This window comes from Oncorhynchus kisutch, linkage group LG5, assembly GCF_002021735.2.
Source record: "Oncorhynchus kisutch isolate 150728-3 linkage group LG5, Okis_V2, whole genome shotgun sequence".
Lineage (NCBI taxonomy): Eukaryota > Metazoa > Chordata > Actinopteri > Salmoniformes > Salmonidae > Oncorhynchus > Oncorhynchus kisutch.
In genome coordinates, this window is record NC_034178.2 from 33,862,768 (window position 1) to 34,151,125 (window position 288,358).

Sequence of the window (288,358 nt, forward strand, 5' to 3'; positions counted from 1 at the left end):
TGCAAAAAGGTTTTCTAATGATCAATTAGCCTTTTAAAATGATAAACTTGGATTAGCTAACACAATGTGCCATTGGAACACAGGAATGATGGTTGCTGGTAATGGGCCTATGTACGGCTATGTAGATATTCCATAAAACAAATCTGCCGTTTCCAGCTACAATAGTCATTTACAACTTTAACAATGTCTACACTGTATTTCTGATCAATTTGATGTTATTTTAATGGGGGGGGGGAGTGCTTTTCTTTAAAAAAGCAAGGACATTTCTAAGTGACCCTAAACTTTTGAACGGTGGTGTATTTAACTTCATGTTCAGTTGAGAATGATGCTATACAAGACTTTAAACAGAGGATTGACTCAATTGACATCCCACCTTGAAGTTACTCAGCATAGTCAAAATGTCTTTAAAACAATGTTAAGGTCAAACACTTCCAAATGAGGAAATAGACTATTTTGTCTCCAGAACTTAGCAAGCCTCTGGTAAGACAGAGAGTGCAGAGAGATTACTGTATCCCATCTGTAACATCGATTTTGAACCATGGCAAGGCAAGTGGAAGTAGACAAAAGGAATTACATTGGATTCAGGGAGTTTCAGGGAGTAAAGATTTAGGTTAATGGGTGAAACCTGCTTGAGCTTGGCTGGACATATCAGTCACTAGTGACTCAAGGCCATGGAATGGAAAAATAACCATACTTATTTAGTTTGATATGATACAAAAAAATCTAGCTGTATTTTAGCATTAATGTCATGTTCATTATTTATCCAGCTGTTTAGCCTTATGGACTGAATTTCTATCTTATATTTGTAGGTTCTATTGATTGCTTGTCTTTGTTATTGTCTAAGCTGTACTGGCAAATGGCTGTTTCTATTTTCTGCAGACGCACCCAGACGTATCATCATCCTTCTAGTCTGGCACTCAACCACAGTACCATGAGGCTAAGGTCCTGCTCTCTCTATTACTTCACATTAAGGGTGAAATGCTTTTTAAATCCGCAGAATTTGCTCCAGTATCACCTCCACCTTTTCATCTGTCTCTGTGAGAGACATACATCTGTGGAATGGCCCTCTTCTCTCTCCCCCCCCCCACTAGGCAAGCAGGCAGCAGTAACCTGCAGAGTCAGAAAAGAAGAGAAGAGAGAAGCAAGGAAAAGGGAGCTGAGTAAAAGTTGAGAAGTCACTGATGGCCTGTGCAGTGCTGTGGAGAAAGATCACCATGAAACTCTGTGAGTCTCTCGCCAGGGGCTTGTTCAGACTTGCAACACAGGGCATACACTATGCTTTTCTTGGTTCCCCCTGTGTTAACATGAAAGACTCCTCAGTGTCCTGTCCTCTACTACTGTATGAAAATCTAGTGTGTTGTTTTGTTGCTGCTGTGATGTTCATCATCAACTATTTTAAGAGTTTATTTTTACTGTGAAGATAAAACTTTTAATTTTGCTCTATACTTGAGCATTTTGGATTTCAGAATAAATGTTTCATATAAGGCGACAGTACAGAATGCCACCTTTTAATTAAGAATATTTTCATACATACGGTATCTGTTTAACTGTTTAGAAATGAAAGCACTTTACTGTATGTGTCATAAGTATTTGGGTAAATTCACTTATAGTGCATTAAAGTAGTCAAACGTCTTAGAATTAAATCCCATATGCCTAGCATGCAAGCTTGTGACTCTACAAACGTGTTGGATGCATTTGCAGTTTGTTTGGATTGAGTTTCGGATTATGTTATGCCCAATAGTAATGAATGGTAAATAATGTATTGTGTCATTTTGGAGTCCCTTTTATTGTTAATAATAATATAATATGCTTTGTAACTTTTCTACATTCATGTGGAGGCTACCACGATTACAAATAATCATGAATGAATCGTAAATAATGAGTGAGAAAGTTACAGAGGCATTAAATATCATACCCTCCCGAAAATGCTAACCTCCCATATTATTGTTAATGGTGAGCGATTAGCATGTCTTTGGGGCATGATCTTCGTGTAACTTTCTCACTCATCATTATTGTCACGCCCTGATCTGTTTCACCTGTCTTTGTGCTTGTCTCCATCCCTCTCCAGGAGTCGCCCATCTTCCCCGTTATCCCCTGTATTTACCTGTGTTTTCTGTTGCCAGTTCGTCTTGTTTGTCAAGTTGACCAGCATTTGTCCTGTCAGCTCCTGTCTTTTCCCGGCCTCTCTTTTTCCTCGCCCTCCTGGTTTTTGACCATTGCCTGACCCTGACCCTGAGCCTGCCTGCCGTCCTGTACCTTTGCCTCTGTTGCTGTAATAAACATTGTTATTTCGACACGGTCGGCATCTGGGTCTTACCTTATCCTGATATTAGTCACGATTTATTCATGATTATCCGTCATCATGGTAGCATCCACATTAATGTAACATCCCTGACTCTTCCTACGTTTTTTGTGAATTTTTGTCATGTGAGTAAATCATGCTGCCCGTCACTGTTGCCAAGCAGCAGAGGAAGTATTCTGATGAGTCTCCGAGGGCGAGGAAATGCAATCTTAAGCCTTTCTACATACACCCATACACACAACCCTTCATGTCACTTCTGTGGAGAGGGAGGGAAAGTTTTTCAATGTGTCATGCTACAGTATGCCTATGGTATGTCTACCTACATCTGTAATGTGTTTACCCACATGAAAAGAGAGCACAGGTTACTATAAAATAGTACTTACTGTAGAATACTATACAATACTCTGTAGTATCCCTTGATCATGTGTAGTACTTACCATAGGATTTCCTATTATACTGTAGAATATTATACTACACACTGCAGTATCCCTCTCGATAGTGTAGTTCCTACTATACAATTTGTAGCATACTGTAGTATACTACAAATCTATACTAGCCTCAATTACAGTGGGGCAAAAAAAGTATTCAGTCAGCCACCAATTGTGCAAATTCTCCCACTTAAAAAGATGAGAGAGGCCTGTAATTTTCATCATAGGTACACTTCAACTATGACAGACAAAATGAGAAAAAAAATTACTGAAAATCACATTGTAGGATTTTTTATGAATTTATTAGCAAATTATGGTGGAAAATAAGTATTTGGTCAATAACAAAAGTTTATCTCAATACTTTGTTATATACCCTTTGTGTAACGGTTTTCTAGGTGTGAAGGAGAGTCGGACCAAAATGCAGCGTGTAGATTGCGATCCATGTTTAATAAACAAATGTAAAACACAAATCAATTATAAACACTACAAAACAAATAACGTAACAAACGTAACGAAAACCGAAACAGCCTATACTTGCGTAAACTAACACAGAGACAGGACCAAAGACACTAAGGACAATCACCCACGAGAAACTCAAAGAATATGGCTGCCCAAATATGGTTCCCAATCAGAGACAACGATAAACACCTGCCTCTGATTGAGAACCACTTCAGACAGCCATAGACCTAACTAGAACACCCTACTAGCTACAATCCCAATACATACACACCACATACAAAATCCCATGCCACACCCTGGCCTGACCAAATAAATTAAGATAAACACAAAATACTTCGACCAGGGCGTGACACTTTGTTGGCAATGACAGAGGTGAAAAGTTTTCTGTAAGTCTTCACAAGGTTTTCACACACTGTTGCTGGTATTTTGGCCCATTCCTCCATGCAGATCTCCTCTAGAGCAGTGATGTTTTGGGGCTGTTGCTGGGCAACACAGACTTTCAACTGGCTAGGCCACTCCAGGACCTTGAAATGCTTCTTACGAAGCTACTCCTTCGTTGCCCGAGCGGTGTGTTTGGGATCATTGTTTTGCTGAAAGACCCAGCCACGTTTCATCTTCAATGCCCTTGCTGATGGAAGGAGGTTTTCACTCAAAATCTCACGATACATGGCCCCATTCATTCTTTCCTTTACACGGATCAGTCGTCCTGGTCCCTTTGCAGAAAAATAGCCCCAAAGCATGATGTTTCCACCCCCATGCTTCACAGTAGGTATGGTGTTCTTTGGATGCAACTCAGCATTCTTTGTCCTCCAAACACGATGAGTTGAGTTTTTACCCAAAAGTTATATTTTGGCTTCATCTGACCATATGACATTCTCCCAATCTTCTTCTGGATCATCCAAATGCTCTCTAGCAAACTTCAGACAGGCCTGGACATCTACTGGCTTAAGCAGGGGGACACATCTGGCACTGCAGGATTTGAGTCCCTGGCGGCGTAGTGCGTTACTGATGGTAGGCTTTGTTACTTTGGTCCCAGCTCTCTGCAGGTCATTCACTAGGTCCCCCCGTGTGGTTCTGGCATTTTTGCTCACCGTTCTTGTGATCATTTTGACCCCACGTGGTGAGATCTTGCGTGGACCCCCAGATCGAGGGAGATTATCAGTGGTCTTGTATGTCTTCCATTTCCTAATAATTGCTCCCACAGTTGATTTCTTCAAACCAAGCTGCTTACCTATTGCAGGTCTACAATTTTGTTTCATAGTGGAGTTTGGAGTGTGACTGTTTGAGGTTGTGGACAGGTGTCTTTTATACTGATAACAAGTTCAAACAGGTGCCATTAATACAGGTAACGAGTGGAGGACAGAGGAGCCTCTTAAAGAAGAAGTTACAGGTCTGTGAGAGCCAGAAAACTTGGTGGCTGACTAAATACTTTTTTGCCCCACTGTATGTGTAATACTTACTATAACATTTTGTAGTATACTGTAGAACACTATAGTAATGTCCGCAATAACGTTTTTTAAAACTATAGTAATTCTACAGCATTTAATTTACATATACCCCACCCATTCCTATCACCCATATCCCAGCTCCTGGCTCCTTGGCAAACAGATGCTTTTAAAGGAGCCCCATTCTCCAAAACAATGGCAAATTGCCATGGAAGGCAGGATGCCAGCGACAGACCACAGAGTCAAATAACAATCAAAGGCCAATCAACCTCCATCACCTCAGAGAAAATCAAAGAACTACATCATCAAGAAGTTGCCACACAAATATCAACAGGATCAACCTACCACATTTGACAGGGACCATCTAACCTGGCCTGAAGACTCCACTCACCTGTTACTTAAAAAAAGGGTTCTTCATGGGTTTCTTTCATTACATGGTAGAAAACCCCCACATTGCTGTCCATGTTACACAATATTTTAACTGCCAGCTTTTCAAACACACTGCACAGATTTGCACTAACCCCACCAAGTGTGTGAGATGTGGAGTAGAACACTCACACAAAATGTGCACCATAGAAAAGCATGATGCCAAATGTGCCAACTGTGGGGGGAGCCCACTCTGCTGCCCTCCAAGCAGTGCCCTACCTACCTGGCCTTGGTAGGCCCCAATTAGCCTCTCAGTCCAGCCTCCGTCCCAGCCCCAAAACCAGCCCCGACCTGTCTAGAGGGCACTGACCAAATGCATTGACCTCCAAATTGAACTCCTTGGCCTATGCAAGGATAACTCCCTGTACAGCTCAATCTTGAAGAGTCGGGAGGAGCACCTCAATAATTTGCACTTTACTGCCTCAGCACATATTTAAAAAATTGTTTTTTGCCGTTCCTAATTGATAATTTTTACAAATGTTTTACATATTAATATCAGGGGACTCTGGGCCAACAGAGAACTTTCAACAGGTTATAAATTGAGAAAGAGTTCCATGCTGCTTCTATTAATTAAATGTTTTTATCAACCAAAGTGGACTTCTCTTCACAAGGATATCATATCCTAAGGAGGGACAGGACCCAGAGTCACAGGGGAGGAGTGGCTCTCCTGATTAAGAGTTTACTCTCCTTCATCGAAACATCCATCATATTAACCCCAGATCAATTCAAGCTAAACTAATGAATCACAACCAGAGTCAGGTTGACCAACATAACAAGCCTGACTCTGGCCTCCAACTACTGCCCTTCTGGAATCATCCCCTCCTCATCTCTTCCACCACCTGCTCCAGCAAGACAAACTCATAATTATGTGAGATTTCAATTCCAAACACCTGTCTTTCAACAGCAAATCTATCAACCCGGCGGGTAAAACACTCCACTCCATCCTGAATCCAAATGATCTTGTCTTATTAAGCAATGACCAGCCCACCTTCTACTCAACATCATATAAAATCACCGACACAACACTGGACCTCTGTTTCTGCACCCACAAGCCTGCTGCCAAGGTAGCCATGTTCTCGGCATGTGGAGATGAAGGAAGGGACCACTTACCAATACTCACTTCGCTCTCCCTCCATACCTAACCTGCAGGAAAAACAAAGAAATATGATTACAACACAGCAAACTGGCCAAAATATAGAGACATAGTATCCACCAATAACTCTGATCTACCCCCCCGTGACCCTGAACGGTGGAGCTGTGCCAGATTCTCTTTTCTGCCAGGGAATCTTCTGTCAAACACCAAATCCATTCCAAACATCCCAAACCTCTTCCCCCTCACCTCATCCAGTTGAAACGGAAGGCACGTAGAGATTACATGAAGTACAGATCTGAGGAAACAAAAAGAAAAGTAAACCAGCTACAAACCCAAATAAGAAACATTACAGGCTAAAGAAAGAGAAAACTACTAGGATATATATATATATTTTTAACTAAACACAGATCCAAACCCCAAAACCTTCTGGCAAAAAGTTGACATGTTCAATGGCAGGGCAAACAGCTCAAAAGTAACAGTGCTGAAACACAATGGGAAGATTGTCAAAGAGGACAGTAAAAAGGGCTAACATATAGTATTTAAAGACCACCTACAGCAAGTCCATTCCTGTCCTCCAGGCCCCCTGTTCGACCTAGAGTGGAAGGTAATTGTTGACCGGCTTTACTTGGGTCATCGTGCTCTAGCGGCTCCTAGTGGCGGGCCGGGTACCTGCAGGCTGACCTCGGTCATCAGGTGAACGGTGTTTCGTCCGCTGGCTTCCGGGTTAAGCGTGCAGGTGTTAAGAAGCATGGTTTGGCGGTTCATGTTTCGGACGATGCATTTGCACCCCGAGTCCGTTGAGGAGTTGCAGTGATCAGACAAGATTGAAATTGGGGAGAAATAGGGGGCAAAATACATATAAACAAAACAAATTTAAAAATTGCCTCCTTCTTTCCTTAGTCAAATCTCTGACTTGCTCACCCTCTGCCTTCTTACAGGCCATTTCCCCAAACCCTGGAAATCAGCCTTGGTTACCATGATCCCCAAACCCAACAAAGAACCCCATCAACCAGCCAACTAGCCTTCTCTGCAGTCTAGGTGAGTTTCTCAAGAGGGTCTTGGCCGACAGGCTTCAGAAACATTTTGATCAATGGTGGTCGGTGACGTTTAAGATGAGGGAGGATAATACTTTTATGAGCGTGGTCTTATTTCTATTACAATATTGGACGACTGTCATTCATATTACATTCACCCAGCTATATGATACTCACATTTTCCTTGTACCCATCCTGAGGTTACTACGACCTAGCCTATGAATGACCGTTTACAACGTAGGTGCACAGGTCAGAGAATTATGAGTAATCAAGGTGACAGGCTGTTACGCGGAGTGGAACAGGGAAACCCAAGAGCAGACTCAGACAAAGGGACTGGAATGAAGTAACCAAGGTATTTTTGGTAACACAGGGAAGATGGAGTGTAGGCTGCTCGGGCGGGTTGCAGGAAACCAGGTGAGGAGGTTGATGCTGGAGCGAGAGGAGTTGGGACAGGGTGAGCAGGTCCGGAGGGGAATCCAAGGGAGCAGCAGAGTGGGGAATCTAGGGCAGAGTAGCAGGATGAGGAGACGTGTGACTGGAGACAGGAACCAGAGTCAGAAAGGGCAGAACTTTCTGCGGGGAGGAAAACCGTGTCAGGCAAGGAAAACAGGCACAGCAGGATAACAGGATCTAAATAGTAACAAACGGCTAGAAACTTAGACGGACTGAGCAGAGATTACGATCTGGCAGTGTGGATGTGGCAGGACTGAGTATTTGTAGAGGTCTTGATTATGGAACAGATTGCAGCTGGTGGAGATCTGCTCTGACTCCAGCACACCTGTCTCCACCCACACACACACACACACACACACACACACACACACACACACACACACACACACACACACACACACAGAGGGAGAGGGAGTGAGAACTGGGGGAGTGGCGGCAGGTCAAGGAGACACAGGATGAGCAGTAGAGGGCGTGGCAGGAGCAGATGTAACACAGACAGCGACACATTAATTACCGCCTTGCACACTCTTGCCTGCATCTAGCTGATCTAGGGAGTAATCATTAGTCCAAAACTTGCAAATGAGAGTTTCTCTTGGACAAATTCAGCCATGTTTATACCTTTTTCGTTTTGTTTGCTTCCGAGTGGCCCAGCCAGAGCCCGGACTTGAACCCAATCTAACATCTCTGGAGAGACCTGAAAATAGCCATGCAGCAACGCTCCCCATCCAACCTGACAGAACTTGAGAGGCTCTGCGTAGAAGAATGGGAGAAACTCCCCAAATCCAGGTGTGCCAAACTTGTCATACCCATGAAGACTCGAGGCTGTAATTGCTGCCAAAGGTGCTTCAACAAAGTACAGAGTAAATGGTCTGATTGCACATGTAAATGTGATATATCAGCTGTTTTTGTTTTGTCATTATGGGTTATTGTGGGGAGATTGATGAGGGGAAAAAAACTATTTCAGAAGGAGGCTGTAACCTACCAAAATGTGTACTTTCCAAAGGCACTGTAAATATAGTAATACTACAGTATATATACCATAGTATACTATAGTACTTTTTAATGTGGGTACTTATTATTACTTTTCCCCCCCTTTTTTTGTTCTTCTATTTTTACTTTTACTTTCCCAGTTTTGCATGTTTGGCAACCTCCCTAATGTTTTTTTTTCTCCACAAGTTGTGCCCCTCTTTGTTTCATTGGCAGTAGGACTGTGGCCTTTGATGAACTGTGAGAACCATGATGGCAGGCCCCTTTGAGAGGCCTGGGGAGTTGGCACAGGGAGAGTCCTAGTAATCAAGCCCTCTCAGGCTAAAGAAGGGAGAAGGGGGAGCCTTTGAAATGTCCTTTGTTCTCCAAAGTCAAATTAAACAGTGAGCAGCATGCCACCGAACAACTTTCCTTACTAGCTGAGAGCAGCATCACTGGCAATTTGAAGAGAAGCCAATAAACACAGGAGCAGAGAGAGCACTGGGGTGTTGTTGATCATTTCCCCAAAGGACGTGGTCTATCATGCTTTTGGATCATTGGCTGTCCAACCAATTGTATTACGCCCTCAAAGCCCAGGTCTTCTGTGTTGTTGTCTTCTCATTAAATCCAAAAGACAAAGGAGTTAATTAAAGATCCCCCAACAAGCTCTGTCATTAAGAGAACGGGAGGTAAGGGATGTGCTTCATGAGAGCCTCACATTGTCAAGTCATATTAATCATGTAGAGACCCTCATTGAGAAAAACAAGCTGGTACTTCTGGTACATTTTTAGAACCGATTTCCAACTGAGAAATCCAATCAAAAACACATTCCCTCTTACGCATATTTTCTTCCTCTATTGTATGGGATAGCAAACTTTCAACGATAAATGTAATATAGTTGTCCAGACTTTGTTTCAGTTTACAGCACTGGGGGAATCCAGAGAGATACACTTCAAGATGTGTGTGGGTTGAATATAATACAGTCTTGCTAAACACTATTTGATCCTGTACCATTTGCTTATTTTCAACAGACAGGGAGGCAGGAGCAAGCAGTAAAATGACAAAGTGCTGATGGGAGATTTCATTGTGTAATATATTTACATATTGCTGACTGGACAGACTTGGGCTCATCGATCAATTAATCATCATTGCATGACAGCCATCAATACTCTACCCAGAGCTCTACCCATATCTAAAGTTAGTTTCCCTAAAAAGGTCATTTTGTTGGTGAGCATCCAGTGTCCTCGTTAATGCCATAACTGCAATACTTCTGCTGACAGTAGAATCCAGTAGAATTCAAAATAACAAAATGTGTTTTTGCACAAGGACATTGTAAAGGAATTAGGATAGGGGGAGTATTCTCAGAGGAAGATGACACAGGGTCAGTTGTGTGTGCAGCTGAAATGCCAGCCAGCAATGTGACCTCTCCCCATCTGCTTCCTTGCGCCACCTGAGAAAAATATGTTAAAATATATTAAATACCTCAGTAATGTCCGCAAAAACACTGCAGTCCGCAAAAGCACTACTTTATTTAACTATAGTAAATACTACAGTGTTTAATTTGCATATGCCCTGCCCATTCCTCTTCCCATGTCCCAATTTGTGTCGCCCATAAGTCAAAAACCTACAAGCCAAGTATAGATCATATTGTGTTACATACAAGTTATATAAAAGAGCAGAAGCTATATCTATCTATCTATCTATCTATCTATCTATCTATCTATCTATCTATCTATCTATCTATCTATCTATCTATCTATCTATCTATCTATCTATCTATCTATCTATCTATCTATCTATCTATCTATCTATCTATCTATCTATCTATCTATCTATCTATCTATCTATCTATCTATCTATCTATCTATCTATCTATCTATCTATCTATCTATCTATCTATCTATCTATCTATCTATCTATCTATCTATCTATCTATCTATCTATCTATCTATCTATCTATCTATCTATCTATCTATCTATCTATCTATCTATCTATCTATCTATCTATCTATCTATGTACCTACCTACCTACCTACCTACCTACCTACCTACCTACCTACCTACCTACCTACCTACCTACCTACCTACCTACCTATGTACTTATGTACCTACCTACCTACCCAACTACCTACCTACCCAACTACCTACCTACCCAACTACCTACCTACCTACCTACCGGTTATAGAAAAGAGCAGAAGCTTTGAAGCTCCCCAGTCTTACCTACCTACAGGTTATGAAAAATGTGCTCTTTTAGTATTTCTCCAGTAGGTTTCCTCATGGAGAAAGCCTCCACTTCTTTGTCAAAGATAATAAAACAGAAAAACTATAATAAATACTACAGTCATGTCTACAAAAACACTACAGTAAATACTACAGTATACTACAATTCACAAAAACTACATTGATTACTTAAGCAATATGGCACGAGGGGTGTGGTATATGGACAATATACTAAGTATGGCTGTTCATATGCACGACGCAAAGCGTTGTGCCTGGATACAGCCCCTAGCCATGGTATATTGGCCGTATACCAGAAACCCCCAAGAGGCCTTATTGCTATTATAAACTGGTTACCAACGTAAATAGAACAGTACAAATATTGTCATACCCGTGGTATACGGTCTGATATACCACGGCTGTCAGCCAATCAGACTTCAGGACTCTAACCACCCAGTTGATAATATACTATATAGCACAGTTTTCTTTTACTTCAGTATTTATACTATTGTTAACAGTAAATACTACAGTATACTCCAATATACTCCAATAAATTCTACTCTTTAGTCTGCAAAAACACTACAGTATACTATAGTATTTTTTTGTATACTGTGGTATGATTTCCTTCTCCATTTCCTCTCCCCTCCCCATGGGTCTAAGGAACAGATGGAGCACGGTGCTTCCAAAGCCCCATCATTACAGGATGGATTATGTCACTGGCAGGAGCCTTCCATTGTTGTCCATTTGGTGTATCGTTATCTCCAAGGTAACAGGGGTGGCTTCCAAAGCTACATTGTGCCAGGCGTCCCCCTGTTGGAGTGGAAGAGAGGATCCTCGCTCCTTACTCACAGGCTGCTGTCTCCCTCACTCTCCAGCTGGGTTCCACTTCCAACAATGCGTGTTTGTGCTCTTATGATGTGGGAACCACAGGACACTGTTTCCTCATATGGCCATGTTTTTTATTTGGTCTATATTACCTCTGAATTCTAATGTCTCATACACACACACACTTTTCTTTAATGAGTCAGTGATTCATTACATGATGTTCTGGCTGTAAGTGGGTCTCTTTGTTAAGTCTCATAGCGCCACTTACTGCAAATATTGCAGCAGTGCGATAGTGTGCTTGTGCTAGAATGCCGCTAGGTGGCGACAATGTAAAACATGAATCATAGACTTTCCCTAAGTCTCTCCTTGGACTGGTGCAGTGCCCTTTCTATATTGACATTGGGCGTGTTCAAGTAGATCACTTTTGTCAAGACGTTGACCATCGTTGGACACCTCCTTTCAAAGTGTGTTGCTTTATGGGTATAAAGATTGTCTGACTTGTGACTACATGTCAACTGTATGGCCTTTACAACAACCATGTGATCAAAGGTCATGAACTTTCGACAGCAGTCGACTGGACAGTTGCTCCTCGCCAACTGTAACTTGAAGTCGGAACCAAAGCATTGTGGGAGACAACTTTTTTGTTTTTTTCTAAGCAAAAGGCGCTACAGACTCCTAAATTGTTGATGTCGCCACCAATCATTGGTTATTATATATGCATGTTTACTGTTTTGGGTGAATTACTATTTAGAGCTTAAATACATCTTCATCCTTACATTCTTGCAATCTAATTACATAGGCCTACATGTGATCCAAATGTGGGGGCAACATTGTAAAACAGAGTGCATGTGGGTTGGTTTCTGTATGTTTCGACAGACATTTTTAAAGGACAGACATTTTCTACATGCTTCAGCACTTGGCGGTCCCGTTCTGTGAGCTTGTGTGGCCAACCACTTTTCGATTGAGCCATTGATGCACCTAGACGTTTTCACTTCACAATAACAGCATTTACAGTTGACCGGAGCAGCTCTAGCAGGGCAGAAATTTGACGAACTGACTTGTTGGAGAGGTGGCATCCCATGCCGGCGCCACGTTGAAAGTCACTGAGCTCTTCAGTAAGACCATTCAAATCAAATCAAATCAAATCAAATCAAATTTTATTTGTCACATACACATGGTTAGCAGATGTTAATGCGAGTGTAGCGAAATGCTTGTGCTTCTAGTTCCGACAATGCAGTAATAACCAACAAGTAATCTAACTAACAATTCCAAAACTACTGTCTTATACACAGTGTAAGGGGATAAAGAATATGTACATAAGGATATATGAATGAGTGATGGTACAGAGCAGCATAGGCAAGATACAGTAGATGATATCGAGTACAGTATATACATATGAGATGAGTATGTAAACAAAGTGGCATAGTTAAAGTGGCTAGTGATACATGTATTACATAAGGATGCAGTCGATGATATAGAGTACAGTATATACGTATGCATATGAGATGAATAATGTAGGGTAAGTAACATTATATAAGGTAGCATTGTTTAAAGTGGCTAGTGATATATTTACATCATTTCCCATCAATTCCCATTATTAAAGTGGCTGGAGTTGAGTCAGTGTCATTGTCAGTGTGTTGGCAGCAGCCACTCAATGTTAGTGGTGGCTGTTTAACAGTCTGATGGCCTTGAGATAGAAGCTGTTTTTCAGTCTCTCGGTCCCAGCTTTGATGCACCTGTACTGACCTCGCCTTCTGGATGATAGCGGGGTGAACAGGCAGTGGCTCGGGTGGTTGATGTCCTTGATGATCTTTATGGCCTTCCTGTAACATCGGGTGGTGTAGGTGTCCTGGAGGGCAGGTAGTTTGCCCCCGGTGATGCTTTGTGCAGACCTCACTACCCTCTGGAGAGCCTTACGGTTGAGGGCGGAGCAGTTGCCGTACCAGGCGGTGATACAGCCCGCCAGGATGCTCTCGATTGTGCATCTGTAGAAGTTTGTGAGGGCTTTTGGTGACAAGAGGCGCTGCTGCGCCTTCTTCACGATGCTGTCTGTGTGAGTGGACCAATTCAGTTTGTCTGTGATGTGTATGCCGAGGAACTTAAAACTTGCTACCCTCTCCACTACTGTTCCATCGATGTGGATAGGGGGGTGTTCCCTCTGCTGTTTCCTGAAGTCCACAATCATCTCCTTAGTTTTGTTGACGTTGAGTGTGAGGTTATTTTCCTGACACCACACTCCGAGGGCCCTCACCTCCTCCCTGTAGGCCGTCTCGTCATTGTTGGTAATCAAGCCTACCACTGTTGTGTCGTCCACAAACTTGATGATTGAGTTGGAGGCGTGCATGGCCACGCAGTCGTGGGTGAACAGGGAGTACAGGAGAGGGCTCAGAACGCACCCTTGTGGGGCCCCAGTGTTGAGGATCAGCGGGGAGGAGATGTTGTTGCCTACCCTCACCACCTGGGGGCGGCCCGTCAGGAAGTACAGTACCCAGTTGCACAGGGCGGGGTCGAGACCCAGGGTCTACCTCCAATGTTTGTCTATGGAGATTGCATGGCGGTGTGCTTGATTTTATTCCCCTGTCAGCAATGGGTGTGGCTGAAATAGCTTAATCCAATCATTTGAAGGGCTGTCCACATACTTCGTATATATAGTGTATCTGTTTTTTTGCATTGTACGCCTCTCAATCCTCCGCCTCCATCTATGTCGCACTTCCACATCTGCGGTGAATGGTGCCAGAGCTAGAGCCGTGTTTGTCAGACCATCCCTTAAAATCGGACGCCTCACAAAACTGTCTGTAGCGTCCGAACTGTTTTTTCAAACCCCTCTACCGGAAAGACAAGACTCTCACGAACACGATGCTGTTCCCGTTTTGCTCTACTACCCCTACAGGTGTCTTCGAACCCAACTCCTGTCTGTAGCGTCCGAACAGTTTGGGCTACACACTAATATGTGAAAAGGTGAGACTCACAAGAGTATTAACGGCGGTTGTTTGGCTCTAGGACGCCCACAAGCGGTACCATATATGGACTGCATGGAGACTGTTTAGTGACAAAGATAAGGGACGTGTAAAAAAACATGTTTCAATTCCAGATCTATCTTACATTTCTCAGATATAGGACAGACACTTCGTAACAATGTGTTTGTATGGGCTAATAGTAGTAAGCTTTAATGCAATGTTTAATCAAATGATTTTAGTATATATTTTTTGATACTTCAAGAGGTCTTAAACTTCCAAATAAAATAGCATAATGACCCTTGGTATCACCTTCTTAAAACAATTCCATATAATAGCCTAGTAGAACCCCCCCATAACTTATGGTTTACTGTAATAATGGGTTTAAAGGGGGCGTGTGTTTGTGTGTGTCTCAGTCACCAGATATCAACCGAATTGAACGCTTACAGGAGATTCTGGAGCGGTACCTAAGACGCCGTTTTCCACCACCATCAACAACACACCAAATTATGCAATATCTCGTGGAATAATGGTGTCGCATCCCTCTAATAGAGTTCCAGGCGCTTGTAGAATCTATGCCAAGGCGCATTGAAGCTGTTCTGGAGGGTCATGGAAGACACTATGTTGATGTTTCCTTTATTTTGGCAGTTACCTGAAGATCCTCATTCAGGCTGTCTAAACTATTTTCTGCCAGCTGGTGGCAGCACAGTATCATCACTGGACATCCTTTAGACATTCTGGACAAAATAGAGAATCCAAAATAGGCTCACTTCTGAAAGCTGGTGAACTGCCCCACTATACAATTTTCTTACACGTCTTTCTCTTTGAAGATTTGCACCACTGCTTGCTAAAAGAAGCAGAGCTATGCTGGATTGGATGCTATTAAGGATTAAAAAACTTCTATGTGGGATTGAAAAAACTTTTACTCTGTAACTATCTCCTCTAGCCAAGTTAAATCCTCCAACGCCAATACCTTGACTGGTTGTTAAAAAAAAAAATACTGGCCTGATTACCTTTGTATCTTATAAAACATCAGTCCCCTTTTCATCTGTCTCTTTGGTTTCAGTATTCTCCAGAGAATGTCCAGGGGCCAGGACGTCACATAGACCCCAGTGAGGTAATTCTTCCTAGATGCTCCTGCTACACCCACTCCTGCCTGAGAAAGAGCTCCTCCTGCCTGCAGACATACGGGCAGACATACGACAGGCTGTCACCAGGACCAGAGGAGATACAGTCAATTGTTACTGCAGGACTGTGCTTGAGTGTAACGCCTTGAGTGGCTGTAGTGAGGTCTGCAGGTAACCGGGTGGTCCAGAGAGGCCTGGGGTTCAGGTTGTGTGTCTACCCCACAGAGGACAGGGGCTTGGGGGTGCGAGCTCTGGAGCCCATTTCCTGTGGGAGCTTTGTGTGTGAGTACGCTGGGAAAGTGCTCGGCTTTGAGGAGGCCAGGCGTAGAAAGCTTGCACAGGGGCCTGAGGACAACAACTACATCATTGCTGTACGGGAGTATGCTGGACAGGGCCCAGTCAATGAGACCTTTGTGGACCCTATTGTGGTTGGGAATGTCTGAACCACTCCTTCCAGCCCAACCTGTTCATGGTGCCTGTCCAGGTGCACTCCCTGGTGCCCAGGCTGGCCCTGTTCACTGGCAGGGACATCACCCATCAAGAGCTCACATTTGACTATTCAGCGAGCTATAGCAATACACACTCTATGGGTTGGTTCAGAGTGACCCTGGGACAGAAGCCAATGGGACAGATACCCTCCAGAGGAAACCATACTGCTGTGGTGCCCAGAACTGTGCCCAATTCCTGCCACTGGACATACCTGTTCTCAACAATTAGATAGAGGAATGTGGTTATTTGTTTCATATCTGTAAGTTGATGTTTTGTAACTTGAAGTGATCGTGTTGTACTGGAAAGGAGAGACATTTTGCACAGAACCCTTGCTTTTTATTTTTATTTTGGTCGAATCCAACTCTCCAGTTCTAATGCATGTGTTATTTTATTAAATGTCAATTCTGCACCCAGTGTGTCAGTTGATTGCTAACAGCATCGTCCATCATTGTAGATAAAGATGGCTCTCTATGACACATCAGTTGCTCCACCTACACAGTCTGCTGATGTAGTCATCATGTCCGTACCAGTGTGCCATCCATCTGGATCCGGGATTGCCATCCAATCCGGGATTGCTCCATTTTGGACTCATGTAACCATTGACTCTTGAATAATATAATGGATGGGGTACAACAGCTTCGGCAGTCATATCCTATCAGAACCCAAAATATAAGCTTGTTATATTGTAAGTCTAAACATGCACTGCTTCAAAACATGGTTAAAATCTCATCAATGGTCAGTCCTTGCAACCATAGCTCGGTCTATGAATTTGCGAGTGGTTACATTTTTCCAGTTCATCCCTCAGCTGTTAACCAGAACAAGTGTCACGGTGACCGCTTTGTTTTTCTAAATCCTGGATTGACCCTTCTATGATGACCCCCCACTGTTCTCTCACGATTGCCAACTATCTCACTGTCCCCAACTCCTTTCTGTTGGATGGCATCGCTGGTCTGATATAGAGATAAAGCATTTCTGTCAAAAAAGTATAAACTCCATCTGTGTTGAGCAGACCAACTAAAAGCTCTCTCTGTCAGAGAGTACTTGTGCTATGTGGGGCACGTCCCACCAGACCTAGCTATCGAAACACTTCAGTCCCCAAGTCTCATCATGCCCTGCCTGGACTGTAAGCCCTCGCCCGACAGCAGATGAATCTACCAGATCTTTATGCCAACCGTCTGATATTGACTACAGTAAAAGACGGGTATGGCTTTTTAGTGGTATGTACTATACTAGGGTTTCCCAAACTCATTGTTCTTGCCCTAGCACTACACAGCTGATTCAAATATTCAAAGCTTGATGATTAGTTGGTCATTTGAATCAGCTGTGTAGTGTTGGGTGGGGGTGGGTATTATACAAATCATGTGTGCTCCTAGATTGGCTTTTAAATGTTGTGTGCAAAGGTATTTCCGTGTCAATAGAGATGATCCCCACATCCATTTAACCTTCAAAGATAAAGAGCATTAGAAGTCATGGGCATCTAGTCTTCATCCCTCAACTTTACAATTCTCTATGTATTTCTGTATTCTTTCAACACAGTGCCACCCTTGAAGGTATCTTCAGCTTTTCATTGGAGCCAAATCTCCAGAGGTGTGAGACATTAAGAAGGGCCGGAGGGTATTTCAATATAGTAACGGGTCTTATTCCCCTGCCACGGGAGGGGCCACTGTGTCCCACTTTACTGTGACCATTCTTAAATGAGGCCTCTCTCCTCTCAAATGTCCCCACTTCCAGTCTAGACCCGCTTTCATACCAGCTGCTTATTAATATCCACATCTGGGTTAATTAGTACAGATACCATGGCGTGTTCAGTCCAGAAATGAGACCAGCGCTCCAGTCACGTTGTGGGGCTGGGCGGGGGGTCGAGCAGCTCGGCTAAACCACTAGGTGCACTCATTTTACTTCACCCAGGTTAAAGCGTGGGCGGAATTGGCACATTTTAGACCATCTTATTGGTCCTAAAATGAAATCTCTGCACAGCCGGGGCACCAGCCAGGCAAGCTTAAAGAACGCACCCATCCTCTCTAGCATGTTGGGGAGATGGTAGGCCTCAGTCAGTGTCAGAGAGAGAGATGAACTATAAAGGATGTTATGCATCAACCTACATTTTCTCAGCTCTATAATGAGGGTTCCGTTTGCTCTATATTGTTTCGTTTCTTATGTTTGGTTCTGAATGACCATGGGAACGCTTCTTCTGCCATTCCACTCCTATCAGAGGTGGCACAGTATATCAAACACCTGTGACCACTGAGATTTGTCTTTCATCAAGGTAGGGGTCAGGCTGGTCTGTGACAGCAATTTTTTCACGAGTAAGCATTTTTCTGTCACCTGAGTAATTCTGTGTCCGAGCGTTCAAGAACATGTCGAAGCAGAGACCTAATCCTGTTTGTAATACTTGATTTATGTAATTTTGTGAGTAAGCAAGCGACCCATTAAGTCCCTATGGCAACAGGATGTGTGTACAGTAGGCGATTGGACAGCAGGGTTGTGTGCATGGTGCCGGACAAGCAGTCTTCCACACACACTGTTCAGGACTGGAGCTGGAACTGAGTGCCTCATTCCCAGAACAGTCACCTAGCAACCAGCACTTAACCACATGAGGTGAACTTCCTCATGGTGATTGCAGCGGGCAGCTGCTACAGCACAGCCTTGGTCACAGTCACACCAGTCGCAACACTTAAGACGGACAGACATTGATTGTAGACTACTGTATGTTACGCTGTCCTTCAATGCTAAGACTACAACTTGAGTAATACCTGTACCATTTCTTTTTGACCTCAAGAAAAATGTCTACGGCCGAATGTTTTGCACAAAATGTCTTCTAAAATGAGCGTGTCATAGCCTTGAACTTTTTCTTGTCCTAGATACATATATAGTGTTAGATATGGGATATTTATTGATCGATTTCATCATGAATCATTTTGAGAGTTTAAATGAGTTTCAACTTTAATATTTCAAATGAGAAAGATGATCAAAAATAATAACTTGACTGGCCATAGTCAGGTCCATACGTATAATCAGAAGAACATTGAAGCCAGTGTGGTGGTACTTTCTTTTGTGTGTGTCCACTGACACAATCTATCACCCTGCAGCTCTAGGCTACAACTTAACAGTGCCAGTTCCACTCATGCTAGGTTAATAAAAGGATGTTATGATAGAGACATGATAGAGACAACAAGTAGTGGGTGTATAGAGTCTATTTCAGAATGGTCAGTCAGAAATATGGTCTGGCAGCCTGTCATTACCGAAGTGGAGCACCTCTCTAATGAAGAAACAGATGTCATTGCCACCGAACTTGGGGCCCCAAAAAAAAGATAAAGTCAACACGGATAAAAGAGATCTGTTGGGGCCATATCTAATTTCAAGAAAATTGTTCCAATAATGTTATGGCTTTTTCAGGGCTTTGTAGTTGTTTTGTAGACAATAATCACTGCACTGCTTTCCATAGTTGGTAATGGGTCATGACCTGATTGCGCTGACACGTTACTCCTCCATCTCCACTCCCTCTATGGATGTAAAGTAGTCCGAAAAGGACATGGGCCAATGGAAAAACATAGTATATAGATCATGCGCCAACAGTCTTCCCAGCACAGACCTGACTAACGAGACATGCTGGGTGCGGTCAGCAGTATAGACCAAAATGTCATCTATATAAACCACTACGCCCCGTCCCAGCATGTCCCGAAACACTTCGTTAATAAAGGCCTGGAAGACTGAAGGAGCATTAGACAGGCCAAAATGCATTATAAGATACTAGTAATTGCCCATGGTAGCGGAAAAGGCCATTTTCCATTCATCGCCTGCACGAATGCGCACCAGATTGTAGGAGCCCCTGAAGTCCAGTTTCGTGAAGTGCGGCACCCCGTGCATTTGTTCGATGATGGTTGGAATGAGGGTTAAAGGATAGCTGACCTTGACAGTGGCTTTATTCAGAGTTCGATAATCAATGCAGGGGTGCAGTCCCCCATCTTTCTTCTTCACAAAAAAAGCTTGAGGAGGCTGGTGACGTAGAGGGGAAGATAAAACCCTGCTGGAGGCTCTTCTGTACGTAGGTCTCCATTGGACTCGGTCTCCGTTTAGGTGAGGGAATAGACGTATCCTCTCGGGAGGGCTGCGTTAGTCAGCAGGTCAATGGCACAGTCCCAGGGGTGATGAGGAGGCAGGCGTGTAGCCTGGGTCTTTGAGAAAACCCTATGCAGATCCTGGTACTCCTCCGGTAAATCCACTTGAGGGGTATGGTCCGGACTTTCCACCGTAGTGGTGTTGACAGACACTGCGAGACACCTCCCCTGACACTCCTGTGACCAACCCAGCAGTCTCCTCTCAGACCAGGAAATAACAGGGTTAAGCCAACTCAACCAGGGGAGACCTAAAATAACAGGGTGCGTGGGGGTGTCTATAATCAAAAAGGTGATCTGTTCTAAATGACTTTCATGGATCAGCAGAGAAACGGGAACCGTGATGTGATGTATGAGCCCTGTCCTTATTGGACGATTATCCAGGGCTCTAACCGGAATGGGTGACTGTAGTGGAACCAAAGGGATGCGTAATGCAATGTCCAGTGCGCTGTCTAACAAATTCCCGGCAGCTCCGGAATCAATCAGAGCTAACGGGAGTGAGGGGCTAGGGTATTCAGGGAATTTGATGAGTTGACAGAAAAGGAGGGGAGATCTTGCATCCTGCCTGGATTGGAGCAGGGGAATTCCCTGGCTTGGCACCTCCTCACCTATTTATGGATAGAGGGCAGGTCGGGGAAAAATGATCCCTTTCTCCACCAAAGGAGCAGAGGCTCAGATTCCTCCTTCTCCTATGCTCGGGAGGACACCCGTAATAACAAGTGCACAAAAATACACATAGCACCAAAAACCGAATAAAACAGAGCACAGGTACTCACAAGACCAACGGACATACTGTAGGACAGTGATCGACAAGGACAATGGGGAACAGAGGGCACACATATACACATACTAATCAGGGGGAATGGGAACCAGGTGTGCATAATGAGACAAGACCGTCCGGGGGTTGGTGGTGATGACCCAGTTCAGTGACTCCTAGAAGGCCGGTGATGTAGATTCCCGGAAACTGGTGAACAGAATGAGCAGCAGAAGCGGGGGGATCCATGACAATATTGTGTATCATTGAACCAAACTACCCAGCTGAACCTGCAGACCCATTGGCATTTTCTATCTAAGCTGTAACAATCCTATTACCAATGTTCTCTCTCACCGCTACAGTCAGTGACAATCTCTGATAGTACAACATGTCTGGTGAGTCAATGGAACATCGCTGTCTGATTTTTGCACACATTCATTTGAGTTGAATTGTCCCTTTTTTGTTAAAAGAAATGTAATCTGTTTATTCATGGAAAACATATACAGCGGGAGAGTAAGACAGACACGTACGTGTATAGTATGTATAAACATGGAAGTGAAAGCATGTCAGTAGCTCTGTCTGGTTCGTCGCCAGACTGGATCCAAAGAGATTACCTGCTGTTAAAGGGTATTACTGAAACAGGGTTAAAAGGGGTTCTGTGGGTTAAATAGGTGAGTTCATCATCACCCCTGCATGGCTCTCTGGACGTTCTCCTTGTTCAAAGGTAGGTGCTCCTTGGTACAGTCTTCACACTCTTGGATCATTAAACGTAATTGAATCAAACACCAAATGGTAGACAATTTGTTCTGGTACATCTCTATTATGCTGAAATCAAGAGATGAGTTAGTATTTTGGTCTACAAAACACTGAGCAGAATGAATATCCCATGATATCAAGCATGTGATCTCCCCTTCTTGAAGTGATGGATTGTGTACTTCCTTTGACCAAAGATGCAACTAAATTCTAAATTCCTGCAAAGAATAATGTGTGGAGAAATACATAAGATGGAAACATCATTTTTCACACTTTGAGAGCAGCAATAGAAGTAATAGCACCAACCACTAGGCCTAATTATAATGTCTCTGTAGCTGGTTTAATAAGCACATTTCCATAGGGGATTGCAAGGCCATTATAATGGCATAATTGTATTTTATTTTTAGTGAGGAAGAACTCTACCCTGTAGGGCACAGCACCAGTTCCTGTTCTTTTGACAGCAGGACCCAAATGAAACTGAACCAAATAAATACAAAAATTAGATAAAATAACCCTAGGCATGTACTTTGAAGAGAGGAGAGGGCAGTGATCTTCATGAGAACATGACGTTAGACATTTTAAAAGCAACCATATGTTGAATCTTCCGGGCATAAAAAAAATTGTATTCATGTATCCATCCTACATTTTCTTAACATAAATTATATATATTTTTTTTCTCCCAACTTCTTCATAGCAACTTCTGTCCTGTTTCTGTCTCTCGCATCTGCATGGAACTAAATTCAAAACCCAGAAACCTGTCTGTCCGCAGGCTGCTGTCCTACAACACACTGGCCAACAGCATTTGAAACATCAGATTTTATCAATGGGTGCATTCTACCTAATCTGGCATTTATTTTTACATTTCCGGCTTGGTTGATGGGATGCAAATGAAGAGAGGACAGGGAGGAGAGGAAGTTGCTATGAGAGTGCTCAGTACTCCCATGCAGGCAAGGCTTAGAGTAGAGTGGGGTACTTCTGAGATAAATAAACCAACCAGCCATGACTGTTCTTCCTCTGTCTCACTGGGATCTGATCCTACAGATGGAAAAGATATAGCTGGTTACTTACCTTGAAATGAGATACATTTTGAAAAACAGAACACTTGACCCAGCTTTCCTGTACAGTAGCTTACTGTTAAACAGTGGTCACCAACCTTTTATGAGTCAAGATCACTTTCTGAGTCAAAATGCAAGTCGACATCTACAGTACCACTCAATTTAGTTTTTTAAACATGGCTTAAAAAATATAAGCTTAAGGCACATAAACCAATTAAAACAGTTCTGGAGGTTTGTGCAGTGGGCTATAGGCTTCATACATTATAACTGTATATTTGCTAGGCTTGAATTGCCCTGTCAATTGTTCTTTTCAGACCATTTTGAAACTATATTTTCAAAAATCTGATATAAGACTTTTAATACAATATAAATACACAAGTATGTGGACACCACTTCAAATTAGTGGATTCGGCTATTTCAGCCACACCCGTTGCTGACTAAGTATAAATTCGAGCACACAGCCATGCAATCTCCATAGACAAACATCGGCAGTCGAAAGGCTTTAATAAGAAAGCTCAGTGACCTTCAACATGGCACCGTCATAGGATGCCACCACACAATCTCATAGAACTGGACCACCAAGTACTGAAGCATATAGCGAGTAAAAAATAATTTGTCTACCGAGCTCCAAACTGCCTCTGGAAGCAACGTTAGCACAAAAACTGTTCGTCGGGAGCTTCATGAAATGGGTTTCCATGACCAAGCAGCCACACACAAGCCTAAGATCACCATGCGCAATGCCGAGCTTTCCGATGGTGGTCAGTCTGAGGGGAGGGAGCAGTGGTGAGGCTGCCTTTCACGCAACTCTCCGTCCCTCCGCTCACTTTCGTTGGGGACACAGACTTTTCTTGCTGTATTCGTTGAGTCTCTGGTCATGGTTTTAAAAGTGTTTAAATCTCACAGTATCAACTTTGCTGTGCGTTTGAGGTTTCTTTTTAAAAGTCTGTGGCTCGAGGAAACTGTATAGACACAATCTGAGCTATCTGATTGGCCAGCGGTAGGCCTATAGGTGCGCTTGATTTGCTTTCTGGGCCTGCCGGGTAGGTGGAGTTCTACCTTCAGACACATTAAATGGTTCAAAATAGGAACACTTTGGCTTCACTGCGCTAATTCTGCTGAATCAAGTGCACCTACAGCCAACAGCGTGAAAAAAATGTAAGAAAAAGGAACGCAAGGCTTTATCATTTTTTGCAGAGATGTTTTACAGGTTTCTCCAGCGATGTTCGATCAGGTTCAAGTCCGGGCTCTGAATGGGCCACTCAAGGACATTGAGACTTGTCCTGAAGCCACTCCTGCGTTGTCTTGGCTGTGTGCTTAGAGTTGTTGTCCTGTTGGAAGGTGAACCTTCGCCCACAGTCTGAGGTCCTGAGCACTCTGGAGCAGGTTTGTAATCAAGGATCTCTCTGTACTGTTCTCTGTTCATCTTTCCCTCAATCCTTACTAGTCTCCCAGTCCCTGCCGCTGAAATACATCCCCACAGCATGATGCTGCCACCATGCTTCACCGTAGGGATGGTGCCAGGTTTCCTCCAGATGTGATGCTTGGCATTCAGGCCAAAGAGTTATTGGTTTCATCAGACCAGAGAATCTTGTTTCTCATGGTCTGAGAGTACTTTAGGTGCCTTTTGGCAAACTCCAAGCGGGCTGTCATGTACTTTTTACTGAGGAGTGGCATCTGTCTGGCCACTCTACCATAAAGGCCTAATTAGTGGAGTGCTGCTGAGATGGTTGTCCTTCTGGTAGCTTCTCCCATTTCCACAGAAGAACTCTAGAGCTCGGTCAGAGTGACCATCGGTTTCTTGGTCACCTCCCTGACCAAGGCCCTTTTCCCCAGATTGCTCAGGAAGTCTTTGTGGTTCCAAACTTCTTCCATTTAAAAACGATGGAAGACACTGTTCGTAGGGACCTTCAATGCTGTAGAAATGTGTTGGTACCCTTCCCCAGATCTGTGCCTCAATAAAAATCCTGTCTCGGAATTCCTTCGATCTCAAGGCTTTGTTTTGCTCTGGCATGCACTGTCAACTGTGGGACCTTATTATTACTTACATTGTCTTCAGAAAGTATTCATACCCCTTGACTTATTCCATTTTGTTTTGTTACAGCCTGAATTCAAAATGTATTATAATTTATTATTTTTCTCACTCATCTACACACAATACCCCATAATGACGAAGTGAAAACATGTATTTAGAAAATGTTGCAAATTTCTTGAAAATGAAATAAATAAATATCTCATTACACAACATTTGAGGACCTAACAAAACAAAAACGGACAGCTTGAAACAGCTTGAATACAACACCTTAATGACCCGTGAACCATAAAATGCACTAACTAGACTTAAACAGAACTATTACGAACATGGGATAAGGCAGGGGGCTACTTGGCTGGCAAATAAGAAGGAAGGAAGCAAAGAGAGACAGATTCAATTACATTGCCTAGTACTGTTGTAGTCTTGAGCTCTGATGATGTGAACTTGACGTTCAAGATTATTTACGAGAACCTACATGTCTGAAGGAGGTTTGTCAGAAGTGATGCAGGGGTTTCTGGATAGAGTAACATTAAAGTCCTTGACTAATGAGGACAGAGATAATCTGGAAGAGGTAATTACATCTGATGAAATTCGGGAGGCCCTGTTTAGCATTGTGTGGGGAGGGGGAAGGCACCTGGGCTGGATGGATTTTCCATTGCATTTTACAAGGCTTTCCTTCCCAAGTTGAGCCACTCTGTAATATGTTCAGCCATGCTATAGTGACAAGCAAGCTACCAGACACTCTAGCGCTATCCCTCATTACTATATTGCCTAAGCTAAGGAAGACCCCACCCAATGTGTAGGCCAGTGACACAAAATCAAAATTGGATCTATTTTAAATTCAGGCTGTAGCACAACAAAATGTGGAAAAGTCAAGGGGTGTGATTGAATACTTTCTGAAGGCACTATATTCATAATGCAAGCATTAGCTACACAGACAATTCCAGATTTTCTTTGTTTCTTTGGTTGTAATTGAGTTTTCCCCCGCTATCATAATTTTTGTATCAATACTAAGATAAGATTAAAGACTGGGCCCACACAGAAATAGCAACCCTGAAACTCTGACATGGCTTGTGAATCAAGAAAACCATCTATGGTTACACCCACACAACATTGGCAGAGGAATGGCATCAGGCCGGAACAGTCAGACACACACACTGGTTTTGAAACCGTAAAGACACACACACACACACACACACACACACACACACACACACACACACACACACACACACACACACACACACACACACACACACACACACACACACACACACACACACACACACACACACAAACATTTATATTTTACATTTGAATCATTTAGCAGATTGCACATTCACTCAAATCTCTGAAACACACACCCACGCATGGGCAATAGATTTTGTTAACCTACTCTCTGTTTAACATTCTGTGCATGAAGAAGATTTGCATTGTAGTTTTTGTGAGAACAGAAAGGAACAGTAATGCTATCAGAAACAGACACATGTCCCAAAGTCCCAAAGGCCATATCCACCACAAGCCAGATTGTCAGTGTTTATGTCATCGCAATCGCTCGGCTCCCTGTCTATGACCCACAGTTTGTTAAAGGTCTCAATTAGTTGATTTCGTTTAGATGTGTAGGCCTACTGTGGGAAGAATAAGCCTCCCTACTGGGCACAAACTGGTTGAATACAACATTGTTTCAACATAATTTGTCAACGTATTGTGACGTGGAAATCACATTGGATTTGCAAAAATGCATCCAAATCAAATCAAATCAAATCCAATTGTATTTGTCACATGCGTCGAATACAAAAGGTGTAGACCGTGAAATGCTCACTTACAAGCCCTTAACCAACAATGCAGTTTTAAGAAAAATAAGAGTTAAGAAAATATTTACATAAATAAACTACAGTAAAGAAAATATATATTTAAAAAAATAACACATTAAAATAACAATAATGAGGCTATATACAAGGGGTACCGGTACTGAGTCAATGTGCAGGGGTAAAGGTTAGTTGAGATAATTTAGGTAATATGTACATGTAGGTAGGGGTAAAGTGACTATGCATAAATATTAAACAGCGAGTGGCAGTAGCGTAAAAAAAAATGGGGGGGGGTCAATGCAAATAACCCAGGAAGTCATTGATTAACTGTTCAGTAGTTTATGGCTTGAGGGTAGAAGCTCCTAAGGAGACTTTTGGACCTAAACTTGTCATTTCGGTACCGCTTACCGTGCGGTAGCAGAGAGAACAGTCTATGACTAGGGTGACTGGAGTCTGACCATTTTGGGCGTCTTCCTCTGACACTGCCTGGTGTAGAGATCCTGTTGTTTTCAGGGTGAAATTTCAACCACAGAATTATATCATCATGGTAACCAATTTTCAACATAGACAAACCTTGTATAAAATATGTTGAATTTGTGCCTTTGAAACAACGTCAGATCTTCAACATTATATCCACTATCAGAAAACAAAAACAGTAGGCTGGGCAGTATCTCCTACTGGAGTGTTGATCAATATACATTAGCAATATCCCTTTGGTCTCCCATTCAGTGTTTTAACCAAGATCTGCTTAGCTTTGATATTTGTCACTGACTACTACCAATGTGCTATTGTGAGAATGATTGTTGAGAGATTTTGTAATATCTAAATAGATTCAGTGTTGCTATCGAAGTCATTCCAAAGGGAAGGTTAAACCGAACATATAAGTCACATACATGTATGATCAATGATACTATTTAGGCTTACAACTATTGTTTCAATTCAACCCAGGGTCCAACTAAAAAGAAACAACAAATATAGTCAAAGGGTTTCAAACTTTGATTGATTTCAAATGTAAGTTAATTAATAATTAATATTTTGGATTCACGTCTCCATCTCGAAGAAAATAGAAGTATAGGACTAAATCAACTAGTCCTATTCTTTAATTTAGATTTTTGGTTGAGATGGAGATATATCAATTATTCATTTGTAGACAAACTGGAATTAAAAAAAGACCAAGTCAGCAGCACAAAAAAACTGTACATCTCCTTTAAATGTTGATATTTGGTTGTGTGGACAACACTTTGAAATACACTAACACTTTTGAAATACGGTAAATAGCTAATTAACCTTTTGACAACTAAAGAACAGGACTAAGCCAGTGAATCAGATGAAACTATCAAAGGATTAGATACACCTACTTTAAATGTTGATATTTGGTTTTTATTTGGTAGAAATTCCTTATTTACACACATTTTCAGACCCTACGAGACTCTAAATTAAGCTCAGGTGCATCCTGCCACTCAGTACAAGGCACATGACAGCCCGTTTGGAGTTTGGCAAAAGGCACCTAAAGGACTCTCAGACCATGAGAAATGATATTCTCTGGTCTGATGAAACCAAGATTGAACTCTTTGGCCTGAATGCCAAGTGTCACGTCTGGAGGAAACCTGGCACCATCCCTACGGTGAAGCATGGTGGTGGCAGAATCATACTGTAGGGATGATTTTCAGCAGCAGGGACTGGGAGACTAGTCAGGATCGATGGAAAGATGATCGGAGCAAAGTACAGAGACATCCTTGATGAACACCTGCTCCAGAGCACTCAGGACCTCAGACTGGGGCGAAGGTTCACCTTCCAATAAGACAACAACCCTAAGCACACAGTCAAGACAATGCAGGAGTGGCTTGGGGACAAGTCTCTGAATGTCCTTGAGTGGCCCAGCCAGAGCCCAGACTTGAACATGATCAAACATCTCTGGAGAGACCTGAAAATAGCTGTGCAGCGACGCTCCTCATCCAACCTGGCAGAGCTTGAGAGGATCTGCAGAGAATATTTGGAGAAACCCCAAATACAGGTGTGCAAAGCTTGTAGCATCATACCCAAGAAGACTCGAGGCTGTACTTATTTATGGAGCTACTAAATGCCTCCAAGCCAGTGGATCAGTACTGGTGTCCTGCCACACCCATATTGCCTTCAGTTGCGATGCCCAGTAATAAATCCTAAAATCGAGCACAGAAAGACCACCCTTTGAGTACGGTCTGCACAAAGTATTGAGTTGAACTCTGGGGGGGGGGGGGGGGCTCCCTTTCCATAAAAATTTAGAAATCAGAGTGCTCATTTGTCTGAAAAAGTGTTTAGGCAGAGACATAGCAGAGTTGGAACAGATACTAAAATGTTGCCAAAACAATTAACTGTCACACCCTGACCTTAGAGATACTGTTATTGTCTCTATTTTGGTTTGGTCAGGGTGTGAGTTGGGTTGGGTATTCTATATTCTATTATTTGTATTTCTATGTTTTGGCCGGGTAGGGTTCTCAATCAGGGACAGCTGTCTATCGTTGTCTCTGATTGAGAACCATACTTAGGTAGCCTTTTTTCCCACCTGTCTTTGTGGGAAGTTGACTTTGTTAGTGGCACTATAGCCCTCTTAAGCTTCACGGTCGTTTTGGATTGTTTATTGTTTTGTTGGCGGCATTAGAAATAAAGTAATGTACGCTCACAACGCTGTGCTTTGGTCCACTTCTTCCTTCCAGGAAGATGGCCGTGACATTAACACACCCAATTAGTGAAATTGGTAGATCGCACCACCAATCCAGTTCTTCCCCAGCCTTTTAAAGTGAAGGCACATCACATACTTTATAGGTGTTTGCCATTTCTGTGGGAATTTGCAATCCTAAATAAGTCAAAGCTGAAACCTCCGGGAAAAGGTTTGATTTAAGATTGAAAAGCAAGTACAGTAGTGGTTAGATTGACTCACTCACGGCTCAGACTTTTAAGAATGAAGGGAACCACTCAATGACTAAGGAAGGTACACTTGCCAGGAATAAATCAAACTGTATTGACATAGGGACAATAGCAATTTATGAAACTCCCACTCAGCCACTCAGTTTGGTAATGTAGGCATAGAAGAATATGAAGTGAAACCCAGATGGTACTCAGTATACCTAACTGACAACTCATGATGATTTCTGTCAGACGTCATTGACTTCTGGACTCCGGATACTGGTAGGGAAGGAAGAGAAAATGCATATTGGAAAACATCCAACATCCAACATCCATTGACGGAGTATTATTGTTGACAGACTAAGCTCTCACATGGGGATCACGTCCAACTCCTGTATGATTTAAAAAGGTCATGAGAAATACTTAAGAGGGAAGGATAATAGGTGGACCAAGTGTGATCGACATTGAATATTTCTGCAATGACTAATACATTTTTATTATGCAGTGTAGCAACTCAAGTACAACCTGCAGTGCACGGAGACCGCAGTCCCTTCAGGACTATTACTCTTATCATGCCTTCAACTGTATCAAAGAGACACTCCAAATTAATTTGGTGGAGGTAAACACCATTAATACACGAGTCACACTGATCAAAGTGACACTACAGTAAGGTGTACCACAAAGGGTTTAAATTATCTTCAAAGCATCCGCTAAAACGTTTATATATTGTATCGATCTGCAAACGTTTACATCTCAAAGGCCTCCTTATTGAGCACTAAGCGAAAGCGGAGTGTGAGGTGGGTGAATGTGGGAAAGGGAAAGGGAGAAACCTGAGGGAACAGCTCTCATAGGGTAACAGATACACTGGCACTCTCACAGATGCTGAACCTGAATCATTATCCCTTTAGAACCTGCAGTTTTCAAGTTAACATGCTCTATGAACAAGATTTGAAGATACTGAGCCGTGAGTGTGTGTACGCATGTGTGTGTGCGTGCATGCGGGAGTGCATACATGCATGTGCGGGTGTGTTTGTGCTTAAATACATGGTAATAATATAGTAATGGAAATATCACAGGCCAGATGAGAAAATGGACTTAAGTGGTGTGATATCTAATTATATGTCAAAATGCTGACATAAATAACTAATGCACCTTATCGTTAAGACATCCATTCTAAGAAAACTTGATGGACAATATTAAAAGCGTTTCAACAGATACTTTTTGTGGGCTACTGAATTCCAGTGGGAGGTAAAACAATCTCAAAAAGTGGTATTTACTGTTTATTAAGTGATCTTAAAGTTATTTTTATTGGAAAATCAACAGTTGCGTAAGTGGGGTCTTGAAACAGTCAGGGGATCACTTCAATTTATTCAATTCATCTGGGAGGTGTTTTAGTAGCTTCAATGTTTTTTCATGTTTAATCCTGAGTACATTGACGAGTCTGTGTTCCAACTCCAGCAGGAAAAAAAATGGAAAGACAAGATTTTAATGGGGCAAATGAAAATAAAGTAGATCACTCACACCAGGTCAGAGCTACAAAACTTGAAATCAAAGACAGAGTTTATTCGCTAGTTGAGAGACAGAGAGGACAGAAACTAAATTAGCATACCATAACCAAATGTACATTCATGCCTTTGGTTGTTGATGTTCATTGTCCACCTCAGCTGAAGGATCACTTCAGAACACTAGAGGCTCTCTAAGTTGCAGCATGTGTACAATACAGTTGCGTCTTCAGGATATTCCATCCACGGCTAGGAATAATGATATTTTCCTGTGTGAACAACAGCCTAGAGGGAATAAACCATCCAGCCTCAATTGTTGAGGTGTCTGACCCCGGTAAATTGTTGAGGTGTCTGACCCGGTTGAATCCTATTCAGAAAATCTAATTGATTGAAGAGTTTGTGACAGTGGTGTTTTTGACAGCAGGTTGTCCACACAAACGCTGGGCTTCTCTCATTTCCCTTCCAAGACCGACATGCACAGCATGAGGCCTCACTATAAGGGAGAGTGTATGTTTTGGACATTTCTGTTTTGAACATGGCAACCAACCTATTATACACAGTTATATCCTATAAAAACATCACTAAATCTCAGGGATTTTATCCTCCATCGTCATCATGTGCATGGTAAAAGCAATGTCATGTGACATGTCAGCTGTTTTGTCCATTACTACACTAGCTTATGAGTGTTACGGTGAAAGAGAGGAGGACCAAAATGCAGCGTGGTTATTCATAAACATCTTTAATGAAATATGAAAATACGAACAATTAATTTATTTTTTTTATTTTTTTTATTTCACCTTTATTTAACCAGGTAGGCTAGTTGAGAACAAGTTCTCATTTGCAACTGCGACCTGGCCAAGATAAAGCATAGCAGTGTGAACAGACAACAACACAGAGTTACACATGGAGTAAACAATTAACAAGTCAATAAAACAGTAGAAAAAAAAGAAAAAAAAGAGAGTCTATATACATTGTGTGCAAATGGCATGAGGAGGTAGGTGAATAATTACAATTTTGCAGATTAACACTGGAGTGATAAATGATCAGATGGTCATGTACAGGTAGAGATATTGGTGTGCAAAAGAGCAGAAAAGTAAATAAATATAAACAGTATGGGGAAGAGGTAGGTAAAATTGGGTGGGCTATTTACCGATAGACTATGTACAGCTGCAGCGATCAGTTAGCTGCTCAGATAGCAGATGTTTGAAGTTGGTGAAGGAGATAAAAGTCTCCAACTTCAGCGATTTTTGCAATTCGCTCCAGTCACAGGCAGCAGAAAACTGGAACGAAAGGCGGCCAAATGAGGTGTTGGCTTTAGGGATGATCAGTGAGATACACCTGCTGGAGCGCATGCTACGGGTGGGTGTTGCCATCGTGACCAGTGAACTGAGATAAGGCGGAGCTTTACCTAGCATGGACTTGTAGATGACTTGGAGCCAGTGGGTCTGGCGACAAATATGTAGCGAGGGCCAGCCGACTAGAGCATACAGGTCGCAGTGGTGGGTGGTATAAGGTGCTTTAGTAACAAAACGGATGGCACTGTGATAAACTGCATCCAGCTTGCTGAGTAGAGTGTTGGAAGTTATTTTGTAGATGACATCGCCGAAGTCGAGGATCGGTAGGATAGTCAGTTTTACTAGGGTAAGTTTGGCGGCGTGAGTGAAGGATGCTTTGTTGCGGAATAGAAACCCGACTCTAGATTTGATTTTAGATTGGAGATGTTTGATATGAGTCTGGAAGGAGAGTTTACAGTCTAGCCAGACACCTAGGTACTTATAGATGTCCACATATTCTAATTTACAAGAACGTAATGTGAAAACCGACACCAGTCCTAACTGGTTCAACAAATACAGAGACAGGAACAATCACCCACGAAATACCCAAAGAATATGGCTGCCTAAATATGGTTCCCAATCAGAGACAACGATAAACACCTGCCTCTGATTGAGAACCACTCTAGGCAACCATAGACTTACTTAGAATACTATACTACACACAACCCCATCAATCTACAAAACCCCTAGACAAAAAAAAACATAATCACCCATGTCACACCCTGGCCTAACCACAATAATAAAGAAAACACAAAATACTAAGGCCAGGGCGTGACAATGAGCTAGTTCAGGAACAGTTTTTAAGCTATTTTTCTGTTGCTATTCTGATGCTATTTATTCTGATGCTGTACACCCACATACCTTTCATATCTATTTGGACAGTAAAGTTAAAGTTGAGTTGGCTATATACTGCAGGATTTAGAATTTCAGATCAAATGTGATGAGGCGACAGTGCAGAAGGTAAACTTTTATTTGAGGGTATTTTCATACATATCTGTTTTACTATTTAGAAATGAAAGCACTTTATGTATGTAGTCCCCCCCCATTTGAAGATGGCTAGTCACTTACCATTACCAATCATGGGAATGTAGCATTTTTGGGGGGTGTATGATCTTTGTAACTTTCTTACTCATCATTATTCACGATTTCTTCATGATTATTAATAGTTATGGTAGCATCCACATTCATGTTGAAGTGTTCAGATACATATTCATTTTTTTTCTTAAATAAAAGTGAATCATAAATGACAAGATACATTATTCACCATTCAGTTCCTGCTGGGAAAAACATAATCCGAAACACAACCAATACAAACTGCAAAAGGATCCAACAAGTTTGTAGAGTCACAAGCATGATGCATTCAATGCATGCTAGGAATATGGGAACAAATGCTGAACTTTTAAGTACTTTAATACACTATAAGTGAATTTGTCCAAATTATTTACAATTGAGGTCGTAAGTTTACATACACCATAGCCAAAAACATTTAAACTCAGTTTTCATAATTCCTGACATTTAATCCTAGTAAAAATTCCCTGTTTTAGGTCAGTTAGGATCATCACATTATTTTAAGAATGTGAAATGTTAGAGTAATAGTAGAGAGAATGATTTATTCCATATTTTATTTCTTTCATCACATTCCCAGTGGGTTAGAGGTTTACATACACTCAATTAGTATTTGGTAGCATTGCCTTTAAATTGTTTAACTTGTGTCAAATGTTTCAGGTAGCCTTCCACGAGCATCCCACAAGCTTTGGCCCATTCCTCCTGGCAGAGTTGGTGTAACTGAGTCAGGTTTGTAGGCCTCCTTGCTTGCAGACCCATACATTTTCTATAGGATTGAGGTCAGGGCTTTGTGATCCAATACCTTGACTTTGTTGTCCTTAGGCCATTTTACCACAACTTTGGTAGTATGCTTGGGGTCATTGTCCATTTGGAAGACCCATTTGCAACCAAGCTTTAACCTAAATAATGTCTTGAGATGTTGCTTCAATATATCCACACAATTTCCCCTTCTCATGATGCCATCTATTTTGTGAAGTGCGCCAGTCCTTCCTGCAGCAAATCACCCCCACAACATGATGCTGCCACCCCCGTGCTTCACGGTTGGGATGGTGTTCTTCGGCTTGCAAGCCTCCCCCTTTTTCCAACAAACATAACGATGGTCATTATGGCCCAAAAGTTATATTTTTGTTTCATCAGACCAGAGGACATTTCTCCAAAAAGTATGATGCAGTTGCAAACCATAGTCTGGCTTTTTTTATGGGGGTTTTGAAGCAGTGGCTTCTTCCTTGCTGCGTGGACTTTCAGGTTTCAATATAGGACTTGTTTTACTGTGGAAATAGATGCTTTTGTACCTGTTTCATACAGCATCTTCACAACGTCCTTTACTTTTGTTCTGGGATTCATTTGCACTTTTCGCACCAAAGTATGTTCATCTCTAGGTGACAGAACACGTCTCCTTCCAGAGCGGTATGACGGCTGCGTGGTCCCATGGTGTTTATACTTGCTTACTATTGTTAGTACAGATTTAATGTGGTACCTTCAGGCGTTTGGAAATTGCTCCAATGATGAACCAGACTTGTGGAGGTCTACAATTTTTTTTCTGAGGTCTTGGCTGATTTCTTTTGATTTTCCAACGATGTCAAGCAAAGAGTCACTGAGGTTGAAGGTAGACCTTGAAATACATCATCCACAGGTACACCTCCAATTGACTCAAATGATGTCAATTAGCCTATCAGAAGCTTCTAAAGCCATGATATCATTTTCTGGAATTTTCCAAGCTGTTTAAAGGCACAGTTAACTTAGTGTATGTAAACTTCTGACCCACAAGAATTGTGATACAGTGAATTATAAGTGAAATGATCTGTCTGTATACAATTGTTGGAAAAATTACTTGTGTCATGCACAAAGTAGATGTCCTAACCGACTTGCCATAACTGTAGTTTGTTAACAAGACATTTGTGGAATGGTTGAAAAATGAGATTAAATGACTACAACCTAGGTGTATGTAAACTTCAGACTTCAACTGTATAAAAAATAAAACTTCTTCAAATAGGGGGACTAGATACAGATAGTAATATCATTTTTAAACGTTAAAAATAAATGTGTGAATATACCCTGAAATAAAGATGTCACGCTCTGACCTTAGTATTCTTTGTTTTCTTTATTATTTTGGTTAGGTCAGGGTGTGACAAGGGTGATATATGTGTTTTTTGCCTGTCTAGGGTTTTTGTATGTTTATGGGGTTGTTCTAGTCTAGGTGTTTTTATGCCTATGGTTGCCTATATTGGTTCTCAATCAGAGGCAGCTGTTTATCGTTGTCTCTGATTGGGGACCATATTTACGTAGCCATATTCCTTGGGTATTTCGTGGGTTATTGTCTATGTATAGTTGCATGTCAGCACTAGTTGTTTATAGCTTCATGTTCGCTTTATTGTTTTGTATAGTTTGTTTAGTGTTCTTCCTTTTATTAAAGAAGAATGTATTCACATCATGCTGCGCCTTGGTCTCCTCGTTAAAACGAACGTGACAAAAGGTGACATTCTGTACTGTCACCTCACATGAAACATTTGGTAAAAATGTCTTTGGACAAATCACTCCCAAATAGAGACTGCACTTTAAATTAATTGTTCATCCATAATGACACACTTTAGCCTACAAAGTTATTCATAGTGTCAAAGTTTATAATAGTAGGCCTAATACACTTTCAAGCAAAAAAATTATCAACACAGCAATTATAAAACAGCTCTAAACATAAGTCTATCTTTATTGGCATATCATGAACTTCAACGTCAATATCATTTAATGGCTCCCAGTGCCATAGACTGGAAAGGAATAGGTCAGTGGTGCATAAGAACAGTTTTCTCATTGGAACAACATTTCCAAAACACAACTGCTGCACTATATATACAGTACCAGTCAAAAGTTTGGACACACCTACTCATTCCATGGTTTTTCTTTATTTTTACTTTTTTCTACATTGTAGAATACTAGTGTCGACATCAAAACTATGAAACAACACACATGTAATCATGTAGTAACCAATTAAAGTGTTAAGCAAATGAAAATATATTTTATATTTCAGATTCTTGAAAGTAGCCACTCTTTGCCTTGAAGAAAGTTTTGCACACTCTTGGCATTCTCTCAACCAGCTTCATGAGGTAGTCACCTGGAACGCATTTCACAGGTGTGCCTTGTTGAAAGTTAATTTGTGGAATTTGTCTTCTTAATGCGTTTGAGCCAATCAGTTGTGTTGTGACAAGGTAGGGGTGGTATACAGAAGATAGCCCTATTTGGTAAAAGACCAAGTACATGTTATGGAACAGCTCAAATAAGCAAAGAGAAACAACAGTCCATCATTACTTTAAGACATGAAGGTCAGTCAATACAGAACATTTCAAGAACTTTTAAAGTTTCTTCAAGTGCAGTCGCAAAAACTATTAAGAGCTATGATGAAACTGGCTCTCATGAGGACTGCCACGGGAAAGGAAGACCCAGAGTTACCTCTGCTGCAGAGGATAAGTTCATTAGTGTTACCAGCCTCAGCAATTGCAGCCCAAATAAATGCTTCACAGAGTTCAAGTAACAGACACATCTCAACATCAACTTTTCAGAGACTGCATGAATCAGGCCTTCATGGTTGAATTGCTGCAAAGAAACCACTATTATAAGACACCAATAAGAAGATGGACATTAGACCGGTGGAAATCTGAATTTTAGATTTTTGTTTCCCACCACTGTGTCTTTATGGCACGCAGAGTAGGTGAACGGATGATCTCCGCATGTGTAGTTCCCACTGTGAAGCATGGAGGAGGAGGTGTGATGCTGTGGGGGTGCTTTGCTGGTGACACTGTCTGTGATTTATTTAGAATTCAAGGCACACTTAAAACCTCTCAGGGATTGGCGTCCCCCTAGCAGGACAACTTCCGGTGAAACTGGAAGGTGCGCAATTCAATAAATAATCATAAAAATTATGGATATTAAACATTTAGGTACATAGAAGAGTTTTATATTGGTTGAAAGCTTACATTCTTAATCTAACTGCACTGTCTGATTTACAGTAACTATTACATAGAAAACATGCCATGCGATTGTCTGAGGACGGCGCCCCACATCAAAATATTTTTCCACCGGCACAGGTTTCATAAATTCACAAATAGCTATTAAATATTCACTTACTTTTAAAAAATCTTCCTCTGATTTGTCATCCAAAGGGTTCCAGCTAAAACATTTTTTTGTTAGATCAAATCCTTCTTTATATCCCAAAAAGTCTGTTTATTTATTGCCATCGATTTGGTTAATCCTCTTTTTTTAAATGCAGAGAAAATTCATCGGAAAATCTACCCCTAGACTTTGTTTCAACAAGTCAAAATACGTTTCTATTTACTCCTCAGATACCCTAAAATGTAATCAAACTATAATATTTCTTATGGAAAGAAGTATGTTCAATAGGAAACCAATTTTAGCAGGTGCATCTTGTCATCATGGCGCGCCCAAACACACATTTCCAAGAATGTGTCCCTGTACTAAAACTAATATTTCTTATTTGTTTTGGAAGTTACAAGCCTGAAACTTTGAACATAGACTGCTGACACCCTGTGGAAGCCATAGGAATTGCATCACGGGAGCTACAATTAAGTATGCCCCTATACTTTCCATTGTAAGAGCATAGTCTCTCCCCCAAAAAATTCTGGTTGGTTTTTCTTTGGATTTTCTCCTACCATATCTATTGTGTTATAGTCTCCTACATTATTTTAAAATTTCTACAAACTTCAAAGTGTTTTCTTTCCAGTTATATGCATATCCTGGCTTCAGGGCCTGAGCAACAGTCAGTTTACTTTGGGCACATCAGTGGAAATTGAAAAAAAAGGGTCCTAAAAGGTTTTAACCAGTATGGCTACCTAAGCATTCTGCCATCCCATCTGGTTTATGCTTAGTGGGAATATAATTTGTTTTTTTAACAGGACAATGAACCAACACACCTACTGTACATGCTGTGTAAGGGCTATTTGACCAAGAAGGAGTGATGGAGTGCTGCATCAGATTACCTGGCCTCCACAATCAACCTACCTCAACCCAATTAAGATGGATTGGGATGAGTTGGACCGCAGAGTACATAGAGTGAAGGAAAAGCAGCCAACAACTGCTCAGCATATGTGGGAACTCCTTCAAGACTGTTGGAAAAGCATTCCAGGTGAAGCTGGTTGAGAGAATGCCAACAGTGTGCAAAGCTGTCATAAAGGCAATGGGCGGCTACTTTGAAGAATCTAAAATCTAAAATCTATTTTGATTTGTTTAACACTTTTTTGGTTACGACATGATTCCATATGTGTTGTTTTATAGTTTTGATGTTTCAGTGTTAAAAAATAAAGAAAAATTAATGAGTAGGTGTGTCCAAATATATATATACAGTATATATATATATATATATATATATATATATATATATATAGCGAAAGGGGCGTTTCTTCAAAGTGCATGTGGAGGAGGTAAGAAGGGGATTGCCGCTGAGGACAAATTCAGCTGTCAGAGACGTGGTGTTCTCACTGGAGTGTCAGCCGGCTATCATGGAATTAAACGAGGACAGCGCAGTAGAAATTCACGTTTGCTGATCCTTCCTGAATCTCTTCTATTTTCGTCGCATTCTTCCTTTTGTGAAGGTAAAATCCTATGCACATCCTCATCCTGTATCTTAGTTTTGCGAGGAGCATCCTCATCAAACGTCAATTGTCAAGGAAGTACAGTACGGCTAACCCATAAGTTGTAGCTAGCCTACCTCGACCTAACGTTAGTAGGCTACGGCTTCTACCGTTTTTATTGCATTGCATTTCAAGTTCACCAAAATGGGCCTGTATAGTAGAATTAAACCTGAAATTTAAGACGTCAAAATTTCAGAGTGTTTTAGACTCAAAGTGACATGGCAGCTGTGGGCAATACTGACACAATGTAACCAAGCGGTAAATGTGTGGTTTATGCGACTCCGTTGCATTTGACAGCTTCACTCAGGATGTAACCATGTATCCTAGCAAGCAGGCAAAGACTGGCAACGTAGCCCAACATTGTAATTACAATGTATCAATATAGTCATTGTCAAACAAATCTAATGTTTGGGATTAGTGTTAGAGTAAATGTAGGATTAGTCTAACTTTTAATCTGTATTGATTCATTTAGTTTCATCCTGATGATTCAGAAGCCTATCTCAAGCAATTGTTGCCTACATCAATGACAGCGTAGGTAAACAAGCCATGCAACAGTAAAATATAATTGTCAGATGGTTGTTTCTGATGGAGTCAGATAGACCTATTGCCACATTGTAGATGGCTATAGTATTTGCGTCTGTTTGGATGAGGTTTAAATTGGGGATGTTGATGACGAGGTGCGCTGCATGTTTACAAACAAGTGTTTTTCACTGGGGATTTGGACAGGAATTATTATTACTAATGGATAGGTCTACAGACATTTCCATTTGGACACTTCTGGGAATTAGAGTTGTAGGTTTGTCAATGTGTTCCATAAAGATGAGTGTGCTTGTGAATGTAGAGTTTTAAAATAGGCTTATATTTTCTTTGAGTTTTCGTTCATATAGCCTCTGTGGGCTATCACTCACTTCGCAGCTATCTGCATGAGCTGTGTTGGTTGTTGAACACTATCATTTGAAACAATTTATGATCAAGTCAAATTGACCTAAAACAAATGTGATGTACAAGAGGACCTCTGTCCTAAATTACTACTGTAATGGACTATCGCCCCATGCAAAAGCCCAGGGATATGTAAATGTTAAACAGATAATGAAAGCAAAGACAATTTAGATTACACCAGCTCTAGTTCAGAGGTTATATGGTGTCTTGTAGTGCATAGTATAACAAACGTCACCTATTAATGCATTTCATCCAATATGTTTTTCTGTTCAGGTTTGTTAATTTGAATGTAGCATCGAATTCTTAACTGTCAGTCAGAGGTTCTCAACAGAAGTGGTAGAGTGTCACTGCAATCAGTATGTCGTGACTTTGGCCCTGTGCTCTGACCAGTTTTTCTCAGGGCCGCATTCATTGGTACACACTGTTTCCATAATGATTTCAATCACTTTTTGACTGCACCTCTTTTGATTTGAACGAAACCTTACATACATGTTTGCCCATGGTAGAAGTGGTCTGAAAGTTACATTTTGGACCAGAATACCCAAACAATCAGGAGATAGAAGCACCTAAAGTTGACCCATTTTACATACCCTACCCCACAATGAGACGTCCATGTCTTCATCACGTCAAATATTTAAAAAAAATTGTAAACTCAAATTCATCTCATTTTCACATGTTGTAACTTAGACCCTATTTTACATCATCTGAGGTGTTTGTGTTGTGCCAGCCATGCATGCTCTTGAATACAGGGTGCGTGTCATTTCAATCATAGAAACAGAATTCTGAGAATGGACCTATCCCTTCAGACCACTGCAATTTAGCTGGTACTCTATTTAAATTGAAATTGAATTGAAATTGCAACTTCCAGTTACTACCAGAAAGATGGCTGACTTCCATAGGAATGTCTGTTCTATTATCTATATTTCTATGATTTCAATACGTTTCCTATGGAAGATTGACAGTTTAATTTAAAACAATAGATATTCCCACTCAAGTCAACATTCTATCATGTGTGGAGCTCCAACCAGCTTTGTGGTAGCACTTGAAAGTTTACATTTTAATTGTATTTTTATTTTAGTACAGTTATAAGCCACATGACACCCACCCTGTATTCAATAGTATACTGTGTCTCAACCGATGGTGTGCACATCACAAACACCTCAGACGATGTAAGATCGAGTCTGATCTACATACACTGAGCGTACAAAACATTAAAGACACCTGCTCTTTCCATGACATTGAGTGACCAGATTCATCCGGATGAAAGCTATGATCCCGTATTGATGTCATCTGTTAAATCCACTTCAATCCGTGTAGAAGGGGAGGATACAGGTTAAATAAGGATTTTTAAGCTTTGAGACAATTGAGGCATGGATTGTGTATGTGTGCCATTCAGAGGGTGAATGGGAAAGACAATATTTAATTTGTTTTGAACGGGGTATGTTGGTAGGTGCCAGGCGCCCCAATTTGTGTGTGTCAAGAACTGCAACGCTGCTGGGATTTTCACACTCATCAGTTTCTCGTGTGTCAAGAATGGTCCACCATCCAAAGGACATCCAGCCAACTTGACACAACTGTTGGAAGCATTAGAGTCAACATGGGCCAACATCCCTGTGGAATGCTTTCGACACCTTGTAGTGTCCATGCCCAACAAATTGAGACTGTTCAGAGGGCAAAAGGGGGTGAAACTCAATATTAGGAATATGTTCCTTTTTGTTTTGTCCACTCAGTGTATATGAACATGAACAATATCGTTATTCACGTGTTTGAGTAATTGACATAAAATATATATTTTTAATATAGAAATTATGAAATTTACCAACCCTTTTTGTGAGCTTTCAAATAATATACATCTCAACCATTTATATTTTTCAGTGATGTAGACATTGATGTCTCATGTTAGGGTCAACTTTGAGCACCTCCATCTCCTGAATGCTTTGGCATTCAGGTCCAAAAGGTTACTTTCTGACCACGTCTACCATGGGCAATCAATTATGGAAGGTTTTGCTGGAATCAAATGGAGTGCAGTCAGAAAGTGATTGAATTCAAATGGAATGACCCTTATTCAATTCTTGCTCTGTACTGCATTGTGTGTGAAAGATTTGGCTGTGTTGACACTAGAGGTCGAACGATTATGATTTTTCAAGCCTATACCGATTATCGGAGGACCAAAAAAGCCGATACCGATTAATCGGACGGTTTTTATTTATTTATTTGTAATAATGACAATTACAACAATACTGAATGAACTCTGATTTTAACTTAATATAATAGATCAATAAAATCAATTTAGCCTCAAGTAAATAATGAAACATGTTCAATTTGGTTTAAATAAGGCAAAAACAAAATGTTGGAGAAGAACGTAAAAGTGCAATATGTGCTATGTAAGAAAGCTAACGTTTCAGTTCCTTGCTCAGAACATGAGAACATATGAAAGCCTGTGGTTCCTTTTAACATGAGTCTTCAATATTCCCAGGTAAGAAGTTTTAGGTTGTAGTTATTATAGGAATTATAGGACTATTCCCCTCTATACCATTTGTATTTCATTATACTTTGACTATTGGATGTTCTTAGAGGCACTTTAGTATTGCCGGTGTAACAGTATACAGTAGCTTCCGTCCCTCTCCTCGCTCCTCCCTGGGCTCGAACCAGCAACACAATGACAACAGCCACCATCGAAGCAGCGTTACCCATGCAGAGTAAGGGGAACAACTACTAGAAGGCTCAGAGCGAGTGACGTTTGAAACGCTATTAGCGCGCGCTAACTAGCTAGCCATTTCACTTCGGTTAGACCAGCCTCATCTCGGGAGTTGATAGGCTTGAAGTCATAAACAGCGCAATGCTTGACATACAACGAAGAGCTGCTGGGAAAACGTAAGAAAGTGCTGTTTGAATTAATGTTTACGCGCCTGCTTATGCCTACCACTGCTCAGTCAGATACTTAGATACTTGTATGCTCAGTCAGATTATATGTAACGCAGGACACGCTAGATAATTTCCAGTAATATCATCAACCATGTGTAGTTAACTAGTGATTATGATTGATTGTTTTTATAAGACAAGTTTAATGCTAGCTAGCAACTTACCTTGGCTTACTGCATTCACGTAACAGGCAGTCTCCTTGTGGAGTGCAACGAGAGAGAGGCAGGTCGTTATTGCGTTGGACTAGTTAACTGTAAGGTTGCAAGAGTGGATCGCCCGAGCTGACAAGTTGAAAATCTGTCGTTCTGCCCCTGAACAAGGCAGTTAAACCCACCGTTCCTATGCCGTCATTGAAAATAAGAATGTGTTCTTAACCGACTTGCCTAGTTAAATAAAAGTATAAAAAATTAAAAATCGGCAAATCGGCGCCCAAAAATACTGATTTCCGATTATTATGAAAACTTGAAATCGGCCCAAATTAATCAGCCATACCCATTACTCTGTCGACCTCTAGTTGACACCCTTCGTTCGCCTATCTCGACACACAAATACACACAGCATGCACCAAACTGTTTGTTTGATTGTTTAATATGTAAACATGGGCCATATCTTGGCATACAATAGCAATGCTTACTTCCCATTCTCCACACTGTACAAATCCAATACATATCCATTCGCACACATGTTTGGCAACACTTTACCTTATGTTGCCATTATACCTATGTAACTACACTGTAGTTACTATAGTAGCAATGTTGTAATTACACGGTAATAGAGGTATAGGTTATTTAATACATAATATACAATTAAATATGCAGTATTTATCAGTGTAAATGACTGTACATCTGTGTGGTTTATTTGTCATGCTAACTCTTGTCTGTTCCATCTTTTCCAGGCACGGTCCTGGGTGAGGCAACATGTCGGACAAGATGTCCAGTTTCCTCCACATAGGCGACATCTGCTCCCTCTATGCGGAGGGCTCCACCAGTGGATTTATCAGCACTTTAGGGTATGTCTGTCTGCCTACTGTTTTACAGCTGCATATGAATCCCATCCCTCTCAACTTGAATTCTCATTGAAACCCCACTGATATTCATGAAAAACATGATCTTTAATTGAATAGATGCATGCCCATAGACTCATGTCTGTCACAGTACAGTACACAGCCAAGATCAGACACCAGTCTGTGCACATGTACGCATGCAAATACACAGACAGATCTCGGTACCAGTGGAAATATGAACCTTATTGGTGTTTGAAGCCAGGGAGACAGCTGGATCTACAGCCAAGGTGATAACGTAGAATAATGGAGGGATTTATAGTTAATTGCTTAGTCTGAGTCATGGCTTTTACTTCACAAGTTTAATCATGTTTGCTCCCCCAATGTTATTAGCAGAATAAATCCGTGCTAATTCCATTCTTATGGAAGAAACATCGTGGTGGTGAAGTGTATAATAAGAACAGCAAGATTGCAGAATTCTTGTCATTGAGGTGATACTGTTCTATGCCCTTAGAACACACTTTGATAAATGGCAAGGCAGAGAGTGTTTGGAACTGGACTGTGAGAGGCAGAGAGTGGTCACGTACTTTTGGAGTCCAGCTGATGCAGGATAGCAGTGGAAATGGGGAAAAAGAGAAGTGAGGGTGTTATTAGCAAATAAGAGAGTGAGATGGAGGAAAAAGGGTAAACCATAGGAAAGATGAGTGTCAGGGAAGAGAGGGATGGGGTTGAATGAGAAATGTTATACTGAATGGGATAGTGTCAATGGGACACGATGCAGGTGATGTCATATTGTGGGAGGTTTATGGGATGTGTTGGGTCTCCTCTTTCTCCCAAGTTGTACCGTTAGTAAACCCTGAAATAATGGGCCTAAGTGGCTTCAATTATTTTGCTTCCTGTGTTTGAATTTAAATATTGAGAGCTTATGCAATGAACTGTAAAATTGATCAAATGTAAACTTCAGTTCTTCCTCTAAGTGCTGATACCCATTTATCAAAGAGAATCAGAGAGCATTTTTGCACCTCAACTTTCATCACGGCCAAAGTGAGGGTTGAGGGAGATCATTGACTGAACCGTGACTGGATTCACAAAAGGCTGATGGACTTGACAACACTTCTGGAAGGTTATAAATTATTTCAGCCTCTAGTTCTCTGGCGTCAGAGCAGCTTGACTGCCTCCTGTTCCTCCTCCATTTTCTGCTCCTGCCATTTTGTTGTTCTTTTCCCTCAGTGAAAATGAACACAGCATCTGTATTGCCCTTTCTACTCTTAGCCTCCTCGTTTAGCAGTCTTAATCATACCTCATCACTATCTGGCCCTTGAGTCCGTTTCTGCCGTAACATTGACTCTTAACAGCATAATGAAGCCTTCTTGCTCCTTGCTCAAACCAGCAAGTTGTTGTAGCAAACACGTCTTAGTTGCCTAGACACTAGTGGTGGGGAGTTGAAACCAAAAGGATAGATTCCTCGATTCCTTGCCCGTCGACTCCCATTTCCGGGTGTCAAGCTAGGAATTGACTCTTAAGATTCAGTAGTTTTGCAACGGAGGAGACGAGTAGTTGCCATAAGCTACTTCCGAGAACACAAACTTGCATCTTTCACAGCACCTTTTAGCCATGGGTACACTCGCAATGGCTGCCTGGTATTGTGATGCAATAATTTCAATGATAATGTAGAATATACATTTAAATGATGTTAACTGATGTGGCTCATGCAATGGAATATCATTTTTGTAATGTCAGTTAAGTTGAATCAACAAATCACAGCACGTATTTTACTTCCTGCTTTGTGACACGCAGTTGCCAGAAACCATCTAACCAAACGTGGAACTCATGTCTAAAAATCACGATTTTGCTCATCTGCCATTTTTTTGGTTAATCTGTTTTTAATTCTGAAAATTATAGTAAATTATTAAACTTTTATAGCGCTTTTCATTAGACAGAATCTTAAAGCACTTGTTAAGCAAAATAAACAAGTTGTTCAAAAATAAGTGTAGGCTACAACAGTAGCTAGATCAAGTCTGTTTTGAAAGCTTCTTGAAGAATCCTGCAGATGGACAGCCGTGGTCATGAGAGGATCGGGAAGCGCATAGCTAGATGGTCACTCCATCAAAAAAATCACTCTGCTATCCGTAGCTATGATGCACTGGCTACAATGGCAAACCATGTGCGATCAGCTGATCAAACTTGCCCCAGCTAGCAGCCTAGTGCTAGCTTGTTTGAATAGCCATTATGGTAGCTAGTTTGCAGTTTGGGTGTAGGTGAAACTTTATGGAGTGAAAAGTACACAAATTCTTTAGGAATGTAGTGAAGTAAAAGTTGTCAAAAATATAAAAAGTAAAGTACAGATACCCCAAAAAACTACTTAAGTATTTTTACTTAAGTATTTTACACCTGTTACATTTTGAATGCTTAGCAGGAAAGGAAAATTGTCTAATTCACACACTTATCAAGAGAAAATCCCTGGTCATCCCTACAGCCTCTGATCTGGCAGACTCACTAAACACATGCTTTGTTTGTAAATTATGTTGGAGCGTGCCCCTGGCAATGTTGGAGCTTGCCCCTGGCTATGTTGGAGCGTACCCCTGGCTATGTTGGAGCTTGCCCCTGGCTATGTTGGAGCTTGCCCCTGGCTATGTTGGAGCGTACCCCTGGCTATGTTGGAGCGTGCCCCTGGCTATGTTGGAGCGTGCCCCTGGCAATGTTGGAGCGTGCCCCTGGCAATGTTGGAGCGTGCCCCTGGCAATGTTGGAGCGTGCCCCTGGCAATGTTGGAGCGTGCCCCTGGCTATGTTGGAGCGTGCCCCTGGCAATGTTGGAGCGTGCCCCTGGCAATGTTGGAGCGTGCCCCTGGCTATGTTGGAGCGTTCCCCTGGCTATGTTGGAGCGTGCCCCTGGCAATGTTGGAGCTTGCCCCTGGCAATGTTGGAGCGTACCCCTGGCTATGTTGGAGCGTGCCCCTGGCAATGTTGGAGCGTGCCCCTGGCTATGTTGGAGCGTGCCCCTGGCTATGTTGGAGCGTACCCCTGGCTATGTTGGAGCGTACCCCTGGCTATGTTGGAGCGTACCCCTGGCTATGTTGGAGCGTACCCCTGGCTATGTTGGAGCGTGCCCCTGGCAATGTTGGAGCGTGGCCCTGGCAATGTTGGAGCGTGCCCCTGGCTATGTTGGAGCGTACCCCTGGCTATGTTGGAGCGTATCCCTGGCTATGTTGGAGCGTACCCCTGGCTATGTTGGAGCGTACCCCTGGCTATGTTGGAGCTTGCCCCTGGCAATGTTGGAGCTTGCCCCTGGCTATGTTGGAGCGTACCCCTGGCTATGTTGGAGCGTGCCCCTGGCAATGTTGGAGCGTGCCCCTGGCAATGTTGGTGCGTGCCCCTGGCTATGTTGGAGCGTGCCCCTGGCTATGTTGGAGCGTGCCCCTGGCAATGTTGGAGCGTGCCCCTGGCAATGTTGGAGCTTACCCGTGGCTATGTTGGAGCTTGCCCCTGGCAATGTTGGAGCTTGCCCCTGGCTATGTTGGAGCGTACCCCTGGCTATGTTGGAGCGTGCCCCTGGCAATGTTGGAGCGTGCCCCTGGCAATGTTGGAGCGTGCCCCTGGCTATGTTGGAGCGTACCCCTGGCTATGTTGGAGCGTGCCCCTGGCTATGTTGGAGCGTGCCCCTGGCAATGTTGGAGCGTGCCCCTGGCTATGTTGGAGCGTGGCCCTGGCTATGTAGGAGCGTGCCCCTGGCTATGTTGGAGCGTGCCCCTGGCAATGTTGGAGCGTGGCCCTGGCTATGTTGGAGCGTGCCCCTGGCTATGTTGGAGCGTACCCCTGGCTATGTTGGAGCGTGCCCCTGGCTATGTTGGAGCGTGCCCCTGCCTATGTTGGAGCTTGCCATTGGCAATGTTGGAGCGTACCCATGGCTATGTTGGAGCGTACCCCTGGCTATGTTGGAGCTTGCCCCTGGCAATGTTGGAGCGTGCCCCTGGCAATGTTGGAGCGTGCCCCTGGCTATGTTGGAGCGTACCCCTGGCTATGTTGGAGCGTGCCCCTGGCTATGTTGGAGCGTGCCCCTGGCTATGTTGGAGCGTGGCCCTGGCTATGTTGGAGCGTGCCCCTGGCTATGTTGGAGCGTGCCCCTGGCAATGTTGGAGCGTGGCCCTGGCTATGTTGGAGCGTGCCCCTGGCTATGTTGGAGCGTACCCCTGGCTATGTTGGAGCGTACCCCTGGCTATGTTGGAGCTTGCCCCTGGCAATGTTGGAGCGTGCCCCTGGCAATGTTGGAGCGTGCCCCTGGCTATGTTGGAGCGTACCCCTGGCTATGTTGGAGCGTGCCCCTGGCTATGTTGGAGCGTGCCCCTGGCAATGTTGGAGCGTGCCCCTGGCTATGTTGGAGCGTACCCCTGGCTATGTTGGAGCGTGCCCCTGGCTATGTTGGAGCGTGCCCCTGGCAATGTTGGAGCGTGCCCCTGGCTATGTTGGAGCTTGCCCCTGGCTATGTTGGAGCGTGCCCCTGGCAATGTTGGAGCGTGGCCCTGGCTATGTTGGAGCGTGCCCCTGGCTATGTTGGAGCGTACCCCTGGCTATGTTGGAGCGTACCCCTGGCTATGTTGGAGCGTGCCCCTGGCTATGTTGGAGCGTGCCCCTGGCTATGTTGGAGCGTGCCCCTGGCTATGTTGGAGCGTGCCCCTGGCTATGTTGGAGCGTGCCCCTGGCTATGTTGGAGCGTGCCCCTGGCTATGTTGGAGCGTGGCCCTGGCTATGTTGGAGCGTGCCCCTGGCTATCCGTAGATTTTAAAAACAAAAAAAAAGGTGCCTAAATATAAGGAATTTGAAATGAGTTACACTTTTACTTTTGATTTTTAAGTATATTTAAAACCAAATACTTTAAAACTTTTACTCAAGTATTATTGTACTGGGCAACTTTCACTTTTACTTTAGTTATTTTCTAATAAGGTATCTTTACTTTTACTCGGGGTACTTTTTCCACCTCTGCTAGTTTGCAAGCTTGTTGATGAACTTGTATGATGACACCAAAGTTTTGGGACTATTCTTAGAAATCAGCATGTATCTTACTTGCTACTTTGTAACATTTGGCCAACACGATAATGTATCAGCTAGAGCGGTCAGCTGTGCTGCAGAACTCTGCACATTAATCATGGCAAAACAAACTGCCTTATCAGGAAAGCTAATTTGTGCTATTAGATAGAATTTCAATATGCTAGCTAGCTAGAGGGTGCATTAAGCATTGAATGTGTGAACTGCCGTTTTCATATGGATTGATTTGAGACTGGTTCAGCCAGCATGCAGACACTAGCTGGCACATTTCCATGCACATTTAGCCATGCACATAACTTATTTTTAGTGATCCTGTCTGACGTGAGACAATTCCGGTACTCTCGCAATGTCCACCCATTATGCCACCATTGACTTGAATGGGGACGCCTGTTCTATTCATTCTATTTCTATGGCAGCACACATGGTCAGGAGCGGAGGAGAGGAGAACATCTGGGTCTAAAAATGGTTCTTACGTTGACCGCGGTCATTTGGCTGGTCAATTACTGTCTTCCAAAATCCCATGACTGTCAATGCCCTACTTGACAGTGCTCGTTTGTCAAGTTGCCAACGTTGCACTGGTAATCACTTTTTTTTATATATAGAAACAGCAGGCAGTGTACAGGAGGCTGTGATGCTGTTGGTTGTCTCTGTGTATCATACTGACCACTGAGAGACAGCTGTATAATGAGCCACCTGGTCTGCAGCTGATTTAGAGAGGACTGTTCTGTTTGCTACTGTACCAGGGCCTATAATCTTTCCTTGGCTGGCTGCATCCTGGAACACAAAGCAAGACTGAAGCCCTCTGGTGATTTTACATATCCGCCATTACACGTCTTTACAGGCTCAAATCAAAGTTTATTGGCTGCATACACAGATTTGCAGATGTTATCACAGGTGCAACGGAATGCTTTTGTTTCTGGCTGCAGCAGTGCAGCCATCCCTAGCAGTACAAAACAATACACACCTAATCCAGAAGGTCCCCAAAGAATTTGCACAAAGTATCAGGACGAGCAATCAAAACGATCTCTGCATACAAATCCAGTTGAATGACATCTTGCAGGAGTCATTAATGCAGATAGGCCTGAATCTTTCCATTATCGGCACAATGCAGTTCATCCATGTGATACATGGACAAAATATTAGTAATTTGATATGTAAAACAAGTACAACTATCGTAACCCCATTCATTCCCCTTGGGGAGATGCTTACAGTGTATTTTTAAAAATCTAAACATAAGAATGTCCTACAGTACGATACATAGCCTACACACTGCATGGGCTATAAAAGGAAAATGCTGCTTGGACTGGATCCAGAACCCCATGGAGGTGTCATATTTATATTTCAGACTACCTGCTAAGCATCCTGTGTTTTGCAGCCAGGAGTAAATCTGACTGAGCTATTATGAAAAGGATTTTCATGGGTCTTATAACAGTGTAGTTACACTAATTACTACAGTAACGTTGTAGTTACATATTATTTTACTAAGTGCATTGTAATTGCAAAATAAGGGAGTTGAGCGTGTCTTGCTATTTCCCAGGTAGTATATGCCTCTTGTGTAATAAAGAAAAAGCACCCAACTTCGTCATTATTATTAGTTACAAAATATTAGCCCATTTAACATGTCAATACAATGTTGTGACTAGTGTAATTACAGCGTAACTATACATGTATGAGAGCAACAAATGTTATTAAAATGCTAGATCCTAATAGTGTAAATGCTTCAGCAGAATTCTCCAAGAACGAGGATCAATAACAGGCCTAATTCTGATTCTTGCATTGCTGCACCAACATAGGAATCAGTGTTCGAGGAATGCCAATCCCAGATGTTCAGGTGTTCAGATTCCAAGTGCCTCCAATATTAATTGAGCTGTGTTGGTTCATAAGGCACAATGGTTTTAGATGTTTAGGAGTTAAGTGTGAATAGGCGTGTATTAAGAACTATTATTTGTAATAATAAGGGGAAGAAAACGCAAGTTTTAACACCCTAAAAGTTTTATTCACAGGCAAAGCCCCAATCCTTTTGATATTTCACCAGCTTCTCCCAAAATAACCCCTCAAATATATATATATATACATTTAAGCCAGGAATCTCTGCCGAAGCTGTTCTTGCTCTGTTTATTTTTAGCTCAGAAGGTTTGGCTTAGGTCTGAGTGAGCAGACTGGCTTAGCATTGCTGTGAATGCCCTTACAGCAGGTAGCGGGTGAAACACAGCTCACATCCACTGTTTAGGCAGTTTGGTCTCAGGCCTTTATATCCTTATAGGTTCTCTCAATGTGCAGCCTCCAGAGAGGGCAGCTGGATGCCTCTGCTCTGCTTAGCCAAAATTGGGCATACTGAGTTTGATGGGCAGCTCCCACAGCAATCTGCCCTCTACAATTCTTGACCAATATTCCTTTTGTTGATACAATGAAGTAGTGGTATTATGCATTGTGATGCTGATTGGTGACACATGCAGGATAGCCTGGATCAAAATGACAGTCATGCTTAGGAGTGAAAGAGACGGGTGTAAACATGAAGATGGAGACTAAAGGGGCAATCTGCAGTTGCTACATCCATTTCTTGCAATTCTAAATTATGTATACCCATTGATTCTTAAAGAATATACCCCAGCAGAACCCCAAGTATTTAAAAATCCCTTTAAAGTATTGAGCGACTCAACATCATTATTTGTACTGTGTATGCACGTGCAGCAGTAGTATCCACTGCTGAGGAGGAAAATTGTAGCTGATGTTATTGTTTGTCTGTTTTTGGAGGCTAGATGGATTAATATTCTGAGTGTTTGACAGCTGTCATTGCTCCTCCTGTCCCCAGGCTTGTGGATGACCGCTGTGTGGTACAGCCAGACACAGGCGACCTTAACAACCCACCCAAGAAATTTCGAGGTAAGGACTATCACTCTGTTCAGTCTGCTGTTCAAGTGCAAGCACTCAACCAATATTGTTTGCTCAAACAATCAGCAAGGAGTTAAGGCATCGCTTCATGTGACTTTTTTTCACTATAGCTTGCTCTGTCAGTCCAAATCAAATAATACTTGTATTTGTCACATGCTTTGTAAACAACAGGGGTAAACTAACAGTGAAATGCTTACTTACGGGCCTTTCCCAACAATGCAGAGATTTTTAAAATAATTTTATAATAGCAAAATATTAACACAGGCAATAAATATACAATGAGTAACGATAACTTGGGATAAAGTGAATAGGCAACAGGATAGATTTTAAACAGTAGAAGCAACATATGTGATGAATCAAAAGAGTTAGTGCAAAAAGGGTTGATGCTGATAGTTCAGGTAGCTATTTGACCTCTTAAGCCCCTTTTTTTACCCCAATTTTAGCCTAAAATGAAATACCAAATCTAATTGCCTGTAGCTCAGGCCCTGAAGCAAGGATATGCATATTCTTGGTACCATTTGAAATTAAACACTTTGAAGTTTATGGAAATGTGAAAGGAATGTAGTAGAATATAACACAATAGATCTGGTTAAAGATGATTCAAGAATAAAAAAGCAGTTATTTTGTATTTTTTTGTGTACCATCATCTTTGAAAAAATGTACCATCATCTTTGAAATGCAAGAGAAAGGCCATAATGTATTATTCGCGCCTGGCGGGTTGAAATATGATTGTCTGTGTTTGTTTGATGGGGTGCTGTCCTCAGATAATAGCATGGTTTGCTGTCGCCGTAAAGCCTTTTTGAAATCTGACACGGTGGCTAGATTAACAAGAAGTAAAGCTTTAATTTGGTGTAATTGCACTTGTGATTGTATGAAAGTTAAATATTTCTAATAATTTAATTTGAATTTGGCGCTCTGCCATTTCACCGGATGTTGTCAAATCAATTCCGTTAACGGGATTAACTGTGCAGCTGTATAACTTTTTGGGGATCTGAGGGCCCATGCCAAATCTTTTCAGCGTCCTGAGGGTGAAGAGGCATTGTCGTGACTTCTTCACAACTGTGTTGGGGTGAGGGGACCATGATCATTCTTTAGTGATGTGGACACCGAGGAACTTGGACCTCTCTGCCCCCTCCATTACAGCCCTGTTGAAGTGGATGGGGGTGTCCTCTGCCCCATTCCTGTAGTCCATGATCAGCTCCTGGCACCACACTGCCAGGTCACTGACCTCCTTATTTGCTGTCTCATCATCATCGGCGCTCAGGCCAACCAACCTTGTGTCTTAAGCAAACCTAATGATGGTGTTGGAGTTGTCCGTGGCCACACAGTCATGGGTGAACAAGGAGTATAGGATGGGATAAAGCACGCACCCCAGAGGGGTCCCCGTGTTTAGGGTCAGCATGATGGATGTGTTGTTGCCTATCCTCACCACCTGGGGATGGCCTGTCAGGAAGTTCAGGATCCAGTTGCAGAGGGAGGTGTTTAGTCCCAGGGTCCTGAGCTTAGTGATGAGCTTTGGTATTGGACGCTGCAATAGTCAATGAACAGCATTCTCACAGTAGGTGTTCCTCTTGTCCAGTGTGGAGTGCAATAGTGTGGAGTGGATCTGTTGGGGCAATATGCGAATTGGAGTGGGTCCAGGGTGTCTTGGATGGTGTTGTTAATGTTAGCCATGACCAGCCTTTCAAAGCATTTCATGGCTACAGATGTGCTACAGGGCAATAGTAATTTAAACAGGGTATTTTGGTGATCTTGGACACACTATGGTGGTCTGCTTTAAACGTAGGTATTACAGACTGGGTAAAGGAGAAGATGAAAATGTTGCCAGCTCGTCAGCGCATATTTTGGGTATGCGTCCTGGTAATCCGTCTGGTCCTGCGCCCTTGTGAATGTTAACCTGTTTAAAGGTCTTACTCATGTTGGGTACAGAGAGTGAGATCATATAGTCCTCCGAAACAGCTGGTGCTCTCATGCATAGTTCAGTGTTGCTTGCCCCAAAGTGGGTATAGAAGGAATTTAACTCGTCTGGTAGGCTCGCGTCACTGTGCAGCTCACGTCTGGGTTTCCCTGTGTAATCCGTGATAGTTTGCAAGCCCTGCAAAATATGCTGAGCATCAGAGCCGGCACAGTAGGATTCGATCTTTGTCCTGTATTGATGTTTTGACTGTTTGATGGGTCATCAGACTTCATAGCGGGATTCCTTATAATCGTCCGGATTAGTTTCCCGCTCCTTGAACACGGCAGCTCCTACCTTTAGTTCTGTGTGGATGTTGCCTGTAATCCGTGGCTTCTGGTTGGGATATGTATGTAAGGTCAATGTGGGGACGACTTCATCGATGCGCTTATTAATGAAGCCGGTGACTGATGTGGTAAACTCCTCAATATTATAGGATGAATCCAGGAACATATTCCAGTCTGTGCTATCGAAACAGTCCTGTAGTGTATAATCTGCTTCGTCAGACCACTTCTGTATTGAGCACTGGTACTTTATATTTGAGTTTTCTGACAACTTCCGTATTGAGCACTGGTACTTCCAGTTTGAGTTTTTGCTTGTAAGTAGGATTCAGGATGATAGTTATGGTCAAATCTGCCAAATGGAGAGCTTTGTATGTGTTTCTGTGCGTGGAATAAAGGTGATCTAGAGGTTTTTTTTCACTCTAGTTGCACAGGTGACTTGCTGGTAAAAGTGAGTGTCCCCTGTTCTCTGATAACATTACACTGGACATGATCAGCTGGAAAAAGCTGTTTAGATTCTCTTCTCTGAGACCATCATCATTACATGGGGATTATAACTAAGTACTGTATGTTTAACCAAGTGGTTTGTGCTCCGTGTAACCATTAGATCAGCAGTAGTTGACACTGAGGAGATATAAAAGGTATTTTGAGACATGGAGATGTGACCCCTGCTCCTTTGTTATTAAATGTGAACTGGTGTCTTTGTGTAAATGAAGCTGTAATGAAGATAATTAACCTTGCGTTCACCTGCCACCCCTCAGCCCCTGACTGAAATGTGGCACTAGGCACAGTACAGTTAGTACACCACAATGTGTCACCTAGTGAGAGGCCTGTACCCTCTGTTTAACTCTGATGCCCTTTGTTCTTTCACCACTAAAAAGTAATGAGAAGTTTCATCTATATTATTTTATCTGGCAGTGGCAGCATTTAAGAATTAAGCTTTGTGCAAATGTATCAAATGTCTTTGGACTGTAAAACATTCTGTAAAGCGATTGATGGCGGAGTGCCATGTTTCTTATAGTTATTGAGGCTGACGTGTAGAACTAGCCAGATGCAGTCCATTTCCTGCAAATGTAAGCAGTGTGGATTACGCTAGGACATCTCTCAGAGCTAAGTGTTCAGAGACTGTCTAGAAGTCTGAAACAGGATTGTGTGTGAGTAAAATGTACTCTTTTCTGGCAGTTTCTCAAGGCATTCGTGATTCTTCTACTACAAGTTATGAGTCATGCTTTGATCAATGTTTAACATTAATGAACACAGCCCAGGGGTTCTTGCATTAGATCAGATTGATCTTCATACATCTTTCATGACAGGTCTGATAGACTTCACTGTTCATTTCCACATTTCCATCAACAGGTGAGCGAGCACTCAGTTAATATAGATTTATGCAGTAGTGCGGATGATGCATCCAACTGGGTGTTAGACTCCAATGTGTTTCCAGGGTTTGGTTTTGCCTGAGTGTTGCTCTCAGTAATGTTGTCTGTGAAGTCGCAAACTGTTTGGTGGTTTTGAGACATTTGTGATAGCCAAAAGCAACCCCTGGTGTCTTGGTTCCAATGCAAACCCTTATTCCCAGCTTGCTGTTATTGGGATTTAGATTTTGATAGGCTGAGGCAGCAGCAAAAAAAGTTTGTGTTTGTTATTTAGTTAACTTTGCTTTCACTGGAACTAGAGCTTCATATCTTCAGAGACATCTTAATTCATGAACAACAACACTGTCCTGAAATAAAACACTTTGATACATCTACGAGTGTATTTTGATGGCACTACTATGTATTAAACCCGACCACATTTAATACTTGGACATTCCGGAATTCACTTATTATTGCTTTAACATATCAAATCCAATGTATAGGTTTAGTCATTCAACAACATCAAATAGTCGGAGGACTCTGAAAAATTACTGTGATTATTGAAGTGAAAGTATATTGGGACTCGTGGGGTTCATCATAAATTGCCATGGCTGTTTGAACTGGCACTGTGTCAATCCTATTGCCATAGAAATGGCATATTGACCTTTCCCAGATGGAGATTTCAACGGTGGATGAAGTTATGCTGCAAAATTGCTATTTTTTAGCTCATGTTGAACACATAGGCTTGTGCGTAATGCAAATGCTGAATTTCATAATGTATTGTATACTGGCAGCCTACATAATAAGATAATAGACTACACTCTCATTTATAGCACTTTGATGAAAACTACATTAGGTTATTTTGGAGAAGCTATGAATTTGTATGATTGGATGGAAATTATACCAATATTCTGTTTTGAGCTTTATTCTCAGACTTATTCTCGGACTGTTACTTCCCCCCCCCACTAACTCAAAACCATACAGGCTAGATGTTATTGGGACTTTAAGACTGATCAGTGATGTGTCAGACAGTAAAGCACCTGGAGTGTTTACAGTAGAAGCCTCCCTGCATCTCAAGGTCAGTGCAGCAGAATGATTCTGGCATCAGCAGGGAGGGCCATCTGGGAGTGGTTGCGAGACTCCTGCTGATGGGCTCCTGGAGGCGCTGGTTGCATACTGTCTCGGTCTCTAATGGAGCCCTTTTCAAATGAGCACAAGGCCTTGGCAGGCCTCCAGAGCAGACCTTTAGTGAATTATTTTTTGAGTGAATTGACGTGATGAACAATGTGAGTTACATTTACTCGAATCAAGGTCATGTAAATTTAATTGACCTTTTTATTCCTGAAAATTATGAGCCCCACTTTACTTTATATAGCACATCCGTGTCATTGTCACACAAATCACTCTCTATTTGTGACTGACCAGCTCAATTTGGTCTTATGTAGCAAAATTAATTGAAATTGTGTTTTTTACATTGGATAAATGTAGAGATTCAGAGCGAGGAAAGGGTATATCATACACTAGTGTTGAGTAACAATGGGAAAGTAATTCTGCTTTGAAAGTGATAAATTTGTATCGCCACTTTTGAGAAAATGGCCCTTGAATGTTTTGGTACACCCACTAGAGTGCTCTTCTTTGTCTACACCCATTCAGCATCGTTCACAGCCTCTTAAGCTTTAGCCCCACCCATCTATTTAAGGATTCACATGTGAGGCCATGTGCTATATAGAGTGAGTACGGTAGTGTACTAAACAGACAAAGATTTCAAGACTAAAGGCCTTTATGGTAGACTGGCCAGACGGAAACTACTCCTCAGTAAAAGGCATGACAGACCGCTTGGCGATTGCAAAAAGGCACCTAAAGGACTCTCAGACCATGAGAAACAAAATTCTCTGGTCTGATGAAACAAAGATTGAACTCTTTGGCCTGAATGCCATGTGTCACATCTGGAGGAAACCTGGCACCATCCCTACGGTGAAGCATGGAGGTGGCAGCATTATGCTGTAGTGTTGTTTTTCAGCGGCAGGGACTGGGAGTCTAGTCAGGATCGAGGGAAAGGTGAACGGAGCAAAGTACAGAGGGATCCTTTATGAAAATCTGCTCCAGAGCGCTCAGGACCTCAGACTGGGGCAAAGGTTCACCCTCCAACAGGACAACGATCCTAAGCACACAGCCAAGACAACGCAGGAGTTGCTTCGGGAACAATCTCTGAATGTCCTTGAGTGACCCAGCCATAGCTCAAATCTGATCTAACATCTCTGGAGAGACCTGAAAATAACTATGCAGCGACGCTCCCCATCCAACCTGAAAGAGCTTGAGAGGATCTGCAGAGAAGAATGGGAGAAACTCCCCAAATACAGGTGTGCCAAGCTTGTAGTGTCATACCTAAGAAGACTGGAGGCTATAATCGATGCCAAACGTACTTCAACAAAGTACTGAGCAAGGGGTCTGAATACTTATGTAAATATGATATTTCATTTTCTTATTTTCAAAATGTTGCTAAAAAACACTTTTTGCTTTGTCATTATGGACTATGGGTAGATTGAGGGGAAAGACTTAGCAAAATGTGAAAGTTAAGAGGTCTGAATACTTTCCGAATACACTATATTGCACTCACTTGCACTGTAGCACAATGGAAGATGGTAAAGAGTCAATTTATTGCCTCTGGTTAGTTTGATGTCAATTGTATGTTTTGCCGTATGGATGTTTTTGTGTTTTTTTTAGTGCAGGAGCTCAAGATAATTTGAGGGACAGTGTCAATTCCTTCCTCTGAAGCAGCTGTCCAGACTCCTGCTAGAGATTGAACCATCCATGCATCAGGTTTCAGGCCTCTAACAGGACTCACCCAGATATGTCACTGCTTAGTATCGAGATAAAAGAGGAATCAATAGCTAGTAGCAGAGTACATTTTAGTTGTCTTTGTCGAGTCGTACTATACAGTTGAAGTCAGAAGTTTACATACACCTTAGCCAAATACATTTAAACTCAATTTTTCACAATTCCTGACATTTAATCCTCGTAAACATTCCCTGTTTTAGGTCAGTTAGGATCACCACTTTATTTTAAGAACGTGAAATGTCAGAATAATAGAGAGAGAATGATTTATTTCAGCTTTTATTGCTTTAATCACGATCCCAGTGTCAGAAGTTTACATACACTCAATTAGTATTTGGTAGCATTGCCTTTAAATTGTTTAACTTGGGTCAAACGTTTTGGGTAGCCTTCCACAAGCTTCCCACAATAAGTTGGGTGAATTTTGGCCCATTCCTCCTGACAGAGCTGGTGTAACTGAGTCAGGTTTGTAGGTCACCTTGCTTGCACACGCTTTTTCAGTTCTGCCCACAAATCTTCTATAGGATTGAGGTCAGGGCTTTGTGGTGGCCACTCCAATACCTTGACTGTGTTGTCCTTAAGCCATTTTCCACAACTTTGGAAGTATGACCATTGTCCATTTGGAAGACCCATTTGCGAGCAAGCTTTAACTTCCTGACTGATGTTTTGAGATGTTGCTTCAATATATCCACATAATTTTCCTTTCTCATGATGCCATCAATTTTGTGAAGTGCACCAGTCCTTCCTGCAGCAAAGCAGCCCCGCAACATGATGCTGCCACCCCTGTGCTTCACGGTTGGGATGGTGTTCTTCGGTTTGCAAGCCTCCCCCTTTTTCCTCCAAACATAACGATAGTCATTATGGCGAAACAGTTCTATTTTGGTTTCATCAGACCAGAGGAAATTTTTCCAAAAAGTACGATCTTTGTCCCCATGTGCAGTTGCAAACCGTAGTCGGTCTTTTTTATGGTGGTTTTGGAGCAGTGGCTTCTTCCTTGCTGAGCGGCCTTTCAGGTTATGTCGATGTAGGACTTGTTTTACTGTGGATGTAGATACTTTTGTACCTCTTCCTCCAGCATCTTCACGATGTCCTTTGCTGTTATTCTGGGATTGATTTGCACTTTTCTTACCAAAGTAAGTTAATCTCTAGAAGACAGAACGAGTCTCCTTCCTGAGCGTTATGACGGCTACATGGTCCCATGGTGTTTATCCTTGCGTACTATTTTTTTGTACAGATGAACGTGGTACCTTCAGTTATTTGGAAATTGCTCCCCGGGATGAACCAGACTTGTGGAGGTCTACAATTTTTTTTCTGAGGTCTTGGCTGATGTCAAGCAAAGAGGCACTGAGTTTGAACGTAGGCCTTGAAATACATCGACAGGAAAACCTCCAATTGACTCAAATGATGTCAGAAGCTTCTAAAGCCATGACATAATTTCTTTGAATTTCCAACTTAGTGTATGTAAACTTCTGACCCACAGGAATTGTGATACAGTGAATTATAAGTGAAATAATCTGTCTGTAAACAATTGTTGGATAATTACTTGTGTCATGCACAAAGTAGATACCCAAACCGACTTGCCCAAACTATAGTTTGTTAACAGCACATTTGTGGAGTGGTTGAAAAACGAGTTTTAATGACTCCAACCTAATTGTATGTAAACTTCCGACTTCAACTGTATGTTTTCGTGCCGCTGTTGTTTATTTTCTGGCCTTACCATTCTCATTTTTGATTGAGAATAGTCCTACATGACGTCTTTAGCCACATTTCGGAATTGTGTTTCTGCTAAATGGCTTGCATTGTCAAGATGGTGAGCTGTTTTTGTTGTGGTTTGCACAACTGTTGTTTCGGTTCCCCAAATAGCTATAGTAGACATGAGCACTACTGGACATTCGTTTATTTAGTCATCTAGGCTCGAATGGATGAACCTTAGTTGCAGCAATGGGAGTGACTAAAGTTATCTGGACTGATGTTGTACTGGGCAGTTATACTGTAGGGCGGTTATACTGTATACTGAGTATTGGTAGACATTGGCAGCAGGGTCCATTCCTATCTCCAGCTCCTTTTCCCACTGACCTCCCTGCCTTATTTGGCAATGTTGTCTAACTGGCGAAAAATGAAGAGGAAGGAAGAATTCTGCTTTTAGGAAAGAGAGCAAATCTCAGATGCACTTAATTAGAGACTAGGCTACCTAGGAACTTTTCAGTTGTCTTGATCCTGCCCTCCCTGCTAAACATCTGTCCTAAATGTTAATATTCTTTCTCTTGGTCAGAAATAGAGCACAAGGTCCTGCACAGGTTAACCCCCCTTGACCTTTCCCACCATGTCCAGCCCTGTCTTGTGCTTTTGTATTATAGTAATACATCATGGTGTTTGATTAGATGCAAGACCAGGCAGTTCATTTTAGCAAGACAAGTGCAAAGTGTATTCATGCCACAGTACAGAAGGAAAACCATATGCTGATTTCCTGGAACCAAACCAGACCTTACATCTCTGACATACAGAAACACACTCACTCAGGGAGCAGCATTCTGTGCTTGGTTGGAGATTGATCAATACTCAACTGTGATACTAAACTCAGCAAAAAAAGAAACGTCCTCTCACTGTCAACTGCATTTATTTTCAGCAAACTTAACATGCATAAATATTAGTATGAACTTAAGAAGATTCAACAACTGAGACATAAACTGAACAAGTTCCACAGACATGTGACTAACAGAAATGGAATAATGTGTCCCTGAAAAAAAGGGGGGGTCAATATCAAAAGTAACAGTCGGTATCTGGTGTGGCCACCAGCTGCATTAAGTACTGCAGTGGATCTCCTCTTCATGGACTGTACCAGGTTTGCCAGTTCTTGCTGTGAGATGTTACCCCGCTCTTCCACCAATGCTCATTCATTCAACGATAAATGAAAATCCGACCATCACCCCCGACCAAATCACCATCACCCCACCGCGACTCGTCAGTGAAGAGCACCTTTGCGAGTCCTGTCTGGTTCAGTGACGGTGGGCTTGTGCCCATAGGCGACGTTGTTGCCGGTGATGTCTGGTGAGGACCTGCCTTACACAGGCCTACAAGCTCTCAGTCCAGCCTCTCTCAGCCTATTGCGGACAGACTGAGCACTGATGGAGGGATTGTGAGTTCCTGGTGTAACTTGGGCAGTTGTTGTTGCCATCCTGTACCTGTCCCGCCGGTGTGATGTTCAGATGTACCGGTCCTGTGCACGTGGTCTGCCACTGCGAGGACAATCAGCTGTCCATCCTGTCTCCCTGTAGTGCTGTCTTAGGCGTCTCACAGTAAGGACATTGCAATTTATTGCCCTGGCCACATCTGCAGTCCTCATGCCTTCTTGCAGCATGCCTAAGGCACGTTCACGCAGATGAGCAGGGACCTTGGGCATCTTTCATTTGGTGTTTTTCAGAGTCAGTAGAGAGGCCTCTTTAGTGTCCTAAGTTTTCATAACTGTGACTTTAATTTCCTACCGTCTGTAAGCTGTTTGTGTCTTAACGACTTTTCCACAGGTGCATGTTCACTAATTGTTTATGGTTCATTGAATAAGCGTGGGAAACAGTGTTTTAACCCTTTAAAATGAAGATCTGTGAAGTTACTTGGGTTTTTACAAATTTTCTTTGAAAGACAGTGTCCTGAAAAAGAGACGTTTTGTTTTTTGCTGAGTATTTGAGAAGGACAGTCCTAGTGTTTGTAGAGTGAGCTGATCCTTCTTGAAACTGTCATCATTGGCCAGTGGAATGAGATAGCCATGTTTATGGAAGTTAACTCAATGTACCATAATCTCTTTTTGAAATAGCAAAATATCAGGGGCATTATCTTGTGAATTTATAAGCAAAGCCCTGCTCTATACCTTACATGTCATGAACAAAAATGTGATTCCGCATTCTATAGGTTCTCCACATGAAGGCATGCTACCTAACAGTACACTGCTTCAATCAATTCATCATGCGCCTGAGAAAATGGGCACCCCACTTTGCAGGCAGCTGGTCACTCGCTGCTTGACAGTTCCATTCAGTTTGTTCTACCTATCTAGCTAGCTAAATTAAGTGACAAGGGTGCGTTCTGAGCCCGCTCCTGTCCTCCCTGTTCACCCACGACTGCATGGCCATGCACGCCTCCAACTCAATCATCAAGTTTGCGGATGACACTACAGTAGTAGGCTTGATTACCAAAAACGACGAGACGGCCTACAAGGAGGAGGTGAGATCCCTCGGAGTGTGGTGTCAGGAAAATAATCTCACATTCAACGTCAACAAAACAAAGGAGATGATTGTGGACTTCAGGAAACAGCAGAGGGACCACCCCCCTATCCACATCGACGGGACAGTCGTGGAGAGGGTAGTAAGTTTTAAGTTCCTCGGCGTACACATCACGGACAAACTGAATTGGTCCACCCACACAGACAGCGTTGTGAAGAAGGCGCAGCAGCGCCTCTTCAACCTCAGGAGGCTGAAGAAATTTGGCTTGTCACCAAAAGCACTCACAAACATTTACAGATGCACAATCGAGAGCATCCTGTCGGGCTGTATCACCGCGTGGTACGGCAACTGCTCGGCCCACAACCGCAAGGCTCTCCAGAGGGTGAGGTCTGCACAACGCATCACTGGGGGCAAACTACCTGCCCTTTAGGACACCTACACCACCCGATGTCACAGCAAGGCCATAAAGATCATCAAGGACAACAACCACCCGAGCCACTGCCTGTTCACACCGCTATCATCCAGAAGGAGAGGTCAGTACAGGTGCATTAAAGCTGGGACCGAGAGACTGAAAAACAGCTTATATCTCAAGGCCATCAGACTGTTAAACAGCCACCACTAACATTGAGTGGCTGCTGCCAACATAGTGACTCAACTCCAGCTCACTTTAATAATGGAAATTGATGTAAAAAATGTATCACTAGCCACTTTAAACAATGCCACTTAATTTAATGTTTACATACCCTACATTACTCATCTCATATGTATATGTATATACTGTACTGTGTGTCATCTACTGCATCTTGCCCTACATAACTCATCTCATATGTATATGTATATACTGTACTGTATATCATCTACTGCATCTTGCCATCTTTATGTAATACATGTATCACTTGCCACTTTAAACTATGCCACTTTTATGTTTACATACCCTACATTACTCATCTCATATGTATATACTGTACTCGATACTATCTACTGCATCTTGCCTATGCCGTTCTGTTCCATCACTCATTCATATATCTGTATGTACATATTCTTTATCATTTTACACGTGTGTGTATAAGGTAGTAGTTGTGGAATTGTTAGGTTAGATTACTCATTGGTTATTACTGCATTGTCGGAACTAGAAGCACAAGCATTTCGCTACGCTCGCATTAACATCTGCTAACCATGTGTATGTGACAAATAAAATTTGATTTGATTTGATTTAAAGAAATAACTGAACTTTAGTTTAGCGAAAATATACAAAACATTTAAAGACCGCTAGGTATAGGCCTACTGATGTTGTTTTTTAAGTCTGATGATCTACAGGTGTCCAAACAAATGTGGAAAGATGAAAGTCTGATTCAGCAGATACCATTAGTTAGCTAGCTAGCTGTACCAGTTTTAGCTGGCTAGCTAGTTTTTTTCACTGCACTTGCAGGCTCAGTAAGATTATATTGAAGCCAGTCACTTAATAAAATTGGGAAAAAGTCTATTTCCAAAGTACAGTTGTTCCTGGAGTGCTTAAGAACTTTTGAAGCTGTCATTTCTCCAAAACACGAAATAAACGCCTGTTAAGCAGCAGTTTGTTTCCTGCCGTACTAGCTCTGGGCCTGGTTTCCCGATAGCTATGGGCGAGTGTTTGAAATCAAATGTATTTATAAAGCCCTTTTTACATCAGCAGGTGTCATAAAGTGCTTAAACAGACACCCAGCCTAAAACCCCAAAAAGCAAGCAATGCAGAGGAATGCTAGGAAAAACTCCCTAGAAAGGCAGGAGCTTAGGAAGAAACCTAGAGAGGAACCAGGCTCTGAGGGGTGGCCAGTCCTTTTCTAACTGTGCCGGGTGGAGACCAGGTTGACTGTGGACAGCCAGGAATCATCAGGCCAATTAGTCCTGAGGCATGGTCCTAGAGCTCAGGTCCTGAGGGAGGGCAGGGAGAGAGGGAGAATTAGAGGGAGCATACTTAAATTCACACAGGACACCAGATAAAACAGGAGAATTATACCAGATATAATAGACTGACCCTAGCCCCCTGCACATAGACTATTGCAGCATAGATATTGGAGTTTGGGGGGGGGGGGGGGGGGGGCGGCATGGTTTCCCCGTCCAACTATACCCCTGGACAGGGCCTACCAGGCAGGATATAACCCCACCCACTTTGCCAAAGCACCGTCCCCACACCACTAGAGGGACATCAACAGACCACCAACTTACTACCCTGAGACAAGGTGGAGTATAGCCCACAAACATCTCCGACACCGCATGAACCAGAGGGGGCGCAAAACCGGACAGGAAGATCACGTCAGTGACTCAACCCATTCAATTGACGCACACCTCCTAGGGACAGCATGGAAGAGCACTAGTGAGCACTAGTAAGCCAGTGACTCAGCCCGGCCAGGCAGAGACTGCAAGGGCGGTTTGTTGCTCCAGTGCCTTGTCCTTCACCTTCGCACTCCTGGGCCAGACTACACTTAATCATTGGACCTACTGAAGAGATGAGTCTTCAGTAAAGACTTTACGAAGATGGAAAAAAGCTGCCCTTGAAGTATTCATGATATGTTCGTCAAAAGAGAGATCAGGGTCCAGAGTAATGCAGAGGTCCTTCACAGTTTTATTTGAGACGACTGTACAACCATCAAGATTAATTGTCAGATCCAACAGCAGATTTCTTTGTTTCTTGGGACCTAGAACTAGCATCTCTGTTTTGTTTGAGTTTAAAAGTCAAAACATTTGTCGCCATCCACTTCCTTATGTCTGAAACACATGCTTTCAGAGTAGGCAATGTTGACATTGTGCTTCCGAATGACATCACCAAGAGGTAGAATATATATATAGTGAAAACAATATCGGTTCTAAAACGGAACCTTGAGGAACAACGAAACGTACAAATTAAATCAAATTTTACTGGTCACATACACATGGTCACATACACATGGTTAGCAGATGTTAATGCGAGTGTAGCGAAATGCGAAATGAGTTTAATTCATCACTGCTGAAGTGAAAGCCATCCTCTCTTGGGGAATGCCGATTTTTACTTAGTTTTGCGACAGTATCGAAAAATTAATTCTCCTCAATTAGGTTGGAAAAATAGGCTGATCGAGCAGCATTGAGGGCTCTTTAATATTGTACGGTACTGACTTTACAAGCTATTTTATGGTTCTGTCTTTCTGGAAACATGGTATTTTCTGTATACCAGGGAGCTCATTTCTTGTGACAAATATTTCTTGTTTTTAGGGGTGAGACTGCATCTAGGGTATTACGAAAGGTTAAATGTAGATCCCCAATTAGGTGGTAACCGATTTTTATACTCTGATGTCCTTGGGTAGGTGGAGGGGGTCTGGAAGGACATCTAGGAATCTTTTGGTTGTCCGAGAATTTATAGCGCGGCTTTTGATGATCCTTGGTTGGGGTCTGATCAGATTATATGTTGCGATTGGAAATGTAATAAGATGGTGGTCCGATAGTCCAGGATTATGAGGAAAACATTTAGATCCACAATACTTGTTACACAGGACCTTAATTAGATCTAGGGTATGACTGTGGCAATGCGTGGGTCTGGAGACATGTTGGACAAATGATGACCAAAATAAACTGAGCCGAAAGCCTTTCGGAGTGGGTCTGTGGACTTTTCCATGTGGATATTGAAGTCACCAAAAATGTGAATATTATCTGCCATGACTACAAGGTCCAATAGGAATTCAAGGAACTCAATGACGAATGCTGTATACGGCTCAGGAGGCCCGTAAACAGTAACTATGGATATCAATATCCCTATACTTACTTTCTACATTTGCCAGTTTTAGCCAGCACCCTCTTCAGATTAGCCTTTACGTCTGTAGCCCTGCCCCCTGGTAAACAGTGTTTGATCGCTGGATTATTATTTTTAAATCTAATATTGCGGGTAATGGAGTAGCCAATGACGAGGATTTTAAATTTGCTTAATGTGGATAACCTGTTTAAAAGTTTATGTTGTCTGAACTAGCGACACCGGTTAAGCATGCCGACAGCATTTCTTACCAGAAGCCTTGAAAAAATTGTCCAGCTGCAAGGACTTTGCGGGTCGGGGGGGGGGATTTATACTACTACCTGTCCTTTGTGGTGACAAATGCTGTTTCATCCTTTCCTACACTTAAATTGCCCTTGCATATGAAGCTGGGCTTGCAACTTGTCTGTCCTCACCATGAGGCAATAGCTCTCCTGTAGATTATGAGTACAGACTGAAATTAGACGGCATAGAGTTAATGTTACTACTTATCTTTTCGGCTGGTGGAGATCCTGTAGAAACATGTCCAGATAAAGCGTCCTGGGTGGAAAAAGTAGGGAAAAAATTATAAAGGTTCTAAAAATTAATTTAGCCTTAAAATGATTTTGAGAAACTGGGCCCAGAACAAAAATTCAGCCAACATTGAATGCATGAAGTGAATACTGTGCTGGTAGTGAACTACTTTGTTAAAGGCAATGTCAGAAGTTCCTTCTGGAACTGAAGATCTAGTGTATTGTGGGCATCTATTGCAAATTTCGGTTCCAGAGTTATTGGGATTCCTGAGAAATTACTCTGAGATTGGTCAGTAATGGATATGGATGTAGAACAATGGAGCTCTTGTGCGGTTCTGAAAGTCCTATCAGCCATGGCTACAGATCCCCCTGCACAGTGAGATGATAGCATTCTCTCGCAGTGTTTTACAGGCTTTGCATTTGAATTATAGCAGAGTCTATTGAGGGCAATTCAAGCGATGACCTCAAGTGATGACATGACCAAGTGCAATGGCATCAGCATGTTTCAACCTTATTTGCCTAAGTTTCCTCATGGGGCTTGGGGCAAGGTTGGTTTGCGATGGCACAGTGTACTCGTCTTCACCCCACCTCTCCAGCCTCTCACAGGCCTCATCACTCCTCCAGGTAGCCACAGCAACAGGACTGAGACTCCATGCAAGACTCCGTGTGCCTGAGCACTGAACAGAGGGAAAGTGTACCTGGCTAAATCCTAAGATCCCTGTTGAGTATTAATAGACCTGTTAAGCTATTTAAAAGGACTGGTTTCCATGGAGCTTTAACCCAGCGTTTTAAACCTCACTTCTTCCTCTCTGATGTGGGATTGGTACATTGCAACAGTAATTGCTTGGGTGACATGTCTGACACTTAGGTATGTTTCTCTAGGAAATATTATCCGCTGCTAGGACAACTCATTCATGTCAGTGATAGACTGTCTCTGATTGTATTCATACCCTTCTCAGAGAGCTGTGATAACATGGATGAAAGGAGAAGGTGATGGTATTTGAAGAATGTCACCTGTTGACCCTTTTATCATTGGATCATCACAGTCTGGCAGAGTATGCTGTATTTAATGTGACTGTGACAATTCTGTACTAAGTATTATATATAGTAGTATATTATTTGTTTTATTATTTTTGTACAGTGGGCCTGCTGTGTAAACTTCCATTTATTTGATCTAAAGCAGCATTGTTTAAGCATTTCAGTGGCCTGTTTTATGTTGATTCCTGTCTGTTCCTCAATGTTTGCACTGTGGGTTGTGTCATACTGTACCCTGCCATTTCCTGCACAGTTTGCCAACTGTTGTTAAAAAAAGAAAAAAAACACAACCCTTCCTTCGTACTGTGTGTCATTTGCTTACACTCCTCCCAATTCTGTCCTCCTATCCTAATTCCCCTAACATGGTCTTCTTCAGTCCATAAACCCACTTCCTCTCCCTCGCTCATTTACCTAACCCTCTCTCCTATTGTCCCTGGCTCTCTTCTCTTCACCTCCTCCTGTGCTTATCCATCCCGCTCTTCCCTCTCCCCCACCATGCATCCCCATGACAGCTAATCCCTGTACTGTGGCGTTCGTTGGACAAGTTTTGTGGTGGCGCTTGGCGCTCACTGGAACGGCAATTTTATACACCTGTCACAGATAATCAGGTCCCCCATTTTGCCTTGCCGGTAGCCAGCCTCGGGGACTGGAGGAGGAACTAGGGTTTTCTGTCAGGACTCACCATCATCATGTTGTATTGATTTAGAGATATTCATGTTGTTATACTGACAACCAATTACTCCTCCATGCTCTTTTGGTAAATATTCCCACCACTTTATTCATCATGCACTCAATGTTATGGATTTGATGATAAATCAGCACATCTTTTCTCTGACTCTCCTTCTCTGTTCTTCTTTCCAGACTGCCTTTTCAAGCTGTGCCCCATGAACAGGTACTCTGCACAGAAACAGTTCTGGAAGGCAGCAAAACCAGGGGGAAACAGCACCACTGACACAGTACTACTGAACAAACTCCACGTGAGTACCCTCATCCCACTGGTTTATATTAATTGTTCTCTAACACAACTGCTTCCCATTCTGCTTTCTGCTTCTGCATGTGTTGCCGTGTTGTTGAGGTCGAGAAAATCATTACAAGTGAGACACTCTCCACTTTTATTACACGCCATAAAGCCAGATCGGTATTTCATAAAGTACTGCATCTTATTCTTAATGTGATAACATGCGTCTTGGTGAGAGGTGTAGGAGTCAGGCGCAGGAGAGCAGGGATGTCTGAGAAGCGTGTTTTAATAATATAGTCCACCAATACAAACGGCACAGAAAAAAATCCCAAAACTACGCTCTCGAATACTCGTGCAAACACACGGAGGAACAAACACAGTTCCGACACTTTACATACACGTGCGTAATAGCGAAAAAACAACAAACATCAAATACACTCGAGCGCAATACACACAAGTCTAATCCTGCACGAATTACGGCAGGTGCCCTATATACCAACAGAAATCAAAGCAATTGAAAACCAGGTGTGAAAAGGAACACAGACAAAACAACCAGAAAAAGAAAAAGGGATCGGTAGCGGCTAGTAGACCGGCGACGCCGAGCGCCGAGCGCCGCCCGAACAGGGAGAGGAGTTACCTTCGGTAGAAGTCGTGACAGTACCCCCCCCTGACGCGCGGCTCCCGCAGCGCGACGACGCCGGCCTCGAGGACGACCCGGAGGACGAGGCGCAGGGCGATCCGGATGGAGGCGGTGAAACTCCCTTAGCATAGGTGGATCCAGTACGTCCTCCACCGGCACCCAGCATCTCTCCTCCGGACCGTACCCCTCCCAGTCCACGAGGTACTGAAGACCCCCCACCCGACGCCTCGAGTCCAGTATGGACCGAACTGCATACGCCGGTGCCCCCCCGATGTCCAGGGGGGGCGGAGGGACCTCCCGCACCTCATCTTCTTGAAGCGGACCAGCCACCACCGGCCTGAGGAGAGACACATGAAACGAGGGGTTAATACGGTAATACGGGGGGAGCTGTAACCTATAACACACCTCGTTTATTCTCCTCAGGACTTTGAATGGCCCCACAAACCGCGGACCCAGCTTCCGGCAGGGCAGGTGGAGGGGCAGGTTTCGGGTCGAGAGCCAGACCCGGTCCCCCGGTGTGTACACCGGGGCCTCGCTGCGATGGCGGTCGGCACTGGCCTTCTGCCGCCCTTCGGCCCGTTTAAGGTACCCGTGGGCGGCCTCCCAGGTTTCCCTTGAGCGTTTCACCCAATCGTCCACCGCAGGAGCCTCGGTCTGGCTCTGATGCCATGGTACCAGGACCGGCTGATAGCCCAACACACATTGGAAGGGCGACAGGTTCGTAGAGGAGTGGGGGAGTGAGTTCTGGGCCATCTCCGCCCAGGGGATGTACTTCGCCCACTCCCCTGGCCGGTCCTGGCAATACGACCGCAGAAACCTACCCACATCCTGGTTCACTCTTTCCACCTGCCCATTACTCTCGGGGTGAAACCCAGAGGTCAGGCTGACCGAGACCCCCAAACGTTCCATGAACGCCTTCCACACCCTGGACGTGAACTGGGGACCCCGATCAGAAACAATATCCTCAGGCACCCCGTAGTGCCGGAAGACGTGAGTAAACAGGGCCTCCACCGTCTGTAGGGCCGTAGGGAGACCGGGCAAAGGGAGGAGACGACAGGACTTAGAAAACCGATCCACAACGACCAGGATCGTGGTGTTGCCCTGTGACGGTGGCAGATCGGTCAAGAAGTCAACCGACAGGTGTGACCAAGGCCGCTGTGGAACGGGAAGGGGTTGTAACTTCCCTCTGGGCAGGTGCCTAGGAGCCTTGCACTGAGCGCACACTGAGCAGGAGGACACATAAACCCTCACGTCCTTGGCTAAAGTGGGCCACCAGTACTTCCCACTAAGACATCGCACCGTCCTCCCAATCCCCGGGTGACCAGAGGAGGGGGATGTGTGAGCCCACCAAATTAACCTGTCTCTAACCTCCAGCGGAACATACACCCGTCCCGCTGGACACTGTGGAGGAGTGGGCTCAACACGCGATGCTCGCTCAATGTCTGCGTCCACCTCCCACCTTACAGGTGCCACTAGACAAGAAGCCGGGAGGATGGGCGCAGGGTCAATGGCCCGCTCCTCTGTATCATATAGTCGGGACAGTGCGTCTGCCTTAGTGTTCTGGGAGCCTGGTCTATAGGAGATGGTAAACCTAAATCGGGTGAAAAACATGGCCCACCTTGCCTGACGAGGGTTCAGTCTCCTCGCTGCCCGAATGTACTCTAGATTACGGTGGTCAGTCCAGATGAGGAAAGGGTGCTGGGCCCCCTCAAGCCAATGTCTCCACACCTTCAGGGCTCTGACAACAGCTAGCAGCTCCCGATCCCCCACGTCATAGTTCCGCTCCGCCGGGCTGAGCTTCCGAGAAAAGAAAGCACAGGGGCGGAGCTTCGGTGGCGCACCCGAGCGCTGGGAGAGCACGGCTCCAACCCCAGCCTCGGATGCGTCCACCTCCACTATAAATGCCAAAGAGGGGTCCGGATGCGCTAGCACGGGAGCAGAGGTAAAAAGAGCCTTCAGGCGACCAAAAGCCCTGTCCGCCTCAGCCGACCACCCCAGACGCGTCGGCCCCCCCTTCAACAGTGACGTAATGGGCGCTGCCACCTGCCCAAAACCCCGGATAAACCTCCGGTAGTAGTTGGCAAACCCTAAGAACCGCTGCACCTCCTTTACCGTCGTTGGAGTCGGCCAATTACTCACGGCTGCAATGCGGTCATCCTCCATCACCAACCCCGATGTGGAAATGCGATATCCAAGGAAGGAGACGGCCTGTTGGAAGAACGAGCATTTCTCAGCCTTGACGTACAGGTCATGCTCCAACAGTCGCCCAAGTACCCTGCGCACCAGAGACACATGCGCGGCCCGTGTAGCGGAATAGACCAGAATATCATCGATGTAAACCACCACACCCTCACCGTGCAGATCCCTGAGAATCTCATCCACAAAAGATTGGAAGACTGCTGGAGCATTCTTCAACCCGTACGGCATGACGAGGTACTCATAATGGCCGGATGTGGTACTAAACGCTTTCTTCCACTCATCTCCCTTCCGGATACGCACCAAGTTATATGCACTCCTGAGATCCAGTTTTGTGAAAAACCGTGCTCCGTGAAATGACTCAATCGCCGTGGCAATGAGAGGTAGCGGGTAACTATACCCCACCGTGATGGAATTTAGACCTCTATAGTCAATGCACGGACGCAGACCACCCTCCTTCTTCTTCACAAAAAATAAACTCGAGGAGGCAGGTGAGATGGAGGGCTGAATGAACCCCTGCCCCAGAGATTCCGATATGTATGTCTCCATAGCCACCGTCTCCTCCTGTGACAGGGGATACACGTGACTCCTGGGAAGTGCAGCGCCTACCAGGAGATTTATCGCACAATCCCCTCGTCGATGAGGTGGTAATTGGGTCGCCTTCTTTTTACAGAAGGCGATAGCCAAATCGGCATATTCTGAGGGAATGTGCACGGTGGAGACTTGGTCTGGACTCTCCACCGTTGTAGCACCGATGGAACCTCCTACACACCTGCCTGAGCACTCCTCCGACCACCCCTGTAGAGCCCTCTGTTGCCACGAAATCCTGGGGTTGTGACGGGCCAACCAGGGGATCCCCAACACCACTGGAAACGCAGGAGAATCAATGAGGAAGAGCCTAATTCTCTCCTCATGACCCTCCTGCGTAACCATACCCAGTGGAGCCGTGGCCTCCCTGACTAGCCCTGACCCTAATGGTCGGCTATCTAAGGCGTGCACTGGGAAGGGTTTGTCCAGCTGAACAAGGGGAATCCCTAACCTGTTCGCTAAACCGCGGTCAATAAAATTCCCCGCCGCGCCTGAATCTACTAGCGCCTTATGCCGGGACAGAGCAGAAAATTCAGGAAAAACAATCCATACATACATGTGACCAACAGGGGGCTCTGGGTGAGCCTGGTGCCGACTCACCTGAGGTGTCCGGGCAGTGCTCGGCCTGGCGTCTCGACTCCCGGGGGGACCCCCCCAGCACCGGTCAGCAGTGTGCCCTCTGCGACCACAGCTGGCACAGGAAAGGCCCCCTCCTCCGGTCGCCCTTGCTGAAGCACCTCCTAGCTCCATGGGTGTTGGAGTGGTGGAGCTGGGAGATGGAACTGACAGAGCCCGATCTGGACGTCCGCGGGTCGCCAGCAAGTTGTCCAACCGAATGGACATGTCGATCAATTGGTCCAAGGACAAGGTAGTGTCTCTACAGGCCAGCTCCCTACGGACGTCCTCACACAAACTACACCTATAGTGATCGATCAAGGCCCTGTCGTTCCATCCCGCGCCAGCGGCCAAGGTCCGGAACTCTAGAGCAAAGTCCTGAGCACTCCTCCTCTCCTGCCTCAGATGGAACAGCCGTTCACCCGCCGCTCGACCCTCAGGTGGGTGATCAAACACGGCCCGAAAGCGGCGGGTGAACTCTGGGTAGTGGTCCCTCGCCGAATCAGGATCGTTCCATACCGCGTTGGCCCACTCCAGGGCTTTACCTGCGAGGCAGGAGACGAGGGCGTTCACACTCTCACCCCCCGAAGGAGCCGGACGAACAGTCGCCAGGTATAGGTCCATCTGGAGTAAGAAGCCCTGGCACCCGGCCGCCGTCCCATCATACTCCCTCGGGAGGGCGAGTCGAATTCCACTGTGCTCAGGCAATGAAGGAGAGGGTAGTGGTGCAGGTTGGGGTGTAGCTGATAACGGTGTGGGAAGGCCACCTCTCTCCCATCTCTCCATCGTCGCCATCACCTGATCCATGGCGCTCCCCAGTCGGTGTAACACTGCCGTGTGGTGTTGAACTCGCTCCTCCACGGACCCTGGAAGTGCGTCCGCTCCTGCTGACTCCATAATTATATTGGTGCAGGATTCTGTGATAACATGCGTCTTGGTGAGAGGTGTAGGAGTCAGGCGCAGGAGAGCAGGGATGTCTGAGAAGCGTGTTTTAATAATATAGTCCACCAATACAAACGGCACAGAAAAAAATCCCAAAACTACGCTCTCGAATACTCGTGCAAACACACGGAGGAACAAACACAGTTCCGACACTTTACATACACGTGCGTAATAGCGAAAAAACAACAAACACACTCGAGCGCAATACACACAAGTCTAATCCTGCACGAATTACGGCAGGTAACAGGTGCCCTATATACCAACAGAAATCAAAGCAATTGAAAACCAGGTGTGAAAAGGAACACAGACAAAACAACCAGAAAAAGAAAAAGGGATCGGTAGCGGCTAGTAGACCGGCGACGCCGAGCGCCGAGCGCCGCCCGAACAGGGAGAGGAGTTACCTTCGGTAGAAGTCGTGACACTTAATGTGTTTTTGGAGCACTAAATCTAAAGGCATGGACAGACCGGTAGGATTGTCGAGCGTCTCTGGCCCAAGAGTACTTCGCACCTCTGAACAGAGTACTGTCCGTAATTTGCATACCAAGTGCAAACCGATTCTACATGTAGAAACAAGTGAAAATGACGGCAATCACCAACGGTGGGTGGTCCCATTTAAACACACAGCGTAGACAGCAAGCGAATGAACAGCGAACATCCGGCCCCGAACTGTGCAGACCAACAATCGGTCTGTTGAGTTTTCTCTTTCGTTTGTGGCTATTGTATTGTCTGACATAATATTTTATCCCTATGTTTCAGCATGCTGCTGATCTGGAGAAGAAACAGAATGAATCTGAGAACCGAAAGCTGCTAGGAACTGTAATCCAATACGGAAATGTCATTCAGGTATGACCAGGAAGAGCTTACTCTTACGTAACGTGGTAACAAGGAGATTGAGTTTGGTATAGCCATACCGTGACAGTGTCATTAAGGTTAGTGAAGAGCCTGGAGCAGAAAGGCAATACAGCTCCTCCATTAATGCAGACAATTATCATCCAGGCCTTATCATCCTCTGCATATTTGACCAGTGAAAGTTTACGACACAGAAGTGAGATTATCAGGTCACAGGGAAACCGGTCTAATGGACCACTAGAAGTAGATGTGCTCTATAGTAGGGGAGAGTGGGTTAAGTTGAGGACCCATACAGAAAACCAGTAATTTGATCAAATATTTAGGAAGAGGTCGTAATTTTGTGGAGTCTGTGAAGGAAGAAACCACATGGAAAAAGTGGAAAGCAAGTTTGGTCCCAAAAATGTATTTTCACCAAGTCAAATTAATGCATTGTGTTAGAGGTTTAACGATTCTTGTATCTAATCCAAAGTAGATATTTATTTATATTTTCTATTCATCAGTTGGGGTCTCTATAAGCTTCAGTATAAGTTCCTAAACCTAGCATGGAAGTGTATCGTTGTAGCTGTGGGGGCTAACATAGTCTAAATGTTTGCCTTGGGGTAAGTTGAGCCAATGGAAGTTCAGCAAATTGAAGTGTTTTCTTCCCAGGTGTAATGCAAGGCATTATAGCTGAGATATGAGGTAAGAACAGGGCCTGGAATATGTTAAATGTTAGGTGTTAAGCCTGTGTTAAAAGATGCTTAAAATTATTAATATACAAAGAAGCGATTGTGTTGAAAACTGTAATGTTCACATAAATTCAGATTTTTTGGGGGGGGATACACAACATCCTGAAATATATATAGATATCTTTGTTAGAAAGAACAAAACATTTTCCTTGAAGGAGTGATGCCGAATGTAAAAATGGCTCAACTTACTCAACTCTCCCCTGTCAAGTGACAGACCCATTGTATTAGCGATATCTATCATCTAAAAAGGCAAAACACCTGCATATATTTTAGGACAGCTATCTCCTGAAAAAATGGTGCTCATGCTTTCAGAACTGTATTTGAGGAAGTTGTACAGTAGGCCTATGGGGTTTATGTGTTTTAGTGGTGTGATGACAGGAAAGGTATTGAGGGCAGTAGGGTACAGCCATGCTCCTCTGCCAGTGTTTAATATTTAACACAGTCTTACTACACTAGTAAGTGGGTAGCTCAACACTTGATAGAATGCATTGTAAACGCATATATCTGTAATTGTCTGAGACATTTTGAACTAATAGTTTTTTCAGTCACTGCTTTCTCCCTCAAAACAAACAACCACAATCAGAAAGGTTGGTTAAGGTCTAGTCTCACAGTACCAATCAAATGTATTTATAAAGCCCTTTTTACATCAACCGATGTCACAAAGTGCTATACAGAAACCCAGCCTAAAACCCCAAACAGCAAGCAATGCAGATGTAGAATACCCATTTGAGGCGGTGAGGCTGGTTGAGGTCAATAGAGTAAACATGCCTGATTTATTTATTGGTTGAAATTATGGAGCAATGAAGGTCCATGAGAAATAAACTCAGCAAAAACATAAACGTCCTCTTCTCTGTCAACGGCATTTTCAGCAAACTTAACATGCGTAAATATTTGTATGAACATAGCAAGATTCAACAATGAGATTGCCTGCAATGACAACAAGCTCAGTCCGATGATGCTGTGACACACTACCCCAGACCATGACTGACCCTCCACCTCCAATCAAATCAAATCAAATGTATTTATTCAGCCCTTCGTACATCAGCTGATATCTCAAAGTGCTGTACAGAAACCCAGCCTAAAACCCCAAACAGCAAGCAGTGCAGGTGTAGAAGCATGGTGGCTAGGAAAAACTCCCTAGAAAGGCCAAAACCTAGAGAGGAACCAGGCTATGAGGGCCATTCCTCTTCTGGCTGTGCCGGGTGGAGATTATAACAGAACATGGCCAAGATGTTCAAATGTTCATAAATGACCAGCATGGTCAAATAATAATAATCACAAGGCGGGGGGCGCCAACCCAGACAGGAAGATCACATCAGTGAATCAACCCACTCAAGTGACGCACCCCTCCTAGGGATGGCATGAAAGAGCACCAGTAAGCCAGTGACTCAGCCCCTGTAATAGGGTTAGAGGCAGAGAATCCCAGTGGAGAGAGGAGAACCGGCCAGGCAGAGACAGCAAGGGCGGTTCGTTGCTCCAGAGCCTTTCCATTCACCTTCACACTCCTGGGCCAGACAACACTCAATCATATGACCTTCTGAAGAGATGAGTCTTCAGTAAAGACTTAAAGATTGAGACCGAGTCTGCGTCTCTCACATGGGTAGGCAGACCATTCCATAAAAATTGGAGAAAGCCCTGCCTCCAGCTGTTTGCTTAGAAATTCTAGGGAGAATTAGGAGGCCTGCGTCTTGTGACTGTAGCATATGTGTAGGACCAAATCAGAAAGATAGGTAGGAGCAAGCCCATGTAATGCTTTGTAGGTTAGCAGTAAATCCTTGAAATAAGCCCTTGCCTTAACAGGAAGCCAGTGTAGGGAGGCTAGCACTGGAGTAATATGATCAAATTTTTGGATTCTAGTCAGGATTCTAGCAGCCGTATTTAGCACTAACTGAAGTATATTTAGTGCTTTATCCGGGTAGCCGGAAAGTAGAGCATTGCAGTTGTCTAACCTAGAAGTAACAAAACCATGGATTAATTTTTCTGCATCATTTTTGGACAGAAAGTTTCAGATTTTTGCAATATTACGTAGATGGAAAAAAGCTGTCCTTGAAACAGTCTTAATATGTTCGTCAAAAGAGAGATCAGGGTCCAGAGTAAGGTCCTTCACAGTTTTATTTGTTTTTTTATTGTCAGATTCAACAGATCTCTTTGTTTTTTGGGACCTAGAACAAGTTGTCCCGAGTTCAAAAGTAGAAAAAATGGCAGAGAAATAAGTCGATCTCATTCCAGAGTACAGGCCTCGGTGTAACGCTGATTCCTTTGACGATAAATGTGAATCCGACCATCACCCCTGGTGAGACAAAACCGCAACTCGTCAGTGAAGAGCACCTTTTGCCAGTCCTGTCTGGTCCGGCAATGGTGGGTTTGTGCCCATAGGCGACGCTGTTGCCGGTGATGTCTGGTGAGGACCTACCTTACAACAGGCCTACAAGCCTTCAGTCCAGCCTCTTTCAGCCTATTGCAGACAGTCTGAGCACTGATGGATGGACTGTGCGTTCCTGGTGTAACTCTGGCAGTTGTTGTTGCCATCCTGTACCTGTCCCGCAGATGTGATGTTCGGATGCACTGATCCTATGCAGGTGTTGTTACATACAGTCTGCGATGATCAGCTGTCCGTCCTGTCACCCTGTAGCGCTGTCTTAGGACTCTCACAGTACGGACATTACAATTTATTGCCCTGACCACATCTGCAGTCCTTAAGCCTCCTTGCAGCATGCCTAAGGCACATTCATGCAGATAACCCTGGGCATCCTTCTTTTGTTGTTTTTCAGAGTCAGTAGAAAGGCCTCTTTAGTGTCCTAAGTTTTCATAACTGTGACCTTAATCGCCTATCGTCTGTAAGCTGTTAGTGTCTTAACGACCATTCCACAGGTACATGTTCATTAATTGTTTATGGTTCATTGAACAAGCATGGGAAACGGTGTTTAAACCTTTATGTTTCTTTGGGGATATCTACGAATGGCCACTGTGCCAATATTTGATATCTAACTCCAACTTTCCTTGTAGATACACTCCATGATAGACTCAGACTGTGACATGCATCTGTACATGTATTATGTTTACATGCATGTATGAGTTTATAACTGTGTCTGTTGTCTGCCACTGTTTCAGCTGTTGCACTTGAAAAGTAATAAGTACCTGACGGTGAATAAGCGACTCCCTGCCCTGTTGGAGAAGAATGCTATGAGGGTGACGCTGGACTCTGCAGGCAACGAGGGCTCCTGGTTTTACATTCAGCCCTTCTACAAACTGCGCTCCCTGGGAGACAGTGTGAGTGTCTAGCCCAGGGTTGGCTGTAGTGTGGGTCAAAGGTCAGATAGGAAGTCTTGTCATGTCTCTCTATAGAACAATGATAAAACCTAGACAACAGCCTTTATTCTCAAGAGCAAGACGTGATGCTCATTGATTGTTCTGATTCATAGCTATCAGTATTGTTCTCTTCAGGTTTCAATTTCTTAATTGGTGGATATGCCTAGCATTTTAACATTCAGGCTAGCTGGTCAAAGTTGTATTGTCAGTAGGCGTCTAGATTAAGAGTGATTAAGAGCTTAACATGTAAAGATCTCGCTGAAAGTTCACATGGTGAGTCTGGCACACAAGATTCTTAAAGCTCCTGGCATCAGTGGCCAGGGCAAAAATCATTATCACAGGGATCTCTTGGACAGCACTCCTCTGTTAACGCCTGATGCTACTTAAGCTTACCTGCTTTATAAATAGAATCAGGGGTGTATAGAATTGACAAGTTGTACGAATACATGAATATATCATTACCTATTTTGACATTGTGATGGCTTCAGGGTGTGTACTAGTTCAATTGCAAGTAGGCTACCGTAGGTAAGTTCATTAGCTTTAGCCATTAGGGTATTTCTGGCTGAATGATTCCTGTGCTGATGAGATGGTCCACTGTGGCCACCTAGTGCTTGGTAGCCAACATGGTCTGATGTGAACAAGTCAACCAATGTGTTATCATTATTTGCCTGGTGTTAGATAGCACCAAGCACTAGTTATATACATTAAGAGTATAGTGGATGTTGACAGGAATTAATTATGCAGTGGTAGTGCTCAGACATCTCAGACCTGTGTGGCAGGACATCTTGTGCGGCAGCAGGATTTCACCTGGCTGTTATAAGACCACAGCTGTTGTCACGTTCGTCATATGAAGGAGACCAAGGCGCAGCGTGGTATGGGTACATTCTCTTTATTAAAAGAATGAACACCGAACAAACTAACAAAATAACAAACAAAGAAGCTATACAATAGAGTGCTGACATGCAACTACACATAGTCAAGATCCCACACCAGATAGTGGGAAAATGGCCTGCCTAAATATGATCCCCAATCAGAGACAACGATAAACAACTGTCTCTGATTGGGAACCATATCAGGCCAACATAGACATACAAAAACCCTAGACATACAAAAAACCCTAGACATACAAAAAGCCTGAGACATACAAAAACGTACCCACCCTAGTCACACGCTGACCTAACAAAAATATATAGAAAACAGAGATATCTAAGGTCAGGGCATGACAGTACCCCCCCCCCCCCCCCGGCCACAAATCTGAACCTATAGGGGAGGGTCCGGGTGGGCATCAACCCTCGGTGGCGGCTCCGGTTCTGGACGCAGTCCCCACTCCCTACACTGATCGTTGTCGGAGGAACCGGACCGTGGATCATCGCCGGAGGCTCAGAACTGGGAACCACCGCTGGAGGATCTTGACTGCAGTTCGTCGTTGGAGGTTCCGGACTGTGGCCTGTCGCCGGGAGGTCCGGACTGGGAACCGTTGCAGGAAGCTCCGGACTGGGAACCGACACCGGAAGCTCCGGACTGTGGAGTGCACTGGAGGCCTGATGCGTGGGACCGGTACCGGTGGCACCAGGCTGATGACACGCACCTCAGGGCGAGTGCGGAGAGGAGGCACAGGATGTACTGGACTGTGGAGGCGCACTGGAGACCTGATGCGTGGGACCGGTACAGGTGACAGCGGGCTGATGACACGCACCTCAGCACGCCCGCTCTGCAGCGCTCTCAATGCTAGCACCTCTCTCCGGAATCTTGCGTCGAGCTCCTCATCCGACTCCCTGACTGGCTCCGGTTCGCCCCCGACCGTTTGAGCAGACACATGCACATTTGTGGCTTGCTGGAGGTCATTTTGCAGGGCTCTGGCAGTGCTCCTCCTGCTCCTCCTTGACAAAGGTGGAGGTAGCGGTCTTGCTGCTGGGTTGTTGCCCTACTACGGCCTCCTCCACGTCTCCTGATGTACTGGCCTGTCTCCTAGTAGCGCCTCCATGCTCTGGACACTATGCTGACAGACACAGCAAACCTTCTTGCCACAGCTCGCATTAATGTGCCATCCTGGATGAGCTGCACTACCTGAGCCACTTGTGTGGGTTGTAGACTCCGTCTCATGCTACCACTAGAGTGAAAGCACTGCCAGCATTCAAAAGTGACCAAAACATCAGCCAGGAAGCATAGGAACTGAGAAGTGGTCAGTGGTCACCACCTGCAGAACCACTCCTTTATTGGGGGTGTCTTGCTAATTGCCTATAATTTCCACCTGTTGTCTATTGCATTTGCACAACAGCATGTGAAATGTATTGTCAATCAGTGTTGCTTCCTAAGTGGACAGTTTGATTTCACAGAAGTGTGATTGACTTTGAGTTACATTGTGTTGTTTAAGTGTTCCCTTTATTTTTTTGAGCAGTGTATGATAATGATGGCAGTTACACGCACACAATAAAGTGATTATTGTGGATACATATTTAATATAATGTTTCGATTAAAACGTTTACATGCTTTGTAAGAAGAGCGTTTTCCCTAAATAATCCTGTTTTACATGGACGCATCGGAAATCCATCTACCTGAAAGCACTCTGAAAATGCAGGAAATCGGCAATCAATATTAACGTTCTACCACAGGGAACATGTTATTTTTGGGAAGCATATTTGATTCTGAGTTGGGACATATAAAGTTTGTAAGTGAAAACTACTACCTCTAAGATGCATACATTCAGTTGTTCTGAACTCACTTCACTCGTGCAAAAGGAGGAGGCTCTCGGCTGGTGTGAGCACATGGGCAGCTAAAATACACCGCTGGAACGCAGATTTTGAAGGCGTTTACATGTCCTAATAATTTCAAAATAATGCTCAGAAAAGCAGGGTTTGCTTACTTAGAATTTGACCTCACGCCAATTAGGATATGCAGAGTAAGGTGTTTATATGACTTTTGCAAAATCTGCCTACTGCCATAATCAGTTTAATATTGAATTATTAGTGTGCATGTAAAATACTCAATGACACACAATCAGACTGTCTCTCTGTTTGTTGTGTCTCGGTGTCCATGTCTCTGTATGTACATGTGTGTTTGTGTGTGAGCATGTGTGGCCGTGATATTCTGTGTAGTTGATTATACTGTGTGTGTATTATAATGCTATTGATTGCTCCCCGGTCTGTCTAGGTGGTGATTGGAGACAAGGTGGTCCTTAACCCTGTGAACGCTGGACAGCCACTTCACGCCAGCAGCCATCAGCTGGTCGACAACCCAGGATGCAATGAGGTAGAGTACATGTTTCATCTTGTGGAACAGAATCCATATTGGGAAAGTCTCTATTGTTTTATTAACCAAGGTGTCCCTGCACATTTCACTTCCTTGAGTAGTGCAGGTTTTAACTATGCTGAACACTGTGCTTTGTTATTGTTCATTCTGTCCTCTCAAAGATGAGGAAACGCATTCATTAGTTCCTGTTTTATTTTTGTTGCGTACTAATCATCCTTGCTATATGTGAAGAATGGATTGTAAAACGGCCATATTGTCTTGAATTAATGAAGTGATGGTTGTTTATGCTAGTACATACACCATTCTTAAAGCTCAACAGCCATAAAGATAAATTACAGTTGCATCCCCTTTTGCCCTCAGAACAGCCTTAATTTGTCAGGGTGTGGACTCTACAAGGTTACAGCGTTACAGTTCTTGACACTCAAACCGGTGCTCCTGGCACCTACTACCACACTCCGTTCAAAGGCACTTAAATCTTTTGTCTTGCCCATTTACCCTCTGAATGGCACACATACACAATCCATGTCCAAGGCTTAAAAATCCTTCTTTAGCCTGTCTTCTCCCCATCATCATCTACACTGATGGAGGTAGATTTAACAAGTGACATCAATAAGGGATCATAGCTTTCACCTGGCTTCACCTGGTTAATCTGTCATGGAACGAGCAGATGTTCCCAATGTTTTCTACACACAGTGCATATTTACTGAGCTTCTCCATTCCTGCAAGCCTGTACAAACCCACATGCACAAAAAGGTGCAGGCTCATTTGTTTTGATGTCACTTTTTTAAAACAAACTTGATGATGTGAATAAAAGTATTTCCTGACACAACTCACACATGCTTATCATTTTGTTTTTCAGGTGAACTCTGTAAACTGCAACACAAGTTGGAAAGTAGTTTTGTTCATGAAATGGAGTGACAACAAGGAGACTATTCTTAAAGGGGTAGGTACTCTAATTAGTTGATTGAAATGTATTGGACACAATAACACAAACAGGGTAGATGGCTCTCCTGCCCTCATTTTACTGACTGGTGTCTGTGTTTGTGTTGCCAGGGTGATGTTGTTCGGCTGTTCCATGCAGAGCAGGAGAAGTTCCTGACATGTGACGACTTCAAGAAGAAGGAGTACGTCTTTCTCAGGACTACAGGACGCCAGTCCGCCACCTCCGCCACTAGCAGCAAGGCATTGTGGGAAGTGGAGGTGAGCATAGGACAATGAGATATGAGATACATGGTGAAATTCATGGTACACAATCACATATGACACTGATATTTAAGGATATGGTTTTTACGATAACTTTGCATTGCCATGACATTCTGTAGGTTGTTCCAAAGCTAGTTTCCCAGAATAAGTCATGGGTCCTAATTTATCAATTTTGCGGTGAAACTATTCTAAAATGCTACTTAGAAACAGAATTTAGAATCTTTTGCAAAGAAAGTGTGTGATTTATCAAACCATCATACGCCATCATAGGCACACCGGTAGGAGATCTCCAATGATATTAACCAATATTGTTCTCAGCCTCAGTGCTCGTGCACAACCTTGTCTATTTGCATTGCGAAACGCCCCTAATTAACCATACATGGTCAAAATCATCCCTTTAAAGCCTGTGGGAAATATACAACGCCGTACCATGATATACAGTACAATGGTGCGACCCAAAAAAGCTAAGAAGCATAAAACTTTTCCGAGACCTGAAATAAAGGTGTTGGTGTCAGAGGTTGAATACAACCAAAAGGTTTTATTTGGCTCACTCAGTTGTGGCTTGACCAGTAAACATTTGAACAAACAGAGAGGCCCATTAGGATAATTCAAGTTGCTTTATCAATGGCAAATATACTTCAAATGAGTAGGCAACACTCACCAATAAGCCATCGATCCTCAACAGCTCTCTCCTATAGGCGTAGAGGCCAACATTGCTGTTGTGCAGAATGAATGAGCCGCGCGTTGCACCTGGCCACCTTGCCACCACATTCAGCAGCGTCTTTTGTGCGTCACATAACCTATCACCTGCACATTAATTGAGTTGAAGCCTTTTCCATAGTTGAACTCGTTTTGGGATGGGGCTTTTATTGCTCCGTTGGTATCTGGGAACCCATTAATCGCAAAGAAACCCCTCTTGACCGCAAACTGTTGTGCGATGGTGTGTGCCTGTGGCCAAAAAAACGATATCTGATATGCCAATCTGTACTTTCTGTAAATAGGTCCCACCTGTCACAAAAAAATGTGCTCTCTGTGAAATGCAACCTGTGTCAAACAGAGCAAGATCAGTTATCTCGCATTCAATTTCCCATTAACTTCAACAATGGTTTCACTTTCACACATGCCTTTTCATTTAATAATTACTGTACTTTATATTGATTATTATCATGACAAAATGCACTGATGTGGTCAAATTACACTACATCACCAAGAGTATGTGGTCACCTGCTTGTTGAACATCTCATTCCAAAATCATGGGCATATTTGGAGTTGGTCCCCCTTTGCTGCTATAACAGCCTCCACTCTTCTGGGAAGGCTTTCCACTACATGTTGGAACATTGCTGTGGGGACATGCTTCCATTTAGGCACGAGCAATAGTGAGGTCGGGCACTGATGTTGGGCGATGAGGCCTGGCTCGCAGTTGGCACTCCAATTCATCCCGAAGGTGTTCGATGGGGTTGAGGTCAGGGCTCTGTGCAGACCAGTCAAGTTCTTCCACACCGATCTTGACAAACCATTTGTATATGGACCTCGCTTTGTGCACAGGGGCATTGCCATGCTGAAACTTGAAAGGGCCTTCCCCAAACTGTTGCCACAAAGTTGGAAGCACTGAATCGTCTAGAATTTCATTGTATACTGTAGCGTTAAGATTTCCCTTCACTGGAACTTAGGGGCCTAGCCCGAACCATGAAAAACAGCCCCAGACCAATATTCCTCCTCCACCAAACTTTACAGTTGGCACTATGCATTTGGGCAGGTAGTGTTCCCCTGGCATCCACCAAACCCAGAATAATCCATTGGACTGCCAGATTCATCACTCCAGAGAACGCGTTTCCACTGCTGCAGAGTCCAATGGCGGTGAGCTTTACACCACTCCAGCCGACGCTTGGCATTAAGCTTGTGTGCAGCTGCTCGGCCATGGAAACTAATTTCATGAAGCTCCCGACAAACAGTTATTATGCTGACGTGGCTTCCAGAGACAGTTTTGAAATCGGTAGTGAGTTGCAACCGAGGACAGATAATGTTTACGACCTTCAGCAACCGGCGGTCCCGTTCTGTGAGCTTGTGTGGCATTCCACTTTGTTGCTCCTAGACGTTTCCACAATAACATCACTTAAGTTGTCTGTGGCAGCTCTAACGAGGCAGAACTTTGACGAACTGACTTGATGGAAAGGTGACATCCTATGACGGTGCCACGTTGAAAGTCACTGAGCTCTACAATAAGGCCTTTCTACTGCCAATGTTTGTCTATGGAGATTGCATGGCTGTGAGCTCAATTTTATACAGTTGTCAGCAACGGTTGTGGCTGAAATAACCAAATCCACTAATTTGAGGGGGTGTCCACATGCTTTGTATATGTATGTATATGATATAGCCTGTTAAGATACTATGTTGCATGAATTCACAATGGAAATACAATGAAATCAAAGAATTATTGAATTCACACATTTTCAACATATATTTTCCCCATTCTCTAGGTTACTCTTGACAAGCAGTTCCCACATTCCCCCACTTGGCACTGTGCATACACATGGTCATGGCTGTGTGTACATTTACATTGTAACGGCGTTCTTCGTTTGTTGAGAGAGAGTCGGACCGAAATGCAGCGTGGTGGTCATGATCTTTAATGAAGAAAAAGTGACGATACATGAAATAACTTAATAAATACAAAAACAACAAACGGAACGTGAAACCTAATACAGCCTATCTGGTGACACAACACAGAGACAGGAACAATCACCCACGAAAGACAAAGCGAAACTCAGGCTACCTAAATACGGTTCCCAATCAGAGGCAACGAGAATCACCTGACTGCTGATTGAGAACCGCCTCAGGCAGCCAAGCCTATACAACACCCCTAATCAGCCGCGATCCCAAATACTCCAAACCCCAATACGAAATACAATAACATAAACCCCTGTCACACCCTGGCCTGACCAAATATATAACGAAAACACAAAACACAATGACCAAGGCGTGACATACATACACTCTCAAGCAAGCGTTCCCATTTTTAAATCTCACACTGGTTTACGCACATGTTTTCTTTGCCTACACATGATTGATAAATGAGGCCCCTGGGATGGAGAGAACCAGGTGAAACCATGTGGGTCGTCCTGCATCTTATAAGATGTTTTTACTCGTGTGTTATCAGTCCAGACAGCTGTTTCTCATGCTGTCAGGTTTTGCATTCTTTTATCAGGTGGTCCACCATGACCCTTGTCGGGGCGGAGCTGGCTACTGGAACAGCCTGTTCCGGTTCAAACACCTTGCAACAGGATCATACCTGGCTGCTGAGGTGAGTCCTCTCACACCTGACTGTAGTCATATTACATGATAGTCTACCAACCAACCACTTGCATGGCTCAATTGATTAATACCTGGGATTATAATGTGTACCATCATCTTGCAGTGCTTCAGCATGCGATCTGAAAGTCTTAACAACGGGGCTTGATTAAGTTGGACCTGATCTACTTTCTATTCACTTATAAGAGGACTATGTATTGCCTCTTGCTTCCTCACATGTTGGAGTTAAGTATCCCATTCTGGTTCCTGATATCTTTTCAGGTGAACCCCGACTATAAGGAAGAATGTCCTGAGCCCAGATCCTCAGTAAGTCAACCAGAGACTACTCTATGTCTGTGTTTCATGTCTGAGCTGTGTTTGCTCTGACTTGCCCTATCTACCGCTGATCTACACTTTCAACTCTGTGTTGGATCTTGTTTTTCTTTCCAGGTGGTGGATTCTGTTCCCTTTAACTTCCAGGTATTGTGTCTGTCCTGGTGTGTTTCATCCTCTGAAATACTTCATTGATGAATTGAGAGATTCTTTAACCATGATTTAATAGCGAATTCACCCTTTTGAAGAGAACTCAAACTAAATCTTGGTCTGACTTCCTTAATTCGGGTCTCTCCATACTAGCCACTGTTTGTGTGTAGTGTGTTTTGAGTAGTTCTTATGAAAACCATTTTCTATCATCACATTTTGAAGATTTTTCTGCATATTCTGAAAGGAGAGCGTCCACTTGTAATAGGTTTACAAATTCAATGGCATTGGCAGTTGTAGTAGATCTCCACTTGATGTCATCATACCATATTCTCTGTGTATGGTACTGGAGCTCAGCCATAGATGGCAGTAGAACACCATCTATTACTCTGTGTGGAGTGTGGCTATGGAGGGAATATGCCAAAGAAATATGATCTTCTGGGGTAGAATCCACGGTCTGTCTATCTTTCCATAGTTTGATTCAGTTTCCTTCTTATTGAATTGCATTCATAAAAACTCACTTATTATATAAGCCCTTAGCCTAGATTAGTGATTCCCAAACTTGGGGGAGGGGGCTCCTTCCATCATTGGGGAACATCCCGCAAATGTTTTTATTTATAGATTTATATATCATATACATCTAAATGCATTCTGAATTGAATTAGCCTTTAGATCAGTTAACTTGACAGGATGCGTCAACAACACATTAGCTCTTCTAAAATTGGAAAAGGTCTCTGAGTTGGCGTAACTCCCATCTCAACGTAACTTCTTGCTCAGTCCTCATCTGAGTGGTACTGATGAGTACTCAAGGAGAGATGTGTTGGTTGGTGTATTTGTCTTGGGGGATGGAGGAAAAGAGGGAGTTAGGTTAGTCAATTATCCCAATATCAGAATAATGATTAACTTGCCTTACTGTACTGTAAAGCTGGAAATTAGAACATCTCTGACTGCAGTAACCCGAACAGTGTTGCAATGCTTTAACTTCTTAATGTGATCCATTGATATAGCACTGATTTAAGTTATTGTTGCCATGCATAAGTCTTAACTAGAAACAGATTAGAGGAAACATATCTTCATTCCTCATTTGTGTTACACAGTCACAGTAATATTGAAATGATGAACTGGACTGCTGTGTTGGGACTTCATTATGAACTAACAGTGTCCTTTTTATACTGTACCTCCAGTTGGACTCGGACCATGAGGCCCTGAGAGCGCGTTTGCGAACCCCCCAGGAAAGGGTCATGTACCAACTGGTGTCTGTTCCTGATGGCATGGACATCTCCTCCATCTTTGAGCTGGACCCTACCACCCTGAGAGGTGGGGACTCCCTAGTGCCCAGGTACACAGTCAAATATCACACCCCTCCACCTGATATTTTTTTGAATTGTACCTTTATTTAACTAGGCAAGTCAGTTAAGAACAAATTCTTATTTTCAATGATGGCCTAAGAGCAGTGGGTTAACTGCCTTTTTCAGGGGCAGAACATCAGATTTTTACCTTGTCAGCTCGGGGATTCGATCTTACAACCTTTCGGTTACTAGTCCAACACTCGAACCACTAGGCTACTTGCCGCTGTCATCTGTCTTTCATCACATCTTCAAACAACCTGGTCTAAATAGCACAGGTGACGCATGATGCAAATCTGTCTGGTGCCCTCTTTATCCCCACGTTATCCCCACGTGAACCTGTACCGTCAGGTTATTAGGGAGTGGTCCAGGGTTACTCGGGGTCAAGGGGAAGTAGTGGGCAGGACTCTATTTCCTCCTGTAGGGGCCGTGTTACAGGCTGCTGCTGACAGTCACGTGTTGACTGGATGGGGCACCCACCCGTGACGCGTCTTCATAGAGATGGAGAAGGGACTTCAGGGGTGTCTAATCATGCAGCCTAGTTAGTCTGAGAAACCAAGGAGCAGCTTTTACAATTTCAGAGTGGACCATTTCAGGGCTATTGTGGGATAGCTAAAGAAATGTTCAGTTGTTTGTTCTTTGATGTGAATAGAAGGTTTGCGGGACAGCATAGCTCAGTGGTGCACATTATTCAATTTTAGAACTTTTGTTTTCAAAGTGATCCTTAGTTCTAAGATGCCCTACCATCTACCACAAGAATGTGCTGTTGTGTTTTCTCAAAATCAGTCAGAACTCTGATCTTGCTGAGGTGATACCGGACATTGGCCATTCATTCCACTTTCTGTGTGTGCGTGTTTGTAGGAGGGAGTCCAGTTTGTTTTCTACTATCTAATAATAGTCAGGAAAGTCCCGGTATGGTTTGAAGCAGGAAACCATGGTGATGAGGCAGACTGCAGCACTGCAGGCTTGTTCAGGAGAACCAGAAGATGTTGCAACATGTCTTGATCTAGCCACCTCCCGGTCCCCTAACTAAACACAGAAGCCAGATGTTGAATAACCATCCATCTGCCCCCACACAGAAAACACACCATCATATTTCTCATGAAGTAAACTGCTCTTTCAGACAGCTACTTCCAAATACATGGGAATGATCAGGTTCTGTCCATATGTTACCGCAAATATGGACATCAGACAATGTGATATTAAGGTGTGCTCGATCCAATGTATTTATAAAGCCCTTTTTACATCAGCAGATGTCAAAAAGTGCTATATAGAAACCCAGCCTCGAACCACATGTTTTCTCAACATAAAGTGTCTTAATAGGACATTGGGCCACCACGAGCCAGAACAGCTTCAATGCACCTTGACATAGATTCTACAAGTGTCTGAAACTCTATTGACTGACTCACACACACACGCACACACACACACACACACACACACACACACACACACACACACACACACACACACACACACACACACACACACACACACACACACTAGTGTGAGTAAAATGACTAGCTCTCTCATGTGCGCAACAGGGCGTAGATTTCTGACATACCATATGTCTATATTTACCTTTGCTGTGTTCCTTCTTCTTCACCCTTATTGACTGTATCATGTGCAATGGCGGTGTTTGCTAAAATAACAATAGTGTGGTTGTTTCTGTCACCAGCATCACATCAGATAAGGCCAGCGCCTCTCACTGTTGTGTCAAAGACTGTATTGTGTAACGTTGTCAGGTGCGTGCTTGCCTTCTGGCTACTATTGGCTGCACCCTCCCTCTCGGCTCCTCCTCCCCTCCCTTCCTACCTGAAATAACCCATGTTCTTCAGGACACGAGTAGGCAGGCTGGGCTTTAGGTATGAGTCACTAGAGTGAGCATGGTGGATGGTCTACACAAAGGTAAGCCTGTTAGCCTAATGGGTCATTACGCAACCAGGCCAAGAATACAGCTAGTGTCTGGTGTACTGTCTGTGCCTATGGCCAGAGAAGGTGGACACCAGAGTATGTGAGCGAGGAGCGGCGAGTGCTCAATTTGACTGGAGTACGGAGCGAGATTCCCAAAGGCTGGAGTGTCGGCCTTCTTGCCCCTGCGCCAATTTCGCTCCAATAGCGCTCCAGTAGCGCTAATTTCACGAGCTCAGGGCATGCCCGGCCCAATATCAAATCAAATCAAATCAAATTTATTTATATAGCCCTTCGTACATCAGCTGATATCTCAAAGTGCTGTACAGAAACCCAGCCTAAAACCCCAAATAGCAAGCAATGCAGGTGTAGAAGCACGGTGGCTAGGAAAAACTAGAAAGGCCAAAACCTAGGAAGAAACCTAGAGAGGAACCAGTCTATGTGGGGTGGCCAGTCCTCTTCTGGCTGTGCCGGGTGGAGATTATAACAGAACATGGCCAAGATGTTCAAATGTTCATAAATGACCAGCATGTTCGAATAATAACAAGGCAGAACAGTTGAAACTGGAGCAGCAGCACAGCCAGGTGGACTGGGGACAGCCAGGAGTCATCATGTCAGGTAATCCTGGGGCATGGTCCTAGGGCTCAGGTCCTCCGAGAGAGAGAAAGAAAGAGAGAATTAGAGAACGCACACTTAGATTCACACAGGACACCGAATAGGACAGGAGAAGTACTCCAGATATAACAAACTGACCCTAGCCCCCCGACACATAAACTACTGCAGCATAAATACTGGAGGCTGAGACAGGAGGGGTCAGGAGACACTGTGGACCCATCCGAGGACACCCCCGGACAGGGCCAAACAGGAAGGATATATGCATTTGTAGTCTACTTGTGTGCCGCTATATTTTATCTATACAATATGCCATAATTGATTTTGGCCCAATAGGCCTGTCATATTCCAACTTTCAAGGAGCTTTCCATTTTGATCGGGTTATTTTGCCTAAAAACCTTTTAGGCCTGGCCTTCTTTAGACTAGTTGAGTATCTGGAGCAACAGCATTTGTGCGTTCGATTACAGGCTCAAAATGGCCAGAAACAAAGACCTTTCTTCCGAAACTCGTCAGTCTATTTTTGTTCTGAGAATTGAAGGCTATTCCATGTGAGAAATTGCCAGGAAACTGAAGATCTGGTACAATGCTGTGTACTACTCCCTTCTCAGAACAGCGCAAACTGGCTCTACCAGAATAGAAAGAGGAGTGGGAGGCCCCGGTGCACAACTGAGCAAGAGGACAAGTTCATTAGAGTGTCTAGTTTGAGAAACAGATGCCTCACAATGTTTTATTGGCCAGTCTGAGATATGGCTTTTTCTTTGCAACTCTGCCTAGAAGGCCAGCATCCCGGAGTCGCTTCTTCACTGTTGACGTTGAGACGGGTGTTTTGCGGGTACTATTTAATGAAGCTGCCAGTTGAGGACTTGTGAGCCAGTCAGTAGTTTATTGACAAGTTTTTCCAACACCTTTGATAAACAGGGCAAAATCTTTAAAAAAGTCATAGTTTTGATGTCTTCACTATTATTCTTCGATGTAGAAAATAGTAAAAATAAAGAAAAGCCTTGAATGAGTTATAAATCTTTTGACCGGTAGTGTATGTACAGTATATCAGCCTGGTAAGAGTGGCCAAAAAGGTGTTTAGCATCTCCAGTGGCTCTGCAAGCGTGGAGATGATAATTTCCGCTGTTGGTCTGCTCTCCCTGCACCGTCAGAATGAGCCTTAAGCCACAGAGTCTGGACGAACTGCTGTTTCTAAAAATGAATTCAAAGGCACTGTAGACTGAGTCTAATAAGGCATTTTTTTCATTTAATTTGTATTTAATTCTAAGTAAGTCACAGGGCTATATGTGCAATTTATAGACTAAAATGAGTTAACACAATGAAATGTTGTTTAAATGCTGAGCGCCTAATGACCCTGACTCCTACCAGACTAGTGGGTCGTACTCGCAAATACTTCACAATGTATTTCTTTGTAGGCTATAGCCTTGAGATAATTGAAATAATATAGCCTAAATAATTCATTTCTTTTTTAGGCTCCCTGTCTGGCTCCTGACCTATTTACAGTGTTTATATGCAGTTTAATATGACATGTAGCCTATCCGAAATTTTGAGCGCCTCTTACGTTCACCTTTTTCATGTTTATTAAAATACTTTTTATTCAATTCTTATGGTTTGGTTTCAGTAATTCAAAACCAATTGGTAGGTCCAGTTAGCCACACAAATAGATGGGTGTTGGTTAAATTGTGTTTACAATGTAAACATTGTAAATAAGAATTTGTTCTTAACTGACTTGCCTTGTTAAAGAAAAATAAAAAATATAGAGATGGGATATGCCTCTGTACTCCAAATGTTACCTTTATCCAAACTGATACATTGAGAAGATTGAAATACTGCTATTTTTTCCCCCAGAAAACTGCCCTTTTTGTCCGCATGCTAGGTAGCAGTAGCTACAGCAGCCATTATGAATGGCACATCGCGTTGAACAACAAAGAAGCTGATTTGCTGACACTGCTGTTTTGGCACACAAAACATCAAAGTATTTGTATTTTGGAACTAGATCTTGTTTGAGGATGTTACAGAAAGTCATCACACCCACTAGTGGTGAGAGCCCACTCTAAACGTTATTACCATTATCAATAACTAAGTTGGTTTTAGGTGGTTTGAACAACCAATTGATATACAGGACCAGTCAAAAGTTTGGACACACCTACTCATTCAACGTTTTTTCTTTCTTTATATTATTTTCTACATTGTAGAATAATAGTGAAGACATCAAAACTATGAAATAACACATGGAATCATGTAGGAACCAAAAAAGGGTTAAACAAATCAAAATAAATGTTATATTTGAGATTCATCAAAGTAGCCACCCTTCGCCTTGATGATAGATTTGCACACTGTTGTCATTCTCTCAACCAGCTTCACCTGGAATGCTTTTTCAACAGCCTTGGAGGAGTTTCCACATATGATGAGCACTTGTTAGCTGCTTTTCCTTCAATCTGTGGTCCAACTCATCCCAAACCATCTCAATTGGGTTGAGGTCGGGTGATTCTGGAGGCCAGGTCATCTGATGCAGCACTCCATCACTCTCCTCCTCCTTGGTCAAATAGCCCTTACACAGTCTGGAGGTGTGTTGGGTCATTGTCCTGTTGAAAAACAAATGATAGTCCCACGAAGCGCAAACCAGATGGGATGGCGTATCGCTGCAGAATGCTGTGGTAGCCATGCTGGTTAGTGCGCCTTGAATTCTAAATAATCACAGACAGTGTCACCAGCAAAGCACCCCCACACCATCACACCTCCTCCTCCATGTTTCACGGTGGGAACCACACATGCAGAGATCAACCGTTCATCTTCTCTGCGTCTCACAAAGACACAGCGGTTGGAAACAAAAATCTCAAATTTGGACTCATCAGACCAAAGGACAGATTTCCACCACTCTAATGTCAATTGCTCGTGTTTCTTGGCCCAATCAAGTCTCTTCTTTTTATGGGTGTCCTTTCGTAGTGGTTTCTATGCAGCAAATCAACCATGAAAGCCTGATTCACGTAGTCTCTTCTGAACAGTTGATGTTGAGATGTGTCTGTTACTTGAACTCTGTGAAGCATTTTTTTGAAATGCAATTTCTGAGGTCAGTAACTCTAATGAACTTATCCTCTGCAGCAGAGGTAACTCTGGGTCTTCCTTTCCTGTGGTGGTTCTCATGAGAGACAGTTTCATCATAGCACTTGATGCACTTTCAAAGTTCTTGAAATATTCTGGATTGACTGACCTTCATGTCTTCAAGTAAAGTAATGAAGTAAGTCCATAATATGGACTTGGTCTTATAACAAATAGGGCTATCTTCTGTATACCAATTCTACCTTGTCACAACACAACTGATTGGCTCAAATGCGTTAAGAAGGAAAAAAAATCCACTAATTAAGTATTAACAAGGCACAACTGTTAATTGAAATGCATTCCAGGGGACTACCTCATGAAGCTGGTTGAGAGAATGCCAAGAGTGTACAAAGCTGTCATCAAGGCAAAAGGTGGCTACTTTGAAGAATCTCCTGTCCTGACTCAGCCATCTATATCCATGCAGAGTCACCATGCACGGTTGTCTACAATTGAGCTCTTGCATCAAGAGCAGATTCTGAGAAATTGAGTAATGTACGTTATTGAGCGTCCCATTCTGTCCTCACAGGGCTTGGTTTAATAAGACAGAATTTTGAAAGAGCATTACAGACGGTTGGTATTCCCTAGTAATCCCAAATACTTCTGCAAACAATATAAATGTTTAAACAAAGTTCACTTTTCAAGGCTACTGTAAGGTTGACACCGGAAAAAATTATCACCTGAAGAATTACTATCCACAAACATAATTTTGCATATAAAGTCCTCTTTGTAGAATTATCATAGAGAGGTTGATTAGTTTAGTGGACTGTTGTTGTTTTTTGTGTTGGTGCGGTCCTCTGAGTTGCTCTGTCCTGTTCCCTCAGGAACTCTTTTGTGAGGCTCAGGCACCTCTGCACCAACACATGGGTCCACAGCACCAATAACCCCATTGACAAGGAGGAGGAGAAGCCTGTCATGTTACGGGTAAGTGGCTGGGAAGGATACTAGTGTGTGACCTTTGATCGGACTTGTAAAATCTATTTATTCAAAGTATGTTTTACACGTCGTTCTTTTAGATTGGCACATCAGCGGTTAAAGAAGACAAAGAGGCCTTTGCCATAGTGCCTGTCCCCCCAGCGGAAGTCAGAGACTTAGACTTGGCCAACGATGCCAGTAAAGTGTTGGCATCCATTGCTGGGAAACTGGAGAAGGGCACTATAACACAGAATGAGAGGAGGTAAAGTGTGTGTTTGAAACAGATGTTGTACAACATTGTTGAAAATATCTGGTAGGTCGAAAGTCATTTTAGAAATTGCTGTTGGCCTTTTAACATTTGGTCGAAGTATTATTTTTCACGTTGAGATGTGTCATCATTTTACGGTCCACTGGGTATTCCATAGTTTTTCTTTTTTAGCTATTGTCCGTGGCTCCTGGCTGTAGGAGTGGGTGTTATTTTGGGTTCCTGGTGGAACCATTCATTCCTCCCTGGCCCTGTCTCTCTGGTCTCCAGGTTTGTCACTAAGCTTCTGGAGGACCTGGTCTTCTTCGTGTGTGACATCCCCAACACTGGCCAGGACGTGCTGGAGATCATGGTCAACAAGCCCAACAGAGAGAGACAGAAACTCATGAGGGAGCAGAACATCCTCAAACAGGTACAGCTCATTGTACTCCGTGGTAGTATCATCTACTTTGGGCTTGGGGTACTTATGACAATGAGTCAATGTTAAGTTGACCTCTCCACATTGTCAATTTGAGTGTCACAATTTAAATGACATATGAAATCCATATCCCTCTTTAGATTTTCAAACTTCTCCAAGCCCCGTTCACGGACAGTGGGGATGGTCCTATGCTGCGATTGGAAGAGCTTGGTGACCAGCGCCACGCCCCCTTCAGGCACATCTGCAGGCTCTGTTACCGGGTATTACGACACTCCCAACAAGACTACAGGAAGAACCAGGTCGGTGGGCAGAACTGGTTGATTGCATCAATCAACTCAGACACACAGCAGAAATGTGCTAGCTAAAAGGCTAAATATACTTAACCTGCTAGTTGTGCATTAGAATGGTCCTGACCCTCACTGACTCCCCCTCTACAGGAGTACATAGCCAAGCAGTTCCGCTTCATGCAGAAGCAGATAGGCTACGACGTTCTGGCTGAGGACACGATAACTGCCCTGCTCCACAACAACCGCAAGCTTCTGGAAAAACACATCACGGCCGCAGAGATCGACACCTTTGTCACCCTGGTCAGGAAGAACCGGGAGCCCAGGTGAGACCAAGAGGACGGGGTGATAGGATGGGGGCATGCCATGGGCCTGATTCAGAAGGTTGTCTGTGGGGGGAAGTTTGTTTGTACAGCACCAGCCAGGGAATGTAGTAGATGTAGATGTATTCAAATGTATGCATGAGGGTATCAGAGGATGGGATTGTTTTGGACCCTGGCACTGGAGGTAATTGCTGTCATTAGTGCTGTCGAGCTCCAGTCTTGTGCTGCTGGCGACATGAGAACCATGCTGATCCAAGGGTCTGGATAAAGGGGGCTTTTATTGGGGTCTGATGGAGCTGGGAGGGGGACTGTGTCGGGACTGGAGCCTTCTGTTTCCAGCAGCACAGGGCTGTAGCAGGTCATAGAGCCTGAATAAGCCTACTCTGGGAGCCTGTACTGTGGATACTGGCTAGTGCACTGTTGTAGACCCCGTAGTTTTCAAGTTTTAATGTCACATGCCTTTCAAAACCCAACAATGCAAGGATCAATAACAATGTATTATTAGAAAAAAAACACAAGAATATCAAGACTACCACCGTCGTGTTATCAGTCAACTTGATAATTGTGTTGGAATCATGCGTGGCTACACTTTCGTGGGTGAACAGGGAGTACAGGAGGGGACTAAGCACACACCCCTGTGGGGCCCCTGTGTTAAGGGTCAGTGTGGCGGAGGAGATGTTGCCTACCCTTACCACCTGGGGTCGGCCCGTCAGGAAGTCCAGGTTCCAGTTGCAGAGGGAGGTGTTCAGACCCAGAGTCCTAAGCTTGGTGACGAGCTTGGAGGGGACAATAGTGTGTAGTCAATGAACAGCAATCTCACATAGTTATTCCTCTTATCTAGGTTGATGAGGGCGGTGTGGAAAAATTGAGATTGCGTCATCTATGGATCTGTTGGGGTGGTATGCAAATTGGAGTGGGTCTAGGGTGGCTGAGATGATGAAGTTAATGTGTGCCATAACCAGCCTCTCAAAGCACTTCATGATTACAGAAGTGAGTGCTACAGGGCATTAGTCATTGTGGCATGAAGCCTTAGAATTCTTAGGAACAGGAAGGATTGTGGTCATTTTGAAATGTGGGAATTACAGACTGGGGCAAGAAGAAGTTGAAAATGTTGAATATGCTTACCAGCTGTTCTGCGCATGCTCCTAGAGCGCAACCTGGAGTACCATCAGCGGCTCTGCGGGTGTTAACCTGATTAAAGGCCCTTCTCACGTCGGCCTCAGAGAGTGAGATCACCGAATTCTCACACCCGGCTCAATGTTGTTGTCAAAGCGTGCATTGAGTTTGTGTGCTAGAGAGGCATCGTTGGGCAGGGTTGGGTCTTCCTTTGTTATCAGTAATGGAATGTAGCCCCTGTCACATGAGGCGGGCGTCTGTGTATTATGATTCGACCATATTCCCATATTGTCCTTTTGCTTGTTTGTTGACTCTGCGGAGGTCATAGCGGGTCTACTTCTTCTTGTCTTCGGCCAAGGTTGTCTACGGTAGCTCTGTGTGCGGTAGCCCTGTTCTTCAGTTTAGCACCAACGTGAGTTTTAATCCAGTGCAGTGGTGTATGCCTCCTCCTAGGCAGCTGGACCTGTATGTTGACCATCCCCTTCTCTTTGACCTTCATCTCCAGGTTTCTGGACTACCTGTCTGATCTGTGTGTGTCCATGAACAAGTCCATCCCAGTGACTCAGGAGCTCATCTGTAACGCCGTGCTGGACCCATCCAACGCAGACATCCTCATCGAGACTAAGTAAACCCCACTAAAAACATGAGCGTGGGTGTGTGCGTGCATGAACATTATACTGATGCTTTCTAATTAGATTGGCTCCAATATAGTGTTATTAGTAAAGCTATTGATTATGGAAACAAAGACCGACGTGTGTTTCAGTATTCATTGTTTTCTGCAGTTACTTTGCACTATGTTGACTGTCTGTTTTATTTGCCGCCGACCAGGCTAGTTCTGTCGCGCTTTGAGATTGAGGCTGTAACAATGGGGGAGAATCCCATAGAGACGGAGGAGGACGAGGAGGAGGTGTGGCTCTTCTGGAGGGACAACTGCAAGGAGATCAGGAGCAAGAGTGTCAGAGAGTTGGCCCAGGACGCCAAGGAGGGCCAGAAGGAGGACCAGGAGGTGGTCAGCTACTACAGGTCGGGGTTTAGCTCCTTACAGGGTTCAGAAGGATTTAAGGTTGGATTATGGGTGCAATGACATGTTTGAATGTACAGTATCTAAAAGCATATGGGACAGTTTGATTGTCTATGTACATAGCCTGCTTTCAGACTAATACCCCGACCAGATGTTAAAGTATGCTCCTCTCCCCCTGCAGGTACCAGCTGAATCTGTTTGCGCGGATGTGTCTGGACCGTCAGTACCTGGCCATCAATAAGATCTCTGGCCAGCTAGACGTGGACCTGATCCTGCGCTGCATGTCTGACGAGGACCTGCCCTATGACCTTAGGGCATCCTTCTGCCGCATGATGCTGCACATGCACGTGGACCGCGACCCCCAGGAACAGGTCACGCCAGTCAAGTACGCACGCCTCTGGTCCGAGATCCCCTCCAAGATCGCCATTGACAAGTGAGTGGGCTTTATGAACGTGTTATTAGGGTCCTATAAGCGATATTCTGCATTAGCTGAGCTCCTCTATAGGCTACCTCTGAGCCTTAACACAAGAATGTTCTCTCACTTTCTAAGCTACGACAATGATGGGACCACCAGAGATGAGATCAAGGAAAGGTTCTGCCTGACCATGGAGTTTGTGGAGAACTACCTGATGTCTGTGGTGTCTCAGAACATCCCTTTCGATGACAGAGAGAAAAACAAGCTCACCTTCGAGGTACTTTTCTCTGGAAACATCACAAAGTGTCAACCAGAGAGAATGTATAATATGGGGAATTATCTCACTTCCATTTTCACTTTTCTCTGTTAAAAGGTAGTGAACCTGGCAAGGAACCTCATTTACTTTGGCTTCTATAACTTCAGTGACCTGCTGCGACTGACTAAGATCTTATTGAACATCTTGGATTGTGTTCATGTCAGCACCATTTACCCCATTACCAAGCTGGAGAAGGGAGAGGAAAAACAAGGTGAACACCCAACTTCTTTTGTCTGTCAATTGGTATTGGCTGTTACTGATGTAGTGTAATTGAGGTGCACTCTCTCGCTCTCAATACCCTTCCCTTATATGAGGAATCATGTGGGAGTTAATTAGGTTTGGTTAATGTGTTGTGTGTGAGTAAGCACCCAGTTCAACTCTGTGTGTGTTTTTGTGTGTATGTGTGTCCCCACAGGCAGTAATGTGATGAAGTCTATCCATGGGGTGGGGGAGCTGATGACCCAGGTGGTCCTTCGAGGGGGGGGCTTCCTCCCCATCACCCCCACCCACCAGCCAGAGGAGGGTGTGGTCAAGACCCAGACAGAGCCGGAGAGGGAGGACATCATGGTGATGGACACCAAGCTCAAGATCATCGAGATCCTGCAGGTAACGTCATCTGGTCTTTTATATAGATTTTCTGATGTTGTTTCCAAATATCTTGTCTTTGATTTCCCATAGTATCATATACAAATGTGTACAAAATCTAGATGAAGGACATATTTTTCTCCGTATGATTATTCTTAGTGGTGAGCTCCAAAGCCTGGTGTTTTAACTAACTGATGTGCTCTGTTCCTGCCCACCAGTTCATTCTGAATGTGCGGCTGGACTACAGGATCTCCTGCCTGCTCTGCATCTTCAAGCGAGAGTTTGATGAGAGTAACCCTCAGGGTGATAATACATTGTCTAGTGCTAGTCAAGATGGAAATAATATGACAGGTCAGCATACTGAGAACCATAGCCTTGCCTTTTCTTTCTTACTGCTTTTACCCTCAAGCTACAGACACTACAGGCATAACAGATGCCACATGTCCTTACACCCTTAGTATTTGTATTATATTTTTATATTCAGATATTTTTCAAGTTCATTTGTGGAGTCGATGGTTTCTAAAGTGAAGTATAGCCTTCAAACGGGTTTCACAAGAATGTAAATGCTTCATTTCTTTTGTTAGGGGCTTTAGATTTTGAGAACATAGAAGAGCAGGCAGAGGCAATCTTTGGAGGAAGGTAAACCCTCTCATTTTAAAGCAATGCAGTGTCAGTCTCCGTAAAAGGACTGTTTTTAAGACTGGGATACTCAGTCCTCAGTGTCTGAGCCTGGTGTGTTGCTCTGCAGTGAGGAGAACACCCCTCTGGACCTGGATGACCATGGAGGGAGGACCTTCCTGAGGGTGCTACTGCACCTCACCATGCATGACTACCCTCCCCTGGTGTCTGGGGCCCTCCAGCTGCTCTTCAGACACTTCAGCCAGAGACAGGAAGTCCTCATGGCTTTCAAACAGGTAGGCCTCCGACCAAACCCACAGGTGCCACAGCCACAAGAACTCACAGGTCCACTGTATCAGTTTTCTGCACACTCATCAAGAATCGTATCTTTAGTTAGAAAGGCATCATATGAATGAGCATTAAAGTAATTTGATTACAAGGCAATTAAAGGCCTAGCTTGCTGTGGAGATTAAACTTAAGTCTAAACTGAGTTATAGCGCTTCCTCTTCCCTTAGGTCCAGCTCTTGGTGACCAGTCAAGATGTGGACAACTACAAACAGATCAAGTCCGACTTGGACCAGCTGCGCTCCATCGTGGAGAAGTCGGAGCTGTGGGTGTACAAGAGGCAGGGGGACGATGACGGAGGGGACGGACCCTCAGAGTCCGACCATAAAAAGAAGGTATTTGGTCAAAACTTCCCAACGATTATTGTACATCTCAATTTTTTTTTTTTGAATGCTTCACATGAATATGAACAAGCTCTCATTCTAACTCTGTCCATGTGCAGGGGGATTCAGGCGGCTCTGACAAAAAGAAGGAGGAAAGCAACAGCAGTTACAACTACAGGGTTATGAAGGAGGTACCATCTTCTTCATTTTCTCTCATCTCTGAGTTGGTGGTGTAAGGAGTCCTTGCCTTCACTCTTTTAAGATGTTGTCAGTCATTAGAGATGTATAAGGCAGACAGTCTCTGAGCCCCCTCTCTCTTCCCCTGTGTTCAGATCCTGCTGCGGCTCAGTAAGCTGTGTGTCCAGGAGGGAGCATCGGGGAAGAAGAGTAAGAAGCAGCAACAGAGACTATTGAGGAACATGGGGGCCCACAGTGTGGTGCTGGAGCTACTGCAGATCCCCTATGAGAAGGTACTGGAGAATATGATGAGCCAGACCTATACTCTCAACACATCCTGACCAAAAAGGCATGAAGAAAACACTAGAGCATTTATGCCATAGAGTTGTACAGTACATAAGCTTGGTCAATCATTTAATTTGTGGAAGGTTTGAATGATAGCTGCAGCTCTTTGGATGTGTGTCTGCCTGTACTTATGATGAACACTCCAGGGCGAGGACGTCCGTATGCAGGAGATCATGAAGCTGGCTCATGAGTTCCTCCAGAACTTCTGTGCAGGGAACCAGCAGAACCAGATCCTGCTGCATAAGCACATCAACCTATTCCTCAACCCAGGGGTGAGTGGACTTTCCTGGGGAAAGGGTTAGGGCTGGGAGGAACCAGTGGTACTCCATCCTTCCCATACCAATAAGTCCACTAGTTTGATGCTTCTATTTCACCTTCTCTTTAGATTCTGGAGGCAGTCACCATGCAGCACGTTTTCATGAATAACTTCCAGCTGTGCAGTGAGATCAACGAGCGCGTGGTGCAGCACTTTATCCACTGCACCGAGACTCATGGCCGCCATGTCCAGTACCTCAAATTCCTTCAAACCATTGTCAAAGCCGAAAACAAGTTCATCAAGAAGTGTCAGGACACCGTCATGGCTGAGGTGGGACACCATAATTACAGTGCACATATGTAACACATGCATTTTAGCAATATAAACCTGTAATACTACCCAAACAGAAATTTGTTCAAATCTATATCATGTGTCAGCAGCATCTGATAACTACAGTCTCTGTCTTCCTCCTGCTCAGCTGGTGAACTCGGGCGAGGACGTCCTGGTCTTCTACAACGACCGTGCATCCTTCCAGACCCTGGTCACGATGATGCGGTCGGAGCGGGATCGTATGGATGAGAACAGCGCTCTGAGGTACCACATCCACCTGGTAGAGCTGCTGGCTGTCTGCACCGAGGGAAAAAACGTCTACACTGAGATCAAGTGTAACTCTCTGCTGCCTTTGGATGACATAGTGAGGGTGGTCACCCATGAGGACTGCATCCCTGAGGTGAGTGATTGACCGAAGAGCTAAAAGGCATGCATTGGTAGTCTACTGAAATGATAAAGAGCCTAGTGTACATGTTGTATTCATGTGACTCATTTGAACATTTGCTTCTTGCAGCAAGTTAAATGACCATTCTGGGCTCTTGGGATAATTATGTATTTAGGCACCTATGAAGTTGTTCATTCTTAACTTTTTCTCCAGGTGAAGATAGCCTACATCAACTTCCTGAACCATTGCTACGTGGACACAGAGGTAGAGATGAAGGAGATCTACACCAGCAACCACATGTGGAAGCTCTTTGAGAACTTCCTGGTGGACATATGCAGGGTAAACAAACACACATCACCTCTCTTCCATATCTGATGGCGAGTCAATAGGCATGCTGGTGACATGTTACTGAGACCTGGTTGATAGTCTGAGCATTCTACAGGGAGACTCTCAAAAATAAAGTTAGCCTTATATGTTCTCCTGGGAGTGTTCTGCTGAGAGGCACTGTGAGATCACAGCGAGGAGTAACAAGATTCTATCCTCCTTCCTGTGAGGATCCAGGAAATGTGATCCAGTGAATGCTCACCCATTACCCACGTCTGTCTGGTGAGTGAGTCAGGTTGACCTTGGTTGTCCGTTGTCTGCTGTCTGTAGGTGTGCAACAACACCAGTGACAGGAAGCATGCAGACACGGTTCTGGAGGGTTACGTGACAGAGACCGTCATGAGCATCGTCACCACCTTCTTCAGCTCGCCCTTCTCTGACCAGAGCACCAGTCTGCAGGTAACCATGACCACCGTAACATATAACACTAAATAAAAGCAGTTGAATGGTGGATATTCTACGCTGTTGGGAGAAATCTGGTCATCAATCATTTTCTGTTGATAGTGATCGGTGTTAACTTCCTCGTCTGTGTGTAAGAAACATTATCCCCAAAGGCTCTACACTGACAGTTAACATGTAATATATGACATTTTGCCTCAAATAGCTGGCACGTCAGGTGTATGTAAGTATGAGTAAAAGTCCCATTGTAATTGGTTTTCCATCCCCTGGGTGTGTTCCTTACCAGCAGTCATAGAGCAGCCAGACGTTTCCTCAATGACCGGTCTTCACAGAACTGAGTCAGCACCTTCCAAGAATTCTCTACAGATGGCGTGTGCAAATGCTTTAGAATCCTCCCCTCAGTTCCTTCCCAGATATTTAGGCTTGTTTTCACAAGATAACTGGGATGTGTTTGCTGGGATATAATTGCAAATGTCACGTAACGAATGGTAAATCACTCTGTGGCCTACTATAAATGGTTGGGATGTATGACATGTGGAGGAGAAGATTTGTCCACTTCACTCTAAGGGTTTTGCAATCCCTCCTGGAGTTGTCTAGTAATACCAATTCCTGTAAGGAACTATGTTTTAGTTTAGATTGTTTTAGGTTTAGTTTCTCTTATAGTCATTTCCACATCCTTTCCAACCCATTTCCTCCACTATCCCACATCCCATTAGACTCAATACACCAGTTGATGTGAACCGCCATAATGATATCCATTCCCTTCTCTCCCATGACAGGCAAGCATTCTGGGAAAGATAACTGAGGTATACAGTATGTTGTACCGTAGGTTTGTGTGCAGCTGGTTCACAGGGTGTTTTTTGGTCCTGGTGGTAGCGGTGATACTGTATGTATTAGACATTGGTCTAGTAGTAGTTGGGACCTGAGCTGATTCTGGTGATAACCAACAGGCATACTAGAAGTGTTCGACCCTCTTACATACTGTATGTTATAGCACCTTTACAGTACATACTGTTCAAGGTTTGAGAATTGTACGGGCAAACAGGAGAAAACGCTTTGAAACGTAAATAAACGTTCAGGTAATACTTTCTCGGTGTCAAAGGTTTTCTCTGATTTCTTCCGGCTGAACATGACTCAATTTGTGTCTGATGGCACCCTCATGTTGGGGAAACTGGGTTCTAGAAATATGGTCTGTGATAAACCACAAAAGCCTTTGTTGATCACGGCTGGGGATTTTAGCTTTGTTTAATGTGCAGCTTCTGACTTGTCTTTTGATGTCTTTTCTCCTCTTATATCTACTGTCTTTACTGTCTTTACTGTCTGTCTGTCTGTCTGTCTGTCTGTCTGTCTGTCTGTCTGTCTGTCTGTCTGTCTGTCTGTCTGTCTGTCTGTCTGTCTGTCTGTCTGTCTGTCTGTCTGTCTGTCTGTCTGTCTGTCTGTCTGTCTGTCTGTCTGTCTGTCTGTCTGTCTGTCTGTCTGTCTGTCTGTCTGTCTGTCTGTCTGTCTGTGTCTCTCTCTCTCTCGCGCGCGCGCGCTTTCTCTTAGACTCGTCAGCCGGTGTTTGTACAGCTCCTGCAGGGGGTGTTCAGGGTATACCACTGCAACTGGCTCAACCCCACTCAGAAGGCCTCCGTTGAGGCCTGTATCAAGGTGCTCTCTGACGTGGGTAAGATACCTGCAATTGGCCTCCACCTGTTACCCAAACACTGTCTTGATAAAGTCAGAGAAGTACATCTCTTTATAGTCACAAGCCAATGAGCTCATTTTATCTGTCATCTAGAAGAAAAAAATACATATTTCAAAAAGTTTTTAAAAAACGAGCATCCCTCTTAAGTTTGCGTCCTACTGTTACATTTCACACAGCCAAGAGCAGAGCCATCGCGATCCCAGTGGACCTGGACAGCCAGGTGAACAACCTGTTTGTCAAGTCCAACAACGTGGTCACCAAGTCCATCTTGAGCTGGAGACTCTCCGCCAAGAACGCCCCCAGGAGGGACTCCAACGCCACTGCGTCCGTTAGCTACAGGAACATCATAGAAAGGCTGCAGGTGAGGATTCAGGAATACAGTGCCTTCAGAAAGTATTCACACCCCTTTACTTTTTCCAAATGTTGTTATGTTACAGCCTCAATTTAAAATGGATTACATTTAGATTGTATGTCACTGGCCTACACACAATATCCCATAATGTCAAAGTGGAATTATGTTTTTAGAACATTTGACAAATTAATAAAAAATGAAAAGCTGAAATGTCTTGAGTCAATATGTATTCAAGCCCTTTGGAATGGCAAGCCTAACATTCAGTCGCAAAAATTTGCATGGAGTCATGCATGTGTAATAATAGTGTTTAACATGATGACCACCTCTCTTTACCCTACACATACAATTATCTGTACATTTCAAACACAGATTAAACCACAAAAAACAGAGAAGTTTTCCAATGCCTTGCAAAGAAGGGCACCTATTGGTAGATGGGTAAAAAACAAACAGACATTGAATATCCATTTGAGCATGGTGAAGTTATTAATTACACTTTGGAAGGTGTATCAATACACCCAGTCACTACAAAGATACAAGCGTCCTTCATAACTCAGTTGCCGGATAGGAAACAAACTGCTCACACCAATGGTGACTTTAAAACAGTTACAGAGTTTAATGGATGTGATAGGATAAAAAATTTAAATTTAGGTTACTCCACAGTACTAACCTAAATGACAGAGTGAAAAGAAGGAAGCCAGTACAGAATAAACATATTCCAAAACATGTATCCTGTTTGCAATAAGGCACTAAATTAATACTGCAAAAAATGTGACAAAGAAATTAACTTCATGTCCTAAATACAAAACGTTATGTTTGGGGCAAATCCAAAACAACACATCACAGCATACCGCACTTCATATTTTCAAGCATGGTGGTGGATGCATCATGTTATGTGTATGGTTGTCATCGGCAATGAGTAGGGACCTTTTTTTGGGATAAAAATAAACGGAATAGAGCTAGACACATACAAAATCCTGTTTCTATCTGCTTTCCAGCAGACACTGGGAGAACAATCCCGCTATGCCCTCAGATGAACTATCAAACAAGCAAAGCGTCAATACAGGACTAAGATTGACTCCTACTACACCAGCTCTGTCACTCGTCAGATGTGGCAGGGCTTGCACACTATTACGGACTACAAAGGGAAACTCAGCCGTGAGCTGCACAGTGACGTGAGCCTACCAGACGAGCTAAATGCTTTTTATGCTCGCTTCAAGGAAAGCAACACTGAAGCATGCATGAGAGCACCAGCTGTTCCCGGACGACTGTGTGATCATGCTCTCCGTAGCCAATGTAAGCAAGACCTTTAAACAGGTGACCATTCAGACAGATTATCAGGGCATGTATTCAGAGCATGCGCGGACCAACTGGCAAGTGTCTTCACTGACATTTTCAACGTCTCCCTGACCGGGTCTGTAATACCCACATGTTTATAGCAACATAGTCCCTGTGCCCAAGAATGTGAAGATAACCTGCCTAAATGACTACCGCCCCGTAGCACTCACGTCGGTAGCCATGAAGTGCATTGAAAGGCTGGTCATGGCTCACATCATCAACACCATCATCCTGGAAACCCTAGACCCACTCCAATTCGCATACCGCCCCAACAGATCTACAGATGACGGAATCTCAATCGCACTCCACACTGCCCTTTTTCACCTGGACAAAAGGAACACCTACGGTATGTGAGAATGCTGTTTATTGACTACAGCTCAGTGTTCAACACCATAGTGCACACAAAGCTCATTACTAAGCTAAGGACCCTGGGACTAAACCCCTCCCTCTGCAACTGGATCCTGGACTTCCTGCAGGCCGCCCCCAGGTAGTAAGGTTAGGCAACAACATATCTGCCACGCTGATCCTCAACACCCGGGCCCCTCAGGTGCATGCTTGGTCCCCTCCTGTACTCCCTGTTCACCCACGACTGCGTGGCCAGGCACAACTCCAACACCATCATTAAGTTTGCTGACGACACAACAGTGGTAGGCCTGATCAACGACAACGATGAGACCTGGCAGTGTGGTGCCAGGACAACAACCTCTCCCTCAGGGTGAGCAAGACAAAGGAGATGATTGTGGACTACAGGAAATGGATGGCCGAACAGACCCCCATTCATATCGATGGGGCTGTAGTGGAACCTGTCGAGAGTTTCAAGTTCCTTGGTGTCCACATCACCAACATGGTCCAAACACAAGAGAGCACGACAACACATTTTCCCCCTCAGGAGACTGAAAAGATTTGGCATGGGTCCCCAGATCCTCAAAAATGTCTACAGCTGCACCACCGAGAGCATCCTAACCAGTTGCATCACCGCCTGGTATGGCAACTGCTTGGCATCCGACCGTAAGGTGCTACAGAGGGTAGTGCGTACGGCCCAGTACATCACTGGGGCCAAGCTTCCTGCCATCAAGGACCTAGATATTAGGCGGTGTCAGAGGAAGGTACAAAAAATTGTCAAAGACTCCAGTCACCCAGGTCATAGACTGTTCTCTCTGCTACCGCACGGCAAGTGGTACCAGAGCGCCAAGTCTAGGTACAAAAGGCTCCTTAACAGCTTCTAATAAGCTATAATACTGCTGAACAATTAATCAAATGCCACCCCGGGCTATTTACATTGACCCCCCCCTCCTTTATTTTTACACTACTGATACTCGTTGTTTATTATCTATGCATAGTCACTTTACCCCTACCTACATGTACAAACTACCTCAACTAATCTGTACCCCCACACATTGACTCGGTACCGGTACCCCCTGTATATAGCCTCGTTATTGGTGTGCCATTTTGTGCTACTTTTTATTGTGTTACTTTAGTTTATTTAGTAAATATTTTTATACTTGAACTGCATTGTTGGTTAAGGGCTTGTAAGTAAGCATTTCACAGTAAGGAATACCTGTTGTATTCTGCCATGTGACAAATACAATTTGATTTGATTTGAAATTCCCCTTTCACCAGGACAATAACCTAAAATGCAAAGCCAAATATTCACTAGAGTTGCTTACCAAGACAACGTTGAATGTTCCTAAGTGGCCTAGTTTCAGTTTTGACTTAAATCGTCTTGTAAAACTATGGCAATAATTGAAAATGGCTGTGATGAATTGACCAGTTCCCAGAAACAGAATTAATGGAACTGCGTTAGTAAGGAATGACCTGTAATCCCCCAGAAAGCTAATCTAGTGTGTGTGTTGCAATTTCTTTGTACCCATCACACTGTATACAGTAACTCTACCAGAACCCCTCCCACCTTCCCTCCCACCTACGCAAGACAATGTCTACATCAACACACAGTGTGACGCAACTGTAACAGTTTTCTTATTTCCATGGAGTTTATCATGACTCTGACTCATGGGGATATAGAGCGGGGTGAGGGGAGTTGGATTGGGCTGGTCTGTTTTCGAGGTTTTTGGTAAACCGTGGTCTACTTCTGCTTTTATACTTTTTTTCCAGTGTGCAGTCTGAGACAATAAGGTCACAAAGTTCACCATGGTGTTTTTCAGTTTTGTCAGCTTCCCTGTATCTTGTTTGGTCACGACTTCAAATGTAGGGGCTGGAATCCAGGCCCCAATCTCATACAGTTCGGTTGGGCCTCATCTAGACCTACCACTGGTGTAACATTCAGTGTGCCAATGTCCTGAGTGTCCCTGTGCCCTGTCTGTGTCCTATTTATGTTATGTTACCTCTCTAACCATGCCTGTCTTCTGCATTGCTCTGTGTTTAAGGACATAGTGTCGGCTCTAGAGGACCGTCTGCGTCCTTTGGTCCAGGCTGAGCTATCTGTCCTGGTGGATGTGCTGCATCGCCCAGAGCTACTCTTTCCTGAGAACACAGATGCCCGCAGGAAGTGTGAAAGCGGTGGCTTCATTTCCAAGTAAGACTCATGTACCCACTAACCACTGCAAGCCACCCACCTCCTTGACATGCTGACTAACAATGGACGTGCCTCTTGCCATGTTGAGTGATAAACCACAGTCTGCAATCTTCTTAGAAATTGCGACATTGTTTTCCACAGCAGTTGTAAACCAACTGAGGTTTTAGCCACTATAAATTGATCTAGCTGTGGTTTAACTGGGAAGTCTGCACAGTCTCCTGATACTGTCTCAGTGTTGAGGAATGCGTTGTGCTCTTTCATACTGTACCTGCTGTACTGTAACTAGAGTTGGGACACTTATCATGTACAAGTGTACAGTAACTGAATCCATCATTGATCAGGGCGTGCTGCTCCAAACATGCTACTGTAGTGACCCAGGGCTTTGTTTTCACGTGTCCTGCCCTGAACCTACTGGAGCTCTGTCTCCCTCACATAGGGCTCCCTCCCTCCCTGCCTTACACGGGCCAGGCCATTCCTGTGTCTGTTGTGTTTGATAAGGGCTGAGATTGGATTACTGGGCATGAGGGCGGGCGTCTGGGCTTTTTGAACAGGTGCCGGCTCAGGGGTTAGCCTACTGTAAAGGGCCGCAGGCAGGGGGGATTAATGTGTGGAGTAGCACGTGAGATACCACATGTTCACACTGATTCAGAACAATGACTTACATTGCAAAGGTAATGCAGTACAGTACTAACCGTAATATGTACAGTAGAATACTATGGGACCTTTAGGAAAGCTTGTATGCCGGGAAGAAATTGGGTCATACACATGGTTCATACACATGATTGATCATTTGGACTGAAACACTCCTATCAATGAATACAAGTCACACAGCACCTGATCTGATTGACAGCACCTCTAAGACCCACGTGAGGTCAATCTCTACCCCTAGCATTTATGACCAATAATGAATTAAGCCAATCAATTACGATATGTCAAGCAAACATAATATTATATCTTAATTACTCAAACTTAACAGTAAATACTATAGGGGTGACTCTCTAAAATCAGGGTTTGTTATCACTGAAGTGTTTTTTGGGGTAGGGGAGTGCAGTTCTCTACAGTGCAGTATGTGTGATACACCTCTCCTCCTGTCCCTGTCTCTCTCCCTGTCCCTGTCCCTGTCCTCTGCCCAGGCTGATCAAACACACCAAGCAGCTACTGGAGGAGAACGAGGAGCGGCTGTGTATCAAGGTGCTGCAGACTCTGAGGGAGATGATGACCAAAGACCGTGGCTATGGGGAGAAGGTAAATGGCCGTCTTCACCACCATCTCACAATACTTCCCTTGTTCTCTCTACACTGGTTTTTATCATGAGCGGAAACTGAGTGCTTTCTAAGAGGCCTGGTATTCTGTAGCTCTTTACAGAGGTCAGTGCAAAGGTCAGAGGTTAACAGCAAAGCTGGAGGTTAAGTTTTCCTCTGCTGCCCTCTGCCTTCCCCCAGATGATACTGGTAGTACATTATGTCTGTGTTGGTTGGGATGAGTCTTTTGGTTTGGTTTAAAACCTACAGTAGCAGCTGCCCTTCTGCAGGAATAAGATGCCAAGGGTGTGTATATATGGTATCCTCAGTGCTTTTCCTATTGGCACAGTCAGACACACACATAAACCACAATGGATTAGTGTCCATCTGAATATGACTTGTCTATGTTTGGTGATTGGGGACAGTTCCAGTATACTTTAACAGCACCAGCATGCTGTAATTGAACTTTAACTCTAAGACACCATTAACACTAATACAGCATTTACTGTATGGGCTGTAAATGACTCTCTGTACTAATCTCTGTTGAGCGAGGGCAATCCATTGCTTTGAAATGCAGTAACCTGTGTGTTTTTACTAACTGACTGACTGACTGACATGGTGTGGGGTTTCTTACCTACTGTTTGTCTGTTTTCAGCTGCCACCCCTCCTCCTAACCCAGCTCTACTAACTCTGCCTGTATACTCTTCTCTTCCAGCACATTGCCTTTGATGATGAGATGGATGTGGCTGAGGTTGATCATTTTCCTTCTTTCGTTCGGTTTCTGTCTCGTACTAGTCGTGTGGTGTAGATAGATGTGCCTGTGCTGGTGGTTTTTCTGTCTTGTTATGTGCTGCTGACTTTCAGAGTAGCTGCTTGTTTCCGTGTGTGTTACCGTGCCACTAGCATGCTAAGCACTTTTTGGTGTTGCCAACTTGCTACACTCCAATGTGTCAGACCTGGGTTCAAAATACTCAGACTCAAATTCACTCCCACGCATTTAACCCAGGTATCGGGAAATAGTATTTCAAACAAGTATTTGAAAATACTGTCAAATACAATTTGGCAGACTATTTGGTTTTTACAATTGGCCATTCAAATACTTCAAATAAAAGTGCTTGTTTTGGGCTGTGTGTTTGAGAATACTTAAATACACCAAAAAAAACTATTTTAAATGCCAGATGGTTTGTTCCAAGAAAAAAGTGCCTTTAAGTAGAAATTTTGCACCAATATTGCAATTTAAAAGCCTTTTGTATTAAATGACATGCCCTTTTAATATAGACCACATGGAGAATTCAATCAATCTGATAGTTAATATGAATAAAGATTTGCTAAAGTGCCAAAATTCTACATTTTGACATGTCCCTCTGCGTACCCTCTGTGACTTCTAGGACTTTAACCCACTTAACCCCAAAATGTCTCCCAAGTTTTCACCATCATTGTAAAGCCCTAGTCATTTTGTTGCTTTAACTTAACATGCTTTAGCTTCAGATATTGAAGATGATTATTTATTTCATGTGATTAGTTTTTCATTTTACGTCTGTCTCTCATTTTATAGTCAACCCTGTCACATGAACTGAACTCTCCTTTTAATATGATGAAAACTCTGTACTTTTTAAAATTATTTTTTTACAAAAGAAACACAACATCTAACAATCAAATCATAGTGTAGAAGCAGGTGAGCTGGTTCTACTATTTTGAGCAATTCTCTGGTGTTTTGAGGTGGAAAAGTGAGTGGGGTCGAGCAGAACACATCAACCAGTAGACAGCCTACAATGTTTTAACAATATTTCCCTGCCTTTCCCTGTTGTACGCAACAAGCTTCCATTCACCCTGACACAAGGGGATTTATGGATGAAATTGTCAACCCTGTTACTGTCAACCCAGTTACGGTCAACCCTGTTACTTTATTTGGCACTTATTATAGTAGTATATTTATTTAACCTCTTGAGATGGAAAACACTTTTTTTTAAATTAAGGTTAACATATACACATTGGGACATGTAAAAAGGAGGTGAAATCATATATATATATATATATATATATTTTTTTTTTACCAAGTTACACTACTCAAAAGGCATCCAATTGGTGGAACGGCCCAGATACAGAAGTCCATGTATTTGAACGCAGGTCTGATTGTAGTCGTCTGCTTGAAGTTGAATTATGGTCGTTGTGTACATAGATCCACAGGTCTTTATACAGTTTTTTTCAGACTGGAAATGCATGTTAGGAATCTGGTATTTTTGGAAACAGTGCACAGACCATAATGGCAGACCCTGTGGGGGGGGGGGGGGGGGGGGGGGGGGGGGTTGATCATACCCAGACTCTCTTTGGGTGGCGGTCAGAGGGACAGGGTGGTTCCCCCTAAATTCCTCACCACCATTACCACAGCAGGTGTGTGAGTATTTATACATGTGAAGCTATCCCTTAAATGTAGTGGCGGACACCAGAGCATACCAACATCCATAGAGGGTAAGGGGGTTGGTGTGTGCAGGTGTGCTTGCTACTGTATATGTACATTCAGGTCTGTGTGTCTGTGTCTGCCTTAAAGACAGTGGAGATATCCTTTTTTATTTTTTTTTAACCTTTCATCTGGTACTGTATCTGTCTGTTTAGGGACTTTCAGAGAGGCTGGGACCAGTGCCATATGGGAGGGTCTAACTTCTTACTTAGAAGTGTTTATAGTTCCTGGATGTTACGCAACAGTTAATATTACCCTTGTCAATGGCAAAGCACCAGACTACAGTACACCCCATTCCAAAGCATACATTGAGAGGGTATGACATATAAGAGCACAGCTTTCAACCATAGATTCTATTGTTTTTTTTGTTTTTTTTACCTTTGGAAGATATCATTTAGTATAAGTTGCAGTATTACTGTAGTTTAACTTTTTGGTCACAACAACATTTTCTACTCACTTCAAGCACTTGATTTATTGTACTGTAAATGAGCACAAGAATGGAATGAGTTACTTTAGGGTGTGAAACTTCATTTCTGAAAAAAGGAAAGAAAACAAGAGAGGGAGAGATAAGAAGGAAAGGTAAACATAGATATCAGACTGAGTGGCTGTTGGAGAGCCTACACTCTAAGCTGCATGTCTGCCAGGAGATCACATGCTCACATGAGTGTATTTTCTCTCTCTCTCTACTCCTCCTTCCCTCCCTCCATGTGGTATCCAGTGTTGGAAATCCCCAGCTGCTTCCCCTCCCCAAAACAATCCCTGACGCTCCCTCCTAAAATGGGAGTGAACAGATAGACTGCTTCTTTGTTGCCTCAACGCCCCCTCCCCGTTTTACTGTCTGAAGAATGTACACACATACTTTACACACACACACACACACACACACACACACACACACACACACACACACACCCCACCCATACATCCATACATCCAGCACGTGCATGGACCTAGGAGGGCCCTACTGTGGGATGCAGTGTCCCATACCCCAGGCTGATCCAAAGCCCACACTTCCCCTCTGCAGCAGAAACAGCAGCAGCAGCACTGAGCTGTCTGTCAGTTAGCTGTTCCGTAAGCCCTGTGTTAAGCTTGCTGCGCTGCTCGGTATGCCAGCTCCTCTGTGGCTTCCCACTGCTACAGGAGAGCTCTGCCATGCAGTACAGTACTCTCCTTATTAATCTGAGAAGCATAGGGTACTGTAGTACCCTGAGTCGGTGTGAGTGTTTGTGTCGGGGGTGGGTGGGATAATGTAATAGGGTCAGCAGAAAGCAGAGATAATATGGCTTTAGGTTGGCGATATGTTGTGTGCTGACCTGGGGGGGGGGTTACGCAATAGAGATGATTTCTATGCAGGAGAGGGCACGACGGTCTGTTTGTGTCCGCATGTGTCTGTCTCTCTTGCTCCCTCGCATCGCTGTGTGTCCCCGTGCCAGTGGATCTCTATCGTCTCATTATCTATCCCTGGCAAACTCTCTGTCTCCCTCTCTCTCTATTTATATCTCTACCAATCCCTGTTCGCTCCTCTCATGGCCGTTCTACATCCCACAGTGCTGGTGTCCTCTGCCTCAGCGTTTCCCTGCTTGTCCTCAGCTATACTCAGAGCTGCTGCAATGTGTGTGAGGCGATTTGAGGGAACCTTGGTTGTTTCTCTGATCCCCTCCAACAGGGAAAACTATAGGCACTTTTGCTGGCCATGCAGCTCTGCCCCAGGTTCCCTGCAGCCTGCCTTCGTCCTGCACGATACTTGGGCTCCCGCCAGCTCTCAGGCAGCGGTTATGTAAGAGCTAGCATATCCCCCCTCCCCCCCCTGAAATTCACTCTCCACTGATGTGACCTTCAGAAGTAATTGGCAATAAAAGTGTGGCGGAGCTGTTTACTGAGAGACTGGCAGCGCCTCGTGTTGGCGGCGCTGGGGCGGGCAAGGGAGTGTTAACTGTTTCAGGCCCGCCACTGATGTAATGGTGTCAGACAAGAACAAAATAAATCATCTCTCTGTCCTCCACCCTTATCCCCCTTTATCTCCTATGATTGTCTTCCTGTTTGTCTCTCTTTCTTGAAAGCCTGTATGTCTCCCTCCCTCCCCCTGCCTATTTATTCTTTGACCTGTAATCTTCCATGCTAGGGGATAGGAGGGTGGGGGGAGGGGTGCTGGGGTGCCTATGACAGTCACTGTCACTAGGAGAGAGGCCCGGCAGATTATATAATAAAGAGAAGGAAGGGATGGTACGATTCTGACTACAGACCCATGTGACACACCCTGAAAACAAGTGCAGAGACAAGTGGAAACTCCATGGGGGAGTCGTCTCATCTTTCCACTGCTGAAATGTGATTGTAACTTCCATTAAGATGACCTTATGTTTGGCCCTGTATCGCAGTGGAGCAGTGATTCAGCCCACTATACCACAATATAGTTTACGTCATACAGTCTGAGAAAACGTACAAGTGGGACCAATGTTGGCGGTCATGGGTCTAGCTGTGTCCAGGGCTGATGCCAGCAGTTCCATGGGAAAAGCATGGGCGACCCCCAGCGTTCAGATCCCCGGGACTCATGGAAGACAAATCAGGGCAGATAAGGCCCATAATGATTGTCATGCTCCACCACTGAAAATGTTGACGGATCGGAAACCCATTGAAAAGTAGCTTTATGATGTTGTGCTTTAATTGAATTCGACAAGTGAATCAGGGTTAAAACCTTTTGAGCCTTGTTTGCATGCATCATCCTTTTTCCTGTGCAAATGGATGTTTTACGTAAACAGGGGCCTGATAAGGGGAGATTCTTGTCTAGTCTCACAATTACTCAGAGTCAGCATGACTGCGTTACTGAGGCACTGTGGTCTGTCTGTGTATCTGTCTCTGCCTTTTCACTTTGCACCATTTAAATGTATCACATCCGTCAGTCTGTCTCTCTCTTCCTAAAAGTCCTTTTTAACATTGGTGTTCAAGCAAGCGTTTCATTTCAGCAGTCAGCCCACAGAAAATCAAATGTCTCTCTTTTCTCTTGGGGTACTTTGAGTATGAACAGCATCAACAAGTCAGCATTAGCTAATGTGTTAGGTTTTTAAATGTATTCGTACATGTTTTGTTTCCATGTGCCTGTATTATTATGCACTGTATCACTAATAGGCCTACTTGTAGCGCCATCATGCAACTAAAAGCCATATCTGCAAGTCTGGTTTGTCCCTTAAAGCCCTTGGCCTTCATTTTAGGATCTGCAATTTCTAATCTGCTCACATTAACTAAACAGTCCATTCATTGTCCTACGTCAAGGTGTTCATTTTGCTATGCAAGCAACTGGGAGAAAGCAGGGGCAACCCCATGCAGGCATATGAACACAGGGAGAGTATAATAGTGATGTTTGATTATATAACACAAGACACGTGCTCTAATAAAAGCAGAGACTTAGCATAGAAACGTCAGATAAGGGCGTGTTTGTTGTCCCCTTCGTCGTGGCTGGCTTTGAGTCATGCGCTTTTATTGCTGTCGGGCACATGATGGGCCAACTGATCAACTGTAACCAGCCAGACATACAAGGAGGTCCTTGGTGAAGCGGGCATGGCCTTGCATTGATCTGTTTGCACTGTGAGGCAAGTGACCTGAGAGCTGCCTGAGGTTAATTTGCCCACGGACTGTGGTCTAACCCAGACCTTGACTAACCCAGACCATTTGTCTTATCTGTCTATCTATTCAGCTGGCCCCTCTGCCGGCTGAACCTGAAGTCCCTGCTGCAGATGTGAGTTCAACACCCATATTGCCTGGGCCTCAGCACAGCCTGGGCCTTAGCACTCTAATATGGTTATTGTAGAATATAGATCATTTGAGTCATCCATCCTCCCCGCTCATCAAGATGGAAACAGTCAAATCCTTTCCCTTTTCAGTGCCCACTCACCATAACACACAGACGCAAATGTTTCCCCTTGTGGATTTTTAATTATGCTGTGAACCGACCCATGTACAGTGAGGGAAAAAAGTATTTGATCCCCTGCTGATTTTGTACGTTTGCCCACTGGCAAAGACATGATCAGTCTATCATTTTAATGGTAGGTTTATTTGAACAATGAGAGACAGAATAACAGCAAAAAAATCCAGAAAAACGCATGTCAAAAATGTTATACATTTATTAGCATTTTAATGAGGGAAATAAGTATTTGACCCCTCTGCAAAACAGGACTTAGTACTTGGTGGCAAAACCCTTGTTGGCAATCACAGAGGTCAGATGTTTCTTGTAGTTGGCCACCAGGTTTGCACAATCTCAGGAGGGATTTTGTCCCACTCTTCTTTGCAGATCTTCTCCAAGTTATTAAGGTTTCGAGGCTGACGAACCTTCAGCTCCCTCCACAGATTTTCTATGGGATTAAGGTCTGGAGACTGGCTAGGCCACTCCAGGACCTTAATGTGCTTCTTCTTGAGCCACTCCTTTGTTGCCTTGGCCGTCTATTTGGGGTCATTGTCATGCTGGAATATCCATCCACGACCCATTTTCAATGCCCTGGCTGAGGGAAGGAGGTTCTCACCCAAGAATTGACGGTACATGGCCCCATCCATTATCCCTTTGATGTGGTGAAGTTGTCCTGTCCCCTTAGCAGAAAAACACCCCCAAAGCATAATGTTTCCACCTCCATGTTTGATGGTGGGGATGGTGTTCTTGGGGTCATAAGCAGCATTCCTCCTCCACCAAACACGGCGAGTTGAGTTGATGCCAAAGAGCTCCATTTTGGTCTCATCTGACCACAACACTTTCACCCAGTTGCACTCTGAATCATTCATATGTTCATTGGCAAACTTCAGACGGGCATGTATATGTGCTTTCTTGAGCAGGGGGACCTTGCGGGTGCTACAGCATTTCAGTCCTTCACGGCGTAGTGTGCTACCAATTGTTTTCTTGGTGACTATGGTCCCAGCTGCCTTGAGATCATTGACAAGATCCTCCCGTGTGGTTCTGGACTGATTCCTCACCGTTCTCATGATCATTGCAACCCCACGAGGTGAGATATTGCATGGAGCCCCAGGTCGAGGGAGATTGACAGTTCTTTTGTGTTTCTTCCATTTGAGAATAATCGCACCAACTGTTGTCACCTTCTCACCAAGCTGCTTGGCGATGGTCTTTTAGCCCATTTCAGCCTTGTGTAGGTCTACAATCTTGTCCCTGAAAACCTTGGAGAGCTCTTTGGACTTGGCCATGGTGGAGAGTTTGGAATCTGATTGATGGATTGCTTCTTGGACAGGTGTCTTTTATACAGGTAACAAGCAGAGATTAGGAGCACTCTCTTTAAGAGAGACATCTGAGAGACAGAAATCTTTCAGATTGAGAGGGGGTCAAATACGTATTTCCCTCATTAAAATGCAAATCAATTTATAACATTTTTGACATGCGTTTTTCTGGATTTTGTTGTTGTTATTCTGTCTCTTACTGTTCAAATAAACCTACCATTAAAATTATAGTTGTCAGTGGGCAAACGTACAAAGTCAGCAGGGGATCAAATACTTTTTTCCCTCACTGTATGTCCCGTTTCCCTCCCTCCATTCATCCCTCCATCCCTTTGTAGGTTTTTGAGTGAAGAACAGTTTCCTTACCTTCTTTCTGCCGGATTTTGTAGCAGCGTGCTGGGTGTTTTTCCATGGCAGATGGGAACATGGGTTTACACTGTGTCAGTACCACTACTAGTACACTGCACTGACTCTGTTATGTCATCTGGAAAGGAATGTTTTTTTTCTCATGGTTTGAGTTGCGTTTCTGCCCCTTGCAGCCTGTTGCTCCCTTGTGTATTTAACATGGTTTCATTTGTGCTGCAACTGCAAAGTAACAATGGAGTCACTCTGAGCCATCTAGTTTGTTGGTTGAAATAACTCAATATCAAAGGTTTGAACAGCAAAGTTTACGCCTTGTTTTAGCGTTGTGAACGTAAAAAAGTTTAAAGTGATTATGAAATGTGAAGTTAATGGGATGGTTGTAAATAAATGTTATTTTATTTCTAACAGCAAGCCACCTTGTTATTCAATTTTCTTCTCTAACCGGTGCTTAAGACTATTTTCACGAAGCCTTGCATGATTATGTTCCTACCCCACATCCACCCCAACACACCACCCACCTCCCTATGTTAACTGCATGAAATCATTTGGCTCAGTTCCCTGCATGTAAGGAAGGTGACTAATGTGCACAGTATTAACACCCCTCTCTTGTTTTGTTTTTGTTTTCCCCTAATTTTCCTTTTTTGGACTTTTCTTTGATTTACTTTCTGCTAACTCACCTCACCCTTAGGAGCTTGATCCCAACCAGCCCCAGAAGCAACTGGAGGACCAGAGAAGGGTAGGTACAGTCCAGTACGGTCTGATCCTCTCCGTTCCGGAGTCCGCCAACCTGCTCTCTCTGGCCCACCACAGCTGGCTGTCCTGATGCACTGATGCACCTGACCTGGCCTGCAGCCACTCTGCTTCCACAGCATGCCCACCTACTCACAGGGTCACCCCCCCCCCCCCTCCCCCCACTAACGAACTGGCCACTGGATGTGGGTGTCAATGGGTTTCAGGAGGAATATTAGGGAAATGATATGTACTGTATATGAGTTGGAAGACTGCTTTTGAGACACACTGTATGAGGCGCGATGCTCAATCAGAGTTGAGATCAGAGGTCAGATAGGCAAGAAAACAATATTTTCTAAGAAGCACACTGTTTCCACTGATTAAAAATGCAGGGTTAATATCTTGAGACTGACTGTATGAGGGTGCCAGGCCCAATCAGAGTTGAGGTATTCTAAGCTGATAACACTGATGTTGGGAGTCCTTTTCTCATGATGACGATTTAGGCTCAATCCTCTGACATCACCTCTCTGCACCAGGGTGAAGCTCTGAGGCAGATTCTGGTGAATCGTTACTATGGGAACATCAAACCTGGGGCCAGAAGAGACAGTGTGACGACGTTCAGCAATGGTCCTGTCCCCCCTGGAACAGAAGGGAAACCTCGAGCAGGTACCTGTCCGTCTCTGTATCTCTGTCTCTCTGGATAAGGTGGTACGGACTGGCTGAATATCTCAATACCTCAGAGTATTAAAGTTTTCAAATCAGGGAGATGAGTCATGGTTGGTCTCTTCTCCATGCTTGGAGAAAAGGAATGAGTTCCTTCCTGTTCACGCTCCTGCCTCAAATCAAATGTAATTTGTTGCATGCTTTGTCAACAACAAGTATAGACAACAATGCAGAGAGAAAAATATAAAAATGATAGGAAAAAATTATAACACGAGGAATAAATACACAATGCGTAACAATAACTTGGCTATATACATGGGGTACCAGTACCAAGTCTATGTGCAGGGGTACGAGGTTATTGAGGGCAACAGGATAGATAATAAACAGTAGCAGCAGCATATGTGATGATTCAGAAGAGTTAGTGCAAAAACGGTCAATGCAGATAGTCTGGCTAGCTATTTGGTTCACTATTTAGCAGTCTTGACTTGGGGTTGGAAGCTGTTCAGGGTCCTGTTGATTCCAGCCTCGGTGCATCGGTATCACTTGCTGTGCGGTAGAGAGTACAGTCGTCCAGAGTACAGTCGTCCAGTACAGAACGTCCAGAGCTGCCAAATCGTTGACATAGAAATTGTCATCCAAATCAAGATTAATGATCGCTGTTCTGATCTCCAGAAGTTTTCGGTCATAGGAAAAGATGGTGGAGTCATCATGTACAAAAAAAAAGTTAAGATCAGTGTAAAAAAAACACAAAATAGGTCAGGAGCCCATAAAACGGCTGCTATTCATTGCAGCGCCATTTTAATTATGCCTGCCTGCCCCTGTCCTCCATTAAGCCTTTGGACCCGGGGTCTGTCCCTCAGCATACGAGCCCTCTCCTCTGGCTGAGCCAGGACGTGCTGTTGCCAGGCGACCAGAGAGATGGGCTCTAGATTAGAAAGTCCTGTGGAGTGTGGACACACCTGCTCCCACAGCCAGAGAGTGGCCCTCTGGGTAACATTATCACACGTCGACTTCCTCGTGTGGCTGGAGAAGTCATCATGACTGGATGAGGCTAGCTAGTCTTAGCCAGGAAATACAGCTATTTTCAAGGGACTGAATGATGATCACTATAGTTGTGGCATCCCATCTTTGGTTTAGTTGTCCATCAAAATTAAATTCATTACATTATATAATAAGCAAATGATGCAGTGAATCAATGAAGAGGAAAGAGACAGATGGATCTATTCATTCTGCCCATTTGACAATCATCTTGATGTAATTCAATTCTAAAGTATTTGGTCTGTAATATATTTTTCTTTATGTGTGTGGGACCCCAGTTAGATAAGCTGTCGCTATTGGCGTCAGCTAATTGGGATCCAAATAAATCCAAAATCTATTTGAGTGGTGGAATAGTAGTTTTACTCTCATTTAGAGTGACAAAGTTCTCCTGTATACCGTATGTACTTCCTCATTGTTCAGGCTCTTGATGGCTCTCTCCCTGTACCTTTCTCCCTGTTCCTCTCTCCCTGTCTCGCTCTCCCTGCCCTTCTCTCCCTGGCCCTCTCTCCCTGGCCCTCTCTCCCTGGCCCTCTCTCCCTGTCCCGCTCTCACTGCCCTTCTCTCCCTGTCCCTCTCTCCCTGTCCCTCTCTCCCTGTCCTGCTCTCACTGCCCTTCTCTCCCTGGCCATCTCTCCCTGGCCCTCTCTCCCTGTCCCGCTCTCCCTGTCCCGCTCTCCCTGTCCCGCTCTCCCTGTCCCGCTCTCCCTGTCCCGCTCTCCCTGCCCTTCTCTCCCTGTCCCTCTCTCCCTGTCCCTCTCTCCCTGTCCCGCTCTCCCTGTCTCGCTCTCACTGCCCTTCTCTCCCTGTCCCTCTCTCCCTGTCCCTCTCTCCCTGTCCCTCTCTCCCTGTCCCGCTCTCACTGCCCTTCTCTCCCTGGCCATCTCTCCCTGGCCATCTCTCCCTGTCCCGCTCTTCCTGTCTCACTCTCACTGCCCTTCTCTCACTGTACCTTTCTCCCTGTCCCTCTCTCCCTGTCCCTCTCTCCCTGTCCCACTCCTCCCGTCCCTCTTTCCCTGTCCCTCTCTCCCTGTCCCTCTCTTTCTTCCTGTCTCCTTGTCCCTCTCTTTCTGCCTCTCTCTCTGTCCCTTCCCAGTGGTGAGTTCAGGGGCGGCCGCGGCCCAAGGGGAGCTGACCCTGCATGAGGTCCAGTGCCGCCTGGATAAAGAGGGAGCATCCGACCTGGTAATTGACCTCATCATGAACGCCACCAGCGATCGTATCTTCCAGGAGAGCATCCTATTAGCCATCGCCCTGCTGGAGGGCGGTAACACGGTCATCCAGGTGAGAATGAACCCGTGCCAGGTGCATAATGTAATATGAATAGAACATGCTAGAGAGGCGGTAGAGGGAAAGAGACTGGGCCCAGAGGAGGAGAGCAGGAAGTAGAGGCAGAGCTTGAACTAATGATCTGTCTGGTGGGAGAGGTCCAGGCTCTGAGTAGCTCCCCAATGTGTCACCACAGAGTTTCTAAACCCAGAGGCAGAACAACCCGAGACTTCCGGGAACGCTTGCGAAACAGACCATACAGACCAGGTTGGGGTCTGGGGTTTGAGAAGTCAATGAGAAAAGTGAACGATTCTTCTTTAGTTGTTCATTTTCTCTAAACCATAAGGTACAATCTAGATTAGAGCCAATGTTTTAAGTAGTTGAACATGTTATTATTCCAACCAACCTTTTCATTTTCATAAAAAAGAACTTTATATCGAAGGAGGAGCTCAGCTAGCCAACTTCGCATTGGCATCTCCTACAAGTGTGATCGGGATTTGTATTGGAGGAGTAGTTTTAGCCTATCTTCATGATGTACTGTCTTTGGTGTCACCACCTCCTCTCCTCTCAGCCAGTCAGCCAGGGGTTGCTATAGCAACACAGTCCTTCACTTCTCTAACCTCACAGCAAGATTGAGAGAGGAACAGGGGATGGTGGGGGGAGGGTGTGCTGCTGATTGTAGGCCAATTACATTTCCCTGCTTATCGCCCACGTTTGTGTGTGCGTGGGCTTGTATTTGCATAGTAGTTCTACCTGATGAACCCTGGCTTGGCTTCACACAGCTCAGGCAGTGTACTCAAAGGCACTCACATGACTCTCAGGTTACATAACCACAGCATGTCCCTGGCTTATTAATACAGAGAGCCTCAAATCATTCAGACTTGGCTTTTAACTGGGTAGCACTGTACTGTCAAAACAAGGGAAGAGGAGCAGCCATGGGAGCCCCAATGTTCCAGACAGAGCAGACATTCCCTAGGTAGTATTCCACCATCCCACTGGCTAGACTCACACAGATCCACATACAAACATGCAAACCCAGGCAGGTGTTTTCATGTAGATCTATGGAGTGATAACAGTCAGTTACTTGGCTTTTAAAAAAATAAAAAAATAAATTATCCGTTATTTAACTAGGCAAGTCGGTTAAGTACAAATTCTTATTTACAATGACAGTCTACCAAAAGGCCTCCTGCGGCGATGGGGGTAGGGATTAAAAATACAAATAAATGAAATAAAAATATAGGACAAAACACACATCACAACAAGAGAGACAACACAACACCACATAAAGAAAGACCTAAGATGACAACATAGCATGGCAGCAACACATGACAACGCAGCATGGCAGCAACACATGACAACGCAGCATGGTAGCAACACAACATGACAACAACATGGTAGCAACACAACATGACAACAACATGGTAGCAACACAAAACAGGGTACAAGCATTGTTGGGCACAGACAACAGCACAAAGGGCAAGAAGGTAGAGACAACAATACATCACACAAGCCACAGCTGTCAGTAAGAGTGTCCATGATTGAGTCTTTGAATGAAGAGATTGAAATAAAACTGTCCAGATTGAGTGTTTGTTGCAGCTCGTTCCAGTCGCTAGCTGCAGCAAACTGAAAAGACATGCGACCCAGGGATACGTGGGCTTTGGGGACCTTTAACAGAATGTGACTGGCTGAAAGGGTGTTGTATGTGGAGGATAAGGGCTGCAGTAGATATCTCAGATAGGGGACAGTGAGGCCTAAGACGGCTTTCTATTGTGCTAAGAGCAGCCAGCAGTGTGTGCAATGGGCGTGTCTTCCTTTTGGCTTTGTGGCAATGCTTTCTTTTGAAGTTTGGGTTAGTGTTTGCAAAGTCATCTGTGTCGTGTGTGTTTGGTGGTTGCCAACCCCATGCGAGAGTGTTAATTCTGAAGAGTTTCTCACTGCAGTGTGGGCGAGTGTGAGAGTTGAGCAGGGGAATTACTGCAATTACTCAGTGTGATACTTCTGTCGTAAGGGAATCAATCGCTGATCCTCCTGCCTGCCTTTTTTATTTTTTAGGTAAAGCGTATACGTTTATAGAACAATTTTGTCACAATGATCTCATTTCCTCCCACTCTTAAACACCATTATGCGTTCCTGCACTCCCACTGGGGCCTTGGAAAAGCCCTCCCTTCAGGAAAGCATTGCAGATAGCTGCCAGGGAAAGTGATTCTTCCTGCTTTGTAGCCAAGGAGCCTGCTCAACTTCAAACAGGGTTTCTTGTTTCATAATGCCAGTTTGTTTTTTCCTTCTTGTTTTGCAGGGGACAAGTGAGCTTTGTTGCGAGGTCACATATGGTGCTGAGTCAATCTAAAACATATCAGCAGACGCATCACATTTCTTCCTGTTGCATAATGCTGGGCCCGCTGCCCCTCTTCTAGGACAGAAGGGCTCTTGTTGTCCAAATGAAAAGCAGGACAAAAACATGCCACAGATTTATCCATGCAGTTTGTTTGTTTGTTTTTGTGATAATCTGGGGCCGTCGCCAGGCCAACGGGATTTGCTTTGGGAAAGAGGGAGGGAGGGAAGGGAGGAGGGAGGGGTCGTATGAAGTGCCAAAGTGAAGGCAGGGTTGGGAGCAGAGCTGCAGCACTGAGCTGTGTGTGCCAGCCATGCTGGGGGAAAGGGGCCAGGTTCTCTGCATCCCTCTCCTCTGTGTGCTCCCACCACTGGGGACATTAACTCTCTTAACATGCCCACTGATTATGTTCTCACCATACTAATGAAAGACTTTCCTATGAAGGCTCCTGCTTACTCTGATTTCTGACAAGATGGCTGTCACTGACACGGCTTGTGTAATTGGGATTCCAGGCCCAGCTGTAATTATGGCTTTCATTGTTTGTAATCCATTTGACTCCCCTTTTAGAAATGTTGTGGGTAGTCAGTCACACCATTTTGTGAACATGAAGCGTTCTGTGAGATTATGTTTTAACTCCTTGATGCCTTTCTCTGGCTTTCTCCTGGGATATCAAATCAAACATGGAAGAAGCGTCCTGCTCTTCCTCCTTATGGCGCTCGACAGCGCCAGACTCCCCAACATTACTCACTCAAGCCACCTTCAGTACGCACACCTGCCTTTCCCCACCACGCGCATCAGCGATCATTGGACACACGTTGACTCAATTACTTGTGTCATTTCCTTCCCTATATCTGTCTGTTTTCTAGCTCTGTTCCCTGCTTCGGGATTGTTTGTCATATGTCCTTGTTTACACGTGTGCTGACGCTGTTCCTGTCGTTTTCTATGTCTGTTCCTGAATAAATGTTTGACTATGTTTGACTAGTATGGACATGCCTATCATTTATGGCTACTCCAGTCCAGAGACTTATAGTCCCATGTAAGGCTCTGCTCCAGAACTGCTCCAGGTCTCTCTTGAAAAAATTGATTTGTATCTCAAAGAGACTAACCTGGTTAAATTAAGGCAAAAATTTTTTTTGTTTTTGTTGAAATCCAAATAGGTCAGACAGTAGTGATAAGCGCCAATTAGATTGCAAAGCTGCTGGCTCTGTCTGGAAGGCTTTCTGGCCCATACTGATGCCCACACTATTGGCTACTACACTGGCAGTAGGCAGAACAGCCTGCAGGCTATAGTGAGATCATTGTAATGTTTCATGGGATAAACTGCATTCCTCCTCTGTAAAACCTGAAATTAGGTCATTGTTCAGTATTTGACTCTTTAATTTAACTTGAATTGTTTGTTTGTTTGCATGATAGAACATTGCCTTGAACAAGCTTCCTGGTTCACTATCAGTTATTATCAGTGCTCAAACGCCAAACCGCTTTAGGTTCTATTTCCATCTTTGTCTTGTGAGAGGGATATAAAAACATAACTTATTACAAAACCCAACCCTTCAAGAGAAATGTATTAATAGAAATGTCAGAGAGAGACGGGAGGCTGGAAACTGACATCTCATTTTGAGTCATTCTGTCAGAGCCACATACTGTAACTGCTTTGCTTACAGGCTAAGGAGGCTGTAACTGCTCAGTCAGCCTGTAACTGCTCTGCTTACAGGCTAAGGAGGCTGTAACTGCTCAGTCAGCCTGTAACTGCTCTGCTTACAGGCTAAGGAGGCTGTAACTGCTCAGTCAGCCTGTAACTGCTCTGCTTACAGGCTAAGGAGGCTGTAACTGCTCAGTCAGCCTGTAACTGCTCTGCTTACAGGCTAAGGAGGCTGTAACTGCTCAGTCAGCCTGTAACTGCTTTGCTTACAGGCTAAGGAGGCTGTAACTGCTCAGTCAGCCTGTAACTGCTTTGCTTACAGGCTAAGGAGGCTGTAACTGCTCAGTCAGCCTGTAACTGCTTTGCTTACAGGCTAAGGAGGCTGTAACTGCTCAGTCAGCCTGTAACTGCTCTGCTTACAGGCTAAGGAGGCTGTAACTGCTCAGTCAGCCTGTAACTGCTTTGCTTACAGGCTAAGGAGGCTGTAACTGCTCAGTCAGCCTGTAACTGCTCTGCTTACAGGCTAAGGAGGCTGTAACTGCTCAGTCAGCCTGTAACTGCTTTGCTTACAGGCTAAGGAGGCTGTAACTGCTCAGTCAGCCTGTAACTGCTCTGCTTACAGGCTAAGGAGGCTGTAACTGCTCAGTCAGCCTGTAACTGCTTTGCTTACAGGCTAAGGAGGCTGTAACTGCTCAGTCAGCCTGTAACTGCTCTGCTTACAGGCTAAGGAGGCTGTAACTGCTCAGTCAGCCTGTAACTGCTCTGCTTACAGGCTAAGGAGGCTGTAACTGCTCAGTCAGCCTGTAACTGCTTTGCTTACAGGCTAAGGAGGCTGTAACTGCTCAGTCAGCCTGTAACTGCTCTGCTTACAGGCTGAATGAGGAGTGAAGGGTCATTTTATTTACTATACATGGGCATGCTACCAGATGGTTTAATTTTGACGCTACCCATCCCTTTAGCGATATAATTGTCATCAGAACCGCTGAATAGCATAGCGCCACATTCACATAATATTACTAAAAATATTTATATTCGTGAAATCACAAGTGCAATATTGCAAAACACAGCTTAGCCTTTTGTTAATCCACCTGTCGTGTCAGATTTAGAAATTCTGCTTTAGAGCGAAAGCAATCCAAGCGTTTGTGTAAGTTTATCGATCGCATGACAAAAAATTAAGTACACTTAGCATCAGGTAGCTTGGTAACGAAAATCAGAAAAGCAATCAAATTAATCGTTTACCTTTGATGATCTTCGGATGTTTTCACTCACAAGACTCCCAGTTACACAACAAATGTTCCTTTTGTTCCATAAAGATTATTTTAATGTCCAAAATAACTCTGTTTGTTTGGCGCGTTATGTTCAGAAATCCACAGGAAAGAGCGGTCACGACAACGCAGACGAAAATTCCAAATAATGTCCGTAATGTCCAAAGAAACATGTCAAACGTTTTTTTATAATCAATCCTCACGTTGTTTTTAAAATATATAATGGATAATATATCAACCGCAAATGTCTTTATCAGTAGGAGAGGGAAAAACAATAGCTGTCCAAACCCTGTTGCGCGAGCAAAACTCCCTGATGCGATGTTATCTTTCTGGCTCATTTTTCAAAATAAAAGCCTGCAACTATGTCTGAAGACTGTTGACACCTTGAAGAAGCGATAGGAAAAGGAATCTGGTTGATATCCCTTTAAATGGAGCAAAGGGAGGCTATGGAACATAGAGTTTTCAAAATAGAAGCCACTTCCTGGTTTGATTTTTCTCAGGGTTTCGCCTGCAATATCAGTTCTGTTATACTCACAGACAATGAGTATAACAGAAATGTGTTTTCTATCCTAATCTGTCAATCTGTCCTGAGAAATAGGCCGTTTACTTTGGGAACGTTATTTTTCCAAACATAAAAATAGTAGCCCCCTAGCTTCAAGAGGTTAAGAGGTTAACTAATTGCCTAATGGATGTGTGATCTCATTTCTGGACTGTATTCTGAGGATATGTTTGGTTGCCTGTAATTAGAAGAACAATTACACAGTATAATGATTGAACTCTGCTTTCTGACTGACCTATCATTTTACAGGGCTGTCTGGTCACTGCGCACCTGTCTACTAAGTCTATCTCTGACAGAGCACGCAACACTGTTAAATATTTACTTAGTATTCAGACCCCTTGACTTTTTCCACATTTTGTTACGTTACAGCCTTATTCTACATTGTTTCCCCCCTCCCCTCATCAATCTACACACAATACCCAGTAGTGACAATGCAAAAACAGACAAACACACAGTACCAGTCAAAAGTTTGGGCACCTACTCATTCAAGGGTTTTTCTTCATAATTATTATTTTCTACATTGTAGAATAATAGTGAAGACATCAAAATCATGAAATTACACATATGGAATCATGTAGTAACCAAAAAGTTGTTAATCAAATTGTTAATCAAATCAAAATATATTTTGTATTTTGTATTTATATTCTTCAAAGTAGCCACCCTTTGCCTTGATGACAGCTTTGCACAGCTTTGCACACACTTGGCACACACTTGGCATTCTCTTGGCATTCTCTCAACCAGCTTCATGAGGTAGTCACCTGGAATGCATTTCAATTAACTGGTGTGCCTTGTTAAAAGTGTATTTCCTTAATGATTTTGAGCCAATCAGTTGTGTTGTGACGAGGTAGGGGTGGTATACAGGTATACTATTTGATTAAAGACCAGATGACCTGAACTCCACAATCACCTGACCTCAACCCAATTGAGATGGTTTGGGATGAGTTGGACCGCAGAGTGAAGGAAAAGCAAGTTTTCATCAAGGATCTCTCTGTACTTTGCTCCGTTTCACCTTTGCCTCGTTCCTGACTAGTCTTCCAGTACCTGCCGCTGAAAAACATCCCGCCAGCATGAGCCTGCCACCACCATGCTTCCTCTTAGGTATGGTGCCAGGTTTCTTCCAGATATGACGCTTGGCAATCAGGCGAAAGAGTTTGGTTTCATCAGACCAGAGAATCTTGTTTCTCATGGTCTGAGAGTCCTTTAAGTGCCTTTTGGCAAACTACAAGCGGGCTGTCATGTGCCTTTTACTGAAGAGTGGCTTCCGTCTGGCCACTCTACCATAAAGGCCTGATTGGTGGAGTACTGTGGAGATGGTTGTCCTTCTGGAAAGTTCTCCCACCTCCACAGAGGAACTCTGTTAGGCAAGGACATCAGCACAAGAACTGTTCGTTGGCAGCTTCATGAAATCGGTTTCCATGGCCGAGCAGCAGCATACAAGTCTAAGATCAGCATGTGCAATCCCAAGTGTCGGCTGGAGTGCTGTAAAGCTTGCCATCATTGGACTCTGGAGCAGTGGAAATGCGTTCTCTGGAGTGATGAATAACTCTTAACCATCTGGCAGTCCGACGGACGAATCTGGGTTTGGCAGATGCCAGACCTTCCCCAATGCATAGGGCCAACTGTCAAGTTCGGTGGAGGAATAATGTTCTGGGGCTGTTTTTCATGGTTATGGCTAGACCTCTTAGTTACAGTGAAGGGAAATGTTAACCCTACAGCATACAATGACATTATAGATTATTCTGTGCGTTCAACTTTGTGGCAACAGTTTGGCGAAGGCCCTTTCCTGTTTCAGCATGACAATGCCCCCATACACAAAGCGAGGTCCATACAGAAATGGTTTGCCGAGATCGGTGTGGAATTACTTGTCTGGCCCTCAAAGAGCCCTGACCGCAACCACATCAAACACCTTTGGGATGAATTGGAATGCCTGTGAGCCAGGTGTAATCGCCCAAGATCAGTGCCCGACCTCACTAATGCTCTTGTGTCTGAAAGGAACAAGTCCCTGCTGCAATCTTCCAACATCTAGTGGAAAGCCTTCCCAATATTGCCCATGATTTGGAATGAGATGTTCGACATGCAGGTGTCCACGTACTTTTGGTTATGTAATGTATGTAATGTATGTATGTATGTATGTATGTGCAGTACCAGTCAAAGGTTTAGACACACCTACACATTCAAGGGTTTTTCTTGTTTGACTATTTTCTACATTGTAGAATAGAACAAAACTATGAAATAACATATATGGAATCATGTAGGAATCAAAAAAATGTTTAACAAATATATTTAATGTTTTAGATTCTTCAAAGTAGCCACCCTTTGCCTTGATGACAGCTTTGCACATTCTTGGCATTCTCTCAACTTGCTTCTTGAGGAATGCTTTTCCATCAGTCTTGAAGGAGTTCCCACATATGCTGAGCACTTGTTGGCTGCTTTTCCTTCACTCTGCGGTCCAACTCATCCCAAACCATCACAAATGGGTTGAGGTCGGGTGATTGTGGAGGCCAGATCATGTGATGCAGCACTCCATCACTCTCCTTGGTGAAATAGCCCTTACACAGCCTGGAGGAGCATTTTGGGTCATTGTCCTGTTGAAAAACAAATGATAGTCCCACTAAGCAAAACCAGATGGGATGGTGTATCGCTGCAGAATGCTGTGTTAGCCATGCTGGTTAAGTTTGCCTTGAATTCTAAATAAATCACAGACAGTGTCACCAGCAAAGCACCATCACACCCACACATGCGGAGATCATCTATTCACCTACTCTGCGTCTCATAAAGACACGGCGGTTGAAACCAAAAATCTCACATTTGGACTCATTAGACCAAAACAGATTTCCACTGGTCTAATGTCCATTGCTCGTGTTTCTTGTCCCAAGCAAGTCTCATCTTATTGGTGTCCTTTAGTAGTGGTTTCTTTGCAGCAATTCGCCATGAAGGCCTGATTTACACAGCCTCCTCTTAACAGTTGATGTTGTGATGTGTCTGTTACTTGAACTCAATGAAGCATTTATTTGGGCTGCAATTTCTTGAGGCTGGTGACTCTACGACTGCACTTGAAGAAACTTTCAAAGTTCTTGAGATGTTCTGTATTGACTGACCTTCATGTCTGTCGTTTCTCTTTGCTTATTTGAGCTGTTCTTGCCATAATATGGACTTGGTCTTTTACTAAATAGGCAACCTTCTGTATACCCCCCTACCCTGTCACAACACAACTGATTGGCTCAAACGCTTTAAGAAGAAAATACATTCCACAAATTAAGTATTAATAAGGCACACCTGCTAATTGAAATGTATTTCAGGTGACTACCTGGTGACTACCTAGCTGGTTGAGAGAATGCCAAGCGTGTGCAAAGCTGTCATCAAGTGAAAGGGTGGCTACTTTGAAGAATCTCAAAAACAAAATATATTTCAACACTTGTTTTGGTTGCTACATGATTCCATATGTGTTATTTCATAGTTTTCATGTCTTCACTATCATTCTACAGTGTAGAAAATAGTAAAAATCAACCCTTGAATGAGTAGGTGTGTCCAAACTTTTGCCTGTACTGCATTCGGAAAATATTCATACCCCTTGATTTTTTCCACATTTTGTGATGTTATAGACCTATTCTAAAATGGATGAAATAGTTTTTTCCCCCGCATAAATCAACACACAGTACACCATAATGACAAAGTTAAAACAGGTAACATTTTTTTTGCAAATGTATATAAAATCTACTGATATTACATTTACATAAGTATTCAGAACCTTACTTAGTACTTTGATGAAGCACCTTTGGCAGTGATTACAGCCTTGAGTCTTCTTGGGTCTGACGCTACAAGCTTGGCACACTTGTATTTGGGAAGTTTCTCCCATTCTTCTCTGCAGATCCTCTCAAGCATCTGTTGGATGGGGAGCATCACTGCACTGCTATTGTCAGGTCTGTCCAGAGATGTTTGATTGGGTTCAAGTCCGGGCTCTGGCTGGGCCACTTAAGGACATTCCGAGACTTGTGCCCGAAGCCACTCCAGCATTGCCTTAGCTGTGTGCTTAGTGTTGTTGTCCTGTTGGAAGGTGAACCTTCTAAGGTCCTGAGCACTGTGGAGCAGGTTTTCATCACGGACCACTCTGTACTTTGCTCCGACCATCTTTCCCTCGATCCTAGCTAGTCTCCCAGTCCCTACCGCTGAAAAATATCCCCACAGCAATATCCTGCCATCACCATGCTCCACCAATCAGGCCTTTATGGTAGAGTAGCATCATACCCAAGAAGACTCAAGGCTATAACCACTGCCAAAGGAGCTTCAACAAAGTACTGAGTAAAGGGTGTGAATGCTTTTGTAAATGTATAGTTTCAGTTTTTATTTTTTTAAATACATTTGCTAAAATGTAAAAAAGTATTAAAAAAAATAAAAAATGGTTATGTCATTATGGGGTGTGTAGATTGATGAGGGGGGGGGGGGCTGTAACGTAACAAAATGTGGAAAAATGCAAGGCTTCTGAATACTTTCGAAGGCACTATGTATATGTATGTGTATATTCCTATGCGGTGGGATTCTTTGTAAGTTGACGATCTTTGTGTTTCTGTCTTTTCATTTGCCAGAGTGGTGCGGTTGTCCTCGTAATCTGATGTTGCTTGGTGTGTTCTACTTGTGGCGTGGAGTTCCCAGTTTTTTTGTGTTTATGGTGCATATTTTTTTAGGTTTGTTTTCATTGTGTCTTTGTATATTTTATTTTGCCCTCCTTGCGTCCTCTTCCCCTCTGCCAGGTGTCCGTAGAGGATTTATTTTGGTGGACGACTGAGGGAAGGTTTTAAAGACATTCTACTCAAATGCATGAAAATTTCATTATGTTGACATCATACAAATATACACGGAGTGTACAAAACATTATGAACACCTTCCTAATATTGAGTTGCACCCTCTTTTGCCCTCAGAACAGACTAAATTTGTTCGGGACTCTACAAGGTGTCAAAACCATTCCATAGGGATGCTGGTCCATGTTGACTCTAATTCTTCCCACAGTTGTGCCAAGTTGGTTGGATGTCTTTTGGGTGGTGGACTATTTTTTTATTATCACGGGAATCTGTTGAGCGTGAATAACCCAGCAACATTGCAGTTCTTGACACACTCAAACTGGTGCGCCTGGCACCTACTACTATTCACCGTTCAAAGGTACTTTGTCTGGCACATTCACACTCCGAATGGCACAAATACCCAATCCATGTCTCAATTGTCTCAAGGCTTAAAAATCCTTCTTTAACCAGTCTCTTCCCTTTCATCTACACTGATTTGAAGTGGATTTAACAAGTGACATCAATAAGGGATCATACCTTTCACCTGGATTCACCTGGTTAATCTTTGTCATGGAAAGAGCAATGTTTTGTACACTCAGTGTCACACACTCAGTGTGACACGTTGTGTATTGTCACTCTGATCTTAAAGGTATAGTGCAAGATTTTGGCAACTTTTCTACTTAACCAAAGTCCGATGAACTCATCAATACCATTTGCATGTCTCTGTGTGTAGTTAGAAGGAAGTTGAAGGTAGCTTCGTGAGCCATTGCTAACTAGCGTAATTATACAGGAACAGCTATTATGCTTGCTGTTCCCATAGACTTCCATTCTTAGCGGTAACACTAGTTAGCAACTTCATTTAACTGCATTCAGAAAAAAAATGTTATCCATGAGTTAATCTGACTTTGGGTAAGTAGAAAAATGTCTTAATTGCCAAAATCTTTTTAAAAGCTTGTCCCGGAGAAAATGTATAAAAATATGTGTTTTAAATAAATCATATTTTTTGGGAGTGGCACCAACTATTTAACAGCGGCTGCCCGTCATTGCTAAATGGAATATAGGGGAAACACTGTGTGTGTCTTATGTAACAGATGAAGAGGCCCACTATGGCAGCTTCTCCACCTGGCCATCTCCCTGTGTGAACCCTGGCCTGCCCTGTCATGGAGGGGAACAGGTGTCAATGCTGTTACTCAATAGGCATGCCGCAGCACGGTGATGTCCACCGATGCCTGCAGTGCAACTTCATTTATTGCCACCGGCTCGGACTCACTCTCTTTTCAGCAACCTCCTTGAAAGCCAATAAACCCAGTTTCTGCTGCCCTTTTTTTTACCTTGAGCTAAAACACTCTTCAGCAATCAGGCTATTTTCTCCACCTCAAAAACTTTAGCTAATAAATATTATTAGGATTTCCCTTCCTGAGACTTTTCACAGTGTACTCACGCACTGTTCTCTTATTAGTAATCAATGATCTTTCTTATTACTACCATACAGTGTTCCAAGCACTCCTTATCTCCCCCCTACAGTTCCACCATGCTGATGGCAGTGGCTGGCAGGGTTTGTGATTGGATACTGGTTGGTTGGTTGGTTGGTTGGTTGATTTGTTGATTTGTTTGTTTTTCTATCCTCATATATGACCGGGTCTCTGTAGAACTCAGAGTGAAGTGAAGTGCCACAGCATTCTCCCTCCCAGCACGCTCCTCTCCCAGAGCGGATCACCGTGGTTACCAGCTGGGTGGGTACGGTACGTTGCCCTGCAATGATTACAGCCTCAGCCATGTTGCTCACTGAAGCTTCAGGAGAGGAGGCAAGGGAGCGAGGGAGCCAGCGATATAAATAGAGCTTACATAACTGCCCCTTGTTGATGCCAAGAGCCGGGACAGCAGTGAAGAGGAGGAAAATAAAAAAGAGAAAGATAGGAATGCATAATGACCTTGTTTTATGTGGCGAGAGACCTGGGGGCGGGACTCAGCCTACTGTACGTGACGGTGAGCGCCAGGGTCGACAGGGGCCTCGGGGGGCTTTTGATACAGAGGGCTTAGTGCACCCAGTGGGCCTTGCAGGCAGGATCTAAGCTGCTGCAGAGGACAAGCTGGTGGTTTCCTGGAAGAATGAATCACCAGGTTGATGGTGCATGCCCAGGGATAAATAAGCTTACCACCACAGCCATGCTGGTTATTAGACTCTAGAGGGCTATAGTGCAGATGCAACAGGTGCGTGCGTGTGGCTCTGCTGCACACTGCTTCAGATGATAAAGGAAAAGGTTATTGTTCTACTCTTTCCCCATTCCCTGCTGCAGGAAAGGTCACAGCCCTCGTGCCATGGGTATGTTTTGTACACATGAACTGTATCCTTGTTTGAAATCTGTCATGCATATGGTTAAAGGCGGGCCGCAGTCCTGTAGTTGTGTGAGGGAGGGGATTAAATGTCACTTGGCAATGTCCAAGTGCTATTGAGTATCACCTGCAAATGGCACCTTAATGCCTAGGCCAGGGTTCCTGGCGGGTGGTTTTATGTGGCCCACAAAGTTTTCAGAGCCCCCCCAAAAATATATATATATGTGTGTGTGTATATATATATATATATATATATATATATATATATATATATATTTTTTTTTTTTGTATGTGTGTGTGTGTATATATATATGTATATATATATATATATATATATATACCCACACATATATATATATTTTTGTATGTGTGTGTGTGTATATATATATGTATATATACTGTATATGTATATATGTATGTATATATGTGTGTTGACATAAAAGACTGTAAAAAAACACCAAGAAATCACATTCATGTGATTTTAATTTAAGAAGTCTCTTCCCACGTATTCCCACACATGATAGAGAGACACGACATGGTTGTATACAAATGTAAACAAGGTTTTAAATAATTGTTTTAGTCAAACAATATATTTGTTTGGGCTTCTTGCGGTTCATTTGCGGTCTACAATTGATTTGTAATTATGTTCTGGTCCCCTGACCATCCACTCAAGAAGAAACTAAATAATAATAATCTAGACCAGTGGTTCTCAGCTGGTTTTGCTAGGGAACCCGCATTTGACAATTGAGTAACGACCCAATATTATGGACTGTTGATGATTTCATTGTATTATGTTGTTTTGCAGACCATGCCATAATGTTATTTTCCCAAGATATGTTTAGAAACCTTTTCAAGATAATAGTGTTGCAGAGAATTGGAAACTGATAGGCAATACTAGTCAGCAAACTGACAAATTCCTACATATGTGCAGATAGAGCCACAGAGCAACAGCCAAGTTGCCCTGACAGGGTTTTTCCTTAGCCAGCTCTATTCCTGCTGCTGCTGTTGTTGTTTTCTTGGAAATTGTCATAAGGCAGTCAGGTGTTGACATAATTATTGTCATCCAAGCGATTTGAGATTAAATTACTTGTTTATGGTCACAGTCATGAGGGTTTTCCCATTTGAACTGGGTAATGTTGTTATAAAGTTGCTTTCTGGCAGTTGTCCCCTCTGTATGGTAATGAAGGTGGAGGTTTGGGTGGAGGTTTGCCTGCTTATTACATAACCACTGCTGATTTCTGATCACTATCAATGAATGACCGTGGTTTTGTCAACAAGATTGACTTAACCACATGTGTTCCTTTTTACAGTTTTGTTGTTTATTAGAAAGTTATTTTAAAGGGGTAGAAACTACTTCAGGTAACTTAATCTGAACTTTGTGCTTACTCTCGGGTCATGGTTACTGGTGGAATTCTATCTGTTTAATGCATGCACAGTTTTACTATAACATTTTCTGGTTTTCCTTCAACTTCTGTATACTGTATGTTCCATTATCTCAGACAGAGGGACTTCAATGAGTTGAGTCTCAACCTGGAAAGAATGCTGGTTATGTAAGAGGTTTTCAAACTGCCCCAGAATTCATGCGATAACTCCTGCCCGCCTCTGGTCTCCCCTCCCTCCCTCTTCCCTCTCAGACCAAGCACACACTTCAGTGCCACTCGGGTGCTCAAAAAGTAGGGCAGGATTTTCCATCTAAATCAAATCAAATGTATTTATATAGCCCTTCGTACATCAGCTGATATCTCAAAGTGCTGTACAGAAACCCAGCCTAAAACCCCAAACAGCAAGCAATGCAGGTGTAGAAGCACGGTGGCTAGGAAAAACATCTCTTCTTTACCTTCATTTCCCCCCTTGTTATCTGATGTAACAGTGTTTGGGCTGAGGTTTGTTTGCAGTGGCTCCCTCCCTTCAACCACTCAGCTGATTGCAAGCCTTATGTAAGGAGGGAAAATGGGACTGGATAATAGCAGCTGGAAAGAGCAAAGTCCCATGCATGGAAGAAAAAGTTGTCAAATTAGTGTGCAAAAAAATACATTTGTTTTTAGTGGTTTTGCAGTTTTAGACTTTCACTTGAAGAGTTTTGTTCTGGTGAAAAGTACTTGATGCTGAATTTGGTTAAAGCCACCTTTGTTTGAGTTGACAAACTTCCTGTGATTGCTGTGTACCTGGCTGTGTTTGCTGTATGACTTTGTGTACAGTGCAGCCTGCCCTGCACAGTGCCAGTAGAGTTGTGCCCTTTGGGCAGAGAGCAGATGGTGTGAAAACAGGTGAGCACATGGAGGCACTCCAGGTTATTTCCTTGGCAGAGGGCTGAGGGTTATTTAACAGAGCTTCAGCGAGAGAGAGCCTCTGGGTGCATAGCAGACAGACAGACAGACGGAGAGACGTGGTCAAACTGCCAACAAACGGAACAACAAATATACCCGACCTTTGAGCTGTCTACCTTGTATTGCTTACAATGGGAAACATGTAGATTATCTGACAACATTATCATAATACCTCACTATGAATCCCTCTCACTACCACTTCCCATATAAACACAGAATGAACTCAAACAGAACCTCTTACATCCGCATTTACTTGTTCTTCTTGTCCGTCTCCAGAAATCCTTCTTCATGCGCCTGACGGGGGAAAACAAGTCGGAGATGTTCTTCAAGGTGTTCTATGAGAGGATGAAGCTGGCCCAGCAGGAGATCAAGGCCACTGTGACCGTCAACACCAGCGATCTGGGCAGCAAAAAGAAAGAAGAGGAGCCCCCGGACAAGGACACGCCCACCGCTAAAGGAAAGAAAGGTCAGGGTAGCAGGCCTGGTGTGAACAACATCCTGTTCCTGTCTACTGAGACAGTCAATCCAGTGAATTTACTGCACTCAGAACACAGCACAAATCATACATCAGTCATTCACAAACACATGCAGCTGTTTCACACTACAGTGCAAATTGGGACCCAATGATGAAGCTCACGTTCTGTGACAGCTACATCTCTGCTCCTGTGTGCAATGTGCAGTGAGACTCTCCCATGTCTTACTCTGTTGTACTCTGGTGCCCTTCGGTGTGTATGTCTCTGAATTCTCCTGTTCCTCTCTCTACAGGGATGGAGGTGGCAGGGGTGTCTACGGTGGCGGTTGCCGTGGTGACGGAGGAGGTCAAGGAGCAACTGGTGGAGGCCTCCACAGTCACTAAGAAGGCGTTCACAAGGTACCGGCGTGAGGCCGAGGCCGAGGAGCATCTGGCTGCCGCTGAGGGTCAGGGCCCCGCCAGCACTCCTGATGACCAGGAAGGGGAGATGAGTGTCATTATCACCATCATGCAGCCCATCCTGCGACTCATGCAGCTGCTGTGTGAGAACCACAACAGGGAGCTGCAGGTTGGTCAGCCACACCACCAGGGGGCACTACTCTGGTTTACATTACACAATTTAGCTATTAAAGGGGGGCCACGATGATTGCTCAGGCCCCATGGCACACTTACTGTTTCAGTGCTGGTAAATTTCCATCACCAGATCTTTATACAGAAATGAAACCATATGGTGAAAATAGACATCCGTTGGAACAACATGATGCAACTGTTTCCATATCTGGTAGCGCTTGGTCTGGTTTCACTATGAGGACGATTGTGTTTGGAAATGGGGACGTCCAATACCTCAGACTGACAGTGAACTTCCCCCACTAACATCCTCTGTGCAGTAAGGTCAAGGCTCCACATGATTGACGGATAGCTGGATGCTGAATCACCGTAGCTCGTCATCAGTTGTGTAGTTATATGGCCTGGCTGGATTGATCCTGAGCCAAACACACAGTGGGCTAAAATTATCAGGATTTAACGTCACTGACATGTTTAGACTCACAAGTTAAAGATGTGTCTCATCATTAGATAAACCAGCCATTGAATTAAACTCTTAGGCAGAAAGCAACCGTAACAGGTAGCTTTTTTAACACAGCACGTGAAACATTGATAATTGGTCATTTCTGATGATATTATACTCAAAAGCCAGTACTTTTGAGTTCCAGTGGAATAAACCCATTTGTTCATAGAGGGATCTGAGTTTATTGTTCATATTGCCAATGTTTAGAATGAACATATGAATTAGTGTGTTTCTAACTTTGAGTCGTGTGTAACTTTCCTCTCCAGAACTTCCTACGGTGTCAGAACAACAAGAACAACTATAATCTGGTGTGTGAGACACTTCAGTTCCTGGACTGTATCTGTGGCAGCACCACGGGAGGCCTGGGGCTACTGGGACTCTACATCAATGAGAAGAACGTAGGCCTCATCAACCAGACAGTGGAGAGCCTCACAGAGTACTGCCAGGGACCCTGCCATGAGAACCAGGTGGACATACACACACATACACACACACACCGATTTTACCGAGATCAAAGCTTTGTTTTATATGTGCACATGCAGTATCATGAAACATTGTTGTCAAATGACCCAGTGTTTGCATATAACTGATGGTTCTATTTCAGTAATTGCAGGGTTGGTCTTATTTGGCAGTGCTTTACTTGGCTTTTACATTCTCTTTACAAGCCCAGCTAGGTCCCAGTACACAGCTGCATGCTAAGAGAAGGCTTTCCTTGCAGGATCATGTCAGACTAAACAAAACTCTTTTTGTAATATTGTTTTCTGGTAAATGTCACATCAGTCCCAGAGAGGAATGCAAAAAGTTTCCTGTCTGTTTCTTTGTCAGAACTGCATCGCCACTCATGAATGCAACGGTATCGACATCATCATCGCTCTGATCCTCAACGACATCAACCCCCTGGGCAAGAAGAGGATGGACCTGGTGCTGGAGCTTAAGGTATGGACACCCTGTCTCGGTTTGGTAGTCATGTTGCACCCTGTTATGTTTTCCTTCATTATCCATTTGGCATATTAATCAAGGTAATTAAGGTCATTTCAAGGTCATTTCTAATCAAGTAATTAAGGCAGTTATACCATTTTAAAATCATTACAATGCATTTACAACAGATTTCACAACACATTAAGTGTGTGCCCCAAGCCCCTACCACATACAGTATCTCCAACACAAAATCCATTTGTGTGTGTATAGTGCGTATGTTATTGTGTGTGTGAATGCATGTGTCTGTTTGTGCTGCTTCACAGTCCCCGCTGATCCATAAAGTGTATTTTTATCTGTTTTTTTTATCTAATTTTACTGTTTGCATGAGTTACTTGATGTGGAGTAGAGTTCCATGTAGTCATGGCTATATGTAGTACTGTGCGCCTCCCATAGGCTGTTCTGGACTGTGAAGGGACCTCTGGTGGCGTGTCTTGTGGGCTATGCATGGGTGTCCGAGCTGTGTGCAAGTAGTTCAAACAGACAGCTTGGTTCATTCAACATGTCAATACCTCTCACAAATACAAGTAGTGATGAAGTCAATCTCTCCTCCACTTTGAGCCAGGAGAGATTGACATGCATATTATTATTGTTAGTTTTCTGTGTACATCCAAGGGCCAGCTGTGCTGTCCTGTTCTGAGCCAATTGCAATTTTCCTATGTCCCTCTTTGTGGCACGTGACGACCTGACTGAACAGTAGTCCAGGTGCGACAAAACTAGGGCCTGAACGACCTGCCTTGTTTATAGTGCTGTTAAAAAGACAGAGTAGCGCTTTATAATGCACAGACTTCTCCCCATCTTAGCTGCTGTTGTATCAACATGTTTAAAGCAGTTTAGTCACCTCAACTTGCTCAATTTCCACATTATTTATTACAAGATTTTAGTTTTTTAAATTTTTAGGACTAACTTATTTGTTGCCACCAATTCTGAAACTAACTGCAGCTCTTTGTTAAATGTTGCAGACGTGTCAGTCGCTGTAGTAGCTGACCTGTATAGTGTTCAGTCATCCGTATCCGCTTTACTCAAAGCCAGTGGCATGTCATTAATAAAGATTTTAAAAAGTAAGGGGCCTACACAGCTACCCTGGGGAATTCCTGATTCTACCTGGATTATTTTGGAGAGGCTTCTATTAAAGAACCCCCTCTGTGTTCTGTTAGACAGGTAACTCTTTATTCACAATATAGCATGGGGTTTAAAACACATACGTTTTTACAGCAGCAGACTATAATCAATGTCAAAAGCCGCACTGATGTCTAACAAAACAGCTTCCACAATCGTTTAATCAACAATTTCTCTCACCCAATCATCAGTCATTTGTGTAAGTGCTGTGCTTGTTGAATGTCCTTCCCTATAAGCGTGCTTAAAGTCTGTTGTCAATTTGTTTACTGTAAAATAGCATTGACCAGATACAAACTAAATTGTTCCCAAAGTTTACTAAGGGTTGGTAACAGGCTGATTGGTCGGCTTTTTGAGCCAGTAAAGGGGGCATTACTATTCTTATGTAGCAGAATGACTTTTGCTTCCCTCCAGGCCTTTCTAGTAGGCTTAAATCTTTGTTTCAATGCATTTTTTAACCTTCAGCACTCATGACAACCTGAATGTTATCCATCCTCCTGATGTTCTGTCTCCATTGCACTGCTCTCTTTCTGTTCCAGAATAATGCATCCAAGCTCCTCTTGGCCATCATGGAGAGTCGCCACGACAGTGAGAACGCAGAGAGGATACTATACAACATGAGGCCCAAAGAACTGGTAAGTGGCATATACAGTATTGGTTGCAAGATGCACATGCAGCACAGCACAGAGGACAATGTTAAGGCAAAGTTATCTGACGGTCTGGTTTGTGACGTTCATGTGCAGGTGGAGGTGATAAAAAAGGCCTACATGCAGGGGGAGGTGGAGCCAAATGAGCCTGCTGAGGAAGATGAAGATGGCGAGGAAGAGCATGCAGCCTCTCCACAAAACGTGGGCCATAACATCTACATCCTGGCTCATCAGGTACTGTAGATCACTTACTGGCTGCATGCAATTGTCCACCCCCATACAGTACCCCTGTAACAGCTACACAACCTATAGACATAATTACATCAGAGCACTACTCCTTGCTTCCACCCTAACCCCCCTGAGGCATAATACAGCTCTATACACGATTGTGTCTATTCATGTAGTTATGTGGGTGAACAACACCGACAGTTACAGTTCATTCGGAAAGTATTCAGACCCCTTGACATTTTCCACATTTTGTTACATTAGTCTTATTCTAAAATAGATTTTTTGTTTTAATTATCATCAATTATCACAAAATATCCCATAATCACAAAGCAAAAACAGTTTTTCAGGCCAATTTGAGCAAAGTTATAAAATATAAAAAACTGAAATATTACATTTGATTAAGTATTCAGATCCTTTACTCAGTACTTTGTTGAAGCACCTTTTGCAGCAATTACAGTTTTGAGTCTTCTTGGGTATGACGCTACAAGCTTGGCACACCTGTATTTGGGGAACCTTTCATGCTAGATGGGGAGCGTTGCTGCGCAGTTATTTTCAGGTCTCCAGAGATGTTCGATCGGGTTTAAGTCCGGGCTCTGGCTGGGCCACTCAAGGACATTCAGAGACTTGTTCAAAAGCCATTCCTTGTCCTTGTCTTGCCTGTGTGCTTAGGGTTGTTGTTCTGTTGGAAGGTGAATCTTCACCCCATCCTGAGGTCCTGGGTACACTGGAGCAGGTTTTCATCAAGGATCTCTCTGTACGTTGCTCTGTTTATATTTCCCTCGATCCTGACTAGTCTCCCAGTCCCTGCCAATGATGCTGCCACCACCATGCTTCAACGTAGGGATGGTACCAGGATTCCTCCAGATGTGACACTTGGCATTCAGGCCAAAGAGTTCAATCTTGGTTTCATCAGACCAGAGAATCTTGTTTATCATGGTCTGAGAGTCTTCAGTCGCCTTTTGGCGAACTCCAAGCGGGCTGTCATGTGCCTTTTACTGAGGAGTGGCTTCCGTCTGGCCAATCTACCATAAAGGCCTGATTGGTAGAGTTCTGCAAAGATGGTTGTCCTTCTGGAAGGTTCTCCCATCTCAACAGAGGAATGCTAGAGCTCAGTCAGAGTGACCATCGGGTTCTTGGTCATCTCCTTGACCAAGGCCCTTCACCTCCGATTGCAATGTTTGGCTGGGTGGCCAGCTCTAGGAAGAGTATTTTATTATTTTTTACCCCTTTTTCTTCACAATTTCATGATATCCAATTGGTAGTTAGTCTTGTCCCATTGCTGCAACTCCCCTATGGACTCGTCATAGGCGAAGGTCAAGAGCCATGCGTCCTCCGAAACACAACCCTGCCAAGCCGCACTGCTTCTTGACACACTGCCTGCTTAACTCGGAAGCACCAATGTGTCGGAGGAAACACCATCCAGCTGGCGACCGAAGTCAGCTTGCAGACGCCCGGCTCGCCACAAGGAGTAGCTATAGTCGCGATGGGACAAGGAAATCCCGGCCAGCCTACTCTCCCCTAACCCGGACGATGCTGGACCAATTGTATGCCGCCTCATGGGTCTTCCAATCATGGCCGGCTGTGACACAGCCTTGGATCGAACCCGGTCTGTAGTGAGGCCTCAAGCCCTGCAATTCAGTGCCTTAGACTGCTGCACCACTCACGAGGCCCCCTCTATGAAGAGTCTTGGTTGTTCCAAACTTCTTCCATTTAAGAATGATGGAGGCTACAGTGTATTTAATCAATTTTATAATAAGGCTGTAATGTAACAAAATGTGGAAAAAGGGAAGGGGTCTGAATACTTTCCGAAAGCAGTGTATGTAGATGAAAATGTTGATCCCAAGGCATGATGCCCTGCTGGCTAGTGGGTGAACGCTGAACAGAGTCTACATCCTGTACTTGGAGCACATGTACTGTCAGACACGGCAGAGATCAGTGTTAGTCACTTCCCCACACGTCCCCACATGTAGCACGTTCCATGCAACCTGCCAGATAAAATTAAGAAAAATAGACACAAAAACATGAAGTTGGTGACTTAGAAAACCCTGATCGTCAATTTGGTCTTATGAATATTCACAACTATAATGTGGTACATCACCTGACGACATTGTTACATTCATACAATGTTGTTCCAGTTGGCCCGCCACAACAAGGAGCTGCAGGCCTTGTTGAAGACCTATGGGGAGGGGGATGAAGCTCTGGAATTCTATGCCAAGCACACAGCTCAGATTGAGGTCAGTCATTTTAGTCTGATTCAGGAGAGTCAGCTATTGTGGCTCTGCCCCTGCCGGTGCCCTCTCCCTGCACTGAAAAGTTCAATTTTTTCCACTGTGTTTTTACTATGTCATTTTCTGTTTTATTACCCCTGTTTTCAATATGGTGGATTACAACATGTATTTTGTCATAAATATGTTTTGACTTTTTATTACCCTACTCATGTGACAGTCATGTTATTTTTCTTGGCCTGCTTTTCAAACTGTTAGTATTTAGTTAGCATATGAAAATGACTAGCAGCTTTGTTATGTTTGCACCTGTTCCACTGTGTGCTCAGCAAGGGGAAAGAATGCTGTCTGTTGACAAACCTCAAACCTGGAAGAGCTTATCAAATTAGTGTAGTGTTGCAAAGTGCTTTTATACACACAGCCACTTATACACACTCTCTACTCCTCTTCTGGTGTATAACATTACTGTAACTAAAATATGTCTTAGCCATTTTTCCAAGGGGAAGAATAGTAACCAACATGCCACTATCTAACCAAATAGTTTGGGCCTACCTAGTCCAGGACCTAGAGTTGCCCGTCCCCCCCTGAAAGAGAATGTCTGTGACAGGCAGCGTTGGCTGCATGTGGTTGTGTCCAGATTGTGCGGCTGGATCGCACCATGGAGCAGATAGTCTTCCCCGTGCCCAACATCTGTGAGTTCCTCACCAACGAGTCCAAGCTGCGGGTGTACTATACCACGGAGCGCGATGAGCAGGGCAGCAAGATCAACGACTTCTTCCTGCGCTCTGAGGACCTCTTCAACGAGATGAACTGGCAGAAGAAGCTGCGAGGTACTCAAGAGCCAACCACTGGTAACGCAAACACGGTTCCCTGTGCGTCCCTCTCCCTACTTCTCTATACTAGGTACCTGCTTTACATGCCCTCAGCCCTCCCTGACCCCTCCAGGCCCTTCAGGAGACCCCCCCAGGCTGGGTTGGGTACTCCCTCCGTGGGCCAGAGACCCACCCTGAACCCTGGATGGAAGGGAGGGAGGGGAGAGGGCATGTAAAGGTTGTATGTTAAGTTAGAGCACCTAACATAAAGTGGATAAAGGCTAAGATATTTACAGTGTAAGGTTGGAGTGAAATGTTTACATGACAGAGGGAGGATTGTTGAGAATGTGGGTGTGACTTTCTGCAACGTCTCGTAAAGAATTCTGAAATTCTTGATTGACTCCTGTTCACGCCCCACAGCTACAGTACTGTACTTTTGTTTATGTTCCCAGCCCATACATTCACATTCAGTTACTTATGATGGGTTGTTGTTTATGTCAGGTGAGAATTCATCTTTCTTATCACAGAAACACACACGCACACAATCAGATGGGATATATTTTAATTGTTTACTAGACTGAGTACATGCCATGGCCCTGTCTCATATGGAGTGAATAGATAGCTAGACGAGAGGATGAGCTGCTCTGAGAATAGGGTGTAATGGGATTGGAGGTCAGTCTGGGTGGGTCTCGACCAGGGAGAGTCAGTCCAGGATCCAGCAGACCATCAGACACAACTGCTGACCCCAGGCCCACAAGGGTTCAGGCAGCACAGACTGAGAGCAATCAGGTCATGAGCCATCTATAGGACTACTGGAGAGTGTGGTGGAGGACAGGACCAGATTAGGCCTACTTGATGAATGGGAACCAGATGCCATGAGAGGGACTGGGGGAGAGAGTGATTCAATAGATTGGGAGAATAAATTATTGTTTGTAAAGGTAGAGAGTTAGACACTTAGAGAATAAGATTAGCGTTCTCAGAATCTGTTTGCAAACAGTATAACACCCTAAGCCTCATGGGAGGTTAAAAAAATGAAGAAAAAAAAAAAGTCCTACAATAACTCATGGTGTGATTGTTGATGCCCTCATCCCAAGTCCACCCACAAAACATCCCCCATGTTACACATTCAGTAGGGCGTCTCCCTATTGACACACAGTTCCTGATTCTTCCACCCCCCCCCCCCCCCTCTCAGGCTGTGAACGCTGTATGACTGCACTCTTTGTTTCCTCAATGGGAGCGTGTTTCTGCCTGCCTGTCTGTCACTCTGTGAGCCCTGTACTGTTTATAAAAGTCCCCACCCTCCGTTCCTCTTTTCAAATGAAGAAGCTGCCTCCAAAATAGCAGACGCCGCGCAACCGTCCGACTCTCTGATCAAAAACCATGTGGGCAGAAGGCGAGGCGAGCGTTGCTTATGTTGGCCGGGGAAGGGATTGGCAGTCATGAGTGTCTAAGTTGGATGTTCAAATCCCTGGTTCAAGTACTGAACACACTCCAAAATCACCCCATAGGATTTATGTACACTAAATAAGCCGCTAATTGGCTTAGCCCCCTTTCCATTATTTAAATTATGTTTTTGCTTTGTTGTTTAGTGTGTATTTGAACCTTGCAAATTTCCTATCTGACCCTACCCTTATCTATTTAAAAATAAACCGATTGTGAACCTTAGCCTGGACATAATTCTTATTTAATGTAGAATTAACCTTCAGTTGGATACATTTTTATTTTATTTCACCTTTATTTAACCAGGTAGGCTAGATGAGAACAAGTTCTCATTTACAACTGCGACCTGGCCAAGATAAAGCAAAGCAGTTCGACACATGAAACTACACAGAGTTGCACGTGGAATAAACAAACATACAGTCAATAATACAGTAGAAAAAGTATATATACAGTGTGTGCAAATGAGGTAAGATAAGGGAGGTAAGGCAATAAATAGGCCATGGTGGCGAAGTAATTACAATATAGCAATTAAACACTGGAATGGTAGATGTACAGAAGATGAATGGTAAATACAGTATGGGATGAGGTAGTTGGATGGGCTATTTACAGATGGGCTATGTTCAGGTGCAGTGATCTGTGAGCTGCTCTGACAGCTGGTGCTTAAACCTCTTGGCGCACCCATCCCATTAGCGGGATCATTTCGTCAACATCCGCTGAATTGCAGAGCGCCGAATTCAAATTAAATTACTAAAAATATTTAATTTTCATGAAATCACAAGTGCAATATAGCAAAACACAGCTTAGCTTGTTGTTAATCCACCTGGCGTGTCAGATTTGTATTTATTTTTTTACAGCTTAAGCAAACCAAGCGTTTATGTAAGGACATTTCTCCCAGCAGACAAAACATTACAAACAACTAGCAGCAAAGTAGATTGGTCACGAAAGTCAGAAAAGCAATCAAATGAATCGCTTAGCTTTGATGATCTTCGGATGTTGGCAATCGCGAGACTCCCAGTTACACAATAAATGTTCCTTTTGTTCCATAAAGATTATTTTTATATCCAAAATTCCTCCATTTGGTTTGCGCGTTTTGTTCAGAAATCCACAGGCTCGAGCGGTCACGATAGGGCAGATGAAAATTCCAAATAGTATCCGTAAAGTTAGTAGAAACATGTCAAACGTTTTTTATAATCAATCCTCAGGTTGTTTTTACAATAAATAATCGATAATATTTCAACCGGACCGTAGCTTTTTCAATAGGAGAGAGAGAGAAAATGTCTGCTCCAAGCTGTTGCGCATGCAAAACTCTACTGGCACCCAGCCATCCACTGACGCAATGTGATTGTTCTCGCTCATTTTTCAGAATAAATGGCTGAAACTATGTCTAAAGACTACTCACACCATGTGGAAGCCATAGGGAAAGGAATCTGGTTGATATCCCTTTAAATGGAGGGAAGGCATGCCAATGGAACAGGGAGCTTTCAAAATAAGAGGCACTTCCTAATTGGATTTTCCTTATGTTTTCACCTGCAATATCAGTTATGTTATACTGACAGACAATATTTTGACAGTTTCTATCCTAATCTGACTATTATATGCATATTCTAGCTTCTGGGCCTGAGAAATAGGCAGTTTAATTTGGGTACGTTTTTTCATCCAAACATCAAAATACTGCCCCCTACACTCAACAGGTTAAAGCTATTGAAGGAGATGTGTGTCTCCAGCTTCAGTGATTTTTGCAGTTCGTTCCAGTCATTGGCATCAGAGAACTGGAAGTAAAGGAGGCCAAAGCAGGAATTGGCTTTTGAGGTGACAAGTGAGATATACCTGCTGGAGCGCGTGCTACGGGTGGGTGCTGCTATGGTGACCAGTGAGCTGAGATAAGGCGGGGCATTACCTAGCAGAGACTTGTAGATGACCTGGAGCCAGTGGGTTTGGCGACGAGTATGAAGTGAGGGCCAGGCAACGAGAGGATACAGGTTGCAGTGGTGGGTAGTATATGGCACTGTGATAGACTGCATCCAATTTGTTGAGTAGAGTGTTGGAGGCTATTTTGTAAATGACATCGCCAAAGTCGAGGATCTGTAGGATGGTCAGTTTTTTAAGAGGGTATGTTTGGCAGCATGAGTGAAGGATGCTTTGTTGTGGAATAGGAAGCCGATTCTAGATTTAATTTTGGATTGGAGCTGCTTAATGTGAGTCTGGAAGGAGAGTTTAGCGTCTAACCAGACACCTAGGGATTTGTAGTTGTCCACATATTCTAAGTCAGAGCCATCCAGAGTAGTGATGCTGGACGGGCGGGCAGTTGCAGGCAGCGATCGGTTGAAGTGCATGCATTTAGTGTTACTTGCATTTAAGAGCAGTTGGAGGACACGGAAGGAGAGTTGTATGTCATTGACGCTCGTCTGGAGGTTAGTTAACACAGTGTCCAAAGAAGGGCCAGAAGTATACAGAATAGTGTCGTCTGCATAGAGGTGGATCAGAGAATCACCAGCAGCAAGAGCGACATCATTGATGTATACAGAGAAGAGAGTCGGCCCGAGAATTGAACCCTGTGGCACCCCCATAGAGACTGCCAGAGGTCCGGACAACAGGCCCTCCGATTTGACACACTGAACTCTATCAGAGAAGTAGTTGGTGAACCAGGCGAAGCAATCATTTGAGAAACCAAGGCTGTTGAGTCTGCCGATAAGAATGTGGTGATTGACAGAGTTGAAAGCCTTGGCCAGGTCGATGAATACGGCTGCACAGTATTGTCTCTTATCGATGGCGGTTATGATATCGTTTAGGACCTTGAGCGTGGCTGAGGTGCACCCATGACCAGCTCTGAAACCAGATTGCATAGCAGAGAAGGTACGGTGGGATTCGAAATGTTCGGTAATCTATTTGTTAACTTTCGAAGACCTAGGCAGGGTAGGATATATATAGGTTTGTAGCAGTTTGGGTCTAGAGTGTCTCCATGTTTGAAGAGGGGGATGACCACGGCTGTTTTCCAATCTTTGGGAATCTCAGACGATATGAAAGAGAGGTTGAATAGGCTAGTAATAGGGGTTACAACAATTTTGGCAGATAATTATATAAAGAGAGGGTCCAGATTGTCTAACCCAGCTGATTTGTAGGGGTCCATATTTTGCAACTCTTTCAGAACATCAGCTATCTGGATTTGGGTGAGGGAGAAATGGGGAGGCTTGGGCGAGTTGCTGTGGGGGGTGCAGTGCTGTTGACCGGGGTTATGGTAGCCAGGTGGAAAGCCTGGCCAGCCTTAGAAAAATGCTTATTGAAATGGTCAATTATAGTGGATTTTGCATACACTGTACATAGACTTTATTTTTTCTACTGTGTCATTGACTTGTTTATTGTGTTATTGACTTATTTATTGTTTACTCCATGTGTAACTCTGTGTTGTTGTCTGTGTCACACTGCTTTGCTTTATCTTGGCCAGGTCGCAGATGCAAATGAGATCTTGTTCTCAACTAGCCTACCTGGTTAAATTATGGTGAAATAAAATTAAAATTAAATATCGGTGGTGACAGTGTTTCCTAGCCTCAGTGCAGTGGGCAGCTGGGAGTAGGTGCTCTTATTCTCCATGGACTTTACAGTGCCCCAGAACGTTTTTGAGTTTGTGCTATAGGATGCAAACCTCTGTTTGAAAAAGCTAGCCTTAGCTTTCCTAACCACCTGTGTATGTTGGTTCCTAACTTCCCTGAAAAGTTGCATATCATGGGGGCTATTCGATACCATTGCAGAATGCCACAGGATGTTTTTGTGCTGGTCAAGGGCAGTCAGGTCTGGAGAGAACCAAGGGCTATATCTATTCCTGGTTCAATTTCTTTTGAATGGGGCATGCTTATTTAAGATGGTGAGGAAGGCACCTTTTGAAGAATAAACAGGCATCCTCAACTGATGGGATGAGGTCAATATCCTTCCTGGCCAGGATGATTAGAAAGGCCTGCTCGCTGAAGTGTTTTAGGGAGCGTTTGACAGTGATGAGGGATGGTCGTTTGACCGCAGACCCATTACGGATGCAGGCAATGAGGCAGTGATCTCTGAGATCTTGGTTGAAAACAGCAGAGGTGTATTTGGATGGCAAGTTGGTTAGGATGATATCTATGAGGGTGCCCGTGTTTACAGCTTTGGGGTTGTACCTGGTAGGTTCATTGATAATTTGTGTGAGATTGAGGGCATCAAGCTTAGATTGTAGGATGGCCAGGGTGTTAAGGATGTCCCAGTTTAGATCACCTAGCATCACGAGCTCTGAAGATAGATGGGGGGGCAATCAGTTCACATATGGTGTCCAGAGCACAGCTGGGGGCAGAGGGTGGTCTATAGCAAGCGGCATTAGTGAGAGACTTGTTTATGGAAAGGTGGATTTTTAGAAGCTCGAATTGTTTGGGTACAGACCTGGATAGAAAGACAGAACTCTGCACGCTATCTCTGCAGTAGATTGCAACACCGCCCCCTTTGGCAGTTCTATCTTGTCGGAAAATGTTATAGTTAGGGATGGAAATTTCAGGGGTTTTGGGGGTCTTCCTAAGCCAGGATTCAGACACGGCTAGGACATCCGGGTTGGCAGAGTGTGCTAAAGCAGTGAATAAAACAAACTTAGGGAGGAGGCTTCTAATGTTAACTAGCATGAAACCAAGGCTTTTATAGTTACAGAAGTCAACAAATCAAATCAAATCAAAAATCAAATTTTATTTGTCACATACACATGGTTAGCAGATGTTAATGCGAGTGTAGCGAAATGCTTGTGCTTCTAGTTCCGACAATGCAGTAATAGCCAACAAGTAATCTAACTAACAATTCCAAAACTACTGTCTTATACACAGTGTAAGGGGATAAAGAATATGTACATAAGGATATATGAATGAGTGATGGTACAGAGCAGCATAGGCAAGATACAGTAGATGATATCGAGTACAGTATATACATATGAGATGAGTATGTAAACAAAGTGGCATAGTTAAAGTGGCTAGTGATACATGTATTACATAAGGATGTAGTCGATGATATAGAGTACAGTATATACGTATGCATATGAGATGAATAATGTAGGGTAAATAACATAATATAAGGTAGCATTGTTTAAAGTGGCTAGTGATATATTTACATCATTTCCTATCAATTCCCATTATTAAAGTGGCTGGAGTTGAGTCAGTGTCATTGTCAGTGTGTTGGCAGCAGCCACTCAATGTTAGTGGTGGCTGTTTAACAGTCTGATGGCCTTGAGATAGAAGCTGTTTTTCAGTCTCTCGGTCCCAGCTTTGATGCACCTGTACTGACCTCGCCTTCTGGATGATAGCGGGGTGAACAGGCAGTGGCTCGGGTGGTTGATGTCCTTGATGATCTTTATGGCCTTCCTGTAACATCGGGTGGTGTAGGTGTCCTGGAGGGCAGGTAGTTTGCCCCCGGTGATGCATTGTGCAGACCTCACTACCCTCTGGAGAGCCTTACGGTTGAGGGCGGAGCAGTTGCCGTACCAGGCGGTGATACAGCCCGACAGGATGCTCTCGATTGTGCATCTGTAGAAGTTTGTGAGTGCTTTTGGTGACAAGCTGAATTTCTTCAGCCTCCTGAGGTTGAAGAGGCGCTGCTGCGCCTTCTTCACGATGCTGTCTGTGTGAGTGGACCAATTCAGTTTGTCTGTGATGTGTATGCCGAGGAACTTAAAACTTGCTACCCTCTCCACTACTGTTCCATCGATGTGGATAGGGGGGTGTTCCCTCTGCTGTTTCCTGAAGTCCACAATCATCTCCTTAGTTTTGTTGACGTTGAGTGTGAGGTTATTTTCCTGACACCACACTCCGAGGGCCCTCACCTCCTCCCTGTAGGCCGTCTCGTCGTTGTTGGTAATCAAGCCTACCACTGTTGTGTCGTCCGCAAACTTGATGATTGAGTTGGAGGCGTGCGTGGCCACGCAGTCGTGGGTGAACAGGGAGTACAGGAGAGGGCTCAGAACGCACCCTTGTGGGGCCCCAGTGTTGAGGATCAGCGGGGAGGAGATGTTGTTGCCTACCCTCACCATCTGGGGGCGGCCCGTCAGGAAGTCCAGTACCCAGTTGCACAGGGCGGGGTCGAGACCCAGGGTCTCGAGCTTGATGACGAGCTTGGAGGGTACTATGGTGTTGAATGCCGAGCTGTAGTCGATGAACAGCATTCTCACATAGGTATTCCTCTTGTCCAGATGGGTTAGGGCAGTGTGCAGTGTGGTTGAGATTGCATCATCTGTGGACCTATTTGGGCGGTAAGAAAATTGGAGTGGGTCTAGGGTGTCAGGTAGGGTGGAGGTGATATGGTCCTTGACTAGTCTCTCAAAGCACTTCATGATGACGGATGTGAGTGCTACGGGGCGGTAGTTGTTTAGCTCAGTTACCTTAGCTTTCTTGGGAACAGGAACAATGGTGGCCCTCTTGAAGCATGTGGGAACAGCAGACTGGTATAGGGATTGATTGAATATGTCCGTAAACACACCGGCCAGTTGGTCTGCGCATGCTCTGAGGGCGCGGCTGGGGATGCCGTCTGGGCCTGCAGCCTTGCGAGGGTTAACACGTTTAAATGTTTTACTCACCTCGGCTGCAGTGAAGGAGAGACCGCAAGTTTTCGTTGCAGGCCGTGTCAGTGGCACTGTATTGTCCTCAAAGCGGGCAAAAAAGTTATTTAGTCTGCCTGGGAGCAAGACATCCTGGTCCGTGACTGGGCTGGATTTCTTCCTGTAGTCCGTGATTGACTGTAGACCCTGCCACATGCCTCTTGTGTCTGAGCCGTTGAATTGAGATTCTACTTTGTCTCTGTACTGACGCTTAGCTTGTTTGATAGCCTTGCGGAGGGAATAGCTGCACTGTTTGTATTCGGTCATGTTACCAGACACCTTGCCCTGATTAAAAGCAGTGGTTCGCGCTTTCAGTTCCACACGAATGCTGCCATCAATCCACGGTTTCTGGTTAGGGAATGTTTTAATCGTTGCTATGGGAACGACATCTTCAACGCACGTTCGAATGAACTCGCACACCGAATCAGCGTATTCGTCAATATTGTTATCTGACGCAATACGAAACATGTCCCAGTTCACGTGATGGAAGCAGTCTTGGAGTGTGGAGTCAGCTTGGTCGGACCAGCGTTGGACAGACCTCAGCGTGGGAGCCTCTTGTTTTAGTTTCTGTCTGTAGGCAGGGATCAACAAAATGGAGTCGTGGTCAGCTTTTCCGAAAGGGGGGAGGGGCAGGGCCTTATATGCGTCGTGGAAGTTAGAGTAACAATGATCCAAGGTCTTTCCACCCCTGGTTGCGCGATCGATATGCTGATAAATTTTAGGGAGTCTTGTTTTCAGATTAGCCTTGTTAAAATCCCCAGCTACAATGAATGCAGCCTCCGGATAAATCGTTTCCAGTTTGCAGAGAGTTAAATAAAGTTTGTTCAGAGCCATCGATGTGTCTGCTTGGGGGGGATATATACGGCTGTGATTATAATCGAAGAGAATTCTCTTGGTAGATAATGCGGTCTACATTTGATTGTGAGGAATTCTAAATCAGGTGAACAGAAGGATTTGAGTTCCTGTATGTTTCTTTCATCACACCATGTCATGTTAGCCATAAGGCATACGCCCCCGCCCCTCTTCTTACCAGAAAGATGTTTGTTTCTGTCGGCGCGATGCGTGGAGAAACCCGTTGGCTGCACCGCCTCGGATAGCGTCTCTCCAGTGAGCCATGTTTCCGTGAAGCAAAGAAAGTTGCAGTCTCTGATGTCACTCTGGAATGCTACCCTTGCTCGGATTTCATCAACCTTGTTGTCAAGAGACTGGACATTGGCAAGAAGAATGCTAGGGAGTGGTGCACGGTGTGCCCGTCTCCGGAGTCTGACCAGAAGACCGCCTCGTTTCCCTCTTTTTCGGAGTCGTTTTTTTGGGTCGCTGCATGGAATCCACTCCGTTGTCCTGTTTGTAAGGCAGAACACAGGATACGCGTTGCGAAAAACATATTCTTGGTCGTACTGATGGTGAGTTGACGCTGATCTTATATTCAGTAGTTCTTCTCGACTGTATGTAATGAAACCTAAGATGACCTGGGGTACTAATATAAGAAATAACACGTAAAAAAACAAAAAACTGCATAGTTTCCTAGGAACGCGAAGCGAGGCGGCCATCTCTGTCGGCGCCGGATTACAATTTATGAGAGCACCTGGGGAATAGGAGTGGAGCTAGGCACTGCAGGGCCTGGATTAACCTCTACATCACCAGAGGAACAGAGGAGGAGTAGGATAAGGGTACGGCTAAAGACTATAAGAACTGGTCGTCTAGTACGTCCGGAAACAAAGAGTAAAAGGAGCAGGTTTCTGGGAGCGATAGAATAGATTCAAGGCATAATGTACAGACAAAGGTATGGTAGGATGTGAATACAGTGGAGGTAGGCCTAGGCATTGATTGATGATGAGAGAGATATTGTCTCTAGAAACATCCTTTAAACCAGGTGATGTCATTGCATTTGTGGGAGGTGGAACTAAAGGGTTGGCTAAGGTACTGTATATTGAGCAGGGCTAGAGGCTCTACAGTGAAATAAGACAATAATCACTAACCAGAACAGCAATGGACAAGGCATATTGACATTAAGGAGAGGCATGCGCAGCCGAGTGATCATAAGGGTCCAGTGAGTAGTGAGGCTGGTTGGAGACACGGCTATTCAGACAGCTAGCGGGCCGGGGCAAGCAAGCTAGCAGAAGGGCCTCAGAGGGACGTCGTCGCGACGGGGGAAGTCTGTCTATAGCCTCCTCGTGCGGCGCCGCCTCGTGCGTTTACGTCGGTAGGCAAGTCGTGATGGATTAGTAGGGTTTTGTGTTGTAAAGGGGACCAGTCCAATTGGCTGCTCTAGACAGCTAGCGGGCCGCGGCTAGCAGGCTAAAGACACGAAAATGGAAACACTGCTCTGGTCTGTAAGCTTATGTAACCATTGTATGTAGTACTATCATCATCCCGCTTTGATTATTTGAATCAACTCTCTAGTGCAAGGGCAAAAACCAAAATGTGTACCCCTTGGGGTCCCCAGGACTGAGTTTGAGAAATGCTGCCCTACTGGGTTGAATGCTTCAGCTGACACAGAAAAGGCAAACACTTCAGTGAAGTGAAGACATGCCACTGGGGTGTATTATTTGCTGCGAGAAAAACTGACAAGTGAATCACCCAATCACCCATGATGTTTGGGTACCAGTTAACAATAACCTTCCTACAACTGTAACCAAATACAAAATTGCCCCCCCTCTTTCAAAAATGTCATACTAGACAAAATTCTAACCCCTAGTATGTCTTATATTTGAGATTTAGCTCTAGATGCAATTGTGATTTTTGAAGGGATACTTCAGGATTTTCCCTAGAGTCAGATAAACTTGTAGATAAAATGTTTGTAGATATTATAGACTTCCAGTCATTGCACTAACATTTGGTTAGCAGTTGTGTTAGCGCTTGTTAGCAACTTCCTTAAAACTGCATACAGGGACATTAAAAATGGTATCCATGAGTTCACCTGACTCCTGAAGTATCCCTTTAAGAACCTCTGTATTGTGCATAATAATATTAATAATTTATAAAGTGCTTTTCATTATACAGGATGATCTCAATGAGCGTAAGTGGCCAATCCTCCAATGAATGCTCTGTCAAATGTGTTTATGCACTATAGATACTGTACGTGTATGTGCATCTCCTGTGATGTGTTCTGTGAATCTTGTCTAAGTTTGGCGAGTGCAGCAGTATTGTGATGGTGGTGTAGTCGTAGCATTGCAATGTTTTCTGGTGTAGAGGTGGTCCCAATGACTATGTATTGACCGAGTGTGTTGGCCCTCTTCGTCCCTTCTCCAGCCCAGCCCATTCTATACTGGTGCTCTCGTAACATGTCCTTCTGGAGCAGCATCTCCTTCAACCTGGCCGTGCTCATGAACCTGCTGGTGGCCTTCTTCTACCCTCTGGAAGGAATCCGCGGAGGTCAGTGAAGTTCTCTCCTCCTTCTCCCCTCCCTTCTCTCTCGCTCAGCTAAATAATCTGCAGGGTATCTGTGCCAAACGATGGCTGATTTCTGTATGTGTTCTCTGTTTAATTCTACAAGTGTGACTGTTACCAAACAGGACATTGAAGCAAATGACAAGCACAGACCATTAAAGCAAGGGAACTACATTACAACGCACATTACACACAAACTCAAGTTGTTTGGGAAGGTGAATTGAGCATAAACTTGTGATTTCACAATACTGTACATTTCAACAGTAATTTATGCTTATTTAGTCATGCTCAGGATGACTTAGCTAACAGTTTGAAGCAAGCGTGTTTGTAAAGCTATATTGAATATTGAAACAATGTTGCAAATGTCAGAGAGACAGACAGTAAGGTTTAATACATCTCTGCTGTAAAAAAACGAATTGTTAGTCTAAAAGAAATGTGAGATAATGTCTAGATGCTTTTTATAGTGGAGATCAAGTTTATAACTTCCCTGCTTGGGCTGATGAGAAAGTTGATTGCGCAGTCAGATGGAACAGAGGAAATAGGCATTTTAATGTCATAGATTTAGCCTGTGGTATCTTGTGAAATAGACACCGGCTGGAATGCGCTTTTAACTCATCAGCATTCAGGATTAGACCAACCTGTTGTATAAATAAGAAATAAAACATGAAATGTGACAGAAGAAAAAAAGAAAAACACAAGAATGCAGTTATTTACAGGTCGTATATACAGTACAGGTCTTATATACAGGTCGTATATACAGTACATATCTTATATACAGATATTTTATACAGGTCGTATATACAGTACAGGTCGTATATACCGATCTTGAACATCATTGTATCTGTGGAAATAAAGATAAAGAAAACGATGAATACACAATACAAGTAACACTCAATGAGAAGATCTCAATTGCATAATCCTCGCATCCTCTCTCTTTGTCTCCTTCTCAAAACCCCTTGGATGAGAACGCCTTCTGACCGCCTTCTGACCTGGGTTTTGAGAAGGAGATGAGGAGAAAGGACATGAGAAGTATGCAATTGAGATCTTACCATCTTATAGGATCAGTGCATTTCACTGTGCCCCAGACAATGTCTTTGAGATAATTATTTGAATATTTAAAACATTGTCTTTCATACATTTATGAAGGTAACCTTTACCTCTGATTTGTGATGCAAGGCTGGATTTCTGTCTCATGCCTGTGGTTTAGGTGTCAGTGGCATCACTTATTAATGTCAGGTCCTCTGAATAAGGCCCTGGCCTGATTATTGATATGGGGTTTAAGCTAAACACACACCCACACGCACGCACACACACATTAACTTAATTAACCTGTCACCAGACTCCTGTCTTCACTCTGATGCTGACGAGTCTTCAGTCAGGATCCATTGCCATGTATCTGTCTCTCAAGTTTCAAGGGTTATTGTCACATGTGCAGAACACAGCAGGCGTAAACCAGTACAGTAAAATGCTTAACTTGCGAGCTCCTTCCCAATAATGTGCAATAAAGGTAGTAATATAGTTAAGCGATAATGCCCGAGAAGCCAGTGTTTTGAGGGTAGGATAATGCCCGAAACCGAGACATGGTTGAGGGCCTGCAAACCGGCCCAACATTAAAATAATTATTGACATATTTTCATAAAAAAAATATTTAGATGAATTTATTCATACTATATCATCCTTCCACAAGATATAGTCCCAAAACAAATCTAGGGTTGCTACCCAAGCCGGCTGGTCGTTTGTGCTATTGGTTCGGTTGCTAGAGACGCGACCCAATTGATAAGTATTTTTGTTCTGTATCTATGGACTTCACCAAGTCATTCGTTCTAAATGTTCCATTTCTATACTGGCTGGCAACATTTTTATCCCTTGCTTGCTAGCTTGCCAACTACGGCTAACTTACAGTCACATCAAACAGTGCAGACAGAACAACAACAGTTGCTGCATTTGGCTGTTTTCTAGAGACATTTATTTGGATACATCCATAACAATGCGCTAATGAGGCACGATTTCGCCTGGCATAGAAAATGTGCTCTCTCGTTAGGACACTGTAGTTCAAAGGAGCTAGCCAACAACACAGCTAACACAATAACTTCAAACTGAAGCTGGAAACACTGCAAACTAGCTACACTTCATTTTGTTTTACCTTTTTTCAATTGACATTTCTTTGTGTTCATCCATACAATTATGCTGATTTAATGATTTCGACTGGCTGAGAAAGGCTGCCTCCCTCATCACTCAATCCCGACCCCTACACGTTCATTACTAGGGGACCGTTGGAGATCGAATTTGAATATTGAAACAATGTTGCGAATGTCAGAGAGACAGACAGTAAGGTTTAATACATCTCTGCTGTTAAAAACGAATTGTTAGTCTGAAAGAAATGTGAGATAATGTCTAGATGCTTTTTATAGTGGAGATCAAGTTTATAACTTCCCTGCTTGGGCTGATGAGAAAGTTGATTGCGCAGTCAGATGCAACAGAGTAAATAGGCATTTTAATGTCATAGATTTAGCCTGTGGTATCTTGTGAAATAGACACCGGCTGGAATGCGCTTTTAACTCATCAGCATTCAGGATTAGACCAACCTGTTGTATAAATAAGAAATAAAACATGAAAAGTGACAGAAGAAAAAAAGAAAAACACAAGAATGCAGTTATTTACAGGTCGTATATACAGTACAGGTCTTATATACAGGTCGTATATACAGTACATATCTTATATACAGGTCTTATATACAGATATTTTATACAGGTCGTATATACAGTACAGGTCGTATATACCGATCTTGAACATCATTGTATCTGTGGAAATAAAGATTTAAAAAACGATGAATACACAATACAAGTAATACTCAATGAGAAGATCTCAATTGCATAATCCTCGCATCCTCTCTCTTTGTCTCCTTCTCAAAACCCCTTGGATGAGAACGCCTTCTGACTTTCTCCTCCAATGGGTTTTTAGAAGGAGACGAGGAGAAAGGACATGAGAAGTATGCAATTGAGATCTTACCATCTTATAGGATCAGTGCATTTCACTGTGCCCCAGACTGTGAAATTTGACATTTATTTTGGAACATATGGTCAGGCAAGAGCATAGCCACTCATTAGGCTTAGGTGTTGAACATGGCATAATTGAGCTGCTCTTGTAGTTGGCCCAGGCGGGGCTTAGAATTGATTTCAAGCTTTTAAATCCTATCTTTTACCTTCACTGTATGCCAGTATGCAAGGGGAAACTGTTGCCCCTGTGCAATGTCAAGGATTGAATAAACAGGATTTATTTAGTCATTTTAGAGACATTTTCACATAACTGCCTCTCCCTCTCTCGCTCTCTCTCTCTCTCTCTCTCTCTCTCTCTCTCTCTCTCTCTCTCTCTCTCTCTCTCTCTCTCTCTCTCTCTCTCTCTCTCTCTCTCTCTGTTAGTCTGTGGTGATGTGTAAAACACAGCCCCAGTCATTAAGGCCTTTATTGTTCCAGGGCAGAGTTGCCGAGAGAAGACCCACATTGTGACTCGCATAAACTTTACATTGTTCTGTCTGGGGTCAAGCGGCGCAGTCCCTTTTGTTTTGAACTTCCTCAGAGAGAGAGAGAGAGAGAGAGAACCGAAAACGCTTTTAGCTTAGAGCTAGAATACATTCATGTGGTTTCCAGTGTCTTCAAAGAGATTAGCATCAGATTGTAGGGTTCAGCTCAGGACATCAGCGAGGGCGGATATGATTTTGGCTTAACATAATTTAGCTTTTGTGGGCTCCCGAGTGGCGCAGCGGTCTAAGGCACTGCATTTCAGTGCTAGAGGGGTCACTACAGACCCTGGTTCGATTCCAGGTTGTATCACAACTGTGATTGGGAGTCCCATTGGGTGGCGCACAATTGGCCCAGCATCGTCCGGGCTAGGGTCTGGCCGGGGTAGGCTGTCATTGTAAATAAGAATTTGTTCTTAACCGACTTGCCTAGTTAAAAAAAGGTTTAAAAACAAATTAATTAACGATGTAGCCAGCCATCATGTGCATAGAAGCTCGGCTCTCGAATCATTATTACTCAGTACTAAATCTTAAACACATACACAGTTAATTGGTCCATAATAATGTCTCTCCGGATGTATGCCAGCTCTGATGCTGCTCGTTGTTAATGTTCAAACCAGCTGCTTGTAAAAGAGAAGTGAACTTCAGTGGCCTGGTAGACTTTTACGACTTTAAACAATGCTAGTTTATCTAAAGGCCCTGTGCATTTACAGTGGTGAGCCTTGCCCAGAGCTCAGCTGATGCACTCTCCTATAAAACAAGTCAGAAAAGGCCTAGCAGTCATTCCATAGTGCGCTGCTTGTCCCAGTCTGCTCAAGACTTCCCAGGGAAGTGTTTGTCTGGAGAGGACCTGGTTGAGCTGTATGCTTCATGCCTCTCCACTCTTCTGGAGGTGGGTCAGTGTGGCATGGCTGGCATAGCAGCTGCCTGTTGGGAGGGAGAGTACTTTGGCCTAACTTAGCCATGTTAACAGATGAAACTCCTCTCTTGTCTTTTGACCACGTGTCCACTCTGAGAATCTGCTTTGAAGTCTGTTTGGCCTTTCAAGATATCAGACAATGTGTATAGAGGAGGTGTTGAGCAGTGGCTGCATCCTGCTCTCATTCTGCTTTACTCTGGTAGTGGAATCTTTTGGACTTTTTGGAGAGAAAGGAATGGGGTTTGGAGAGGAGGCCTGTGACGTCCATTCCTCCCTCCGTGGCGGCGGAGTCTAGTTCCCTGGCGTGCTGTCAGCCGGCAGGCCTGGGATCCCTCCCAGACCATCCCTCATGAATTTCTCAGGAGCCAGTGGTATTTTTAGCGGACCCAGTTATGTAACGAGCACCTGTCATGTGATCTCTCCACGGAGAGGAGAGGAGAAGAGAGGGGCACGGACAGGGAGGGAGTGGGAGGAAGCTCAAAACTTGCCTCTGGCTGGGGCCTGGAAGTGAATACGGCAAAGACGACTGACCTTGTTTTCAGCTTAACACACACACACACACATGCACAGATGTGTATACACACACACACATACACACACACACAAACAAACAAACAGTTATTCGACTGACTTTGTCCTTGTGTTGCACAGAGCAGAGCTGGGACTAAGCCACCAAGTTAGTGCCAGGTAAGCTCATTATAAAGCTTCACTGAGCCACAACGATCTGATGTCACACTTTCCGTATTATGTAACTGTTAGTATTGTAACGCTTTAGAGCTCTGCCTCATCTCCCTGGGGAGAAGAATGTGTCTGAACATGTCCAACAGGTGAAATTACTGCAGAGGGATATCCCTCACTGGAGGCCAAGAACATATTATTGTTTGCCCCGTTAATACTATCATTACAGCAGTTGGATGAGCCAGTGCTTGTAGTGTTGACTGCTTTTTTCTTTTGAATCAACATTTAATGTAAACAGATCTTTAACTGGATCTACTTTTAAAAGTACAGTAAACCTATGTGTTACTGTAGGTATATTATAGTAGGCATCTTACATGGACAACACTATCCACGTCCCATCCCTCCCTCCTTTTTAACCCTACTCTTGCCTCTCTCCTCTCCCACCTCCTCTCTCCAGGTACCCTGGATGGTCACCTGTCAGCCCTGCTGTGGATCGCCATGCTGGTTTCCCTGGCCATTGTCATCATCCTGCCCCAGCCCCACGGCGTCCGGGTCCTCATCGCCTCAACCATCCTCCGCCTCATCTTCTCTGTGGGCCTGGAGCCAACCCTCTTCCTCCTAGGGGCCTTCAACGTAAGTGTGTCCGCAAGTGTGTGTGCCTCTGTGACTGGATGGGTTTCTGGTCACTGGGTCCTTGCTTTTACGCCTGCCACGTTAGGTTACAGTAGCGTCTGTGCCCTCAAACACCCCGTCCAGTGTCCTCACCTCGCCCGTATGTGAGGTGAGGTGTGTAGTGCGTCACTGTGGGATTCCACAGAGCTGTGGCACTCTTGTCAACCAGGCCAACTAAACACTAAATGACATGTCTTCTAATGAATAAATACCTGTTGGATAGATGCATGACTCATGCTTTTACACAACATATTTTTAAGTCACCGATGTCAACTTCACTGTGTTCAAGTCCACCTCTTGTTGACCTGTATCTATGCCAGTCTCTCTAAGTTGGTTGTGTTTGTCTTCTATGCCTGGTTGTTTCTGAATATCCCTACTTTGTTTTTGCATGCCAGTATTTACCTTTTAAATTAACCTGGCAAAGTTGTTGCTCAATCCCTCCATGTTTTCCCCTGTTCCTCAGGTGGGCAATAAGATGATCTTCTTGATGAGTTTCGTGGGGAACAGAGGGACGTTCACGCGGGGCTACAAGGCCATGATCATGGATGTCGAGTTCCTCTACCACCTCCTCTACCTGATCATCTGTAGTCTGGGCGTCTTCGTCCATGTCTTCTTCTACAGTCTGCTGGTAAGAACTGGACTCACTCACTCACTCACTCAATCACTCAGCCCCCCTGCTTCCCACTAAGCTGTGTTCTTCTCTTGTCTCTCCTGCAGCTCTTTGACCTGGTGTACAGGGAGGAGACACTGCTGAATGTGATCAAGAGTGTAACCCGTAATGGCCGCTCCATCCTGCTGACAGCCGTGCTGGCTCTCATCCTGGTCTACCTCTTCTCCATCGTGGGCTACATCTTCTTCCAGGATGACTTTCTCCTTAACATTGACAGGATACCTAATAAAACACTTGGTAAGGTCAAAGAGCAGGCGCTCCCTATGTCACTTAAAGTTCCCAAACAGAATGGCTTCCTCAGTCTATCCTCCCCACCCTGATTGTCACATTTAAAACTTGCACCAGGTTTCCTGCTGTAAATTAAGTCTGTAAGGCCTAATATGGTCCCTCGTTTGCAATAGACAATGCTGAGCCAAAAAAGGCACAAAAGTTTCTCCTGACCCTATGTTTTCCTGTTTGGCAGAGAGTGGAGCCAGTATGGTGGGAGAGTTCCTATCAGCAGAAGTGTGTCGGAAGGACAATGGGGAGAACTGCTCCACAGAAGCTGTTGTGGATGGTATGTGCTCAAGAGAAAGGAAAATGTGTGTGCGCGGGCTTCTGCATCCTCACAGACCCCTAAGTCTACCCTCCTCCAGAGGAGAAGCTTCCCATAGTTCCACTGAGCCGTAAATGTGTGCGGCCGGGCAGTCATGAGATTAGGCCTGGTTTAGGGAGGGGCATGAGTACCCGAATGACATCAAAACTCCATCTTTAACCAGAAATCGTTTTTCTTTTCAAATATTGTCAAATGTATTTCATAACTCTTGTCAAAGTTAAATGTGTTACATTGAGATAGAGCGGGGTTAACTATCACATTACAACTTCTTTATTTAAGATTTTTTTAATATTTAAAATTGAAAAATATAAATGGCAAATATTTGATGGAAAATGCTTCTGATTGGCTGTGGGGGGGTTGTTTCAACCACATAGCGAGAAGTGGGCACTATCAGCATGGCCGCCAAATGGTGTGAGGTTTCAAAGTATTTTGATCAAACTGATGAAATTTGACCCATGTGCAATGCAAACTATGCAATATCAAGCTCTCCTATCACAGCACAACTAGCTCCATGAGATATCATATGCACAAAGAAACATTCAAAGAAGGGGGCCAAGCAGCAGAAATCTTGCATCACTTCTTTTGCCACTGCCAAGCGCCGTGATCCCTTACTTAACCTACCTTTTATGTAGTCCTTTTGATTCCTAACATAAGGCTTCTACAAGCAAGCGGCATGGCTGAGGCTACTGCCTTTTTGAAGATTGTGTTCCACGGTGTAATATAAACAGTTGATATTACGGTTTCAATAAATGTATCTTAAATTGCACCTTTTTTTTCTCAATATATGTGAGGACATTTTGCAATTAGGATTTGTTATCTGTAATGGTTATGATAAATTACGCATTATTGTGCACAGTTGGCATATAGATAAATGGCAGGTAGCCTAGCGGTTAGGAGTGCTGGGCCAGTATCCAAAAGGTTGCTATTTCGAATCCCTGAGCCTACTAGGTGAAAAATCTGTCTGTGCCCTTGAGCAAGACACCTAACCCTGGGCTAGGGGAAGCACACAGGGACTTAGGCCATGCCGTGTGCATCTGCTGCTGGAGGACCAGGATCCAGAAGAAGGGGAGAAGAGGTCAGGGGTTAATTGCCATCAGGCCCAGGGCAGGTTGACGGGTTCGCTCTGAGAGGGCGCAGGGGGCAGCTTGTTGGGATCCAGGCATTCTAACGGACCCTGTAAGACTTCTTTAGAAAAATCTCCCAAATCAAAGACGACCTACATGCTGCCTTAATGTGCTCAGACAACCTTGTATGAACCTTGTCAGGCTCTGGGGATTCTGGGTTAAAACCTCATGGAGGCCACCGCCACCATCACCACCATCCAAATTAATGATGCTTGTCTGGTGACTTGTTGTTTTGTGAGAACAGTTTGGAAGGGTCAGATCGGTATTGTCTGTGGTTCCTGTGCTGGGATGAGACAGGCAGTGGAAGTTTCTATTGAGTGAGATGTTTTGTTTGCACAACATTTTCCTAATTGACGAGTTATTGTTTTCTCCTCAAGGCAGAATTTGCTATGAGGTCTTGTATATGAGAAATGTGGATTTGAGTTAGAGGATGTGGATTAAAAGGGTTTGTGGATTTGTTGTGGATATACTATGTGCAATACATGTCCCCGATGTCCCTCTGTAGCTGCCATAGCCACCCAACCGTCGGCAGTAGTGATCGAGGACAAGGAGCGGTCATGTGACTCTCTACTCATGTGTATTGTCACTGTCTTGAGTCACGGCCTGAGGAGTGGAGGTGGTGTGGGGGACGTCCTGCGGAAGCCATCCAAAGAGGTACGCAAATACCCATGTTGAACACAACACCTAAGGCTGGTACAATTATCTTATAATTGTGTTACTGACAATTATGGACAATAACCGTGAACTAAAAATAATAATTGTCTTATTACATTCATTTTAGGAGAAGTGGGGATTCAACTTTATATTGAAGTGGATATACTAGTTTACCCAATAGCAGTTTTTTTTATTTTTACACAAAGTGGGTAAAGTTGGTCATTGTTTTACGAGCAGAATGGCACGGTGGGGGGGAGAAGCTTAATTTCAAAAACTTCCAAGCGGTAAAAACCATTCGTTTTTGGGACAGGGTTGTCACCAAAGCTGTGTTGTATTTGTAGCTTGTTTTCAAAGATGCATTACAAGTTCAAAACATTTTTCAACAAAAATGACAAATATGACAATAACCGTGTCCATTTGCATGACAAGTAATCGTTCCATAATCGTCACAGCCCTAACAATAACAAAACACTGTCCCAGTTCCAGACTTGGGAAGAAGCAAATACATTTTATATTCATTACAATCTCAATTATTGGGACAACTTTGCTGTAGTCGTGTTTCTTAGCCGCAGTCGTTTTTGACAGTTGACTATTTGTAATGTTCAGATGTGTGTTATCAAACGTTTTTTTCTGTATTCTGTGTCTTTGGTAGGAGCCTCTGTTTGCTGGCAGGGTGATCTATGACCTGCTCTTCTTCTTCCTGGTCATCATCATCGTCCTCAACCTCATCTTCGGAGTCATCATCGACACCTTTGCCGACCTCAGGAGTGAAAAGCAAAAAAAAGAGGAAGTCCTGAAGACGACATGCTTTATCTGCGGTGAGTGGCCCTACCTGGACCTGGCTTGGCTCTTCTGGCCTGTGTCCAATGCTAGTGATCAGTGGGGCTGACGCTCGGCCTGAGACTGTCTGCTAAGCTATCATGGTGGTAGCTACCATTTTGAGCTTGGGTTGGAATGACTAGGGGTTGTGGTCTGAAGAGTCGGAAGCAGTGCAATTTCAGAACAAGGTTTGCAGTGCAGCGAGCGTTGGAGGAGGATGAACAGACATTGCAGATGAGTGGTCTCAACCTGCACTTTAAGCCTGTCTGAGGCTGTTAATGTTGCATGCCTCACAGCTGGCCTGTGGCAGAATGGGGGCTGTTTTGCTCATCTCAGCAGTGTAAACAACAGAACGCCTTCTCTTCCCAGAACCAGAATGGTTAGTCATGGCTGATGTGTAGGAGTAACTTCCTCCTGTTGCCAATGCAGATTCTTGACCATGTTGGTGTGCTGTGCAATGCAATGGTAATGTACTGGATCACATCACCATATACAAGCTATTACTGCAGCTTTAGTTACTATAGCCTATCCATTTTAAAACATTTTCCATTCCATGTTAGATATTGCAAGCATGATTGTAACAGGTTGGTGTTACTATAGGATGATTCCAAGCCAGCGGGAGGAGAGCATATATTTTTGTATCTCTTAACAAGCTTTTTACATTTGCATCACAAACCATTTTTTGGGGAAAATCATTATGAAATTGGGCATCTTAGGCCCTTTTTAGACCTATACATACATGCCTCCTGTAAGACCCTTGTATCTGTGAACGGTACATGATACAGACATAAAACATCTCGGTACATTATACTCTGAAATACACATTTTCACGTTCAATTACTCAACATAAAAAAATATGAATATCTCAAAACTACCCTTTTTGATTTAGCTTATTTTTAGACATATTGTTTGTAACAAAATACTCTTCACACAAGTCATATTTCCAGAGTGGTACTTTTATCATATGATTAATTTTATACATAGAAATTGACATTATAGGTCGATAACCAATCACAGCCAAACAATAATTGATCATAACATACAACATCTAACGCTAAATTGATCATACCTTCAGAATTAGCAGAGAGACCACTCTGGAAATGTTATGTACTTGTAGAGTATATTGTTCCAAACTATATGGGCTCTATTTTCGGCTGCCGTTAAGCCAGCACAATGGTCAAACACACTCATTTGCAATTGACCTGTTAAAGCTGACCCTCTTCTATTTCCCTAGTGCCAGGATTGGTATTTTCCCCATTTTATATGAGCTCACTTGTTCTGAGGTGTGAGGGTTGGAAATATCTGAGATGTGTCCCTAAAAATGTGTGCCAAAGTGCCCGTTTCAGGCAGCACTGGTGGGGATATTTAAGACCAACCAAAAGCTGGTTTTAGCAGGTAACATGGTTGGTGATGGCATGGCTTTTGACAGCGTAAGCGCAGCCAATCCAGCCGTGATGCACAGTGCCCATAACAACGAGTTGTAAACCTCGTATTTAGAAACATACATTAGAAACAACATAGAAACAGTTTCTTTCATTTGATTAAAAACCAAGCATAGCGTCCCCTCTCGATGAAGGCATTTTTTATTCATCCTGCCAAATGCTTTCGCCAAGTAGTCAAGACTATCGATAAAGGGTTTGGCTCTTGAGACTGCTTTGAAATAAATCTTAATCACTTAAGCTTGATTAAAAGATCAAGTTTGGGAGCAGGAAAATATCGAGTGGACTTTTTTTTGTATCTATGTAGGCTATTGTACATTGCATCACAGTGCTAGTTGTGTCACTAGAGATTCTGGGTTCGAGTCCAGGCTCTGTCGCAGCCGACCGCGACTGGGAGACCCATGGGGCGGCGCACAATTGGCCCAGCATTGTCTGGGTGAGGGGAGGGTTTGGTCAGCAGGGATGTCTTTGTCCCATCGCGAACTAGCGACTCCTGTGGTGGGCCAGGCGCAGTGCACACTGACATGGTTGCCAGGTGTTCGGTGTTTCCTCCGACACATTGGTGCGGCTGGCTTCCGGGTTAAGTGGGCATTGTGTCAAGAGGAGGATGCACGGCTCTTGACTTTCAGTCGGTACGGGAGTTGCAGCAACGAGACAAGACTGTAACTACCAATTGGATGCCACAAAATTGGGGAGAAAAAGGGTACATTTTAGTTTTTGTTTTCAATTATTAAAAAAGAATACATTCAGCAAACACTGGGTGATTTTGTTTTACTGTTGCTGTTACTCGTTACTGTAGTCTATGCTATTTAATAAACCGTATCAATCCACATTGGACTAGGAAGAGAATATTCCATACCCCAAGCCGAATTGGAGTTGATGACAATGCAAATATCGTCAGCAACCTACATAACTTGAGACAACAGTATTAAAGGGACATTTAAACCATTTTCAACGTCATATTCATCATCTCCAGCACCACCCCAACATCAACATATGTGACTCACCACCTGGATTCGGTCCTATGTAGCAAAATTTGAAATAGTGTTTTTGTTTTACATTGGATAAAAGCTATATAGTTTTTATCCAATGTATATCATACACTACAGTTAAGGAACAATGAAAAAGTAATTCTGCTTCGAAAGTTGATAAACTTGTAACCCCACATTGGCCCTTGAATGTTTTGGTATGCCAACTGGAGAGCTCTTCTTTGTCTACACCCATTCAGCATCTTTCACACCCTCTTAAGCTTTGGCCCCACCCATCTCTTTAAGGATTCACATGTGAGGCCATGTTCTACACCATGTTGTAGTAAACAACCAAAGATTTCAAGACTAAAAGTGGTCAAAGCAGGAGCGTACAATAAGGAAACTCAAGGTAAAAATACACTATCTAGTACTTGGCCTATATCCTAAACTGACTTTGGTGCAGGTCATGTTGTTCTTCACTTTACTATCTCTGGTAAACACACACTATATCAAATACAATGTAAGTTTATTTGTCACATACAGAAGGTATAAACAGAACAGTGAAGTGGTAACTTATATACACGACCGGTCAAAAGTTTTAGAACACCTACTCATTCAAAGGTTTTTCTGGAAGCAAATAGGAACAACCGTCCATCATTACTTTTAAGACATGAAGGTCAGTCAATACGGAAAATTTCAAGAACTTTGAAAGTTTTTGAAAGTGCAGTCGCAAAAACCATCAGGCGCTATGATGAAACTGGCTCTCATGAAGGCTGCCACAGGAATGGAAGACCCAGAGTTACCTCTGCTGCAGAGGATAAATTCATTAAAGTTATCAGCCTCATAATACGCAGCCCAAATAAATGCTTCACAGAGTTCAAGTAACAGACACATCTCAATATCAACTGTTCAGACGAGACTGTGAATCAGTCCTTCATGGTTGAATTGCTGCAAAGAAACCACTACTAAAAGACACCAATAAAGAAGAAGAGACTTGCTTGGGTCAAGAAACACGAGCAATGGACATTAGACCTGTGAAAATGTGTCCTTTGGTCTGGAGTCCAAATGTGAGATTTTTGGTTCCAACCACCGTGTCTTTGTGAGACGCGGTGTGGGTGAACGGATGATCTCCGCATGTGTATTTCCCACCGTAAAGTATGGAGTAGGAGGTGTTATGGTGTGGGGGTGCTTTAATGGTGACACTGTCTGTGATTTATTTAGAATTCAAGGCATACTTAACCAGCATGGGACCACAGAGTGAAGGAAAAGCAGCCAACAAGTGCTCAGCATATGTGGGCACTCCTTCAAGACTGTTGGAAAAGCATTCCAAGCAAAGCTAGCTGATAGAATTCCAAGATTGTACAAACTGTCATCAAGTGTGGCTATTTAAAGAATCTTTGTTTCACACTTTTTTAGTTACTACGTGATTCCATATGTGTTATTTCATAGTGTTGATGTCTTCACTATTATTCTACAATTGTAGAAAAGAGTACAAATGAAGAAAAACCCTTGAATGAGTAGGTGTTCTAAAACTTTTGACCGGTAGTGTATTTGTATAGTAGCAATATCAAAAACAGAAAGGGTCCCAAAAAAATATTTAAAAAATATATTTTTGAATTATTAGATGACGCTTACTCAGACACACTTGTCTAAATGAATGGGTCATGTGAAAGAAATGTCAAGACATGTTCATGAAATACAATAGATGGCTGTAATCACCCCCAGACACACCTGGCTAACTTGATGGGTCATGTAATCATCTGACGAAGTGGAGTTTTTTTATTTAGACATCGCTAAACAATGAACCGGCATAATCCCAACTCATACTGCTACCAATACAAACGAATTGTCATACAGTTTCTGTGGTATGAATCTGCAGGTAGCTAAAGCTAACCAACTAGGTTCAATTTTAGCTAGCTAACATTAGGCTATAACTAGCAATGCAAATGGTTTCTGATTCAAACAATAGTGCTACACCGATCATACACGTAGCGTAACGTTAGCTAGCGAGCCAGCAAGCTAAAGTTTGCTAGTTAGCGAACAGTAGGCTTTAAGTTGCAAAGAAAATTACTTTCTGCCAAAATTAGAAACATATCATTTCTGAAAATGTAGCTGGACTCTTACACGTATACATGGATGAACGCTTCACATCAGATGGGAACCATTTAACTTGCGCCAGCGTTGTGTCAAGTCACTCCAGTTCACACTGACTGTGACATGTGCATAAAGTAGCCCATCACAACTTTTTCCAACTGATCTGTCAATAACACCTGCTAAATTCAGGGCATCAATGTTGTTGAGAAAAGTACCAAAACTTTTGTAGTTCTCGATGGCTAACATTATATCTTTCAAGATAGCCGTGGTAGAAAGGATTATCAACACATACTGAGCAGCTAAAGTTATAGACAGAAGCGCGCTACATGGCAGACCAATCCAAAGTCATCTCCCGGCATGTCCAGCCCATCCATTATCTCAGCCAATTCATGGCTAGCAGGAAGGTTCCTGCCTTTTTCCGTGGCTAAACCAAATACGCTCGTAATTTAACAATTTAATTTTTATTTACAGATGGAATACAAGTTTGTTATTAAGGCACAAGAAAGTTCACAGGAAGTTCACCGAGGGCATTTCTGCTAAGACATTCAAATTCCTCTCCTGTGAAGTAGTGATGTGCGACATATGCCTAGCTTCCTGAAATGGGTCATGTGAAAATGGCGCGTTTCTATGTTTTGTAGTAAAAAGAGATAGAAGAAACGTGTTTCCAATGACATCATCGGTGTGCATCATGTGATTTTAACCAATTATGAGTAGGCATTGCGTACTAATGGTCTACTAATTGGTTGATAATGTAATTGGAAACACTTATCTTCCTCTTATCTTTTTTACTACAAAACATAGAAATGCACCATTTGCACACATGTTGATGTTTGGGTAGTGCTGGGGATGATCAATATGAAGTAACATTTAAAAAAAAGATTTTCCTTTAAGCCATGAATTGATTGATTTGGCCAGTGAGTGGCCAAGCCCTCGTCACACCTATCATTTATTTATTCATCAAAACAGAGCACTTTCGTGCCACCACCAGCTATTGCACTCATAATTCCAGCATTGAAAATGACAAGAATATTTCTGAAACACCCCCAAACCTATAGCACTACTGCCTGCCCTAAAACTGACCGTTGCTTTAGGTTTGTTAAAATCAAACACTGTGTCTTAAAATTAACAAATCTAAAAGTGTAGTTTGGAGATATTATGTTTTAATGTTTATTAAATGAATGTGAAAAAAAAATCTGAAACGAAACATAATGCATATTTTAGGGCACACTATGATGAGTATATTGACACTAAGATTTTGTCTGTATCATGTGTGTTTTACAGATCAAAGGGTCTTACAGGAGCCATGTATAGGTCTGAAAGGGGCCTAAAATGTACACTTTCATAAGGATTTTCTCCAAGTGGTTTGTGATGCAAAAAAAGCTTTTCAAACATCCTTCCTCCAGATGAAGATCCTATGTGAAAATTGCCAGAACAATCTGAGATACCAAAGATATTTTGAACCACCCATTTAGCAGACGCTTTTATGCAGAAAGCGACCTACAGTCATGTGCGCAAACATTGTATGTATAGGTGGCCCCGTAGGACAAAGGGGAATGTAAAAAAAAAATAGCTTATGTGAGACATTGAGAACCTGTTGAGCGTTAAGTCCCTGGGCCTATTCTATTCTCTCTCTGAAATGCATTGTGTTCTTTTCTGCAATGACGCAACTTCCCCGTGCTATTGTTGTGCAGTCAGTCATTCCAACTAAGGTCATGACAATCACCAGACTCATAATGATTGACCCATTATTGCCACACATGCATTGTTTGTTTCCAGATGAAGAATGCAGTAACTGCCATGCATGTGTCTTCTTATTTGACCATTTGTTTTTTGTATGTCTCCTCATGTGCAGGCCTGGAAAGGGACAAGTTTGACAACAAGACAGTGACATTTGAAGAGCACATCAAGGTGGAGCACAACATGTGGCACTACCTGTTCTTCATAGTGCTGGTGAAGGTGAAGGACTCCACAGAGTACACAGGACCAGAGAGCTACGTCGCTGAGATGATCAGGGTATGACTAGACTACTACGCATAGTACCAGCCAGCTTATTACGAATGAGATTCTTGATTTTACACATCAAAATAGGCAGGGATGTGGTCATAAATATATCTCGAACAGGGAGTTTGCAGTTCTGCATGACTTCATCAGAGAGGCTCACATATCTGAGCTTTGATCAAATGTGTCTCCTGAGAATGCAGGTCAGTTCCTATACTAGATAAAGAAAGAAATTTTGGCGTGCAGTTAAATATCTCTGTCCCGTGGTGAGAATACATCTAAAAAAATCTTCAGAAATAGAAAACCACAAGCACCAATACATTGCTAGCTTTTTCAAGCAGAAATTTGCTTCCTGCAACACTAACTCAAAAAAGTTCTGGGACACTGTAAAGTCCATGGAGAATAAGAACACCTCCTCCCAGCTGCCCACTGCACTGAAGATAGGAAACACTGTCACCACTGATAAATCCACCATAATTGAGAATTTCAATAAGCATTTTTCTACGGCTGGCCATGCTTTCCACCTGGCTACTCCTACCCCGGACAACAGCACTGCACCCCCAACAGCAACTCGCCCAAGCCTTCCCCATTTCTCCTTCTCCCAAATCCATTCAGCTGATGTTCTGAAAGAGCTGCAAAATCTGGACCCCTACAAATCAGCCGGGCTAGACAATCTGGACCCTTTCTTTCTAAAATTATCTGCCGAAATTGTTGCCACCCCTATTACTAGCCTGTTCAACCTCTCTTTCGTGTCGTCTGAGATTCCCAAAGATTGGAAAGCAGCTGCGGTCATCCCCCTCTTCAAAGGGGGGGACACTCTTGACCCAAACTGCTACAGACCTATATCTATCCTACCGTGCCTTTCTAAGGTCTTCGAAAGCCAAGTCAACAAACAGATTACCGACCATTTCGAATCTCACCATACCTTCTCTGCTATGCAATCTGGTTTCAGAGCTGGTCATGGGTGCACCTCAGCCACGCTCAAGGTCCTAAACGATATCTTAACCGCCATCGATAAGAAACATTACTGTGCAGCCGTATTCATTGATCTGGCCAAGGCTTTCGACTCTGTCAATCACCATATCCTCATCGGCAGACTCGACAGCCTTGGTTTCTCAAATGATTGCCTCGCCTGGTTCACCAACTACTTCTCTGATAGAGTTCAGTGTGTCAAATCGGAGGGTCTGCTGTCCGGACCTCTGGCAGTCTCTATGGGGGTGCCACAGGGTTCAATTCTTGGACCGACTCTCTTCTCTGTATACATCAATGAGGTCGCTCTTGCTGCTGGTGAGTCCCTGATCCACCTCTACGCAGACGACACCATTCTGTATACTTCCGGCCCTTCTCTGGACACTGTGTTAACAACCCTCCAGGCAAGCTTCAATGCCATACAACTCTCCTTCCGTGGCCTCCAATTGCTCTTGAATGCAAGTAAAACTAAATGCATGCTCTTCAACCGATCGCTGCCTGCACCTACCCGCCTGTCCAACATCACTACTCTGGACGGCTCTGACTTAGAATACGTGGACAACTACAAATACTTAGGTGTCTGGTTAGATTGTAAACTCTCCTTCCAGACCCATATCAAACATCTCCAATCCAAAGTTAAATCTAGAATTGGCTTCCTATTTCGCAACAAAGCATCCTTCACTCATGCTGCCAAACATACCCTTGTAAAACTGACCATCCTACCAATCCTCGACTTTGGCGATGTCATTTACAAAATAGCCTCCAATACCCTACTCAACAAATTGGATGCAGTCTATCACAGTGCAATCCGTTTTATCACCAAAGCCCCATATACTACCCACCATTGCGACCTGTATGCTCTCGTTGGCTGGCCCTCGCTTCATACTCGTCGCCAAACCCACTGGCTCCATGTCATCTACAAGACACTGCTAGGTAAAGTCCCCCCTTATCTCAGCTCGCTGGTCACCATAGCATCTCCCACCTGTAGCACACGCTCCAGCAGGTATATCTCTCTAGTCACCCCCAAAACCAATTCTTTCTTTGGCCGCCTCTCCTTCCAGTTCTCTGCTGCCAATGACTGGAACGAACTACAAAAATCTCTGAAACTGGAAACACTTATCTCCCTCACTAGCTTTAAGCACCAACTGTCAGAGCAGCTCACAGATTACTGCACCTGTACATAGCCCACCTATAATTTAGCCCAAACAACTACCTCTTTCCCAACTGTATTTAATTTTAATTTATTTATTTATTTTGCTCCTTTGCACCCCATTATTTTTTTATTTCTACTTTGCACATTCTTCCATTGCAAAACTACCATTCCAGTATTTTACTTGCTATATTGTATTTACTTTGCCATCTTGGCCTTTTTTGCCTCTACCTCCCTTCTCACCTCATTTGCTCACATTGTATATAGACTTGTTTATACTGCATTATTGACTGTATGTTTGTTTTTACTCCATGTGTAACTCTGTGTCGTTTTATCTGTCGAACTGCTTTGCTTTATCTTGGCCAGGTCGCAATTGTAAATGAGAACTTGTTCTCAACTTGCCTACCTGGTTAAATAAAGGTAAAATAAAAATAAATAAAATAAAATAAAATTGTCGACTTTTTAAAAGTCATCCTCCACCCTGTTTTACCGTGTTACACCCTCTGGTCCATCGATATCGCCCCTGTCTGGTTACTGCCAGGAGGTAGCCTCGTGATATCTGCTGAACAGTGTGGGAAACCCCTCCCTTCCACAATGTCTGCTGTGTCTCCTATGCCAACCAGGCCTGAGGTTATTGCACTGAAGACCTAATTACCTACTCTTCCAAAGGCATGGCGGCATCTCGAACACATACATTGACATTTAGACTGAAGAACTCCACGGGAGGTAGTTCATTCCTTGGTGTCTTTAGAATTGTTTAAAAATATGTTGTTGCTCGATGAGTTTTGTTCAAATTCTGTTCTTGAATGTAAGTAGGCTATCCATTGCTTTTTTAGTGATTTCATGGAGAATTATAGCTGTCAAAGGAAAGCCCCTTCTTCAACAGTGGTAACTTTCCTGATGCAGTTGTGCTGGTGTTGGCTTCTGACACAGTTTTCAGGCACTATTTGGCCCAGTTCTGTCTCTCGGTTTGAGGTGCGCTGCGAGGTCTTATGAGGAGTCATCTGATTTGGGATTAACTAACCCCCTCTTAGCCTTGGACCCTACTGAGCCAAACAGAGCTTGTCGGGGACACATTGTGGTCCAAAGGAGGATTTAAAGTGACCTCTGCTTGAGAAAGGGCACATGGTGTGTTAGAATCCACTGACCCGTCAACTCGAACAGTGAACCACAACTGGACTCATGCAACATGTTTGATCATGTGGGGCCTCCTGCTCTGGGTTGGGAGCTAAATTAGGTGTCTGCAGCACGGCTCTCGGCAGAGCTCAGACATGGTAATTTATTGCAAGAAGCTGAGTTTAGAGAATTCACAGCTTAGATGTTAGCTCTCCAGCATCAGGAGGTTCATGCATGTCTGCATGCAGGCTCTGGGCTATTAATGGATCAAAACTTTTACCAATAACTAAGTTAATAGCTTGTATGTGTGTATATATGTGTGGGTATACAGTTGAAGTCGGAAGTTTATATACACCTTAGTCAAATACATTTAAACTCAGTTTTTCACAATTCCTGACATTTAATCTTAGTAAAATGTCCATGTTTAAGGTCAGTTAGGATCACCACTTTCTTTTAAGAATTTGAAATGTCAGAATAATAGTAGAGAGAATTCTTTATTTCAGCTTTTATTTCTTCACATTCCCAGTGGGTCAGAAGTTTACATACACTCAATTAGTATTTGGTAGCATTGCCTTTAAATTGTTTAACTTGGGTCAAATGTTTTGGGTATCCTTCCACAAGCTTCCCACAATACATTTTGGCCCATTCCTCCTGACAGAGCTGGTGTAACTGACTCAGGTGTGTAGGTCTCCTTGCTCGCACACGCTTTTTCAGTTCTGCCCACACATTTTCTATAGGATTGAGGTCAGGCCTTTGTGATGGCCACTCCAATACATTGACTTTGTTGTCCTTAAGCCATTTTTCCACAACTTTGGAAGTATGCTTGGAGTCATTGTCCATTTGGAAGACCCATTTGTGACCAAACTTTAACTTCCTGACTGATGTCTTGAGATGTTACTTCACTATATCCACATCATTTCCCTCATGAATCATTCTATTTTGTGAAGTGCACCAGGCCCTCCTGCAGCAAAGCACTCCCACAACATGCTGCCACCCCTGTGCTTCACGGTTGGGATGGTGTTCTTGGCTTGCAAGCCTCCCCCTTTTTCCAACAAACATAACGATGGCCATTATGGCCAAACAATTCTATTTTTGTTTCATCAGACCAGAGGACATTTCTCCAAAAAGTACAATCTTTGTCCACATGTGCAGTAGCAAAACCGTAGATAGATACTTTTGTACCTCTTTCCTCCAGCATCTTCACAAGGTACTTTGCTGTTGTTCTGGAATTGATTTGCACTTTTCACACCAAAGTACGTTCATCTCTAGGAGACAGAACGTGTCTCCTTCCTGAGTGGTATGACGGCTGCGTGGCCCCATGGTGTTTAAACTTGCGTACTATTGTTTGTACAGATGAACGTGGTACCTTCAAGCGTTTGGAAATTGCTCCTAAGAATTAACCAGACTTGTGGATGTCTACAAAAAAAAATGGTTGATCTTGGCTGATTTATTTTGATTTTCCCATGATGTCAAGCAAAGAGGCACTGCGTAGGCCTTGAAGGTAGGCCTTGAAATGCATCCACAGGTACACCTCCAATTGACTCAAATGATGTCAATTAGCCAATCAGAAGCTTCTAAAGCCATGACATCATTTTCTGGAATTCTCCAAGCTGTTTAAAGCCACAGTCAACTTAGTGTATGTAAACTTCTGACCCACTGGAATTGTGATACAGTGAATTATAAGTGAAATAATCTGTCTGTAAACAATTGTTGGAAAAATGACTTGTGTCATGCACAAAGTGGATGTCCTAACCGACTTGCCAAAGCTATAGTTTGTTAACAAGAAATTTGTGCAGTGGTTGAAAAACAAGTTTTAATGACCTAAGTGTATGTAAACTTCCGACTTCAACTGTATGTATGTGTGTCTGTGTATATATGCTGAAAGAAAGGACATTATTTTTGTCCATTAAAATAACATTAAATTGATCAGAAATACAGTGTAGACATTGTGAATTATGTAAATGACTATTGTAGCTGGAAACGGCAGATTTTTAATGGAATATCTACATAGGTGTCAGAGACCCATTATCAGCAACCATCACTCCTGTGTTCCAATGGCACGGTGTGTTAGCTAATCCAAGTTTATAATTTTAAAAGGCTAATTGATCATTATAAAACCCTTTTGCAATTATGTTAGCACAGCTGAAAACTGTTGTCTGGATTAAAGAAGCAATAAAACTGGCCTTCTTTAGACTAGTTGAGTATCTGGAGCATCAGCATGTTTGGGTTCGATTACAGGCTCAAAATGGCCAGAAACAAAGACCTTTCTTCCGAAACTCGTCAGTCTATTTTTGTTCTGAGAATTGAAGGCTATTCCTTGAGAGAAATTGCCAAGAAACTGAAGATCTCGTACAATGCTGTGTCCTACTCGCTTCTCAGAACAGCGCAAATGGTCTCTAACCAGAATAGAAAGAGGGGTGGGAGGCCTAAGCAACTAAGCAAGAGGACAAGTGCATTAGAGTGTCTAGTTTGAGAAACAAATGTCTCACAAGTCCTCAACTGGCAGCTTCATTAAATAGTACCCGCAAAACACCAGTCTCAACGTCAACAGTGAAGAGGAGACTCCGGGATTCTGGCCTTCTAGGCTGGTGTTTTGCGGGTACTATTTAATGAAGCTGCCAGTTTAGTTTAGCCTTATTCTAAAAATGATTAAATAAAAACTGTTCCTCATCAATCTTCACACAATACCTCATAATGACGAAGCGAAAACAGTTTTTTAGACATATTTGCACATTTATTTAAAAGAAAATGTTTTAAATGCTTTTTTAACATAAGTATTCAGACCCTTTGCTATGAGACTCGAAATTGAGCTCAGGTGCATCCTGTTTCCATTGATCATCCTTGAGATGTTTCTACAACTTGATTGGAGTCCAGCTGTGGTAAATTCAATTGATTGGACATGATTTGGAACGGCAAACACCTGTCTATATAAAGGTCCCACAGTTGACAGTGCATGTCAGAGCAAAAACCAAGCCATCAGATCTAAGGAATTGTCCGTAGAGCTCAGAGACAGCGATTACAGCTTAGAGTCTTCTTGGGTATGCCACTACAAGCTTGGCACAACTGTATTTGTGTAGTTTCTCCCATTCTCCTCTGCACATCCTCCCAAGCTCTGTCTGGTTTGATGGGGAGTATCACTGCACAGCTATTTTCAGGTCTCTCCAGAGATGTTTGATCGGGTTAAAGTCTGGGCTCTGGCTGAGCCACTCAAGGACATTCAGAGACTTGTCCCGAAGCCACTCCTTGGCTGTGTGTTTAGGGTCGTTGTCCTGTTGGAAGGTGAACCTTCGCCCCAGTCTGAGGTCCTGAGCGCTCTCAAGCAGGTTTTCTCTTCGTACTTTGCTCTTTTCGTCTTTCCCTTGATCCTGACTAGTCTCCCAGTCCCTGTCACTGAAAAATATCACCACAGTATGCTGCTGCTGTCACCACCATGCTAGGTTTCCTCCAGACATGATGCTTGGCATTCAGGCCAAAGAGTTCAATATTGGTTTCATCAGACCAGAGAATCTTGTTTCTCATGGTCTGAGAGTCCTGTAGGTGACTTTTGGCAAATTCCAAGCGATCTGTCATGTGTCTTTTAACTGAGATGTGGCTTCTGTCTGGAAACTGGTCGGATTGGTGGAGTGCTGCAGAGATGGTTGTCCTTCTGGAAGGTTCTCCCATCTCCACAGAGGAACTCTGGAGTTCTGTCAGAGTGACCATCGGGTTCTTGGTCACCTCCCAGACCAAGGCCCTTCCTCCCCAATTGCTCAGTTTGGCCGGGCGACCAGGTTTAGGAAGAGTCTTGTTTATTCCAAACGTTTTCCTTTTTTTTTTTTTTTTATGATGATGGAGGTCACTATGTTCTTGGGGAACTTCAGTGCTGCAGAAATAGTTTGGTACCCTTCTCCAGATCTGTGCCTCGACACAATCCTGTCTTGGAGCTCTATGGACAATTCCTTCCACCTCATGGCTTGGTTTATACTCTGACATGCACTGTCAACTGTGGGATTTATATAGACAGGTGTGTGCCTTTACAAATCATATAGAATCAGTTGAATTGACCACAGGTGGACCCCAATCAAGTTGTAGAAACATCTCATGAACGACCAATGGAAACAGGATGCACCTTAGCTCATTTTCAAGTCTCATAGCAAAGGGTCTAAATACTTATGTAAATGTGATATTTCTGTTCTTTATTTTACATGAATTAGCAAAGAAATCTAAAAACCTGTTTTTGCTTTCTCATTATTCGGTATTGTATGTAGATTGATGAGACAAACAAACAATTTAGTACATTTTAGAATAAGGCTGTAACATAACAAAATGTGGAAAAAGTCATGGGGTCTGAATACTTTCTGAATGCATTGCATGTAAAATGTATCTGCAAAATGTGTGTATATGTTCGCAAGAAAGCTGTAAAAAAGCAACATTATTTTTGACCACCGAAGAGGGGGATGGATTAATAAAAGAAAATACATGTTTGAGCTTTTAGAATCTGAGAAGTGGAGGAATCGGTCACATTAGTTATCCTCTTATGATGTCACAACTCAACACAGGAGATCTTTCTTCTTAATTTGACATGGTAGGGGAAAAGGCTCCCTATGTTGGTGTAATAGGCTTAATACTGTATAATAGTTCTATTGATACATTTCCCCTTCTTTCTCCCCTGGTTACCCTAACAAGCATGACAGTGTCTCATGATGATGCTGTCTGAAGTGGTGAAGACACCTCATATGCACAGAGGGGATTTAAGAGATCAGGGGATGTAGATAGAAGTCAGACAAGTCTGACAATGACTGGGACTGACGTCAATTGCAGAAAGCCTTGGCTGAAGTGTCGGGTTGAAGGCTTACATTTATATTGCTTGACTTGGGTACGCCAGAATCTGTTGCCCTCATTATTATTGCGGACCATGCTCGCTGCTCCGAGATGCATCCACATCGTGATTTGAACTTTGAATCGCATTGATAAAAGAATGCTTTAGAGGCATTTCAGAAGAAGGGGAGTGAGAAGGAGTTTTCCCATTGTGTTTTGCACATTGTTTCTATTTGTTTGTTTGGTCTATTTTGAAATGTGATCTGTTTCTTTAATTTGTGTGGAAGAGTAGTAGATGTGGTGGGTTGTCAGTATGTCAGGTGGCCTGTGGCTTGCCTGTGACGTTTCTGTTGCTGTCAAAACCACACAGCATCCTGTTTCTCTGTCATGGCCCTTGTGGTTTTAATAATGGAAAAGAATTTCTGTCATTTCCATTGAGCTACTGTGAAGATGAATTTAATGTCAGCGGTGACATCGGTCTGAGACTTACTGGAAGTGTTTTCACTTGTAAACACTGAGAAAGGAAAAGGGGTTTTGGGGGGCTGGGCTGTCAAACTGACTCTTGACACAGACAGCAAAGGGCAGGATGATCAATCTTGCTGTACTGCACGCATCTGCCCCTTTCTCATCCAAGTTAAGCCTGGCACTTTGATTACAAATTGATTTCAGACAAATAATGTTGACACAATTTTACTTATGTCATTAAGTCTGAGCTATACATTCTTTTTCTTGAAGGATTTGTTTCTACGTTCAGCAATACACTAGCAGAGCAATCTATTATACTGTGTCAGTGCATTTCTAGTCTATTATATTAGGTAGATGTCCAATACAGAGTACGCATGTACATGATCACATGTGGGAAAGCAGCATTGTGCTGCGAGGGGGGGGGTGGGGTTGAGCATGCACACAGCTCTTCTTTCCTCATCTCAGAATGAGTCTCTGTGTGATTCCCCTGTCCTGCTGTTTGTCTGACCTAGGACTAGCCTGTGGCCCATGCAGCCGCCACTCTCGCCCCCGCATCTCAGACTACACCACTGAAACCCAGGGACTTTTCCAGCCATGCTGCTGTGCTCACAACCAGCGACAGTGCAGGTGCTACCCAGCACGCTCCTGTTCAAGCACACAATCTACTGTTCGGTCTGAAGTTAAGCTAACTGTAATGCTATTTTGTAGGGTCTGGGAGTGCACATGCATGTACATGTAGCTAAAGGAGTGACTATTTTTTAATGGTGTGCATCTACCAACGTGTATTTTTTTTATGGGACTTCCAGACAGACCTATTCACACAGCCTCCGTTTGTTTGAGGGCAGGTTCAAACAGTGCACAATAACATTGGTATGTAGTGGCCAAGTGCTGGAGGAGATGGAGGGGTGACAGAATGTGCTCAGAGTGGCCCTTTGCTGCTCGCCTGGATGAACGCAGCGACCCTTTCACTGGCTCAAGGCTCTGAAGTGACTGGCCGTCACACTTACTGTGTTCTCCACGCGTACACGTTTGTGCACTAGGTGCGCTGGGCATGCCTTGTACAGTATGTTTTCCCTTTTCTATTTTTAGAAGCCATCAGTTTAGTCATGCGATTCCACTCGGGTAGAGCAGATTAGCATAAGAAATGAATTAAGAGGTATTGACTGATTGATAGCTGTGGTGTTTTGATGTGTACTGTAGGCTACACACCAAGGAGGAGCGTGGAAACGTTTTACAAATGAGGAAAGAGGCAAAGAGTCGTTACAAATCACTGTGGATGACTTGAGACGTTTTTCTTACCTCAACTATTTAGATGTGAAACTAATCAGTGGTGGCATTTGGAAAATTCAAGCAATTCTCATTTTGTCACTTTAGGTGTGTGTTGTGTTAAACTCCACATTGCCACCGAAGAGGAAGTTTGCATGCAACAATATACCACATTAATGAAATGGGGAACTTAGCCTTATATTGCTAGTTAAGTCTGAGTAAATGTTCCTCTATTCGGCCCTCACACATCCAACCTGACTGTGTTATTGTATAATTAGATCATCATTTTTTTAAAGGAAGTTGTCTCGGTAAGTTTGAACTCCCTGGTATGGAAAGTCCCCAACATTAATTCTATTACATTTTATTATAGGCTTGATAAGTGCACAAAGACAGACAGACAGACAGACAAAGAGGGATTGAGAGAAACACAAGTCAAAGAGGCATCTGTTTGCCAAGTGGAGCCGTAGCTAGCTAATATATTTGATGTCATTCTGACTTACCCTAATGTGTAAGGCTTTGTCAAAGAAAATCAAAGGGTGTTAGCATGTTATTGGTGAAATTTGATGAAATAAGTGTTCACCAGAAATGTAATTACACTGAACAAAAATATGAATGCAAGGTGTTGGTCCCATGTTTCATGAGCTGAAATGATCCCACAAATTTTCCATAGGCACAAAAAGCTAAATTCTCATCAATTTTTTACAAATTTGGTTACATACCTGTTAGTGTGCAGTTATCCTTTGTAAACATAATCCATCCACCTGACAGGTGTGGCATATCAACAAGCTGTTTCAACAGCATTATCATTACACAGGTCCCCCTTGTGCTGGGGACAATATAAGGCCACTCTAAAATGTCCAACACAATGCCACAGATTTGAGGGAGCATGCAATTGGCATGCTGACTGCAAGAATGTCCACCAGAGCTGTTGCCAGTGAATTTAATGTTAATTTCTCTACCATAAGCCGCCTCCAATGTCATTTTAGATCATTTGGCAGTACGTCCAACCGGCCTCACAAATGCAGACCACGCGTATGGCGTCATGTGGGCGAGCGGTTTGCTGAGTCAATTTTGTGAACAGAGTGCCCCATGGTGGCGGTGGGGTTCGGTATGGGCAGGCATACAGACAACAGACACAATTGCATTTTATCGATGGGTATTTGAGTGCACAGAAATACCGTGACAATATCCTGAGGCCTAATGTGAGGTACATTTTTTAAAGGTATATGTGAACAACAGATGCACATCTGTATTCCCAGTCTTGTGAAATCCATAGACTATTGTCTAATGCATTTATTTCAATTGACTGATTTCCTCACATGAACTGTAACTCAGTAAAATCTTTGAAATTGTTGCATGTTGTGTTTTATATTTTTGTTCGGCATACATTAAATGAATGACAAAATGTGATGAAAATATACCTTTTTTCCCTGAGCAAACAAATTGTAAAGATATTGTAAGGTTATTTGATCAATTCTGGGCAGTACATTAAATATATGCTAACACTTTACAATGTTTACTTTTTTAAAGTGTATGGAAGTGTTACGAAAGTGTTACCAAATATTTTCTATATATTATTTTATAATCATGATTAGAGACCAGAATTTAAATGTATTGTGCTCCAACAAATGTTCTAGTCATGCTTAAATAACATATCTTCTCCCTCTGGTCACCAGGAGCACAACCTTGACTGGTTTCCACGGATGCGGGCCATGTCTCTGGTCTGTAGCGATGCGGACGGGGAGCAAAATGAAATCAGGAGCCTACAGGAGAAACTGGAGTCTACCATGAAGCTAGTCTCCAACCTCTCTGGACAACTGACTGAGCTCAAGGAGCAGGTGAGTCGACCCTTTTGCCTGTGACTAGATGGTGGTCTGTATAGATATTGCTATGAAAATATGACATTATTTCGATATTTTTCCATGTCATTTGTGTAGCTTTGATCTGTTTGATAGCAACTCTTTGCCTTGTAGGTGTAGAGCTTACTAAAATCAGAAGGCAATGACTCATAGTGCACAATGCTGCAGCTCATGTGGCCTTCAACCTGATCTGATTTACGTCATTAAGCAAGGATTAGTTCCACAATGACTTGGCTCACACTGTATTGTGGGCATCCTAGTCAGAGCTAGAGCTTCTTTAAATGCAGTAATTATATTTATGTACATTAATCTGGTAGACTTTATATGCCCATGGTCAGATTACAGTAAATTGGCAAGATGATAATGATGATCTTAACACCTTTTATTTCCCATTAACATATCAAAAATATTATTATAATGACAATGATCATAATGGCAATGACTATCATTTAATTATACAACCTTTATTAGTTGTGTTCGGTTCAAGAAAATGTTACTGGTCATAAATCATTTCATCGAACTCTGCATACTGTTTCTTGTAAACAAAGTAGTATTTTGGTCTATCAATAAAATTAGACGTGTCTATGAGGAAGTGGGTGTTATCTAGACACTGACCCAGACAGAAGGAACTGGTTGTTGTGTGGCTAAAAGGTTTGGATGAGGGCACAAAAACCCTTTTCTCTCGATTATTCATTACTAAATATCTCCATAAATACATGTTCGGATCTGAATTGGTTGATGTCTACTTGGCTTTTGCACGTTTTTTTTCACACGTACACAAACATGGACCAAAATATGAAAATGTACTTTTGGAGTTTAGTTGACAGACAAATTCAGACTAAACTGTGCTTTTTTTTTTTTACATTGGACTGTTTCAGTCTTATTTTCCCAGAAGTTGCCTTCAGTGCCTCCTGTCCCCCCCCTTGCCTGTAAGAGTATTAAGCATGCTCCATGGCACTCAAAAGTGGCACAAACAAGAAAATGGTTTCAAAAACAACTGGCCCAGACAAGAGCTCCATCTGTTACATAATTCCAACGAAAATTGATTTAATTAGTTTGCTGTGGCACAAATAAAGAGTCACATTCTACTGTAACTGAGTTTAACCAGTGGCCACCCCCACAGCACTCTCACAAACTTTAATGCTGCTCTTTCTAGCACTTCCCAACATCTAATAATTCATTCCTTTTATAACGCTCATCTCATGACCAACAGCGCTTGTGAGGGTATTTGTATTGCCTTTGCCATTGTATGTTTGCAATATTAAGATTGCAAAATCTTTTTTTAGGACACTTGTTTTGTTTTAATACTTCAGTTTATTTAAAACGGATGTCGTCCCTAGTGCCATGAAAGCCAACATCTTGCATTATTACTCATGAGCCTGACTTGAAAGTAAAAATGTATTTTACTGGGGTTTCACTGCTGGTTGTTTGCTTACTGTGGTGTACATGTTGTTAGACGAGATGACGTTCTAAAAGGGTAGAAGGATACGTTTCAGATGAAACACTGAAACCCTCCAGTTAAACCCAAAAGCTTTCACTTCGTTGCTGTGCAGCATTTGCAGGCACGGACAGTTTTTTAGAACTTTATCTGAAAAAGAAACTTAGCATCAGCTTATTTGGAGGCTAGTGTCAGACACCGACAACAGATACAGAAAATTAGAGTTGAGCAAATAACCCAGCTCCTGTCCCGTGTGTTGTCCTCTAGATGACAGAGCAAAGGAAGCAGAAACAGAGAATTGGACTGTTGGGCCATCCTCAGCATCCTCAACACGCCAACCCCCAGCAACCTGCGTGAGGCTGAGGATGCCCCCAACCTAGCCACAAGACCCAGGAAGACCCACTTCTACTCCTGCTTTGTGTTTGCATAGAGAACAGAGTGCAGAATCTTCACTTAGTGGTCACTCCCGCCTTCATACTGTAGCTACCGAGTGTGAGTGCGAAGCGTAACAGTAGGGAACACACTGACATAGCTAGCCATATAATTGTGATGTGTAGGTTAGCCCACAAAGGTATAACTCAAACAAGAACACTCACCTCACCCAGACACCCCATCTTTTTCCCAGGCCATTTGGGATTGGTGCCAAATGTTTTCTATGTAGAAACGAAAGTGAATTCTCATTACATGGCCTTTACTGGGTGAACTTGAAATACAGCAACGCTGTACCGGACACAGGAATAGGTAGTCCAATGTGAAGATGACACTGGGAGACATGGAAAGAAACATCTTTTTGTATATACTACTGGTATAGCAAGCAGTATTTAATGTCTTATTTTTGTATTTTGTGCAATATCACTACTTAAATATGCAAACACCTCCTTGGTGTATGAATTTAAGTTGTTCTTTAAGTCATGCCTTATTTAATAGGGACAGAAAACATTTTCAAATGGGAGCTTTATTCTTTATTATTTTGCTTCAAATTAAATAGGGACCTGTTGTTAGACTTCACATATGGAAATTATTCCATGTAGAATAGCAGTTGGCTGGACAGATCAAGGTACATGCATTGTTCTGGGCTTTCTGATTTTACTTGTTTTATTTCTTTCAGAATGTTTCAATGTAGAGATATAGTATTGTCTGAGAGCAAGTATAGGTCTTGTTTTCGGCTTCCTTTCTGCAAATAAGAATGTGTCCTACCTTGTTGTACTATTTTATGATATTTGCTTTCTTATTTAACTGGGATAGTGGGAGGTGTTAGGACATTTCATTTCAAACAAATGTAATATGTTAAAATATGACCAAGCTGTCATGATTTGTTAATCTTTCCACATTTTATTGCACTAAATATTATTAGCATCTATATCGTCCAGGTTTGTCATGTTTTAATTATACACCTATCATGTGTGCCATTTGTCCCTTTAAGACGTATATTTGGCTACTGATTTACTAGTCATTGTGTTTTTCATTGTTTTATCGTTCAGCACATCTGTTGAGTTCTCAACTCTGCTGTTTAATACTTTTTTCAATTCATTTCTGTTTTTTTTTTACATTGTCGCTTAAGCCATTGTTGTTGTATAGGGACCTACGTTTTCAGAAAGGTAATATGGAATTTAAAGCGATGTTACTGGAAATGAATGTTCAAAGGACTCATTTAAAATAGTTAAGTACTGTCAGAATTGTAAAATAATGTAGAATTATTTAATAAAATATACAGTATGTAATTCTCCTTTATATCCACCATTGAATCTTGTCACTACACAGTGGGCTAATGGGCTACTATATAGGAAAGGTTGTGGTTGAGATAAATCACAGATGCTGCCTAAATCTGCTTTTAATTCATGAGGCCTATAGGCATTCTATACATTTTACAGTGACTCAATTCTGTACAGGCAGTGTACTCTGTTTAACCTCAAGTTGCAGTGTAATGGGTTTATTTGCATGGTTAGTTTTTATCGGTGGGTGGAACTACTTTGAAATGTTCTAGACAACTAGCAAGTCAGCTTTGTAGTTAGCAGAGAGCCCAATGGCCTTCAATTTTTTCACAATTTACTTTATTTTTAAGATGAATATTGTGGATCTCATTATTGAATTTGTAAATATATGTCCATATATACACATCTGGCCAGTGTCTTGAAGAGGTATTGACTTTAGCTTGATAATCAGTTACATTGTATCAAATGTTGAAGGAAAGCTGTATTCCAGTTTTGTAGTCCATTGCAAAATTCAGCTGCAAAGGTCAGAGGTAACATCATTTCCCCCCTAATTTTTTCACCTACTTCTACAGTGTCTGCTTTTGTTATAGAAAATATTACTTAATTTGTATTCAACTCTACACAGTATACAGTCCCAGTCAAATACTGGCAACCTTGCACTTTTTCAAGGGAGGTCAATGGAGCAGAATGTTCTGTTTTTTCTAAACTGGTTGTATGGTTACTTTTAACCCTGTAGGCACCTGCAATTTACCACAGGTGAGATAAATTACACATAAACGAGAATCACTTGCCTCTAACCAAATTAATTAGAATTGTGAATAATGTAGTCCTGTCCATTTTTGTGAAAAATATAAATTTCAGTTGAGATTTTTTTTCTTCTTCTTGGTCCTGTGCAGTTGTAAATCAAACAAATACACTGTGTGAACAATGTTTTTCCCTTTTTTTCTTTCTTAATTTAAAAATATATATACATTGTCAATTGTAACTGCATCTGTATGCGGGCACTCTGGTGCACAGACGAGCACAAATCAAAAGAGAAAGTGTTGTAGAGTCAAATCATCCTCGCTGGGTGAAATGTAGCTATTCAGAGAAACGGAGCATGTTAAATGAAAGATAAATGGACTAGTGCGTGTCTGTAGACTCGAACATAAACAAGTTTACAGAATAGCCAACCTCAGTCACAAAAGGAGTGTGTGTAATTGGCTGGAATTAAAACGGTGCGTCTAGCTTAATTGGGGGACTTCCCTGCAGGATTCCCCACATACCTAGGGGTTACTGAACTTGTGACTAATTATATAGGTTATATATTTATTTACAGTGCTTTGGGAAAGGATTCAGACTCCTTGACTTTTTCCTCATTTTGTTATGTTACAATCGCATTCTAAAATGGATTAAATCAATTTAAACACAATAGTTCATTATGACTAAGCAAAAACAGGTTTTTAGAAATGTTTGCAAATGTATTAAAAAAAATGGAAATATCACATTTATATAAGTATTCAGACCATTTTCTCAATGCTTTGTTGAAGCACGTTTGGCATCAATTACAGCCTCGAGTCTTCTTGGGTATGACACTACAAGCTTGGAACACCTGTATTTGTAGGATTTTCTCCCATTCTTCTCTGCAGATCCTCTCAAGCTCTGTCAGGTTGGTGTTGCTGCACAGCTATTTTCAGATCTCTCCAGAGATGTATTCGATCGGGTTCAAGTCCGGGCTCAGGCTGAGCCACTCAAGTACATTCAGAGACTTGTCCCGAAGCCACTCCTGCGTTGTCTTGGCTGTGCGCTTAGAGTTGTTGACCTATTGGAAGGGGAACCTTCACCCCAGTCTGAGGACATGAGCACTCTAGAGAAGGTTTTCATCAAGGATCTCTCTGTACTTTTCTCTGTTCATCTTTCCCTCGATACTTACTGGTTTCCCAGTTCCTGCCACTGAAAAACATCCCCACAGCATGATGCAGCCACCACCATGCTTAACTGTAGGGATGGTGCCAGGGTTCCTCCAGACGTGACACTTGGCTTTCAGGCCAAATAGTTCAATCTTGGTTTCATTAGACCAGAGAATCTTGCTTATCATGGTCTGGGAGTACTTTAGGTGCCTTTTGGCAAACTCCAAGCGGGCTGTCATTTGCATTTTACTGAGGAGTGGCTTCCGTCTGTCCACTCTACTATAAAGGCCTGATTGATGGAGTGCTGTAGAGATGGTTGTTCTTCTGTAAGGTTCTCCCATCTCCACAACTCTAGAGCTCTGTCAGAGTGACCAAGGCCCTTCTCCCCCGATTGCTCAGTTTGGCAGGGCGTCCAGCTCTAGGAAGAGTCTTGCTGGTTCCAAACTTCTTCCATTTAAGAATGATGGAGGCCAGTGTGTTCTTGGGGACCTTCAATGCTGCAGAAATGTTTTGGTACCGTTCCCTGATCTGTGCCTGGACAAAATCCTATCTCGGATCTCTACAGACAATTCCTTCGACCACATGGCTTGGTTTTTGCTCTGACATGAACTGTCAACTCTGGGACCTTATATAAACAGGTGTGTGCCTTTCCAAATCATGTCCAATCAATTTAATTTACTACAGGTGGACTCTAATCAAGTTGTAGAAACATCAAGGATGAATAACGGAAACAGGATTCTCCTGAGCTCAATTTCGAATCTCATAGCAAAGGGTCTGAATAGTTATGTAAATAAGGCATAGTATTTATTTTATACATTTGCAAAAATGTCAAAAAAACTCTTCACTTTGTCATTATTGGGTGTTGTGTGTAGATTGATAAGGGAAAGAATGTATTTTATCCATTTTAGAACAAGGCTGTAAAGTAACAAAATGTGGAAAAAGTCAAGCGGTCTGAATACTTTCCAAATGCACTGTATCCTGGTTGAGAAGGTTTGACATAGGGAAAAATGGAGCAGACCAGGTCTGTAATTTGGAGTCTAACAGCCTATTTAAAATAGGCAATGGTCTATTACAATATTTACAGTGCTTAGTGAAACTTTACACACTCCTTGCAGTTTGCTGACTACAATGCAAAGTTTGCTGCCTAAAAATGTTCTTAAATGTTATCTTCAAATAGATCAAATGTGTTTTTTGTTCCTCTCGATCTACTCCACAATTTCAAAGTGAAAGAAAAATGACAAATTCTAGATCTACGTCTTGATTGCGTATGTCTTCACTCCCCAGAGTTAATAGTGCTTGGTCGAAGCACTTTTGGCAGCTATTACAGCTATGAATAATTTTGAATAAGATTCTACCATCTTTGCACAACTTTCAGGGCAAAATATATCCTTTTTTTTTCATTGCTCAAGCTCAATAAATTTGGTTGGGAGTCATTGATGGACAGCAATATTGAAACTTTGTCTCAGATTTTCAAGTCAGGAACAGTCAACACCTCTTGGAAACCCACTGGGCACAGAGGTCAATTCGACGTACAGTACCAGTCAAAAGGTTGGTCACACCTACTCATTTCCTTTAAAGTAAATTTGTGGAATTTACTTCCTTCTTAATGGATTTGAGCCAATCAGTTGTGTTGTGACAAGGTAGGGATGGTATACAGAAGATAGCCCTATTTGGTGAAAGACCAAGTCCATATTATGGATAGAACAGCTCAAATAAGCATAGAGCAACGACAGCCCATCATTACTTTAAGACGTGAAGGTAAGTCAATCCAGAACATTTCAAGAACTTTGAAAGTTTCTTCAAGTGCAGTCACAAAAACCATCAAGCGCTATGATGAAACTGGCTCTCATGAGGGCTGCCGCAGGAAAGGAAAACCCTCTGAGTTATCTCTGCTGCAGAGGATACATTCATTAGAGTTAACTGCACCTCAGAAATTGCAGCCCAAATAAATGCTTTATAGAGTTCAAGTAACAGATATCAACATCAACTGTTCAGACGAGACTGCATGAATCAGACCTTCATGGTCGAATTGCTGCAATGAAACCACTACTAACAGACACTAATAAGAAGAAGAGACTAGCTTGTGCCAAGAAACACAAGCAATGGACATTAGTCCGGTGGAAATTTGTCCTTCGATCTGATGAGTCCAAATTTGACATTTTTGGTTCCAACCGCCGTGTCTTTGTGAGACGCGGTAGGTGAATGGATGAAGCACGGAGGAGGTGTGATGGTGTATAGGGCAAGCTCCCCAAATACAGGTGTGTCAAGCTTGTAGTGTCATGCCAAAGAAGACTCAAGGCTGTAATTGCTGCCAAAGGTCCTCTTCAACAAAGTATTGAGTAAAGGGTCTGAATACTTATTTATGTGATATTTAAGTTTTTTTATTTGTAATAAATTTGCAAACATTTATAAAAACGTGTTTTTGCTCTGTCATTATTTGGTATTGTGTGTAGATTGATGAGGGGAAAAAACAATGTAATCAATTTTAGAATTAGGCTGTAGCGTAACAAAATTCATAATATTTTCTGAATGCACTGTATATCGTCCAGACATGTGCACATCTTACAGTTTAAGCCTACTAGGCTATTTACATTTAACGTCCATGAAAATATGTTGTCATTGCTGGGGACATACTGTAAGTGTGTATGCTGTGTGGTCACTAGGCAGACAGGCACGCTCATCTCATAAAAATAGAGGACTTATCTTTATATCCATGCCATAGAGCCCCACCGTAGAGGTGTCATAATACCCATAAAACCAAACAGGGAAATTGGCCCAATCGTTTCTCCACCATTCATTTTTCCCCATAGTGAATTTTTGAAACTCTTTAAAATAAGGCCTGTGTTTCATGTGGGCTTACCCTGGTGTGACGTTTTGATAACCATGTAAATTTCTCTCGGACAAGGGTGACTTTTAGTAATATATTCGGCTCTATTTACTCTCAGATTCAAAAATGATAATTGGCATCAAAGTAGAGATCAACAAGACTACAAATCCCTGCAAGCTCCTGCATGTCATCTCTATCTGACACCTTTGCTAAACAGGTTTTGTGTCAATTTAAAACTTGCGCAAGACAGTTCACGGACTTGTGAATTTAAAGAAATGTTCATTTATTCATTACTAAATGTAGCTAACATTAGAAGCTACACTCCGCAATATTAAAGCTGATCTACCCCCTAAAAAATAAATAAAAATATAAAAATTGATAGTTAATCTAGAGAATCTTACCTTTGCCTCAATTCGGCAGGCTCGTCCAGATCATCATCATTAGCAGCTAATTAACATTTCATTTTTGGGGGGTAAATACAAATCAAATACAGGCAAATATATTGATAAAAGTCACCTTATCCTAGAGAGATTTACATGGTTATCAAAACGTCACGCCAGGGTAAGCCTACACCAAACACATCCCTTATTTTAAGTGTTTCTAAAATCCCTTATGGGAGAAATGAATGGTGTAAAACAGATTGGAACCATTTCCTTGTTTGACCGCTAGGTTTATGGGTATTATGACTCATACTGTGGTACTCTATTATAGCATCTGTGACAGCATGGACAGTGCTACTGAGGCTACCACCTATAGGAATCCTCACTCAGTTGACTACTTTGACTACTTTAAAATGGTGGAAGCCCTCAACGGCAATGTTCATGCTAAAACGGTTATATCCTTGATGAGTACTTACACTATAGAGCTGAGACATAGAGAATGACAGCAGGGATCAATGCTTAGTTCTGTAAGTTTTTACAATATGGAACATTCAATTGAATTGATAAGATGCTGTACTGAACGATCAGTTAAAAAACGGTGAGGTTGTGGGTTGGGAAACGCTGTCAGAATGGCCACGGCTCTTTAAATACGTCACTCATTGCTTCAAGCTATACCTTGCCACACCCATCAAACTGGAGCAAACATACCTCATTCTGTTCAATAACTTTTTATGGAACAAAAAACACAGTTCAGTACAAACTGTTCCACACCGTAGTAAACATTCAAGCGATCTTAAATCACCTCTGGTCTCTGTTCGCGTGGCCATGAGGAGCTCAACGTGACACCTTGGTGCAGCCGGAAACAACAAACCGATCTACAGCGTCAAGACTCATCCCTCCGCAGGTGCACGTGCACACGCAAATGGGTAGTGTGTGGACAGCATGTCAATTCTGAGCCTATTGGCACATGCAAGAATACAGATCAGCGTGGAGAAAATAAAACAGGAAATGTGCCACCAAATAATTACTCCCACATGGCATTAGGTGTTTTATTATTGTATTATTATGTAATAGCCTACATACATTATTGACTGTACTATTAGGTTGGGTGGTTTAGTTTATTGGGGATTTTTGTCATGGCCATAGGCCTACGTGTACATAGGCTTTATCTAAACCTACAATTGAAAACCTACTGAACATAATTGTGTAAACAAAACAGATTTTTAGTTTCACACTCACACTCACACAAATTGAATAGGAGGCTACACCAGAATGGAAATGTGTGTTCCTCCCTGCAAATTGCTTTCTGTGGATGTTTCCTCAATTGTAATAACATTTAGCCATAGAAGGTCTTACCTACTTTCCTTACATTTAAAAAAAAGAATAAGTTCAAAAAATATATAGTATTTTTGTTCACTCATACAGTCACAATAAAGGCCTAGTTCACATATTTGTATTTATTTGTTATTTATTTGTATTTCTAATTATCAGGGGGTGCCTCAGCACCCCTACTTCCTGTGGTTATGCACTTTCCAATTCCCCACTGTCCTATAATAAGTTATAAACCTTCCTAATATAGAGTTGCACCCCCTTTTGCCCTCAGAACAGACTTAATTCGTCGGGGCATGGACTCTACAAGGTCGAAAGCGTTCCAGACCCATGTTGATTCGGCAGGGTAGCCTAGTGGTTAGAGAGTTGGACTAGGAACCGGAAGGTTGCAAGTTCAAACCCCCGAGCTGACAAAGTACTAATCTGTCGTTCTGCCCCTGAACAGGCAGTTAACCCACTGTTCCTAGGCCGTCATTGAAAATAAGAATTTGTTCTTAACTGACTTGCCTGGTAAAATAAATAAAATTCCAATGCTTCACAATTTTTTGACAAATCGGATGGATGTCCTTTGGGTGGTGGACCATTCGTGATACACACGGAAACTGTTGAGCATGAAAAAAACAGCAGCCTTGCAGTTCTTGACACACAAACCACCTACTACCTACCATACCCTGTTCAAAGGCACTTAAATATGTTGTCTTGCCCATTCACCCTCTGAGTGGTGCACATAAACAATCATTGTCTCAATTCTCTCAAGGCTTAAAAATCCTTCTTTAACCTGTCTCCTCCGTTTCATCTACACTGATTGAAATGGATTTAAAGTGACATCAATAAGGGATCAAAGCTTTAACCTGGATTTACCTGGTCAGTATATGTAATGGAAAGAGGAACCTTGGTCCTAATGTTTTGTACACTTAGTGTATAGGCCTATGTCATTATTCTGCATATGGAAGTTGTACATGAAAGTACAGTTGGCAGAATGTACAACATGCCAGTAGCCTTCATAAAGAACAAATCGATTGGGCTTTAATGTGTATGGAAGGAATTCTGCCCTACTCTCTATCTAGTAAACATGGTCGACTTGCACGTTCTGCCTCGAGTTGTTTTAAAGTCTCGTGGCGTAGCTGTAGCATGGTGGTACACGTGACACAGCCAATGATGCATAAACCCAGCCCGCTAGAATAAGAGGGAGGGCTATTCTCGTGCAGATCGCACAGAAAGGGGATGGGTTGGAAGCGCCGTCCAACACGTGAGGCTCATGTGACGGAGGTAGGTCAGCTATCCAACCGAGAGACTGTCTCGTCACAGGGTTTATTTAACACGTAGACCAAACCACCCCTCTCTCACACATTTATCAGGGAGTAGAGCTTCTAAACCATTGCTGTGCTTGGATCTCAGAGTGACACCATCACATTGACAGTCTGCAAAGCAATAGCCTTTTTTTTTATAGAAAAAGTGTTAACTATTGAATAGAAGAACATAACAATAATAGCAAGAAGAAGAAGAAAAATATATATTTCTTAAATTACAATATTTGCTAACTATTGAAACAGATCTTGAAGAAACCTATTTTTAGGGTTGAATTTTTTGAAGACCAATATTTGGATTTAATAAAGACGCAACATGGAGAGGATTACAAGTGCACAACCTCCTCCTTGTATGGCAAAACACCAGTTGCTGGAGATGGCAGACATGCAAGGGTAAGTCCCCAGAATCAGCTGGTAATTTATGCATTATAACATTGCAAAACAACCTGATATTGTTGTGTAAATAAATAAATAACTTTAAGCATGATTTCTTATCAATATTTTATTCTCATTGTCCTATAGAATGGATTTCCCAATGTACGTGTACAAACCCCGACGGGGTTTGAAGCGCGGGGAAGACAGTAAGGTATGCTACAGTTCTTTACTTTCAACATTTTGTTCATTTAGTTTAAAACAACATGTTCATATTTGGTAGTATATTCGTTCTTATTCCATATTGAATATATGTTACATATTGACTTACAAATGTATGCATGTTTCCCCGCAGGAGTCATACAAGTTACCCCACCGATTGATTGAAAAGAAAAGACGTGACAGAATCAATGAATGCATTGCCCAACTGAAGGATTTATTGCCAGAACATCTCAAACTCGCAGTGAGTACGACTTTCATGTGTACTGACTATGTAATAGCAATGCAAAAGGTCTAGCGCCACCTGGTTCACGTTTGCTTTGTTTGGTCAAATCATTGCCTTGATTAAGTCTGACATTTAATTCAAACATTTTGCCTGATATGACAAAGGAAAGTTATTATTCGATTTTTTCCCCTCATAATTATCTCCCACTGTGAAATCGGGAGGGGACTGTGGATCTGTCTCCGTCCGTTCGTTCGATCGATCGTACGTTAAACGCGATATCTTAGACAGCACGGGGCCGATGTTGACTAAACGTGGGTGAATTATGCTCTTTGCCAGAGTTCGGTCATTTACAAAATTACACTGATTGATTGGCCCAAGGCGGGAGCTATAGTAATTAACTGAAATCTGCATCATGTGTGGGGGATGACGTGTTTACTGTTGCCTTTTGTAAATTAGTTTTATTATTATTATTCATATTCATATTATATCAATAATTGTTCATATTATCATACTGAAAAGTTTGGCTAATTATAATTAATTCAGTTAACTGCCTACACATATTGACACAAAGCCTTTAAAAACAATACATATTACAGAAATAGTACATTGATCAACTATGCTTTTAAGTTATATTTATTGCATTGTGTTTGAATGTTGGTGTGTGCGGATTCCCTGCCTTCCCCTCTGTGGTTTCATTTGTCCTTTGTTCAGCTGCTGAAAGTGTTACATAAGAAAGATCAACATGCTTATGGAAGGTTTTCCTGTTTTAGACTCTGGGCCATTTGGAGAAAGCTGTGGTGTTGGAACTCACCCTGAAGCATGTGAAAGCCCTGAGCACTCTCCTGGATCAGCAGCAGCAGAAAATCATTGCATTACAGAATGGCATGCAAATCAGTAAGTTTGACACCGTGACACACTGTTTCATTTTATTATGGGCTACACCTTATTCCCCCCGATCAATAGTATTATTTGTTATTGACATACCATCGAGACGGTGGTTTCATTGCCAAAACTGTAATATTATTGAATATATCTGATATGACTTTGTTTCTCACAGGTGATCAGAAAAGTGTTAGCTCAGAGAACAGTGAGGAGATGTTCCGCCTTGGTTTCCACGTCTGTGCTAAGGAGGTCCTCCAGTACCTGGCTAACCAGGAGAGCAGCAAAGACCACCTGATCCCCTCCCACATGATCAGCCATCTCCAGAAAGTAGCATCAGAGGTGCTCCAGGGTCCACCCAGGCCCCAGCCAGAAGAGTCTACACACAAACCCGTCGAGAGCATGGAAAAGCCTGCTGGTCATCCGCATAAGGGCAACGAGGGTAACGCAAAGAACTTTGTGTCTGTCATTCAAAGGACATACCCCCACGGACATGGGGAGCAGAGTGGCAGTGACACAGACACTGACAGTGGCTATGGAGGGGAACACGAGAAACGGGACCCCAAAGGCCAACACACAAGCTGCTACAGCAAGGAGGGGGACCTCAAGTATGATGTGGCTGAGAGGATGGCAGGAGGTGGCATCAAGCAGGAGGGTGATGAGCCCCAGATCAAGAGGTTAAGAGCTGACTCCTCAGAGGATGAGTCTTCCTCTGGACAGGTGGTCAGCAGCCACGGAAGCTACATGAGCTTCTCCCAACACCAGACCCCACTCTGCATGCCCTTCTACCTCATCCCCCAAATGGCTGCAGCATGGCCCATGCTGGAGAAGTGCTGGTACCAAGGGGGCATGCCCCTTTTGTACCCAGGCATGAGTGGCTCTGCAGCCAGCTTGTCTCCAGAGAAACTACCCCAAAACCTGGTAATGTCGCCCAGGCCAGGTTCCCCGGCACACCACCAGGCACCTATGGATACACCAGCTCTCTTCCAAGCTTTAAAGCAAGTCCCCCCCATGAACTTGGAATCTAAAGACTGATACACTTTTGTGTTTGCACCCTGCTCTATGAATATTTGGTGTTGAATGAATTGCCTGCTGGAAGGCATCCAGGGAATGGGAAAACAAAGACAAGAGCACCAGCAAGCAGCTGTTTCACCCCTCAGCCCACATTCTCCCTTTGAGAGCAAACAGCAACTGTTACACACAAACACAGTAGCCACCGCCCTCCAAGCTAGCACCCATACACTGAGTGGAGCCTTGGAGCCAGTCAGCACTGAAGCTCAGTCCCTTTAGAGGCTCAAATATGACCTGTTGCAAAGTTCTGAGTAACTGTAAAGAGATGGTCTACACAAGGACATGAAGGTTTGAAAGTGAGACTTACCGTGGGGATGGTCTCTCTGCACTTCTGTTTAATCTCAGAGTTAAACCCAGAATGTGATGCGCAGACAGCACAGCCCCCAGCCATTCGGACCTGCCCTTTGCACACATCAGTCTGTAATGAATGTAAGAATTGTAACGAAACCCCTGTAGATGCTGCTTGAGTTTCTACGTGTTGTAAACCTGTCACTGGAGGATGAAACTGAAACTGCAACAGACCGTCCTTTAGACTAGAATGCTACCAAATACGTCTCTGGTTTATGTTGACCAGGGTAGTCACAAAATCCATTGCTCCCTCTTCACCCACCAAGTGTACCTTGCAGCTAAATTGATTTTTATTCTTTAAACAAGTCAGGATGGTGTCACCGGACCTGATCTGCGTCACTCATGATGTAAATACAGAAGTGATTTTAGTTTTGAGTTTGTAACTCACTACCATTCGTGCAAGTAGTTCTTGTGAGGTGATGTCTTGTAATTATTTTGTTTATACTACTTGTACATATCTATTTTTGATACATGACCTACAGAGTGTATTTTCATTGTGACTAGACGGAGAGAGTTTTAGCTGGCCATTTTGCTGTATGCCAAGAGAATGTGTACATAGCAATGTGCTAAGACCTGATTTGCATCATGCTCATTATTAATTTCTCGTCTGGTCAAATTCTGTCCTGATCTAAGTTTATGCTGTTGCCTTTACTTGTTCATAGCAGACAACAATTATGGCGGATGTCTAACTGTATTTGTATTAATTATTGAGTCTGTGGCAAAGAGAGGAGAGTGAATGTAACGTTAAGGCAAAATGTTAGTTTTATATAGAACGAGGTACTTGGATTTGTATTTTAGGATCTAACAGATGGTTGCTTGTTGTACATATTTTGTCTAGTACTGTTGACATACATTTTTAAAGATATTAATAAAGATGTTTTTTTCCCCTGTGGAAATAAGTGTTTGGGTCGGAATCTTGGTAGAACACTTTAGCATGCTGCACAGCAAAGCAACCCAAACTGGCTTCTCATCCAGTGGCGGTCAGTGCCAATAAGATGAGGGAGGACAATTAAAACATGTTTTAATTAGTGTGGCCTTTTCTATTACAGCATATTGGATAACTGTTATTCATACTCCATTCACTCAGTTCAATGTAACATTGATAGATCCAGGCTACATGATACTAAAATTTTCCCTATACCCATCAGGAAGTTGCTACTATCTAACCCATGAATGGAAGTTTACAACGTAGTTGCACACAGGTCGAAATAAAAATTTAAGGTGATAGACAGTGGCACATTCAATACCGCATTGCATAGTCTTACCTGCATTTAGCTCATCTAGGGTGTAATCATTTGTCTAACAGTTGCAAATGAGAGTTTCTATTGGACAAATTCAGGTATGTTTATCTCTGTTTCGTTCTGTTTGCTCCCATTTAAGTAAAATTTTTCAATAGAATCGTTGGAATGAATACACCACTGATCACACGTTAACAATGTTCACTTTCATAGCAGCCACGTTGTATTCCTTCTCGCATCTATGCACTCTCCTCCTTTCACCTTTTCCCTTTCGCTAGTGGACTTTAATGCATTAGCTGTATGTGACCAGGTGAAAAAGCCTTTCCAAAACAAACCATAACCACTACACACAGCCTACATCATTGTCACCATAATAGCTAAAGTAACGTCATAGTCAACATAGCTAATAGAACAAACACGTTAGTAAACCCAATACAATCATGCAGTAACGTTAGTGTACAGTCAGTAAGCAGTTCAGTAAGCAGTTTAGCAGTTACACCAGTGGACCCCGGTGGCAATAAATTAATAAAATCAAAAGCTTACCTTGACTTGGAAGAGTTCCAGCTTTTGTGTTGGTTAGTCAATCAATCAAATGTATATATATAAAGCCCTTCTTACATCAGCTGATGTCACAAAGTGCTGTACAGAAACCCAGCCTAAAACCCCAAACAAGCAAGCAATGCAGGTGTAGAAGCACAGTGGCTAGGAAAAACTCCCTAGAAAGGCCAGAACCTACGAAGAAACCTAGAGAGGAACCAGGCTATGAGGGGTGGCCAGCCGTCTTCTGGCTGTCCCCGGTGGTGATTTTAACAGAACATGGCCAAGATGTTCAAATGTTCATAGATGACCAGCAGGGTCAAATAATAATAATCACAGTGGTTGTCGAGGGTACAACATGTCAGCACCTCAGAAGTAAATGTCAGTTGGCTTTTCTTAACCGATCATTCAGAGTATCTCTCCCGCTCCTGCTGTCTCTAGAGAGTTGAAAACAGCAGGTCTGGGACAGGTAGCATGAACAGGTCAGGGTTCCATAGCCGCAGGCAGAACAGTTGGAACTGGAGCAGAAGCACAGCCAGATGGACTGGGGACAGCAAGGAGTCATCAGCCCAGTTAGTCCTGAGGCCTGGTCCTCGGGCTCATGTCCTCCGAGGGAGAGAAAGAAAGAAAGATAGAAAGAAAGAAAGAGAGAAAAAGAGAATTAGAGAGAGAATACTTAAATTCACACAGGACACCGGATAAGACAGGAGAAATACTCCAGATATAACAAACTGACCCTAGCCCCCCGACACATAAACTACTGCAGCATAAATACTGGAGGCTGAGACAGGAGGGGTCGGGAGACACTGTGGCCCCGTCCGACGATAACCCCGGACAGGGCCAAACAGGCTGGATATAACCCCACCCACTTTGCCAAGGCACAGCCCCCACACCACTAGAGGGATATCGTCAGCCACCAAATTACCATCCTGAGACAAGGCATATAAAGTATAGCCCACAATGATCCCAAGGGGGTGCCAACCCAGACAGGAAGATCACATCATAGGCAGCTAGGTAACATAGCATCCCTGTTTGAGCCAGGTGTTTCAGTAGACTAAACTAGCTAGCTGCATTTGCTAGCTAAGTAAGTGAAAATTTAAAAAAAATACTAAATATCTCTCGCTCTCTCTCTTGCTTCTCCTTAATTTTTTAAGAAATGAATTTGTTAAAAACTGTTAAACTATTGTCTTTCTCTGTCTTTGAGTCAACTACTCACCACATTTTATGCACGGCAATACTAGCTAGCTGTAGCTTATCCTTTCAGTACTAGATCATTCTCTGATTCTTTGATGTGGAAGTTGTCATAATTTTGTGTAGGTCTAAGTGCATATATTGCCTAATAGGCTAATGTCAGTATTGTTGTCTTATAATACCACATAGGATTGGGAAAAATCCACTTGAATGCCCCTCGAACTAGGAATTACTAGTGGGAAACTCATCTATCATCCTCGAGCTCCGACTTCTCCCACATGATGACCGCCGAAGTCACCTACTAAACAAATGACCTCAATAACAGCATTTTCATCAGTTAAATGCAACAACAAAACATTATTTCAAAGCATTTGAATGTATCCAACTGATATTTACTACATCACAACTTGAAATTACCACATTATGAACACAGCATTAGAGCCTCTCGTTTAATTAGGCTACTGTCTGACCAACCAGGGTAAGGGTAGTGTGGATGATTGTTTTCATTTTGTTGAAGTATTATAAGACAAATTATCCACACTACACTGGCCCTGGCTGGTCAGACAGTAGCCTACCCCTGAGAATTTCAAAGCATTCACATACCTGACCCTTGAAGTCAGATAAAAAATATATATGAATCACTGTAATGGTGCGCCATCTTCTGGGGAAAAATAAGACCTAAGTGTAATATTGTCTGAGTCTCAATAGTATAAGAAGTAAAAATGTAGATTGAGACCTCTGAGGTAGATATTATTGAGATGCAGACGTTATGGTCATATGACAGCTCGTAGCCTACTTTCCGTTGACAGACCTTTTGCACTTGTGCATGTCGAACTGAACAGCTGTCTGGAGTTAGAACACAGTAGATATCTACCTAGCAACCATAGAATTTACTGGTCTTGCTGCTAGATACTATATAGAAGGGACCTTTGCCTCCTTTGATTTGCTGAGGGAAACTTACTGTATCATCTTCAGAAGGAACTTTTTCAGATACCTACAGATTAGAGACTATGTTAGAAAACATCTTCCTACATTTGGAAATGCTAAACCTTCAATGTTTGACAGATGCATAAAAATGTGCCACCTCAGGCAAACTGATATCCCATCTATATGACGCTTTTCAGATGTCATTAAGGAAAAATGGAAGGAAGAGCTAGGCACTGACGTTTCTGAAGCAGATTGGTAAGATAGCTTGCAGTATATCCACACCTGCTCAATTAACTCCAGACATTGTCTTATACAATTCAAGATCTTACACAGATTACAAATCAAAAACTAAACTACATTGGATATTTCCTGATACCTCCCCTGTGTGATACAGGTCATGCTGGGGAGGGTACACTACCCCACTGCTTTGCCCTATAATCTAACCTGTATGGTTATTGGTGTGGAATTTTAGGATCCTCTCTGAAGTTCTGGATACTTTAATTGACCCAGACTCGCTTCTGCAGTAGTAATTGTAGTCACTGGTTATAGTTGAAAAATTAGGGAGATAGAAAGAATGGTTGATTAATAGATAGATATGATAGCCTGAACAGCCTGAACAACGGTTCAAGAGTTACTTTTACTGTTGGTCGGTTATTATATGCTAATTTGAATTGTTATAGTTTATAAAGGTTTGAAATGCTAAAGTTGTTTTAATGTTTGTAGCTGTAATGGTTAAAGAGTATCTTGGGATTTTAAACAAAGCAAATTTGAGAACAAGGCTACCTAAATTCTATCAGTAGCATTTAATCCATGAGGTGTTATTCTAATTCATGCAAATTGAAATAATTTATAAAGGTGTCTGAGAATTTCAAGTTTTAAAGTTGGTATTGCAGCTTAATTGGCCAAGGAACTGGACATTTTTGAATAGCTACCACTGTATTCCTATGGTTCTCATTCAAAACCATGTTAATTAATGCAAATTTAAAATGGTTATAGTTAAAAGAGTATATATTACATCAAAAAATGCTGCCGACAGAGATGATTGCGTCGCTTCGCGTCCTTAGGAAACTATGCAGTATTTAGTTTTTTATGTATTATTTCTTACAATGTTACCCCAGGAAATCTTAAGTCTTATTACATACAGCCGGGAAGAACTATTGGATATAACAGCGACGTCAACTAACCAACATTACAACCAGGATTACAACTTTCCCGAAGCAGATCCTCTGTTTGGACCACCACCCAGGACAATGTATCTACTCCCAGAAGCCGACCCAAAACAAAGGCGCCGCAGAAGGGGAAATGCCAAACGTCCTGCACGGTGTTGGGCTGTAAGCACAACCCCCACCTGTGGATGTCGGGCCCTCATACCACCCTCATGGAGTCTGTTTCTGACCGTTTGAGCAGACACATGCACATTTGTGGCCTGCTGGAGGTCATTTTGCAGGGCTCTGGCAGTGCTCCTCCTGCTCCTCCTTGCACAAAGGCAGAGGTAGTGGTCCTGCTGCTGGGTTGTTGCCCTCCTACGGCCTCCTCCACGTCTCCTGATGTACTGGCCTGTCTCCTGGTAGCGCCTCCATGCTCTGGACACTACGCTGACAGACACAGCAAACCTTCTTGCCACAGCTCGCATTGATGTGCCATCCTGGAGAAGCTGCACTACCTGAGCCACTTGTGTGGGTTGTAGACTCCGTCTCATGCTACCACTAGAGTGAAAGCACCGCCAGCATTCAAAAGTGACCAAAACATCAGCCAGGAAGCATAGGAACTGAGAAGTGATCTGTGGTTATCACCTGCAGAACCACTCCTTTATTGGGGAGAACCATTCCTTTAAATGTATTGTCAATCAGAGTTGCTTCCTAAGTGGACAGTTTGATTTCACAGAAGTGTGATTGACTTGGAGTTACATTGTGTTGTTTAAGTGTTCCCTTTATTTTTTTGAGCAGTGTATATACTGTATATTTGTAAATGTTAGATTAAAAAGTACGATAGTGATTGAGTGTTCATATAAACTCAACAAAAACAAAACGTCCCTTTTTCAGGATCCTGTCTTTCAAAGATAATTCGTAAAAATCCAAATAACTTCACAGATCTTCATTGTAAAGCGTTTAAACACTGTTTCCCATGCTTGTTCAATGAACCGTAAACAATGAATGAACATGCACCTGTGGAACGGTCATTAAGACACTAACAGCTTACAGACGGTAGGCAATTAAGGTCACAGTTATGAAAACTTAGGATACTAAAAGAGGCCTTTATACTGACTCTGAAAAACACCAAAAGAAAGATGCCCAGGGTCCCAGCTCATCTGTGTGAACATGCCTTAGGCATGCTACAAGGGGGCAAGAGGACTGCAGATGTGGCCAGGGCAACAAATTGCAATGTCCGTACCGTGAGACGCCTAAGACAGGACTACAGGGAGACAGGATGGACAACTGATTGTCCTCGCAGTGGCAGACCACGTGTAACAACACCTGCACAGGATCGGTACATCCGAACATCGCACCTGCGGGACAGGTACAGGATGGCAACAACAACTGCCTGAGTTACAACAGGAACGCACAATACCTCCATCAGTGCTCAGACTGTCCGCAATAGTCTGAGAGAGGCTGGACTGAGGGCTTGTAGGTCTGTTGTAAGGCAGGTCCTCACCAGACATCACGGGCAACAACGTCGCCTATGGGCACAAACCCACCATTGCTGAGCCAGACAGGAATGGCAAAAAGTGCTCTTCACTGACAAGGCGGGGTTTTGTCTCACAAGGGGTGATGGTTGGATTCACGTTTATCATCGAAGGAATCAGCGTTACACAGAGGCCTGTACTCTGGAGTGGGATCGATTTGGAGGTGGAGCGTCATGGTCTGCGGTGGTGTCTCAGCGTTATCGGACTGAGCTTGTTTTCATTGCAGGCAATCTCAATGCTGTGCATTACAGGGAAGACATCCTCCTCCCTCATGTGGTACCTTTCCTGCAGGCTCATCCTGACATGACCCTCCAGCATGACAATGCCACCAGCCATACTGCTCGTTCTATGTTTGATTTCCAGTAAGGCAGGAAAGTCAGTGTTCTGCCATGGCCAGCGAAGAACCCGGATCTCAATCTATAAGGGAATTTACATGTTTAAGGTAATGACTAAAGAATTCCACCCTGAAACATAATTATTAGATTATATAACATATATCATGAATAATTAGATAAACGGAACTATTAGTAATTATTAGATTATGTAACATGTATGATGAATTAGAATGATAAACTTCAGTCTAATAAGGTTTGGTCGAGACAAGTAGAAAGTGGGTGTATGACTAAGAAAACACAGAGAACATTTAAACTATGCATGACCTGACCTGGTTAGAATTCTGGGAAACTTACAACAGGAAAGGGAGTCCTGTCAAGGTTCCCCTAATCTCGGGGGGATGGAACTGCCAGCTTGGTAGTTATAAACAGGAATGAGAACTGTGGGGAAGGATACATCCCACCTACTGTTTGTGTGTCTGTGTGTGTGTGTTATCCCCCTACGGTTTGTGTGTCGGTATGTTCTTAGTAGTAGATAGGGGGAGGGAGAGTTACATGTCTTTGCTTTTTTTGATTTTAGAACGTTCTCGTGAATAAAGAGCCAACCTTTTGCGAAAACTGAGTCTTTGCCTAAATATGATTAAACCCAGGGTCTTACAAACCTCGGGGATTGGTCAAAGCTTAATTGATTGTTAGTTATTACCATTGGGATTGAAAATTCTCATGACAGACAGTGAGAGGACGTTTATTTTTTTGCTAAGTTTAGATATACCATGATATTTGCATTGCTACTAAGTGACCCTCCAATTGTTCTCCACTATTCCACCCACTAAAGCCCCTCCCCATCCCAAGTTGGGTTGTCATCCCAGTGACCGGCAGGCCACCCCTGTTCCATCGGATCCCTAGGCCCCCTGAGAGGCCAGGACACATCCTTTGAAAAGAAGAACAGAAGCAGATCAACAACGAAAAACATTTCCAATCAATTTTCTTTATATATAGATATATAAAGATATATCAAAAACTATATATATTCAAAAATCGCACAGATCTTAAATTCCATCATTAACAATTAATATGTGTAATAATGTTGACAGTTCATGCAAAGGATTGTTACATATAACCAGGATTGCCATTGCATTACATTTTTGTCAAGCAATAATTATTTTAGCAAACAATTATTGTGATTAATCTTATATTGTCCTTAACATCCTTACCCCCTAGCTGCAGATGTGGGATACACACACACACACACACACACACACACACACACACACACACACACACACACACACACACACACACACACACACACACACACACACACACACACACACACACACACACACACACACACACACACTCAACCCCTTTCGCCCATAATCAACCATAAGCTCAGATGCTCAACAGTTGTTACATACCAGAGCCCAACTCAAGGAAGGACTTGATTTATGAATGCATAAACAAGATTTTTGGTTCTAACCACCATGTCTTTGTGAGCCGCAGAGTATGTGATCAGATGATCTTTCCGCATGTGTGGTTCCCACCATGAAGCATGAAGGTGGGTGTGCTTTGCTGGTGACACTGTCTGTGATTTATTTATAATTCAAGGCACACAACTGGTATGACTACCACAGCATTCTGCAGCGATATGCCATTACATCTGGTTTGTGCTTAGTGGGAATATCATTTGTTTGTCAACAGGACAATGACCCAACACACCTCCAGGCTGTGTAAGAGCTATTTGACCAAGAAGGAGAGTGATGGAGTGCTGCATCAGATGACCTGGCCTCCACAATCACCCAACCTCAACCCAATTGGGATGGTTTGGGATGAGTTGGACCGTAGAGGGAAGGAAAAGCAGCCAACAAGTGCTCTGCATATGTAGGAACTCCTTCAAGACTGTTGGAAAAGCATTCCAGGTGAAGCTGGTTGAGAGAATGCCAAGCGTGTGCAAAGCTGTCACCAAGGCAAAGGGTGGCTACTTTGAAGAATCTGAAATATAAAATAGATTTTTGATGGTTAACATTTCTTTCCTTACTAAATGATTCTATATGTGTTATTTCATAGTTTTGATGTCTTCACTATTATACTACAATGTAGAAAATGGTAAAAAGAAAATGAGTGAGTAGGGTGTGTCCCAAACTTTGACTGGTACTGTATGTATGTTGTATAGTTATAACCAATACTGTTTTACATGTGTGCATATCTTTGTCTTATAGAATCACATCAGTAAGATTCCAAGTCATTCGGATTACCACAATCATATAAACAGCTTCAAATGGAAACAGCTGTGTGTGTGTGTGTGTGTGTGTGTGTGTGTGTGTGTGTGTGTGTGTGTGTGTGTGTGTGTGTGTGTGTGTGTGTGTGTGTGTGTGTGTGTGGTGGTGACAATCAAGAGTACAGTGGTGGGCCTCAACATCATGTACTAACCAGACAGCACTATAGAGAACCAAACCAATCAGTTAGAAGTATACAGCGGGTGAGGGCGTTCACTGCCCACCGCTCAGATGGGTGAGAGCATACCAGCCAACCATTTTTACATAATCTTTCTAGCCGGATTTAGTGACCAGCAGTTTTTTTTACATGGTCTGTAACTTCTCAGGATTCAGTGACAAACTGTTTTTTACATTGTCCATAATTTCTCAGGATTTGCGACCAATAGTTTTTATAGACTGGTTTTCTTATCCACGCCCCTACCTTTTTTTGAAGGTGTCTGTGACCAACAGATACATGTCTGTATTCCCAGTCATGTGAAATCCATAGATTAGGGCCTAATGAATTTATTTAAATTGACTGATTTCCTTATATGAACTGGTACTCTGTAAAATCTTTGAAATGGTTGCGTGTTGCGTTTATATTTTTGTGCACTATATATTTAGGCTCGTTACATTAACAGTAAACTAACACAGTAAATAAAAGGGGAACGGAGGCCCAAATACCCAAAATATGGCCTACAGCATACTACAGTGAGATGCTGCCAGCCACAGCTGTCTTGCCAAACAAATACGCCTATACAATAAATGACATTTCTGTGAACCCACACAATCAATTAAGCAATGCCAGCCTACCATAAACATGTTTCCAATATGTACAGTTCCCAGGAGGCTACCAAGAAATAAATAGATACATTCTATTATGGTTATGATGAAACATACTGATATGTAGCTATACTGTACCTAGGGGCGTTCTTTGGGTTCTTGCATTGAAATTATATTTAAGTCTACATATAACACACTATACCACAATAAACATAAAAGTTCAAATGCTTTTGACCAAGAAGTGACAGGTTCAATGGCACAAAATCACTGCTGCCCTCTATCAGCAACATGGACAGAACCCTACACAGTAAAGCAAGATTTTTAAAAAACAACCAGCTAGATTGTTTCAATCTTACCGTTGCAGCTTCCTTGATGTTCTGTGGAATTTCCAGAGTAAATCGATCATTCCATTCTCCCCCAAATCTTATTTTAAGCTCCCCCTCAAATGCTAGTTGGATTAGTTGAGCTTTGTTCCGGTGTAGCATGCTTCTTCTGTGCTGACTGAACATGTTTGTCAAAGTGGAAAATGAGTTCTTGCATGTGGCTGTGGATGCCCCAAAAGTCAGTCCATATTTCAATGCAGTAACTACTTTTGTCAGAGAGGAGAGATGCCCAGAGAATCGTTGCAGGATATCAAGTGGGGTCAATATGTCCTCATTGGAGTCAGAGCGAGCGAGTTCAGTCTGCAAACATTGATGAGCGACACTAAACTCAGCTTCCACCAAATCTGTTTTGCTTAGACCCAGCAGTGGTTTCACCATTTTTCCATTTAGAAAGCCAAGGCTGTCTGGGTCAACGCACAGAGGGTCTCCACTTGTTGGGTGTTGCATTCGCTGAATCGTTCTGACATTTCACCAATGACAGCATCCAACATGCTGAAGAACAGTTTTTTACACTCTTGTCTCTTCTCTTCCGTCCTGCTGGCCTTCTGTTGCCTATTTTTGCCTGGAGTCATTTGTTTGGAGATGGAGTAGACTGTGCACCATGGTGATCTTCAGCAGCTATGTAGCCTCTAGTCTCACTTCTGTGTTGTAGGAACGTGTGCATTCGATGCCAGAGAGGAACTTGCCAATGCTGTCACTTTTAACAACCACTGGCACAGTAGCCAGGTGCCTGGTCCACCCTTGATCCAGTAGCCTTTTGAAGGTTTCTTCAGTGTACAGTGTAGCCACTGTTGGTTTCTTTAAGAACTTGTAGGTAGTCACAGACATTAAAGAATAACAAATGGCACTTCTCTGTTTACTTCCTGCAATATTTTCTACATGCCCCCCTTTTTACCTGACATGACACCAGTGATGTCATAACATCGACGAAGTATATTTTCTGTGCCAAGGCCAAACCTTTGTTCACTCGGTAAATACAAGGTTTGTAAGTGATCACAGTATTTTGTAGTTGCTATTGGTGCACACTACTGTTTTCATCCATGTAACAAGTCACAATGGATATATTTTTCACATCCAGTAGGATCCTTGGTACCGTCTAACTTCAGTGTGTACCATGATCATCCGATTTCTTCAACTATATCCTCAGTGACAACCTCACTCATGAGCACTATGATTTCGTTTTAAATATGAGTACACTGAGTCTACAAAACATTAAGAACACCTACTCTTTCCATGACATAGGCTGACCAGGTGATTCCAGTTGAAAACTCTGATCCCTTATTGATGGAACATGTTAAATCCACTTCAATTACTATAGATGAACGTGAGGAGACAGGCTAAAGAAGGATTTTTACGCCTCTAGACATTTGAGACATGGATTGTGCCATTGAGGGTGAATGCGCAAGTGAACTATATCACTTCAAGGAGCCTTCTGTAAATCTCCTCATGACCTACTTGAGCAATCCCACTGGGTTCAGGAGATATTGTTTTATTTTTAGGATACATTCCCTATGACTTTGATGATCATCGAGAAAATGCAATTGTATTGAATGCCTTTTCTTCTTTAATGATTTGCATAGTTCTGTACATTGTTTGTGTCCAGTTGGATCTAGATTTAGTATTTTGAAAAAAGCAGAGTCTGAGCATTGTCTTGTTTCTCCAATTATATGGTGGACGCCACAGACCACAAGAAGGTAGAAGCCTCCAGGAATGAGCTACACAATCTGTTAGACAAGCCTTGGCTATAAGGCATCACTGTAAGTCAATTATTTTGGTATATGGTATATCAATCCCAATCTTAAGTTCTTAAGACCTGATGTTCAGCCCATCGTGGTTGAACTTAAACCATGCCATACACCCCGCCCCCAGGAGGGTCCAATTACAGACGCCTCAATCATCGCTCCTAATTAGCAATCACAACCACTAATGGTTTAAGTGACTCAGGCTGAGTGGCATTGGACTAAGTGCTCATTTGTACCCCAGCCAAGATGTTTTATTACGTTTCAGTTCACAGCCCAGCAGCTTGCTAACTTACAAGACAATGTTTGGACAAGCCGCCTCCATTGCCATCTTGAATAGAATGCCAAATAGGGGTTGTCTTTTTTCCCCAACAAAGAAGGTTATGTAATAGCGATATTATAGATTATCTGTCCATAAGGTGTGATGCATCTGCAGTACCAGGGAAATGCAGCCCAGTGGGATTGGATCTGCTGAGAAATCTGAGTCACGGAGAGAGATCGTCATAAAGCCTGCTTTCAGTCTCCACACACTGACTCCTCTTCTCTTCTCTCTCCTCAGGTTCTAGTGCTTGGCAACAAGAGGGACCTTCCCAGTGTGCCTGACAATCAGCAACTTAGCGAAAAGTTGTAAGATGCTCCGTTTCCCTCAGTTCAGGAGAAATTTGGGATATGGGTCAAAATGATGAGAACAGACATGTTAACCTACACTGAGTATACCAAACACTATGATCACCTTCCAAATATTGAATTGCATGTGTTCTTAATGTTTTGTATACTCAGTGTATATACCCTTAATTTGTATGTTGCAGAGAGGTTTATTGCACATAGAATATTCTCTAAACTAACTGGATAATGATGATCTTAACAGTGTAATTAAAATCTTCCCTAAAGTCTGCAGGAATGAACTTGTTTAGCCTATTACTTGCTAACCATTTATGTTGGGCTTCTTTTAGGGACGGCTGGTTGATGTGGGGTTGAAGAGAGAAATGCTCTGCCAGGTCCTTAAAGGCCCAGTGTAGTCCAAAACACACTATGAGGTTGGAACAATGCTGTGAAATTGTGAAAATAATGATAATACCCTTTTAGTATAAGAGCTGTTTGAAAAAGTCTGAAATTGACATTTTTGTCTGTTTTGGAGGGAGTTTTGGCTTGCCTGGTGACATCACCATGTGGAACATTTGTTAATAGACCAATAAGAAAAGAGAGTTCCAAACCTCTTTACAAAAAAAACAGCTAGTTTTCAGTTTTCCCCTCACCACTCCCAGACAGTCCTGGCAAAATTCTTGCATGAGAAATTGCTCTTCTCTAATAAGCAATTTTTTTCTCTTTTTGACCATTTAAATGAAAAACAATCACTAAGGTACTTAATTGCTACCCAAAAAATGATTTGATATTGAGATAAAAATGGCTGCAACGGACCTTTAAATGCCTTTTCATCTTAGCATGGTTTAGAAGGACCATTACTTGCATAACCCTTCTGCACCCTGATCACCGTTTTCAGTAGTCTTCAGTTCACCACTACCACAACACCAACCACTCCTTAGTCTTTCAGTTGTCACAATACTTTGATGTAAGGGTGGACAGTGGAGTCCCTACTAGCTAATCATGCCCGTTGTTCCGGTGGAGACGAAGAAATGTTCTTTGTGTTTGTGTCCATCCTTTGGTTTTAACGCTACAAACAGGGTTCAGGGAATCTCATGACCTCACAGTCCATCATATCAGTTTGACCCTGTAGGCATTGGAATCTTGTCTCTTCATTCAGGATCTAGTCCAGTTCATTGTCCCCATTGCATGTCAACTTAATACGGTTTGATTGTACATTTATGGGTTTTGCCAAAACACATTGTTTGTGTGAATGCCCTTATATGACAAGCTATAATGTAAGTTTGTTGTTTTGCTGGTCAATGGAAATGATAATGCATTTCATAAAGTGGCTTGTAGTTTACATGACAAATGGAAAGTAAGACGGTGGAGGAATGCTGTAGTCTATGAGCTCAATCTTAAGAGGGGCTGTAGAGATTTAATTGCCTTCTGCAAAATCTCTTAATTTCTGAAGAATAATAGCTTTCCATGCCAGAGGATGATAGTCACACATACAGATATGCTAAACATTGATTTTTACCCAAGTCATGTACTTACTTGTGTTAGTCTTGGGACACCATTGAACTCTGTAGAATCACATGTTATTTAATGCACTTTTGTAAATATGCTTACATTTTGAAAATTGCGAAAGAGAAAGTGTTAGTCAGTGATGTAAATAGGAGGTTTAAAGGGTAACCAGAAACACAGTAGTCCTCAACATTTTCTTCGGGAGGAACATATTCTCAGTGTTTTATTTTTGAGGGCCTCACTCTCATGCGTTAGCCTAATCTTGAATATCAAGCACACAGAGCGTCATCTAATTTAATCAGAAAGCCAGCCAGTGTTACTCGTTGAGGAGATTATGGCAGATAGACATTGTGAGGAGAATAACACTATCAGTCTGTCACGGTGTTCCTCCTCTTCTTCTGAAGAGGAGAGGCGAAAAGGAGAGTCGGACCAAAATGTGGCGTCGTAAGTGTCCATGGTAAATCTTTAATCAAGGGAGTACTGACACTGCATACAAACCAATAAACAAATGGACCGTGAAGCTACAACATAGACAATCACCCACAAACAAACAGTGCAACCCAGGCTACCTAAGTATGATTCTCAATCAGAGACAACTAATGACACCTGCCTCTGATTGAGAACCATACTAGGCCGAAACATAGAAATACCCAAATCATAGAAAAACAAACATAGACTGCCCACCCAACTCACGCCCTGACCATACTAAATAAATACAAAACAAAGGAAATAAAGGTCAGAACGTGACACAGTCTCCCTCATCTGTAGTCTGAGACTGAATGTTTAATATGGATGCCTTATCATCTCCAAGCTTTAGCTTGAATAATGATGTATTTCGTGAAGCCTTATTGATCCAAGGAAAATGCTGCAAGCCTCAATATGTCACCTGCTTAGTTTGACATGCTGATATATTAAGGAGTCATCATCAGTTACTAACTGCGAAAAGACAACAATTTCTGGAAATGTTCTCAAATCATGACCATATGACAAACTATAGATTTTATTCTGTCCCTTGAATAGACATGAATAGATGATTCACTGCACCCAAATCAATGCGAAGAGCTTTTAATACCAAACAACCACTGCTTTTCTGCTTGCACAGTTCTAGGTCCTCTGCACCTCGTCTAGTTTGCTTGAGGGTGTCCTCAGTACCTCACGTTCTTTGTTCATCTGTTTGCTGTCCCAGACATTTGACGAGTGACATCATATGGAATGAAGGACTTTGCCCTTTGCCAAACATGTGAATTTTTCATTTGTGTACAAAACCCGACAGATTCAACAGCATCATTTGTGTGCAAAACCCGACAGATTCAACAGCATCATTTGTGTGCAAAACCCGACAGATTCAACAGCATCATTTGTGTGCAAAACCCGACAGATTCAACAGCATCATTTGTGTACAAAACCCGACAGATTCAACAGCATCATTTGTGTAGAAAACCCGACAGATTCAACAGCATCATTTGTGTACAAAACCCGATAGATTCAACAGCATCATTTGTGTGCAAAACCCGACAGATTCAACAGCATCATTTGTGTGCAAAACCCGACAGATTCAACAGCATCATTTGTAAATAAGAAGTTATGATTTGTAAAGCAGTTTTTTCGGTCACTGTTGAATAAAAAAATACCAATTATATTTACTTCTCTGCACAGTGGAAGCATTAGCAGATAGAAGGCTCTGCTGATGTTGATGGTCATTTGATTTCTGTCCACACGATGGAAGCAAAGTGCTGTGGACGCTGACAGGAGAGGGAACAAGTCATGGCACCATAGCCTACTTTCTCCTCCTCCTCTTGAACTTCTTTCTTAAGCCTAAGAAACATTTTTAGTCCTCAACTTCTTTACACACAACGCATTTTGGATTCCCCCCCCCCCAGCACAATGTTTTGGAGTAGCCTGTTGGATTAATCTCATGCTTTCTGTGGGCCATCTTGATTGACATGACAGGGGGGATACCTAGTCCGTTGTACAACTGAAGGCTTTCAGCTGAAATGTGTCTTCCGCATTTAACCCATACCCTCTGAAACAGAGAGGTACGGGGGGCTGCCTTAATCAACATCCACAGCACCCAGGGAACATTGGGTTAACTGCCTTGCTCAGGGGCAGAACAACTTTTTTTTTTTTTACCTTGTCAGCTCAGGGGTTTGATCCAGCAACCTTTTGGGTACTGGCACAACACTCGCTATGATCACTCATCCCACAGTGGACATTTTGTTGAAAAACTTGGTATTGTGGTCTCTGGATCACACTGGATAATCGACACAACCTGATTCCTTTAATGGCTATCAGCATGATCCCTACATTTTCAACACTCCATCTCTTAAAGATCCAAATGTTTATTTCTTGGTCAGACAGACTGTACAGGCGCTCTGTGGTAAATTTATTCCCGTAGGTACAGCAGACACATTTTTATTTTAAGGTGAGCCTTAAGAGCTCCTGAGTGGCACAGCGGTCTAAGGCACTGCATCTCAGTACTAGAGATGTCACTACGGACCGTGGTTCGATTCCAGGATGTATCACAACCAGCTATGATTGGGCGGTGCACAATTTGCATACCGTTGTCTGGGTTTGGCTGGTGTAGGTTGTCATGGTAAATAAGAACTTGTTCTTAACAGACTTGCCTAGTTAAATAAAAAATAAATGTCATGGGCTTTCACCTCACAATGAGTGAAGCTTGGGTGTCTTAGGTTAAGTGTTTCTTACTAAAACATGTTTTTACCTTGAATTCCATAGGTCTTAAGCGGAGTTTGTGTTCAGTGTTTTAATGCATTCCAGCTGTGGCTTCTTACCACAGCAGGCAAGATGTCTCCAACATCTGACCCTCTCGTCACACCAAGCTTATAATATCTGGTGTACAATATCTCCATTCCTAGTTAATTTTCGTGGAAAAGTCATCCTTGGAGTACAAGCTGAAATCAGGATCTCCCAGAAATGTGAAGCAATCTCACATATTGGCTCTACACAACCTAAACATCATGTCTCAGCTGACAGTTACGTGGCTGCATATTTCAATGAAAGGCTAGAGTAACCTGTGGAGTTCATAATGTACTGTTAACATCTTTCAGCTTTTCATGGCAGAAAATCATATAGTACCAGTCAAAAGTTTGGACAAACCTACTCATTCAATGATTTTTCTTTATTTTTTACTATTTTCTACATTGTAGAATAATAGTGAAGACATCAAAACTATGAAATAACATATGGAATCATGTAGTAACCAAAAAAGTGTATTTTAGATTCTTCGAAGTAGCCACAGTTGCCGTGATGACAGCTTTACACACGCTTGGCATTCTCTCAACCAGCTTCATGAGGAATGCTTTTCTAGCAGTCTTGAAGGAGTTCCCACATATGCTGATCACATATGCTTTTCCTTCACTCTGCAGACCAACTCATCCCCTAACCATCTCAATTGGGTTGAGGTCGGGGTATTGTGGAGGCCAGGTCATCTGATGCAACACTCCATCACTCTCCTTCTTGGTCAAATAGCACTTTACACAGCCTGGAGGTGTGTTTTGGGTCATTGTCTTGTTGAAAAACAAATAATGGTCCCACTAAGCGCAAACCACATGGGATGGCGTATTGCTTCAGAATGCTGTGGTAACCATGCTGGTTAAGTGTGCCTTCTAAATTTATCACTGACAGTGTCACCATCACACCTCCTTCACGTTTCATGGTGGGATCCACACATGCAGAGATCATCCGTTCACCTACTCTGTGTCTCACAAAGACACGGCGGTTGGAACCAAAAATCTCTAATTTGTACTCATCAGACCAAAGGACAGATTTCTACCGGTCTAATGAACAGTTGATGTTAAGATGTGTCTGTTGAACTCTGTGAAGCATTTATTTGGACTGCAATTTATGAGGCTGCTAACTCTAATGAACGTATCCTCTGCAGCAGAGGTAACTCATACAGTGAGTGAGTAATTTGTCTAGATTTCCTGTCTCTGGCTCCCGAGTGGCGCAGTGGTCTAAGGCACTGCATCTCAGTGCAAGAGGCATCACTTACAGTCACTGGTTTGATTCCAGGCTGTATCACATCCAGCCGTGATTGGGAGTCCCCGTAGGTCGTCGCACAATAGGCCAGCGTCGTCCGGGGTAGGCCGTAATTGCTATTAAGAATTTCTTCTTAACTGACTTGCCTAGTTAAATGGAGTTTAAATAAAAAACTCCGGGTCTTCCAGAGTTACAACAAATTCACTTTTAACAAGGCACACCTGTTAATTGAAATGTATTCCAGGTGACTACATCATGAAGCTGGTTGACAGAATGCCAAGAGTGTGCAAAGCTGTCATCAAGGCGAAGGGTTGCTACAGTACTTTGAAGAATCTCAAACATAAAATATATTTTGATTTGTTCAACACTTTTTTGATAACTACATTAGTCCAAATGTGTTATTTCATAGTTTTGATCTCTTCACTATTATTATACAATGTAGAAAATAGTCAAATGAAAGAAAAACCCTTGAATGAGTAGGTGTATCAACACTTTTGACTGGTAGATTAATGACATGAACTGCCAGAGCTAATAATGGGGATAAGAGGACAAGTGCAATGGGTTGCAGGGCAAACTAGGAGGTAATAAAGTGAGTCCTGTTCTCACAGATGTAAAATACAGACCCCTTAGAGAGAAGCCTAGAGTAGTCCAGTCTGTTAACAGACCTCCCTTAATTAATCTCATTTCTTAAATACTGCTTTTTAATGAACAGCTGCTGGGTTTTATTGGACGTGTGAGCAGTTCTTAATGTGTGGATGGATTCAGGTGTTTGGTGACGAGGTCCGTGTGTGTGTGTGTGTGTGTGTGTGACTCCCTGCGACGGTACGTGTGTGTATGAACTTTACGATTATAACAAAAGCAGTGAATGACGTCCATTGGTAAGTTCAGTTGAAAATGATGTGTTCCTTTTCGTCAGCAAAGGCCCACAAACCGCCTGAACTGCAGGGAACCATTGATAAAAGTCTCTAGGTTAGAAGGACTAGAAGTGGGCTGAACCAGGCAGAGTTTACAGGTACTTTATCACAGGCGATGTGTTCCAGTGGAGAGATAGTAGTTATTGGGCAGAACTCTGACGGATGGCTTCTGTTATAACGAGAGAACAGACCTGGTATAAATCAGCTCTGCATTGGGCTGCCTGCCATGGCTCTCATGTCCCCACATAATGAGAAAACATGAGCAATTCATCATGCAATGCTTCTGAATGAGAAGACACGCAGGGTTAAGAGGCTTTTCCACTTAACCTCATCTATATAAGACAGGCGAATATTTGTTTAACTACACTACATGTTTTGGATAAGAGGGAAGTGAGTCACACCTCCTGTCCTTTATGAATTGTAAACTTGGCCTAAAAGCTTAGAACATGACCAGGAGACAAGGGCGGCAGGGTAGCCTAGTGGTTAGAGCATTGGAGCGTTGGACTAGTAACCAGAAGGTTGCAAGTTCAAACCCAAGGTACAAATCTATCATTTGGCCCCTGAACAGGCAGTTAACCCACTGTTCCTAGGCCGTCATTGATAATAAGAATTTGTTCTTAACTGACTTGCCTAGTTAAAAAAAAAAAAAAAAGCTGCTTTGGTCAATGGTTAAATAAAGGTTACATTTTTTTAATGTTTATGCTTTGGTCAATTCATACACCAGTGAATGTCAGGGTTAAGTCTACTGTATCTCGTTTTAGGGAAGACCCAGATGCAGACAGTGTTGATGTAACTGAAGTGTATTACTAGATCAGGGGGCAGGCAAAACGACAGGTCAAGGACAGGCAGAGGTCAGTAATCCAGATCAGAGTCCAAAAGGTACAGAACGGCAGGTAGGCAGTCAGGGTCAGGGCAGGCAGGGGTCAATAATCTAGTGTGGTGGGGCAAGGTACAGGACGACAGGCAGGCTCAGGGTCAGGGTAGACAGAGGTCAATAATCCAGTGTGGTGGGGCAAGATACAGGATGGCAGGCAGGCTCAGGGTCAGGGCAGGCAGAGGTCAATAATCCAGTGTGGTGGGGCAAGGTACAGGACGGCAGGCAGGCTCAGGGTCAGGGCAGGCAGAATGGTCAAAATCGGGAAAACTAGAACACAGGAACTATAGAAAGACAGGCGCAAGGGGAAAACGCTGGTAGGCTTGACGAACAAATTGGCAATAGACAAACAGAGAACACAGGTATAAATACCCATGGGATAATGGGGGGAGATGGGAGACACTTGGTGGGGGGTGGAGACAAGCATAAAGACAGGTGAAACAGATCAGGGTGTGACATACTGTCTGTAAATTGTCAGCTTTTTCAGTAGAAATAATTGTTATTGCCTAAGTCTGCTGTCTCATGACATAGTTTAGTTCCCTCTCCCCAAAGTACCCTGTACAATATAATTTGACACATATGAGACAGCTTTTTATTTTGCCTTGTGATTCATTTCACTCCAATTCTGTGCAACGCTGTGAAAAGGAGAGGTCAGTCTCACAAATCGAACCTAAGTGCTCAAATTCCCTGTGAATCGTCACTTCGTCTTTTTAGTGAGAAAAGCTTTTATTTCATTTTACCAAGACAGACACGGTGTCTGAATTTGATAACACATGGACCTGAATTCTCCACTGTGAGGACAAACCATCAGACAATTCCCCCTCTCGGTCTCTTCTTCCCTCTGAAGCATTTACAGCAACAGTATCCATCTATCACTTTCCCCTTTATCTGTCATGAACACATATTACTCTCTCTCTCTCTGTTTTTGTGGGTACTTACTTGCAAATATCTAGCTTACTATAAATTGCACAACGCTCACATTACATAGTGCAGTCCATCGAATCTCTATGAAATGACAAGTTTGAGGCCCCACACTATGTTTGAGGGTTTATGTTCACTGTCACTGTCACCTGGAATGGAAATGGAAACAGTGTCACACTGTAATGGAAACAGTGTGACTCTACTCGTCATGTTTTTAATTCATTTGGACAAATAGTGGGGGTGGGATGTTTCATCAGACTCATGTTTGACACAGCCAAAACACACTGAGACAGCAGGGAATCCTCCCTAGGGAGGGGAACATTACAACCTTCACAATTGATGACAAGTTCATTTTTAGGTCACTTCTTAAAAGGAAAATAAATTGAGGAGGGTGGTTCAATGAACAAGAAAATTTGTTAACCTTTCCTCTGATGAACTACTGATCAAGATTGATCAATCTTCAAAATTCCTAGAATGTGACGTTTTGGAAGAAGTGATGCGCAGTGTGAAAAACCCTCAGTTTTTCCCTGCAGGCATAGTATTTTATGGGGGGGGGGGGGGGGTGAGCAATGTCTGAGCGGCATAGACTAAGATACAGTAGAATAGGATGGAATACAGTATATACATGCGATATGTGTAATGCAAAATATGTAAGCATTATTAAAGTGACTAGTGTTCCAATTATTAAAGTGGCCAATGATTTCAAGTCTATGTATATAGGGCAGCAGCCTCTAATGTGCTAGTGATGGCTATTTACCAGTCTGATGGCCTTGAGATAGAAGCTGTTTTTCAGTCTCTCGGTCCCAGCTTTGATGCACCTGTACTGACCTCGCCTTCTGGATGATAGCGGGGGAACAGGCAGTGGCTTGGGTGGTTGTTGTCCTTGTTGTCACTCTCTGGAGAGCCCTGCATTTGCGGGCGGTGCAGTCACCATACCAGGCGGCGATTCATCCCAACAGTATGCTGCCAATTGTGCATTTGTAAAAGTTTGTGAAGGTTTTAGGTGCCACGCCAAATTTCTTCAGTCTCCTGAGGTTGAAGAGGCACTGTTGTGCCTTCTTCACCACACTGTCTGTGTGGGTGGACCATTTCAGTTTTTACGCCGAGGAACTTGAAGCTTCCAACCGTCTCCACTGCGGTCCCGTCGATGTGGATAATCCGAAATGCGAAATCACATATCATGTGATTTGTTGTATGAGATCGATTACTGTATTCTACTGTATCTTAGTATATGCCGCTCAGACATTGCTCATCCAAATATTTATATATTCTTAATTACATTCCTTTACATTAGATTGTATGTACTGTTAGATATTACTTGTTAGGTATTACTGCACTATTGGAGCTAGAAACACAAGCATTTTGTGACACCCACAATAACATCTGCTAAACACATGTAAGTTTCAAATACAATTTGATTTGATTTTACTAACAAAATAGTATTGTAGACCTACACATAATAAAACATAGGACTATTAGCCTAGAACATAATGCCCTGGTATACCATTAATAATTACAATAGACTTGGCAACCTCTCACTGGCTCAGGGACCAGGAGATAGTTGGCTAGGCGACCACAAACGTAACTACTGTATTTAACACTAGGAGAGCCGAGGGCTTCATATTTACTCAAAACTAATTCACTTTTTTAATTACATTTTTGAAATTATGCCACCCCAGTCCTTGACTTTTCCTAAATAAACAGAATTTGTGTTATAAGCAGTTATTTTTAAAGAGGAAATGTGCTTTTTCCCCCATGCCCGTCAGGCTTGTGCAGCTGATGATAACCCAACGAAACTACACCTAAACTACATCGAAAAAAATGTTACACACATAATAAAAGTTCACCTAAAAACGATTTCTTCTACAATCACAAGCAGGTAAGACGTTTTGATGTCTATATAGAATCAGAAAGAGCATATCCTGCAGTTTCCAAATCATCTATCCCTGCCAAGCAACTCTTATAATTACATGCCCCCCCCCCCCCCCCCCCGTGTGCACTTGCAAAACACTCAAAATACAGTAATATAATTAAATTCAAAATTTGCCATTCTGTTCTTTTGAAATGCATTTTCTTAAATGCATGAATGAAAGACCTGCCCTTAACAAACTAATAATGAATGAACTTTGTGGTGGATTTTAACACTTTAATTGTGGGGTTTTAGTGCTTTTTATTTTGTACTTATAGCCTGCAGGTACATACGGTAAACTAATGAAAATGCTATTGTGTTCTTTGAAATATATTTTCTTATGTTACTTAAGACCTTCATAAACATGACCAAATTACTATTATTCCGATTGCATATGTGAAATGTATGTAGTAGGCTGTTAGTATGTTGACTTTCAAAAGGCACATCATTGGCCTGAAGGGGAGTCCATAGAGGCCAGGCTATTCTAGTGTTAACCTCCAAGGGATTGGTGTCCCTCCAACGGGACGGTTGAGCTAACGTGCGCGAATGTGATTAGCATGACAATGTAAGTAACAAGAATATTTCCCAGGACATAGACATGTTTTATATGGACAGACAGCTTAAATTATTGTTAATCTAACTGCACTGTCCTATTTACAGTAGCTATTATCACATCAACTGGTTTGATACATTCACCTCTGAAGGTAAATAATGTACTTACATTCAGTAATGTTTGATGAAATCTGGGTTCTACAGATTGAACCCCTGCTGTGTCTGGCCCCACACTCACCCAGCCCGGCCATCTAGAACTGTGAAAGTTAGTCTATACGCTAAGAATCCATCATGCATGACATTCCTGGGAGTGTGTAAACTTAAATGTTGTATTACCATATCATTTTTGTATGTTCTCTGTAGTTATGTACTTGAAAATGTATCAATTCACCAATTCGGAATATTTGGGCAGACTTGATACAAAATATTGTCCAGTATTGAAACGCTTCACTTGATCAATCTGAAACTTTGTACAGACACTTCTGCCATCTAGTGGACAAAATCTAAATTGCGCCTAAACTGCAATAATACATTATGGCCTTTCTCTTGCATTTCAAAGATGATGGAGATAATTTTTTTTGTTTGAATTATCTTTTACCAGATCGAATGTGTTATATTCTACTACATTAATTTTACATTTCCACAAAGTTCAAAGTGTTTCCTTTCAAATGGTATCAAGAATATGCATATCCTTGCTTCAGGGCCTGAGCTACAGGCAGTTCGATTTGGGTATGTCATTTTAGGCAGAAATTGAAATAAAAAGGTTCTGATCCTTTAATCACTGGCTCGGATGCCATTCAAAATAGATCAGGTTTGCATTAGGTTACACGCTGCATATTAAAGAACATCAAAGGAAACTTAAATGACTAACTGTCTTAATGACTAATGCCTAACAGTATGCTTATACACATAAAAATAGGCCACAGACTACATAGGCTAGAACGGTGGTCATCAACCTTTTAGTCAAGATCACTTCAAGTCAAAATGAAAGCCGAGTACAATTCTCTAATGGGCGTCAGAAATCAAGTTTGCCTACCATGTATTGTGTGATATCAATTAAATAATCAATAGCCTATAGGGCCTAACTATAGTACATGAGCGTAGAAGAACAGTGAAAAGTCATATTTCCAATTAAATGAAATTCCAAAAATTATAGGCTATTTACATTGACTGAAATAAATATTGTTTTATGCATGTGCCTATTTTTATTTATTTATTTATTTTACCTTTATTTAACCAGGTAGGCAAGTTGAGAACAAGTTCTCATTTACAATTGCGACCTGGCCAAGATAAAGCAAAGCAGTTCGACAGATACAACGACACAGAGTTACACATGGAGTAAAACAAACATACAGTAAATAATACAGTATAAACAAGTCTATATACGATGTGAGCAAATGAGGTGAGAAGGGAGGTAAAGGCAAAAAAGGCCATGGTGGCAAAGTAAATACAATATAGCAAGTAAAACACTGGAATGGTAGTTTTGCAATGGAAGAATGTGCAAAGTAGAAATACAAATAATGGGGTGCAAAGGAGCAAAATAAATAAATAAATAAAATACAGTTGGGAAAGAGGTAGTTGTTTGGGCTAAATTATAGGTGGGCTATGTACAGGTGCAGTAATCTGTGAGCTGCTCTGACAGTTGGTGCTTAAAGCTAGTGAGGGAGATAAGTGTTTCCGGTTTCAGAGATTTTTGTAGTTCGTTCCAGTCTATGGCAGCAGAGAACTGGAAGGAGAGGCGTCCAAAGAAAGAATTGGTTTTGGGGGTGACTAGAGAGATATACCTGCTGGAGCGTGTGCTACAGGTGGGAGATGCTATGGTGACCAGCGAGCTGAGATAAGGGGGGACTTTACCTAGCAGGGTCTTGTAGATGACATGGAGCCAGTGGGTTTGGCGACGAGTATAAAGCGAGGGCCAGCCAATGAGAACGTACAGGTCGCAATGGTGGGTAGTATATGGGGCTTTGGTGACAAAACGGATTGCACTGTGATAGACTGCTTCCAATTCTTATATATAATAAGAGAGGTCAGATTTTTATCCATGTAGGTTTTCCCTTTGTTATAACATTGAGCCTTTTATATTTTTAAACTCAAGTCTCAAGCTAGGCTATATGATACACTGGTAATAGGTCAGTTGTTGTAGCCTATTTCTTGCAAGGCACATCGGAGCATAAATTGAAATGACTTGTTTTGTTATTTCACTGGACTGATGGTCATGTCGAAGCGGAGGGAGGGAAAGAGTCTGAGTCCAAGTGGAGAAACGTGTTTCATAAGTTCTAAAAGTGTTGACTAAAAACAGCATTACAGTGCTGATCGTTGTCTCTGAATGTACTGAAACTGTCTTTAAGGCCCTCCATTAGATCAATGCAATCAGTGATTGATACAGAGGGGGACTGGAGGCCCATGGTGAATTCACTGATATCAAATAACTTGCAAAATGCTCCAACATCCTATTTTATACTCAGTTACAAAATGTAACTGAGTTTGTTTGTCTATTTTAATTGTTTTTGCTTGCCAAATTGTCTAGTGAGTCTTAGCTAGCGAGCTAACGGTGAGTAGCTTACACTGTGTAGTCTAGCCTACACAGCGAAAGCAACTGTTTACTGCACATGGTCTCAGTGTGAAGTGACACATGCCAGAGCACCCCATTATTTAGAAATTGATAAGCTGATTTAAAAAAAAAAGTTTTTTACATTTCCCGGTAAATAATAAAGCATAATTCAAATTCCTCACATTGGCCTAAATTAATTTAGATTTGATGTAAGATGCCCTTGAGTTTCCTGAAAGGCATCTGCCAAATAAAATATATAATTATTGTCAACATACAGTATATCCTTTCCGTTTTTCCACCCCCTCCCTACTGCTTGCTCTGAATTCTATCTGATGGTGTATGTATGTTTAAGCCAGTGCCCAGTACTCATTTTAGGTGCTGGTACCGTTTATATTTAGGTGCAGGAACTCCTCAATACTTTTGTGTTGTTCTATAGGAGGTGCAGGAAATCAAGCCGAAGAACATTTTAGGTGCCGTTACTCAGTTCCAGTGAGCTCCTGCCCAAGTCACCTACTGTGTTTAGGTAAAAAGACAAAAAATGTCCCATTTGTAACACTGAAAAGTAGGGCATGAAAACTGAAATAATAATAATAATTTGCTCAATCTGATTGGGTGCCTACGCCCCTGCAGCGTAAAGGCCAGACACTTTGCTGGCTCTTTCCTACAATTCCTTTTGTGAAAGGGAAACTAGTTCATGTTTAGGGTTTTATTGACTTATCCCACCACATACAATACTATAGACAGCAATTACTGGTGAAGGTACTGTTTTTCATGTGGATCCAGATATTTGTTTGTTGACAGTCACTGTTAATGTTACTGCTTTGTTGGTAGCTAGCTACTCACTGTACGTACCTTCGCTACATTTGACAGAAATGTTATCAGTCTACAGTGCATTCGGAAAGTATTCAGGCCCGTTGACCTTTTCAACATTTTGTTACGTTACAGCCTTATTCTAGAATGGATTCAATCCTTTTCCCCTCATCAGTCTACACACAATACACCCATAATGACAAAGCAATAACAGGTTTTTAGAGATTTATGCAAATGTATAAAAATATATATTTTAAAATATCACATTTACATCAGTATTCAGACCTTTATTCAGTACTGTGTTGAAGCACCGTTGGCAGCGATTAAAGCTTCAAGTCTTCTTGGGTATGACACTAGAAGCTTGGAACACCTGTATTTGTAGGATTTTCTCCCATTCTTCTCTCCTCTCAAGCTCTGTCAGGTTGGATGAGGAGCATTGCTGCACAACTATTTTCAGGTCTCTCCAAAGATGTTTGATCGGGTACAAGTCTGGGCTTTGGCTGGGCCACTCAAGAACATTCAGAGACATGTTCCGAAGCCAGTCCTGCGTTGTCTTGACCGTGTGCTTAGGGTTGTTGTCCTGTTGGAAGGTGAACCTTCACCCCAGTCTGAGGTCCTGAGTGCTCTGGAGCAGCTTTTCATCAAGGATCTCTCTGTACTTTGTTTGGTTCCTCTTTCCCTCAATGCTGACTAGTCTCCCAGTCCCTGCCGCTGAAAAACATCCCCACAGCATGATGCACCCACCACCATGCTTCACCGTAGAGATGGTGCCAGGTTTCCTCCAGGCGTGATGCTTGACATTCAGGCCAAAGAGTTCAAACTTGGTTTCATCAGACCAGGGAATCTTGTTTCTCATGGTCTGAGAGTCTTTAGTCGCTTTTTGGCAAACTCAAAGCGGGTTGTCATGTGCCTTTTACTGAGGAGTGGCCTCCGTCTGGCCACTCTACCAACAAGGCCTGATTGGTGGAGTGCTGCAGAGATGGTTGTCCTTCTGGAAGGTTCTCCCATCTCCACAGAGGAACTCTGGAGCTCTGTCAGAGTGACCATTGGGTTCTTGGTCACCTCCCTGACCAAGACCCTTCTCCCCCGATTGCTCTGTTTGGTCTGGCGGCCATCTCTAGGAAGAGTTTTGGTGGTTCCGAACTTCTCCCATTTAAGAATGATGGAGGCCACTGTATTCTTGGGGACCTTCAATGCTGCAAACATTTTTTGGTACCCTTCCCCAGATCTGTGCTTCGACACAATCCTGTCTCTGTGCTCTACGGACAATTCCTTCGATCTCATGGCTTAGTTTTTTGCTCTGACATGCACTGTCAACTGTGGGACCTTATATAGGCAGGTGTGTGCCTTTCCAAATGATGTCCAATCAATTGAATTTACCACAGGTGGACTCCAATCAAGTTGTGTTAAGGATGATCCGTGGAAACATGATTCACCTGAGCTTGTCATTATGGGTATTGTGTGTAGATTGATGAGGGAAAAAATGTATTTAATCCATTTTAGAATAAGGCTGTAACGTAACAACATTTAGAAAAGGTAAAGGGGTCCGAATACTTTTCAAAATCACTATATCTCTGTTTGGGGCTGCTCTAATTATGAGGTCATTTGTGCCAGGATTCAAAAGGCAGGGATTGCCTCTGTTTTACGAGTAGCAAATAATGTGTTCCAGAGTTGTTAAATTATAGTTTTGGGGGTATTAGAGGTTTCAAATCCCAACCCTGACAGGCATCTGCAAACACCTCATTCATGTCCCGACATGGACCGTAATTTGGGGCTAATCGCTATGTGAGGAATGCCACATGATTAACATGGAGCCGCATGGCACACACACATCCTCTTTACTGCTCTACACCCCATAAAAGGCATAGGGTTGCATGCACATTCACCATGCAACAGACAGGCCTAATGTGGTTCCTATTTGAAACACTGTGCTGACTAGTGCATGGGCTAATTAATACATGACTTACATTAGTTTTACATGGGAGGATATGTATTATTAGTGACTAACTGAAAACATAGTTTGAGATTCAAAAGAGCTGACTCTGAATTTCTTCATTGGAATGGCATTTTCCTTTTTTGTTTTTACCAATTGTGGTGAGAAAGCTGCTGAGATGTCCAAATGCAATACTTCCATTTGGACTTAGAAAAGTGTAATCTTTTCAGTGCCATTTTGTTATCCAGAGTTATTTCAGATATCTCCCTATGTGCATGCATTTACTCTTCCACCTCCTCTGCTTCTGAGACTCTCTGCCCCCCAAATTCCATTAAAACTCATAACTTTAGCTCCAGGGGCTCTGGGAAAGGTAATGCATTTTCCTGCTTTTTCATAGCTCCAATGTACCTCATATTTACATATAGATTGAGTATTTCTCAGCGAGTCTACGTTTAAAGCAGATTCACTGTAGTCCATTTTATTGGACCATGGATTTATGTATATTTAACGAAAAGGTGATGTAGGGAGTGTACTTCTTTGAACATTGGTGTATACATGGTGTGTTGGACCGAATAATAATGCAGGGTCACGGATGTCTCAACTGCTGAAATCTGAGTGGTCGTCTGCTGAGTCTGATGTGGTCAATCTTGGATGTGTGCCACACTTACTTTCGTGTCCTTTCTGGAATGGCTGATTTGATTTTTAAAAATCTTAATTCCAAGAGAGTTAATCTTGTTTTTTTGTTATCCGTTTTCTGCATCCTACACATATAGAAAACGAAAATAAACACAAACTAACCACCCAGAGAGTTATCGAATAAAAATGCAAATATCAGGTTGTCCACCTCTGACTAGAGCTCCTTGGAGACCATCTCTTGATCAGAGGAAATCATGAGTCACACACAGTAAATTCATGTTTAAAGTGTTTTGCTTTATAATACACCTCCTGAATTACAGGTCCTAGCTGCTATCTCCTCATATGTTGGCTGCCAAGGCACCTTCAGTGCTCTGATTTCACCGTCCAATTTCCCTAGATGTTTGATGTATGTGTTTCTGATGGAGATCGTCCAAAGAAACCCCGGAGGGGGAAATAAACCACTGGCTCCATTATCCTGATATAAAGAATGTTGATGACATAATGAGTCAGTCATCGTGTGTAAGTGTGTGTGTGTGTGTGTGTGTGTGTGTGTGTGTGTGTGTGTGTGTGTGTGTGTGTGTGTGTGTGTGTGTGTGTGTGTGTGTGTGTGTGTGTGTGTGTGTATGTGAGCACGTGCTTGCGTGCAACTAGTCAAAGCAGTATCCATTAGGTCAGTCATCCCGGCTCAGGTCATCTTCCATTCACACATTGGCAATGCAGCCACATTCTTTACTGGGGATGCTCTCTCCACCCTCCTTCCTTCCCACACCATCTCTCTCTGTCTTGGCTGAGTTGACCATTCAGACCCATTCCCACTTCCACTCTTACTGATATTAGGCTCTAAGGAGTCCACTTTGAAGTGGACAAGACATTCCAAAAAAATGTCTGTAGACCACTACAATAAGAGTAGTTGCTGCTCTGAGCATTCCTTGTAGAAGCTGTGGAATCTCTGTCATTGTTTTGGTGAGGTATCAGGTAAGCGTGTGAGAAGAATCTGAAATGGCCATATGCGTGCGTTCTTTCTTTGCCAGTCGCCGTGACTACAGGGTGACAATGGGCTGGTGAATAGATAAGCTGACAGGAGAAATGGTGGGGATGAGGCTGGAATGTTGAAAAATAATTAACAATAGAGGGAGGCCTGTGAGAAGATGTGCCAAAATAATGTAGTGCAAACAATGATGCATCCCTTTAGCACAAAATTATTTTAGAGCCTATTGTCTCATTCAGAAACAGTTAGGTCTAAGCCTTGTTTTGTTAGACACAATTAGCAGAAAAATCCAACATTTGTAGTAAATGTTTCATTAGGCCTAATTCTCAAATGAACATTTTTGTTGTTGTTGCAATTTTACCCCCATTTTCTCCACAATTTCGTGATATTATGATCTTATCTCATCGCTGCAACTCCCAACGGGAGAGGAGAAGGTCAGGTCATGCATCCTCCGAAACATGACCTGCCAAACCGTGCTTCTTATCACCCCCCTGCTTAACCCGGAAGCCAGCCACACCAGTGTGTCGGAGGAAACATCGTTCAACTGATGACCGAGGTCAGCATACAGGCGTCCGGCCCGCCACAAGGAGTCGCTATAGTACGATAAGTCAAGTAAAGCCCCCCCGGCCAAGCCCTCCCTTAACCTGTACAATTGTCCCGATTACGGACGGTTGTGACACAGCCCAGGAATGAACCCGGGTCTGTAGTGATGCCTCAAGCACTGCGATGCAGTGCATTAAACAGCAGCACCACTCGGGAGGCCCCAAACTCTGAGTCTCTTCATCTCCCTGTGAGAGACTTCTTGATTTAGGCCTGGAATCACCTCAATTAAACTGACAAATGTTCCCTCGAGGGCAGAGAGGCTTGTCCCCCCCGGTCTGGATGATCTGGAAACCTTGATGTGGTTGCAGAGCCAAGCCGTTCAGGTCCAGTCTTTGATTTTTCCACAGCCTCATCAGTCAGGTGGTTGTAAACATTAGTGAGCTCCAACCAAATCACCTTATATTCCAATTATTTCAATGGCCTTCCATGCCAGGTCGCATCCTTTGGCTATTGTAGAGCTTGCTCTCTGCTATAAGGGTCCGATTCAGACTTAGGAAATCTATGCCTTTTTTAATCGTTTTGATTTAAGCACTTCTCAGTATTTGGTATAAAGATTTTACCATATGCAGGTGTGCAACAAACTCTTGGTGTGGCTCCCATATGCGCACTGAATCAATGTAATTCAACTGCCAAAGACCTTTAAAGAGGTCAACATTCACAAGGCTGCAGGATCAGACGGATTACCAGGATCTGTACTCCGAGCATGCGCTGACCAACTGGCAAGTGCCTTCACTGACATTTTCAACCTCTCCCTGTCTGAGTCTGTAATATCAACATGTTTCAAGCAGACCACCATAGTCCCTGTGCCCAAGAACACTAAGGTAACCTGCCTAAATGACTACCGACCCGTAGCGCACTCATGTCTGTAGCCATGAAGTGTTTGAAAGGCTGGTCATGGATCACATCAACACCATTATCCCAGGAACCCAAGACCCACTCCAATATGGATACCTCCCCGACAGATCCACAGATGATGCGATCTGTACTGCAATCCACACTGCCCTTTCACACCTGGACAAAAGGAACACCTATGTGAGAATGCTATTAATTGACTACAGTGCAGCGTTCAACACCATAGTGCCCTCAAAAGCTTATCACCAAGCTAAGGACCCTGGGACTAAACACCTCCCTCTTCAACTGGATCCTGGACTTCCTGATTGGCCGCTCCCAGGTGGTAAGGGTAGGTAACAACCCATCCACTCAACACGGGGGCCCCTCAGGGGTGCGTGCTCAGTCCCTCCTGTACTCCCTGTTCACTCATGATTGCACGGCCAGGCACAACTCCAACACCATCATTAGGGAGGTCAGAGACCTGACCATGTGGTGCAAGGACACCAACCTCTCCCTCAATGCTGATGCTCCAGATACTCAACTAGTCTAAAGAAGGCCAGTTTTATTGCTTCTTTAATCAGCACACAGTTTTCAGCTGTGCCAACATAATTGCAAAAGGGTTTTCTAATGATCAATTAGGCTTTTAAACTAATTAACTTGGACTAGCTAACAAAATGTGCCATTGGGACACAGGAGTGATGGTTGCTGATAATGGGCCTCTGATCAATTTGATGCTATTTTAATGGACTAAAAAGGACATTTCTAAGTGACCACAAAGTTTTGAACAATTGTGTATATAATAAAGCATTGCAAGCATATCATCACATTTTTGTAGTGGCATACAACAGTAGAGTAGAGGTACTTACAGAGGTTGCACACATGGGGAACATATTTAGTAGGCTAGGGTCCGGGATAATGTTGGCCTTTTAAAAATGCATTTCATGCAATTCTACGTCATTTCTCTGGAGACTTTGGCAGAATCTTTTTAAATGCCGCACAAATGATCGAAATGGCATGCTACTTTGACATTGACAAACTAAAAATGACCTTGTCTTGAATCCATCAATAGCCTAAGCCTAGGTGTGAGGAGACACATCTTGTAGGCTGCAATATGAGGAGGAAATTATAGTTCAAAAAAAGCTTTTTTTTCACTGACTCACTCATTCGCAGGTGATCGCCGATGCGCTCGTGCCAAAAGCCTATCGCTCACTCTTTTGTAAAACAATATTTGGAAGTTGATCAAATATTTTGGTAGCTTACAGAATAGAGTCTTCTCTTTTCTTCTCGAGTCATTGCTTTCCAACCTGTGTTTTCCCTCGATTTTATTTGAAATATTGCGAAAGGCCTGTTTTGTCTGGGTGCTGTTTTTTCACCTGACAGATTTGCCATGCGTTCCCGACTGTAGGCTATTCCACAGCTAGGCAGTTTTTTGAATGAAGCTTTTGATCCTCTGAGGCTAATTTATAGGGGGGCTTCTCATGGTGTAGTAGGCTATTCTGGATCACTTAATTTATTTTTAAACGGACTGCAATAATTCTATAACTTTGGTAAATGTATTTAAATTTATCAGCTGCAGCTATGATTCTATAAAGGAATAAATGATGAAGTGCACCGTTAGAGAGATGAGAGTTGCAGGCTCATGTCCATTAGAGCAGAGAGGGAGAGAGATCATAGAAAGTGAATCTCATTCTAGTTATGTGAGAGATACTCACACAGCCACCGCCACGAGTTCGTCTCAAACATAGGTTACAATGTTGTGCAAACCATAAACATACAGTAAACATATTTGTCCGGTCAGGAATTTTTGTAGCGTCAGGAAAATTTACAAAGAGGCAACTAAAATGAACTTTGATTGTTTTTATTTCACATTTTTAAATTGCAAAAAGTGTCAATGAATTTTCATGCCACAAGAGTTACCGGATCTTGCCAAATAGGTTCCATAACAAAACAGTCCAAAACGGAGAGGTGCCGGATCCTGTTCCAGCAGGATGCAGCTTAAATTAAGCATTGGTTCGCTACGACAGTGGCTAATTATATTTAACATAATAGGAAATTGTAGGAAACAGGAAAAGTCTGGGAACGTACATAATTAAACATTTGGTGTGACTGTCGTTCTGCTCAGCTTTACCTTGCATTTTGCACATCATTTCATACTTCACTGTGGGAAAGGGGCGTAATACCTGTCATGCTGATATGCTTTACAGTTTTGTGCCATATGACTGATTTCACACTTGTGTACAGCGATCATAAGGTAAAATAGATCTAAAGCAATTGTAATTTATGTTTACAACCCCCTTATCTAAACAGATTTACTCACTCCCTAGCTTTTATCAATTTATAAATGACAGTGCATGGAGAATGGTGTTGTTACTTGGGGGAAACAAGAAAATATATGTTTTTCCACTTGGAATCGGCAGGTTGCTCAAGCTTTTTCATGGTTTCCTCATGCGTAAAGGTGGTGGAATTATGAGGGACTTAAGTTAAGGTCAGAATGCAGCGTATCTGTAGACACTGTAGGGATCCAGAGTGGCGCAGCAGTCTAAGGCACTGCATCTCAGTGCTAGAGGCATTACTACAGACCCTGGTTTGATTCCAGACTGTATCACAACCAGCCGTGATTTGGAGTTTCTTAGGGCGGTTGCACAATTGGCCCAACATCGTCCGGGTTAGGGTTTGGCAGGGGTAGATAAGAATTTGTAAATGAGAATTTGTTCTTAACTGACATGCCTAGTTAGATAAAAAAGAAAAAAGACACACATCTGCCATGCTTCCATTTCTGTGATCTCCACCCCAAACAAATACCTGGCTTGACGCCATGCATTTTCCCCATGCTTAAATTCAAGGTCAGAATACAGGTAGAGAGAAAAGTGCATAAAATTCAATTTTATGCGCACATAACTCGGGTCTGAATCCCCCCAAAGAGACATGAATTACACACATACTGTACTGTATATTCCACTTAGCCACAAAGTCACATTGTGTGTCTAGCCAAGATAGTCATTACAAGTCCAGATAAAAGTGATTTATTAATCGATCATGAGGCATGTGTGTTCTCATGTTGAGAGAGAGATGTTTCTCTTTGCTGACTACATATGTAGTCATTGTTACCACAGATACCTGCAGTTGCTTGATTAGGCATTGAAACTGTATTTCCCAGTGGAGAAAATACATTCTCAGCAACACTATCAATGAAACGGCATCAGCCAACCTGTTGTAGTGATGCTCCTATGAGCTACACTTTCCCCAAGGGCTGCTTTCTGTGAATTTCAATAACGAGTAGTTGTAGGTTTTCAGATGGGAAACAGCTGTTTTTCATGTCTTTGTCCTCCATTTCTCAGACCACAGCGGCATAGGAAAATACTACTTTGGCGACAGTCTCAAGCACCTGTCTCCCGCTGAGTACACACACTGGTCGTTTAATCTGTCATATTGTGTCTGGCTCTGACCAAAGGCAGAGAGGTGTGTTCAGTGACAGTGAACTCATAGCTTTTCTAAACATACCGATATTGAGTTTCCTGGAGTGTGTTCTTTTCCCCTCACCTCATACTTACATTCATGCTTTCCATCGTGTTTTGGGTGGGTTAAATGGGCCATTCGTTTATGTGATGGCAGAGGTTTCCAAACTGCAATTTTTCTTTGGCATGTTTAAGTTGAGACTTTTCCAAAGCACACTTTCCAGTCATTAATTCTCTGGTCATAGTGTTGTGTGAAGGATTGCCTATTCAACTGCCTCCATCAGTTGATGCATAATTAGAGTACTACCTCAACAAGATTGAAATGTAGGATAAATTGAAATGTAGGATAAATTATATTCTACTACATGAAAGTGTGTGCTGTACACACAATCTAAGTAATTTTTGCAGATGACTTACATCCCAAAGGGTTACATGTGTCTTGCTGTGTAACTGTACCTGTAAAGATTGACATCAAATAAAATAAAATAAAACAATATGGGTCGCATGCACACATTTAGCAGGTGTTATTGCAGCTGTAGCCAAAGGCTTGTCTTCCTAACAATGCACACAAATCTAAATAGTAACAGAATGGAAAGAAATATTAGGACCAGCAACATCAGAATATAAATGTGTGTGTATGTATGTGTGTATATATAGAGTAACAGTCAGAAGTTTGGATACTCATTCTAGGGTTTTTCTTTATTTTTACAATTGTCTACATTGTAGAATAAGACATATATCAAAACTATTTAATAGCACACGTGGAATCAGGTAGTAACCACAAAAGTGTTCAACAAATCAAAATATGTTTTACATTTTAGACTTAAAAGTAGCCACCCTTTGCCTTGATGACAGCTTTGCACACTCTTGACATTCTCTCAACCAGCTTCATGAGGAATGATTTTTCAACAGTTGCTTGCACATCAGGCCAAAGGATAGATTTCCACTGGTCTAATGTCCATTGCTCGTGTTTCTTGGCCCAAGCAAGTCTCTTCTTCTTTTTGATGTCCTTTAGTAGTGGTTTCTTTGAACAAAAATAAAAATGCAACATGTAAAGTGACGGTCCCATGTTTCATGAGCTGATATAAGAGATCCCAGAAATGTTCCAGAAGCACAAAAAGCTTATTTCTCTCAAAAATTATTTATATCCTCTCAAACTCTGTCAGGTTGGATGTGGAGCGTCGCTTCACAGCTATTTTTCATTCTCTCCAGAGATGTTTGATCGGGTTCATGTCCGGGCTCTGGCTGGGCCACTCTAGGACATTCAGAGACTCGTCCCGAAGCCACTCCTGCGTTGTCTTGGCTGAGGTCAGTCTGAGGTCCTGAGCGCCCTGGAGCAGGTTTCCATCAAGGATTGGTCTGTACTTTGCTCCGTTTATCTTTCCCTTAATCCTGAGTATTTTCCCCGTCCCTTCCTCTGAAAAACATCCCCACAGCATGAGACTGCCACCACCATGATTTACCTTAGGGATAGTGCCAGGTTTCCTCCAGACGTGACCCTTGGCATTCAGGCCAAAGAGTTCAATCTTGGTTTCATCAGACCAGAGAATCTTGTTTCTCATGGTCTGAGAGTCCTTTAGGTTCCTTTTGGCAAACTCGAAGTGGGCTGTTATGTGCTTTTTAATGAGGAGTGGCTTCAGTCTGGCCACTCTACTAAAAAGGCCTGATTGGTGGAGTGCTGCAGAGATGGTTGTCCTTCTGGAAGGTTCTGGAGTTTTGTCAGAATTACCAATGCCTTCTCCCCCGATTGTTCAGTTTGTCCAGGCAGTCAGCTCCAGGAAGAGTCTTGGTGGTTCCAAATGTCTTCCATTTAAGAATGATGGAGGCCACCGTTTTTTGGGGGACCTTCAATGCTGCAAAAAGGATTTTCTACCCTTTCCCAGATCTGTGCAGACACAATCCTGTTTCAGAGCTCTGAGGACGAATTCCTTCGACCTCATGTCTTCTTTTTTTGCTGTGACATGCACTGTCAACTGTGTGATCTTTATATAGACAGGTGTGCTCCTTTACAAATTGTGTCCAATCAATTGAATTTACCACAGATTAACTAATGAAATTGTAGAAACATCTCAAGGATGATCACATTTTTGAGTTTCATAGCATAGGGTCTGAAAACGTATGTAAATAAGGTATTTCGGATTTCTAAAAACCTGTTTTTGCTTTTTCATTATGGGATATTGTGTGTAGATTGATGAGGGAAAACCTTTCATTTTAGAATTAGGCTGTAACGTAACAAGATGTGGAAAAGTCAAGGGGTCTGAATAGTTTCTGAATGCACTGAACTGTGTACTGTAGACATGTGACCTGTCCAGTGGTTGTCATAGCAAGGGTGATGTCAGTGTTTATGGGGTGTGTGTGTGCACGGTCTAAGTGTCTTTCAATAGAATGGCTACAGTAACCGTGATGGAGCATGACAGGAATTCCATTGTCTAGGCATTAAGCACACACAGCCTTAGGGCAACACATGTATTTCTGTGGAGGAGTGTGAACCTAGTGCCAGGCCACACGGGGCCCAGCTCTCTATCCCCAGCCCTGGGGATAAATGGGTAAACAAAGTGCTGTCCTCTATTGACACAGAGCAGAAGCCAGCTACAGGACCTCTGATGGACAGTGTTACTGTACGCACCAGCAGCTCCCAACACACCTCATTGTACAGTATAAGAAACATTAACCAAGCACTGTAAACATATCAATATGACTACAACATAAAGTCAACAAATGAATTAATTTCCGATTATACATAGTTTACATTGCATATTGAAGGCCTATTATTAAATAGATAATATACAAAGGATAGAGATATTTTTTTACCAAGGAACTATTTTAATTACCCCCTTAGAAATAAAAATGATATAATCCTACTGCTCCATCTGACAGAGGGAAATGATTCACTCCTCTGCTCTGAACCTCACTCTCCAACTAACCAGAGGGGGATAGCATCAAAAATTATTATTGAAAAATTAGTGCCCCTCCTAGGGGCAAATATGAAGTAAACCTAGAGAAGGAAGTTATTATTTGTTTAGAGCAGTTGTATTTCCCTTCCCTAAGACCAGTTCCTACTGGCTTTCCCATTTCAACAGCAGAGATACAGTATTTACAGAATGAGCACTGTTGGGTATCATACGTTTATGAACACAGGGCAAATGTGTGAAATTCGTTTTGCCTGTTGTCGTTTCGTAGGCTTGACCTGTGGAATGTTTAGTGTGACCATAACGGTTTTATCAGGGCTTATCACGTTCTCATTACGACATGTGGTTTGTCTGCTGTCTGCGCTGGTGGTGGTCTCTTTCACAGGAGACCTGTTGTGGCTCTGCCATTGTCAATCCTCATCCTCAGCCTTCACCCGGAGACACAGCATTCCTCCTCTTTGTCCTCTTAACATAACAGGGTTCATCTCACACCCCCACTCTCCACTAATCTGCATGGGTGATTCTCCTCAGAGTGCGCTGCCATTTTTGTTCCCCCTGCTACTGCCTCTTGAGAGTGAGAGGTTCCATGCATTCCTGGAGTGGTTGGCCATTGAGGCTGTCCATTCAGGCCACTGGGTCCAGCTCTCATCTGGGCTGATGGATGGCCTGTCTGGGTTTATCTGAGCAGGACGGACGGTGCGCTGGCTGGTGCCCGGAGATTGTCACTCCTGAGTAGTTTATCAGGATCCTACTTATAGAGCTGTCATCCTCTCAGAGCAGAGTTCCCAGGCACCTCGTCCACCCCCTGTCCTGTCCTGTTCTGTCACTCCACCACACCATCCGCCCACGGCCTTGGCCTGCCTGCCTGTCGTCCTGGGGAACCCTTATTGTCTATCTCAAACTACTTCACCTCTGGGGAGTTAGATTCCCTGTTGTTAGGAGCTCTCTGTTGCCATGTTGTGTTAGTAACCAGCTCCAGACTATGTGTAGGGGTACACATGGTGGATGTAGGTACAGCAGACAAGCTTTGACTGTAGATTCATTGTCTTTCTTATTAATCAATCAAAATCACATGTTTTATTTGTCATATGCTTCGTAAATAACTGGTATGGGCGAACAGTGAAACACTTACTTACAGGCCCTTACCAACAATGCAGAGAGAAAGAAAATATAGAATAATAGAAAAGTAAAACACATAATAATAGGAGAAAGTATAGATACACAATGAGTAATAATAACTTGGGGTGTCAGTCCCGAGTCGATGTGCAGGGGTACAATGAGGTATATATGAGGTATGTATGTGCATATAACTAGGAATAAAGTGACAGATAGTAAACAGTAGCAATGAAGAGTCAAGAAAATGTTGTGCAAAAAGGGTCAAAGCAGATCGTTCAGGCAGCTTTTTGGTTAACTATTGGGGGCTAAATCTGGTCAGGGTTCTGTTGGTTCCAGACTCGGTACCTCTTGCCGTGCGGTAGCAGAGAGAAAAGTCTGTGACTTGGGTGGCTGGAGTCAATGTTTTTTGGGGAACTATTTAGGGCCTTCCTCTGACACCGCCTGGTATAGAGGTCCTGGATGGCAGGGAGCTCAGACCCAGTGATGTACTGGGCCGTCCACACTGCCCTCTGTAGAGCCTTGCGTTCAAACGCCAAGCAGCTGCCATACCAGGCTGTGATGCAGCCAGTCAAGATACATTTAATGATGCAGCTGGTACAACTTTTTGAGGATCTGAGGGCCCATGCAAAATCTTTTCAGCCTCCTAATGTGGAAGAGGTGTTATAATGCCCTCTTCACAACTATGTTGGTATGTTTGGACCATGATAGATCCTTAGATATGTGGACACCAAAGAACTTTAAGCTCTCAACCCGCTCCCCGTCGACTTGAATGGGAGCATGCTTGGCCCTCCGTTTCCTGTAGTTCATGGTCTGCTCCTTTGTCTTGCTGATGTTGACACTGCCAGGTCTCTGACCTCCTCCCAATAGGCTGTCTAATCGTTGTCTGGGATTAGGCCTACCACCGTTGTGTCACTGGCAAACTTAATGATGGTATTGGTGTTGTGCACGGCCATGCAGTCGTGGGTATACAGGGAGTACAGGTGGTGACTAAGCACGCACCCCTGAGGGGCCCACGTGTTGAGGGTCAGCGTGGAGGATGTGCTGTTTTCTACCCTCACCACATGGGAGTGTCCCGTCAGGAAGTCCAGGATCCAGTTGCAGAGGGAGGTATGTAGTCCCAGGGTCCTTAGCTTAGTGATGAGCTTGGAAGACCCTATGGCTTTGAATGCTGAGCTGTAGTCAATGAACAACATTCTCACGTAGGTGTTCCTTTTGTCCAAATGGGAATGTGTGGAGTGCCATAGAGACTGCATCATCTGTAGATCTGTTGGGGCATGCGAATTGGAGTGGGTCCAGGGTAGAGGTCGAGCGATTATGATTTTTCAACGCCGATACCGATACCGATTATTGGAGGACCAAAAAAGCCGATACCGATTAATAGGCCGATTTAATAAATAAAAAAAATTGTAATAATGACAATTACAACAATACTGAATTAACACTTATTTTAACTTAATATAATACATCAATAAAATCAATTTAGCCTCAAGTAGATAATGAAACATGTTCAATTTGGTTGCAGAGCAAGGGAAACAACCACCCCACAAGGCTCAGAGCAAGTGAAGTTTGAAACGCTATTAGCGCACGCTAACTAGTCAGCCATTTCACTTCGGTCACACCAGCCTCATCTCGGGAGTTGACAGGTTTGAAGTCATAAACAGCGCAATGCTTGACGCACAACGAAGCGCTGCTGGCAAAACGCACTGATGTGCTGTTTGAATGAATGTTTACGCGCCTGCTTTTGCCTACCACCGCTCAGTCAGATACTTAGATACTTGTATGCTTGTATGCTCAGTCAGATTATATGCAACACAGGACAAGCTAGATAATATCTAGTAATATCATCAACCATGTGTAGTTAACTAGTGATTATGATTGATTGTTTTTTATAGGATAAGTTTAATGCTAGCTAGCAATTTACCTTGGCTTACTGCATTTGCGTAACAGGCAGTCTCCTTGTGGAGTGCAACGAGAGAGAGGCATGTCGTTATTGCGTTGGACTAGTTAACTGTAAGGTTGCAAGATTGGATCCCCCGAGCTGACAAGGTGAAAATCTGTCTTTCTGCCCCTGAACGAGGCAGTTAACCCACCGTTCCTAGGCTGTCATTGAAAATAAGAATGTGTTCTTAACTGACTTGCCTAGTTAACTAAAGATTAAATAAAGGTGTAAAAAAATATATATATCATAATTTCGGCAAATCGACGCCCAAAAATACCGATTTCCGATTGTTATGAAAACTTGAAATCGGCCCTAATTAATCGACCATTTCGATAAATCGATCGACCTCTAGTCCAGGGTGTCTGGGATGATGGTGTTGATGGGAATTACGGATGGGAGTGCTACGGGGCAATAGTCATTTATACAGGTTACCTTGGTGTTCTTTCAGAGAATAATCTAGATTTATACGCTGATTCAGTGAGTGAGTTTATAAGGAAGTGCATAGGAGATGTTGTTCCCACCCTGACTATTAAAACCTACCCTAACTAGAAACCGTGGATGGCGGCATTCGCTCAAAACTGAAAGCGTGAACCACTGCATTTAACCACGGCAAGATGACCGGGAATATGGCCGAATACAAACAGTGTAGTTAGGCAATAAAACAAGCTAAATGTCAGTATAGGGACCAAGTAGAGTCGCAATTCAACGGCTCAGACACAAGAAATACAGTTGAAGTCAGGAAGTTAACATACACTTGGGTTGGAGGCATTAAAACAAATTTTTCAACCACTCCACAAATTTCTTGTTAGGCTCTCTGGGATATTGAGACGGTAGCGTCCCACCCCGCCAACAGCCAGTGAAAGTGCAGGGCGCCAAATTCAAAACAACAAAAATCTCATAATTAAAATTCCTCAAGCATACAAGTATTTTACACCATTTTAAAGATGAAATTCTCATTAAAGATGACACTCATAGGACTTCATGTTACACAATACATGTATGTTTTGTTCGATAAAGTGGATATTTATATCCAAAAATCTAATTTTACATTGACGTGTTATGTTCAGTAGTTCCAAACATGCAATGATTTTGCAGAGAGCCACATCAATTCACAGAAATACTCATAATAAACATTGATAAAAAATACAACTATTATACATGGAACTTTAGACAAACATCTCCTTAACTTCTTAGAACTACCCCTCCCGGATCCGGGAGAATTGTCATCAACTACACTAATTAGCATACCGCAACGGACAAAGAATCTTACTAGAAAATATTAATATTCATGAAATCACAAGTGAAATAGAGTGAAACACAGCTTAGCCTTTTGCTAATCACCCTGTCATCTCAGATTTTGAAACTATACTTTACAGCCAAAGCAAGACAAGCATTTGTGTAAGTTTATCGATAGCCTAAAAAAAGCATTTTAGGTCCAGCTAGCAGCAGGCAGCTTGGTCACGAAAATCAGAAAAGCAATCAAATTAAATCGTTTACCTTTGATGAGCTTCGGATGTTTTCACTCACGAGACTCCCAGTTAGACGGCAAATGTTCATTTTGTTCCATAAAGATTATTTTTATAGCCGAAATACCTCAGTTTGTTTTTCACGTTTTGTTGAGAAATCCACCGGAAATTGGGGTCACGACAACGCCGAACAATATTCCAAATTAGATCCATAATATCGACACAAATATGGCAAACGTTTTTTATAATCAATCCTCAAGGTGTTTTTCAAATATCTTTTCGATAATATATCAACCGGGACAATTGGCTTCTTAGTAGGAGCGAGAGGAGCAATGGCCGCCTTTGTCTATTACGCACAAATCACTCTGAGAGCCACCAGCTGACCACTGACGCAATGTTGTTGTTCACGCTCATTTTTCAAAATAAAAGCCTGATGTCTTGTGACTGTAGACATATTAGGGGAGCCATAGAAAAAGGAATCTGGTTGATATCCCTTTCAATGCTCAATAGGGAGGCATAGGAACGCAGAGGTTTCAAAATAAGAGTCACTTCCTGATTGGATTTTTCTCAGGCCTGCAATATCAGTTCTGTTATACTCACAGACAATATTTTTACAGTTTGTGCATGACACAAGTAATATTTCCAACAAATGTTTACAGATATATTATTTCACATATAATTCACTGTGTCACATTTCCAGTAGGTCAGAAGTTACATACACTAAGTTGACTGTGCCTTTAAACAACTTGGAAAATTCCAGAAAATTATGTAATGGCTTTAAAAGGTTTGGATAGGCTAATTGACATCATTTGAGTCAATTGGAGGTGTACCTGTGGATGTATTTCAAGGCCTACCTTCAAACTCAGTGCCTCTTTGCATGACATCATGGGAAAATCTAAATAAATCAGCCAAGACCTCAGAAAACCATTGTAGACCTCCACAAGTCTCGTTCATCCTCACCCTTGAAGGTACCACGTCCATCTGTACAAACAATAGTACACAAGTATGAACACCATGGGATCATGCAGCTGTCTTACCGCTCAGGAAAGAGACACGTTCTGTCTCCTATAGATGAACGTACTTTGGTGCGAAAGTACAAATCAATCCCAGAACATCAGCAAAGGACCTTGTGAAGATGCTGGAGGAAACAGGTACAAAAGTATCAATATCCACAGTAAAACGAGTCCTATATCGACATAACCTGAAAGCCAGCTCAGCAAGGAAGAAGCCACTGCTCCAAAACCGCGATAAAAAAAGACAGACTACGGTTTGCAACTGCACATGGGGAGAAAGATTGTACTTTTTGGAGAAATGTCCTCTGGTCTGATGAAACAAAAATGGAATTGTTTGGCCATAATGACCATTGTTATGTTTGGAGGAAAAAGGGGAAGGCTTGCAAGCCAAAGAACATCTTCCCAACCGTGAAGCTCGGGGGTGGCAGCATCATGTTGTGGGGGTGATTTGCTGCAGGAGGGCCTGGTGCACTTCACAAAATAGATTGCATCATGAGGTCGGAAAAATTACGTGGATATATTGAAGCGACATCTTAAGACATCAGGCAGGAAGTTAAAGCTTGGTCACAAATGGGTCTTCCAAATGGACAATGACCCCAAGTATACTTCCAAAGTTGTGGCAAAATGGCTTCATTAAGGACAACAAAGTCAAGGTATTGGAGTAGTCAACCCAAAGACCTGACCACATAGAACATTTGTGGGAAGAACTGAAAAAGCCTGTGCGAGCAAGGAGGCCAACAAACATGACTCAGCTTCACCAGCTCTGTCAGGAGAAATGGGCCAAAATTCACCCAACTTATTGTGGGAAGCTTGTGGAAGGCTACCCAAAACATTTGACCCAAGTTAAACCATTTAAAGACAATGCTACCACATACTAATTGAGTGTATGTAAACTTCTGACACTCTGGGCATGTGATGAAAGAAATAAAAGCTTAAATAAATCATTCTCTCCGCCATTATTAGAACATTTCGCATTCTTAAAGTAAATGGGTGATCCTAACTGACCTAAGACAGAGAATTTTTACTAGGATTAAATGTCGGGAATTGTGTTTAAATGTATTTGGCTAAGGTGTATGTAAAGTTCCGAATTCAACTGTATGTGGCAGGGTCTTACAGGCAGTCACGAACTGCAAAAAGAAAACCAGCCACGTCACGGACACCGACGTCTTGCTTCCAGACAAAATAAGCACATTCTTTGCCCGCTTTGAGGACGCTGCCCGCTACCAAGGACTGCACCCCCCACCCATCTCCTTCTCCCTGGCCGACATGAATAAAACATTTAAACGTGTTAACCCTCGCAAGGCTGCCGGCCCAGATGGCATCCCTAGCTTCGTCCTCATAGCATGCGCAGACCAGCTGGCTGGTGTGTTTACGGACATATTCAATCGCTCCCTATCTCAGTCTGCTGTCCCCACAAGCTTCAAGATGTCCACCATTGTTCATGTACCCAAGAAGGCAAAGGTAACTGTTCTGAATGACTATCGCCCCGTAGCACTCACTTCTGTCATCATGAAGTGCTTTAAGAGACTAGTCAAGGATCATATCACCTGCACCTTACCTGTCACCCTAGACCCACTGCAATTTGCATACCGCCCCAATAGGTCCACAGATTATGCAATCGCCATCACACTGCACACTGCCCTATCCCATCTGGACAAGAGGAATACCTATGTAGGAATGCTGTTCAATGACTACAGCTCAGCATTCAACACCATAGTACCGTCCAAGCTCATCGTTAAGCTTGAGGCCCTGGGTCTCAAGAAACTTTTACAGATGCAGAATTCAGAGCATCCTGTCGGGCTGTATCACCGCCTGGTACGGCAACTGCACCGGCCACAACCACAGGGCTCTCCAGAGATTGGTGCGGTCTGCACAACGCATCAATGGGGGCAAACTACCTGCCCTCCAGGACACATACAGCACCCAATGTCACAGGAAGGCCAATAAGATCATCAAGGTCAACAATCACCCAAGCCACTGCCTGTTCACTCTGCTACCATCCAGAAGGCGAGGTCAGTACAGGTGCATCAAAGCTGGGACCAAGAGACTGCAAATATTGACTCTTTGCATCAACTTCATGTAATTGTCAATAAAAGCCTTTGACACTTAAGAAAAGCTTGTAATTATACTTCAGAATTCCATAGTAAATCTGACAAAAATGTCTAAAGACACTGAAGCAGCAAATTTTGTGGAAATTAATATTTGTGTCATTCTCAAAACTTTTGGCCACGACTGTAGGTGTTTGCAGAGAAAAATGCCAGTTAAAAGTCACTGCTACAATGACAGCAGAGATCATGAATATTATTCAGACCACCTTGGAATAACTTTTATTGATTTTCAGAGAGCCAAGACCTTCATGGATGAAGAAGAGGGTGGCAGTTTTTGAAATGTCTCCCCCAAGACTGAGCCGTGTAACAGCTTGCCATGAATCCCCGGCAGAGTTAATTTCTTGTTCAGACTTTGATGATTGACCACAGGAGGACTCTGTCTTTCACATTGTTGTGTTTTGCTTTTGTGCGACTGCTTTTGTGCATCTTCTTTGTAACCACAGACAGTCAGCACATGTTTATTTTGCATTTAACTGTGTTAATGTTCACAAATAGTTGCACTGTTTTTACACTGACACTGACTGCATGGTCTAATGTACTCTTCCCTCATTTCTACTGAATTAGAGAGAGAGAGAGAGATAAAAAAAACTGTGTGTGTGTGTGTGTGTGTGTGTGTGTGTGTGTGTGTGTGTGTGTGTGTGTGTGTGTGTGTGTGTGTGTGTGTGTGTGTGTGTGTGTGTGTGTGTGTGTGAATGAGAAAGGAAGATATTATGCTCTGAATGCCTTGCTTGTTTGATGTGGTAGTCAGAATAATGTGAGTGAGGTAAGTGATTGGACAGCTCTTTCTCTCAGTCTCTGATTCAGGTTTAGGAGGATCAGATAAGGATAGATAATCACCGGTGGATCTCACCACGGGATCTGCTGCCAATCAGAATAACTAATAAACGTCCTGTTCTCTGGAATGTAAGGACCTATCAACTGTAGCCGTCTCCCTTTCTGTTCAGTTTCCTAGTCCGTACCCACTGTGCAAACACTGGTTGACTATATGTTGTCTCCACGTCATTTTAATGAAATTACGTTGAACTAATGTGGAATAGACGTTGAATTGACGTCTGTGCCCAGTGGGTATGCATGGGGTAGACTGGATAAAGTTCACTGGACCAGAGTAAACGATCTCTTCTATTTTGAGGGTGTCATTACAAGCGACACACAAAACATAATTGCTAATATATTTGTTATTCCATTTCATTTGCAGCACACAAAAGGAATTATCTTGTGAGCAACAGTAGTGGAAAAAGTACTCTAATTTCATACTTGAGTAAAAGTAAAGATACCTTAATAGAAAGTGAGTGTTGTGTTCTGTTAATTACTGATGTCCCCTTTAAGAATGGAGCACCCTTGGTCATGTGCAGGTTGTTCTATGTTATTCTGGTACTAACCCGTTTTAGTAAATGTGAAGCTCCAGTTCAATTCCTTGTATTCAGAGTCTTTCTTATTATATAAATAAGTATTATGAGCTAAGACACTACAGTGAGAGTCACTCAGTAAAATACTACTTGTGTAAAAGTGAACTGAAATATACGTAACCATCAAAAGTAAATGCAATCGCAAAAATATACTCAAGTATAAAAAGTAAAAGTATGAATAATTTCAAATGACTTATATTAAGCCAATCAGATGGCACAATTTGTTTTGTTTTTGATATATTTACGGATAGCCAGGGGCACACTCTAACCCTCAGACATTATTTACAAACAAAAGGTATGTTTAGTGAGTCCGCCGGATCAGAGGCAGTAGGAAAGACCAGAGATGTTCTCTTGATAAGTGTGTCAATTTGACAATTTTCCTGTCCTGCTAAGCATTCAAAATATAACAAGTACTTTTGGGTGCCAGGGAAAATTAATGGAGTAAAAAGTACATTATTGTTTTTAGGAATGTAGTGAATAAAAGTAGAAGTAGTTAAAAATATCAATAGTAAAGTACATACTACTTAAGTAGTACTTTTAAGTATTTTAACGCAAATCCAAACAAATAAAAATAAATTTAAAAAATAAATATATAAATATTACAACGAGCAATGTCAGAATCTGGAATATAAATATACTGTACATGTACAGTATACGATGGTGAGTGTACAGACATTATGAAGCCTGTAAGGGTACTGGCGGCAGAGAAGTCAGGCACAGGAGAGCAAAAACTGTGTTACAACAACTGTGTTAATAATAAAAATCACGGCAAACAAAACTATCAATACAATGGGTACAAAACCCGTCGCACACCAGACATAATGTGCACAAGCACTTACAATAAACAATTCCGGACAAGGACATGGGGGGGGGGGGGGGGGGGGAACAGAGGGTTAAATACACAACATGTAATGCTGGGATTGAAACCAGGTGTGTGGGACAAAACAAATGGAAAATAAAAAGTGGCTCAATGATGGCTAGAAGACCGGCGACGTCTACCGCCGAACGCCGCCTGAACGGAAGTCGTGACAAAGCCGTACTGTCTCCGCCTTCTAGATGGTAGCAACATGAAAGTGATGGCAATATTTAGCCTAATAATCTAGCTGTAATATCATTTGGTTATCTCTAGTTTTCATTTAAAAGAAAGGTATCCTTGCTTCACTTGTTTATTTTTTTGGTGGACTTATACTTTACACACAGATTTCCTGTGACATGGGAGGGCAAACGTGATCTAGCACCGCACTTAGCTGTTCAATGAGTGGTCTGAGGCAGGCGTTTAGGTTATGAAGTGCAACTTTAATAAAGACGGTTTTGGGAAATGGGTCGGAAATTTAAAGATGCTCTTACGAAGGTTCCATGATGACCTTAGCCTTGAAGGGATACTTCGGTATTTTGTCAATGAGGCCCTTTATCTACTTAGTGGATACCATTTTCATGTCTCTGTTTCCAGTATGAAGGCAGTTAAAGGTAGTTTTGGGAGCCAATGCTAACTAGCATTGGAGTAATGACTGGAAGTCAATGGGGATTAGCATGCTAGCAGATACCCATAGACTTCCAGACATTGCGGTACCTCTTACTTCCTTCATACTGGCCACAGAGACATAAAAATGGTATACACGAGGTCATCTGACTCTGGGGAAGTAAATAAAGGGCCTCATTGCCAAAATACCAAAGTATCCCTTTAAGATCATCAAGCTCAAGTGGCAATTTTGCTCGCATGTAAATGAGGATGAGTCAGGCTTGGCAGAGATAAACATAAGGATCCCTGCATTTAAACACATCCACTGTGCAGTTAATCATTGTACCAGGTGACTTCAAAAGGCTTGTGTAGTACATACAGTACATATCCATTATGGATGAGCATCGTTAAATCAGGTGCTGCGAAGTGGACCTCTTAGATGCTTCGTTATTGCTTTCCAGCAATAGCATCTTCCATCGAAGGCACCTAAATCATTATGGCAGAATGGCTACACTCGAGTTAGTCCCACTTCCTTATATTAGTCCGATTCAGATTGCTGTCTGGTCTCTGCCAGTTGTTTGTACGAAGCTTCTGCCAGATACAGCCCAGTTTGGTGAGGATACAGTACAGTACCCCTGTGACACATCACAAAGCAGACCCTGGTAAATGTTCAAAAACACTATCTCACATACAGTCAGACTGATATGTTAGTCAGGATGTCAATGTACTATATTTGTGAGAGAGATTGAGTCCAGGACTGAGTTTGCATCTGCACCATTGCTTCCTTTTTATTTTTTATTTAACCTTTATTTAACTAGGCAAGTCAGTTAAGAACAAATTCTTATTTTCAATGACAGCCTAGGAACAGTGGGTTAACTGCCTGTTCAGGGGCAGAACGACAGATTTGTACCTTGTCAGCTCGGGGGTTTGAACTTGCAACCTTCCGGTTACTAGTCCAACGGTCTAACCACTAGGCTAACCACTAGGCTACCCTGCCACCCCATCTAACCTGATTCAGACAGTGTGCTTTCAATAGTGTGTCATCTCTGAAGAGGAGAGATTTATGAGGGCTCTCTCTGGTCCTGGGGCCACTGAAAGATCTAGAGAGAAGGAATTATCCACATCCTGATATCATCTCAAGGGGAAAGTGGAGATGTCACACAAAACATCATAGGGAATTAAACTGTTCCATATACCGGTACTGTAACTTCCTGCTCTGCTTTGGCAGAGAATGTATGTCAGAGTAGAGGTGAAGCTAGAGGTGAAGCTAGAGGTGAAGCTAGGATGATTGAGAGTGGGAAAGTGTAAGTATATGGGGCAGAGGTATGTACACTGGGAGAGACTGTGCAGCTCATATTTGAAAGATGCTCTGTTTTCCAGGCAGAGTAGAGTTATTACAGTGTGAAGAATGACACTTTGTCTTTTTTTAGGTTCATTGGGTCCTTCATAAAAAACAACAACAGAATAGCTGTTTTAATTTCGCTGAGAGTTGAGTGATGCCTGCTGGACCGTAGGGTCCCTGTGCTCCTGTGCTTGCTGCTCCTACTGATTTTGAGCTGATCCGGGACTTGACGTCCTTATGACAGTTGCTAAACCTATTATAATATAGGCCCACTATAATACACAGTTAATACACAGTTAATGCATCTACTATGCTCTAATTTCTGGCTGTGCTGTGTATGGAAGTCTGAATTGTTTGCTGGGCTAATAGTGATTGTGTGCTCTGGTTTAGTCCATTGTATCTTTGTACAGGTGAAAACCCGTAACAGACGTGGACAGTTGGTCGTGGGCCTGCTGGTTATATAACCATCTTCAATAGAGGTATAGCACCATGGGTGACCATGTAATTGTTTCCGTAATTGAACTTATGAAGACTAATGTCTCCTGTTGATGTATGATATCGCTCTTCGGCAGTTCAATATTTTGCACATCATTTTGATATACTGGACCATTCTACAATAAGCGGCTCTGTCATTAGAGGAGAATTGCCCCAGGGGTAGATGGATATCAAGTTAGTTGAGTTAGTTGAGGACCAAACCAAACCCAGAAAAGGGCTTCTTAAGAAGAATATTACTTTAGTGATCATGATAAATATAACTGTGCATCACTTTATTTTTCTCATCGTATAAACAATTATGAATATCTCAGTGTTGCTTGTGTGAGTTTAGTATTGAAAAAGGGGGCTACAGTATGGTGATGAGGCGCTTGTCAAATGTATCCATAATGCTGAGTACTAGAGCCGCCTGCCCTATCGGCCAAAATCTCCCTAACCCGGACAACGCTAGGCCAATTTTGCATCGCCCCACAGACTTCCGGTTACGACAGAGCCTCGGCGCGAACCCAGAGTCTCTGGTGGCACAGCTTGCGCTGCAGTACAGCGCCTTTAACCACTGCGCCACCCGGGAGGCCCTATGTACTTGACTTCTTACAAAGACATTCAAAGTTAATTTGCCTCTTTGCTTTCAGAAAGGATCACTTCACTCAGTAGTATGACAGTGGTGGGAGTCTGGCAGGGGGCAAAATGCAAACCTTCCCCTCCCTCTAGTCCATTAAGCTCAGAAAGCTATTACCTCCATTTTGAGTTGACAGCAGAGAAATGTCTCCACTCTGCCCCGGAGAGGACTTGCACAATAAAGAACAGTGTAGTTTTAGCAGGGCGAGTGCTGTAGCTTTTATACATTAGCTCTTTGTATCTCACAAATGTTGTTTTTCCTATGTTGAAGAGCTGGAGGCTCCCCAGTGACACAACAGAATAATAAATCATCTGGATAGCTTTGTCTATGGAAACTCAAGTCCTCCTGATGATGATGATGATGATGAATCAAGTTGAACTTCCGTGGCAGAGGAAACTTTTATAAGGTGGTTTTGCTTTTGCAACAAGTGGGACACAATCATGAAGTGGAACGACATTTATTGGATATTTCAAACTTTTTTAACAAATCAAAAACTGAAAAATTGGGCGTGCAAAATTATTCAGCCCCCTTAAGTTAATACTTTGTAGCGCCACCTTTTGCTGCGATTACAGCTGTAAGTCGCTTGGGGTATGTCTCTATCAGTTTTGCACATCGAGAGACTGACATTTTTTCCCATTCCTCCTTGCAAAACAGCTCGAGCTCAGTGAGGTTGGATGGAGAGCATTTGTGAACAGCAGTTTTCAGTTCTTTCAGATTCTCGATTGGATTCAGGTCTGGACTTTGACTTGGCCATTCTAACACCTGGATATTTTTTTTTTTTAACCATTCCATTGTAGATTTAGCTTTATGTTTTGGATCATTGTCTTGTTGGAAGACAAATCTCCATCCCAGTCTCAGGTCTTTTGCAGACTCCATCAGGTTTTCTTCCAGAATGGTCCTGTATTTGGCTCCATCCATCTTCCCATCAATTTTAACCATCTTCCCTGTCCCTGCTGAAGAAAAGCAGGCCCAAACCATGATGCTGCCACCACCATGTTTGACAGTGGGGATGGTGTGTTCAGGGTGATGAGCTGTGTTGCTGTGTTGCTTCTTGCCACTCTTCCATAAAGGCCAGATTTGTGCAATATACGACTGATTGTTGTCCTATGGACAGAGTCTCCCACCTCAGCTGTAGATCTCTGCAGTTCATCCAGAGTGATCATGGGCCTCTTGGCTGCATCTCTGATCAGTCTTCTCCTTGTATGAGCTGAAAGTTTAGAGGGACGGCCAGGTCTTGGTAGATTTGCAGTGGTCTGATACTCCTTCCATTTCAATATTATCGCTTGCACAGTGCTCCTTGGGATGTTTAAAGCTTGGGAAATCTTTTTGTATCCAAATCCAGCTTTAAACTTCTTCACAACAGTATCTCGGACCTGCCTGGTGTGTTCCTTGTTCTTCATGATGCTCTCTGCGCTTTTAACGGACCTCTGAGACTATCACAGTGCAGGTGCATTTATACGGAGACTTGATTACACACAGGTGGATTGTATTTATCATCATTAGTCATTTAGGTCAGCATTGGATCATTCAGAGATCCTCACTGAACTTCTGGAGAGAGTTTGCTGCACTGAAAGTAAAGGGGCTGAATAATTTTGCACGCCCAATTTTTCCGTTTTTGATTTGTTAAAAAAGTTTGAAATATCCAATAAATGTCGTTCCACTTCATGATTGTGTCCCACTTGTTGTTGATTCTTCACCAAAAAAATACAGTTTTATATCTTTATGTTTGAAGCCTGAAATGTGGCAAAAGGTCGCAAAGTTCAAGGGGGCCGAATACTTTCGCAAGGCACTGTATTTAGTATAAGTAAGCATTTTGAGCTCCCGAGTGGCACAGCTGTCTAAGGCAGTGCATCTCAGCGCTAGAGGCATCACTACAGACCTTGGTTAGATTCCAGGCTATATCACTACCAGCCATGATTGGAAGCACCATAGGGCGGCGCACAAATGACCCAGCATCGTCTGGTTTAGGGTTTGGCCGGGGTAGGCCGTCATTGTAAATAAGAATTTGTTCTTAACTGACTTCCCTAGTTAAATAATGTTTTTTTTTTTTTAAGCATTTCACGTTAAGGTCTACTACACCTGTTGTATTCGCCGCATGTAACAAATATTTGATTTGATTTTGATTTGAATGCTCTGTATTCATCGAATGTACTTCATTGCCAATACCCCCACTCCCCAACAATTCGTTTTGTGATAATGGAACACCTCCATGATGACAGTATCCACTGCCAAAGGGCAGAAATAATTACCATCAACAATACAAACCAAACCACCTGTCACCATTCTCTCCCCGACGGCATCTTGAGACTGAGGCCGTGTCTTCATGTGTCTGTCCACAAACTGTCTCATGTAACCTGGCAGAATGCACTGCCACTGCCACCCTCTGCCAAGGTGACCTGTCACCACAAGCTTTTACACAGGTTCTCAAATGGGCCAAATGTTGCCCAGGGAAGCTGTAAATGTGTTAACATTATTCCCACTGGACACACTGACAGTGTGCTGCATGGGGCATGATTACCGTCACCACCACCTGTTCCTATGGCCTATCACTCACGGTCTGTCCCTAGCTACCACCGTGGCTCTGCAGCCCCATCCTCCAGGACTCTCAGTCATTTTAGTGGCAACAGGGTGGGATTACCATACTGGGAGGCCAGGCCAGGAGACAACAGGTGATCCACTTTACATTCAACAATGACAGCCTGATAACTGTCACAGCCAAGCAGAATGACGGCCAGGCACCTTCGCCTTGGAAGATGTGCAGTTGCGTGATGAATAGGCCTACACATGCACACCAGGGAGTCAGGTTGGGAGAATGTACAGGCAGGGGTTTTCAAAGCTAAATGATTTCATAAATGCTGTAGTTTTTTTAGTTCATGAACTCTTGTTCTCATGTTGTATAACAGCTAATTCTAACTATATTAGTGAGTAATGTATGTTTACAAAAGTGATTTTTCTCTTAACTAGAGGCCATAGGAGGATACCTGGATAGTGTGTGTTATTTATTATCAACGAGGCAATTGACTGCATCATTAAACTGCATGTCAGTTTTGATTATTTATATTTTTCTTTTTCCTCTGTAGTTCAAAGGGATTCTCCTCTTTAATAAGCAATTCATCTGATTGCACTTTCTGCTGAAAGAGTAGCATTTAATCTTTCTGTCATCATGTGTTTTTTTTTTTGCATGGGTGTTACCGGAATTTGTTTTGTGAAAGAAATGAGAGCTTGAATTGAAGGCAAATCTCTCTCTATAGTCTCGCTCTACCGCAACAGAAGCATGTTCATTCTGAGGCATGTTGCTCTGGTTGGTTGACCTCTCTCCTTTAGCAGAGCCACTGTAATGAGCAGTATATCATTCAAACCGTTAGCCTACTAGACGATCTTGTTCATATCATCGTTAGAATCATCCTCATCCTCTCATTCAGACTGGATGTCATTAGCTGTGGTGATGAAGATGACAGGAATGATGACTCACGCCGCATCTCTATGATTCCACTACACAGCCTCAGGGCTCACGGAGATACTCTGTGTGTCGCCCTCTCTCTTTCTATTTGTACTTTCTCCCTCTATTTTCCTCTCTCTCTCTCTCTCTCTCTCTCTCTCTCTCTCTCTCTCTCTCTCTCTCTCTCTCTCTCTCTCTCAATTGTGTCTCCCGTCAGCATGTCTTTTGCAGGGGTTCAAGGGTCAGACAACCTAAAGTGTTCAAAGGTCACAGGTTGGCACTACCATAATGCTCGCAAGTTGGCACTCCTCAACCACTTAAGGGTGGAGCTAGGGTGGGCTAGAGGGGGGAAAGTAAAGAGAGTATTTCAGTCCATTTTTGGCTCTGTCCTTCTGCCACGATACCAGGGTCTGGGGCCGATGTCATACTGTACTGGCAGCAGCTGTCGAGAGTGCTATCACTGTGAACCGTTGAGCCAAGCCGCCCAGGCTGTCCGTTATAGACTCTTACCTCACAGAGGCTGGGTTATGAAAATATCAGTGCTGTTTATGCATTCGCATAAGGGCCGAGCTCCGATGAGCTATATTGAGCGTGTCGATAGGCCTTTGCAGTCAAAAACATGTCAGCAGACTAATGATTGCATGAGAAAGAAATCCATCATTGCAAAACAGGGAAATGTGTACATTTGAAGGTTTGGACTTGTCTAATTAGTCCAAAGGTGCATGTACAGTCAGCCATCTTTTTTCCACTGCTGATATTCACATGCTCCCACCAGACATCCTTCATTGAAGGTTGACCACACTCTCATTTTATTTTCACTGTACTGGAGCATATCCTATAAACCTCCACAGCCTGCCACTCACTAGAGGAGAGAGAGGAAGGGAATCTGTAAGTGGCTCGGAGTTACTCTCTGTATCAAGGTAATTGTGTCAGAACAGAAGCATTTTTCTAAATTATCTATCAGGGTTAAGTAGCCATGGAGCCAATTTCAGAGAGAAAGAGAGAGAGAAATGCCCATAAGTCACATTGTACATAAAACAGAGATACGTGGGACAGTAAAGGAATTAGTTCCAAAAATACCCCTATTCAGTAGTTATAATGGAGCAGTGCTTTCCCTCAGTCCTCCTTGCCTCCACTTTCAGAGGTACGCCTTTGAAATCCTGTAGACTTTCACTCCACCCCTCCTGATCCTGCAGCTTCCCTAACTAATTAACGTCAGTAGCATCACCTCCCCCTGTCAATGATCTCTTTATGTAGCACCCTTCACATCTCTGCCTGATCTCTGAATAAATGTCAGTTTTTCAACGATTTTCTTTGTCCTGTCGAATCAGAAAAACAACTTCTGTTTCACAGAAGGCTGGTGTTGTGACACGGTTGCGTGTTGATCCACCTTCAGTCCCTTGTCTAAAGTTTCCACATAAACAACTCGGACAGGCACGTGCCCTCACAACACAGCTAACCATAAATTCCCCAGGGGTTGATCTCAGGGCCTCAGCCCTGTCAGCCCTGTCAGCCCTGGGAGTGAAGCTGGGTTGTCAGGGAGATGAGTAATAGACGTGGGGGGGAGGGGGGGGGGGGGGTGCTGTGAGACTGCTGAGGGTCCAGCAAGGGGCACATTGACAACAATAGCCTATTGTCTCCACAGGCCATTATAGGGAGAGATGTAACCAGAACAGGGTAGCATGGAGAGTAAGTAGACCCTAGGGCCTGACTAGCTAGCGTATCCATAATGCTGAGTACTAGAGCTGCCTGCCCTTTACGGTTTGTCCCTTTGCTGTGAGGCTCTGTAATGTGTGAGTGTGCGCCTGCGCGTGTTTTCCTGTGTGTGCCTGCCTATGTATGTAGGGGGTTAGAGGGGAGGCTCATGGACAGGGACCTGCACTCTCAGCTAAGTCGTGAGGGTCAGTATTAATTTATAACAGAACAGGACCTAACCTTTTGGGGGACCTAAGCAAGATTTGGTTGGGCCCTAAGCTAGATTTTATTTGGAAAGCCATAGTCAATCAATCAACAATATAATAATGCTAAATCCCTGAAAAAATAAACTCTTATTCATCTTTAACTTACAATATGTAGATACTATGTGATTAGCAAGGTTCAGAATGTATGTGAAAAATCACAGCACAGTTGTGAAAAAAATATGGTACAGGGAAATCATAAGAGGATAGTTACCAAGATGGGTGGGATAGACTGAGAATAGATCAGGGGTGGGTTTAAAAGCTCATGATCTATAATGTGTTTAAGTACTATCTATCCAGATGTAATGTACAGTATATCAAATAGCTATATTCTTGCTATGTAACTACTGTGTACATTTTATTTGCCATGTATGTGAAATGTGTGTAGAATGTAGAGAAAAATCTGTAAAAAAAAGTTATATTTGTCCTCCTCCTCCGAAGAAGATGGGCCAATAAATAAATACAATAAGAGTTGTATCAGGTTTTCAACCTTGGTGGTTGGAACGTGGGTGATCTGACCTTGGGGCACATACACCATACTGTATCCTGTTCCTGTTCCAGTATGTGATCCGGTTGGATACCCACCTGCCCCTCCCATCTTGTCCTGTTCATCTGGAGGTAATGCATGGGGTGTTTTCATTACCACAGAGTAATGTTACAGAACAGAGGTAGTTGGCTCTTTGTTTGTGACTGGGTTCATGTGGGCCCTATAAGGCACCAGGACAGCTGCCGAGGTATAAATAAATCATGAGGAGTAACTGGAGCAGGCTTTCCTCTCCTCAGTGATGCTCACTCATATCCTGCCACCTGAGTTCATGGAAGCCTGGCACTGTTGGTCACCTCTCTGTGCTCTGGACTCCTTGATAACATGGGAACTCAGGAAACTCAAGGTTTCAGACCCATTTTTGAGAGACCACCCAATTCCTTGATTCCATGTGTTGATTCCATGTGTTTTGAAGTTTGATTTGTATTTCTCAGCTAACTCCTGGTGGGTTTAGCCATGGGTTCCTCCCTGACGCCAGCATGGTCAGGATGGCTGAAGCCTACATTTCCCAAGGAGTATAGCCTACATTTCCCAAGGAGTATAGCCTACATTTCCCAAGGTGTATTTACTAGAACAAGATATGCCATGAATCAGCATGCACTTCCCATGACCTTATTAACATCAAATTGAATTGCCCTCTTTTTTTTTGTCAGTTCTCCCTGGAGTTGCCGTCCTTCCAGATTAGCTGAAACCATGGTATTGATTTTGGTTATGGTTTATGGGAGTCTACTCTGTTACAGAGGGGGGTTGATAGAGGAGCCTGATCTATTAAGACAGTGTCTTCTGACTGAATTATGTGTGCGTGTCTGTCTGTCTCTTCCCTTTGTTTACTCAGTATGTGTCATATGGCCACCAAAGGTCAAGGACCCATGTTCTGCAGACAATCACACCAGCTGTTTCCATGTGTTAGTATTTGATCATTTGTTTACATTATTGACCAAACATCAGTTTATTTTCTTACTTGATCAGCTTAGATAATTATATCTACTCGGCACCAAACAACATCTTAGCAACATCTGAAGTTAGCCTGGAACAGAGATGAACTGATTTTAAGAGCTGATTTCCATGCCAGGCAATTATCATTGAAATCTTACTCTGCTCGGCTTGGTTTCATGTATATAGTTTTCCCATCATCTTGCATGCTATTTCATGATGTTATTAAATGATTGTTATGGGAAGACAGTCTTTTTTCACGGACCATGGAGTGAGCCCGATGAGCATATAAACTCTGAAAGCACTGTACTGCTGTGAACCAAGCATATGGATGTAGTTGTAGCTATTGGTGTTTGAAATGTGGCTTTATTTGTCCCCTGTACCCGTGATTACACTCTGGGGTGGAGCATTGAACAGGAACTGTTTTCAGTAAGGCTTTTTTAGGCTGGAGGGCCATGCAGTGCAATTTTACTTTATTAAGCCTTAAACTCAGAGCAGAGAAAATATTGGATTTCTCTCATACTGAGGAACTGGTGCCAAGCATGATTAAGTTGGGCCCGTTAAAAAAAGATCCCATAGTGTGTAGGAAACACACACACACGCACGCACGCACGCACACACACACACACACACACACACACACACACACACACACACACACACACACACACACACACACACACACACACACACACATACACATACACATACACATACACATACACATACACATACACATACACATACACATACACATACACATACACATACACATACACATACACAAACACACAAGCACACATACACACACAGATGGTTGAAAGCACAAGCAGTCAATGAAGACCAGTGAAATACTTTTCAAATTAACAAATTAACAATACAAAATAATATCTATGACTTTGTCAAACTGTTTCATTTGGTGATTATATCAGATTTTTTTGTTATTTTGCCCCACCTACTCTATGAAGTTGTGGAACTGTTTTGCTGGCCTTGTGGATTGAAGTATGACTTTATTTTGAGAAAATACCTTTCGTTGATCACTGATTCTCCCCTGTGTCTGTGTTGTGTCACAGTTGCGTGCCTGTGCTCTGTCTCCTACCCACAAACCCCTCTGTTTCATTGCCTTTCCGTCTCTTGCCTCCAGACTGCAGCAACAGGGGGTTCAGGGTATTGACCTTTACCTGCTGACAGGAATCTGCAATAAAAGTCCCCAGTCCCTAGGAGAACAAGCTTCTAGCTGAAAAAGCTTTTCAGGTCCGCCAACAAACCCATTCAAGACTGAGCACCATGTTCCTCCCCCCCAAACATCTATAATATGCATGTCGGTGCCCTCGCCAAACCCCTTCATATGTCTTTTTAGTACACCACTGTTCTAGACTAAACAGAGATGGTCACAGAATATTGTCTTTGTCTGTCTAAATAGGGAGTTTCATATGGATTCTCAGACTTTGGCAGCATGGTCAGCAATTACTGGCATCATATAAAAGACTCACATATTTTATATAGTAGCTTTCACACAACGGGGCAAAGTAGGGTGGAGCCTAACTTGGCCTGTACTGTTGCATCACAACAGGATTCAAGCATGCAGAGAGTGATGAACTAAGAGCCCATGTGGAGGCCAGATGAGAGCCCTCAGGGTGGAGGAGGTCTGGCACGTCGATGTGAGGGAACCTTTCAGCTTTCACCATAGATGCTAAGGGGGGACTCAACCTGACAAGTACACAGTCATCTTCCCTGCCGGGTACGGTATGTCCCTAATGGGACTGTTCTGTGAAAGAGCTCACTATGAGCAGTATTATATCTGAGTGTCTGTCTATGATCGCTGTGCTCCGGGACAGAAGCTGCAGGGAGCACAAGTGATCTTGTCACCAGAGTGACAGCAAAGTATAAATGATTGATAACTCTGTGCCTTTACACGCAAGTGGGAATTGGGACATTTTTGTTGTTTTGATATGCCTTCTTACTGTATAATCATTTGGTAAAGTGCCATGTATTCATACATTCAGCTCTGGCTTGTCCCTGACCTCCCTGTGGTTGTCCTCAATATGACAAATTTAGTGAAAAAGCGAAATATCTTTCTAGTCCCTCTTGACATACACAAAATACGCGCAAAAGAGTACTGGTGAAAGAGTGAAAATGTCTCCTTGCTATTTATTTACCTGCATAATAATTTGGCTGCAATACCATTTTCCGCTTGATGCATTTAGTCTCTCTAAGATGGGGTAAAGTTGCTGGTGAGGCACTGCCTCTCAGTCTGTGTGTGTGTGTGTGTGTGTGTGTGTGTGTGTGTGTGTGTGTGTGTGTGTGTGTGTGTGTGTGTGTGTGTGTGTGTGTGTGTGTGTGTGTGTGTGTGTGTGTGTGTGTGTGTGTGTGTGTGTGTGTGTGTGCACGCATGCGTGCGTGCATGCGTGGACCAGTGCTTGTGGACCTGTGGTTGGGGTTAAGTGACCTGGAAGTCTGGTGGTCACAGAGGGAAGAGGGAGGGGAGTATCCACACTCCTTACTCAGCCCGCTATGGGAATCGCAGATAAGTTATTGACTCCAGAGACCAATCCTCTGAATTGGATAAGTATGGACTGTTGTGAGGGTATAAACATGTGGTCTGCCACGAGAGATGCTTAACCAGAGAGTGAGGTTTATAAGCTGGAGAGTGACTGCCTCATCTTATGTTTAGAATAGAAGGGATAGAAGATGAATAATGGAGAGAGATATAAGTAAGGAGCGAGAGAGAAGTAGGGAGAGAGGAGAGGAGAAGAGGAGAGAAGACAGTAGAGGTTGTAAAGCGGTGGAAAGGTTGCTATGCCTATTACATTTTACAGTTAAATGTGTTTGCAAGCTGAAGAACTTTTACAGAATCTGCACTGCTCCATAACATCTCCCAACACATTCCTTTCTGTGTTTCTACCCAGTCTGAGACCTGAGACATATTCTTCTTGGCCAAAGATGAAGGATGAGACAGAGAGAACTATGCTGTCAGTCAGTCTCGGTAGGAGAATATAAAACAATTACGATTCTTTCCTTTCCCTCAGACTTCAGAGCTTGGACAACTGGACAGCTCACTGCAAGACTCCTATCAGAGTTGAAACAGCACTGTTTGATCATTTTATGCAGTATTCCTCTGCAAGACCGAGAGACATCCTCACCATGTGAAAGCATATCAGGGTTATAAAGCACAACTCAGTCAGAGAAAAATAGTGCACATATCTCTGATCTCTATGGAAATCTCATGGGGGGGAAATATGTTTTCATCTTTCTCTATTACTGATAGCTAGGTCTCTGAAAAAACAAGAGATTCTGATAGTCTTCAAAGGAGCCAGAGAAAATCTATATGCTGTCTGGGTGGAACCTTTCATCAATATGGCATGATGGGCTGCTGTGTCTTCATGTGGTGAGAAAAAAAAGAGCAGCAGACGAAGCAGAGGTTGTTGTTTTTCTGCCTCTTCCCAGAGAGAAGTAACTTTGTGAAGAGCAGAGTAGTTGGTGTCTGCCTAGCAGGACAATGCACATTGGGGACATCAGGGAGAACAAAGGGTTTCTGACAGTCTTGAGGTACAGCATGGGTAGGCTGGAGCTCCTGGGAAGCCTGACCCCAGACACTTAAGTCCTCCCTGGAAAAGTCAATGTGGTGGAATACTGAAGTATAATTACAAGCATTTCATAAGTGTCAAAGGCTTTTATTGACAATTACATGAAGTTGATGCAAAGAGTCAATATTTGCAGTGTTGACCCTTCTTTTTCAAGATCTCTGCATTCCGCCCTGGCATGCTGTCAGCTAACTTCTGGGCCACAGCCTGACTGATGGCAGCCCATTCTTGCATAATCAATGCTTGGAGTTTGTCAGAATATGTGGGTTTTTGTTTGTTCACCCACCTGTTGAGGATTGACCACAAGTTCTCAATGGGATTAAGGTCTGGGAAGTTTCCTGGCCATGGACCCAAAATATTGATGTTTTGTTCCCTGAGCCACTTAGTTATCACTTTGGCCTTATGGCAAGGTGCTCTATCATGCTGGAAAAGGCATTGTTCATCACCAAACTGTTCCTGGATGGTTGGGAGAAGTTACTCTCGGAGGATGTGTTGGTACCATTCTTTATTCATGGCTGTGCTCTTAGGCAAAAATTTGAGTGAGCCCACTCCCTTGGCTGAGAAGCAACCCCACACATGAATGGTCTCAGGATGCTTTACTGTTGGCATGACACAGGACTGATGGTAGCGCTCACCTTGTCTTCTCCGGACAAGCTTTTTTCTGGATGCACCAAAAAATCGGAAAGGGGATTCATCAGAGAAAATGACTTTACCCCAGTCCTCAACGGTCCAATCCCTGAACCTTTTGCAGAGTATTAGTCTGTCCCTGATGTTTTTCCTGGAGAGAAGTGGCTTCTTTGCTGCCCTTCTTGACACCAGCGCATCCTCCAAAAGTCTTCGCCTCACTGTGCGTGCAGATGCACTCACACCTGACTGCGCCATTCCTGAGCAAGCTCTGTACTGGTGATGCCCCGATCCCGCAGCTGAATCAACTTTAGGAGACAGTCCTGACGATAGCTGGACTTTCTTGGGCGCCTGAAGCCTTCATCACAACAATTGAACCGCTCTCCTTTAAGTTCTTGATGATCCGATAAATGGTTGATTTAGGTGCAATCTTACTGGCTGCAATATCCTTGCCTGTGAAGCCCTTTTTGTGCAAAGCAATGATGACCGCACGTGTTTCCTTGCAGGTAACCATGGTTGACAGAGGAAGAACAATGATTCCAAGCACCACCCTCCTTTTGAAGCTTCCAGTCTGTTATTTGAACTCAATCAGCATGACAGAGTGATCTCCAGCCTTGTCCTCGTCAACACTCACACCTCTGTTAACGAGAGAATCACTGACATGATGTCAGCTTGCCTTATGTGGCAGGGCTGAAATGCAGTGGAAATGTTTTTTTTTGGTATTCAGTTCATTTGCATGGAAAAGAGGGACTTTGCAATTCATCTGATCACTCTTCATAACATTCTGGAGTATATGCAAATTGCCATCATACAAACTGAGGCAGCAGACTTTGTGAAATGTATATTTGTGTCATTCTCAAACTTTTGGCCACGACTGTACATCTCAGTCAGTAACCACTCACATGCTTTGAAAAGATGCAGCTGACGGGATTGTCGACATCTTACATGATCCAACCCAACTTTGCTATTTTATACAGGAATTTCTCACACCCTTTTCACCTAAGACCACCAAGTACCTTTGAACTACGACAGCTGCTAACTTCGAATTCGACCTAGATTTTGGCTCCTACTTCAACTCCGACTCAGCTGTTCCCTTATTTACACCGGACCCTACTCCACTGTTCCAGGCTACCCAAGCTCCACAAGTGACGAAGTGGAAGCCTTGTTAGACTCAGACGCATAGAAAATCGCCCAGCACTCCCCTCAGTTACATTGGCAAATGTCCAGTCACTTGAGAACAAGATGGATGAGCTCCGTTTGAGATTTTCCTAACAACGGGATGTGAAAAGCTGTAATATAATTTTCAGAAACTTGGCTGACGGGGGATATGGATGTAAAACTCAAGGGTTTCTCCATGCTTCGTTGTGACCTAGGAGGTATGTGCCTCTTCGTAAATGACAACTGGTGAGCTTTTTCTCACCTGAACTAGAATACCTCATGGTAAATTGCAGACCTTTTTATCTACCAAGAGAGTTTTCATCAGTAATCATCACTGCTGTCTACATCCCGCCACAAAACAAGAATGGCACTATGCAGGCACACAATGAGCACACAATGAGCTGTACAGGACCATAAACAAACAACAAAACCTAGAGGCAGCATTTCTACTGAAATGCATTTTACCCCACTTTTTCCAACACGTCTCCTGCGCCACAAGAGGCGCTAACACTATGGACCACTTTTACTCGGCCTACAGAAATGCATACAAGACCCTCCCTTGCCCTCCCTTCGGCTAATCGGACCATGTGTCACACCCTATCTTAGAGATCCTTTTAATTCTCTATTTGGTTAGGTCAGGGTGTGACTAGGGTGGGCAATCTATGTTGTCTATTTCTTAGTTGGCCGGGTATGTTTCCCAATCAGAGGCAGCTGTCTATCATTGTCTCTGATTGGGGATCATACTTAGGCAGCCTTTTTTCCATCTTAGTTTGTGGGATCTTGTTTTTTGTACAGTTGCTGTGTTAGCGCTACAAAACTTTACATGTCGTTTATCTTTCTTGTTTTTTTGGTGTTTATGATGTAAGCCTACCGTGCTGCACCTTGGTCCGATCATTACATCGATGAGCGTATCACCATGACTCCATCTTCTTGTTTTCAAGCAAAAACTCAAATAGGAAGTACCAGTGATGCGCTCAATATGGAAGTGGTCCAACAGAGCGGATTCTAAGCTACAAAACTGCTTCGCTAGCACAGACTGGAACATTTCCAGGGATTCATCCGGTAACATTGAGGAGTTTACTACAACAGTCATGGGATTCATCAATAAGTGCATTGAGGACGTCGTCATCAATCATACCAGTGACCGTATGTACATAGCCTGACCAAAAGCCATGGATTACAGGCAGTATCCGTGCCAGGCTAAAGGCTAGTGCTATCGCTTTCAAGGAACGGGGCACGGACATGGACACTTACAAGTAAGCCTGCTACTAATGCAGACAAGCCATCAAACATGGAAAAGGTTAATATAGGACTAAGAGAAAATCCTACTACACCAGCTCTGTCGATCGTTGGATTTGGCAGTTTGCAGACTATTACAGATTACTAAGGGAAACCGAGCCGTGAGTTGCCCAGTGATGCAAACCTTCTAGACGAGCTGAATGCCTTCTATGCTCGCTTCAAGGCAAACAAAACTGAGTATGAGAGCCAGTGCTGTCCCGGATGACTTTGTGATCTCGCTCTCCGTGGCCGATGTGAGTAAGACTTTTAAACAGGTTAACACTTGTAAGGCCGCTGGGCCCGACGGAATACCAGGACGCGTTCTCAGAACACTTCATCTCCTCAGCCCCACCTGTATGCCTCTCAGCTGTCTGACTTCGTCACACTCACACTCCACCAGGTACACAAATAGACTCTCTTTATGACACCACCTGCCATGAACAAACCCCTTTATTCATCTGCCCACTTATCCGTCTCTCTGAGGCGCAGCAGAGGAGAGGGAAATTGAAGAGGGAGAGACATTTTCCGCTGGAGAACAAAACGGTCGTTGCTGACAATGATAAACATCACAAAACATTCTGTCATTACAGGAAGAAGAGTCCAATAGAAGATCAGAATTCCACTTCCACAGCAGAACATTCTGTAAGGTTGACCTGGAACAGATACTTTTCTAGAATGATGCTTATAGGGGAAAGAAACAAAGTGTGAGGTCTACTTGGTGAGAGGAATTTGTGTTTGATTACCAGCCTGTCAGTGTGGACATTTACATGTTGGAGCTTTCAAAGCTGTCCCGCTCTAGGCCTGACCTAAGCAGCACAGTTCCTGCCAAACTGGATGCGCAAACTATGCATACAGAGAATAGAGAAGTCACAGTGAAAGGACAGGTAACTTCCAGTGACTAGAGAATGGAATCCCTTTATTAAATATGCTGACTATATATATTTTTTCTGTCTGTCTGTCTGTCTGTCTGTCTGTCTGTCTGTCTGTCTGTCTGTCTGTCTGTCTGTCTGTCTGTCTGTCTGTCTGTCTGTCTGTCTATCTCTCTGTCTCTCTGTCTCTCTGTCTCTCTGTCTCTCTGTCTCTCTCTCAATTCAATTCAATTCAAAGCGATTATTGGCATGGGAAACATACTGTATGTTTACGTTGCCAAAACAAGTGAAATAGATAATAAACAAAAATGAAATAAACAGTACAAAATGAACAGTAAACGTTACACAGATCCAAAGGAATAGTGACATTTCAAATCAAAGCAAAATCAAATGTATTTACATTGCCCTTCGTACATCAGCTGATATCTCAAAGTGCTGTACAGAAACCCAGCCTAAAACCCCAAACAGCAAGCAATGCAGGTGTAGAAGCACACACTTCATTCAGAAAGTCTTCAGACCCCTTGACTTGTTCCACGTTTTGTTACATTACAGCCTTATTCTAAAATGTATTAAATAAATAAAAAATCCTCCTCAATCTCCACACAATACCCCATAATGACAAGCGACAAATGGTTTTTAGAAATTTTTGCAAATGTATTAAATATAAAAACAGAAATACCTTATTTACATAGGTATTCAGACCCTTTGCTATGAGACTCGAAATTGAGCTCAGGTGCATCCTATTTCCATCCATTATCCTGGTAAATTCGATTGATTGGACATTATTTGGAAAGGCACACACCTGTCTATATAAGGTCCCACAGTTGACAGTGCATGTCAGAGCAAAAACCAAGCCATGAGGTCGAAGGAATTGTCCGTAGAGCTCCGAGACAGGATTGTGTCGAGGCACAGATCTGGGGAAGGGTACCAAAACGTTTCTGCATCATTGAAAGTCCCAAGAACACAGTGACCTCCATCATTCTTAAATGGAAGAAGTTTGGAACCACCAAGACTCTTCCTAGAGCTGGCTGACCTGGCCAAACTGAGCAATCGGGGGAGAATGGCCTTGGTCAGGGAGGTGACCAAGAACCTGATGGTCACTCTGACAGAGCTCCATAGTTCCTCTGTGGAGATGGGAGAACCTTCCAGATGAACATCAGGCCTTTATGGCAGACTGGCCTGACGGAAGTCATTCCTCAGTAAAAAAGCACATGACAGCCCTCTTGAAGCCACCTAAAGACTCTCAGACCATGGAGAAACAAGATTCTCTGGTCTGATGAAGCCAAGATTGAACTCTTTGGCCTGAATGCCAAGCTTCACGTCTGGAGGAAACCTGGCACCATACCTATGGTGAAGCATGGTGTTGGCAGCATCATACTGTGGGGATGTTTTTCAGAGGCAGAGACTGGGAGACTAGTCAGGATCCAGGGAAAGATGAATGGAGCAAAGTACAGAGAGATTCTTGATGAAAACCTGATCCAGAGCTTCCAACAGGACAACGACCCTAAGCACACAGCCAAAACAATGTAGGAGTGGCTTGGGGACACGTCTCTTAATGTCCTTGAGTGGCCAAGCCAGAGCCCAGACTTGAACCTGTTCAACATCTCTGGAGAGACCTGAAAATAGCTGTGCAGCAACGCTTCCCATTCAACCTGACAGAGCTTGAGTGGATCTGCAGATTAGAATGGGAGAAACTCTCCAGATACAGTTGTGCCAAGCATGTACCATCATACGTAAGATCGCTGTCAAAGGTGCTTCAACAAAGTACTGAGTAAAGGGTCTGAATACTTACTGTATGTAAATGTATTATTTCCGTTTTTATTTGTACTAAATGTGCAAATTGAAAACCTGTTTTTGCTTTGTCATTATAGGGTATTGTGTGTAGATTGATGAGGGAAAAAACAATTGAATCAATTTTAGAATAAGGCTGTAACAGCAAAATTTGGAGAAAGTCAAGGGGTCTGAATACTTTCCGAATGCGGTGTACAGTGTTGTAACTCTGTGCAAATAGTTAAAGTACCAAAGGGAAAATAAATAAACATAAATATGGGTTGTATTTGCAATGGTGTTTGTTCTTCACTGGTTGCCCTTTTCGTGTGGCTACAGGTCACACATATTGCTGCTGTGATGGGACACTGTGGTATTTCACCCAATAGATATGGGAGTTTATCAAAACTGGATTTGTTTTCGAATTCTTTGTGGGACTGTGTAATCTGAGGGAAATATGTGTCTCTCATATGATCATACATTTAGCAGGAGGTTAGGAAGTGCGGCTCAGTTTTCACCTCATTTTATGGGCAGTGTGCATATAACCTGTCTTCACTTGAGAGCCAGGTCTGCCTACGGCGGCCTCTCTCAATAGCAAGGCTATATTCTCATTCTCTCTCTCTCTCTCTCTCTCTCTCTCTCTCTCTCTCTCTCTCTCTCTCTCTCTCTCTCTCTCTCTCATACTTTCTTGTTATAGAATCACAAATAGGCTGTACCTGATGGAGGGGAGAGAGAGCAGAGTTGCTGATGGACAAGTAGAGGCCTGCATGGTTGTGAGGTTCCCCTGTCTGAGATGTAGCACTGGCTCCTATCTGGGTCTCATCAGGCTGCTCCAGGCCTGAGAGGAGGAGGCATGAGTGGAACAGGGCTGAGGAGTAAATGAAAGAGCTCAAGGTCCAGAGGTGAAGTGAGCAGAATAACCTCCCGCCCACCTTACTATAATCAACAAAGCATATTCCAACATGGCAATTTATTCTGACCATCGAAAAACCTCCCTTTTGCATTTTCCAAATGCAACCATAGCATACCAATAACGTTGACTGTTTAAAACCACAACATTAACATGCACTGTGTCAATCAATCTTAGCTATGTCATTATCTTAATCAAAGCAAAGTTTGTCTGTTGTCCGTCAATGTGAAGATTTCCTCTTTCAGTTTGACACAACACTGTAAAGTCATTTTGATTCAGAACAGACCCTTTCGGATATGTTCTGCATGCACTTCTCTGTTGACAAATTCCTCCGGGTTGCGAGCCAACATTAACATCTAGGACTGTTCGTGAAGCATTCAAGCTGGTATTGGTCTAACAATCATTTCTAAACACATAAACACGTGCCTGTATACCATATGCTGCTGACATGCCCATTTGTAAAACATTTAATGACAGCACAATCACTGTTCTTTGACGAGACGCCGAACAGTTTCTTTTGAAAAGCTATCGTGTATCTTGGGCATGATTAGTGGACGGTTTCCATTCTGTGACATTTCTACATTGTGTCCTACAGAAAGCAGAGGGTGATTCAGATCAGTGGCCTTTTGCCCCCCACAAAGCTATGGCTGTTAGAGTCAACAGCAAGTCATTAGGCATTTCCTCCTCCTCCTCCTCCTCCTCCTCCACCCAACCATGTGCACTTGAATCTCATAAATGTTATGAGCAATGCTACAATGACATGGTTGCTCATGGCAACACTGAACACTTGTGAAAAACATGTTTGCAAGTAGCAACAGTATGCCAATACATCATTAAGACGTTTTGTTGACAGGCCTCCTTTATCTTTTGAATGGGACAAGACAGGGCTTTTCAGAACCACATCAGGATCTGTCCTCTCTGCCTCCCTATAACCCAGAAAACACTGGGCCAGGCTCATGAAGTGCGTTTTAACGCGTCTCTGTGCTGTGCAGACCATTGCTCAGTAAACATATGACATTGGTTAATGCACAGCCAGCCTGTTTTCATGGGGTTCCCTGTAATGCAATACCCCCAGTTGGAGACTGCTTGTGTGAATTTTATGGAACCAAGGGACAGTGTAAGTTCCACCTCACAGTCCTGATAAAAATGTGTGCTGGCTTACAAGGCCGTACAACCATTTCCCCACCTCTCACACACGCCCAAGCATTACCCCTGAGTCTCTGCTAACAATGACTTTTATAGATTACTCACTGTTTGAGCAATTCATTCTTTTTAGAATTACGTCTACTCAGTTCTATCATATGCGTAATGCTTGTAAGGCTTTCTAGACTTATGCAAGCTGATGTTTAATACAGTACTGTAAACATTGTGGTCAGTAAACCGTACTACTATGGCTGACCCTGTAAAACAACACATTTCATTGCACCTGTCCAGTGTATGTGACAATAAAACATTTTTAAAAGTATATATATATTTATATATATATATGTATACTATATACTTTTCTGTTCACTTGCATCTACTTTGTGTGGAGGCCTTCTGAGATGGTGAATCTCCTTGGAAGGCACTTCCTACCCCAGCCAGTGTACAAACCCTTCAATCGGAATCATCTGTATTGATGATCATATTTTCCCCTCTGTCCAAGTTTAGGTTGGTTGACTGAAACTCTTTTGCTGGGCAGCAGTGGTGTGGTCCACGTTGGTATCCCCATCTATCAGTTTAATGGCACTGTAACTTAACACTTTATCGCTTCCCGATAAAGACAAAGTGTTCCCACCCTTACCTGATCCATTAAAAAAGGAGAGGGGGGAGCGCTCATTATGGCTCAATTGGGGTACAATGTCACACCACATCTCATAAACCCTGGCTGCAGCAGCTGCAGGAGGGCACACAGCTCACTTACAGTGGCATTATTTATGGAGGGCAACGCACTGGACACCTCCGGCCTGCACATTGTTTTATTTGGTTTTGGGGCAGGGGCCCCCGATTCTACACCGTGGGAAAGGAGCTCAACCATCAGGTCGGGTGGAGGTTTTTACTGTGCATTGTCCAGGAGTAGAGGTGGGTTGGAGACCTTGGAATTAGTTGCCCCTATTCTCCCCTTGTCTCCCCCCTGTTATGTGTAACCCAGGGGAAATTAGTATTTAAAGTGGGAGGGTTTCCTCCTTGTGGGTCCTGTGTTGCTCATCACTCTCCTGGATATTACACAGACCCAGGGGCCGGAAGTGTGTGGTTCCCTGATGTGACCTATGAGTCAGTCGGGATGATAATGATGTCTTGTAGTGTGTGGTTGTGCACTGATCCCATCAGTCCTGTTCACCATTCCTTACTATCCACTCTCCTTGTTGTTTGGACTAGGAGGAACTTTCTCGTTGTTTCGCAATGATGATGATGCTAATGATGAAGAAAGGGGAAACTGAGCACTATAAATATTAGTATTGTCTTATTAACATGTTAAGTTGAGGTACGTCACATTTTCTTTCAGGCACAGCCTTTCCCTTTCACCAACAACGTTTCAAATCAAGTCACCATAATATTATATTACCAAATCAATGGTGTATTTTGGTAGTGGTGGGGCCACTTGGGGGTGGGATGTAGTGACAGCAACATCTGGGATGTTTACCCTCTGAATCTCTTCTCTCCCCCAGAGAGAAGTCTCCGAACTCCCAGATGAATCTGTCTCTCTCTTCCTGTCTCTCACACAGCTAGGGCTCAGTAATGACTCAGTCTCTGCTGTGTGTTGTTCACGCAGCTTTGGGGTTTTGGTGTAACATAATGACATAACCCATTGTCCTCACAGTAACACTCCTTGACTCCAGCACAGCTCCTTGGCCGTTTCAGTTTAACACACTGGCAGATTGTCAAACATTGTTATGGACACGGCGATTCCTCTGCAGGCCTCTGGGACAGGGTGGGTATTGGAACCTAAGTATTTAGAGGCCATGTGTCCTTACATGTAACGTAACCAATTTGTTTATGGGGGGAAATGAGAATGATAAATAAATCTAAAGAACTGACGGCATCCTCGAAAGTATGTGTAGAAGGCATGTGTCTGGGGTGGAAGGGTCTAGGCCGGGTTACCGTAAAGCACTTTGTGACAACTATTGATGTAAAATGTTTAGTTGAAACACGTTTGATTTATTGATTGATTGATTGACGGATAGCAAGCTTGTTCCAAGAGAGGATGGGATCTTTAGAAGAGGATAGCACAGCTGCTTGTTGCTTTTTTGACGTCCTCTCACGCAAGCCAGAGATTCTACTGGGAAGGGACTGGTCATGCAGGAGTTAAGGTGGTTAAGGCAGGCACATCTTATGTCCTGGCAGGTGTCTTGGCTGGCTGTTGTCAGGATTAACTGCTTCTCTTCCTCTCAACATTTCCATATGTTCACTCCATCAAGGCATAACAAGGGACCAGACACTGCTGTGCTCACATAAGTCCTTACACGGACACAGTGCGATTCCCAGGGAAGCGTATGAAAGAGGTTTTAGTGTGAAAGTTTAGCAGGGGTTGGCGTTCCCATTCATGCACTGACACCTGTCGGGGGTCCGGGCCGTGCACGGTGATATGCTGAACGGCAGATGTGCATGGATCTCTTACTACTCGTTGAGGACACTGATGTTCTGAGACATTTGGTTCTGGATATGAACATTGTAACACCTGCTCTGGTCCCTCGCCTTTGTATAACAAGTCTAACAGCAACTTACATTTGAGAAGTGTGCACCTGTCTCGTGTTAATGTCAAAATAGAAGATTATATATATATTTTTTAAATGTCTGGAATAAATGTTGAGTTGCGTGCAGTTGTGTATGATTAGAGACTCCTTGGCAGCATTTATCGGTATTCTGATACAGTGGCATCACCGTGTGGTGAAATAGTTATTAAATAACTGTTTCTTCTTCATGTACTTCATTGCATTTACATATTTACATCTATTAAAGGCATATTATCCAATGATTAAAAGCGTAGATTACTTGTACCGAAATATCTCACAGTGGAGAGTGGAAGCCTTTTCTGCGCGGGTTAGTGTTTTTTGTGATGCATTTTGTTCTGGAAGCAGCTCTGCAGAGTGATCCCTAGCTGGCACAGCCACAAAGTCCTTAAACCTTAACCACAGTGCTAACACGAATGCATAACCCTAACCTTAAATTATGACCAAGAAGCACATTTTTTGTTTTCATAAATTTTTACAATATAGCCAATTTTGACTTTGCAGCTGGCCTATCTAAGAGAACATCTTTCCAGGACAATACTCGTGACAATAAACGTCAACCTGCCTTTTCTGTCCAAACCAAGCCCAGTGCTCTTACCTTACTGCCCAGATATGCCCAGATATTTTCTATTGGTCACACATCATTTAAACAAGCATTTTACTACACCCACAATTACAAGTTTTTCGCGACACCTGCAAAAACGTCTGCCAAATATGTGTATGCGACCAATAACATTTGATTTGATCAATTTCACTAGAATTTGATTTGACAAGTTTGACAGATGCCCCATTTCCTCTGAATTTACTGCCCACATATTTCTATTGGTCATCCATCATTTCGACAGGTTTGACAGATTCCCATTTGCATGTCTCTTCACCTTTAAGAAATCAGCAGTGGTACAATAAAAACACTGTTGTTACACAATGAGTTTCCTGGTTAATCCCATTTCCTCCCAAGGGATTGAGATATTGGTACAGCCAGAGATTTGGTGTAGTTCCTTAATGTAACCGCCCATGTACTTTGTGAACATTATGCTGTACTGTGTGAGTCCGGGAATATACAGTATTCACGTCTCCATTTCCCCTATAGGAAACCATGTGGGTTCCTGCGGTTGTGCTGTGTTATGCTTGGATTTGAGTGTCTATCGCCACTAATCTATCCGTTAAACAAAACAATTTAAGAGCTCTGCAGAGTTTTATTCAGCTACATTACGTCATCGAGAGCGTACACCTGGGACGAGTTGCTCATGGCACTCCAAGCCTCCCACTGAGTCAGTGGAACCTGAGCGCTTTACATGTTCCCAGGAGTTCATGATGTGCTTAATCTCCCCGCTGAACAGATTGCTGCGGAGCACCAACCCCAGCAGATGTTATTGAGTGCACATTTGTAAATGTTTACCCGGCTGAGCCTATGAAACCCAGGGAGGCTGGTGTTTTCAATCGCAGAGGCCTCAGTTAGAAAGCACAGTCATGGCGATCTTAATCTACAAGCGAGGACTAGAGGAGGTGGCTTAGAGAGCACTGAAGAAGGTGGTCATATAGTTCAAGTCTTAGAACAAAATAGTAAAAGGTTTGTGGTTAGAAAATGCTTGTCCACTACCTCAGGACTTGTAGAGAGTGCTTGTAAGCTTCGGGCTCTAGCTGACAGTTTTATACTGTCATGTTTTATCATCTGAGTTCTCCCTTTTTACTACACTGAACTCTGTGTCTTTACAGGAAACAGAACTTCCTCAGACTTAATTCAATTTGATCCAAGGAATAAAATGTATGGTATTTTAAAACAATATGACTGGAATAACATTGACAATTTAGCTAAAAAATTCAATGAATCGCACTTCACTCAAGTGGGTATGAACAGAGCAAAGCAAACGGACAGAGAGAAAGAAGAGGGGGCATAAAAAGGCATGAAAGGAGGAATAACTCTCAGCTTGACATTAGGTCTGCCCCGCTGTCGAGCGATGTGCCCCTAGAGAGAAGGGTCAAAGTGTGCCTCGGAGCTTGCAGCCCTTTGCCTCTAATGAAGATAAAACAGACATGCTATGAGCGCCATCTGCCCTGACGACCGTCATTACTGAAACTAATACGGAAGGGAGAGAAGTTATTGGGAGCTAGCTACTCCAGGGGAGTTAAAAAATAATAATAATATCGAACACTATTGCCTCTTACATAGTAAGGGACTGAACTATTCCAAGCCTTTCCTCAGTGAGCACTATATCAGAACTAGATTTATGGTACATGCATGTACATCACAACTGTATGTGAGGAGTCTCGAGTCTCTGCAATGTTTTGGCGCCAACATGTTTAACATGTGTTTGCATGTTGAGTCTCGCTAGCAGATCAGCTTCAGCTTTTGTAGTTCGATACGCAGCACCAGAGGGGAATAATCACGTTAATTATGCATCTGAGAATGATTATATGAACACATAAAATGTGGGCGAGTAGTAGTGCTCCTCTTTGTTGCAGTAAAACCCTGTCTTTGTTGGTACGGTATGTCTCATTAGTGCTATTCCCACAGCTGGATGTGGGCTAACAAGATGGCCGACGAATCTCTCTAATTAGCTCCGCTGGTACCACTCTTCCCTCTGTGTGCCCAATGATAGCCTTCACTACGAGGCCTTGCCTTTGCTTTACCATGCAGGGGGTTGGAGATATTGATTGTGGTTGTGCTTCTTTATTGATAAATTCCCTTTGTGCTGTTCAGCAGGCAGTTTCTAAGGTTGTTGCTGGCTGCCCTGTGCAGGGATCTCCCTGAGACTGTATTGATCAAGTGGAGGCAAACATTGGGGAACCAGTAACCTTGGGATTATGAATGAAGACAGAATAGGGGCCCTCCGCGTGCAGTCTGGCTTAGGCCTTGAGCTGCACTGTAGGGGGGCAGAGTCAATAGTTTGACTAGTGTTCACCGTCTGCAGGAAGATATTCCTTATAAATTGTTTACGGACTTGTTGAATATTTTTTGACTGCTTCGCTTTTTGACTGCTTTCGCTCCCAACTGTGCTTCAGATAGCGATTCCTTTTTTCCATGCTGCTCTCACAAACTTGTTAGCAGGGCAGTGATGTACCACCATCCCCATGTGTCTTTCTACTGATGGAGGGTGCTGACGAGGGCATGAGGTACCCTAGTGACTGGTCACACAGGACAAGCCTAGCTTCTGAAGGTGGGGGGAGTTATGGTTCAGAGGGAGGGTTAAGAGTGAACTCTGGGTGAGCGACCCTTTCTGCCAGAGTGTCGGGTGTCTCCACGCAACATGCCAGCGTTTATTTCGCACCAGGCAACAAGTTGTAGGGAAACCTGATCGCCTTTCAGACAGTGGGCCGCTGCTCCTTCACACACGGCCGCCCTGGCCTCCACGGCGTCTCCCCAGTCTCTCCCTGTACGTACTCCTCTGTGGAGTGATGCGATAGTGCCCGTTATAGCCAGCCACTGATGCACTTCAAGCAGAGCCAAGTCGCCAGCTCTCACATTACAGTACACCGGACGAGCGGTACCCTGTCAATAACGGCCTACGGGCAGATGCGGAGCACTGCGTTAAGTTGTAAAGGGATCATCGGTTTCTTTCTCAGTATGGCGGGTTGAAAATGGGGATATAAGGGATATATTACATCTAGCGCAACCAGATACAGGAGGAGCCTCCGAGTTGCACACCAGTAAGTTGATTAAGAAAATACAGACGCGTAAGTCTGTCCTCTTTACTCCTTATTGGATGGGAGACTAAAACAAGTGACTGAGAGCTTGACTTCTGATCTTTGGAATCTGTTTCATAACTGTGCACATAACTGGGGTGGCACTGACTGGAGCCAAACTGGGGGAGGCTGGCAAAGCATAGTTTAGCAATTAAAAACAGAAACTGATCTAGGTCAGTCTATTTTTCTGTGGCTGTTCATGGAATGCTTTCTTGAACCTTTCATATGACCTGTTAATATCTCTCATTGAACCAAAGAGGGAGAAACATACAAAAAACCTCCTATATTATGCACAGTGACAGGTCATACCTTTAAACTCATTGACTTGGTGATTATTTTGCGAACCAGGAAGTGGTTACCACAAAGCTGGTGTTAGCTTGGCTAGCTGTCAGTTGGAGAAAGGACAGTGCCCACATCTGGAGTGTGCTGAGACAGTCTATTAGGAAACTGACATTGATTAGAAATGATCTGCCGAGTATAGGGAGGGTAAACTCTGGGAGTGTTTGGTATGTCATGTCAGATCATACACAGAGCCCTGCCTAAGCACATTGATTAATGATGGGAACGGGCAGCTAAACAATTTCCCTGGGTTGCTTTTTCCAGAGAACAACCAGATTTATCAGGTCAGGGTTATCGCAGCTGCCCGTCGTAAGTCAAATGATCAATGAAGTGGACCCAAGTGTTTTTGCCCAACTGGACTTTAGAAATGAAACGGATTGACCCAGAAGAACAGTGTGTGTGACCTGTTGTTCTAAGACCGGTGTGTCCGGGTAGGGTGTGATCTATGACAGGGTCATGAGTGTGAGACACACTTGTTTTATTTATGTGGGTGGTTAATTAAAGACAGTCCTACAGTACCTCCCTTCCAGATACATAAACCATAACTTGATTAGCAAGAATTAATGTGGATACATTCATCCAAACGGACTTATTTGCATTGCTTTATTAGTCTGTATGGTGTGTTTGTAGATCTACGGCATTTAAAACTACAAAGAAATGTGTTGCTGTGCTATGTTGTAATCTCCAGGATCAAGCTTCAGATTATTTTCAGCAACTCAAGAGGCTGATAGCCACCCAGCTAGCAAACTTGGTCATAGAGTCATGTCAGCACTGTGATATTCCCCTGCAGAGAACCTTCGCCTCATCAGTAATCTTACTGTGAGGAGTGATGTCTCCACAACACATTATAGAGCTTATATCACCTTTACTGGTTCTATTTTCACCTCATGGTCCAGTCACAGTTAAACAACCCACACATTTTGCATGGATACCTGATGCAATTCAGGCTTTTAACAGATGATATACATCCATTTGAGTGTGGAGAAACAACAGGTATCTAGGGTGCCCAGATTAGAACAGATAGAAAGTTAACAGTCATGTTGGAAATGTATTAGTCATGTTAAGTGTGATTTTATGAACCTGGTGATTTGCATACTGTCTATAGAAAAGCATGTGACTTAAGTCAATCTTCAGTTGATCAAATCAAGTCCGAGGGCTCCTCTATATGAGCAAAAAAAAAGTTTGCATTTTAGCAACCAGGCTGAAGTCTGGCCATACCTCCTGTCAGTCCTGGTCAGCAATGTGGTTAGAATCACTGGGACACAAAGGACAAGATGGCTATACATTCAGGACTTCCAACTAAGGTCATGTGAAGCCTAAACCTTGTGCGTGACCCATCTGGACAGAAGGTCTGTGTGGTTGGGGCACTCCACCCAACCCATGCACCGATAAAGCTGTAAAGCCATTTAAACAAAAGGCAGATGAGATGGGATCTCTTTGAGGACTCCGACTCCCAGCTTTCCCACAGTGGTGATAAGCTCCAGTCCCCTCACCAGACACATGCAGGGTGTTGATGTCTGCTTGGATCTGGATGTACAGGCCTGGGGTCCACACTGACTACACACTTCACTCGTCCACTATCGCAGAGAAAATGAGAACCCAGGAATAATCTAGAAAATATAATTTGGTATTTCCATGGTAATAAAATAGAGGACATTTATAGTTGCAGGATCATACATGGATCCCTGCCTAAGCAGGTTTCTTTTCCCAGAGGACAACCAGAGATTATCCCAGCCCTGAACATGTCACTGTTTTCAATCACCTTTTGAAAATAGAGGAAATGTATATTTCCAGGATCTTTGGTTATCTAATACGTGAGACATCATACATTTCAGTCTTATTGCTTATTGACATGCCAATATATAGTGAGACGAGTCCATGCATAACAAATACTTTCAGAAGAACGTCATAGAGTCATCAAAGCCCCTTGGACCAAAATGCCATGAGATGTGTAGACATAGCCCACAAGCAATCAAGCAGATCTAACTCAAATACCCCTATTCCCCTCCATGGGACAACAGACTTTCCCAACAGCCACTTGGTATTCCGTGCAGAGAACTTGAGCAGAGAACTGATAGCTCGACCCACAGCCACGGGCAGCCTCTCCCTGCTTCTGCCAGGCATTGTTTTACAAATGTCTAGCTTTTGTTTTGAAATGGAGAGATAAGGCTTTACAAAGGGAGAGCCGGGTTACCCTCAAAGAGAGACAACTATAAAATTAGTAGCATGATTGCGATAAGCTTAAATTATGGAAGTGCTGTCGCTTTCTAATGCAGGCTATCAGCAGGGATGAAGAGGCTGTCTGAGAGCCCTCCACAGAGTAGACATGCAGGTAATAAGCAGGGCATGATGGGTGTAAATACCTCCCACCCTGGGGACACGCAACGCACTGGGGATGATCCCTTCCCTGCTGTCTTACAACACACACTTACAGGAGGAGCAATACAGACCGAAGGGATGCATCCTGGACCTGAGCAGCGTTGTCACACACACACACACACACACACACACACACACACACAGCCTGTATTTTTACTGTTGTTTTATTTCTTTACTTAGCTATTGTTCACCTAACACCTTTTTTGCACTATTAGTTAGAGCCTGTACGTAAGCATTTCACTGTAAGGCCTGTTGTATTCGGCGCCCGTGACAAATAAACTTTGATTTGATTTGATTTGATTTGACACTCACACAAGTACACTAACAGCATACGATCTGAAGGTTTTTACTAGGTTACATTCAAAGTTGTTTTATTATGCACATGAATCCAATTCCATGTAATAGCTGTCATATTACGAATGATCCCACACCATACATTGAGCCAGTTCAGCACCTCGGCCCGGACATAGCATCATTCTTGTGAGACGAGGGGTGTGTAATGACACATTAAGGACGATAAATATAAGACGGATTCCCTATGAGGTCATGAAAGGGCTGGGAACTCAGACACGGCATGTCTGGTAGTCAATGTGCAGTGGGACGCAACACAGCTGGTCATTGTGTTAGTACAGCACTCCAAATACAGCACTGCTGCTCCTGCCTCAATCCTCCTGGGTCCATGTACAGCTGTGTGACACCAGCCAGGGTTGGGGGTGGTCAGCTCCAGACACATTGTATAATCACTCACTGTAGGGACGTCTACCACTGCTCCTACCCATACACCTCAGTGTCTCCATGGATGCAGGTGTTTGTGCAGTGCATTTGGAAAGTATTCTAACCCCTTGACTTTCCACATTTTGTTACGTGACAGCCTTATTCTAAAATTGATTACATAATTTTCCACCCTCACTAATCTACACACAATACCCCATGATGACAATGCAAAAACTGGTTTTTAGAAATTTTTGCAAATCTATTAAAAGTAGAAAACAGAAATTCTTAGTTACGTAAGTATTCAGACCTTTTGCTATGAGACATGAAATTGAGCTCAGGTGCATCCAGTTTCCGTTGATCATCCTTAAGATGTTTCTACAACTTGATTTGATTGCACCTGTGGTAAATTCAATTGATTGGACATGATTTGGAAAGGCACAAACCTGTCTATATAAGGTCCCACAGTTGACAGTGCATGTCAGAGCAAAAACCAAGCCATGAGATCAAAGGAATTGTCTGAAGAGCTCCTAGACAGGATTGTGTCAAGGCACAGATCTGGGGAAGGGTACCAACAAATGACTGCATCATTCAAGGTTCCCAAGAACACAGTGGCCTCCATCATTCTTAAATGGAAAAAGTTTGGAACCACCAAGACTCCTCCTAGTGCCTGCCGCTAGGCCAACTTGAGCAGTCAGGGGAGAAGGGCCTTGGTACGAGAGGTGACCAAGAACCCAATGGTCACTATGACAGAGCTCCAGTTCCTCGGTGGAGATGGGAGAACCTTCCAGAAGGTCAACCATCTCTGCAGAACTCCACCAATCAGGCCTTTATGGTAGATTGGCCAGACGGAAGCCTCTCCTCAGTAAAAGGCACATGAATTCCCGCTTAGAGTTGAGAAACAATATTCTCTGGTTTGATGAAACCAAGAGTGAACTATGTGGCCTGAATGCCAAGCGTCATGTCTGGAGGAAACCTGGCACATTCCCTTAGAGTGAAGCATGGTGGTGGCAGCATCATGCTGTGGGGATGTTTTTCAGCGGCAGGAACTGGGAGACTAGTCAGGATCAAGGGAAAGATTAACATAGCAAAGTACAAAGAGATCCTTGATGAAAACCTGCTCCAGAGCACTCAAGACCTCACACTGGGGCGAAGGTTCACCTTCCAACAGGACAAGTCTCTGAATGTCATTGAGTGGTCCAGTCAGAGCCCTGACTTGAACCTGATCAAACATCTCTGGAGAGACCTGAAAATAGCTGTGCAGCGATGCTCCCCATCCAACCTGACAGATCTTGAGAGGATCTGCAGAGAGGAATGGGATAAACTCCCCAAATACATGTGTGCCAAGCTTGTAGTGTCATACCCAAGAAGACTTGTGGCTGGAATCGCTGCCAGAGGTGCTTCAAAAAACTACTGAGTAAAGGGTCTGAATACTTATGTAAATGTGATATTTCTATTTTTTATCTGTAATACATTTGCAAAAATGTCTAAAATGCTTAGTCATTATGGGGTATTGTGTGTAGATTGTTGGTGGTGGGGGGGGGGGGGGGGGATTTAATATGTTTTAGAATAAGGCTGTAAAGTAATAACATGTGGTAAAAGTTAAGGGGTCTGAATACTTTCCGAATAACTGTATGTCACCTAGCCAATTAGACACATTCAAAATGACTTTACATTGGCTCGTAATGTTGAGCAGTTACTGAGGTCGACCACAGTCGGCTTGTTTTATTATGACATTGGCTCACTCTGTGCTATCCTAAGAAGGCCCTTCAGAGAAGTTAGCTTATAAACGGGGATACAGAGCGAAGACATTCAGTATGGATTCAGTGTAGTTACTTGTGTTGGACTTAGCAAAGACCCGTTCCTCAACTTGAATTTACGTATATCAGAGAACTGTCTGTGTTACTCAGTGTGCCTTTGCATAAGTATCAGTCTATTGGCATTCTACATAGTCATGACTAACCTTTGGCTAGTTGTTTCATCTCTACTTCATAGTAAAATTGTAACTGGCATGTTACGGGCATGTTTTGATTAAGCCTTACCATAAAGACCCTTCTAGCTGCCAATATCAATACGTGATTGATTTGTTTGAAAAATAGAAGTTGGCATACATACAAATCTAAAATTATTACTAACGTGTCAGTCATGTGTAGATATTTATTTATTTTTTAAAGTAGAGAATGTTAGAAATGTTTTACTGTTGGCATTGCTTCCTGTGCTTTTTGCTTTGCCAAACAGTACCAATACATAAATCATGAAACTTCACTTATTGCCTAGAATGCAATGTCACAATGAATGTATGTCCAAATGAATAAAACATTATTAATACACTATAAATCTTTATAAAACTTAAATGTGCACCATAAGTTTTTGTAGTTTTAATAATGATATTAGTAATTACAGTATATAACAAGACATTAAAGCTAATCTATCTCTCCAATTTGATTGTCAGCATTGCAGTAATGATTCTGTCATTCTACTGAGGTTGGTACATGGTTAATGTTTGATGTCAGGGGTGGTGAGGTTTTTGGACTCAACACTGGCCAAGTCAACCTGTCATCTTTCCCCTTATGTTTCATTTGGGTGTCATTCTGAGGTTCTGAGGGAGAACGCAGCTTGGCCTGCGGTACCGTTGGCTTCTCTCGTGGCCACACATGGTGACATAATTCTGAACACTCAATCATAAAAAAAATCACAACCAATAAATAGACTAGTCGTTGCTGGCCATGTGACTTCAGAGCACGTGAAGAACATAGAGACTAGTCGTTGCTGGCCATGTGACTTCAGAGCACGTGAAGAACATAGAGACTAGTCGTTGCTGGCCATGTGACTTCAGAGCACGTGAAGAACATAGAGACTAGTCGTTGCTGGCCATGTGACTTCAGAGCACGTGAAGAACATAGAGACTAGTCGTTGCTGGCCATGTGACTTCAGAGCACGTGAAGAACATAGAGACTAGTCGTTGCTGGCCATGTGACTTCAGAGCACGTGAAGAACATAGAGACTAGTCGTTGCTGGCCATGTGACTTCAGAGCACGTGAAGAACATAGAGACTAGTCGTTGCTGGCCATGTGACTTCAGAGCACGTGAAGAACATAGAGACTAGTCGTTGCTGGCCATGTGACTTCAGAGCACGTGAAGAACATAGAGACTAGTCGTTGCTGGCCATGTGACTTCAGAGCACGTGAAGAACATAGAGACTAGTCGTTGCTGGCCATGTGACTTCAGAGCACGTGAAGAACATAGAGACTAGTCGTTGCTGGCCATGTGACTTCAGAGCACGTGAAGAACATAGAGACTAGTCGTTGCTGGCCATGTGACTTCAGAGCACGTGAAGAACATAGAGACTAGTCGTTGCTGGCCATGTGACTTCAGAGCACGTGAAGAACATAGAGACTAGTCGTTGCTGGCCATGTGACTTCAGAGCACGTGAAGAACATAGAGACTAGTCGTTGCTGGCCATGTGACTTCAGAGCACGTGAAGAACATAGAGGAATTGCATTAGAGGCAGAGGGACCTGCTGTTGCCAGACTCTGTATTGGGCTGGAAATCTTGTTGGTCCTCCAATGCAGGTCCCATTTCTAACATCTTTATCTTATTTGTCAAATGGAACTGAAAGCATTGCGATAAAAGACAGGATTGTGTTGAATTACAGCCAAGCATGAGGAAAGCGTTAGCGAACTCCACCATCTTCATTTTAAACCATAACCCCTATCCACAGCATACAGTGTGTGAAGCGGAACATTGCACGCGGAGAGTTCACAAATATGTTGATCTTGCATGCCTTGGCTGAAGCTTGCTGTTGTTTTTCCTTCTGTGCACGCCTGTGAGATAAGCAGGGAGGTTTGGGTTCAGATAGGATCTCCCGTCTTTTCAGTTTAAAGATGGGCGACTACAGTTTAGCTCAGTTATCAAGACACTTCTAAAGAGACTGTACCCCAAAACGCCCACTGCTCACATTTCTACATGGCAGACTGACTCCAAAGGAAGGGAAGCACTATGGGAAATCCCCTAGAAGTGGAGAAAAAAAGAACACGAGCATCTCCCTGACTGGTGATCTGTTAGTCACCATTTAACAAGCCAGTAGAGTTGGGCTAAGACGGCCACCACAATGAAACCTGTTGAGTGTTTGAGTGGTAACGCTTAGACCTCCCAGTTTCTCACTCGCTTTGGTCAAATAACGAGAGAGGACATCATGCTTTTCACACCAGTTTTGCCATTTGTTTGAGAACTGCAATTGATTTATTCTTATATAATTGCAATATCCATTATTTAGTGGTGGCTCATACGAAATCCTATGTATTTATATCTGAGGGCAAAATGAGGGTATAACTTTCATCACACCTGCCCCTCTCTTTCCTTCTCGCTGTCATTCAATTCTCTCTCTCTCTCTCTCTTAATTAAATTCAGTTCAATTCAAGGGGCTTTATTGGCATGGGAAACATTGTTTGCATTGTAAAAAGCAAGTGAAATGGATAAACAAAACAGGTCACACATTTTGCTGCTGTGATTGCACACTGTGGTATTTCACCCAATATACATGGGAGTTTATCAAAATTGGATTTGTTTTCAAATAATTTGTGTGTCTGTGTAATCTGAGGGAAATATGTGTCTCTAATATGGTCATACATTGGGCAGAAGGTTAGGACGTGCAGCTCAGTTTCCACCTCATTTTATGGGCAGTGTGTATATAGCCAGTCTTCTCGGCAACCTTTATCAGTAGCAAGGCTATGCTCACTGAGTCTGTACATAGTCAAAGCTTTCTTTAATTTTGGGTCAGTCACAGTGGTCAGGTATTCTGCCACTGTGTACTCTCTGTTTAGGGCCACATAGCATTGTAGTTTGCTCAGTTTTTTTGTTAATTATCTTTTTGTTTTCTCATGATTTGGTTGGCTCTAATTGTGTTGCTGTCCTGGGGCTCTGTGGGGTCTTTTTGTGTTTGTGAACAGAGCCCCAGGACCAGCTTGCCTAGGGCACTCTTCTACAAGTTCATCTCTCTGTAGGTGATTGGTTTGTTATGGAAGGTTTGGGAATTGTTCCCTTTTAGGTGGTTGTACTGTAGAATTTAAAGTCTCTTTCTGGATTTTGATCATTAGCTCTGCATGCATTATTTGGTGTTTTACATTGTACACAGAGGATATTTTTTGCAGAATTCTGCATGCAGAGTCTCAATTTGGTGTTTTCCATTTTTGTGAATTCTTGGTTGGTGAGCAGACCCCAGACCTCACAACCATAAAGGGCAATGGGTTCTATAACTGATTGAAGTATTTTTTGCAAGATCCTAATTGGTATGTTACATTTTATGTTCCTTTTGAAGGCATAAAAGGCCCTTCTTGGTTTGTCTCTCAGATCGTTCACAGCTTTGTGGAAGTTACCTGTGGCATTGATGTTTAGGCCGAGGTATCTATTGGTTTTTGTGTGCTCTAGGGAAACTGTGTCTAGATGGAATTTATATTTGTAATCCTGGCAACTGGACCTTTTTTGGAAAACCATTATTTTTTGTCTTACTGAGATTTACTGTCAAGGCCCAGGTCAAACAGAATCTGTGCAGAACATCTAGGTGTTGCTGTAGGCCCTCCTTGGTTTGGGACAGAAGCACCAGATCATCAGCAATCAGTAGATTCTTGACTTTAGATTCTAGTAGGGTGAGGCCGGGTGCCCTCGCCAAATCGTTGCTATATCTGTTGAAGAGAGTGGGGCTTAAGCTGCATCCCTGTCTCGCCCCACGGCCCTGTGGAATGAAATGAGTCTGTTTTTTGCTCATTTTAACCTCATACTTTTTGTTTGTGTACATAGATTTTATAATGTTTTTCCCCTGACACCACTTTCCATTCATTTGTAAAGCAGACCCTCATGCCAAATTGAGTCCAAAAATGTTTTGAAGTCAACAAAGCATGAGAAGACTTTGCCTTTGTTTTGGTGTGTTTGTTTGTCAATTAGGGTGTACAGGGTGACTACATGGTCTGTTGTACGGTAATTTGGTAAAAAGCCACTCATTGAGTATTGCTCTGTTCAGGTAGACTGTGATTTTCCTGTGATTTGATAGGGGTGTTAGTGGGATGACTGTGAACGCTCTGAGAGAGTCTGGGTTGAGGTCAGTGATAAAGTAATCTACCGTACTACTGCCAAGGGATGAGCTGTAGGTGTACCTCCTATAGGAGTCCCCTCGAAGCCTACCATTGACTACGTACGGATCCAGCGTGCGACAAAGCTGCAGGAGTTGTGACCCTTTTCTGTTGGTTCTTTTGTCATAGTTGTGTCTAGGTGGGCATATTTGGGAGAGAAAAGTATGGGGATTCTATTGGGGGGATTTAGGTAGCACACATGAGGACATATTTCTCTGAGATAAGTTCCTTATTCCTTATTCATTTCTAAGCAGATGTAAAATGTTCCTGTTTTAACAAATTTAATAGCGTGGGTAAGGTCTGCTCTATATCATGTTTCTTGTAGGATGACAATGTCTGTATTTCCAATTTATTTAATGAAGTCTGGGTTCCTGTTCTTTAGAGCAATGGCAGATGACCTCAGACGTTGTATATTCCAGGATGAGATAATAAAAGCTTTGTGTTCTAGTGTTGTTTTCGTGTGTTTTAGGCCCGGACCATTACAGTAGGTCTCTCTCTCTCCCTCTCTCCCTCTCTCTGATGTTTTTCTGAGGAAATTAATGTGAATGTGTCTGATTAACCTGCTTTAGACTTAAGTGAAGAGCAGGTGCAGTGTGGTGCTTGCAGGCCAGGCTGTGTGCGTGTGCATTAACCAGACCCTGGGGCATGACAGCTCTCCAGTGGAGGCAGGCAGCAGGACTAGAGGGGCGGGGGAACAGAGACCAATCCCTGTCATGGTGCATTCTGACTCCCATGGCTTACACTAACAGCAGCCAAGCTCTGGTCTACGGGGTTAACACTAAGGACTGGAGTCAAAGGTCAATGGGTTTTAAATGGTGATATCCAGTATATGCCGCCCCATTTTGAGGGAATGTAAACCAGAAACAGCCTCTAGTGTTAAATGCTGGCCTTTCAACTCCTGCTGTGCTGAATGTATGGTTATTCCCCAGTGAAACTAGGTTGACAAAAACACTCTCATCTAAATGCCAGATCGGGGCCCGTAACCACAAAGCATCTCAGAAAAGTTCAAAGGAATCATGTTAAACCCTGTTTAAAAAATAAAATAACAAAACTCCCAGCTCAGAGTAGGTTTTAGGATGATGTTAAGACAATGCCCATACAAACTCTGGCCAGGAGTAAAATCAATTTATAAAAGTTCATCTCATCTGGTAATCACAACAGTTTGAGGTATCGCAAAGGAATTGTTGCAAATTATGGGGAATAACCAATCGTGATGAGGCATCACCCAGCTGTGAACTCTATAGCACGTTTCAGACAACCACGGTTAATGTGACTTTATCAAATCTTGCAATAGTAAAACATTTGATATCATTTTCACCTGACACGATCACTTTGCCTACTTTTAACTATCGCCTGATATGTTCGAATTGTCACACCCTGATCTGTTTCACCTGTCCTTCACCTGTCCCATCTTCCCCAGTTATCCCCTGGGTATTTATACCTATGTTTTCTGTCTGTCTGTGCCAGTTCGTCTTGTTTGCCAAGTCACCCAGCGGTTTTCTCTCTGCTCCTGTTTTTCCCCAGTCTCTCTTTTTTCTTGTCCTCCTGGTTTTGACCCTTGCCTGACCTGACTCTGAGCCCGCCTGCCTGACCACTCTGCCTGACCTGTACTGTTTTGGACTCTGCCCTGGCTATGACCGCTTGCCTGTCCCTGACCTGTCTTTTGTCTATCCCTTGGATTATCATTAATACCAGAGCTCAAACCATCTGCCTCCTGTGTCTGCATCTGGATCTTGCCTTGTGTCTTGTTAGGAATGCCAAATTAACCAATTCTGACGGTTTTTAAAAGCGGACTTTTTATAATGTTACTGTTTTATCTATACTCTCGTCACTCCCATTTAACAACTCTAAATCGCTTTGGCACAGTTGGCATTAAGTCACTTGCCAATAATGTTGCACACAACTTTGCATGCAACGATTAAAAGGTCTATCATTTTCATCTAACACAATCAAAGTTAACATAAGTCCTAGATGCCTTCCATTGCCCAACTTATAGGCATGCAAATGTAGGCACATTGTTTAACAAAGTGATAGGCATATCATGTGAAATAGGTTTCATGTGAAATCCTTGTCAAAAGCACGAGAGCCTACTGTTGCATGGGTCTGTTGCATTGATCATATATATCAAAACAGCATTTTAACAACTCCAAAGCAATTGCACGTGGCGCAGGAACCACTGATTCGCTGCATTTTTCGGTTATCAAGACACCTGGTTAGGACAGCTCATGAGGTCTTCTAAATATCTGACTAGCTGGGACTCTAATGCCTAAAAAGATGTATCGTTTTTATTTTGAAGTGAAGTGAAGTGTCTCTATTCACTCACAACAAATGTTCTGACGTTTTGTGGATACAGACCCAAGACCCGTTGTACCACTGGCTTGTTTTTCCATTAAACTCTCGTCGTGACCTGGCAGTTCACTGTATAAAGGTCCTTTGAGTTTCTGTTGCCTTGGAGGGATTGGGCCTCTGCACTTGATCACACAATGTTGTCAGTCCTGTCCTGTTGAGTGTCCCGTACCTCTTCAGTTCAACCCTCGGTGAATCTGAACGCAAAGTATTTATTTATGGTTTTTAGGCATTACATCGTCACTCATCCCTGTTTTTTTCCGCCACAGGACTACTTTCATACAGTACATCTGTTTCTGATTCCTCTAGGAAGCAGGGATAAAATGCGTTCCTATCAACCGGATTTAGACGGGAAGTGTAATTGCGATTCTGAGTTTTACTACAAGTATCAAATTACTCTTGTAAAACAATGTAAAACAAAATGTATTCTACTTGAAACAGAAAAGAGAAGACACAGGCACATAGAGCTCCCGATTCCAAGTAACTGCACTTCTCTCCTCTGCCCTCTGGGGAAACAAGGGGTTATCAAGTCTCCTCGCCTATGTATCATTTTGATTCAGTGGCCTCTTTCCTGTAATTATCTCACTATCTACCATCATTCTTTTTGTCTGTAATCTACTGTCTCATTATTTATCGCCCTGTCCTCCTCAAGACCATATGCTACTAGGGCTTTTAGTGGATAAGTCCTGTCATTCCAACTCATAGTAATCTTTATTTAACTCATTCAATTTTGTTAATAACTACATTTATCGTAATAGCATATCATTGTCAGCTGACAATATATTTATTTTGTCAGCATAGGCCGATACCATATGTCTCCACTAAAAGCCTTGTCAAATTATACACTGATAATGTGAAACATAACGGAGCTTCTCACTCTGCTTAAAGCTGGCTTTAAAGAGAGCGCCAGTGGACACTGCTCTGCATCATCTAAACGGATGCTGAATGCTGTCACACAGAGAAGCAGAATAAACACAGCACTGAGTGCTGAGCTAAGGCAGAAATACATCCCTCCAGCACTGTTTGATGTTGTCCTCCTCTCCTCAATAACTGTAGTGTTGATACTTGAGTGTCTCGCTTTGGATCATATCTATTTTGCAATTTCTATGCTTGATGATTGGGATTTCAGTGGGACAGCATACTGTCCCTGTAAGTCTCTACCCATAAACATATTTCACATCTTTCGAGGTGTAAATTCCCTTTGTCAACACATCAGCGACATCAATTACATGCATGAGAACATCATGGCAACAATTGTGAAACTACTTGATTATAGGAACAACCACAAATTCCCCCAAATACACACTCACAAATCAATCCAGCTTTGAGCTAAATGCGTGAGTATACTCTGACTTTCACCTAAGTTGGCTCTGTCGAGGACAGAGTTTTCTTTACCACAGATGCTATCCCCTATGTTTTTATATGATGCTGTGTGAATTGGGCTTGACACTAATACGAGCCTTGAAGGTGAATTTACAACCAAGACTTTGAAAGATTTTTTACTACTTATGACCAACATACCCAGCAAACAGGGGACGTCCTGGGGACATTCGGTGATGTTCCCATTAGGTCCCTTAAGGGTCCCGGTGCGATGTTACCCCACTGGCGTTCTGAGAACGTTCTAAGAAATGTTGCGTGAAGTTCCCAAGGAAACATTCCATGGGGGACCTTTGTCTAGCTTGTTAGCTAGGAAATGTTAGCTACCTTACCTCAGCTTGTCCTCTTTTCTGCTGCAGTGATTGGATGCCTTTCTCTTTGAAGTGAAGGGGAAAAAATGTATGGAATAGCATCACTTTTCAACATTCGATGACATGGCAACCTCATCAGTTGAGACTTCATTTCCATTTCAAAATCCTCTGGCTGAATGTGCTGGCTACAAACACAGACATTTTGATATTTCTCACATCTGTTGAATATACCTCCATGGGGAAGTCCTCCACGTCCTGAAATCACTGGATTCTGAATATTGTGGTTTGCTTACAACCAGAACATTCTGCTGGCCCGTTTCTAAAGGACAGATGCAGAAACGCTCATAATTGCTTGTAGTGAGGAAATTCAACATTTTTACGACACCTTTACGACACATGATATGTTCATAACACATTAATGGACATAGAGTACAGTATATAGGGAAATGGAGCAGCAGTGAAATGTCCCTTTAATTATCCTGTAACCATCCCTACTTGAATGAGCTCCTCACTAAGCCGTGCTGTAATGTGCCTGTCAGAAGTGAAAGCACAGTAGGTTTAGGATTGTTTTAGATAAACAACGATCTGATGAATTGCTAAATATTTCTGAACTATTTGGGGAAAGCAGTAAGTGGTTTCCTGTCCTTTTCAACACATAGTGCCTAATTCTGGATGAGAGTTTTTGGAGCGATGTCACAGGGCATGACCTCCACTCTGCGTGCACTCAGAACGCTTCCTCCTCAAATATATCACAAGTCGTGTTTTACTACCTCACATTCATTGTGCTGTAGTACCATTATATTACAGTTGTGTGTGAGAGGCTGACGATGGAAGTATATCTTAGTGTGACCATATCGGTTACGGTGGTGGTAATGCAACTTCAATAAAGGAGAATTTATAGGGCCTTGTAGTGACCACAGTTTCCAGTGGGGCATGGGGCCTGACACACTTCACTAACATAAACATGCAGGGGTATAATATTCTTGGATAAAGACCATATATAGTCAACATGCCAATGGGCCTACACTTACCACCATGCACTGTGTGAATGAACCCTTTACTATTTAAAAACTCCTCTTTCCCATTATCCAATATGTCCCCATAGTAAAATCTGTGAGGAAAGTTTTGACCAGTCACAACACCTCTATACTCTAAACTGCATTGGCCATAGTGCTGTCTGAAAACAGAAATGGATCTCAACTGAATTGGTCCACCCACACAGACAGCATCGTGAAGAAGGCGCAGCAGCGCCTCTTCAACCTCAGGAGGCTGAAGAAATTCAGCTTGTCACCAAAAGCACTCCCAAACTTCTACAGATGCACAATCGAGAGCATCCTGTCGGGCTGTATCACCGCCTCGTAC

General features: G+C 43.1%; 2 protein-coding genes, 1 non-coding gene and 1 pseudogene across 12 annotated transcripts; all 4 read left to right on the forward strand.

The window, feature by feature from the left end:
- The first annotated feature begins 7,562 nt into the window (after nucleotides 1-7,562).
- Nucleotides 7,563-16,450, forward strand: LOC109891519 (histone-lysine N-methyltransferase SETMAR-like; annotated as a pseudogene).
- Nucleotides 10,845-10,897, forward strand: LOC116374261 (U7 small nuclear RNA). Its single transcript, XR_004210130.1, has one exon. It is a non-coding gene; the product is annotated as a U7 small nuclear RNA (small nuclear RNA).
- Nucleotides 16,451-38,965: 22,515 nt separating the features above from the next.
- On the forward strand, nucleotides 38,966-187,095 carry itpr1b (inositol 1,4,5-trisphosphate receptor, type 1b). Of its 10 annotated transcripts, none has more exons than XM_031824914.1 (62): nucleotides 38,966-39,113; nucleotides 43,909-44,022; nucleotides 51,867-51,937; nucleotides 68,739-68,854; nucleotides 74,573-74,659; nucleotides 78,505-78,663; nucleotides 81,853-81,951; nucleotides 82,811-82,894; nucleotides 83,005-83,151; nucleotides 86,357-86,452; nucleotides 86,722-86,766; nucleotides 86,890-86,919; nucleotides 88,104-88,258; nucleotides 94,709-94,808; nucleotides 94,901-95,061; nucleotides 95,335-95,476; nucleotides 95,623-95,781; nucleotides 95,920-96,092; nucleotides 97,711-97,830; nucleotides 98,034-98,228; nucleotides 98,408-98,659; nucleotides 98,777-98,918; nucleotides 99,015-99,168; nucleotides 99,373-99,563; nucleotides 99,761-99,893; nucleotides 100,127-100,181; nucleotides 100,291-100,456; nucleotides 100,676-100,840; nucleotides 100,948-101,019; nucleotides 101,161-101,298; nucleotides 101,497-101,622; nucleotides 101,736-101,936; nucleotides 102,085-102,336; nucleotides 102,535-102,660; nucleotides 102,976-103,104; nucleotides 104,650-104,770; nucleotides 104,968-105,152; nucleotides 108,863-109,011; nucleotides 110,145-110,256; nucleotides 110,968-111,003; nucleotides 116,399-116,440; nucleotides 118,967-119,014; nucleotides 119,544-119,673; nucleotides 121,802-121,989; nucleotides 137,482-137,671; nucleotides 137,971-138,245; nucleotides 139,010-139,210; nucleotides 139,569-139,679; nucleotides 141,374-141,469; nucleotides 141,578-141,715; nucleotides 143,845-143,943; nucleotides 144,569-144,782; nucleotides 156,025-156,147; nucleotides 161,734-161,909; nucleotides 162,412-162,576; nucleotides 162,666-162,855; nucleotides 163,082-163,174; nucleotides 164,843-164,991; nucleotides 165,644-165,809; nucleotides 172,164-172,324; nucleotides 183,749-183,910; nucleotides 185,637-187,090. In XM_031824914.1, the coding sequence occupies exons 2-62, from the start codon at nucleotides 43,931-43,933 to the stop codon at nucleotides 185,724-185,726; spliced, it is 8,343 nt and encodes a 2,780-aa protein (XP_031680774.1). In that variant the 5' UTR covers nucleotides 38,966-39,113; nucleotides 43,909-43,930; the 3' UTR covers nucleotides 185,727-187,090. The 10 variants fall into 10 exon arrangements, with proteins under 10 accessions (XP_031680774.1, XP_031680777.1, XP_031680780.1 ...); XM_031824917.1 differs by having other exon boundaries at nucleotides 144,569-144,761; XM_031824912.1 differs by having other exon boundaries at nucleotides 38,967-39,113; nucleotides 144,569-144,803; nucleotides 185,637-187,095.
- Nucleotides 187,096-194,712: 7,617 nt separating this feature from the next.
- Nucleotides 194,713-198,824, forward strand: LOC109890938 (class E basic helix-loop-helix protein 40-like). Its single transcript, XM_020483102.2, has 5 exons — nucleotides 194,713-195,206; nucleotides 195,336-195,399; nucleotides 195,541-195,648; nucleotides 196,401-196,524; nucleotides 196,688-198,824. Exons 1-5 carry the CDS (start codon nucleotides 195,130-195,132, stop codon nucleotides 197,542-197,544), a joined length of 1,230 nt encoding a protein of 409 aa, XP_020338691.1. The 5' UTR covers nucleotides 194,713-195,129; the 3' UTR covers nucleotides 197,545-198,824.
- Nucleotides 198,825-288,358: the final 89,534 nt, after the last annotated feature.

Excerpts from the sequence above, each read along its gene's own strand:
- LOC109890938 (XM_020483102.2), top strand. The coding sequence starts at position 195,130 with ATGGAGAGGATTACAAGTGCACAACCTCCTCCTTGTATGGCAAAACAC. Across the intron at positions 195,400-195,540 it reads AGCGCGGGGAAGACAGTAAG|GAGTCATACAAGTTACCCCA; the intron begins GTATGCTACAGT and ends GTTTCCCCGCAG. Across the intron at positions 195,649-196,400 it reads CAGAACATCTCAAACTCGCA|ACTCTGGGCCATTTGGAGAA; the intron begins GTGAGTACGACT and ends TTCCTGTTTTAG.
- itpr1b (XM_031824912.1), top strand. The coding sequence starts at position 43,931 with ATGTCGGACAAGATGTCCAGTTTCCTCCACATAGGCGACATCTGCTCC. Across the intron at positions 119,015-119,543 it reads AACTGGAGGACCAGAGAAGG|GGTGAAGCTCTGAGGCAGAT; the intron begins GTAGGTACAGTC and ends TCTCTGCACCAG. Across the intron at positions 138,246-139,009 it reads ACCACAACAGGGAGCTGCAG|AACTTCCTACGGTGTCAGAA; the intron begins GTTGGTCAGCCA and ends TTTCCTCTCCAG.